The sequence below is a fragment of the Cricetulus griseus genome, chromosome 3 (assembly GCF_003668045.3).
Source record: "Cricetulus griseus strain 17A/GY chromosome 3, alternate assembly CriGri-PICRH-1.0, whole genome shotgun sequence".
Classification (NCBI taxonomy): Eukaryota; Metazoa; Chordata; class Mammalia; order Rodentia; family Cricetidae; genus Cricetulus; species Cricetulus griseus.
The window spans coordinates 82,298,339-82,586,696 of record NC_048596.1 but is presented as its reverse complement, the minus strand read 5'-3'; the positions used below and the strand labels follow the sequence as shown (position 1 = coordinate 82,586,696).

Genomic DNA, 288,358 nt, shown 5'->3' with positions numbered 1-288,358 from the left:
TCCCAGCCCTATGATCAGCCATTTCTTCAACATTCCAGTGGTGGCTGACACATAGAAATAAGATCTTCTGCTCAGGAGTGCCCAAGCCTACTGAGATGTCAGGCTTTGGAACACAAAGACACTGTTAACAAGTATAGAGAAGAGGTGTATGATGCCTATGAGGCCCCTCCCTACTGCAAGGTCACAGGAAGTACACGAAAGGTGGTGGTGGGACTTCCTGGTGGTGAATATGTAAGTCACCCCAATATACCCATTGTTTCACTAGACTACACTTGGGTTGAGTCCTTCTTTCTGTCTGTCAGGTACCTTGTCTATCTGGGTGAACAGACATTTATTTTAGTTTAGCTTTTAGATTTTATTTTATTACTCTATGTGTAAGAATGTTTTGCCTGCATGTATGGATGTGTACTACATGTATGCCTTGTACCTGCAGAAGTCAGAAGATGGGGGTCAGAGCCCTTGGAACTGAATTGTGGATGGTTGAGAACCATCATATGGGTACTGGGAACTGATCCTGGTCCTCTGAAAGAGCAACAGGTGCTCTTACCAACTGAGCCATCTCTCCAGCCTCGACAGACATTTCTGCATGTCTCCTAGGAAAAGTCATATGTAGTCAGGCATGTAAAACTGGAGTCAAGGCCACCAGGCAGCTGTAATAGCCATGGGAACTGAGTTTGGAGCTGGAACCAAGGGCAAAAGTTCTCTGCTGGTTTCCATTGGTTTCTGCAGCTCATTCTGGGAACACTCATTTCCTTTTGAGGCATAGCCTCTGCTCTATAAGAAATAACAGTGTAATTTTCCTGCTTCCCCATAGCCATGGGGTAGGTACTAAACCCCTGTACGAGATAGTTACCAGCACCCAGGAAGACTGCTGAGGAAGGATAGACAGGGATAACAAGCAGGTCAGCCACACATCTGGAGCTGGCAAAACCTCATGCCCTTCAAGGAAAAGCTAGAACTCCATCTCCAAAGTCCACTGGCTTCTCATTTATCAAGAGGCTTTCTCTCAGGTGCCTGAAACCTTCTCTGTCTCAGCAGAGAAAATCTTGACACAATCAAGCCCATTTTGATCTCACTCCCTAAATGGGTTCGTTCATCCTTCTGCTTCATAGAATTCTGTTGTTCTGACAAATGTCTAGGCAGCTGGTGATATGCTGTCACCTCCTACATTCTCACAACACATACCCTTCATGGAAATCAGAGTGGGCTTCTCCACCCCACTGCCCCAGGGAGGAAAACCCTCTAAAATATTGTTCACCTGGTACTAGTCCCTTCATGGTTCTGTATGTGCCTACTTACCTGTGTTTTGAGGAGGAAAAGAGAAGCCTGGAACCCCAATGTTCACACCTTCAAAAATTAGAAAATCCAATTTCCCTCCCTTTGCTCTTTTGTGACTCCTTTTTTACCCTCATGCATACCCCTGTTTTTCTGAAGTTGTTGGCATCCAGGAAGAAAGATGGAAATGGGAAAGAAGAAGACTAAGGAAACATGAGATTAGGGGAGGGAGGACAAAGATGGGAGATAGAGGGGAGAAGAGGGAAAGAAGGGAGAAGATGGGAGGGAATATTCTTTCCCTCCTGAATGACTGTTAGTGTAAAAATGCAATGTTGTTTTGTTTTGTTTTCTAAGGTTCTCAAAGTTCTGGCACTGGACTTGTTCCTGTCAGAGAATCTGGTTAGCCTGTGGGGCCACCATTCTGGAGGACAAAGTGAGCAGAGATGAGAGGATACTGAGCTGACAGGTCACACTCGTCCCATCTGCATATGGGAGATTTGTACTCATTGTCAGCCTTGGATAGCTGCAGTTATTTCTGTTTTACTGTGATACCAACTAACCAAGTGTAATGCCTGGCTCTGCCCTGCCCTTTTGAGTCTGAGATTACAGAACAAGACAGAATGAGGGTCCAACTTTGGATGGTGAGTGTGGCTGTATTGGAAAGAAAGCAAACCACACTGGGATGACAGCCGAGGCTCCCCTCTGTTTTTCTGAAGTTGGACAAATCCTGGGAACCCAGTCAGGAGCTTCAAGGGGCTTAGTTCCCTACTCCTCCAAGTCATCTTTCACCCTTTGAACACATACTGAGCATCGGTGCTATTTGATGAGGTAAGGATGAACAGGATCTCTCAAGTTTTTTTTCACAAACAAGAAAAGATGGCCCTTGACACCCTGGTTGTCACCCAGCTTACACATGCACCATGAGATGTTTACAGCCAAGGTGGGCACACACCTTGGGATTCGAATGTACCACCCCCCTTTGGTCTAGGATGATCTATTTGCCATGTGAGCACTCACTGTGTGGTTTCTGGAGAGCTAAGTGGATCCCTTGATACTGCAGAAGATGGAGGGCAGATTGAGAAAGTAGAGGTGGAGTTGGCCTCATGAGAGCATCCAACAAAAGTATCAGAGTTCAAGACTCTGCTACTCAAAATAGGACTGTGACTCCAGCATTGGGTCAGTAGGCTTTTCTCATTGCTGTGACCAAATACCTGGCACAATCAACTTGAAGAAGGGCTTGCTTTGACTTGTGGGCTAAAGAGCATGGACTATCACAGCAAGGCATTGCAGCTATAGTGCTTTGGCCTGGGGTAGCAGGAACCTGTAGGAGGACTTCTGACCTGGCACTGGTCAGGAAGAGGCAGGAAGAAGGGACTATGGTCTAATCTTCAAGGCTCCACCATCTCTCCAAACAGGGCCACCAGCTGGGGACCAAGTGTTCTAATACATGAGTCTGCAAGGGACATTTTACATTCAAACATAGTAAGTAGTGTGGTTATGATCTGGAGCTTCCTGGAAATACGGGTTCTCACGGTGTCGGGATCCAGCCCTGATGATTGACACATACACAGAGATCTGAGAAGGAGGAGTATGGTTGACCTTTCTCACATGAACAAATGTATGAGAGACCTCAGTCAGGACATGGGGCTGGCCGAGAGCCAGCCAAGGGTTACAAAATGATTTGTAGGTAAAATTTCACACTCAGAGATAAAATAGAGCCCCATCTACTGTGCCTCCAGTTTCCAATAGGCAAACAGCAGCTGATTCTTGCAGTTTGCCCAACATTCATGTCCCCTGTGTTACCCACCCCAACCTTTTGAGGTGACATAAACCTTAATGCCATTCCCCATTTCACAGGTGGAAAAGTCAAGGTTCTCAGAAGTAAAGTGACTCCCCCAGAGTCACAGAACTATGGTGAGATGATCTTCCTGGGACTTGAACACGATTTCCTGGCTCAAGGAAAAGGTGTTGTTTTGTGTGGCTATAACCAAATACCTAAGTCTGGGAAATTTGTAAGTAAAAAGGTTTACCTGGCTCATGGTGCTGATGGCTGGAGGATCTAACAGCATAGTGCCAACATCCTGGTGAGGGGACCCCTACCTATGCCACCACAAAAGCAAATACACACACACACACACACACACACACACACACACACACACACACACACACACACACACATATATATATATATGGGACAAGTTACATGTAACAGAATCCAAGGAATGAGTGGACTTTCCTTATAATACCCAATTCATGAAAGAACCAATTCAGCCAGGAGACCTGACCCACTTGAAGCACAGTTAACTCATTCATGACAGTTGGAGTCTCAATGACCCAACTACCTCTCACATCCAAACCATAGCAGGGGTCTTCTACGGCTGATGCTGAACCTGTGTCTGTGTGCTTGACAGAAAAGAAATGGAAATGACAAACACTAGTAGAGAAGCAGATGTTCTCTGCTAGAGAACACTGGGAGGTTTGGGTACCAAAACCTGGGTGTCCAACTCCATGAAGAACCAGTCCTCACATCCATCATCTTCCCCAGGACCTCTGGGTGGGATGATACCAGTCAGCCATTTCTCTGAGACCCAGAAACCAACCTGGACAATGCACATCCCTCAAATCTAGGACAGGTGCCTCCCCTTGAAGATAATGGCCTATTTTTCCCCTCAGCAGGGGACTCAACTCTCTCCTTCATCTGCAAACCTAAGCTGGAAAAAACAGATGTAGGGCTTCTTGCTGATATGAACTAACTTGAGCGGAAAGCCCATTGTTCAGCTTTGTCTCCTGAGCTGTAGGCTACCTTGATTGTATCACTTAGAGAGAAGTCCCCCACAGAGACAGTGAAGGGCTTTGCTTAAAGTAATCAGCAGAGACCTGGGGGTTGTTGCAGACTCAGGAGACATTTTAGCCCCTGTGCCCAGATATCTTTTCCTCTAGCCCTAATCATTCTCCTGGCATCACTTATAAAACTCTGGCACCTGATGGGTCCACATGAGTTCTGAAATCTGGGGTAAGGCTGGGAAATGAAAGGCACCATGCAGGAAGTCTGTTATTTTATGGGTAGCATCCACCATCCACCTTCCTTTGCCTGACTCCCGGGGCAACCAGCTTCATGTAGAAGAAGCCAGAGGATAGAAAGAGGAGTTAAAACTCCCACTAAATCCCAGTGACACTAGTTCATCACTGTTTCATTTCAGCCACCATCAAGATAAATTAGCAAGAAAGAAATCCTAAAGGAAATCTTAGCATCAGCTACCAGGCATCCAATCATCGACTAGCTACGTAAAACACATCATGACATAAGTAACAACTCACAGACATAATCTGATGGCCCTCCTGGGTCTATAGAATCCAGGTTGACCAATGTCTCTCCCACATAAGAGTGTAGTTTCTGTTGTATCATCAGTTAGCCTATCACTGCTATGACAAAAGAGCTAACAGAATAAACTAAAGGAGGCTCGATTCATTTTGGCTCATGGTTTCAGACGGCTCATCTTGGAAGGAATGGTGAGGTGGTTCATTTGTATCACAGCAGGTTGGGAAGCAGAGAATGACACAAGAAGCAGCCAGGGATAGCAAACCCCCAAGGACGTTCCCTGAGAAACCCACTTCCTGCAACTAAGCATCCAGTCCTGCTTCTAAACCCTCCCAAGGTAAAGCCACCATCTGGGGACCAAGTATTCAAAACATGAACCTGGGGATACATTTCAGATTCAATCTACAATCATTCCCCTCCCCCATTCCAGGCAAGCAAATGGTATCCTAAGCTGGTCTGTTAGAGTTAGTGTCATCGGTAGTGTGCAGACACACTCAAGGAACATCAAATACAGGTATTAGTCATGAGGATCTGGAGGTGGGGACACACCAGTGATTAGAACAGAAGTCTAGGGAACACAGAGAAGAAAATTAGCAGAAGCAGCCAGTGCCCCTGGACGCTCCATTCAACACTATACCTAATGCTGCAGTCAATCTCTGCTTTATCAGAGGAGTCTCATACCAGCTCAGCTCCCCTCCTTTCCCACCTTCTGAATGCCAGATAGAGCACCCTAAGCCAGCTAGCAAGGAAACAGAGAAAATAAAGTTTGCAAACTTCCAGCCCCAGTACTCTACAGTGGACAATGAAGAGCAGGGGTTTCCAACTAGCATGGCAACCAGCTGTCCTGGGTTGACAGTGCCACCTGGCGGTCTCCACTGGAAACAACATACCAATCACCCCACCGGACCCCAACCCCCCACTTTTTGTCTGATTCCTACACCACTTTTCAATTTGGTACTGTGACTTACCAACTTTGTGCGCTTGGGTGACTTATTCTGAACCTGAGTGTCCTGCCCAGAGGAATAAAGGAAATGTGGAGTCCTACCATCTAAGGATTATGATCACAGCTGTATACGATGTTTTAGATAAAGTGCTTGCCACCAGGGCTGGAGAGGAAGCTTGGTGGTTAAGGGCACTTGCTGCTATTTGAGAGGACTGGAACTCAATTCCCAGCACACACTCAAGCAGCTCACAACCGCCTGTAACTCCAGCTCCAGGGAATATGACATCCCCTTCTGAACTCTCCAGACACTACACACACACACATACACACACACACACACACACACACACACACACACTAAATCCTTTCTAAAGTGCTTATCACAGTGCCTGTGACACAGAAAATATGAAGCACATACTCAGCTTTAGTGGCTTTTTCTGCTGTTATTAGCTACAGACTCACACGTTCAACTCATGTCCTTCTTGTCCACCTTTTTGACACTCTCTACACACACACACACACACACACACACACACACACACACACACACACAAATAAACACCAAATACAGCACAGGAAGGAGCTCAGAGGATCTGAGTGCTGTGCAGTGCTAGTCCATGGCCACCAAATGATTCGGGAGCTATGTGGCATACTTAGTCCTCAGTTTTTAGGGCTTACTCCTCAGTTTTTATGTTAAAAATAAAACACAGGCACAAGTAACTCACAGTGATGTCTATCTGAAAGTCGGATGTCTAGAAAGAGAGCAGCTGGAAATCCTTTGGAACCCAGAACTCACAAATCCTGGTCACAGTGATGTGGCAAACTAGAGGCCTTGGTGTGTGCACAACTTTGGCCTCAAATAACCAAAGATTCCATCCCCAACACTCACATTTTTTAAAAAACCTAGATACAGCAGCATGTGCCTGTAATCCCAGAGCTGGGGAGGAAGGGACAGGAGGACACCTGGGGTTTGGTTGATTGTAAACTTGACAGAACCTACAATCACCTGGAAAGGAGTCCAATAAGGAAATGCACACACAGGACTGGCTGTGAGGGATTTTTCATGAATAAGTTAACTGAGGTGGAAGACTCACCCTGAATGTAAACAGCACCACTTCTTAGGCTGGGATCTGGACTGAATGAAAATGGAAGAGGCAGCTGAGTTCAAACATGTTGTAGAATAGCCGTTTAACTATGTAAAGATGTGTTGCATTTGTTTAGCTATGTAAAGATATGTCTCTGTTCTACCTTCCTTGCCTAAGGCACCTGAGTATCTAATAAAAAGCTAAATGACCAATAGTGAGGGAGGAGGTATAAGTGAACCTTCTGGGCAGGGAAAGTAAGTAGGAGGAGGAATCTAGGCTGGAGAGACAAAGAAAAGGACCTACAGGGAGCCGGACAGACAGACACAAGGTAACAGGAAAGTAGGACATACAGAATGAAAGAAAGGTAAAAAGCCCTGAGACAGAACATAGATGAATAGAAACAGGTTAAGTTAAAAGAGCTAGTGAGACAAGCATAAACTAAGGCTAAGCATTCATAATTAGTAAGTCTTCGTGTCTTTATCTGGGAGCTGGTTGGTGGCTCAAAGAAAATTCCAACTATGCAAATGTTACCTTGCTCTCTGCTTCCTGACTATATGGATGCCATGTGACCAGCTGCCTGGAACTCCTGCCCCACCTGAAACTGTGAGCAAAAAAAAAAAAAAAAAAAAAAAAAATCAGTTTTCCCTTAAGTCGTTTTCATCAGAGGATGTTTTATCACAGCAACAGAAAAGAAACCAAGACACCAAGACATTAGTTACTTTTTTCCTAATAACATTCTGAACCTAAAGTTTCAGGTCATTTTGATCCATGAAGAAATAGCAGAGGCATAAATATTGGTGGGGGAGGCATGCTGGCTTCCTGTCCTCTCAGTGAATGAAGGTCCTGAGTGACCCTGAAAAGAAAAATAACAATTAAGAATGTGGCTGATCAACGAGATGATGGGACAGACTTAGTAGACTTCCTAGGGGAAGCCTTACCCTCTCCAAGGAGCAGATGGGAGGTCGAGGGGGGAGTGGAGGGAGCAGGAGAGAAGGGATGGAGAACTGGGATTGGAATGTAAAAAATAAATTAATTAAAAAATAAATTTTAAAAAGAATGTGGCTAAAACTTGAATTACCAAAGACTCTAACTAGTATGCATTCCTTCCAAGCCACTGGAGAAAAGAATTCAAAAAAGAAAGCTATTTCCTGCTCTTGGGACCCTTTTCCTCCTAATGGGCTACCTCATTCAGCTTTGATATGAGAGTTTGTGTCTAGTCTTACTGTATCTTGCTATGCTGTGTCCAATTGATATCCCTGGGAGGCCTGCTCTTTTCTGATGTGAAATGGAGGAGCAGTGAATCTGAGGGAGAGGAAAGAGTGGAGGGAGGGGAGGGTGCAATCGGGATGTATTGTATGAGAGAAGAATAAATAAAAAGAAAATAAAGAAAGCTCAACAAATCTAGCAGGAAAAAAAACAAGGAAAGAACAAATAAGAAAGCAGAATGGTGCTGAGTGTGGGGGCTCACCCTGGTAAAGCCAGCATTGGTCAATTATAGCTGTGTTACCAGCAATCTCAGTATTTCACTTGCTTACAACTCTCATAGATGCTCACACGTCAGTACAATGACTACAGTTCAACTGGTGGAGGCTGGGACCAGATGGGCATCTCTGCTTCAGAGAACTTGTGGTAGGCCAAGGGCTGTGATCTAGGTTGGGGACTACCCCACTTACCGTATATGTGACATAATCTTTCTGAGCCTCAGTTCTATCCATCTGCAAAAGCTCAGGGGCAAATGAGATGATGAATGCTGTGCCCAGGCAGGGCCTCACAGGTATCTGAGGGGGCTGTCATGAGCCATCTAGTGCCCCCAGCTTTCAGAAAAATACATCATCTCACCCAAGTTCAAGCTTCAACCTAATTTTTATTGAAAATACATAATTTTCAATTTTATGAACTCATTGCTAGATCCATATGCACTGGAGAAGATGTCTATCTTGGCCTTGTCCCTAAAATCTCTGGTGCAGCAACCATTCAAAATATTCCTGACACAGACAGGATCTGGAAATGGGCATTTTGGCCTGCTGTACTGAGAAGCAAGAGCCCCAGCTGAGCATAAGCATCCCTTCTCCACTTTCTGTTTTATGCTTGTTTGGGGAAGGTTGTTTGTTTTCCCTTTTTTAATTAAAACAAAACCAGTTGGCTCAGCAGACCTGGGCTGTCTAGAGGTGATGAAGACTAAGGAAGTAGCAAATGTCCCAGCTACACAAAGAACCTCAGGGACCAGGTGGCCAGCAAGAAGGTGACTCACTTCCTGATGAGGGCTCTAGCCAGCTGCAGGGTTGGCCAATTTAGGACTTCATAGAAGACTCAATAAAAGTTACAAAGAAAAGGACTTGTGGGTGCAAGCACCTTATACTGCATCAGGTCCCAAGTGATAAGATACACAGTAGAGAACTCATTTGGCCCAAGCTTCATCAGCACACAATGGAAGACAGAGTCCACTTGCGTGTTCCCCTGTGGAAAATATGGGGCCTAAGGGCCCAGGAGTCACTTCTCAGGCTCCTCAGGTGTGAGACTTGTGGGCACATAGAATGAGGAAACACCACCTAGCATAATAAAATTTGGTGCCTCCAAAGCTAGCCCTGGTTGGCATCTCTTCCAGGACAAAACATCTGGGTGCCTCACCTCCCCCACTCAGTGTATCCTGGGGCCCAATGCCTTGTGCTCCAGTTCAGAAACATTCATTAAGGACTATTAATGTTACCAGTATTCATAAAGTTTATTCTGAGATTGACCCTTCTCCTGGGACAATACAAACCTGAAGGTATTCCTTGTTGAAGATTAAATGACAAAGAATTATAAAAACAAAACCCGGCACATTGAGTGCCTTAGTTACTTTTCTATTGCTGTTACAAAACACCATGACCATGGAAACTTAAAAAAGAACGTTTTCATTACACTTGCAGTTTCAGAGGGTTAGAGTCCCTGATGGCAGAGCAAAGGCATAGTAACCGGTGACTGCAGCAGCAGCTGAGAGCTCAAGTCTCGATCCACAAGTACAAAGTAGAGACAGAGCTAACTGGAGATGGTGTGGACTTTTGAAGCCTCAAAACCCACCCCCCAATGACACACCTTCTCCAAAGAGGCCACACCTCCTAATCCTTCCCAAGCAGTTTCCCTAGCTGGGGACCAAGTATCTAATATATGAGCCTAGGGGGGCCGTTCTCATTCAAACCACCACAATGGTGCATACCTGTAACCCAATATTGTAGAATATTAGTTGAAGATGTGTTACATTTGTTTATGCTGTGGAATATTTGTTAATGATGTACTCTTTTATGTTGCACCTGTTTAACTCTGTGAAGCTGTGTTACTATGCCTGCCTAAAACACCTGATTAGTCTAATAAAGAGCTGAATCAACAATAGAAAGGTAGGAGAAAGGATAGGAGGGGCTGGCAGGTGGAGAGAATAAATAGGAGGAGAAATCTAGGCTTGAGGTAGAGGGAGAAATAAGAAAAGATGAAGGAGCAGAGGACTCCAGGGGCCAGCCACCCAGCCACAGAATAAGAAGTAACGAAAGGTATAGGAGAATAAAAAAAGATAAAATCCCAGAGGCAAAAGGTAGACAGGATAATTTAAGAAAAGCTGGCTTGCTGTCTATGAGAGTCCTGTCTCAGACAAGCATGAAGCAAGCACCTTTTGTGTTTGCTGGACCTTACAGTCTTGTAGCCATGTGTGTGGTGACCTGTGTATGCTGTTATAAACACTTGATAATGGAGACGTGTTCTGAAAAAAAAAAAGAAAGAAAGAAAGAAAGAAAGAAAGAAAGAAAAGAAAAGAAAAGCTGGCTTGAAACAAGCCAAGCTAAGACTAGGCATTCATAAGTAAGAATAAGTCTCTGTATTTATTTGGGAGCTGGGTAGCAGGCCCCTCAAAAATAAAAATAAAACAACTACACCCCAACACTTGAGGGGTTTAGGCAGGAGGATAATGAGTCCAAGTGCATACTGGGCTATAGAGTGAAACCCTGTCAGAAACACAGAAAAGCCTCAACATATGTCTGGCACAGACATTCTCCATGAACTTGGGCTCTGGGAGCTCTCGTCTGATCCTTGTTTCATGGGAGGATTTAAAATTCACATAGCAGTAATCATAGTAACAAAATCATTCATAATTATTACTATTTTCTTTTCAAGATGGAGTCTCATTCCATAGCACAGGCTACTCCTGAACTTATAATCCTCCTGCCTCAGTCTCTTGAACGCTGGGATAATAGGCACGAACCACCATGTCTGTTCTCATCACTAACTATAGATATAGCTATAACTATATGCCCTGGGACAGCTTTTTTCACTTAAAAAAATGTAAATGCTAAAAGTGTGTCTTTTTTAAACAGAGAGCAGGATGGCATGTGGTAAGGAGACAGAAGTGATGGCAAGAGTGAATGCCTTGATAGCTGGTCAGGAAGGTCCAATCTGACAAAGTGATGCTTGAGCAGTCAGGAATGGTGTGAGGAAGTGGTCCATGTGTCTTGGGGGGGGGACATTCAGGTGAAGGGTGTGTGGCAAGTGCAAAAGGCCCTGTAGTGGGTTGAGTGGAGCGCAGCTGAAAGTGGAACGTTCTGTAGTGTTCAGGAGCAGAGGGAGTAGATATGGTCCGGGAGTAGATATAGTGAGGGGCCAGCATGAGGAGCCTGGATTTTATCTTAACATGCCAGAAAGGTTAATGAGAGTTTTACAGCTAAATTGCATGACCTCATTCACTTCTTTTAAAGATCACTGTGGTTCTGTGTGAAGAATGGTGCTTAAAAAACAGGGAGGAAGTAGAAGAGACAGTCACCAGCCATGGAAGCAAGTGGTCATGGAGTAGGTGTCCGTGGAAGTCACAGACCTGGGCCCCCTTTGCAGGTGGGAGCCTCAGCTTGAAGACTGGGTGTGGTTAGAGAGACAGAAGGACCAAGAATTAGTGATGGCCCTGGCTTCAAGTGGGCACCCTGAGATGAGGGCACTCTGAGGACACCTTGCTAGCTCAGCAGCAAAGACAAACATTTGGGGCTCCAGGGAAGAGTATGACAAGTATAAAGTAGTAAGAGGCAGGGTCATTTTCCATGGAACTGTAAAATGCCAGTTTCTGGGTTCACTCCTGGAATCCAATGTTGCTTTGCAGACTATGGACAGAGATGCACAGTGTTCCAGTAGTGGTTCCTATTGTCTTCCTGTAGGGCAAGAGATTTCCAGTCTGCGTCTCAGGACATTGAAAGTTGAACCCTCTTCCTGAGAGGAATAATTGAAGTCATTAACACTGAGCATGAGAAAGAAGACAGTGAAGACAGAGCTGAGGCCTTCAGATATGGAGGTTATGTAAACAGCCACCCAGCTGCCTAACATGCAGGTCTCTTCTAACCAGACTCTCCTAAAGCTCCAGACCCTTGAAGGGAAATCCCCCCAAGTAGCCATTGGCTCTTTCTTCTTCCCACATTGCCATGCAAGCCCAGCCTCATAGCACTTTTCTCTTGGCATCTATTCTTCATTACACAAGTTGCCCAGAAACTGTTTCCATATTCCCCATCCCTCAAAAGTGCTCAAAGAGTTTCTTAGTGCATTGTTTATGTGCATTTTGAGATACATAGAGTAGTGACTTGAGTAGCCTTAATTGGCAACTTGATACAGCCTAGAGTCGTCTGAGAATAGAAGCCTCAGTTGAGGAATTGCCTGCCAAGTCAAGTTGGTCTTGTGGATGTGTCTGAGAGGGAATGTCTTGGTTGTTATTTGACGTGGGAGAGCCCAGCCCACTGCCAGTGCTGCTATTCCTAGGCAAGGTGTTCCTGCACTGTATAAAGAAGCTAGCTATGCATACGCTGGTGAGTGATCCAGTTAGAGAGCATGTAAGCAGTGCCCTCCCCCTGTGGTTCCTATCTCTGCTCCTGTTTGAGTTCTTGCCCTGAATTCCCTGGATCTGGAATTATAAGCCAGATGAACCCTTTCTTCCCCTGTTTGCTTTTGATCAAAATAGTTTTTATCACCGCACAGAATGAAAATAGAACAGCTAGAACGGGGAGTAGAAGGGTGTCAAAGAAAAGAAAGGAAGAACCCAATTCTTGCCCCAAGGCCATGAAAAGGAACACCTACCCAGGTGGGGACTAAAGTGTGGGCTGTATGTGTCATAAGAACATACGCAGCCTCTTTTCATTGCTCCAACCATTCCTTGCTACCTTTAAGGATAGGAAGGATCACCAATTCTTAAGGAGAAAGACCAGCAGCCAATGGTTATTGATCTCCTACTAAGTGTTAGGCACACGAGTTCCTGGCATTGACCTGGATGTACAAATCATCTCCTCTTGTAAATCAATATAATAAGGGATTGTAAACTTCACAGAAGAGGACTGTATCCTATTTGCCCACATCAGTAGCAGAGTGCCTAGCACATAGTAGGGCCCCCTTAAATATTTGATGAACGAACAAATAAATGAGTAAAAAAGCCCAAGAGTCAGTTCGGAGAGATGGCTCAGCAGCTAAGAGCACACCCTCTTACAGAGGACCAAAGTTCAATTCCCAGTCCCCAACCTGTAATTCCAGCTCCAGGGGAATCTGATTTCCCTCTTATGGCCTCTGTGGGCACTGCATACATGTGTCAACCCCACACTTAGACCCATACATGCATATACATAATTTAGAAATAAAAACAAAATTTTAAATAATAAACTAAGAATTACACAAGTATAGGACAGAGTGCAAAGAGGACATTGGTATTGAAGACACTTCGGTTTGACCCAGTCTTTGCTCCTTAACCACATAAAATTTGTGATCTTTTAACACCCCAGTGGGACTTGTATCCTACAGCTTGTAGGGTATTGAGAGGAAACTCTTCAAAGCAGTTGGTAACCATACCTTCAATAAATGGCAGCTGGCTTTATAATAATGCCTGACATGGTCTGGTCTACATTTGAATTAAATTAACATTTGACAGCAATGGAAGATGAAGAGGAGGAAGTGACCAGGCCAATTTCTAGAGTGAATGTCCGTGCTGGGCATGGTGGCACACCTATAATCCTTCATTCAGAAGAATGTCCACAAATCTGAAGCCACCCTGGTCTATAAAAAAGTTCCAGGCCAACAAGAGCTTCATAGTTAAATACAACAGGGCTACACAGCTCTGTCTTTTAGAAAAAAATAGGGGTGGGGGCATTTCTAAGTGAGATGACAGACTAGAATTTGCTCCTTGTGAGCTAAAGAGGGGAAAAAGTTAGAGTAAGAAAAACTATACAGCATTCCAAGGAAAGAAAGGGTATCACGGACTCACAAAAGTAGGGACAGAATACCTAGAAATACAGAGAAAAAGATAGGTGACAAGAAAAGAAGAAAGGTGGGGTTAGAAAGATGGCTCAAAAGTTGGGAACACTGGCTGCTCTTCCAGAGGACCCAGGTTCAATTCCTAGCACTCACACATGGCAGCTCACAATTGTCTGTAATACAGCTCAAAGTGCTCTAACACCCTCATACAGACATAAATGCAGGCAACACACTGATGCACATAAAAGTTTTAAAAAAATTTTAAAAAAAAGAAAGAAAAGAAGAAAGGCAAACAGAACACAGCTACAGCCACATGGCTGCCAGGCACAGGTAGGTGGACAAAGCCTTCCACGTGGCCCTACTGCAGTGAGACTGGCAACTCCACCCTCAGGGACTGGTCGCACCTGGAAATCCTTGAAACCTATTCAGGTATGGTAAGACTGATTCTGCCAGTGGCTTGTTTGTGTTTCTTTTTCTTTTTCTTTCTCTCTTTCTTTCGTTCCTTCTTTCTTCCTTCCTTTTTCTTCCTTTTTATGTATACAGTGTTCTGTCTGCATGTATGCCTGCAGGCCAGAAGAGGGCACCAGATCTCATTACAGATGGTTGTGAGCCCCCATGTGGTTGCTGGGAATTGAACTCAGGTCCTCTGGAAGAGTAGCCAGTGCTCTTAACTGCTGAGCCATCTCTCCAGACCCTGTTTGTGTTGGATAATGTCTCCTGCTTTGTGGAGAATCTTACTAAGTAGTCTCCTCCAGACTTCATCCCAAATAGTGAGAAGAAAAAAACATAACAGCAACAACATGCAACTGCACATAAAACTGATTAAAGCCACCAATGACCAGCAAAGACCATGGACTAGAAATTGGAGCCAACTAGCACAGAACGCTTTAGAAAGCTCAGGATAAAAGCAGAAACCGCAAACAAAAAATGATAAGGAAAGGAGGAATCAGAGACAAGCCCTGAAGAGTCAGCAGCATAAAGGAAACAGTTGTGAACAAAAATGGCAGGAACATGGAAGAAAAATTCAGCAAGGAAATTGAGATTTGGGAAAAAATTACAAAAGTCGGAAATGAGAGCTCAATGAACCATACCCACACACAAGCAAATTAAAATTAAAAATGAAAAAGAAAGGGAGCCAACCTAGACAGCCTTTTTTGCTCCCCTCCCACGACCTACTTGTGGCATGTTTTTACATGTAACACACATTAACCTTGTAGAGCACCAGATGAACAAAATGGGAGCAGGAAGGTCAGAGGTCATTTAGCTGAGTGTTAGAAACCAGTGGTAGGTAAGTTAAAGTGACTTACAGGAATGAATGGCTGTGTGTGTGTGTGTGTGTGTGTGTGTGTGTGTGTGTGTGTGTGTGTGTGTGTGTGTGTTCTACATTCACATATGAAGGCCAGAAGAGGATGATGTCAGATTCCCTGGAGCACATTAGGTGCTTGGGCACAAGTACCTATGAGCATGTGGAGGCCAGGGGCTGACATCGGGTGTCTTCCACCATCACCATCTTCTCTTCTGAGACAGGGTCCCTTACTGACCCAAGTTCACTGGATCCACGTGTCCCTGAGCCCTCCCCTTCTGAGGTAATAGATGTATTTGACCATGCCTGCCTTTTACTTGGGTGGTGGGGATCCAAACTCAAGATTTGCAAACATGGGTTGCAGGATCCTTACTGACTGGACCATTTCCCTGGACCCTTTTCTAGCCATTAATAGGGTGTGCCAGCAACAGGTCAGATATGGCTGCATCTGGGGCTCAAAGACTACTGTTGAGCTCTTTGTTGCTCTCAGTCCGTTTCTCTGGTAGGAGTATAGATCTCCATTTACCTGTGACACAGTATTCATTGACAGCTTCTCTCCAAGGGACAGGCTCAGCCTGTCCATCTGAGAGAGCACATGGCTTACCTGGGGTTCTCTAGCATCATGGAAGTTCCTGACATGACTTAGACTCTATACTAAAGGCTTTACTCTTGCCAATCAAGCTCACTGCCAAGATGACTTTTTCCAGCATCCTCAGGCCCTTTCCCCCACCCGCTATCCAGGATCTCTGCTTTAAAGTGATAATTAATATAAAGTTGGGTGTCTTTCCCTCTGGGAGAAAAAAAATCTTTACAGCATGAAGTGGAGCAGAGCGTAGGTGGATTTAACAAGGAGGTGGGAGCTGATGCAAGTAGCATTATTATATGTGATTGTATCACCAGGGTAAGGCGAACTCACTCCTGTTTGGGTGTTATACCGATCATCAAGCTTAAGTATATGTAAAATTAAATAGTGGAGAAAACCACAGTGGGCCCTTTCCAGCCCACAATTGTTCTCTTCCTTGCCTAGAATAGCATCAAACATTCTCAACTGTACTCTGGATGCATGCATTCAATGGTTGGAAAAACCCTGTGTAAGATATGCTGTTTTTATCTCCATTTGCAGAAAGGGAAACTGATCTTGCCCATAACTGACAAACAAAAAGCCAAGAATGCAAGCCATGCTATACAATACTCCACTCCTACCCTCTAAACCTCTATGCTAAATCAGCAACATGATGTACAACCCTGAAATCCTCTGCTTGATCAAATACACCACAAATAGGTTGATGAGGGGCAAAGTCAACTCAACTGAGTATTTCTGGTTTTGTTTTGTTTTGTTTTAATTAAAGTCACTTCCCAACTTACTGAAATCCTAAATATCAAAATTACTATACACTCCCAACAGTGTGTACGTAGTAGCTGATGTCCTAGTTTGATTTCTGTTGCCATAACAAACACCATGACCAAAAGCAATTTGGGGAAAAAAGGGCTTATTTGGCTCATTAAATTCCAGTCACAAACCATCACTGATGGTCAAGGCAGGAACTCAAGCAGAATCAGGAACCATGGAGGAACTCTGCCTATTGGCTTGCTTCCCATGGCCTGGGCAGCCTGCCATGTACCACCTGACAACGGTGGCACTGCCTGTTATGGGATTTCCTGCCCAGTTCTGCAGCCATCTCAGAGCCCCAAATAAACAATTGGACGCTATATTAGTTATGAATACTGTTGGCCAATGGCTTCTTATTGGCTAGCTCTGACTTAATATCTAACCCATTTCTATCAATGTAAGTATTTCCACGTGGTCTTATCTTACCGAAGAAAAGGTCCAAGCCTCTTACTCCATTTCGGTCTACATCGAGTCTCCCTCTGCCCATGTTTCCCAGAATCCTCCTCATCTCCTAGACCCACCTATCATGCTGCCTTATTGGCCACAGTGTTTTATTCATCAACCAATAAGATAAACATATACAGAAGACCATTCCCCATCAACTGCCCACTGTTTTAATCAATAAAACACCCCCATAGAAATTGCCCACAGGCCAATATGAGACTTCTTCTTGGGTGACTCCCTATTTCTGCCAAACTGACAAAAGCTAACCAGCACAACTGATTTTCCTGCCACCGGGGAAAATGCCTGGCAGAATATTTTAAGGAATAGACTTATTTTGGCTCATGGTCTCAGAGGGTAGCTGACCATCATGTCAGGGAAGGCATGCTGGCAGGAGCTGTTTAGTCCATGGCAGCTGGAAATTGTGACAACAGACAAAAGTAGACAGAACAGGCAGCAACCAGAGGCAGATGTGACTTCCAAGGCCCACCTCTGTTGACCTCCTTCTGCTAAGTAGGCCTCATTCCCTAAAGCCTCTCCAGGCTTCCAACAGTAGCTCCAGCTGGGTGGTCATGCACTTGAAACGAAAGTATGGTAATATATTGTTTATGATTTATTAAAGCCACTGGAGATCAAAATAGCAAAGCAGCCACACTAGTTAGCTATAGAAGTTAGGCGGTGGTGGTACACTCCTTTAATCCCACAACTCAAGGTCTTTTATTTTTCGTGTTTCATATGAGCTTGTGAGGAACTCTTGAGACTCAGTCCCTAAGGGGGCATTGGGGCAAAGGGCTCAAATCCAAATACAGATGTGTTTTCTTTGACTGGATCTGGTTTTTATTTTGCAAAACATTGTAGATGGGGCACACACTCTTTCTCTCACCATAGTCTCCATCACTGCCTAAGGCCTTGAAAAAGACTGGAGATGTTCTTGCAGAGGAAATCTGAGTGAACAGTCTGGACATAAAGCATGCTTGCTAACAGACAAAGAGGGGAACATCTTGTTGCTGGCAAGACTATGACAAAAGCTTGCTGAGGGTTTGCTGTCTGCCAACTGTCCATCAAAGTGCTTCACATGCCTGTGTCATCTCTTCACAGTACAGTCCCATGAGGAGTGGGTAGAATGACTTGACAAGTCTCCTTCATGGCAGCAAAATTAAGAACTAAGTGGCGCCTGGTTCCTGGAACTCAGAACTGCTGACCTTGTATACCCTGACCTTCTTTATCTATGTAGCAAAGATCTTTCCACTCAATCTTCTCTCCTCTCATTGGCCCCTGGGCTACAGTTGTACCCGAGTCTGGAAACAGCCAGGTAGTTCATTATAGTAACAAAAAAATGGACCACTAGAGAAACACACACCACAGTACTCCTTTCCCACAGCTACTGGGAGACTCAGCCCCCCTGCCAGGGCTACCAGGAATCATAAGACCCTGAGCAGTGAGAATCCAGGGAAGACCCAACCTATCCCCAGAGATGCTATGGTGAACAAGAGAAGTGACTCAGCGTCTGGTTCTGTGTCACTTCGTGAGATCCCCAGGTACAATCATTATAGATGTAAGGGCTTTTTATTTTGTAAAGGAGTTTCCATGTTGAATTTCACCTTTGTGCACTGAAGGGAGAATCACCCTAATTAATCACCACTAAAAAAAGCCCTGCAGTGACTCAACTGGCACGGGTTATGTATCGGTGCCCTGTAAGAGACTGGGCAGTGACATATCATGTTGGTGGAAGTGCCCTTACACCTTCTGTTGTGTGTTTGGCACCATGGATTGTCTTCTCCAGCCAGAGTAAATCCTTGCATGTGAATCATGACATCCCTCTCCTTGCTCCACTAAGACACACACACACACACACACACACACACACACACACACACACACACACACACACACACTCCAAGCGTTGAAAACCACTACCCTGTTTGCTACAGTAGGTTTGGGCACACTCTCCATATTTGATAAAGCACTGTCCAACAATAATCCTGCAAGCAAGTGATTTATTGTGAACTATTATATGTTAAAAGAGAAAATAGTATCTGCCCTCTTGAACCAATGGATACATGAGTCCAAATTGTTTACAGCTGTCCCCCAAACACCTCTTAATTGCCTACCCTGATTCTTTCCCTCCTCCCACTGTCACAACTCACAGAGCACTCTGCAACCTCCACACCCAACTTTGCAGCCTCTAACACCATCTAAAGAAGCCTCCACCAGTTCTCAGCTGTCTCCCCCAGCACATGCACATGAGAAACCAAGGGCAGAAGAGGAGTTCTAATTCCCAGCACACCCATCTCTTTCTTCCTCTCCCGCTCCAAGAAGCATATTTATAAATAATGCATGAGAGACATTATCATGGGCGGCCCTATGCATCGATGCTTGATTTTTTGCTAAGTAAACTGTTGGGATGTTTCTTTATGCCTTGCAAAATGCTTCCCAAGGGGATGCCGGGAACTGAGGTTAAAACCTGACCCCAAACCTAGTACATGCTGCACTGTAAATGCAGCTGAATCAATAAAGGCACAGACACCAGAAGAAGGGAGATGGTGTCTATATGCTAGGCTACAAGACTGGCACTCTGAGATGGTTGAAGGCTTCTTGGGATAATTAAAGGCCAATGAGGTCCAGCAGTGCACTCACCAGACCCAAGACAAGCAAGTCGCACAACAGCACCTTTCATGCTTCTCAAGAGCCACCACCTCCAGTTGTGACCGCTCTCAGCTTCTCCTCTCCAAGAACTCAACAAATCTATCTGAAACAACTCACTTTAAAAAATTAAATGCTTTTATTGACAACAGAAGCTGTGTAAGATATCTGTGAATGGAAAGCCAATATCATGTGCCAAAAATAAAATAAAGACTTCCTTTAAAGTTAAGCTTTTGCTAGAGTCCTCCAGGAAACACTCCGGACCTCTGGGCCTGTTCAGTGTTTGCTCAAATAAAGAAGGGAGTGGGGAAGGAAGGTGTTCAGGGATATTATATCGTGTGGTCAAACTCGGATGTTTTTTCTAATGTGATGAGGTCAAAATGGAATTGCTAATTCCCATTCAAATGAAGCTGGGGCCAGTGTGAGGGCCCCCGTGTGTTAAGGCATGCAGCCTGACAATGAGTCTGATCCCCAGGGCTCACTGGAGGAAGGAGAATACAGACCAGGCAAACTGTCCTCTGTCCTACACACACACACACATGCACACACTAAATTAATAAATATAATAACACTTATCATAAAATATATTATATATACATTAATGAATATAATAAGTTAACAAAATATATTATATATGCATGTGTATATGTATATACATGTATATGTGTGTGTATGTATGTGTATAATGTTTTAAAGGTATCCTAGCAGGACTTCTATTTTTTGGCCAATTAGAGGCTGGAATCCAGAGTCTAGTTGAATGTAGGCAAGTGCTATGCTACTGAGCCCCATTCTAACCCAAGGTTCCTGTATCAGTTACTTATCTAATCGCTGTGTACATAGGCCTGACAAGAAACAACTAAGGACAGAAAGGCTTTATTTGGGCTCAGGTTTAAAGATGGAACATAGCCCATCATTGAGAGAAGGTACAGCTGCAAGAGGGCCAGGTACCTGGCTTCATTGTGCCTACATCAGGAAGCAGAGAGGACACAGGAAGTAAGGCGTGTCAAGGCCCACCCTCAATGACATTTCCACCAGCAAGACTCCATCTCCTAAAGGTCCCATGGCCTCCCTACACACACACACACACACACACACACACACACACACACACACACACACACACACACACACACACACACTCAAACCACAGTAACCCATTCCAAGCTTGACAACTGCTCTCACCACAAATCCACGTTCTGGGCTATTCATTGTGATCTGCCACCAGCAGCATCATAATGCGTGGAATCGTGTCAAACACAGATCCAGGGCTCAGCCAGGGACTGTGTTCAACCATCTCTGCAAAGTCTCTAGAAGTAGGAACAGCTTGTTTGGGTTCCAGTTACGGATGGATTTCAGTCTCCCATGGCAAGCAGGCATGGCAGGGGTCGGGGACAGTTTGCCCGTAACAGCAGAATCACAAAGCAGCTATTTTTCTGTACCAGTAGGCGAGAAGCAAAGGGTGTGATGGGAAGGAACCAGGGATGAAATAACCCCAAGGACCCACCCTTATTGACCTACTTCCTGCAGCGAGGCTCCACCTCCTAAATGTTCCAGAACCTCTCAAAAACAGTGCCACCACTGGCGTTTTGCCCTGGTGGGTGGGGGGGACTTCGAGAGCCCATCCCACTTGAAGGGATTCGCTCTGTCTCTGAACACATGGGGAGGGGCCTAGGCCCAGCACAGGAAGATTTGGTGGACTTGGTGGAGCCCCGGTTGGGGGCCCTACCCTGCCTGGGGAGTGGCGGGTGGATGGGGTGGGGGGTAGGTTGGAGGTGGGGGAGAAGGAATGGGGGTGAGGGGAGGGAGAGGGAGAGGGGAATTACATGTGAAACAAGCCTGTTCCCTACTTGAATTAATAATAATAATAATAATAATAATAATAATAATAATAATAATAAGAGAAAAAAAAAGAGTGTATCCCCTATTAAGTCAGCCATACTCCATTGAAAGACCATATATCCAAGAATATATGGACAATACAAATTGGCCTTGATGAGTGTGAAAAAGAAAAGAGAAAGAAAGGACACAAAGTTTGGTAGGTAGGGGAGGAGGATGGACCAGGGAACAGACAAGGGGGATGAAAATGATCGAAACGTGCTATACAAAATTCTCAAAGAACATATGTGTATGTTCTTTATCATATATAATATATGTTGTACATATTTATAAACTCAGGGAAAAGTAAACAAAAGGCCTGGAGACATGCTGTACTTAATGAGTATGTACACATGAGACTCTGGGTTTGACCCCCAGTATCATAAAAAAGAAAATAAAAACAAAAACTCGGCTATAAAAAAAAAAAAAAAAAAAAAAAAAAAAAAAAAAAAAAAGTGCCACCACCTGAGGAACAAGGCTCAAATACATGAGCCTATCAGAGACATTTCACACTCAAAGCACAACAGAAATACACACTGCATTGCCATTAGCCATCATCACCCCACCATGCAAAGGATATTACACTAGATTTTATACTGGGGTCCTCAGGAAAGTGTCATGGCTGTTTACCCCTCAGTCCCTACCACACACCACTCCACACCTCTACTTACTTCTTTATCACATGACACCATCTTCAGGTCTCAGCTTATCCATTTGCTCAGGAGCACATGAGGGCCCTGCCCTGAGGTAGAGCCTTATGGAGGACTGGTTCACAGCTGTGTTCCCGGCACCTAGGACAGTGACTGGTTCCTAATGGGCACTTCATCCATATTATTGACAAAAATATCAAAAGCATGATCCCCATGGCCTGCTTAGCCTCTACTGGCAGCTTAGCTGTTTGTACTATTTGGCTGCAATGCATGCAGTTTCCTCCAGGTTCAGAATTGCCTCTTTGGGCAAGTTTGCCAAAAATGGATTTCTTGAGCCGACAAGAGCGCCAGTAGCTAGGGTTTTGCTTTCCAAGCATCAGACCTCTTACTCCGACAGCCAAAGCTCCTTCCTGTACCTGCTTGGCTCTGCCCTGTCCAGAGCCAAGATTCTCAGTTTTAAAACCCTCAATAGGTGAAAATGTAGCTGTTTGTTGCTTTAATTTTCGGCACTTGCAATTGCTACTTAGACCAAGAGTTTCCCCATGTGCTGAGCTAATGGCATTCCTTCTTTTGAGAGCTGTCTGTTCCTCTCCCATTGCTTATTATTTTTCTTCTACCCAGATTTCCGGACTTGTCTGAATGATTTGCTCAAGTTCTTTGAAAGATACAGATGCTAGCCTCTTCCCTTGGTTTGTGGAAGACTGTTCCGATTCTTGGATTAAAGTACATCTCACTTTCCTTATTCCTTTTTTGATATGTTCATACCCCAATTTGCATTTCTCTTTTTGCTTGTGTCATGGTTTTAGTGTGAACAGTCCCCCATAGTTGCAAGTGTTCAAACCCTTGGTCCCCAGATGGTGGCTCTATCTTGGGAGGTTCTAGGACCTTTGGGACCTGGGACCTGACTAGTGGACATTGGCCAGGGGAGTACTAGAAGGATATATCCACCTCTGTTCCTGACACTAGGTTCCCTGATCCACAAAGGTGTGAAAAAGCCCAGGCTCACTCTCCCCCAAGCACAGACAGCTAATTGTGGTTGTCAACTTGAAGCATCCCAGGAAGAGGGAACCTCAACTGAGAAATTACCTTCATCAGATTAGCCTGTGAGAATTTCTGTGGGGCATTTTCTTGATGTTGACTGATGAAAGATGACCCAGCCCACTGTGTACAATGCCACCCCTGGGCTGTGTAAGAAAGCAGCCCGAGTGAGCCATGGGGAACAAGCCAGCAAGCAGCATCCTCCATGGTCTCTGCTTCAGTTCCTGCCTCCAGATTCCTGCCTGGAGTTCCTGCCTTGGCCTCTCTTGATGACAGACTATAACTTGCAAGCCAAATAAACTCCTTTCCTCCCCATTGTTTTCTGGTCAGTGTTTTATCACAGCAATGACAGCTAACTAGGACACTCACCCTCTCCACCACAATCCATAACAAAGCCTTCCTATCTTAAGTTGTCTCTGACATGTGTTATTTCATGGTGACGAGAGAAATAACTAATACAACTTAATGGTGTGAGGGGATTTTTTTTCTACAACTGTTTATTAACAAATTCTTCAAAAATCCCTCCTTTGGCTTTCTGACCTGGAGAGGAAGGTTGTTCTTCACTGACAGGTTCCTGAGAGGGAGGACCAAGTGATGAGAAACAATAAAGAAGAAAGGAAAGCTGGGTACAGGAGGTTTTGCACAAGCTATGTCTTAGGCCAAAGCAAGCTTAATAAGAAGTATAGCATCTTATAGATGGTTTGCAGGTGGAAATACAGCAGGAAGCTAGCCAAGCAGTATTACACTGGGGGAACACAGGGTATCTCAAGGGCATCAGAGACTGAGTGCCCAGTGGCCTTGGGACTGATAACTCTTCAGGAGGAAAAGCCAGGTTTCTAGGAACCAAAACTGTAACTCCTTCAAGGCTCTGGCCTAAGCACCAAGTAGGACCTTGCCAAATCTGCCCCTGGGCAAGAACACATAATTGGTTGTGGTGATTTGAAAGAAAATGGCCCCCAAAAGGAGTGGTACTATTAGGAGGTGTGGTCTTGTTATAGGAAGTGTGTCACTATGGGAATTGGCTTTAAGGATCTTTTGCTCAAGCTTCCCTCAGTGTGATGGTCAGTTGACTTCCAGATGTCTGCAAGATGTAGCACTCTCAGCTATTCCTCCAGCACCGTGTCTGGCTGCATGCGACCGTACTCCCTGCCATGATGATAAAGCACTGAACCTCTAAAGCTGTAAGCTGCCACCACAATTTAAATGTTTTCATTATAAGAGTTGCTGTGGTCATTTTGCCTCTTCACAACAGTAGAAACCCTAAGACGTTGGTGTTCCCTTTTGCCTTTCATCAGGGCCTCTGAGAAAACCTTGGATCAGCCTGTCTCTCAGCTTCCCCTCTCCATCACACTTTTCTCAAAGTCATCCTGACATCCTCCCAATCCCAGCCATAGCAGCTCCTAGCATTCTCTCCTCCATCTCTCTGCCATACGTCCTGACTTCTCTCACCTTTGTGCACAATGTTCCTCTACCTGGAAGGCTTTCAATGGCATGCACTGTTCCCTCCCTTGCTTCTTTCTAATCTTTACTCCAGTGCCATCCCAATGTCATTCACAGGCCACATCATCTAATATCTCAGTCTTGGGTGGGGGGGTTCCTCAGTGGTAGAGAAATGGCCTAATATATATGAAACCATAGGTTGGAACACAGCATTGCAAAAGAGTAAACAAAATAAACTCCTGGCAGTACCAAAGATGTTTGTACCCTAACCCCCAGAGCCTGGGACTGACTGTGCTCTTTACATAGTGAAGCAAGGCTTCAAAGGACTGGGGGTGCAGCTCAATGGTAGAGCACCCACTGAGCATAAGGCCCTCAATTCTGCATCAATCTCCCAGGTGCAAACCAGTTGGGGATAAAGGCAAGGCATTCTCCTTGGCAACAGAATTTAAGGTAACATTAGAAGCTCAGCTCTGAGACTGTAATGAGCAAGTGCTGAGTGTTCAGCCCTAGATGAGATGTCTTCATCAAGCTCCACCCCCAAGTCTCAGCGACCATGAAAGAAGAGGGAACAAAAAGAACGTAAGAGGCAGAGGATGGAAGAACTACCATGTAATTCTATTTCCTGGACATAGCACAACCATTCCACTAATCCACTCACTGCAGTTGTTGTCACCTGCACACGATCTGCACAAGACAAGCCAACAAGATCAGTCAGCATCATACATTAGTGGTGTTACACACCTTTAATCCCAGCATTTGGGAGGCAGAAGCAGGTGGATATCTGTGAGTTGGAGGCCAACCTGGTCTGCATATAGAATTCCAGGACAGACAGAACTACATGGTGACATAGTGAGACTCTACTTTAAAAAAACTTTTTAAAAGACATGTTGTGGTGGGAGTGTCTGTGTGAAGAGAGAGCCAAGGGTGAATATGATTAAGACACATTGTGTGCAAGTATGAAATTGTCAAAGAAGAAATAGTTATTTTATAAAAATACAAATAATATTGTTGACATAATAATGCTAAAAATCAAATGTAATATAGTATATTATGCATAATTAATACAAAAAGTCCTAGACAAACAAAATTCTGAAGTACAAATACAAAGTAGGGCTGGTGGTGTAATCCACCAGTAGGGTATTTGCCAGCATTCAACCCTGAGTTCTACTCCAGCATGGAAATATGGGGAGTTGAGGGAGGGCTGGAGAGATGGCTCAGCAGTTAAAAGCACTAGCTGCTCTTCCAGAGAACCTGGGTTCAACTCCCAGAACCCCACATGGCAGCTTAGAGCTGTCTGTAATTCCAGTTCCAGGGGAGCCAACAGCTTTCTACAGACATACATTCAGGCAAAACACCAATGCACATAAAATAAAATAAAAGATGGGGAAATGGAGGTAAATAAGGATAAAGACAATATGACTAATTCTTCCTTGCTCCCACATCCCATGGCATTTGCATACAGGGTCAAAGGCTTTACAAATACGAAGATACTATATAAGAAGGTTGTAAGATGACTGATGTCATGACCCTCTTTGAGATGATAAAAGGAGACCAAGCGAAGTGAGATGTCTTTGTCCAAGGCCATCGAGCTCATAAGTGTCAGAACTAGGACTTAACTGAGGTAATCAGGATTTAGACCCAGGTTCCTAACCATACTCTATGTCTATGTATGACCCACACACTCTGAGCAAAACTTTAGGGACTACATAAAACCCTCTCCTCTCACTCAAATTGAAGCTGGGGCCCTGGCTGTGCATCAGGCCCAGGGCTGGGCCCTTCAGGAAGGAAAAACCGCAGTGAAAGTCATGTCTCCCAAAGCATGGGTGCTTCCCATCACAATGCAGAGCCCTGAGCTCAAGGCACTGAGACAGACCTGGCAGTCCAAGTTTCCCCTGAGACTGGAGGTGTGTGTGACTAACCTAAATTTAGCTTGAAGGTCACCTGTAATACAGAGGAATTTCCCTGCCTCCCCAACCTGTGACAGTTGATGCACCTTGGAGAGATGAGTAAGAGGCTGTCAGCTGAAGAAGACAAACCGGTTTTGTCCCCAGTTGAGACACATAGAAACTTGGCTTGAAGTGATTGTACCCTAAGGCTCATGGCTAAGCAATAGTGTCCCATGTTCACTGTCTGTTCCTCCTGAGTGACACGAGCTGTCACTCAGGCTGAGTGGACAGTTATGGCCCTGCTTCTCCACTCTGTGCTTTCCTCACTGGGTCACTGTGTCTTGGTCACACTGTCTACTAACAGGATAGCTGTGTTAGGCACTTTCCTGTCCCTGACAAATACCTGAGGGAGACAATTTGACAAAAGGAAGGATGAATTTGTCTCACAGTTCGGAGCTCTCGGCCTGTATGCTCAGCTGGCTCCATTGCTCAGGGCTGAGATGAGGCAGATGGGAACCCAGGAGAATGATGGGAGAATGTGACAGAGGACATGGCTCACCTCATAGCAGAAGGGCAGCAGAGTACAAATCTGTGCTGAAGGGCTTCCTCCATCTACCCCCTTCCATCCTATCCAGGCTCCCAGCCTACAGGGTGTGGTGCTCTCATTCAGGGTATATTTCCCCCTTCCCTTAGCTAATCCTCTCTACAAACCTCCTCACAAACACACCTAAAGGCATATCTCCTACGAATGTCTCAATCCAACAAGTTGACAACCAAGAGTAACCATCGGGGCCAGCAAGAGAGCTCAGCTGGTAAAGGTGCTTACCACCTAGTGTGACAATGTGAGCTCAATTCCCAGAATCCACAGGGTGGAAGGAAAGAATCGATTTCTGCAAGTTTTCCTCAGACCTCCAATATGCTCTGCTGTACACACACCTACACACACAATACCTACACACGCACGTGCATGCACACACACACACACACACACACACACACACACTACAGCATAGTGTGTTATTTTCTTTAACAAATAATCGTGAGCTGGGTATAGAGGCTCATGCCTATAATCCCAACGTGATGGAGACTATGCCAACCTGGACTACATAATAGTGAGTTCCAGGCAAGCCTGAGCTACACAGTGAGACCCTACCAAAAACTAAAAAGACTAACCATCAATGATCCCACTAAAAATTCTTGTGGATATTAAATGAAATCATGTATACAGCCAGGAATGGAGCACAGCGGTAGAGCACTTGCCTAGCACACATGGTAGGATTCAATCCCTACCATCACAAAATGAGAAAGACTAGACATGGAAAGTGCTCAGTGAGTAGCTACTATCCTTACCTGTCTTGTGAAGGGGTTGCAATATCTCCTTCCAATTTTTAACACAACTACAGAGCAATCTGGCAGCTCTGTGCCTTCAGGAGGACAATGAAGTGAGGCAGAGGAGCACTGGCAACAGCTTAGCCTCCTGGAACTCTGCTTGGTTCAGGTTCTGCACACCTCTCCTAACAATGCACTTGGCAGCGGAGGATCCTCACCTACATGCAGTGTAGACACACACCCCTGTTACAATGCTCCTAGAGCCCACCATCAAGCTGCACACACCTCACTCCAGAGGGATACAGTTCTCCTCCTGAAATAACTGTCAAGAACTCCCTTTCCACAGATAATTTATAGTCAAACATTCCACGGGCATGGAAGGAAGGCAGGATGCCAATCTGGCCTAGACTGGTTTCCAGTGCATGCACAGCAATGACAAGCTTTTTCTGTGAGTGAACTTTTAGGGGGAAAACCCTATTTACCATCTTATCCTGTGTATAATTTGGTATGCACATAATTAAAATCAGATGCTTCTTAGGAAGGAACAAGCTCAGAAGAAAAAAGATTATGTAACCCAAGCCTGTCGATCAAATAGAGAACCATCCAAATGATGCAACCCCAGTCACCAGCCCCTCCTTCACCCTAGACCCCATAAAAGGAAGCCCCAGACAGTAAGTAGCCCTTGGTATTCTCTCCCCTGAAGCCTGCCATCATCTTGCCAGTAGATCTGTTCTGTATGATCACTTTGCTTCTGAAAAATTTCTTCCATGCTTTAAAGTTTCTGTGTGCCTTTGTTTCAGTTCTTCCATTATGACATCAAGAACCCACAAATGCCTGGTCTCCAGAGAGAGTGCCAGGATAGGCTCCAAAGCTACACAGAGAAACTCTGTCTCAAAAAAAAAAAAAAAAAAAAAAAAGCAACTCACAGTAACAAACTAGCCTGATGCTGGCCATGGTGGTGCACACCTTTAGTTCCAGTGCTCAGGAGGAAGAGGCAGGAGGATCTCTGTGAGTTCAAGGCCAGCCTTGTCTACAAAGTGAATTCCAGGAGAGCCAACGCTGTTGAACAGAAAAACCCTGTCTTTAAAAGAAAGAAAAAAGAAAAAAACAGCCTGTTGAGTGGTTAGTTCGGCACTTGAGAAATTCAAGTACAGAGACATAATCTAAAAACAGGGGAATGCTCATCGGTCCCTAGGTAAGCATGTATTTTGGAGCCACCTGTGCCCATACCCAGGGTCTCTGTCTTCACCTGCAGGAAACTCAACAGCTTCATCACTTTATAAAGTTTCCCCAGGCCACCCCATAAAGGCTGGAGTTGAGATCTGACCAGCCATGGCTACTATGGAGAAGGGGCTCTTGCAGAGGTTGGGGGCTGGCAGTGACCAGCTGATAGAGTTAATTAACACTGTGTAGGTATTTGCTTGAAAAACTATTCATCCACAACATTTCATTCTTGTGCATTCTCTATATGAATGTTCTATCCCATAGTTCATACATTTATGGTGAATAATATAAATCATGCATTAAGTTCTAAAAATCAAGGGCTGGGGAAGTGGTTCAGTGAGTAAGGAGTTCCTGCACAAACATGAGGGCCTGAGTTTGGGTCCCCACACCCATGTAAAAAGCTGGGAATGATGACCTGCAGTCCTGGCACTGAGGAAGCAGAGACAGGAGGGCCCACAAAGAACTACAGCCTAGCAGCTCTCTGGCCAACCCATCTAGCCAACTAGTCAACTCTTTCAGAGAGAGATTCTATCTTGAAAAATAAGACAGAGCAATAAAGACATAAAAATGGCAACCTCTGGCCTCCACACACAGCATGGGGGCATACAAACACAAATATACACACATACATACCATGGGCATATACACACACCATGGGCACAGATACACACACATACACTGTGGACACACACACATGAGAACACACATACAAGTACACACACATATATATACCACAGCGCACACACATACATGCATTTACACACATATTTCATGGGCACACACATGTATATGCACACATATAACTGTTGCAGAATATTATTTTGAGATGTGTTACATTTGTTTATGCTGTGGAGAATGATGCAAAGATGTGTTGCATTCTTTTATGTTGCATTTGTTTAACTCTGTGAAGCTGTTTTACTCTACCTGTCTAAAACACCTGATTGGCCTAATAAAGAGCTGAATGGCCAATAGCAAGGCAAGAAAAAGGATAGACAGGGCTGGCAGGCACAAAGAATAAATAGAAGGAGAAAAAGAAAGAGATGTGGTCATCTATTATTTATGATTTATTAAAGCTTGCCTAAGGATTCAGAAAGCAAAGTCAGCCACAAGCTACAGAAGCCAGGAGGTAGTGGTACACACCTTTAATCCCACCACTTGAGAGGTAGAGGTAGACAGATCTCTGTTAGTTCAAGGTCACACTGAGCTACATGAAATTGGTCCAGTCCTAAAGAGAAACAGCTCACAAAAGGTGGTCTCAGCACTTGGGATCACATGCTTTTAATCACAGGACTCATGAGAGGTATTTAAGACAGGAACAGGGTCTCAGAGCAGGCATTCATTCTCCTATCCACATTGAGGATAGGAAGGCATACAGTTTGCCATGTTGAGGAGAGCATAGCAGTCTGAGTGAGTCTGAGAAGCAGTGAAGTCAGGAGTAGTTTGGAGATCCCCCTTTAGCCTGAGGTAGAGCTAAGAGCTAGTGGCTGGCTGGTTTGCTTTTCTGATCTTCAGCTTGAAGCTTGAACCCCAATATCTATCTCTGGGTCTTTTATTTATCATGCTACAAGGAGAGATTAAAGAGCAAGAGAAGGAAGAGGACTCCAGGGGCCAGCTACCCAGCAAGCCAGGGAGTAAGAAGTAAAGAAAAGGGGGCTGGAGAGATGGCTTGGTGGTTAAGAGCACTGGCTGCTCTTCAGAAGTCAATTCCCAGCACCCACATGGTGGCTCACAACCATCTATAATGAGATCTAGTGTCCTCTTCTGGCCTGCAGGTGTACCTGCAGAGCATTTTATACATAATAAATAAATAAACCTTTAAAGAAAAGAAGAAGAAGAAGAAGTAAGGAAAGGTATATAGAAATAGACAAAAATTGGTGAGCTTGGGCCTGCTTCTGGCCTGGGTCCTCTGCACTGCTTGGGGACAGTTGAGGCCAGGGGACTGCTCACGGCGGCAGACCCCAATTTGGTGGTATCCAGCCCACCCAGAGACTGCCAAGGCCTGCTTCCATCCATGGGACTAGGAAGAGGAGAGACATCTGAGTATTGGATCTGTTTGTACCTATCAGAAGGAAACCTTGGTCCTGTACCCACCAGGAGAGGAAGAGATTCCTTCTACACCCAGTAGAAGAAGCAATGGGAAGAAGACAATATAAAAACACATTCCACAACAGAAAAACCAATATGACACCACTAGAGTCTAAGGACCCTACACCAGCAAGACCTTAACATCACAACACAGATGAAGCAGAAGAGAGTGACCTTAAAAACATCTTCATGAAAATGATAGAGGGCCTCAAAGAGGATATGAGAAAATCCCTTAAAGAAATGGAAGAAAAAAAAAAACAAAAAAAAAATACTAGAAATCAACAAATCTCTTAAGGAAAGCCAAGAAAATACAATCAAACAGCTGAAGGAAACAATTCAGACAGTTCAAGATGTGAAACTGAAATAGAGACAATAAAGAAAACACAAACTGAGGGAATGCTGGAAATAGAAAAGCTGAGTAAAACATCAGAAACTACAGATGCAAGCATAACCAACAGAATACAAGAGATGGAAGAGAGAATCTCAGGAGTTGAAGATACACTAGGAGAAATAGACTCATCAACCACAGAAAATCTTAAATCCAACAAATCCCTAACACAAAATATCCAGGAAATATGGGACACTGTGAAAAGACCAAACCTAAGAATAATATGTATAGAAGAAGGTGAAGAAACCCAACTCAAAGGTAAAGAAAACATATTCAATAAAATCATAGAGGAAAACTTTCCCAACCTAAAGAAAGACATGCCAATGAAAGTACAAAAAGCCTACAGAACACCAATTAGAGTGGACCACAAAAAAAAAAAAAAAAAACTCTCCTTGACACATAATAATCAAAACCCCAAACATAAGGAATAAAGAACAAATATTAAGAGTAGAAAAGGAAAAAGGTCAAGTAATATATAAAGGCAAACCTATCAGAATTACACCTGACTTTTCCATGGAAACTCTGAAAGCCAGGAGGCCCTGGATAGATATTCTACCTACACTAAGAGACCACGAATGCCAGCCCAGATTACTATACCCAGCAAAGTTTTCAATCAATATAGATGGAGAAAACAAGATATTTCATGACAAAACCAGATTTAAACAATACATATCCACCAATACCGCCCTACAGAAAGTGTTGGAAGGAAAACTCCAACCCAAGGAAATTAACTACAACCAGAAAAACATAGGCAATAGATAATCCCAACTTACCAACAGCCAAAAGAAAAATGGGGTGGAAATCCACACACAATTACACCATCACCACCAAATCCAAAACAAACAAGAATGAACAATCAATAGTCATTAATATCCCTCAATATTAATGGTTTGACTCACCTATAAAAAGACACAGTCTAGCGGAATGGATAAGAAGACAGAATTCATCCTTCTGCTGCATACAAGAAACACACCTCAACTTCGAAGACAGACGGTACCTCAGAGTAAAGGTTTGGGAAAAGATTTTCCAATCAAATGGACCCAAGAAACAAGCAAGGGTAACAATCTTAATATCTAACAAAATAGACTTTAAACTAAAATCAATCAAAAGAGATGAAGGAGGTCTCTTCCTACTTTTCACAGGAGAAATCCATCAAGATGAAGTCTCAATTCTGAACATCTATTCCCTGAATACAAAGGCTTCCACGTTCGTAAATGAAACACTACTAAAACTCAAATCACACATAAAACCTCACACACTTATAGTGGGAGATTTCAACACCCCACTCTCACCACTAGACAGAAACACCAGACAGAAACGTAATAAAGAACAAAGGAACTAATAGAAGTTATAGCCCAATTGGGTTTAAGACATCTATAGAACATTCCATCCAAACACAAAAGAATATACCTTCTTTTCAGCACCACATGGAACCTTCTCTAAAATTGACCACATACTTGGCAACATAAAAAACCTCAACAGGTACAAAAAAATTAAAATAACCTCCTTATCTTATCAGACCACCATGCTTTAAAGTTAGAATTCAACAACAACACAAATTGCAGAAAACCTACAAACTCATGGAAATTGAAGAATTCCCAATTGCACCATTCCTGGGTTGAGGTGGAAATAAAAAAGAAATTAAAGATTTCCTAGAATTCAATGAGAATGAGGACACAACATACTCAAACTTTGAAAGTAGTGCTAAGAAGAAAGTTCATAGCACTAAGTGCCCACATGAAGAAACTGGAGAATAGTCACACTAGAGAATTGACAGAACAACTGAAAGCTCTAGAATACAAAGAGGCCAATGCACCCTGGAGGAGCAGATGCCAGGAAAGAATCAAACTGAGGGATGAAATAAATAACATAGAAACTAGGAAAACAATACAAAGAATTAATATAACAGAGAGTTGGTTCTTTGAGAAAATCAACAAGGTAGACAAACCTTTATCCAAACTTCCCAAACAGCAGAGAGTGAACATGCAAATTAATAAAATCAGAAATGAAAAGGGGGACATAACAACAGACACTGAGGAAATCCAGAAAATCAGCAGGTCATACTTAGAAAACCTGTATTCCTCAAAATTTGAAAATCTAAAGGAAATGGACAATTTTCTGGCTAGATATCACTTACCAAAATTAAATCAAGAACAGATAAGAAATTTAAATAGACCTATAACCTCTAATGAAATAGAAGTAGTCATCAAAATCTCCCGAACAAAAAAAGCCCAGGGCCAGATGGCTTCAGTGCAGAATTCTACCAGAAATTCAAGGAACAGCTAATACCAATTCTCCTCAAAGTATTCCACACAATAGAAGCAGAAGGGTCATTGCCCAACTCTTTTTATGAGGCTTCAATAACCTTGGTGCCCAAGCCACACAAAGACACAACTAAGAAAGAGAACTACAGACCAATATCTCTCACGAACATTGATGCAAAAATACTCAATAAAATACTGGCAAATCAAATCAAAAAACACATCAGAGAAATCATCCACCATGATCAAGTAGGCTTTATCCCAGGGATGCAAGGATGGTTCAACATATGAAAATCCACTAGTGTAATCCACCATATAAACAGTCTGAGAAAGAAAAACCACATGATCATCTCACTAGAGACTGAAAAGGCCTTTGTCAAAATCCAACACCCATTCGTGATAAGGGTCTTGGAGAGATCAGGGATAACAGGATCATAGAGGCAATATTCAGTAATCCAACAGCCAACATCAAACTAAATGAAGAGAAACACAATGTGATTCCCCTAAAATCAGGAACAAGACAAGGCTGTCCACTCCATACCTCTTCAATATTGTCACTGAAGTTCTAGCTAGAGCAATAAGACGACAAAAGGAGATCAAAGGGATACAAATTGGAAAGGAAGAAGTCAAACTTTCACTATTTGCAGATGATATGATAGTCTACATAAGGGACCCAAAAAACTCTACCAGGGAACTCCTACAGCTGATAAACACCTTCAGCAAAGTGGCAGGATACAAGATTAACTCAAAAGAATCAGTAGCCCTACTGTGTATGGGTGATAAATGCGATGAGAAAAAAATCAGAGAAACATCACCCTTTACAATTGCCACAAACAACAGAAGATACTTTGGGATAACACTAACCAAAAAAGTGAAAGACTTGTACGGTAAGAATTTTGAGTCTTTAAAGAAAAAAAATTAAAGAAGATGTCAGAAAATAGAAGGAGCTCCCATGTTCTTGGATAGGTAGGATCAACATAGTAAAAATGGCAATCTTGCCAAAAGCAATCTACAGATTCAATGAAATCCCCATCAAAATCCCAACACAATACTTCAAAGACCTTGAAAGAACAATTCTCAACTTTATATAAAAAAAAAACAAAAGACCCAGAATAATCAAAACAACCCTGTACAATAACAGAACTTCGGGGGCATCACCATCCCGGACTTCAAGCTCTATTATAGAGCTATAGTCCTGAAAACAGCTTGGTATTGGCACAAAAATAGGCAGGAAGACCAATTGAATCGAATTGAAAACCATGATATTAACCCACACACCTATGAACACCTGATTTTTGACAAAGAAGCTATATATATAATAGAATAGAGAAAGTATCTTCAACAAATGGTGCTGACATAACTGGATGCTGGCAGGTAGAAGTCTGCAGATAGATCCATGTGTATCACCATGCACAAAACTTAAGTCCAAATGGATCAAAGACTTCAACATAAATCCAGCCACAATGAACCTACTAAAAGAGAAAGTGAGAAATACCCTTGAACGAATTGGTACAAGAGACTGCTTCCTGAACATAACACCAGTAGCACAGACACTGAGATCAACAAGTAATAAATGGGACCTCCTGAAACTGAGAAGCTTCTGTAAGGCAAAGGACACAGTCAGCAAGACAAAACAGCAGCCCACAGAATAGGAAAAGATATTCACAAACCCACATCTGACAGAGGGTTGATCTCCAAAATTTACAAAGAACTCAAGAAACTAGTCTCCAAAACACCAAATAATCCAATTAAAAAGTGGGGTACAGAACTAAATAGACAATTCTCAATAGAGGAATCTAAAATGGCTGAAAGACACATAAGAAAGTGTTCAACATCCTTAACCATCAGGGAAATGCAAATCAAAACAACTCTAAGATATCATCTTATTCCTGTCAGAATGGCTAAAATCAAAAACACCAATGGCAGTTTGTGCTGGAATGTGGAGAAAGAGGAACACTCCTCCACTGCTGGTGGGAGTGCCAACTTTGAAAATCAGCATGATGATTCCTCAGGAAAATGGGAATCAGTCTTCCACAAGATCCAGCAATTCCACTCTTAGGCATATACCCAAAAGAAGCACATTCCTACAACAAGGACATCTGTTCAACTATGTTCATAGCAGCATTATTTGTAATAGCCAGAACCTGGAAGCAACCTAGATGCCCCTCAACTGAAGAATGGATAGAGAAAATGTGGTACATTTACACAATGGAGTACTACTCAGGGGGGGGGGGGAAATGGAATCTTGAAATTCACATGTAAATGGATGGAACTAGAAGAAACCATTCTGAGAGAGGTACCCAGTCACAAAAAGACAAACAGAGTATGTACTCACTCATATATGGATTTTAGACATAGAGCAAAAGGATTATCAACCCACAATCTACACTGACAGACAAGGAGGACTCAAAGAGAGACATACATGGTACCCCGGAGAAGGGAAAGGGACAAGATCTCCTGAGCAAATTGGGAGCATGGAGGGAGGGGAAGGGAGAGGGAGAATGAGAAGGGAAGAAGAGGAGAGGTGAGGAGGACATGAGGGAGCAGGAAGTTTGAGTTGGGGGAAAAGTAGGAGACAGCAAGATAACAGATACCTTAATACAGGGAGCTATTATAGGTTTAAAGAGAAATCAGGAGCTAGGGAAATGTCTGTAGATCTACAACAATGACACCAACTAACAATCTAATCAACAGAGGAGAGGCTACCTGAAATGCCCTCCCCTGATAATGAGATTGATGATTGACTTATATGCCATCCTACAGCCTTCACCCAGCAGCTGGTAGAAGTGGAAGAAGACACCCACAGCTAAACACGGAACTGAACTGGAATCCAGTTACAGAGAAGGAGGAGTGATGAGCAAAGGGGTCAAGACCAGGCTGGTGAAACCCACAGAAACAGCTGACCTGAACAAGGGGGAGCTCTTAGTTACCAGACTGATAGCTGGGAAAGCAGCATGGGACTGATCTACAACCCATGAATGTGGGTGTCAGTAAGAGACCTAGGAAATCTATGCAGCCTCTTGTAGTAGATCAATACTTATCCCTAGCATAGGAATGGAATTTGGGAGCCCATTCCACATAGAGGGATACCCCCTGAGCCTAGACACAAGGGGGTGGGCCTAGGCCCTATCCCAAAGGACATGACAGACTCTGAAGACCCCCTATGGAAGACCTCACCCTCCCTGGGGAGCAGAAAGGGTATGGAATAGGTAGGGTGTTAGTTAAGTGAGGGCAGGGGAGGAGGGGAGGCAGAGGGAACTGGGATTGACACATAAAATAATCTTGTTTCTAATTTAAATAAAAAATGGAGAAAGAAAAAGAAGAAATAGACAAAAATAAAAGCCAAGAAGCAAAAGGTATATGTGATAATTTAAGTTAAGAAAAGCTGGCAAGAAACAAGCTAAACATAAGTCCGGGCATTCATAAGTAATAGACCTCCATGTATCCATGTATTAATTAGAAGCTGGGTGGTGGGCCCCCAAAAGTAAAATAAAAACAACATATAACCCTGGCTGTGCATACACACATAAACAAAATGCTATGGGACACATGCGTATACATATGCCATAGGTACACTCACACACACACACAATCAGTATCACACATTTTCATAGTCTGTAGTATCCAAACCATCAACCCACGGCCAGTCCTGCCCTGCAGTCCTGCCCTGTCTGCACCCCAGGCTCTACCCCCAACCAGTACTTTGAGACAAATGCCAGATGTAACGTCATCTTATCTGTATCAGAAGGTGTAACTCTAAAAGATGGGGTTCATTTTAAACCAAAAACTATCCCACCTCCTGAAACTCGACCCACTCCTTCATGCCAGCACATACCCTATCAGCAATCAGCCTCCTAAATAGACTTCCCTTTTCAGAATTTAAATAAGGTCTGTACACTGGCAACCACCTGGTTTGTCTCCTCAGAATCATATGTACGCTGTCTGCCTGAGCACTTCCCATGCGCTCCTGTGAACTTGAATTTCCCAGAGATCTTGTTAAAATGTGGGTCTAGGGAGGTACCTGAGGTTCTTCATGTCATTGTCAGGGCTGCTGCTGCTGCTGAGCACCCATGGACTTACATACTAAGTAGCAAAGCCACCGACCAGGACTTGTTGGAAATGTGAATCAGAGCCAAGCACTGCTGAGAAGGACTCATATGTTAAGAGCAGATACTACTCTTGCAGAGAACCTGAGTTCAGTTCCCAGCACCCATGTTGAGTAGCTCAGAACAACCCGTAAGTCCCGCTCCAGTGGACCTGAAACCATGTTCCGGCCTCCTTGGGCACCTGTACTCACACATACACACTAGATTATTTCTTAGTGTTAATGACATGGTGCATTTTCTTCTGGCATGAAGATGACAACAAACTGCCGTAGCTTCCCCAGAACATGTAACTTTGTCACCAACAGCAATCATAGACACTATCATATAGAGACTTTACAATATAATTTAAACTCATCAATGTCTTGAAACTACACTCATAATAACACTCCCAACCCATACCTCAAGATTTTATTATACTGCCTGTTAATAAAGAGGAAAGGGTATGCTTTATCATGACAGACTTCTGTAATGTTGATTTGTTTGAAGCAGGGTCTCACACACCCCAGGCTGACTCTGCAATGGTTGTTTGTTTGTTCATTTGAAACAGGATCTCACACACCCCAGGCTGACTCTGCAATGTTTGTTAGTTTATTCGTTTGAAGCAGGGTCTCACACAGCCCAAGCTGACTTTGAATTCACTGTGCCCTTCTTGTGAGCCTGCCTCCCCTTCTGAAGGGCTGAGATTACAGGCATGGGCTACCACACCTGCTTCTGCAGTGGTAGGGATCAAAAGCAAGGTCTCATCCATGCTAGGGAAGCACTCTAAGAACTAAGCTACAATATCAGCCCCTAAGCAATTGGTTCTTTTTTTTTTTTTTTTCATTTCATTTTGGCCTTTTTGAGACAGGTCTCGGGCATTGCAATATTTAATGGATAAGTCTATTTCCATATCATTGACCGACTTTGTGATTCTATGAAGTTCATATTGGAAGCCACTCCACATGTGGCAAAGGTGGCTACTGTGCAGAACGGCACCTGAACTCTAGAACCTCCTGGTTAGGCACAGTTGGCTGCCAGCAGATGACAATCCACACTGAAGGTGGGCACTCAAGACAAACCTGGGCGGACTCTAGCTTTTCTCCACCCCAGTTGTAAGGAGTCACAAGGGAATGTGACTTGCTAGGACACATGGCAAAATAGAGTCTGGCCTGAACTGGAATCTAGACTGTCATGCTGGCAGCTAGGCACTTTTTCAGCTGTGTGGTGCTGCCACATAAGGACACAAGGCATTTCGCACAGCAGTTTGTGGGTTGTGGCTCAGTGACAGGGCGCTGGAGATAATCTGTGCTTTGGACAAAGGTTCTGGCTCAGCAATCTCATTCACACAGAACAGTTATTCACTTGCACACTGCCAGAGAGGGTTCAGGTCAGGTCAGAACATGTTAAAACAAGGTTGTGTACCTCTTTAGTCCAGTCACTCTGCCACTAACATACCCAGCATACAGGGCTCAACCTCAGAAGCACACTCAAGTCACCAGGGAGCTTTTGAATCTACTGAGAGCCTTGGGGAACAGATACAGATGATTGTAAAAGCTTCCAGAAGATTCTATCTGCAGTCAAGTTGAGAACGGCTAGCCCACAAAACACTCCCCATAGTAAGAGGCTATCTAAAGTCACATGTTCCCAGAAGTTCTGTGAACAACAGACCACAGTCACAGTGTGAACACCCATCAACACAGAGATGGACATAAGGCAAAAGGCAATATCTAGTTAGCATGATGAGGTGTAACACAAGAGTTCCGAGAGGTTAACTCTACGTGGATCTTCATGGACCAGACTCAGAAGCATAATGATGAGTAAAGAAATTAGGTTTTAAATTCCACGTCTAGAATGTCAGATTTCGGGATTTAGAATAAAACCAATGGTATGTACTGATGTAGGAGAATGCATTTTAATGTTCCCAAGGATACCCTAGGCAGATGTGGTGGTGCAGGCCTGTAAATCCAGTATTTAGGAGGTAGAATAGAGAAGAACACAAGTTCAAAGACATCTTACATAATGAGGTCCAGACCAGACTGAGCTTCATAGTGAAACATTACCTAAAACTAACAGAGGCAAACAAATACGAGGAGGTATGCCCCATTCATCAGTCAGGTTTACAGGTAAAGTGCTTCCATTTTTTAATTGTTTCTGTTTGTTTGTTTTTTGATTGTTGATTGGGTTTGTGGCTTTGGTCTTATTGTTGTTACTGTTTTGGTTTCAAGATGTGGTCTCATGTAGTCCAGGATGTCTTCTTAGAACTTTCCATACAGCCAAGGATGATCTTGAACTACAGGTGTGTGACACAGCCCAGTTTTAGGCAGTACCCTGGCTTTGTGCATGCTAGGAAAGCACACTAGAAACTAGGATACCTCCCAGCCCTGTTCTGCATTTGAAAAAAAAAGAAAAGAAAAGAGTCATATTTTAGGCAAGCAATTGTAAATTAGCCTAAAAAATGATGTATTATAAACTATTCCAGTGTTAACCCAGGCACCATGGTGAGCACCTGTGGACTGAGGTACTCCAAAGCCTGAGCCAGGAGGATTGCTTGAACTCAGCAATTACACACCAGCCTGAGCAACACAGGGAAGCTCTGTCTCCAAAAAGTAAAAGAAAGAAAATAATGAACCTATGTTCATGGTGGCCTTAGGAGAAACAAGCCAAAATGAGAGAATTTGCACAAGTTATAACCTAGAAAGGGAGAAAAACCAAGGCCACCAGAACACAGTGTCCTCAGCTTTGTGTCAGGGGAAGAGCTAGGGAAGACCCAAGAAGCAGCTCCTGACTGTACTGCTCAGAGACTGCTGAGTAACAAGTCTCCCCAACCTTTGATGGCAGAAAGCAGCCTTTTGGTTTTGTTTTGAGCTCTCTGGGTCAGGAATTCAGTCAGGCTGTAGAAGGCATGACAGGGTTCTTTCCAAGAGCTTGAGCTTTAGCTGTGAAGTCAAATAGTTGGGGGTGACTGAGCCTCCTCACTCCATAGTATCTCTTCCAGAGTACTCTGGATAGAACCTGCAACAAAGCTATACTCACATTCAAGTGGACAGAACATAGGCCCTGTCTTTCAGTGGGGAAATGTGTCAACCAACTTTCAAGAAGAATATATGGGATGGGAATCGTTACTTGTTGTCACTTTAGAAATACTGTCTATGGCACCTGTCCCATAGGGGCAAAAAGTGGGGCTCTTTGGGAAAAGTGGTGTTTAAGCTGACACTTTGAGTTAACAAGAGTTAACTTGGAAATGGGCAGGAAAGGTCATTCTATGCTCTCTAGAACAAAGTCCTAGAGTGAGAGCTGAGGGCATGTGGCATAGCTGGGTATGTAGCATAGTTGGAACAGATAGAGGCAACAGGAGAAATGGGGGTGATGGAGGAGGAGCAGATGGAGGAGGTGGAGGAGATGGAGGAGGTGAGGAGATCAAGGAGATGGAGCTGAGAAGCAGGCAAGGACCAGACCAGAGGATAGTGGCCTCTCTTAAGCATGTTAGGCTTTGGTCTTGGTCCTCAAAGCAATGGGGAGTCACTGAAGTATACTGAGTGAGAAACTTGTGCACCTTCCTTGATGAAGGACTGTGGGAAAGGTTCAGGCTTTGACGCTGATTGGCTCTACCTCTTTAAGAGACAGACCCTGCCCCCGACAACAGTCAGGGCACACACAAGAAAACGTGCTACATCATCACCACATCACCTGCCACGAATGAGGACTCTGGGCATGCGTGAAACCTCAGTGCTCATGCGCAGTCTTCCCTTTAAAATCTCCAACTTTCCTGCTTCACTCTCTCTCTGCTTCCTCTTTTACGCCACTTCTCTGCTCTCTGTTTCTTTTAGGCTCTCTCTCACCTAAGTGCTCTCTCTGCCTCTCTATGGCAACCGGCCATGGCGGTCAGCCATTACCCCTGTTCCTCTTCTCTCTTAGTCTCCTTACTCTGCCGGGCCATATAATAAACTAGTCAATATGTCTCATCTTGCAGCTTTCTCTTTTCCTCTTTTAAATAAAAACATAACACTGTGGAAGGAAGCAGAGAAGGCAGTCAGATAGTTTTAGTGGTCACCAAATGACAACTGAAAATGGAAGTGTAGGTGTAGAAAGAAGAGGACAGAAATGAGAAGCCTTGGGGTCAAAACAGATCCAATTTAGTACAAGCTCAAGGTGAGGGGTGAGAAATCTGAGGAACATCCCTTCATCTCTCCTTTTAGATTTACATTTGTTTTTATTCATATGCATCTGTGTGTGTCTATACACATATGTGTTCCTGTGTGTGGGTGCCCAAAGAGACTAGAAGAGGATGTTGGAATCCCCTAGAGCTGGAGTTTCAGGCAATTACAAGCTACCCAGTGTAGTGTGGGTGCTGGGAATTAACCCCCATCCTCAAAAAGAGTAATCAGTGCCCTTAACCAATAAGTCATCTCTCCATCCCCCACTCTTTAGATAGTCTCACTCCATTGATCAAGCTGGGTCTCACTACATAGACCAAGATGACCTCAAACTCATAGCTCTACTTGTCTCCACCTCCCAAGTGCTGAGATTAAAGGCACATGCCAACATGTCCTCCCCTGTGTAAGCATTTCTAATACTCAGATCCATGTATCACCAACACCCTGCTGACATCAGCCCAGGCCTGTGTCCTTTCAGAAGCTTCATGACTCATGGGATTCTTGATACAGAAGGCAGCTTTCAGTAAGGCATGGTGTCACACTCCTATAATCCTAGACTAGAACTTTTTAAGTGGAGGCAGGAGGAGGAGGATCAAGGGTTCAAGGTCATCCTTAGGTACATAGTGAGTTCAAAGTCACCCTAAGCTATATGAGACCCAGAAAGAAGAGGAGGTGGTTAGGAAGAGGGGGAGGGAGGAGAGGAAGAGTTGGGGGGTAAGTAGTGGTGGTGGCAGCTTCCTGCTCACTCTGAGATTCATTATATCTCAAACCAAGGTCTAAACAATGCCCCCAGCCCTCACCATCCAGACTGCTTACACCTTAAAATTTCAGTCTCCAGTTGCAGCCCCAGCGACAGTGAAGATGAAAGTATATGGATGCAGACCCAAGCATGAAACATCCTGATTGAATCTTCTGCATAACACAGCTTTAACACCTTAACATCCCCTCCCTGAAGGCACCTCTTCCTCACATATACTTCTTTCTTCCCACTGAATAAATTGCAAGCTGTTTATTTACAGGGACCAAGCTATTTTCATTAATGAGTGAGGAAGAAGGGCCAATCGCCTACTGGTGATGATTCACACTCGATTGCTACAGGATGGAATTAGCTTGGGAGTTAGGGCCCTGGCCTGCTAGATATGGCTCCCCTATTCTACTCAGAGCCAAGTGTCCCACGTAGGGCCTGGGGGACCCACAAAGCCAGTTTTCAAGTATTGGTCCTATTGAGACTTATTGCTTCAACTCATAGCTCCCAAACTGAACCTTTACCCTTCATTCAAGAAGACATTTCTTTCTGTACAATAGATGTGTGCCTATAATCCACCCCAGCCAGTGTGTGTGACCATAATCCCAGACAGTGTGTGTCTATAATCCCAGCCAGTGTGTGTCTATAATCCCAGATACTGTGTCTATAATCCTAGCCATGCCAGTCATTGGTGGGGCACGCCTTTAATCCCAGCACTCGGGAGGCAGAGGCAGGCAGATCTCTGTGAGTTCAAGACCAGCCTGGTCTCCAGAGCAATTGCCAGGATAGGCTCCAAAGCTATACAGAGAAACCCTGACTCAAAAAACAAAAAACAAACAAAAAAATCCTAGCCAGTGTATCTATAATCCATCCCAGCCAGTGTGTGTGCCTATAATACCGGCCAGTGTGTGTGTCTATAATACCAGCCAGTATGTGCCTATAATCCCAGCACTCAGGAGGCTGGGACTGAAAGGATTGTGAGTTTAAACGAGCCTGAACTACAAAGATTGTCATGAGTTATGTTTTGGGGACTGCGGTCGGGACCAGCCAAGCAGCCCCAGGTCCTGAGTAGGGGAGTGTGGATGAGGTAAAGGCTAGCTGAAAGAGTTAAGAATCAGAGACACAGAATATTTCAGGAGGGCAGATTCAGTCCATACTGAATGTGCCTCTAGTTTATTCATATACCATCTTATGTATTCAACCAAACAGTGAGGACAAAAGGCAGAAGACTTCTATTATCATGTATAAGGGGCAAAGAGTCATTACTTCCCTTAATCCTTCAGGTACTGAGTAGTCACAGGTACCACCAGCCTTCAGGGTGAGAATAAACTGGCCTGTGCCCAAGTCTATTGTTATTTAGATAGGAGACATTCACCACCAAGGCCTAAGGACAATAGGAGTGATTTGACCTCTCTGAACTCTGGCAAGATGGAATGGACTCTGGCAAGATGGATGAGTCCCATCAAAAGACAAAGTCTATCAAAGGGGAGCAGGGGCAGGAGTAATGACATAAAAAAGGGGGGCAGGGGCAGGAGTAATGACAGAAGCCTTTAACCCTGGCCACTTCCTGTGGTCCTCAGAGTCACATCCCTTCTCCCACGTTCCACTCACTTCCTCCCCACCCCACCTGTTCCTTTAAAAAATTAGATGAGTGCCCTTGACCAGGGACACCTCTGCTGCTGACAGACTTGGGCAGTGTCTCTGAGTACGGGTGAACCCTGTGACTTCCTCACTCCAAAAGACCATGGGGTCCAGCACCAGCCTGGTGTACCACCAGCACCACTATGTACTTCATCTGTAACCTCCCTTCTTTTTGAATGGAGTGTGGGCTGCATGAATCCTGTTCAGAGAAGAGCCCAGGCAGTGGATTGGACTTTGTTCAAGTCTTAGCTATGACCCAGTTTGCTGTGTGGTCTCAGGAAAACCTCTCCCCCTCTCTGAGCATCCTCCTCTGTCATGAAAGCTCAGTCACTGCCAAGTCAAATAACAAAATTCCCAAACTATCTAGATTTTACATGGCCAATGAAGGGGGCTACATCATCATCCCAGTCCCCTCTGCCTAGCTGAAGAGGATTGCTAAGGTTTCAGGCAGGCCCTTCCAAAGGGTTCTAGACTGATTCCTAGGAAGGAGAGAAATGAGACCATTGTTATTCAAATGTACTGGTCTCCACTAGCCTACCTCAGAGTCATCTAAGAGCTGACAAAGTGGCCCAGTCTATAACCTCAGCACTCAGAAGTCAAGGCAAGAGGCCAGCCTGGGCTACACAGGCAAATCCTGACAGAAAGAAGGAAGGAAGTGTTGATGGGGAGATGGGGGCAGGAATAGCAAAGTATGCCCATTTCCCTAAGATCAAAGCCCTGCAGGGTCTAGGAGTTCACCAAGCAATGGGAGGAAGTAGCTACAATAGGGGATGACCAGGCCCTAGAGCGCTGAGAGCCAGGCTTTCTCAGAGGCCCTGAAGAAAGGACAAAGAGAATGCTAGTTCCATGTCTATTGCCCAGGGCAGACTTTGCAAGGCTTGTCTGGGTCTGTGGCCAGGGCCTCAAAGGACTTACAGCTTTGGTTCTGGGAACTAGGTTTTTCCCCCCTGAAGAGACTGGAGTTATCAGCCCCAAGGCCACTGTGAGCTTGCTCAGTCTCTGATGTCTTTGAGACATCCAAGTTACCTCTGCAACACTGCATGGTTAGCCTCCTGCTGTCTTCCTTCCATTGTGTGATAGAATTCAGCTAACTCTGTCCCACTGTTTCCCCCTGCAAATAGTAAATAAGATGCTGTAGCACTTCTTTTTTTTTTTTTTTTTTTTTTTTTTTTTTTTTTGGTTTTTCGAGACAGGATTTCTCTGTGTAGCTTTGGAGCCTATCCTGGCACTCGCTCTGGAGACCAGGCTGGCCTCTGCCTCCCAAGTGCTGGGATTAAAGGCATGTGCCAACAATGCCCGGCTGATGCTGTAGCTCTTAATAAACTTGCTTGGCATAAGACAGTTTGTGGGAGCCTCCAGACCTCAGCTTCCTATTTCCTTATCTCCTGGTCATCCTTCTTAGGAACCTGTCACTGGCGGTCAGAGGATCCTGGTTTCCATACAGATGGAGCACCTGCTCATTGTGCTGGTGAGTCCCTAAACCTGTACCCTGGTCTTGTCCAGTGTCAGGCCTCCCTCTACCTGACATGTCTAACTGGACATCACAAACTCAGTGTGACCCAAATCATGCTTTCTATCCCTTTTTGTCACCTCAGACACCTGATCTGATCTTCACTTCCAAGTGCTGACTGACCCTGTGTGAGTATTCAGCTGGCAGCTGGACTATCAACTTCCAAAACAATGTCCAGCCATCCCCTCACATAGCTAAGTAAAACAAACCCTTCGGGAAGGAGGGATTAGGTAGATGAGACATGAGAACCTAAAATGTGATGATGTCCCTATGTACCTCTTCAGAGCCTGCTGAGCACACACATGCCCAGACTGTGCTCTGGTTGTTATTGCTATTAAAATATTAATTTATTTACCCTAACACCACAATTTTCAAAATTTAAATTTAAAAAGAAAAAAAAAAACCTAAATCTTGTGATATGCTACACCTCCCAGTGTCCCTCTAAGGAAACAAGAGCCCTGAAGCTAAGAAAAGCTAGGAGTTAGCAGAAATCAGAGAGAGTAGCCTTGGTTCTCCCTTAGGAATGGGAGTAAGAGTGGGCAGGGAGAAGCATTTGGGGAAACTTTATTGAGATCACAAGGGGCAAAAATGCCTCCAGACAATTATCTGGTTTATATTAAAAAGTGCAGCAGCAGAGAAAGTAATATTAAAACTGGGAGGCAAAAAATGAACAGCATAGACAGGTTCCACAGTCTAGCCATCAACTGGGGAAAAACAGCCACGACCACCAAGCACAGTGAAGCACAGTGAAGCACACCTGTAATCTAGCACTCACAGACTGACACAGCAGGATGGCAAGTTCCAGGCCAGCCCTGGAACAGAGTGAATGAGGCCTTGTCTCAAAAACATAAGTGAACCAAAAAAATCAGTACGTTCAATAAGTGTGGTGTCAGAGCTGGGCATGGTGGCATATGTCAGTAATGCCAGCTCTCAGTTGTCTGAAGAAGGAGAATCACAAATTCAAGGCAGCCTGTACTGTATAGCAAGACACTCAGGGAGGAAAAGAGGAAAGGAGATGAGTTATGCTTTGTGTGTCTGGCATGGAGTATATTAGCATGTGCTTTATGCATTTGCATATATACATATATGTATATAAATAAACGTGAGCATATATGTATGTGTGCATACCCAGAAACATTTGCTGGATGAGTAGATGGGTGGGTGGGTGGGTGAATGGGTAAATGAATACATGGATGAGAGGGAGTGGGTAGGTGGATGAACGGGTGAGTCAGTGGATAGGATGGGGGTGGGTACATATGTAGGTGAAAGGATTCATGGGTGAGTAGGTAGATAGGTGAGAATAGGTAGACAGGTAACTAGATGGATGAGTGAATGAGTGGTTGAACACAACCTATCCTCCAACCTTCAGAATAACCCTGTGGTGGTTTGAGTGAGAATGGACCCCAGAGAGTCATATATTTGAATGTTTGGGCCCCAGTTGGTAGAACTGTTTGGGAAGAATTAAGAGGTTGTGGCCTTATGAGGGAGACATGGCACAGGAACAAGCTGGGGTATTAGTTCTCTCTCTCTCTCTCTCTCTCTTTCTCTCTCTCTCTCTCTCCCCTTTTTCTTCACATGTAAGCTGCTCAAGCATCATACCTGCCTGTTGCCATGTACCTAGCCATGATAGTCATGGACCCACCCTCTGAAAATGTAAGCAAGCCACAATTAAATGCTTTGTTTTATAAGTTGTCTTGGAGCTTTGTCACAGCTGTAGTAAAGTAACAAAGACAAACTCTCTTTAGCCTCAAGGTCAAAGACACACCTACTCATCCTCCCTCCTTCTACACCTTCTCCCTGTGATCATAAATAATCTACCTCTTCTCACAAGGTCTCCAGCCAGACCTGGGTTAACGCGAGCAAACTCTTCCAGGACACTTGCGGTCCTGTGCTGTCACCTAGTGGAAATTTTGTGACACTGCAGAGACAATGCTCACAGCACTCACAGGAGCCTGGAGAGAATTTAGCAAGTGATAGATTAATAAACTGGCTTGAAATCTTTACTACTCATATTTACATATCCATCCCCCCATTCCCTTGCCCTCCCATCTTCCATGTTCCCCACCAGCCCCCCCAACGCACCCCCCAACTCCTCCCCAGGGATAGTGAGGCCCTCCACAGGGGACTTTCATAGTCCATCATATCATTTGGGGGAGGGCTTAGGCCCTCCTTGCAGTATCTGGGCTGCAATAGTATCCCTCCATAGGAATGGGCTCCTAAAGTCCATTTATGCTCTAGGGATAAAGACTGGCTCCACTGTTAGAGGTCCCATAGACTGTCTTGGGCTCCTCGCTAGCACCCACATTCAGAGGGCTTGGTTCAGTCCAATGCTGTTTCCGAAGCTTTATGACTAGGGTCTCCATGCTATCAGTAGGTCAGGTCCACTGTTTCTTCGGGTTTCTCCAGCCCCGTCTTGGCTCCTTTGCTCATCCCTCCTCCCTCTCCACAACTGGATTCCAAGAGTATGGTTCAGTTCTTAGCTGTGGGTGCCTGTTTCTGCTTTGAACAGCTACTGGATGAAGGCTCTAGGAATGGTAACCAAGGTAGGCATCAATCTCATTAATAGGGGAATAGCATCCTCTCCACCACTTCCTGGCTTCTTGAAATCTTTTTTGAAAGGATGAAAGTAGTAGGCTAATTCAGATATGCAGACCTTGGAGTAAGTGAGTAATGTATGCATATTCAGTTAAGCCAAGGAGGAAAAAGGAGCCACCAGAAACCTCCATTTGGGAGTTTGAGTCCCCACTCACCACCCACCCATGGCTTCCTCTTTCCTCTCTAGACGTCACACTGTGTAACTATGGCTCATGCCAGAAGGTTCAACCATACACAAGGCCTTCTCACATACCTTATTTCATCACACAGGACTATTACTTAAGGAAGAAAAAGACATTTGTAGGAAGTTATTAGGAAACTTTTAGAATGAAGAAACTGGCCTTGAAGAATACTAGAACAGGACAGCCTAGGAAAGCCCAGGCAGAGAAACTCAGAGGCTCTCTCAAGGTTTCTATCAACCTGTCCCAAAAGCAAATTGCTGCATAAGAGGGTCTGATGGTGGGCCTCCCTTGGACTGCATGACCCAGTGGAGATTGGGATGTGTGTATATGTGCATGCGTGTGTGTGTGTGCGCGCGCGCGCGCGCGCGCGCATGCGTGCATGCGTGCGTGCGTGCATGTGTGTGTGTGTGTGTGTGTGTGTGTGTGTGTGTGTGTGTGTGCTAACTTTAAGCAGCAGTCAGGCAAGGTGACAAACCCAGAAGAGTGTGACATGGCCAGGGCAAAGCACATTCTCAAAGCAGCAAGAAAGACACTGTCAGCTTCCATCTTAGGACTGGGGAAGCCAACTTCTGTTACAAGTGTAACTGCTCACCACACTGCTGTTCTAAGTTTAGAAACCAGGCAAAGAGTTTATTCAAAAGGAAGATGGCTTTATTTGAAAAACCACTTTTTTTTTTCCGGGGAGTGGGGTGGTCTCACACTGTAGCTAGGGAGTTAATGGGAGGGTTATGTCGGGGCCCATAAAAATGATTTTGCTTCATCTTGGCTTAATGTCACAGAGTTCAAAACTATCTTTACTCTTCCAAGGTTACAGTCACAAGACCTGAAGGTCTAAGGCGTGGCTACTATAGGATGTTTGGTCTTAGGCATGGATGTTTTATCTTAATAACAAGAGACTTGGTCTGAGGTGTGGTTACTCTTAAACTTCAAGGCCAGATAAGGAGAAATTTAGTAAGGCATGGTTATCAAATGTTTGGAGAATTAAGGAAGAAGGTCTGTTTCTTCCTTGTATCTTGATAAAGATCTTTTTGCCATTTTCCCCTATTTGGTTGGGGTATTTAAGAATGTTGAATAACTTGGCATGTTCAGTATTCACTGCGTTGCCCTCCTGACTCTATTCTGTGTCTCTGTCTTTTCCTTAGCATCTTTACCTGCCATTTCTCAATCCACACTCCCCCTCTCAGGCACTAACACGGGCTAACACAGACCGGTGCCACAAAGACGTGTTACTACAGGGTTACACAGGGTTCTGGTAGGTGTTCCCAAACTGTTGGATGCCTTCTCACAGCAGGTGGTTTGCAGGACACAGGTTATCTGTCATTGTCCTGGCACTGGTGTCTGGAAGAAATAAGGATGTTCTAAAGAGCAACTCTCACTCGAGCTATCTGAGTTCTTGAAAGGAGGTACCCCAGGAACTGGAATCTCCCCTAGTATCTCAGGGTGAGAAAAGGCTTAAGCTAGGTGCCAACCAACCCAACAGGGGAGCTTGTCTTCAGAGAGATCCCATGCTGTGCCAATAACTTGTCAGGCTTCCTGTAGGAGACTCAAGACTGGACAGTGATTGGTCAGTGACCAGAGACCACATCTTGGCCAGGACTGCTTAGCTAGGACACTATAGGTGGACTTTAAGTGGTTGTCCCTCTTCCAATGGTCATGTTGAATAAATCTCCCTTGCTGTTTTTCGTCAGTAATTTGATTCTTTTAATTGGTTTATGGAAGGGTGGTAGACACCGCTTGTTGGGACTTTCAGGGTCACAGACTCTTAATTCTTAACATCATCAGACGATTTTTCAGTCCTGAAACCCATGATCATTTCCTCAGGCTATTCCTGTCACTTTTAGGGACACATCACATAGCTGAGCATGCTTGAGGGTAGGTATCTGTCAGGTCCTCTTGCTAATGGCCTAACTCTAAGTAATGGATGAAAAAAAAAAAAATCCTTAATGCATCATCCAGTGGGTGCTCCCCACATGAGCAGCTTTGTAACCCAGTGGGGACACCCTCAGATGACCCTGCCATGCAAGGTGCCACCCCAGGGCTATTGAAACTTGGATCTTACTTCCCATTCATCTGGGAATACAAGCAATGTTAACACTAGCTGTATCGTTGCTTGGAATCTAAATGACCTAACATTCCAAGCTACCCAGAATAGATGAGCTAATGCCTCTGGGCCTGTCAACCACCTTTCAGGAAGGTTGATTCACCCAAGAGGTTGAAGGAATAATTATCCCCTTAATGAGCTAACTTGCTTTTCCTTCCCCAAAAGCCTCTCCTTGGGGTAATTGAGGCTGCACTGAGCTTTTGTCGTTTAGCTCGTTTTCTTCTTTATCCCCCCCCCCTTTTTTTCCCCCAAATACTGGCCAAAGGCTAAGCATGCCTTTCCAAACTCTGCCAGTCTGTGATGGCTCCTCTCCCCTCCCCATATGGCTGTTTGTCTAACATGCTGGCCTCACTCAAAGGGCTTGGCTTTCTCTCTTTTCCCTTGCCTGGTAACTGCTGAGATTTGCAGCGGTGTTTTTCTCTTCAACTCTAATAAAAATGTCCTCAAGCTTCCTTTGAAGTCTATTTCTAAAGGCTTTTTAAAAAGATGTTTTATTTTACACACTTAAACATGTGAAGTCCCTAAAATCATTAACATACAAGCAACATTATGCAGATTGAGCAGGTTGTATTTATGTATTTAGGAATATACACATGCCAATTAAAGGAAAAACGTGGGGGCTGGAGAGATGGCTCAAAGGTTAAGAGTACTGGCTGTTCTTCCAGGGGCCTGAGTTCAATTCCCAGCACCCACATGCAGCTCACAATAACAGGATCTGATGCCCTCTTCTGGTGTGCAGGCAGAGCACCCATATACATTAAATAAATAAATCTTTTAACCAACAAAGAGAGGCCATGAATTTAAGAGAGAAAGCACAAGGGGAAGGCCCATAGGAGAGGACAGATGAAAGACTGGGAAGGGGATGATGTAATTATATTTAACTTTCAAAGACTTAAAATTTTGTTTCAGTATTCTGTGTGCATGTACATGCACATGAGAAGACCAAAAGGTGTCAGGTTCCCTGGAATGGAGCAGCAGGGGGTTGTGAGCCACCTGATGTGGGTGCTGGGAATAGAACATGGATCCTCTGAAAGAGCTCTTAACTGTCTAGCCATTGCTCCAGCCCCTAAATTACTCTAATGATGAGACTATAAAATCCTAGCCCTCCTCCATTCACCATGATGGTGACTCATCACCTTTACTATCTCCACTCTCATTTCTGCTGACTCATGATTCTTGTCAACTACTCATCAGAGCTGCTGCTGACTCAGAGCATACATAAAACTTCCTTCATCTCTCCCCTTCAGGCCCCAAATACTGACTGTTATCTTGTCCTTGTATCCTATTCCACAGGAGTGGATACCCAACCTAAGAGCAGGAACAGATACACTGCTGGGGGTGGGGGATGATGAGGATGCCATGTGCAAAATTCAACAACCAGGGCTGAGGGACCCATGGAAAAATTGTTTTGTTTTTGTAGATGTCTTGACCCCCAGGATCCACACAGTGAAGGGAGAGAACCAATTCCCACAAGCTGTTCTCTCATCACTACCCAAATGCTTGCGAATACACACATTAGTATAATGTAAAATAAAGTTGGCCAGGGCTCACCCTGGCCTACCTTAATTGTTCTGAGAACACTAGATTAGCATACTGTAGGCAAAAATCAATCTAAAGCATTTTAAAGTGGTGAGAATCCCCTTCAATTTAAGACATGCTGCACCAGTACCCCAGAAGGTCAGAACCATGGGACTATATTTTAAAACTGGACTAGGCCACATACCAAGACTCAGCATTAAAAAGAAAACAAAGGCTGGATGGGGCTGGAGAGACAAAGGCACTGACTGGCTGCTCTTTGAGGATGGGGATTTGATTCCCAGCACCCACATGGGGCTAAAAAACTGAAGCTCTAGTTCACAGGGGATTCAACACCCTCTTCTGGCCTCCTTGAGTGCTGCACATGGTATAAACATATAAAATAGATCTCAAAAAAAAAAAAAAAAAAAAACTACGTGGGACTGGGGAGGTGACTCAGAGTACTTGCTATGCAATCCTGAGGACCTGAGGAAGTAAAGGATGGAGAGGAAATAAAAAACCAAAAAAACTATTGAGGCTGTGGGTTTGACACCAGAGATCTCTCAAGTTGTCAGTCTCTGGGACATCCTGCACCAACAGTGGATGCATAAACTGCATAACTCAAGGTAACTTGAGCTCTCCCCTCTTGTTCAGAGATTTCTAATATAAATCAAGAATGCTGGATGTTGCCATCCTTAGGGGGAGGTAACAAGGATGCTGAGACAGTAGTTTTAAATTTCCACTAACTACTGACACTTTGGCTAGGAACCCAGAATAGTTCATCCAGTAGTGTACATAGTAGCCTCCTTTTCTAGGTCTTCCTAGGGATATGGACAGGCACTATGCTGGGACCCTTGGGAACCAGAGAATAATATTCAAGGCCAGGTGAGCATGTAACACTTGTTTGGAGGGATGAGTGGACAGATGGGTGAGTGAATAGACAGGCAATGCCAAACATGAGGAAATAAAAGCTAGCTGAAGCCAGGCAGTGGTGGCACACACCTTTAATCCCAGCACTCTAGAGGCAGACAGAGGGGGATCTGAGTTCGAGACCAGCTTGGTCCACAGAGCAAGTTCCAGGACAACCAAGGCTACACAGAGAAACTGTCTCCAAAAACCGTAACCAGCCTCAGCTTGATCTAGCCCTGGGAAGACCCTAACATTGTCTCAGAAGAAGAAAAAGGAGGAAGATCAGGAGGGGAATAAGATCACTGTTGTCTGTAGCTCGCAAGGTCAAGCGCCCCATCCCGCCTCAGCAACAGTGTAGGACTGGTAATGTACAATGAGCAAACTTAACTTCCATACAAGGACAGTAGGTACAGAAAACTAGATGAATCAACTCTAACATCGACACCAAGGAAAATCCCATTTGTAAAGAATTATTTGGGTATGAATTATTTGCTAACAATTGAATAGGAAGCTAATTTGATCCCCATAAGAATGACAGCATCGGGCTGGTGAGATGGCTCAAAGGTTAAGAGCACTGACTGTTCTTCCAGAGGTCCTGAGTTCAATTCCCAGCAACCACATGGTGGCTCACAACCATCTGTAATGAGATCTGGTGCCCTCTTCTGGTGTGCAGATGTGCATGGAAGAATGTTGTACACATAATAAATAAAATCTTAAAAAAAAAAAGAATGACAGCATCAAGTTATGAGAACTGCCATTAACCCAGAGACAGTAAGCTAAAACCTGAAATCAGATTCCTCAGCAAACCACTGACCCTGGATCCACTTTCCCAAGCTCCTCCTCCCCTTGGAATCACCTCCAGCGAACTCTTTAAGAAGGCAATGAAATAAGTGGCTGGGACAGCTGACTCAGCCAAGCAAGGAAGGAGTGCACAAGAGGGAAGGCACAGCTCCCCAGAGATTCTGCATCTCTTAAACTGTAGAGCATAGTACACTTTTTGGTCAGGCAATTTTGTCAGTTAATAAGTTGTAACCAATACAAACACATAATCTTACTCTTTCTTTGTAGAGACAAAATTATCAGTTGATGTGAAGAAAAGTTCAGGGTAGATCTGATCCAGGCAAGGCCAACAGTGTCCTCAGGCAGGAACCAGAACAGAGAGACAACATGGCACCACTTCCTCACCTTAAGCAGGCCAAATGCTTGTCAAGGCAAGAGGCACTCTAGTTCAGAACTAGAGTGCTCTACCAGGCAGGTGAGTGCTCATCAAAGGGCCAGAATTTCACTTTTTTTTTTTTGGTTTTTTGAGACAGGGTTTCTCTGTGTAGCTTTGGAGCCTATCCTGGCACTCGCTCTGGAGACCAGGCTGGCCTCAAACTCACAGAAATCCGTCTGCCTCTGCCTCCCGAGTGCTGGGATTAAAGGCGTGCAGCACCAACGCCCGGCTGGCTACATTGAGTTTTTTAATGTCCCCTAAAAACAACTCACAGCCTCTGGGGTACTGAGGTGATGAAAGCTGCAGGGGGACCACCACCCCACTCTACTTTGCTTCTGAAATGGGTACCTTTGTTCTACCACACAATCCCTACCTAAAGGTACTCACCCACCAGAGACAAACCATGTTCTCAGTGAAAGCAGGAGCCAAACCAACCTTTCATTTGGCATTTTCTACATTAACAGAGCTAACAGATCACTCTTGGCTGGGTGTGGGGGCACATGCCTTTAAATGTGGGAAGCAGATGGATCTCAGGAATTTATCTGGAAGCCTAACTCAAGACCCAAATCTACCACAAGCTTTCTCAGCCTTGTCAAACCTTTGGTTTTCCAAATACAGGGTACAGAACCCAAGGCATGCTGGGTAAGTGAACATCACCTCCAACTTGAGTCTTAATATCCAAGAAATAACATTCTTCAGAGCTCAAGTGTGTGATCCTACCCTAAGACAGAAATAACAGGGCTGCCAAGTTTGGGAGAGGAAGGAAAGAAGTAGGCAAAGACTCAGAATGATGTCCCATGCCTCCCACTGACAAATAAACCAGACTGGGTCCACCCTGAACTCTCAAAGCCCTGCATACTGTCATTACCCATTTTCAGCAGATGTTACTGGCATGCAACCCAAGTCTGCTACTAAGAGTGGTGCAATAAGGGACCTACTTATGGCAACACACAAGAAGACAATGGTCATGTTTTCATAATGTTAAGCCTCACAGCTGAGCACCACTGGACCACAACCTGAGAACTTGAGTAAGGTCATGATCACAGGAAAGTGTCACCAGTCAGGACAGCCGTTTGCTATTCTGCTGTAAAGGTTCAAAAGGACTGATCCTGAACAGTCTATGGAGGCTTTTTATTTACGTTTTACATCTCTAGAAAAAGAAACCAAGGATTTTCCCTCCTGTGTGTTTTCTTCTTGCTTCTTCATGGTCCATGATGCCAGCTGAGGTTGTCAGTACAATGAAGCTATGGAGGAAAGAAATGTTGGTTGAGTGTAAACATTCCATCCATGCATCACTCTCTACACCACCACCTTCAGCAATGCTCAAGCCTGCCTTCCTGAGAGAGACTGATGCTGCCTAGATGGTGTCAGACCAGGGGGCAGTTCATAGAAATGAATCCTGGAACAAAAGACAAAATCTAGAGCCCTAGATACACTGCCCTGACAGAAAACAAATTGAAGCAGGGCATGGTTACATAGGCCCTTAAATCTCAACAGACTTTGAAGGAAGAAACAGGCAATTTGCATTTCAGATCAGCGAGACCTTATCTAAAATAAATAAAAGGCCAATGAAATGTCTTGGAGGGGTAAAAGTGCTTGCTGTCATGCCTGATAAACTGAGGTTCATCCCTGAACCCACAAAACTAGGTAGGAAAAGATAGCTACTGCTATATAAACAAAGAAACCTCAGTTCAAGCCCAGCCATATGCCCACATTTAAAGCATTAACCTTTAATCATAGAAAGCCAACTCACCCAAATTGACGGGACGGGAGCAGATTGTTCTGCCACTTTTCTAGGTCTTTGAGCTGCACATCAAATCTAGGGCTGATCACTCCACACTATAAAAGAAAACCAAAGATTAAATTCTTTACACTTTACCAAAAATCTAAAAGCAAGATGTTTTTCATAACTGCTGGAGAGTCAATGATTCAAAACCAATCACCCACTTCACAGGTTATCTACCTACTCTGTGCATCTTTTTTCTATAAATGCCAAACACTGAGCATTGTGTGGCAGTATACACCCAAGAACCCTGGTACTCCAGAGGTAGAAAGGCGGAGTTGTAGGACAGCCTGGGCTACACAGGGTAATCCTGCCCCAGAAACACCATCCCCACATGTATGGACTATACAGACCTGCTTATTGGAAAGAGCCACGTCAAGTTAAGACCAAATGACAGGGTCACATGGTTGTACCTTGAGAACTGCCCCACAACAAATCATCTCACTATACAGTACAGAGACCAAGTAATATTACAATCGAAATTTCATTTTTTCAGTTCAAGAGGACTGCAAGTTCAGTAGCAGCTTGCCAAGGACATACATGCATGTGTACACATTAAAATCCATCTTTAAGTAGAGCTGGCCAACAATAAACCTATAAACTTAAAACTGCAATCTAAGTAACTGCATCTAAGTAACATGTGCCTCGCCTGGCCTGCCCCTCCACATTCCCACCCAACGCAAACATCACTGTTCTTAAAATGAGCCCATCTCTGCTACTGGGACACAGTGACACTCATCCTCCAGAAAAACAGGTCCTCCACCTTAATCACTGACTGCAAATCCTCAAGCAGGCTACAGAGTACAGCTGCAGAAAGGCTCCCACTGTTTATATTTAACAGCCCTGTGTGGCTCAGATTACCCCTTCCTCTAAGAACCCAAGATGCCCACAGGACATCCATTTAAGGATTGGCAGTCACACACCAAAAAAATTACTATGAAAGATGGAACTTGGTAAAGGCCTTCCAATAGCTCCAGGTTCTATCTCCCTAAAGATAAAGACTGCCATTGACCCTATCCTTCCTTGGCTCCATCTTTTGGTCTGCTGGCTGTCATAGACTACAGCCCTCAAATTTTTATTCCAGCTGTGAATAACCAACCTCTCCAAAGAAGGAACCAGCACAGCCAAGCACAAGCAAGGATGAGATATGAAGGCCAGGTCTATCTATCATCTACATTCTCTAGCACCTTATGCACAGCAAGGGTAAACCTTACGTGAGGGCAGCAGGCATTCTTATGTATAAGGAAAGTAAAGTTCAGAGAAAATGACCTATACAATAGCTAGTAAGCACCACACCACATGCTGTTTTACCTACATCAGCTACCCCCTCCTCCTACAGCTAATTGACTGGCTGGAGACTAGCCTGGCCAATTCTTCACCTTTCAAAGACCTCAGAAGCAGAAAAATTTTTGAGAAACAAAAACATTCAGGACAGGAAATAACTGCACCAACACAAACTACCGCCACTGACCATGTGTTTTACTGCATGGACTAGACCACTGCTTCTCAACCTTCCTAATGTTGTGATTATGTTGTAGTGAGTGACCCCCCCAACCATAAAATCATTTTGGGTTTTTTTTTTCCGGGACAGGGTTTCGTTGTGTAGCTTTGGAGACTGTCCTGGCACTCGCTCTGTAGACCAGGCTGGCCTGGAACTCACAAGAGATCCGCCTGCCTCTGTTGGGATTAAAGGCGTGGGCCACCAACACCTGGCCATAAAATCACTTTTGTTGCAACTTGGTAACTGTAAATAAATAAATGTTTTCCAACGTGGGTAGTAAACCGGTGTGGTAGTCCACATCTTTAATCCCAGCACTGGGCTGGCAGAAGCAGGCAGATTTCTGTGAATCTAGCTTGGCATACAAACAGTTTCAGGACAGCCAGAGCCATTACAGTGAACCTGTCTTGAAACACCCCCCCCCCAAAAGAATCATTTTCCAATGGTCTTAAGCAACCCCTGTGAAAGGGTTGTTCAATCCTCAAAGGAGTTGAGTACCACAGATTGAGAAGTGCTGGACTAGAGGTTCTCAAACTCCTTGCAGATCAGAAAGCTATAAGCCTCGGCCACACATCACTGGCTTACTGTCCCAAACACCTGCATCTATTAAACCATTAAGTCAAAAGACAGGGATCAAATAATGTTTGGCTTTGCTGATGACAAAACTGACAGGCAGTCTAGACCTCAGACCCAACTATAATCCAGACAAACCCAGCACAGCCCTAACCCTGGGGCTTAGCCACTTAACATGACATATGCAGGGCATACCTTTCTTTACTCAGTGATGCAGTAGAGGTAGAGATCTGAGTTAAATCCCAACCTGTCTACATATTGAGACCCTATCTTGAAACAAAACAGATCCAGCACACCACCAGTACTAAGAAATTGAACTGTTTATATACTAAGCCATAACCTGAAGCTACCATATTGCTAAGTCAATTGGATTACCAAGGCCTAGCTCTATCTCACACCTAACTGACCAGAAACTTGAGCAAGCAACCAAAGGTAACAACTGACATGTAGTGTTTAAAGAGTCGTCTTAGCCAATTCCTTAAACCTGGGAGTGAAGCAAGGTTGACAGCATACACATAACTTGCAGACAGATGCAAAGTGAGGATAAAGGTCTTTAAAGAGACAAGGCAGGTCTTACCTTGTTCAACCTGCCTGTGAGGTTCACGACAATTTTCCCAGCTCTGTGGTCATCGATGATTTCAAATTCACCAATGTAACCTGTAAACCAAGTGACTAGCATCAAACCAATGGCACTAGTCCTAAAAGGCAAGCACGCAGCACCACTTTGTGCCCACATTTTTCTCCCTTGCATTCTGTAGCATAGTTCTTAAAACTCTGCCAACACCTAAAATCATTTCTAGTATGACCATTTTCCCCTCCCCCCCCAGTAATCAGTGGTACACTCCCACAGGCCAGCCAGACATCAGGATAACCTCTCCTCCCCAACTCAGTGTGGCTTGCAGTGACCTGTGTCATTCAAGTCCATGTACAAGCTTACTTTCCCCAGTGTCACCCAACTCTCTACAAGTTCCATTTGCACTACCCTCTCTTCCAGACCCACTACTGGGACTGTAACCTATAGTACAATTTCCTTAATCTGTCAAAACTCCAAGACACCAATCTCACCATGCTTCATCATCACAGTTAGGAATCGAACGATGACTTTGGAGCAGGGCCTGATGAGGACCTGGCGTTTGCCTCTCTTCTCAGCATTGTTGATGCTCTTCAGAGCATCGGCCAGGACATTCATGCGCACCATGGTGACTGAGGAAATATGAAGAGGGTTTGCTTACATCAACATCCATTCATGCCTCTGGGACACTTGTCTTCCTATCTCCACCATTAAATTCTCTTAGATCTAAACAGCATTGCCAACACGCAGGAGAAGTACATTACAATTTACTGACTGTTCTCCTGCAGTAGTTATCTATTCAAGGCATTCACGTTCATACCACCCAGCACACAAATAGCTGGAAAAAATGACACAAACCAAGACGCAAAGAAGACCACCTTAGAAATGGTGGGACTTATAGCTAGCCAAACTAAAAGGGGAAGCTGTCACTAGATCAGAAGTTTAAGTTTTAAGAACGCTTGTCAATAAGTTCCAAGTCAGCAGGGTCAGCGGCTAACACGACTTAAGTCAACTCACTTTCAGGTAACCAGTTAACACACTTCCAACAAAAACCCTCCCAGGCGCAGAGGCATTAGACTTCTTGAACGGAAGGGCTGCTCTCACAGCTCGTACAGACGCAGCCAAGGCATGTTTCTCGTGCCAAGAGTAAACCCCGACTCGACTCCCTAACTTAGCTGTGAGTGGTTGCGAAGAAACCCCGGTGCCAATACTGGCCACGGCTACGAGGTATGCTCGGGACTCTGGAGTGCCCGAGACACGAGAGGCTGCAAGGCCCACGCAGGCCACCGTCCCCGCCTGCCCGGACAGAGATGAGCTCTGCCTGTAGCCGTGGGCCAGCTCCCACAAGGCGTGGCCCATGGCGGTCCAGACCCCGACAGGCGGAGGCTGCGACCACGGCAGGGTTCGCTGAACCCGCGGGGACTCCGAAGCCGAGCCCCGGGTGGAGGGATGGCGCGGATGCCGGCGGATGAACCCGGAGCTTCACAGACACTCACTCACCGGCGCGGAAAGATGGCGGAAAGAGGGTGGGACGGCCGAACGCACGGAGTTATGGGAAGCGGAAGTGCTATCGCGAGACTTCATGGTCACACGCCAAAAAAAAAAAAAAAAATAGTGTGCGTGATTTCTTATAGGACCATCAATGCGAGGGCGGGGAGGTTTGGAATGGAAGAACTGACTTCTTAACTCTTTAGGCCTTGCACCGTAGCTCAGGGTAGTCTAGAACTCGCGGCAGTCCTCCTGCCTCTTTTAAGGTCCTGGTATTAACACCACAGTAGTCATTTTCTTATTTTGTTTTTATTTTGTTTGAGATAATTAAACTCACTAGGTAGCTACGACTGTGCTGGAACTATGTAGACCAAGCTGACTTCTACCTGCCTGGTCCGCCTGCCTCTGCCTCCTAGTGCTGGGATTAAAGGCGTGCACCAAATTTTTTTGGTTTAATTGCTTTCATTTATGTTTGCGGTTTGGAGGCTGGAACTCACCAGTAATGGCCCAGGCTGTCCCCAGATTCATGTAGTCCTGACTCAACATTATAAGTGGGATTACTACCATGGTACACTTTTTCTTCTCCCATTCTTCAGTCTTTTATTATGTAGCGAGAGCTGGCCTCAGACTAGTGATCACTCTACCTCACCTGCCTGGGAACTGGGGTTACACCAGAAACGAATCTGTTGTCTCCTAGCCAACAGAGGTTTAATAAGCTTTGTTTATTGCTGTGGGCACAAAGTGTAGAAAAGCATCTGCCACAGAGTAGGCCCTCAATACATAACTGATGGACAAATCAGTTTCCTCATCATTAAAATAGAAGTGATACCACCAGCCACTGGGAGTTGCTTTGAGGGTGAGAGATGACACTGGCAATGGTGTTCAGTGCAGTGAGCATTGCCTCAGGGCTCCAGCATCCCTCCCTCAACTCATGGGAATCTTCATTGCCTATTATATGGCACAAAACACAAGGATCATATGCTTTTTTTCACCAAGGTTTATTAGGATTTTAAACACAGGTCTGGCTATGGAGTTCAGACTGGCCTCAAACTCACCATCCTCCTCCCCAATTCCCTTGACATACTAGCTCCTTGTACACGTGCCTTGCTGTCTCCTAAGAATGTGCAGTTTGCTTTCCTTTATTGTCTTAGCAGAAGGCTAGAGTTAGGAGAACATCTCTTATTTTCAGGGTTTATGTTGTTGTCGTTGTTTTCTTCCAGACGGGGTTTCTTTGTGTAGCCCCAGCTGTCCTGGAACTCACTCTGGAGACCAGGCTGGCCCAGAACTCATATTTACCTCTGCTTCCCGGCAGAGTGCTGGGATAAAAGGCATGCTCTGCTGCCACCACCTGGCAAAGATTTATGTATTTTATGTGTATGATTGCTCTGTCTTCCTGTATGACTGCAGGCCAGAAGAGGGCATCAGATCACATAGATGGCTGTAAGCCACCATGTGGTTGCTGGGAATTGAACTCAGGACCTCTGGAAGAGAGCAGCCAGTGCTCTTAACACCTCTTGTTTCCAAGGGCTTTCTTTCCATAGGAAGGACATAGAATGTACACTTTCTGTATACTGCATCCTCCTTTACTCAGCTGGCACCTAGCATGTGCCAACTGTAGCTCCAATCCTTAGGAAAGTCCCACGGTAGCCAGAGACAGCTAATCAAGATAGGACCACAGCCATACAGGGTGGCACTGTGAAGTGAGTGCTCAGAGGATGTAGGTTACCTGGCCAGTTGCCACAGCTTTCCTAAAAGGACTGCTTCCATAAACTTAGCTCCTAACAAATGCTGACATCTGTGATATTGTCTCCATTTCACAGGTAAGAAAACTGTCACCTTAAGTGAACCTGATATGAAAACATGAGGAATTCAAAGCAAAGTGGAGGCAGGCAGTGGATACCAGTTAGATTCCTTGGTGAGGACTTCCCTACCCGAGCCCACAGGTCTCTTGCTATGTAGGCATGGTGAACCACAGCATCTGGATGGCTCCACACTGATGAGGAACGAGCTCCTAGAGGAGGGAACTTGTGTAGAAATGGTTAAGAAACTCAGGATGCTGGGCAGAAGGAAAGTGGAACAAGGCCCTGTAGAAACTGACATACAGCTATGATTTGTTAGAGGGAAACTATAGAATCTGGTGAAAGATGAGCAGCCAGCATTTAACTACACTGTAAAAACCCTTTAAGTATTAGGATGGATGAAGTGACACGGGACTGGAATCCTAACACTTGAGAGGTAAAGGCAGGAAGATTCAAGGCCAGTCTGGGCCTTATGAGACTGTCTAAAAACCCCAAAGACTATTCTTTCCTTCTTGGCCCAGCTTATTCCAAATGTCTCCACATGAGCCTTGGAATGATAGACCCTCAAGAGAGCACTCACCCCAGTCTTTAAAGGGGGCCTTACGTTATGGCCAGAGGTAACAAAGGATGGCTATGGTTTCAGTCACATATAGCTGACCTGAGCAGTTGCCACAGATGCATGGTTAAAGACCAGTGTTTTTCTTTTGTTTTTGTTTTCGAGCAGGGTTTCTCTGTGTAGCTTTGGAGCCTGTCCTGGCACTCGCTCTGGAGACCGGCTGGCCTTGAACTCAAGAGATCTGCCTGCCTCTGCCTCCTGAGTGCTGGGATTAAAGGCGTGCGCCACCAACGCCCAGCGACCAGTGTTTCTTTTTATGATTTTGAACCAAGTCTTTCTTTGTAGTCAAAGCTGGGCTTGAGATTACAAGATAGCAATTTGAAAGCCTCAGACAACCATAGGAGTTATGATGACCTTGGCCTGAGACCTCTAGTCTGTTCTCAAATGAGACCCCAAGTTATAGCATCCAACTTGAGGTGTAATTTCAAAAGGCAGACAAAAGTCATCTCCCGATTAATATCAACCACCTGTGTTGGAAGCAAAGGTACAAGCTCTTTTGAGCCTCTTCTGTCCCTGCTGATCCCTCCCCTCAGACTTTGGAATCTCAGTGTTTTCCTTTCTGTCTAGCACCGTGCCTAGGTGTTTCTTTCAAGACTGCCTTAGAGGGCATGGGCTTATAATGACAACAGGGAAGTTACTAACCAGATTCATAAACTCGAACAGTTAACAACACAATTGAGATAAAGAGGTTCCAGCTTTTTTTTTATTATTATTTTTTCCCCTTTTACACAAAACAAAGTAGAAGAAATGATTAAAACTGCCAAAGTAGTTAATTGGTAGAACATATATTATTCACACATATACACACACACAAAACTCCAGGTAGGAAGACAGGCTTATTTACAAGAAGACATGTATAATTAAGGTGGATGTCATGAAACATTAAGAAAAAAACCAAACATGCTACAACAGGTGCCACTGTTTACAGTGCTGGGGAGGTGAGAAAACAGAGGCAGACCCAAGGTGCAGGCTTCACAGCATCAGTGCAATGGATCCACAAACTATGTTATAGCTAGTTCATGGGCTAAAGACTTGTTCCCCAATGTGTCCTATTTTGGCCCTCAGAGGTTCAGTCCTGCAGATTTCAACTGCTCTAAAAGTCTACCTACTGAAAGGGCATGTGATCACAGTAAGCTTAAGTAAGGAGTTACAGACGCTACACAGAGCAGTCACCCGTCAGCAGTCTGCTCTCAGCTACAACCCTGCAAAGGGAAAGTCAAACACCAGTGTAGACACTGCTTCCACGTATAAATCTAGAGCCACTGAAATACAGCCAGCATTATCGGGTAGGAGTGGGAATATATGAGAATTTCCGGGCTTCCTTTTAAAAGATTTGTTTTTCTTTTTCTTTGTTTTTTCCCTGGTCTTAAAAATTAATGGATGTTCTAGTTTTCTGAGTGAACAAAGAGGACATTTATATCCTTGGCTGGCCTAGGAGTAAAGTCCCTGAAATTTTAAGTCAGCTGAAAATCTGGAACAAAGAGAGTGCTAAAATTTCCAAATACAATCTTCTGAAGTTTGTTGTTCCAAAGCTGTTAAAGGACTAACTTGAAGCAATGCAAAGGAAATGAGAGGTCAGATTCCTCCTGTGAACAAAGGGGCAATGCTTCCTAAAGCTGCTACATCTCATACAACAGAGAACTCATACACTAGTGTGTGGAATTTTATACTATCCCATGGGCATTCTCCCACAGTGGAAAATCAGGAATGAAACTTAAAATGGTCTCTTCATCGAAAGTGGTAAACCTGGTCTCTGTACTCACAAAGAGACAATTTGTTAAGCAGACTGTGGAAGCAGACAGTAGAACCAGCTTCCTGTAGCCACAGACCACTACCTTGAATATAGCTAAAGCAAACATCAACTATTACCCTAAGTCATAGTTCACTGTACGAAAGAGCAAAGTTCACCACTTCAGTATTTTAAAGGAAGTTGATAAAAATAAAAATTCAATAAAACAAGTTATACGGCTGGGAATACACACAGCTACACCTGACACTAGACATAGCACAAAGCCTGGCCTGTGTGAATCTCTATTAACAGGAACAGAGGGAGGGAAGCAAAGAGCCACTGTAACATTTTAGTATCCAGACAGCACTGTACAACTGTTCCCAGGGGCAGGGCGCACTCCACCGAAGCTGCATTATTCATTTTTCTTTTCTTTTTGCTTGAGAAGCTTGTTTATCTCCCTTTTGGCCATTCCAATGTACTTCAAAATGATTCCGTGTTGGTTTAGTCCAGGAAGCAACAGCATAAAAGTCACTTGAAATAAAGAAATGAAGTTGAGGAAGCAGTATTTAACTCACAGACTCTGGAGGAAGTAACATGAAATGCACTGTCCCATCAGGATTCAGTCCCAGAAACTCCAGCTAAAATGCCTCTCTACTGCCTATGCACTCATGCTCATGCATTATGCTATCTTACTACCCTTGTCTTTACTTCCCACAAGGCTTTAATAAACTCCCTGAAAACAAGGGCCAGACTTCTTTAAGATTTTTATTTTATGGGTATACACAAGTGATTTGCCTAAATGCTGGCTATCAGATTCCCTAAGACTGGAGTTATAGGCTGTTGTGAGCCAGCTTGTGAATGCTAGACATGGAATCAAACAAATGCTTTTAACCGTGAAGCCCTATCTTAAGTCCTGACTTGAAATCTTTTTGCTCTTGAGAAAAGATAGCAGGGCGGCTGTAGTGCACGCCTTTAATCCCAGCACTTGGGACACAGAGACAGGCGGATCTCTGTGAGGTCAGCCTGGTCTACAAATCGAGTTCCAGGACAGGCTACAAAACTACACAGAGAGAAAAAACCCAAAGAGAGAGGGAGAAAGGAGAAAGGAGAAAGAGAGAGAGAGAGAGAGTGAGAGAGAGAGAGAAAGAGAGAGAGAAAGAGAGAGAGGATCTCATGTAGCCCAGGCTGATTGTGAATGTGACATGACCTTGAATTTCTGCTCCTTCTGTATCTAGGTCCTTAGTTTTGGGATTAGTTTTGTCTAATACTGGGTATCAAATCTAGGGCTTGGGACACACAGAGCTATGTCCCCAGCACAGGCTGGAGTCTTCAGTCTTCACCTTGCTACACTTCCACAGGCCTGTGAATACTCACTTATCTATTTATTGACTACACTATACAGACATCCCTGTTAAGACCCATGCAAGATGTTTCCTCAGTGACTTACCAATAAGGTAGGTAAGAAGCAAGTTGTGGACTTGCTGCCCCACCCAAGCAACCGCAGCAAGAGAAACAATCATGGTCATGAAGTACTGTTAAGGAAAAGAACAAGAACTTGTCAGCTCTAAGCAGCAGACTAACACGGGCAGCTCTGAAGGCTTGCTTCACTCCTCTACACTGTGCACAGGTGACCAAAGCACCGAGGCTTATCTACAGAGGACCAAAGCATCATGATGCACTCCATTACACATACAGCTTCACTTGTGGGCTTAACCAGTTTTCTTTTAAAGGCTGGGAAAATAAGATCATTTTTATTACCTTTGTTTTATAGAATGTATATATATTTCCTCTTTAAAATAAAAACTATGTTACCTTTCTTGTTAGCAACTTTCCACCAAAACCAAAGCTAAGATATAATAACACGGTTTTTTGTTGTTCTTGTTTCTTGTAACTTGTTCTGTATACCAGGCTGGCCTCAAACTCAGAGATATCCACCTGCCTCTGCCTCCTGAGTGCCAGGGTTAAAGGCATGTGCTGCCACCGCCCAGTTTGGGAGCATTTCTTATTTATTTATTTATTTATTTATTTATTTATTTATTTATTATGTATACAATGTTCTGCCTGCATGTATGCCCGCAGGCCAGAAGAGGGCACCAGATATCATTATAGATGGTTGTAAGCCACCATGTGGTTGCTGGGAATTGAACTCAGGACCTCTGGAAGAGCAGGCAGTGCTCTTAACCTCTGAGCCATTTCTCCAGCCCCGAGAACATGTTTTTATGTATATGTCTTTTACTTCAGCAAGACGGGGGGGGGGGGGGGGGGGATGGGGGGGGGGGACGACGACTTACATCCACTATAATAAAAAGTTATATACAAAATGTAAATTTTACCTTTCAATGATTTAGCTACCTCATATAACATTTATGAATATATGTAGGCATTACACCAAAGGATAATAAGTACTGAACTTCACTCCTAAAAAGGCTGTCACTAGACTGAAATTACAACAAACTCAGTATTTTGCTTCACATTCCAATAAGTAAAACAAACAAACAAATAAATAACAAAATACCATTTTAGGCTTCTCTTCCTTTAGAGAAAAGAGGCGTTTCCACCAGCCCACAGCTCTGCGTCGAGTTTTTACTAGATTACTGCAGATTTCATGAAATCTTTGCTGTTGTTCAGTGGTCCTAGAAAAGAGAGTTTTGTTTTTGTTTTAAGTAAATGGATACAGTACAATTTATTTAACTTTCCTGAGAAAGAATCTCTCTGGCTGCCCCTGAACTCATGATCCTTCCGCCTCAGCACTGTAATATGCTAGGATTATAGGCATGAGCCACAAGGCCTAGAACAGTTAAATTCCTGATCTACCTGCTTCTGTCTTCCAAGTGCTGAGAACATAGGTGGCTGCCTCCACATGTGGCAAGAGTTATCTTCTAAAAAAAGTAAAAATAAACAATGGCTCACCATTGAGTGCAAATTTTTAAAAATTGTGTTACTTATACTTTATGTGTGTGTTTTGCCTACATGTTTATCTATACACATATATGAAATGCCTGGTGCCTACAGGGACTAGAAGAGTGTTAGATACTGTAGAAGTAGAGTAGTTATACTGGGACTCAAACTCAGGTCTGTCCTCTAAAGGGGGCAAGTGAACTTTCCAGACCCCAGAGTGGCTACATTTTAAGACACCTATCACAGAACAGAAAACACTTTTAAAATATGCCCTTGCACATATTTTTTTTTGTTTTTTTTGTTTTTTTTTTGTTTTTTTCCGAGACAGGGCTTCTCTGTGGCTTGAGGCTGTCCTGGAACTAGCTCTTGTAGACCAGGCTGGCCTCGAACTCACAGAGATCCACTTGCCTCTGCCTCCCGAGTGCTGGGATTAAAGGCATGTGCTACCACCTCCCCTTCAAAGAAAGGGTTATTATTTGATTGATTGATTGATTGATGGTTTTTCGAGGCAGGGCTTCTTTGTATAGCCCTGCTTGTTCTGGAACCAACTCTGGAGACCAGACTGGCTTCAAATTCACAGCGATCTACATGCCTGTGTCTCCTGAGTACTGGGATTAAAGGGTTGTGCCACCACTGCCCAATAAGTAAGGGCATTTTTTAAAGTTGATGTTTTAAATAAAAATTACAGAACTCTTCTAATTCTTTTTTTTTAATTGCATTTTATTTATTTGGGGATGGCGTGCATGTGCCACATAACATGCATGTGGAGATCAGAGGGCAACTTCCCAGAGTTTGTTTTCTCCTACCATATGTGACAGACCTTGGGGAGTGAACTCAAGTTAATAGGGCTCTGCAACATGCACCTTTGCCTACTAAGCCAGCCCCTTAATGAACCTTGAACTTAGGTTTGTTTAACTATGTCCCTTTGATGTGTATGAGTCCTCATTTGTGAGTGTATACACATGAGGACAAACAACCTCATGTCAAGGTCAGTGGCTGATTCTCCTGTTCAATGCCTTACACTGTCCAGTCACAAACTTTCCTCAAACAACTGTATTAGGTCAGTTTGAAGGACACCCAGAGGTCAGTTCTTTCCTTCTATCCCAGCACTTGGGAGGCAGAGGCAACTGGATATCTGAGTTCTAGGACAGCCTGAGCTACACAGAGAACCCTGTCTCAAAAAAAAAAAAAAAAAAAAAAAAAAAAAAAAACTCTAATTGTTAGAGTTGATCTTTTAAGCTGTCTGGGTTGGTTCACATCTCTAATCTCAGTACTCTGGATGACAGACATTGTGATATGAGGCCAGAGTGGGATCCATACACATAACAAGCTGTGGACCTGCCTATCTTGGTTACACACATACTATACCCAATGTTCCCCTACATCCCTCAAAACAAACCAACGGGGACGTTGTGTTTAAGGCAGAGTGAGGTTGTGCCTTGAGGCAGTGCAGGGGTAGTTGACCAAGTGCATTGAGTAGATAAGAGTAGATTGATTCTAAACTGGGTGGTGGTGCACACCTTCAATCCCAGCATTCGGGAGGCAGAGGCAGGCGGATCTCTGTGAGTTCGAGACCAGCATGGTCTACAAGAGCTAGTTTCAGGACAGCCTCCAAAGCCACAGAGAAACCTTGTCTTGAGAAACCCTGTCTCGAAAAACCCAAAAAGGAAAAAAGAAAGTAGATTCTAGTGTTGGATACACATGATCTGTTGATCTCATTTTTATCATCACCTGATTGGTTGCTTATGATTTCTAATAGTTAAATGGTTGGATTTCTCAGAGCTCAGTATTAAGAGTGCTTTCCCAGAACACATCGTGCCCTGAGTTCTGTTCTCTGCTGGAGGAAGGAAAGAAGACATGTAATGAACAGAACCAGATATTGGAATAGATTTTTCTGTCAGCTGACATTTTCAATTGATTAGTGTTCTGCCTCTGCCCTTCATTTTTTTGTTTCCAAATAACAGCAAGTTATATAATCTGTAAAAATGAGAGCCTCTACTGTGTACCTTCTGGATCTGAAAGAACAAATTCACAGACTCTGGGGAGTTAAACTATGGGTTAAGTAAGCATATTTCTTTAAAGAATAACAGGTCAGTGTTAAGACTTGTTACTCAAACTGCTCTTCCTTTTTCATGAGGAATTTAATGCTATTATGTTTGGGGAAGTTTATGGCCTTGACATTAGCCAGACAGCAGTTGACTAACTCATAATGCTGGAGGAAAGTCTTCGGAGAGAAGCAGATGTTTGGTGGTAATAGCATCCAAGGGGCAAGTTTTATGTTTTGATTATCTGGGATGGTGTGGGAAAGAAGGAACACTATAGCCACAATGTAGCCTTGACCGTGGACAGCTTGGATGATCTGAGAAATCCTCCCACACCTTTGCCAGGCTAACACTACAGGAGAGAGGGCAGCATGGTTCTCAGCCTGATCCTTTTTAGTAGTGGACCTGTGCCACAAAATAGCAGAGGAACAGATTAGAAATGAGAAAAACATTGGCTTTCTTTCTTTGTTCCTTTGTTTCTTTCTTTTTTCAATATAGGGTTTCTCTGTGTAGCTTTGGAGGCTGCCCTGGCACTCACTCTTTAGACAAGGCTGGCCTCGAACTCACAGAGATCCAACTGCCTGAGTGCTGGGATTAAAGCCATGCACCACCAACGCCCAACTAAAACACAAGTTTTTAATCAAAGTGAAATACAGAGATGCAAGTACTAAAAATTCTTGACTCATCTGAATTTCAATAAGAGATTTTTCACATAAGAGTAATGAGGTGTCCGATGGTTAAAAAACAGTCTTCACTTAATTACAGTACATTAATCATACATAGCCACCTACCATTTATTAGAGCCAAAAATCCTTGGTGCTAGAATGGGAACAAGGTAGTCAGCCAGGCACAAAAACATAACAAAACAGGAAACACCTGACAGCACAGATGGATCGAGATAATAGATAATCCTGTTAAAAACAAAGAAAATTAACCAAAGTTAGAAAACCACTTGTCATTATTCCTGACCAAAGTTGTTTACTCCCTAGCCCACAGCTTCTCAAAGATGGTGCTGTTTCCTTTCTAATTTCCTCACAAGTGGTTTTCTATAGGTATCCTGGCATGATGTTGTCACAGCTATCGTGGTTAATTTAAACAGCAACAGTCAAAAACTCTAGGGACCTCAATCTTTATTAGAAAAGAATATAAAGAAAAGGTTTTATAACACAAAAGTTTGTGTGTGCAGGATTTACTCATGTGTATCAGGTTACAATTTTACATAAGGACTACAAATTCTAGAAACTGGGCAAGCTGCTTGTAATTGTAAGAAAGGCATTCCTTTTGGATTATGTATTACAAAAGCTTCTCTAAGCATAGGCTATGAACCATCTGAGCACTTAGCAATAGAATCCCTCACTTACAGGAACAGCAGGGATACAACACCCATGATGGCAGGTGGAAACCAGGCTCTTTCCCATCGAAGGACTTTGTCAGCCATCAGCATCACTTCTCCCCATCCTTGCAGCTGCTCTTCCAGACCTGCAGTCTCCACAGCCTACACGTGATCAACAGTTAAGAGTGTTGTTACTTTACCAATTTCAACACTCCAGTGGCTCAGAGAGTAAAAGCCTAAGGCATCAAAACTGTTATCTTAAACAAGCTGAGTCATGAAAAACTGCAATTTTGGCACCAAACATAAAAACGTATGAGTGGGTGGGAGAAAGCCCAACCTTCAGCACTGGGCCATATGTCCATGATGTAACATAATACTCCCAAAGTTTCACAATATGGAGATAAATATTTCATTATTAATGCAAGTAAGCTTAATATGGTTAACTAATATTCCCAAATTCATCCACAGAGTCATGAGGCAGTGCTCAGAACATTACTCAATTGGATACTCTATGTTTGCTCATTTCAGGTGGTTGGCATTGATCTGTTGATTGGTTTTTTTTATTGATTTAAGCCCTTCTAAATGCATCAGGAAAACAATCAGTACATACAATATCTAAAATAGCTCTTTGTATAATAGAATTGCTCAAGTGTTGGCAGTCTCTGTAGAATTAAAGAAAACTACTTGAACTAAATTATGTGAAGCACTTAAAGTCCTCCGTAATGGCTCTTCATCATTGATGATGTAATTTTGGCTAAATTTCAAATTTCTCTGCATATGTAACAACTAGGCAAAAGCACACCTTTAGGATAAGCTATTGTGATCGAAACCCTTCAGGGACTTTGGTAAAGGAAGGAAATTAGAACAAGAAGTTGCTCTGTCTGTAAGGGGCCCTGGATTCAACCCCCAGGAACAAGATAGGCACAATGTCAAGTGACACTAAGCTTTTCACAAAGGAACATGCAAATGATATGACACAGTCCAGACTAACTCTAATAAAGATGAAATCTGTGTCATAGTACTTCTGACTCTATATTACATGCTTAATTCTGATATCACTCCAAACTAGAAATTCTAGACAGTTTACATTCTATACTTCAACTGATGCTCCTCAAAACTGGAAAAGGTATTTTTACAGCCTCTATTTAAGATGAGGAAACTGAGGCAAAAAGAGGTTAATACATTTAAATCCAGTAAATATAAGATTAATGGCCTTGCTCTCCTCAAAATGATACTGCATTGATGGAAACAGTTAAGTTCAGGATCAGGTCCTCTCCCTTTCCTTTTACATCAATTAATCCTCTTCCTGAACTGTTTGCTGGTGTGTGAGTGTTGTGTAGGGCAAGTATCTCTATTGTATTGTTTGCTGGTGTGTGTGGCGGGTGTGTGGGGGTATGTGGGTATGAATAGGGGGAATTTAAGGGGTCAGGGAAAGCATTTCAAAACACCAATGCAAAGTGAAAACCTTGCACAATCCTGTAGTGACTATTGTCCTGTAGAGACTTAACTTGCTGGCATTTAGGCTCTTAAAAGTACAAAAGCAGAAGTTAAAAGCTGGTTGGTCTTTTCATTTCTGATATGGCCTGTCTTTCCCTGGGGAATGAGAACAGAGAAAATAAAAGTATCTCTCTTTCTTGCCTAGATGATACAGTTGAATTTGTAAAGCTAGCAGGGCCTGGTGATGCACAACTGTGACAGGAGAATGACAAATGCAGGGCTAACCTCCATACATAGGTCAGGGCAAGCTTGGCTACATGAAATCCTGGTCTCAAAACAAAACAAAACAAATCAAAACAAAAAAGACCTGTAACGAAGCAAATGTTTCCTCGTCTAATACCACCTCATGCAGTTTCTTCAAATCCGTGCTAATCATTTTAAAGTTGCCTCCAGTCCCGTGAGCCCCCTTGCCAGCTCCCAGACAAGTGCTAGGTCCTCCCACTGTCCTTTCCGCTGAACCCGCTTTTCAGCTTCCTGCGGTGAACTCTCAGCCAGCTACAACAAATTCTGTGTCAGCGATAACTAGTTCTCTGTAGCAGCCCTTTGACCCTCAACCCTAGCCCAAGTTGTTTTTGTTTTGGGGGCGGGGGGAACCACGCATACAATCTACCGAACATGAGATAAAAATCAAAGAGACGGAACAGGTAGGTCTCCGGCCTGAGCCCCGGGTGCTAAACAAGGCCCTAGGCGGCCGAGTGCCTTAACCTGCCACCCAGGTTCCTTCTTGCCAAGGGTCCCTTTCTCACACTTCCTCACGCACTGTCCTTGCCTCGTCGTGCGCGATCCCCGGAGAACATTGGGGATCGGCCGTAGGGACCGACACCGTGGAGATGTGCAGGGAGCAGCAGGATCAGGCCTGACAGCCCCTGGAGTCACCGAGGCCAGGAGGCCGAACCGAAAGTGTCTGGGACAAGTCAACACCGCGACTCACCAGCAGGTTGCTGCTGCGGTTATCCCCCTCCGCCATCGTTACGGACGCGCGTAGTCTCAACGAGCAGAACACACACCCCACCAACACCCGCACGCCGACCGTAGCGCGAGGGAACGCCCCGCAGGCTGCTTATGTAGGCTGGCTGCCCTTCCCGACAGCCCTCGCGAAGCTCGCTCCTCATTGGGTAGATAGCACTCCAGCTTCTGGGAAGCCAGGCCAACCGGCAGCCAGCGCATGACTTGAAATCCAGGTCAAAGGAGAGGGAAGCTGCGCGGAGCGGAAGGGCTCCGGCCAATCAGAGTACAGGGTTGTGGCCCTCTGGAGGCGGAGCGAAAGGGAGCGGTTCAACCGCCGTCCCTAGTCTCTGGCTGGGCTGCATCTCAAGACCCCTGGGGTGCCTGTCAGCCTGGCGGAGTGAAGGCTGCTCAGTGCCATGCCAACGGAGGATAGAAGGGCGGAGGATGCTTTAGACTTCTATGGCGCCTGCTAAGATTTATGACTGAGAGGATGGCGGGCCCCTGCGTGAGAGCTGCTGCAGCCATCTGCCCAGCAATAACAGGCCCTACGACAACACGGAAGATGCACTGACTCATACTCATATAGGGCTTCTTTTGCAGCCAGTCTTTTGGGGAATCGTTTGTGGTGCGCTTCACTTAATTGAGAAAACTATGCGCACTTCAGATGGAGGGATGGATAGGTGGATGAGTAATTCAAATGATGAAGTGTTCCAGATTGATACGGATTAACGGGTGTGGGGGGAAGCCATGCTAAATATTGACCTCAAATACATTTAAATTATTTTTAAAACATTTCGCTCGTTTAAAACATTTAAAACGTTCATACCAGGTTCTTTTAAAGTACTGGGAGATTTTTATGAAACTTTTAAGACCACACAGTGCTCCTAAATAAACCTGGCCCTACCTGGAGCATGATATGATGGCTCTATAAAGGTTTGTCACAGACCTGTGGAGAGTACTTGGATAAGGTACTAACACAACATAGTTTTGGCTAGGAAGCTCGGGTAAAGTGCTTCTTCGAGGAACAATGTGTGTGTGTGTGTAGGGGGGTGATATGATTGGGTTGATAGAGAAACCTTACTGGTGGATATTTAAAGACTAGAGAATTCCCTCCTTCACCTCAGTATTGAGGACAAAAGGACCTCAGCTGCTACACAGGCTGAGCAGCGAGGTGGCCCCATCTTGCTAGTAGCCAAGGAGCACCCACTTTCATAAGAGAGGCAGGAATACTAATAGGCTTTAAAATCCATCATTTCTACCTTGGGAACTTGGCTTTTGCTTCAGAAAGCTTTGGTGTAAAGTCCAGCTGCTGTGGCTGAGGTAGATAAAAGAAGTCCAACAGCAGTTTCTCTACAGCACTTCTGTTGTGGACTGTTCCCAGACCCAGGTATAAACTCCGCTCTAATCTTCCATATGATTTCTTGAAATGTACCCGATGAAGAAGCCCTTATCACAAATCTTCCTCAGAAACTTGGCACAGCAAATGAACTCTGCCAGATACTTCCTTCAGAGCTTTCACTCCCAATCATGGTCTGCCAGTTTTGTTTTCTTAATATTGCCAAAATGAAGCATCATACATTGCCTTTTGTTTTTCAAGAGGGTTTCTCTTTGTAGCCCCAGCCATCCTGGAATTTGCTCTGTAGACCAGGCTGGCCTCAAACAACTTACCTTTCCCTACTCTAGATTAAAGGCATTCTTACCTAGGAATGTTCCTATTGAAATAAAATTTTCACTGTTCAAAAATGAGTAAAATAATCTTTTTGAGAATTTTTTTTTAGTTTGGAGAGGTAATAGAAAAGCCACAAAAACTCTGTTCCAAAACTAACTTTCTGGATCTACTTCAATAAATTCAGAACTTAAATGCTGTTATCTTTAAAGACTTGAACTTTTATTTTTTGAAAAACAGGTATTTCATACAATCTTTATCATGTTAATGCAAAGTAGGCATGTTTGTTTTCCAAAAGATGCATTATGGACATTTTCAGGAAGCTGGTGTGATTTATTCAACTTTTAATCTTAAATACAAGCACGAAATTATATCCATCAGGAGGCATTACAACTTAAAGCCACTATTTGTACAATGTTACTAGGACAAGGATTCAGCTCAACTCAACTTGCTCTTAAATAAGGGATTAAAAAAAAAATCAAACATGAAATGTGATGTCATTGCCACCTGACATTCCAGGTGGAAACATAAAGGACATGTAAAACTGGAAAAATAAGCAACACAGTAATCTGAAACAGGAGCTGAATCAAACGTAGGAAAAGGGAAAACAACCACTGTTAATCAGCTTGTTTTGAGGGAAAAATGTTTCAGAACAATATCTTTACCATCTTCAAACATCCAGCTGATTTTGAGTTTTTAACATTAGCACTAGAATTCCCCAGCAAGCCCCAATTCTCAAGGATTCTCTACACAGTTGCTTTTTTGAATCTCAGCTCAGTTTGCTTTTTGTAATTAATGTTATCCAGGCCCAAAAGCAGGCAAAGTACAGTGAACTACCTTCTCTTCGATCTTATCAAAGTGTTGCAATGCTCACTAGTACCTCTTCCAATTAACTGAAGATGAAGACTTTAGTGACTAGTGCGTTAATTTTTGCCTCCTTGATTTGGGGGGGAGGGTTCTAAATTACATTTTATAAATTCAAGAAGATATAAAACAATGTTAGTTTTTGTACTCATCTGAACACATGTGAAACAAAGATACTTCAGTGTGCTAGTTGTAAGGGCTAGGATGTATATAACTCAGGGGTAGAGCACTTGCCTAGCATGTGCAAGGTTCCATCCCTGCACTGCAGGAAATCCAGCTAACAGCAGCACAGCACTGATATCTGCTGTGTATGAATAGGAGTCGCAGGCTAGTTTTAGGTGTGTTCATTACTAAGAAAAGAATTGGGAGAAAAGAAGAACCAGCTCCTTTAATTTTAGTACTGCACAAGTAAGCCCCGAGTAACTACAAAAAGGTGGAGGGAAATAGGCCAGGAAGACTCTGATTTAAAGTACTGCCTATAATACCCCAGATTAAAAAGGACCTAAGACTGCACATCAACTCTAATATTTGGCTGTACTTGCATTGCCCTGCTTGGCATTTATTAAATGGCTCTTTCCTTAAATTTCACACATCAAAACAACCACAATTAAACAAAAAACAATGTAGATAACACCAAACATTGGACAATATTAAGAAAACTACTAAGCTTAGGTAACAGAGGCAAGTGTTAAGGGCAAAGTAAAGGGAGTTTTTCCTTTGTATTATAACTCTCACCCTGAACTTGGGATTTGATCTCTGAATCAGTGATCTTAGAAAGTAGATCAAGACCTATCAGTTTCACACAAAAATCTCACACCTCAAAAAAACTCACCACCAATATCAAAAGAAATCATCTAGCCAACTTCGTGATCAGCTCATGACTAGAAACAGAACTACAAGACACTTTGGTAAAAAGAAACAGTTTCATTAAGTACTAGCTTCCATAGTGTGGTAGAGAAATCAACTGAAAACAGATAATAGCTAATTGAAGACAAAACAATTCTCAAGGGTACTCTGAATTAGAAGAGGTTGTATGTAAGGTTGTTCTGTACCCCCTGAATCAAAGAGTGGAGAGAAAAGATAGGAAGTTCGGAGTAGAGGGGTAGAGAGGAAGGAGAGGAAGGGTTGGAGAAAGAAAATATCCCTGGTTTTCCACAGGTATTTTGTCACCAGAAAATGTACGACTTCAAAACTACAGCACTCTACATGATTACTTAAGACATTCCCCCCAGTGGCCCTATTTTTTCCACTTGAGGCTTCTTATAAAAGCTCAACCTGGCAAGGCTAATGGCATAGGAAGCCAAACCATACAGTTGAGGGTTTTGTCCAGAGTGCAGTGAGCAGCAAGCTTTGAAGTCCTTGGTTGCTCTTATCTGCCCTGTAACTCTTCTCTCAGGGATCAGTTTAAAATAGAAAGGATGGATAATTCAACAGAGGCACATTTTTTTTTTTTGGTTGTTTTTTTAAGCTGTCATATTTTTGCTTGGATTAAGGTGCCAGGTACTTCTGAAGCCTGAAACTCATGGATGCCTGAAGCCATTTCTGACCACTACCACCACCTACAGGGACAAATAAGTATGAGCTGGCTTTATCATTATGATATAAAAGCTCTTGCTGGCATGGGCATGAAGAATGGCTGAAAAAATGACAAATCTTGAGAGAGCAAAAGTTACCAAGTACAGTTGCCCTCAATGCCTCTAGGGAAGAAAGCAGCATGCAAAATACAGTATGGCATCAATATTCCAGCTAGGCTGTTTTGTGAAAATAAGGCTTAAAATCAAAGAATAAAATCAAATGAAATGTAAAGTTCCTTGTCATTGGACACATGGAGATTCCAGTGTCTTCCAATACTCATAATTAAGAAAGTGCTGACACTGACATCCATCCTGTAAAGATTAGAATTAAACTCATAGCAATCAGAGAAGAGCCCAGAGCCACATGGAGTGTTTCCATAGGACCTTTCAGGCTTGTGCGTAGAGGCTGGCAAATGTAAATGGCCACTGCACTAGCTGCTAAAATGTTGGGAAAACAGACAAAATACTGTGTGCTACTGTGTTGATACGTGATTTTTAGCTCTATTCTAGTCTGGACTTCTATCGAGGATCAGCAGTGAGTACTGAAAATGCTAAACTGAAGGATGCCTTGATCGTGACTCACTACACTAGTCACTCAACAGTAAGCTATAAAATGATGCAGAAAATAAACAGAACCCCTCACAGACCACCAGCTGAAATTAAAGGTGCTGGTGAGAATCATTTTGCATGCCCCCAAATGCCAGATAAATTAAAGCACTTTTAATTTACACCTTAAAACGTACAAGAAAATTACACTTTGTAAATTAAAAGTATCAAATGAGAAAACTGAATTAAAAAACATTTCACTCTACCTCCACCAGAACATCACTTTATTGTGAACCTGTCATCAACAATGCAAACTCCAATAGGTTCTCTATCCTGGCTGCTTAAAAGGTAAAAGATTACATCAGATCAGCTACTTTCTATGAAAGAAACTACAGCAATCACAGAAGAGGGAAAATTTGAATGACCTCCAAAAAATGCACACTGTAAGCAGAGGGGAGTGCACATGAAATCAGTGTCTGTTAGACTCATTACGTTTGGATGCACAGTGACAATTCTGGAAACTGTACATGATAAGAGTCACAGATATGACTGAAATAACCAGAGTTACATCTTGTAGGTGATGATCAGACCTTTAAACAATCCTTGAATTTTCCATGTTTTCATTGGATTTGGAGAAGCTCCTGTTTCCATCTCCAACTATGGTAACAGCATGGAGACAGACAGTTTATGAAGTGTAAGGATTGAAATAAAAGTGAGTCTGACAGCTGGCTAATCTACCAGAGCGGGTCAATGGGGAGCCGGGGAACAGGTAGATGGGGAGGAGTGGGATCCATGGGTGCTTTTCTCTTCATTTTCAGAAGTCAGTTCTTCCAATGTAGTGTCTGTTACACTGCTCTCCATTTTTTCAGTCCATTTCTGAAATTCATACAGCATAGCCTTTTGGTACTTACTGGTCAACCCAACCAGTACTGTTGCCAAGCAACAAGTGTTTCTCAAGAATCTGAATGCATCAACTCTTCCGTGGCTGTGAGTTCTTCGCGGCCCCAGTTTTCTCTGTTTCTGAGCGGGGTTTGTTTTCCTGGATTGTACACACAGGGTCAGGTGGAATGGAGTTCCAAGTCACTCTGTGCTCCGCAGCATCCCGATTTCTTTCTCAGCTAACCTCCTGACACGTTTGCAGCTGTTCTGTGGCAGAAAGACAATCTCCGTGTGCAGGCAGTGAGCTTGCTTTCTTCACCTTTGACCCTGGCCATGGTGTTGGGCGTATCCCTGAGTGCAGCTGTCCTGCAGGATTCACTTCCTAGTACACCGAGATTTCCTAGGTTTCCTCAGAGTAAGCCCCCAGTTGCATCACCACCGACTGTGATGTGGCTTTGGATGCCTGAGGCTCAGTTGATTCTGGTGGATGTCTGACCTCGCTTAACCAGACTCATCTACTGTGTTGCCATTCACACCCAGGCTGTCCAACCTTCATACAGCTGAGCCAAGTTATCTAGATTAGTTGCTTCCTTAATGACATAGTCAACCTGTGAACATAGATAGGACAAAATTGAAAACCAACAAGAACTTGCAAGGTCACAGTTTATATACAAATTCCATGAATTGTCTCCTGAATAAGTTGTAGTCAACCCAATCACCCAAAGGAAAATTGGGTTGAAATCTAGTAATAAGAGGTGATACTTTCCATGACCACAGAGGATACACAGCCTGAGTATCTTAGAAAAAGTCAGAACCACTGGGGTTGGTGGTGCACGCCTTTAATCCCAGCACTTGGGAGGCAGAGGCATCTCTGTGAGTTCGAGGCCAGCCTGGTCTCCTGAGCAAGTGCCAGAATAGGATCCAAAGCTACACAGAAAAACCCTGTCTCGAAAAACCAAAAAAAAAAAAAAAAAAAACAAAAAACAAAAAACAAACAAACAAACAAACAAAAAAGTCAGAACCCTTATATTCATAAGGATCATAAGGAGCCTACCCATCCCCCCACCATTATTTGCTTTCAGGGTTATGCCATGAAATGTTATTCTTAGAACAGAACAATGACAAAAGTATGTGCAATAAATGGTTAGTCTAGGTAAAAAGTCTGGCATCCCTACAACTTTTCTGTAACCTTGTACATCTTTAATAATAAATAGCTGGGAGTCGAATAGCTCAGTGGTAAAGTACTTGTCTAGCACCTGTTAAGGACCTATGTTCAATCCCCAGCACCGGGAGGAGTGGGGGGTATGCTATATAGACACACACAACTAGTAACAGGGGAAAACTTTGGATAAAAACATATGGGTATTCTGGGACTAAAGAGTCTACACCTCCCAAAACTGTCAAACTCCCTTCATCTAAAATTTTCAGAATCTTTAAAGTGAGAATTAATTTGAGGGTGGTGGATGATTTGAGCAGTCCTACATCTTAAATTTCTATGGAGGACACAGCCTGAAAGGAAAGTCCTAAGTAGTAAAGAGTCAAGTCATAAGCATTTGACAACTCCGAAGCAATGCTACTAATAACCTTCTGACTCCTGAATGTAGGTTTAGGGGCTGATTCCTCTTTTTGTTGAGAGAGGAAAGAGGAGAGAGACAGAGAATCAGAGGACATATGGAGGGCAGAGAACAACTTGAGTCAGATGGCTTTCTTTGTTCTACCATGTGAAGCCAAGGATTGAACTTAAAGTTGTCAAGCTTTTGTGGTAATTGCCTTTACCCACTGAGCTATTCTGTTAGTCAAAGGGCCTTTTTTTCCTCTTGAAATATCAAAATGGGTAAATGAGATCCTTGAACCTATCAGCAGCATTAAAACAAAGCTTACTTAAGCTTAAAAAATAGTCACCTGCTCAGCAACTGACATCCTCCTGTTTGGATCAACATCTCGGCCCTCTAGCTTGGCTTTCACTCTCTTCCACACACTCACTGCATAGGAGTTTCTCTCTTGCACAGCTATAAAGCAATGACATATGTTAGTCAAACCAACCTTTATGTATTATAGAATTGTAAGGCATTCATATTCTGTTTACCTTTCCCCGTTTTAGGATCTCTGACAGCCTTTTTGGGACTACAAGCAATGCTCTTGCCAGTTCCTGGGATGGTGCTTGGTGGAGTATCTGCTGATGTAGCCAGATTTTTCTGAATCAGCTTTTTAGCATTCTGAGACATGACATCAGGTTGAGTCTTCTGGCCAGTGTTACTCCGGACCGCTACAGACAAAGGAATTAGTGGCTCAATTTGCATGCAAACAGAAATGGGCTTGGGGGTAGGGCATACGCAAGGGATGGCTGGTAGCAAGTACTCCACAGTACTCAACCTTGAAAATGAACTTAATTTTATAATGGTAAAAGTCCTTTGATTAACAATTATGTTCCTAAAAATACAGCCTCAACAGTGGGACTCTCAATATATGAATCTGTACAACATAACCATCTTCACTATGCAGTAATAAACAGTGGCAGGCAATACCTCAAGTAGGGCATAAAAAAAGCCAGTGTGCACTTGTAATTCCAGTAAAAGGGAGGCTGATACAAGTGGGTCTCTAGGACTCACTGGACTAGCCAAGTTGTGAGCCCAGGTAAGGTGCCAGTTCAAGACCTTGTCTCAAAAAGCAAAGTAGGGGGATGGAGAGATGGCTCACCAGTTAAAAAAACACTGATCCTCCTAGAGGACCCTGGCTCAATTCCCAGCACCCACATAGCACCTCACAACTGTCTGTAACTCTAGTTCCAGAGGATCCAATACCTCTCCCCTACTCCTTGGGCACTGTAGGCAGACAAACACTCAAAAAAATAATCTTAAAAAAAAAAAAAAAAAAAGCCAGACAGTGGAAGTGGACGCCTTTAGTCCCAGCACTCTGGAGGCAGAGATAGGTGGCTCTCTGAGTTTGAGGCCAGCCTGATCTACAGAGCAAGTTCCAGGACAGGCTCCAAAGCTACAAAGAAACCATGTACCCCAGCCCAAAGGAACTAAATAAACAAACTGATAAATAGGAAGGAATGAATGAATGAATGAATGAATGAATGAAAGGGGGGGCATCAAGGTGTATGGCACCCAATGCTTATACATACCAACCAACCACAAAAATTGTTCCTTAATGATTGGGGCTGGAAGATACAGCTCAGCAGTTTAGAGTATTTGCTGCTAGTACAGGGGTTCTGGTTCAACTCACAATACACACATGGTGGCTTACAGCTATTGGTAAATGGAGCTCCAGCATATCTGACTGACACTTTCTTCTGACCTGAGGGCACAAGGCACCAATATGGTGCACAATGCAGGCAAAACATTCATGCATTAAATTTAAAAATCTTAAAAAGGTGGGAAAAAGCTTCTTCATCACCCTCCTAAACTACTGATCCCAGACAATCTCGATTCCTCGGCAACTCCCTGCCAACTAGAGAATGGCTCTATATCAGGGTTGCCACAGCCCTTACACATAACCGGGACCCATATTAGTGCATCACTCAATCTCATCAGCAAAACAACTTCTTGCAGTAAATGGTTATTTAACACAGAGACCCACAACTGGACAGTATCAGAGAGTGAGAAACTTTAGAGCACTCAACCCTAAGTGGGGTATCTGTATCACATCCTTCCTTCAAGACTCAAGGATATATGCAGAAGAAGAGGCAGAAAGTTTGTAAAAAGCCAGAGGTGGTGGATGACTCCAAGGAAACAGCATTTTCCAGATATGAGAGTGCTGATTCAATAGTCCGTTCAGATTGTTTCATTTGGTCTTGTGTATATGTGCTTGTTTTGTTTATTGTCTTTTCTTTTTCCTTTTTTTGTTTTTTTGTTTTTGTTTTTTCGATACAGGGTTTCTCTGTGTAGCTTTGGAGCCTACCCTGGCACTCCCTCTGTAGACCAGGCTGGCCTCAAACTCACAGAGATCGGACTGTCTCTGCTTCCCAAGTGCTGGGATTAAAGGCGTGATCCACCAACACCAGGCTGGTTTGTTTGTTTTCAAGATGGGGTTTCTCCATGTAATTAGGCTGTCCTAGAACTCTGTAAACCAGGCTGTCCTTAAACTCAGAGATCTGCCTACCTCTCCCTCCTGACTGTTGGGATTAAAACCATGCGCCAACACCACCTGCCTTGTTTTTTTTTGTTGTTGTTGTTTGTTTTTTAAGGAATATGAGGACATTGGGTGGGAGGGAATCTGGGATATACTGGAGAAGCAGCAGCAGCAGCAAGAGCACAAGGAAGAAAAGAGAAGCTGGCAGCCAAACCTTGAATCCAGCTCACAGAGGCAGGCGAATCTCTATGTGTTCTAGGCCAACCAGGGTTTAGCAGTGAATATTTCTTTTAAAAATAATTAAGTATCGAAGGGCAGTGGTGGGGCATGCCTTTAATTCCAGAACTTGGGAGACAGAGACAGGCAGATCTCTGTGAGTTCGAAGCCAGTCTAGTCTACAAAGTTACACAGAGAAACCCTGTCTTAGGAGGAAAAAAGAAAAAAATTTAAATCATAAAATTAAAAGTCTGAAGCTAGTGCTCATGAGGCAGAAGCAGAGGGATCTCTCTGAGTTCAAGGCCAGCCTTGTCTACATAGCAAGTTCCAGGTCAGGCTCAGCAATGTAGACAGATGCTGTTTTGAAACAAACAAACAAGTGAATAAGTAAGTAAATATGGGTGTGTGTGTGTGTGTGTGTGTGTGTGTGTGTGTGTGTGTGTGTGTGTGTGTGTGTGTGTGTGTGTGTGTGTGTGTGTGTGTGTGTGTGTGTGTGTACATATGCATGCATGGGCATGCCCACCCAAAGAGGGTAGACTGGGTATCATCAGATCCCTTGGAGCTGGAGTTAACGGGAAATTTTGAGTTAGGAGCTGAACTCCTGTCTTCTTCAAGAGCAGCAAGCACTCATAAACATCTCTCTGGTCCCTTTGTTTTTTGAGACAGAGTCTTTACTATTAGGCCAGACTGGCCTTAAACTCACAATCCTCTCTCCTCAACCTCCCCCAGGCCTGGCTTATAAAATAAACTTTATTTTTCTTTTTTCAAGATAGGACTTCTCTGTATAGCCCTGACTGTCCAGGATGGAACTCTCTCTGCAGACCAGGCTGGCTTTAAATTCAGAAATTCCCTGCCTCTACCTCCAGTAATTGGATTAGGTGAGAGGCACCATCATCCAGTTAAGATAAACTTTTAAAAAGTATTTCAATACAGGTATTTCTGCTATATTGTTAGGTTCTTTCAATGATAATTACTGAACTTGCTATGTGACAGCATTAAAAAACAAAAAACCTTTAAAAGATAGTGACTATAAACACAATAGACCTTCAGCCATAACTAAGTACCTAAACCTGTATATATAAACTGTCAACACATCAAGATCCGGCCTCTTTCATACCTGCAGCAAAGGACGGCTGGTAAGTAGCAGATGATGTTGGACTTGAACATTCGTTTGCTGCGTCGGTGACTAAGGGTGATGCAAAACTCACTAAATTATTATAGATACTGAAATACAAAATTTGTGAAATGTTTATTTATGGAATGTTTTTGTCAGATAACTATTTACAAACACATGAGCAAAACTTTTCATGCCTTGCTTCTAAGTCATGAGAGCTGGCCAGAAAGCACCCTTACCTCTGGCTTTGTGTCTTCAGTTCTTTCAAGGTGGGAGTGATTTCCTGCAGCATTTCAACATGTTCTTGACTTCGAACCTGACCCATGGCTTGGACTAATGTGAATAAAACTGTCTGAATGTTGTCTTGCCATGATTTATATTCAGCCAGGAACTGCCTGACACTGCTCTCATAGGGGATATCTTCAGCATCTGCCAGAGCAGCCTCTTCATCCTGTCACCAATGCACAATCCATTAGTAACAGACTTGTGTGTTCCAGCAATTCCTCACCTTGTGATCAAAAGGTAATAAATGATCTAAATGTCACTACATTTGATCTGCTCATTATGTCAGTTTTTTTTTTTTTGGTTAAAAAACAAAACAAAACAAAACAAAACAAAAAAAAAACAAAAACAAAAAACAAAAAACAGGACCTTTGTTTCCAGCATCAAATAAAAAATAGCGGAATGACTGTCCCTATTTTGCAATGATGAAGCCTTTTCAGGGAATGTATTTCCTTATTAACCACACTGAGTAGGGTTACTGGCAGGAAGAGATGGTAGTTCATTCACTTTGGAAGAAAGCTGTATTTGTTTGGAGACACAAGTAGGGAAGAAGAGACACTAAAAACCAAAACAGCTACTCCACCAGAAACTAAGTTAATCAATTTAAGCCTCAGAGTCTCTCTGCACAAAAATCATAATGCCTACTTTAAAAAAACGGTTGATGAAAATACATTCTGACCTAGTTACAAACAAGTTACAAGATGTGAATTGATAAGTTACTTTTATTTACAAAGTGTCACATCTTTCCACAAAGCAACCTATAATGTCTTGAAACTGGAAAACTATGCCAGTGGGCACACTTAGCCATAATGCATTACCTTAGCCATGGCTTTCAGGAGATGTTTGACATCTCCAAGCTGCCGGTTGTGACCCGTGAGCACAGTCTTTACGCTGTCCACTAGGCTCTGGATGGTCTCACAGACAGTCTCTATTTGTTGCTCCTTCTCTGTTTGAACAGCCCTCTGAGTGGACATATCCTGGGTCAACTGTTTGTGTGCTGATAGAAGCCACTCAGAACTGCCAATGGGATGTTCAAGAGTCGTGTCCTAAATAGAATAATGTAATATTATTCAGTCTTCGATAACTAACTTTAATTTGGGTTACTAGCCTTATTATTTTTAACACACCCACACGACTCACCACTCTCTGTAATAAACGAAGCTCTAACTCGGAGACTGAACTGTTGAACTGTGATGCAAATGAGCACATCTGTTGACATCGTTTGATTAGTTCAAATAAGGCAGCATCCAGGCTTAAGGCTTCTGCAGTTCTTGTTCGTAGACTTTCAAAATGAATGATGTTGCTGCAGAGGAAAGTGACCTGTGAAGAGAGAATCCACACAGGGTGGGGAAGGAGAGTGACGACGTGAGAAACAGCACTACCAACTACTCATTTCTAGAATCTGAATGAGGACTGGTCCCACACCTTGTGAAAACACACCAAATATTTACAAAAGCTCTAGTGCACATTTTAACTTTTGTCAGTATTACTACAACTGAAATAGCCAAAAGCACCTACAGACAAAATTCAAATGCTTTCACAATCTTGAAACAGTATCATGGTAGGTGCAGGACACAGTACCTGATTTGCTCTCTGGCTCTCTTTGAGAACAAGATTTCTTCTTTCAGCTATTGTTGCTTCAAAATCTTGCAGTACTGGTGCCAGTGCAGGGTTGGCACCACCTGCCCACTTCAGCCGCTGCTCAATGCTTGCTTCAAGGGCTGCTAGTTTCTCCTGTAAAAGCCAGAAGAATTCCTGAGCCTTGCCACACTCTCCGCTCCCTGTTAAGCATTTTATGATCAGAGAGATTCAGAAGAAGCATGGGTGGGCTTGCTTAATTTAGAAAATATTTAAAAAAAAAAAAATCATCTTGATTTTTTTTTAATTTTTATTTTATGTGCATTGGAGTTTTGTCTACATGTATGTCTGTCTGTGTGAAAGTGTCAGGTCTTGGAGTTATAGACAGTTGTGAGAGCTGCCATGTGGGTGCTGGGAATTGAACCAGGGTCCTCTGAAAGAGCAGTCAGTGCCCCTAACTGCTGAGCCATCTCTCCAGCCCCCGTGATGGTTATTTTTTACAAGCAGTTTTTAAAAAAACTAAATACAGATTCAACATGATGATGGCACACCTGTAATCAATCCCAGCATTGGAATACCAATGGCCAGTTCCAGGATAGCTTGGGTTACACAGGTTAAGAACCTGTTTTCTCTATGCCAAAATGAGAAATGGGGGTGGGAGATGGGGGGATAGGATGGGGAGAGAAGATCCAAACATTGCTGCAGACATATGAAGCTGAGTGGCAGAACACTTGCCTAGGAAGCACGAGACTCTGTTCAATTCTTACCACAAGAAAAACAAACAAGTTTAAAAATTTAGGGGTGGGGGAGAAAACATGGTTAGAGACATAGCTCAACTGGCAGACTGCTGGCCAACTTTAAAGAACCTCAAAGCTACACAGAGAAACCCTGTTTCGAAAAACCAAAAATAAACCAAAAAAAAAAAAAAAAAAAAAAGAAGAAGAACCAAGATCAAAAAAAATTTCACTTCAAAGTTTTAAAATATAGCCAACTGAGCCGGGCAGTGGTGGCACACTCCTTTAGTCCCAGCACTTGGGGAGGCAGAGGCAGGCGGATCTCTGTGAGTTTAAGACCCAGCCTGGTCTACAAGAGCTAGTTCCAGGAGAGCCTCCAAAGTCACATAGAAACCCTGTCTCCAAAAACCAACCAACCAACCAACCAACCAACCAACCAACCAACCAAAGTGCCATGCAGCCAGCTGGTGGTGTCACACACCTCTAATCCCAGTACTTGGGAGGCAAAGGCCAGCAGGTCTCTGAGTTCGAGGCCAGCCTGGTCTACAGAGAGTTCCAGAACAGCCAGGGCTACACAGAGAAACCCTGTCTCAAAGCAAACAAACAAACAAACAAACAAACAAACAAAATTAAAATACAACATTAGTATTGAATTTCATATTATACTATTAAATTATATAACCAGAAAAGAATGTCACTAAGTATCTAAATTATGAAGGTCTCACACTCAAACTCACACACACTCACACGCAAGACCAGTTTTTTTTTTTTTTAAATAACTTTAATTTTCAACATAGAGCTGGAAGCATACAACCAATAACAACAATTAAAAAACAGTACAAAGTAACCAAACTTTATATTTATAGTAAACCAGGTGAAATCATTACTGTAAGAGTCCCTGGCCTTGGAGAGTAAAACTAAAAGAGAGGGGGGAAAAATGTTATTTGCCTGCTTGTTTTCTTAAGAGAGAAAAAAGGTATGGTATTGTAATGGTGGGAGGTTGAGGCTCTCGGAGGAGATTGGGGGAGGGGAAACTGTGATCAGAATACATTCTATGAAAAGCCCTTCATTTTCAATAAAAACAAAATTAAAAAAAAGTGAACGGGGATTAGAAGCTAAAGATAGGCAGAAATATAATCAATGTCACTAGTTAGTTACTTTGCAAATCAGAATGTGCTAGTAGGAATATAATTAAACATACCTGAACAGTTCCAATCGAAGTCTCAATCTGACTGAGAGCATGCAGTTTCTTCTTCATGCTGGTCAGGATTGCAGACCGAGGCGGAGTGACTGACATGGCTTGTGGTCTGTTGATAAGGAGGTCTTCATGTTGCCACTATTCAAAGAAAAAAAGGAATGTAGAACCAGTAGGACAAAACTTCAGATAAATAAGGGGAGGGTAGCATGCAGTTAAAACTGGAAGAAGACAGAAAACTCAGCTGCAGCAAAGGGACAATTAGATGGAAAAGAAGTATCACTTCCAACTGAAAACTTCCCTGACTTGGAGAACTGCTGGTGAACTTCATGGATCACTAAAACACCACATTCAAACAGGAATTCTTCTTCTTTTTTTTTTTTTTTTTGGGGGGGGGGGTGTTTGAGACAGGGTATCTCTGTACTGTTTTGGAGCCTGTCCTGAAATTCGCTCTGTAGACCAGGCTGGCCTCGAACTCACAGAGATATACCTGCCTCTGCCTCCCAAGTGCTGGGACTAAAGGCATGAGCCACCAAAAAAGATTTATTGATTTATTATATATATAGTCTTCTGCTTGTATGTATGCCTACATACCAGAGGAAGGCACCAGATGGTTGTGAGCCACCATGTGGGTGCTGGGAATTGAACTCAGGACCTCTGGAAGAGCAGCCAGTGCTTTTAACCACTGAGCCATCTCTTCAGCCCCCCACCAGGAATTCTTAAAGGCATCTGATAAGTCTTACATTTAGTAGGCATGCCTTAAGGACAACCTTTCCAGATCTAGTGACATAACCCTATAATCCCAGCACTTGCCAACACTGAGACAGGAGGATAACAAGTTCCAGGCCAACTTGAGCTACATTTAAAAACAAAACAAAACAAAAAAACACCTTGTCTTTGTGATGTGTCAATCTCTAGACAAGAAGATACAGTGAAATTAGTTTTGGGTCTGGTGTGATTGTCTAGCAGAAAAAGAACTCTCCACACACTATCAAACCATTTTTTCTTTTCTAATGTTCTGACAGTCATTTGGGCTACAGCTTATACAAGAGATGGGGATATAGTTTAGTGATGCACCTAACACAATGTGTAAAGTCTTAGACTTATTCCTAGCACCAGTAAACAGTAAATGATAATCCAATAGTTACACATTATGCTTACAACTTAAAAGTGTGCCCAGATTTAAAAATGGAAAGGATTTCTAACAGGTTTCCCCTAACATTAACTGTCAATTAAAAAATTTTGGCATTTATTTTTTTTTTATTAATTATTATTACTATTATTTTAGACAGGGTCTCATATAGCTAAGGCTGGCCTCAAACTTGCTATATAGCCAAGGATGGCCTCCCACTCAAACAAGTGTGTACCCAAATTGAGTTTACGCAGTGCTGGACCTTGTGCATGCACTGCCAACTACAAGTTAGCTACATTCCCAACCCCAGCACAGATAATTTTAAGAAAATAAATTCCAAACTGTGTGCTATTTCAAAGCATAATAAAAGATTTTCACAAGTCATAAAGCATAACCCCCAACCTCACACTGGACTATTAATACACAACTAATATAATTAGGGCTGAATACACTACTTTTCCTAACTTATGATGTAAGAAAATAGCTAGTGATGACAAAACCTCTAACAAAAGGAAACATGGTTCCACTGACCAAAGTGAAACAAACAAAATAACCACTAGTTATGTCAAAACAGATTCCAAAAACTAACACTCTCCAATGACTTTAACTTTTTTGATGCTACTGACAATGTCGAAGCATATATTTATCAAAGAATAAGAAAGTCATCTCTGAGTCACATCGTGCATACCATCTTCATAGATAGTTGCCTAATCCTCACAAGCCATCCTTCATGAGGGATACCACCCTCAATCTATAGAGAGGATGTCAGAACTTGGTTTAGTGCTAACGTTATAAAACATTCTTCTATAATCAGTTTCCAAAATAAGGGCTTAGATCCAAAGCTCTATGCATTGTATTTTTAGGAGCATCAGTGAAACCTATCTTAATTTAATCATAAAGTCAATTAACACAGGACACAGACCGCCATACATCATGAATAAATACAACCACTACAAATTATATTCATGACCAATACTCACTGTTAATTAACACATTAATTGCAAAGAAAACACAAAAACCCTAAAAGTGTTCTCTTTGGTTTGGCATAGTTGAGCCAATTTATATTTTTTTCTATATATTGGCATACAGGAACTGTAAGGAACACCACACTGAACAAACTGCTCACCTGGAACATGGCGATGTGCAGTTGCACCCGCTGCAGGCTTGTTTTACAGGAAGAAATGCTGGTTTCCAGCCTGCGCACCAGATCATGCTTCTTCCACGCTGTGTCATAGGAACTAGCTAACACAGTAGCCCTGTTCATTACTAACTGTGAGAACTTCCCTACCTGGATGTTGTGCTCTACAGCTTTCTTACACAGATCATCTACAGAAACTTTGCTTTCAGCACCAAAATCCTTTGCCTCCACCTGGGCAATGATATCTACACCCAGGGCGCTGATAAAGCTACACAGTGTGAGTCCAAGGGCTTGGTTTGGAAGTCCTATCAAGAGCTGCCTCACAAAGTCAGCTGTAAAGGCCTTGATAGGCTTGGCCATTTGGTCTTCACTGAAGCAAGAGTTTCTAAAGAGGGTTTTCACATTGACAATCTGTACAGGTCCATTCACAGTATTCTGATCTTCAAGTGAACTTGACCCTAAAAAAAAAAAAAATCAACTTAAAATAGGATCCGAACATTAAAATTTGATAAAACCTCTTATTTGAAGCACTGAGAAGTCATACGTGCACAATTAAAATAAGTCTATTCCATCATGATCCCTTCCAGAGTACTAAGAACGCAATGTAACCCAGTACACTAACATTACCTGACAACGTTTTAGAAAAAGTACCACAGAGCCTGAAGAACTCCTTTATTGTCTGTAGTCTTTTTAAAAAGAAAATCTCTTCTAGCACCTGACGGTGATTGTCATCATCAAAAAAATTGACCTGGGTACTTCTGGCTTCCCGAATAATGTCGATCTTCCTCCAAGCTACAGGAATTTCCATCTTGTTTAACTATGGCAAAGGGAAAGAAGGAATGCTCACTTCCTCTGTAAATGACTACTGTACTTAACGCCTTTCACAAAACAAAGTTGATGTTTACCTTTTCAACTAACAAGCCAAAAGCAGTTTCAACTTGGGCAAACATGCCATCAAATGCTACCAAAAGCATTTGGCCAGCTGACATTTTTGGTGTTTCATCAACTGAACCATTTCTTGGTTGGATTAATTCACCATACTGAGCATGCAGCATTCTAGAGAAAAAGAAAAGGGTGTGTGTTAAAACCCTTACCCGAAGGACAATTTGTTTGGGGCAACACAAAAGCCTGTAAATCTCAGAGCTGCTGTACAAAATCTACAGAAACATGCGAGCATTATGGGAACTGCTATCAGAAAAGAGTATTTAGCCAATTCCATTATAAAATCAATGATTTCAACTCAGTTCTAATAATGTGTAATAACTTTTTGTGTGATCTAAATTTTATGCAAATATGACTGATACTTTAAAAATTACTACATCAATATATGACACTGTCAAGAATAACCTAATTCTAAAGCGTAGACCTATAAAACTGTTAGGTGCAGTGGTGCTATAGTCATGTAACTGGATCCTACTTTAGACAGTACAGGAAGTACCAACCACTTGGAGTATATACAGTTTTGAATTATGCACATTTCAAAACTTTTTTAAAAATTTGAGTAATTTAGAGCATGTCAGATGACAACTTTTGTAAGCAGCAAGGCTGTTGCATACCCATGAACCCAGCAATGGAATCCTGGAAATATAGCCAATCAAGTGAGTTCCAGACTTTTGACATTTCAAAAAAATAGAGCAAGATACATACACAGCAAATAAAGTGAGGTCTGAAATTCAGTAAAAGGTATACAGATCTAAGCCAACTTTTTAACCATTGCTTGAAATGATGATACTGCCTTTATGTGACTAGTTTAAACCATTTTTAGCTGGTCCCTGTATATGCTATTAGTTATATACTTATGCAACTACAGCTAAAAAGTAACAGAAAAAAAAAGGCTTTCTAAATGCAACAAAAGTTATAGAAAAAAACCAGCAAAGGATTTCTAAATGTAGCACTGATACAAAAGAACTGTTGCTCCCTTTTGTTGAATGAATGTCAAAAGAATGAGTTTATGAAAGATAAGTCCATATTTCATGTTTCCCGAAATATTTAAGGAAAATTACTGAAAAAACGATACTACTTCAAAATAACTAAGGTAAGGCTCAATGAATAAAGGCAGCTACTAGTATCAGATTACACAAGCCTAATGACCTGAGTTCAATCCATAGAACCCTCATAAAGGTGGAGACATACAACTCCACAAAATAATCCTCTGACCTCTGTGAGTGCACAGTGGCATAAGTACCCTCTCCATACATAATGAAAAATTAAACAAAACAAAGAATATAAACCAGAATAAGCAGGTGCAGATTATCTCATATGAGGAAACAAATCCTTCACTCCCTCCTTTCTATTTGCAATTTCCTATATAAGGAAATCAGGTGGGCAGTATTTCTGCCCCTCTCCCCCCATTATGTTTTCTGCAGTGAATTCAATGTCAAAATGCCAAAGAAAGAGGCCCTGAATCTCTAGACTAACAAGGGGTGTAGGGTTCATTCAGTTACAATGTAAATCTGGAAAGCTATACAATCTCAACAGGTTCCAAAGTCCAACTTCTTTTCTTGATTAAAGAAAATACAATGTTTAAAAGTGGGGTACCCATTTTATCAGCTAAGTTCACCTCAAATACTTCAATATCTTAAGAAAATCTCATAGTGAAAGCTGGCAAGAGGATCCAGTGGGTAAAGTTACTTCACATACAAGTCTGGCAACCTAAGTTAAGTTCCCAGAACCCATGTAAAGGTGGAAGCAGAGAATTGACTCTATATATCTGCTCTCTGACTTCCACATGTGCCAGGAGCTCTACGCCCCCACTAATATCACCATACACAGAGAGGGTAAAAAAATTGAACTTTATGCACATATATGCAACCATAACAACAAAAGGGATGTTATGTGCACAACAAAGAGCCCTATGAAGCTTACTAAAGGGCAGAGACACTAAAATGAGTATGTGTGTTACTAGTGAAAGACAAGCATGTTCCATGACTTTCCCACTGCCCATTTCATCTGACATTTTGCTATAAGCATGCAAGTAAGGTCAGACAAGAGATGAGCTTGCACAGGACTGCAGACAATCTAAAAAAATCTATAATTATTATAAAGTAATGAACTTGCATGTATTAGTAATCAGATTTGCCCTAAAAATTAAAAGTACATTTAATTAGGTTAGAGCTCAGAATCTTATTTCCTGACTACCTCCTATACACCTCTCTTTTTATTATGACCGTATGACTCAAACTGGCCATGTTCTTGCTTGAGTCACCAAAACCCTGGTATTACACGAATGTGTCACTACTGATCTGCCAGCTGGCTAGCACACTTACCTGGCAACATCGATATAATGAGCATGAGTTTCTTCTTCAAGTCCCATGGCTGTGTTTCGTAAGTAGGCTTGAAGCGACTCAACTAAAGTCTGTAGAGGAACTCCGTCAGTTGTCTGCTCAATGAGACCGTCTAGCTCATGGAGCATACTTTCTAATGTACACTCCCCTTTCATCAAACATCTAAGTGCTTCTGGGAATATGATTTGCCGGAAATTTGAATTTAACTCCTATAAAGGGGAATATACATTTTAATGCTTCTCCTAACTTTAGGTAAGTTATACATTTAATAATGCAGTCCTATAAATTAAAACCAACTCATACAGGGCATTGTGGCACACACCTATAACCTTAGCACTCATGAAGCAGAGCCAGAGAGATTGCTGCAAGATTGAGGGTTGCCATAAATTTGAGATAAGACTACATGGAAAAAGTAGACTAACCCGGGCTACAAAGAGAGACCCTGCCTCCAAAAAGCCCCAAATTAAAAACAAACAAACAAAAAAACATTAGGCTGATACGGTAGTACACACCTTTAATCCTAGCCCTTGGGATTAGGAAGCAGAGGCAGGAGTTCCAGGCCAGCTTGGGCTACATGGTGAAATCTAGACCTGCCAGAACTGTATGAGACCCTGTCTCAAAAAAACCAAAAAACCAATTTATACAAAATCACACCCTGATTCTTATTTTAAATGGGTGCTTAAGCAACACTGAACTGTTGAATTAACCACAAACCTCCCCCATTCCTTGCTTTATGCGCACACATGTAGCCATGGCAAAATTTTAAATAACTGATTAAGCAAAATTCATTCAAATTGCTCTTCTGGATTAAGAACCTAAGTACACAATGTTTCTTATCTAACTTCAACTTAGAAACTCAGGGTCTTGTCTTTCCCTATGACCTGTTTTGCTGCTGGGTTGTTTGTTGAAGTTGTTATTTTAAGACCTAGTTGAGGATGACCTTAACTTTCTGATCTTCCTGTCTCTACTTCCTGAATACTGGGATTACAGGCATGTGCCACCACTCTTGGTTACATGGTTCTACGAATGAAACCCAGCATTTTACAAATGCTAAGTAAGCACTCTACCAACTGAACTATGTTCCCAACCCAAACTTATAAAACATAAGTGTTCACCTGCAGGGATGTATATACTCCATTGGCTAAATGAACAGCCTCAGATGCTTCCACTGGGTTGGGAATATCCAAGTCCTGTGGTACCAGGTGGCACTGCTTCAATAACTGTACCAAGCAGGTGACATTTCCACTCATACTACACAGCTCCTCCAGGAACCAGGCTCCATCCCGGGATGTCAGATCAACCAGCTGTTCCCCAGCACTTGAGGCTGCACCTTCCATCATAAGATTGCGCCTATGTGGACAATGAAAACAGATCTGATTAAGTGTTATAGAATAGAGTTAAAATCTGAAAGAAAGTAACTCCAACACAGGCCCAAACTAATAGTATTTTAAATTTGGGATTAAAACAAACAAAAAAAAAAATGATCTGGTATGAAGCATGCTAGCTCACCTTGTAAGAGTACAAAGGGCAGAAATAATGACACTTGCTAGACTCAGAGATCCTTCTTCTCCATTCTCATGAAGGAAAACTTTAATGCAACGCTCAATTTCTTTCAACTGATCTTCACAAACTGGCACGGTAACAGCTTCTTGTTTCAAGCGTTCCACTTGTCTAATCAGTCTGCTGTTTATGTCTGCTGCATACCGCTGAAGGGTCATTTCAGTGGCAGTGATAAACTGACACACTGTTGGAGGCGGCTGAGGAGCATACTGTATTTCATATCTATAAAAATAAAGCACATGTGTGCTTATATTATTCTCCTACTTGCAAATAACATTCACACTGCAAAATATATGAGAATATTGCATTCTATCATCTTTATCTCTAGGCAGTACTGTAGGAATGGAATCCAAAGCCTTGCATGTGCCATATTTAAAACACTGAATCACACCCAAGCCCTTAGTATTTGAGTCAGTCTGCCCTTATGGACCAGTCTGGCCTCAGACTTGCAATAAGCATCCTCTTAAACAAAATTATCTGGGGGTGATAGCATGAACCTGTAATCTCAGCTTGGAAGGCTGATAAAGGACAAACTGCCTCAAAGAGAAAGGCTTAAAAGAAAAGAAAAGAAACAAAAACAAAAGGAACTTGACTCAAATTTATTAACTATTTCTTAGAAAAAAAAATGCAACTGTGCTGGTTGGTTTTTGTCAACTTAATATAAACCTAGACATATTTGGGAAGAGCAACCTCCATTGAGAAAAATGCCTCTACTATTTTGCCTGTAAGCAAGTCCGTAAAGCATTTTCTTGCTAAAGGATTAATTTTTGTGGGAGAGCACAGCCTAAGAGAAATGGTGTCACCCATAGGCAGGTGGATGAGTTATATAAGAAAGCAAGAAAAGCAGTAAGCAACCTTCCTTTATAGTCTCTGTATCAGTTCCTGCCTCTAGGTTTACTGCCTTGATCTCCTACCCTCACTTCCCTTTGTGCTGGACTATAAGCTGTAAGATAAAATACTTTTTCCCTGAGTTGCTTTTGGCTATAGTCTTTATCATAGCAAGAGAAAGAAGCCCTAACAAAGACAGTAACTTACAACAATACTCTGCTTCCCTCAGTGTGAAACGAAGAGAATGAGATGTCTTCAACTTACTTCCTATAAAGTTCTTGACAACGCTCTACTGTGGTATTGCAGATGAGCTCTTCCATCCAGGCCTTCCATTGTTCAATTCGATGTTTCTGAAATATGGCTTTTGGATACTGCAGAGCAACGGTTGCATAGTGATGCAGCTGTTCCAGACAGCCCCGGAGCACAGAACGCCTCTGCTGCAGAAGAGCGCCAACTTCCCCCTCCAGTTGCTCACACTGGCTGATAAGGTGGGCCTGGCCAGCATTCTGTAGAAAGGCTGTTGCTGGTACATAACTTGGGGGACCTTATAGTAAGAAAGTCACAAAGAAACCACTTTCAAATTCAGTATTCATTGATTAGACTCCCATCCTCGAAACATACAATGACAGAAACCACATGCTGACATACCAAGGTCCATCTGTGTGCTTATCTCCTGAAGTAAACTTGCAAGCTGGGTTGCTTCTAAATTATTGAATGCAGCTTGATAATGTGTTATCCATTGTTCAAACTCATTCAGCTTCACCTGGATTGCTTCCTGAACAGCTCTTTGCTGAGTCTGTAGTTGAGTATGCTCAGAATATCTAATCAGGAAACCAAAGCCAAAGATCATTTGCTGCTCTTTCTTTTATCTAGTAAAGGCTGGACTTTTTGGAAACTTGGACTAGTGTGTGTGTCTGTGGGGAGGGGGGGCAGGGGGGTTCTCTGTGTAGCCCTGACTGTCCAGAAACTTACTTCTCTGCCTCCTCAGTGCATGCACCACCAGCACCTAGCTAACACCTTTGAAATCTCAAGGGGCCCTATTCAAATGTCCTCTTCCTCTTCTGGTTTGTTCCAACCCTGCCATTATCTCAACTATGCTCACAATACATTTTAAATAAACTCTAACAGACATGCCAAGTTTGAGATTCCTTGAAGGACAATTGCTGGATCTTTGTAGTCTGAGAGCTTCTAGCAATGCTAGGCACTTACACATTCAACTATTGGGGGTACCTGCTGTGTAAGGTTCACTCACTTGGATGCCTCTAGTTTGTATGCTTTTTAAGGATTTATTTACTTACTACTTTCACATGTGTGTCTACATGAAGTTTATGTGCAAGAGCCCATGGACGTAAAGGAGAGGACTGGATCACCTAGAACTGGATTTATGCGAGACACCATACACCATGGAGGTGTTGGGAACTGAGCCCAGGTCCTCGGTAAGATCAGCCAGTGCTCTTAATTGCTGAGCCATCTTTCTAGTTCCTGTATGCTTTTGTTAAGCTCAAAAAAAATCTGATGAAATAATTGCCACTACACAAATATTTACACAAATACAAAAATTCTCCATTAGCAGCATATACTGAGAAGTACAAAGCAATTATTTTAAACCTGTGTTGCAGAGTACGAGATGGATGGTCCACTCCTTCAGCTCCTTCTAGAAATTCTATTTCCTCCAGAAGTTTGCCCTGCAGTTTTTCAACATCTGTCAGCTGCTCCTGGAGGCTCAGGTATTCATCTAAGCTGTTGTCCAGCTTGGGAAGCACAACCAGCATCTCATCCCGATTCTTAAACCAGTTCACCTGGAAAGAGGGTTGTGATTAGCAAAGATGAAGAGCCAGTGTCAGAGGCTCCACTGTGTCACCTATTAGATGAACTTCAAAAGTTGCTACACCTGGGTGTTTGTTTTTACCTATTATGCCAAGTAGAAACTGGGTTTGTGGCAATGCCTCCATTTTACAAAGACACTTGATACATTCACATTTACCTAGCAATAACTGGACAGATTCACAGGCCACAGAAAATAAGCCTGAGATCTGTGACTACTGAAAGTGAAGGAAAGCTATTCAATTATTCAATCAGAAACAAAGTGTTTGCTGGTGAAACATATTACCCTAACTCCAAGGAGTCTAAGTGTGCCTGTGTGGGAGGACAGCCTAACAGAGATGATAGGGAATCCTCATACTCAGAGAAGCCCTAACAGCCCTAACACACTCAACCCTTATGTACATTTGCTCTGTTAAAAAGCTGACAGTGATATGACAGCCCTAGGCTTTACCTTAATCTCAGCGACTCTGGAAGAAAAGAGGCTGCGGGTAATCTCACGTTCCATCTCTCGCTTGCTCTGCTTGCTCTCAGCTTGCTGGCCACCTCCACCATAGACAGCACCTGCAAACCCCGCCTCACCGCCAGCTGTCCAATCCACCAGGGGATCATACACAAAAGCCTCCAAGAGCGTCAGCAGAGTCTCCCTGCCTCTCCGCATGATGTGGAGAACCTATTTTTAGAAGTATTTTTAGTAAACTCAAGTTTCAACATGAAAATGTTTTATGACTTCATCCCATGGATTTTACTCATTAAACAGTTTATGCTACAGGGCAAAATAGAAAAGGCATACCTGCTCACAGGAAAGCCTAAAAACACCTTCTACTCCAGTTACACCCAGTGCTGTTTCAATGTTTTGTGTCATTCGAAAAGGCACTTTCTCAGGAACTCTAAGGCTTTTACCTTGAAAAGATAAGTAATTATATTTTTGCCCTTAAAACCAAAAAAAAAAAAAAAAAAACACCCTCAAATAAATACAAAAGCCCATTTTCTCTTACCTTTTTCAAAGCAAACATTATAATCTATGTGAACTACTTCTCCAGTTGTCATATCTATGAGGACATTATCCAGATGTCTGTCTCCAAGGCCAATTATATAGCCAACCATAGACATGACAGCAGTAGATCTTGCATAGGACTAAAGAGGAGAAGGGAGCAGGTGAACATTATAAGCCAATCTTCCTCCAGAGTCTAGATAATCTAAAATAAATATAATTCCATAATCCTACACCCTTCTTCTACACTAAACCAATTACCACAAAGCATTCCTTAAGACTGCTGCACATGGCTGCCCATGCTCTATACTATGAGAGGCATGCTTGGGAAGGGAGCTATTGTTTTTAAAGATTTAGTTTAATTTATAATTATGTCTATGTGTGGATGCACACATTAGTGCAGACCAAAGAAGGCCATACAAGGGCATCAAATCCCCCAGAGTCAGAAAAGGCAGTTGTGAACACCTTGACATTGGTGATGGGAACAAAACTTGGGTCTCCTAAAAGAGCAGTACATACTCCTAGCCACTAAGCCCCATCACCAGCCCCAGGAATGCTGTGGGTTTTTTTGTTTTTGTTTTTCCCTGAGACAAGGTCTCACTATGTAGCCCTGGTTAGCCTGAAACTCTCTATGCAGACCAGTCTGACCATGAACATATAGATCATGGGCCTGCCTCTGTCTCCCGAGTACTAGGGTCCATGACCATCCCAAGCCCCATTTCTTTTAAAATAAAGAACTTCAGCTCTTTCAATATTCACCTTTTAATTTCATCCATCATCCCTTCCACCCTTCCCTCACAGTCATAGCCATACTTTTATAACTCTCAAGTAACACTCAAGTACAGGACTCGACTATAAACTCTGGAAGAAAGAGAAAAGACCAGAAAGACTGACAAAGAGGATCAGATCAAGGCCAGAGTAACAATGGTGACGCCTAACCCCAAGTACCACGTACCTGTGTGACTCTCCACCACTCATCAGGAGTAGTGCAAGATGACCAGAGCTCTTTAGCCAAGAGGTTTGGGGGCGTGGCCTCCATTAACTCCTCCAACACTGCCTTCATCACATGCAGGGGCCAATCTCTCCTTGACACATCCAGACTAAGGCCAACTATTTTCAAAGCAGGGCCAATTTTACTATAGTAAAGTTCACTAGGACGAGGTACAATGCTGGGATTCTGAGGAGTTTGATAGGAATCTTGGGCCTTAAAAAAAATTTTTTTAAAGATTAGTTTTAATTGAGGAAAGACAAAAATATAAAGCATTTTTAAAGTCTGACATAAAATATATATATATATATATATATATATATATATATATATAAACACAATTCATTTTTAAAGGCATAATCCATCCGTGCATATTTTCAGTCTACACTGTTGATTTACTCAATATGAAATAAACACAGCTATTAAGAAACATGTTCCAAAGTTCAGACAGTCCCTCTAGTTCCTATCTTTAGCTTACTCTTCAATAACTGTATTTACAAGCCTGTGCTTATTTTTAAAACTTGACTTCCCGGGCTAAATGTCCAGGAGGGTTTAGCATTCTCAGGGCCATAGAATTAGATGTCCAAGAACCACAAAAATAAATAAGTAAAAATTTAAAAAAGCAGGCAAAGAAAAGCTCTTTCCTGCGCCAACAGCTCTTAATAGCTGCCTGAACAGTGTTCTTGACTAAACTGGGACCCCACTCAGTTCTGCTGCTTGGCATATAAACTGCCCTGGTACTTGTCTAAGAAATTAAAACTCTTAGTCTGAATCAAACGATAAAATTCACAGGTACAAAATAGGACATTCATGATCAAATAAGCCAATTTTAAAACTTTCCTATTTAAATACTGAAAATAATCTGGGTTTCAAGGTTTATTATTTAAAAATTTAATTTAAATGCTCATAAGAGCATTTAAGATATGAAACATCAAACTTCTGAGCAATTAGCAACTATACATCTTAAAACTTTACTATTCATTAAGGCGCCCCACCACTACAAGCTAACCCATTACAAGCATGCAAACATGCTTGACTTCACATAGTCACCAAGAATGTCCTGATTCACAATTGTTATATATAGCCCAGTAAAAATACAGGTGCACTTGAATTTTACCCAACCTTTTGTGCTTGTAAGGCAGCTTCCCGCTGTTGCCATCGTTTGTAAAGACCAAACAATGGTGTGGCTCCATCCACCCACTGGATCAGCCCTGATCTTGTTCCCAGTGGTGTTACTGAATAGTGCCGTGCATGGAAGCGGGGTGTTTCCTGCCGGTTAATTGTAGCAAACATGGTGTTTACAATAGATAAGAACTGCATGATTCTCTCGTCCAGGTGTAAATCCTCTAGTCCTATGAAAACAATATCAAAATTAGCAGGATGGGTAAGAAACAGGTCTAGGAGTACAACAGCACTTCCTGTATTTTCAGTCAGGAAAAAACACGGAAGGCAGACTAAGAAATCAACAAATTCTATTCCGTGGTATTAGCACTAGTTATTAACATTGAGTTGTACTAAGTTGGTCAGCAAGGTGCAGAGGGTAAAATACTGTGACATGCAGCTAACCACTGTCATTCAAAATCACACAGGACATAAGAAATACAGAATTTCATCTATAAAAGGCTTATCCTAGTGTGCATGCAAACTCACATGGACACATATAAAACACACACACACACACACACACACACACACCACACACACACAATTAACAATCACGGTTGTCTTAAAAACATGAATTAGCTCTAACTGTACCTTTGAAAAGGTAAGGATAGCTCTTCCCATCTGAGCCGAGAAAGAGGAGTTTCTTGGGCTTGGTTTTAGTTGGTAAGATGGTAATGGTTCCACCCACACTGTGAATCGTCACAGTATCTCTAGCTGAGACTTCACCAGGAAGTGCGATTTCAGTGTTAGTCATGGCAGCCAACCAAGGACTGATCTCATCAAGACGCAAGATGTAGCTTGCACGTTTCTGCGCTCTCTGTTGCAAACTCAGCATTATCTATGTTCATAAGGTGGAAAAGCAAGTATGCATTCTGGTAGAACATTTTGCATTTGACATAAAGTTAAATCAAACACCCCATAAATACCCGATGTTCTAGTCCCTATGTTTAATTTGACGCTAGGGATGTGGACCACCCTTGAAACAGATAGTACTGTGCTAATATGTTGTATATAGATTACTACTTTTCTGCCAAGTAAAGCAAGAAAATCAGAGGAGATGGGAAAAAAATTCCACAGAGGATCACTATGGTGCTATTGAGTAACCCTCAGCAATGCCAGAACAAATCAATCAGTCCTTGCCATAGTATAAAAGCAGATAAAGCCTTGGGACACCACCTACAAAATTACTGACATGAAGCTAAAAGAAAAAATACAGCTCAATCACGAAGCCAGTTTCTAAGATGCTGTACAAAACTAAACAAAGCACAATAGACATTTTAACAGAAGTAACGGTTTAGAGCTCTAACCCTTTGAACAATGAATGTATCATGCACAGATCTATTCCCAGGGAACAAAGTATCAAACATAGCTCTACCCTTGTTTGGAGCTAATGTGTATCTGGATCAACAAACAATGATAATAAATAAACTTTCAGAGTAATCTTCAATAAGCTTTGTTTATAAAATTAAAGAAACTGGAAAATCTCACAATAATCAAGTGACAACAACAGATAAACTGGCACATAAACAGACCATTGTTTAGCCAAACATGGAGCATGGATGGAAAGAATGGAGATTCAGGAATGTAGAGTGCTCACCTAGCATACTGAGTTTGATAGCCAATGACACAAAAAAGCAAATTATCATCTTAAAAAAAATTTTGTCAGTGATTTATTTCATACACAACTTTAAAGGTATTGCATCACCTCTAGGTTTTTTAATCTTTAGTAACAAAAAGAAAGAAACTGGTCTTGAACCACAGAAATCTGGTTCTACCTAATAAAAAGGCTGGGCATATCTAAGAAACACCATAGTTTATGTTTATTTTCTTGTCTAGTACTTTAGGAGATTTCCTCAAGAATTAGAAGTTTTCCTTTCTCTTTTTGGTTTTTCAGACAGGTGCTCTCTATGTAGTTCTGGCTGTCCTGGAACTGGAACTCACTGTGTAGAGCAGGCTGGCCTCACTCAAGAGATCCTGCCTGCCTCTGCCTCCCAAGTGCTAGGAATAAGGAGTATACCACCACGCCAGTGAGTTAGCCGTTTTCATTTACTGATGCTGTATATACTATTGTTCCTAGTCTGATTAGATTTGTGTCTTTTGTTTTTCATGGTAGTAAAGCTCAACAAAGAACCCAGTTAAACCGTAAGTGTCAGAAAAAGCAAAAGTATGACACAAAGAGGTCTTGTGACTGATGGTACCACTGCTATGAAAGGGAAAGACCATAGAGAAAATAGAATCAAGGAGAGCAAGAAAAAGATTCTCAGATATCAAATCATTTCAATCAGCAAATTACATTGCTATACTGATTACAAAAGAGATCAAATAAATATTAAATCCATTTTAATCATTCAGGGTGTTGACTTCAAAGTTCTAATGATTTTAGAATTAATACTGATAATTAAAGGCTGATTGCTCAGTGGTTACAAGCACTGACTATTCATCCAGAGGACCATTCCCACTACCCACATGACAGTTCATAATTGTTTGTAACTCAAGTTCCAGAGGATCCGACCCCTTCTTCTGGGAACCAGTATTGTGAGTTATACACCTAAGAGGCTAGGTGGTAGTGGCACATGCCTTTAATACCAGCATACGGAAGCAGAGATAGGTGGATCTCTGTGAGTTGGAGACCAACCTGATTTACAAGAGCTAGTTCCAGGACAGCCTCCAAAGCCACAGAGAAACCCTGTCTCAAAAAGGAAAAAAAAAAAGGGGGGGGGAGGAGGAAGAAGAGGATTTTTAGCATTTATCTTACTGTAACTCACTAACTGAAAAAAAAAATCTGAGCATTACTTCTCCTCCTCCTCTTTTTTGCAGATCAGTGATGCTAAACCTAAAACTATTAGAAATGCCTACTTCTTCCAAATGCCTACTTCTTCCCTTAAAAACTACACAGTCTAAAAATTCAATCTCCTATAAGAATACACAACAGCTAGACTTACAAAAATATCTGGTACATACAGGTATAGATAGTATTTGCCAGCCTTCCTGTCTTCCAGTCTCCAAATTGTCAAAATGATTAAAAAAAAAAAAAAAAAAAAAAATCTTCACTGTCTTTATCAGCAAACAATCACAAGATACCCTCAGGTTTATTACAAAACCTTTCCTCATGTTCCATAGAGAGTACAACTATTTTAAGTTTGTGTCTCAGGGGGAACTTTCCAGGCTCACAGCTCTTTTACAACTACTTTGTACCTCTTTAAATGGAATCCAGCTGCTTCCAGGCTTGGCAGGATTTGATGGGGTCTTTAGTTTTTCTAGGGCATTGTCAATGGCATCACCATAGTTATCCTGAAACCACTTTTCATGAGGTGTCTCTGCTGGGGCAGCAGTGATGCTCCGAACATGCTCCAAAGCAAACACAATAGGTTTCATCAACGCTGTGTGCTTCTCTCGCATGATGGCGATTTTCTCTTCTCTAACCAAAGACATTTTCATTCAGAAACCTTATTATTAAAGTTTTACATAAATAGGAGACAATTTACATGTATCAAGTATTAAGTAAATAATATAAAAAAAAACAGGCAAATAACTTATGTAACAATGTGAAGAAAATTCAATAAATAAGAAGTAGCTTTGCTTTTCAATTGTGTTGGGGAAAGGGATCTCAGGATGTACATAAACAAAAGCAACACAAAATGGACCCAGATGCAGAAGTGAAGACTACCAAACTTCTGATAGAAAGCATAAGGGAATGGGCTCCTTACATTAGATTTAATTGAATAAAGCACCATACAGACTAAACAGACTATTCAAACTGAGACAAATGTTTGCAAATTATGTATCTACCAAGGAATTCCCAGAATGTTTTTCTTTAAAAAAAAAAAAAAAATCCTACATCAACAACAAAACAACTTAATTCAACATTCTGCAAAGATATATACTCATCAATTAAGACACAAAAAGAAGCTAGACATTATTAGTGGTTAAGGAAAACGAAAATTAGAACTACAATGAGATACAACTTAGTATCCATGAGAATTATGAACAAAAATCTCAGAAAACTACCAAGTGTAAGCTAAGTAAATGGCTCAGTAGGTAAAAATTTGTTACACAAGCATTGAGGAGCTGAATTAAAATGCTCAGAAGTCATGTAAAAAGACAGATGAAGTTGTGAGAGGGTTGCATTCACAACACATGATAGGGAGATGCAAGGCAGAGAAAGGAGAATCCCCAGAAGTTCATGGGTCAAGTAGCCTCATACACACAGCAGAAGGAAATTAAAAAAGACAAAACAAAAAGTAGAGATTCTGCCTTAAATAAGATGCAAAAAGAGGCCCAAAACCTACGGTGGTCCTCTGACCTCTACAGAAAGGCCATGGCATGCATACACACACACCATGCATCATATATACATACACACATACAATTAAATGTTGACAAGGATAGGGGAAATCCAGAATACTCATGCAATGAAAGTTGGAACATAAAATGGCACAATCATTGTGGAAAAAACTCCTAGGTTTAACAAGATAATCACATTGGTCAGCAAATCTACCGCATCTCAAACAAAATAATACAAAGCAAGGACTTGGTAAGATATTGCACACCAATGCTCAGAGCAGCATTGTTCACATAACTAAAAACAAGTCTCTACTAACAGAACAGTAAAACCTGGTTCAGGAGGGCTAACACAATGGCTCAACCAGTAAGGGTATTTGCTACTAAACTTAAAAATCCAAAATTTTGTCTCCAAGACCAACTTGGTAAAAGGAAAAATTCAACTCCCATAAATTGTCCTCTGACAATATACATGATAAAATGTTTTAATCTGGAGCATCCAATCAATGCAGTGTAAGGTAAACCTTGAAAACATGGTGCTAAATGAGTTACCAAAGGCAAACACAGGCTGGAGAGATGGCTCAGAGGTTAAGAGCACTGACTGCTCTTCCAGAGGTCCTGAGTTTAATTCCCAGCAACCACATGGTGGCTCACAACCATCCATTATGAAATCTGGTGCCCTCTTCTGGTGTGCAGACACCAGAATGTTGTATACATAATAAATAAATAAATCTTAAAAAAAAAAAAAAAAAAGCAAGCACTCGGATTCCACCCATGAGACATCTAAAGCAAGATAGTTCATAAAGCAAGAAAAAAGAACAAACTAGAGGTAATTTGGGGGGGGGGGGGACTGAAGCAAATGGAATTCATTACTGGTACAGAACCTATCTGGGATTGGGAATGATTCTAGCAGAGAGTAGTGGTGATGACCGCACAGTACTTACTGTGATAGCATACTTTAATGTCAATTATACAATTAAAAATAGTGAAGACTATAAATTTTGTTGTGCTGATTAACACAGTATAAAGAAAAGAGTAGAGAGAGCAATGGAAAGATGACTTAGCAGTTAAGAGCACTGGCTGCTCTTACAGAGACTCCAGATTCAGTTCCCAGCACCCAATGGCAGCTCACAACCATCCTTAACTCTAGTTTCAGGGGATCCAATGCTCTCTCCTGACTTGGGTGAATACCAGGAACACACATAGTACACATATATACGCTCAGGCAAACACTCACACACATACAATGAATGACTCTAAAAGACAAAAGCAGTAGCCCCATCTTTCCAGTGAAGGAGTGAAGACATACTTGCGCAAGGTGTTGTTGTTTTGTACTCTCTTCACCTCATCCTCCAGCTGCTGAATTCGTCTCAGGACGTACATATGCTGCTGTAACAGAACTCCCAGCCAGAGTTCATCCCAGAGCACAGTGACCCTACGTAGCTCTGCCACAAGCATCTGGACCTGCAGACACAACACATCCACATGCTCACATAGCAGCTTCAAATCAGATACCGGTAATGCTCATTTCACAGAAAATTCATCAGCAGCTTATCAGTATACATTAATGAGACCAATTCTGATTACTCTTAAAGCTTTGGTTCTCTGATATGCTTGGCCGGAGATATTAGATTTAGGATTTGAGGAAGACGTTGTAATGAATACTACTTTAAAACAAACAAATTAGTTTTCTTGTACCTGTAAAACCATCGTTGGATTGGCAGAGGACAGTTTATCTACAATTTTGCTGTAGCAATCCTGCATCATGGCCTGGTCTTCATTTAAACCACTTTTAGGTTCATCTTTGTTACTATCCTGAGAAGCAGGAGGACTTCCTTCACATTCAGAAACCAGCAGTTCTTCTCCTTGAATATTTCCAAGTAAAGTAGGGATTGCAGAAGAAAACTTATTTCCTACAGTGGGATGCAACAGGGATATACACACACACACTGGGTATGGAAGACAAAGGCAATGTACTTTACAGTGCTGTGCATAAAGCTAAAGTTGATGGTGTTCTGCATATTTACAAGCTGAGCTTTTCACATATGTTCATAAATACCGTAAACTAATGGAAGAAAGCTGGTGGAAGATGGTAAGCAAATAAGAAGCCCTCCCTTAGGCAGCTCTATGTCAAATTCCTAGTATATTGTAAGGAGTAACAATAACATGCAAAACACGTATTATACATACACAGTAGTTACTTCTTCAGTAAGTCAGAACCATTATGAATAAAATACTATACACCTTTAACTTGAGAACACATCACCCAAAAACAAAACTTGTCATTTACTGGTAAAATAAAACAGCAATATTTTAGTTGGGTAAGGGAGTGCATATCTTTAGTACCAGTACTCTGTGAGCAGCCTGTACGACATAGTGATTACCAGGCCACTAAGGGTGAACCAGTGAGACGCTGTCTTAAATAAATAAATAAATGTATTTTAATGTTGCATACCTGAGGCCTGAGATTCACTGCTAAGTGATATGGTTCCTACTATTGCAGGATACAGTATGAGGTGTGGGGAATCTTGGGCCACACGGCAAAGGAGGTTACAAATACTCTGGCGCACATACACTTCAGGGTGATTTAAGCGTGAGAAAAGCTGTGGAATAATTCCTTCAAGAGAAGACAAAGTGAGTTAAAACCTATGAATTTTGGGAATGCAAAAGGATAAAACCTGATCTATATGTCAGCATCAGCACACATCTTAAGGATTCCAAAGTTCTCTCTGTGGTAAAAAACCCATACAAAATCATTCTTGATTGCAAGTCTGCTTGGGGTAGAATTGTAATCATAGTCCAGAGCAATTAAAACATTGAATGATATGCTCAGCATAAGCCTCAAAGAAGGCAGATAAAGTAACTGTGACAAAGGGTTATTCCTCTACCCTCATTTTCACCACCTTCTCTAAAACTGATTTTGATGATGAAAAGCTTCTGCCTTTTAGCCTCTCAGTTCTCTATGAGGTGGGAGGAGATATTTTCATGAGACATCAAACAGTCCAGGATAGCATAGCTGTTCTCTAACATTTCCAAATAAAGAAGATAGAGAAACTATTTCAATCCCATTCAAACAGATTAACTAAGGAGGGCAATTTATTTAAACCATTACCTCTCCATGGAGCAGTAGGGGTTGTCTCCAAGCCATGCTCCAGATACTGCCGGAGCTCACCAGCATGCTTCACCAGCAATCTGAGCAGTCGCAGGGTAGCCATCACAATCACATCATCAGTGCTCTGTTCTGCTCTGTGACTTAAATGGAGCCTGGGGTCATCCTCATCTAACAGAATCTAAGTGAACAATTAAGGGAATTAAAACAAACAAACAAACAAACAAAAAATTGTTATTATTCTTTTTGTCTAAAGTAAAAAAGCTCCCAAATAATTTTCCTTAGAAGACTGTGCTACCTACTTGCCCAGCGTTGAGTTTAAGGAAAGTAAAATATGCGCTGCAAGATAGTTTGTACAGGCTGAAGATTCTATCTACAACTTTCCGCCACACTTTAATAACACCTTCGGTTGCATTTTCATCAAGTTCAGAAAGCCATGGACAGCTTGATATTAACTGTCGCCAGATAACATCAACCATGTCATCTTCCTCATTATCTTCACTTTCTGTTATCTGAAGTGTTATATCTTCATCCTAAAGAAAATGTGGACATAGAATACTTCAGGTGAAAAGGAACATTCCAATTACTACATGTAAACATTTTTCTCACGTATGGTACATTACATCTATTAAGTGTCTCATTATAATATGCTTACTAATGCAGCCAATAAGGTTATGAGCACTTAGGCAAAGATTAAAGACTTTTGGGTTTTCTGTATTTTAAATCTTTCTAAACTACAATTAATATTCTGCCCGAAGAAAAATAATCTATTCAAAGCATGTGAAAAAGCAGAACAGAACATGAACAAGAAGCACTACTTACACACACACACACACACACACACACACACACACACACACACACACACACACACACAGAGAGAGAGAGAGAGAGAGAGAGAGAGAGAGAGAGAGAGAGAGAGAGAGAGAGAGAGAGAGGGAGAGGGAGAGAGAGAGAGAGAGAGAGAGACTGACTGACTGACTCATGGGTACAATTTTTAGGACAGATCTCAGTCAACAGAATTTAGCCTTACAAATAAAACCCATACCTTTGAATACTATATCTACATATTCAACAGCTATATAACTACAGAACTTATAGGACACTTAGAGGAGGGGAAACACTGTGTCATTCACCTAGTCCACTGCTTCCCACTTTAACTAATTTACCACAATCACCAGGGGTAGAGAATATTGGAACCCTCACCTACTAGCACATGCAAAGCACTACCCAATTCCCAAACCCCCAATGCATTTAATGGATGTTAAACACACAAGCATCCAGTGCATATGAATCTGGGAGCTGAAGGGCTTGACCCCCATGCAATGCCATGCTTTAAAAGTTCCTAGTAGTCTTGTAAAGACTTACATTTTCCAAGCTCTGGGGATTAAACCCACAGCCTCACTCACATACACTAGGAGTGTGCTTTTACCCTGACTACACACCAGCCCAAAATCTAACTTCAGATGGAAAGAGTAATTAAGAGAAAGTTAATTTACACAAAATGAACTTCACTTATTGTCATCAGAACCATAATGAAACCACTTGATTTCTGAAGAAATTATGGTCTTTCCTAAGGGAAAAAGACAACTATATGTTGTACTAAAACTTAAGAGATTTTTATTTTCAACACAAACAGCCTAAACATCATTCACTATTTAATAAAGGAGCCAAATTATAGAGCCCAGCATTGGCGGCCTACACCTTTGATCCCAGCAGAGGCATACAGATCTCTGTGAGTTTGAGGCCAGTCTGGTCTGAGCAAGGTCCAAAACAGCCAGAACTACACAGAGAAACCTGTCTCAAACAAAACAAAACAAAACAAGTTGCCAATTTCCTCAAAAGAAGAAAACAAACAAAACAAAAAAAACCAAAAAAAAAACACATTGAGTGGCAACAGCAGTCTTAGCACTACTCCCCAAAATACCACTGCATCATGTTTTCCTTGCCTGAATTCCTGCTGGCCGACATACTGCTTGTCCAAGAATACCATATATTCTCTCTTTCTCTTCTTCAGTTATAGTATCTGGAAGCAGATTTTGAACTTCAGATTTTTCTCTAGGCAACAGACGAACACCTTCTCCCTGACTATAAAAATAAACAAGTCATCAAGTATTTCAGGAACCAAAACTCTCCCAAATCATTTTATATTTCCATTTTGCGATGTGTTATATCAACTGCACACTGAAACATACATACCTGGCATTGTCAACCACCTTTCTGCCCCACCTATAAGCCCAACTAGCCAATGCTGCCCAGGATTTGGCTACTTCTGGTGCCTGCACTGAAGACAGGTGATACAACTGTCCCAAAATGAAGTCAGGTTCTCCAACTCCAATATGCACTGCCATGACAGGAAAAATAACAAGAGCTCAGTGTTATATTCATAACTTCTATCAGTGTTTCCATTGACCTGTTAATTCTTTATTATTTGAAAGCAAGCAATAAGCCCAATACTATCACAGTACATATTGTGTTATGGCTCAAATTTGTATACTTAACTGCAATGTGACTATATTAAAAGGCATCAGCTTATATTAGTATCTGGGAACACATCCATGCCTTTAATGACACTATCTTTAGCAATAGTTTAGGTGTCAGACGTGCTGTAGAATGTCTTACATCATGCTTTTGAGTGGCTATTACCTCATGACTAGAATAATTTAAAGCATTTGGCAAAAATAATGCACAGGTGATAAGCATACCACAGAGATTAACAGGGCAGACAGAGATCTTTACTTCCATTTTACAGAGAGAAAGCTGCCTGGTTTAGTGATTTCATATACCATGGTTTTAGGACCTATCCCTTCAGAATATAAAGACCCAGGTAATATATTCACTAGAATTATTTTTTTAAAACTAGTGTAAACAAAACAATACAGTTTAATTTAAACCCCAAGCTTCTGCACAACAAAATGTTGTTCTGCACAACAAAACTCCCCTGTCAGTTAAGAGATTAGTTTTCTCCAGAACTGATTAGGATGTAGGTCAGTAAAAGAATGTTTACATAGCATGCATGGGGCATGGAGTCTATACCCAGTAAAACACACCCACTCACTCAAGTGGACAGAGTGCCACCTGCCTATAACTCAGCATTTAAGACACTCAAAAAGGAAAGTTTGGAGTGTGAAGGGAGGTATGTTCAAAAAAGAAACACGTGGGTGTGGTAACATATTCCGTTAATCCCAGCAGTTGGGCATCAGAAATAGGAAAGATCTCTGGGAGCTTGAGGCCAGCCTGGCCCTACATAGCAAGTTCCAGGCCAGCCAGACTCTGTCTCAAAAAAGGAAAAACAAAAAAAGCAGAAAGTGGAGGTATAATGGTATAACACCTGGCTAGCACTAGCATGCCCAAGAAACTGTATTCAATCTCCAGCACCCTCCCCTCCTCAAGAGAACAAGGAAAGAAGAAAAATAATAAATTTTGTTTAGATTAAGCAACCATCCGTTTTTTTGGCTAATTAACTTTGCTAGTGTCAGACATAGTAAGAAACTTAAGTCTTTCTGTGCTCCAACAACCAAAGGTAATACAAGCTATGGCCACTATCTGCTGCTCCTGACATTTACTCTTTCCTGAATCAAGGCAAAAATACCCCTCTAAGTCAGGAAAGGAACTTACATCTGAAAAGCTGGATACATGACATTAAGTACTAGCTACTGCCAATGTACTGTTATTTTTGTAGATGAATTTTTTTGTGTGTGGCAAATTACAGTTAGCATAACACTGACTTTACACTCACAAAGTTAGTATTTTTAAAGCTAACAAAAGAATAAAATGTACCTGTAGATTCACTCTCTATTCGAGGGTGTTCTTCTCCCACCAAATTAGCAGACGGCAGCTCTATTAGAGCAAGTATATTCCTAGACAAAGTAGAAAGACCTGGGAGGTTCTGCTGCTGCTGAGCTCTGTACACCTGTCTCAGCTGTCCTGAAATCTCTTTCCATTCTGCCTGGACCCATTTTGCTAGAGTCAGAATTGACTTAGCCACAGCATACTCAGCTTTTGCAGACTTGCAAAAAGATATGGCACAAGAACTCAACATTTCCATTGCATGTGTTGACTGGCCTACAGAAAAAACAAACAACAACAACAAAAAAAAAAAACCAATAAACATACAAAACCACTAATTTACCTTTAATAGTAAAATGAATTATTTCAAGATGAAGCGCGTGCGTGCGTGCGTGCGTGCGTGCGTGCGTGCGTGCGTGCGTGCGTGCGTGCGTGCGTGTGTGTGTGTTTAAAGAAACATCATTTCATGGACGGACTCAGAGTTAGGAGCACTGGCTGCTGTTGCAGAAACCAAGGTTCAGTTCCCAGCTCCCAGATCAGGCAGCTTACAACCTCCAACTCTAGTTCCAGGGGATCCAACACCCCATTCTGGCCTCTGTGGGTACAGTCACAACTGTGGTGCATACATGTACATGTAGGTAGTCACACATTAAAATAACGAAAATGAAGATAAAATAAATAAAATACCATAAAGTCAGCCAGGAATGATGACACATGCCTTTAATCTGAACACTTAGGAGGCAGAGGCCAGCCTGGTTAACCTAGTGAGTTTCAGGTCATCAAAGAGAGTTATTCCTTGTCATAACAATAATAATAAAATATTCAGGAGCTGGGAAAATGAATCACTGGGTTAAATGCTTGTCATGGAACCAATGAGGACTACAGTTTGAATGGGGTGGTCAATGACAGACTGTCTGTAATCCCAGCACTCAGATAGGAGATAGAGGGAATACACAAAGTCAAGCTGGCTAGTAAGACTACCCTAACCAAGTGAGCTCTGGGTTCAACTAAAAGACCCTGCCTTAGTATATGAAATGGATATCAATCAAGGACACCCACTGTCAACCTCTGGCCTACAAACATATATGCACACAGAAACCTGCACTCACATGTACTACACATACAAATAAGGAGGCACAAAACACTACCCCCCTCAAAAAAAAGGGGGGGTGAATCAAGGAATAACCAGTGATCTTTGAAAACATGTATCTCTGAAGGACACTACAAAATGTCAAAATAATTTTTCTCTAAAATACTTCTTATACCACACACACAGAAACATACATATAATTTTCCTCATATGCTTTTACTAACCTGCTGTGTATAACAACTTGGTTTTTTCAATATCAAGCTCAGGCCCCCATTTTTCATCCACTTGGCCTTGAGAGGACAGTTTTTTAAAATGCTGGACTAAGTCCTGGGCAGTGGTTGTCCTTCCCAGCTGAACCTCACTGCATTGTGCCAGCAGTCTTGTTGCCAGTGACACATTTCCCCGTTTTCTAGCAAATTTTGCTGCCGTCAGACCTAATTCCATAAGATGACTTCTAATTGGTACCGTTTGTTCTGAAAAGAAGAAAATCATTAATTCCCAACTCACCTAAGCACACCCTTCCTCACCACTACCCCAAAGAGAGCTAATCTTCAAACCCCAACAACTAGCACATTGTGTAGCTTGTAACTGTTTAAGTGAAGGAATACAACCAAGGAGAGCAAATTGAAAATCATTCTCTTATAGAAATTAACCTTGTAACATCTGAATTGTTAGAAAAGAGCCTAGGTCAGAGGCTGGAGAAATAACTGTCAGTTTAGAGTACTTGCTACTACTCTTGCAGAGGAGGGTTCCGTTTCCAGCACCCACAGGCTCACAACTGCCTGTAACTCAGTTCCAAGGGATATAGCACCCTCTTCTGTCCTCTAGGCACACATGTGGTCCACATACACAAACGTAGGCAAACTCAAATGCATAAAATAAAAATAAATAAATCTTTTTAAAAAATGTTGAGCCCAGTACATAAAAAAAAAGAGCTTAGGTCAAAAAGTAGGAAAAGAGAATAAAGGTCAAAGACCCTCTTCAGTTCTCTCCCACTGCCCCTGGACAAGGCATTCATTTTGTGGTTTCAAAGCCATATCAATACTGATGATTCCTAAACTTGTAGCCCAAACCAGAGAGCTGAGTCCTACTGCCAATTGAAAACCTATACTCCTGGAATATATGCTAAATGGAATTCCCTATTACTCTTTAAAACTGCTCCCTTCTCCTGTTTACTCTTTCTCAAAGAAAGGCCCACCACCTGAGCAGGTGCTTGGCAATTACATAATTACCTTCCACTTTCAGATACTTTGCTTTTTTCCCCCTCCTTATTGCCATCTCTAAGTACCGTGTTTAGCAGCAAGGAGCTGGTCCCTTTGCCTCATTCCTAGCCTCCTCTAACCCACAATCAAACCTGCAACTGAACTGATCATACACAAGTAAACCTGGAACTTTACTTTCCTTGAAAACCCTCCGATTGATACGTCCCACTGCCCCTCTAAATGAATTTCCACTGATGCCTTACAATGATCTCCCACTGCAATCTTACAAAGCTCTACCTCTCCTTCAGGCAAACTACACCCAACCTGTCTAATGAAGTCACCACCATCCTTCTCATTTCTACCCTCAAATTTAAATTTAAATACAACTTCCTCCTCAAGTCTTCAACTAATTCCTAGAGTCAAATCAGGGATCCCTGTTACATGCTCTTTTTAGCTGCCTGTAACTCAGTTCCAAGGGATATAGCACCCTCTTCTGTCCTCTAGGCACACATGTGGTCCACATACACAAACGTAGGCAAACTCATTCAAAACAGTATTGTGCTACTCATTGTCCAGTATCAGTTTTCCCTTCTGTACTCTAAAATCTCCTCAGTTCTAAGAATGAAAAACCAGGCCCATCTTTGCTTGCCATTATCTGCTAATATTAATCACAGTACATGGCACAAACTACTTGTTCTACAATTCTCTCTAATTATTAATACTAATGAGAAATGGAGTTGTATCTCTGAATATATGTTACATTACTGTTTCACATAGGAAGGAAAAGAGATGGTAGAATCTGCAACCCTGTTTATGCCTCATACTGTGCCAGGGCTTTCATCTATTTCATCTCAAAGTGGGATAATTCCAATATAGAAAAAAAAAACAGCTCTGAAATGTTTCATCCTAACGACCTTCAATTTGCAATGCTGACCTAGTGTTCCAAACTCAGTGAACAAGATATTTTAGGCAGGTGCCAGTGACTGCCTGGTAGTATAAGGCCTATCTTAGAAGCAGGCTTACTTGACAATTAACACATTAAAATTTATTTAATTACCTTAATCACCATATATTTACCTAAAGTACAGAATTCAGGCAAGGTACTCTATGGCAATAAAAATCCCCTTTACAGACATACATTTTTTTTCTTTAAAAATGAGACACATACAAATTTTCATATACCATAATTCTCTAGCCATTCATTTGGGACATTTAAAATCTTTAACATTTGTAGTACACATTATCTGCCAAAGAACTTGTAAACAGAACATACAAACAAGTCTTATCATGCCATTAAAAGTGGGCAGAGATGCCAGACAAGGTGCCATACAAATTTACTTCAAGCACTGGATCTCTGAGCTTTTAGGCCAGTATGGTAATTCTGAGTTCAAGGACAGCCAGCGCTACATAATGAGACCCTGTCAAAAGTCTAAAGTGAACAAAAAGACAAGCATGCTGGTCATATCTATAATCCCAGCATTCAGAAGGCAAAAGCAAGTTTGTGAGTTCAAGGCCAGCCTGGTCTGCATAGGAAGTACTGAGGCTACAGAGACTCTGCTTCCCCCACCTCCCTACCCCTAGGGGGAATAAAAACTAAAACTCTGAGCTAAAATTACACCCACTCCAGTGATTAAAAAAGAACCAGAACTCCCATAATACTAAAGGAATATAAAAGGCACAACCACTTTCAAGAAACATTTAACTATTTACAAAGTTGAACCCAACTCAACAACCTCACTCATAAGCTTTAATTCAAGAGAAACACAGCCCTAAGATTTGAAGTGTTGAACATGAATACAGTGACAGTTCATCCTGTCAACATGACCGGATTGGAATCACCACAGAAAACAGACCTCTAAGTACATCAGTGAGGGTGTTCCCAGAAAGGTTTAACTTTTGAGATGGGAAGATTCAAACTAAAAAAACAGTATGGGCATTGTTCTATGGGTTGTGTTTCTAGACTGCATTAAAAGGAGAAAGCAAGCTGAGCACAACAAACTTTCATCTCTCTCTGCTTCGTGGCTGCAGATGTGACCAACTACCTCACACTCCTGACTCAATGACCTCCTTTTCCATGATAGTCTGTACATCAACTATAAGCCAATATAAACCCTTCTTTCCTCAAGTTGAATGTCAGGTATTTGCTGAAGCAACAAAAAATAAATAATACAAATGATCATAGCAGCTTCATATTCAGCTACCCAATTAGAAAAACCAAGAACAAACCCCCACCAACAAAAGGAGAAATAAACAAATGGTGGCACATGCATACAGTGGAATATTACTAAACATTAAAAAACATCACTTTACTGACAAGTTAATATGGGAGAACCTTAAAAATAGCATGTAAGCTAGCAATGCCAGATGAGAACATGAGCATAATTCCATTTATGTGAAAACATCAGCAAACATAAGTCTAATTTATAGTGATAGGAAGCAAATCATTACCTGCTTACAACAGGGACAACCCTAATAACCTAAACAGAGAGACTTGAGACTTTCTAGGCTGGGAGAAATGTTCTGAATCCTGCCTGTACTGGTGAGTACACAGAGGTAGATGGAAGAAAACAAACCAAACTGTATACTTAAATATATAATTTACATCTCAGTAAAGCTAACTTTAAGAAAATGGGGTCAAGAAGTGGTACATGCTTTTAATCCCAGCACTTGAGAGGAAGAGGTAGGTGGATCTGTTAGTTCAAGGCTAGCCTGGTCTACACAGTAAATCCTAGGACAGCTATGGTTACGTAAAGAATGAAAAAAAGAGAGAAAGAGAGTGAGTTACCTTTAATTTTCTCTAGCAGCTGATTCTGGTACATGGTGTATCTCAGTGCCTGCATCCAGGGCCGCACATCATGCTGTTTACATGAGCGAAGGGCATCACTGAAGAGTGGAATAAGACAGTCCTGGCAACAGAGAGACAAAGGCTTGTGTAAAACAGTCTCTCCTAATAACCACAAGATAGACTAGCCTTTAGATCTATTACAACTTCCCTACAACCTTCCACCATGTCTCTTCCAACCAGCAATAGAGTAAATGAGAATGGCCCCCAAAGGCTCATATATTTGAATACTTGGTCCCCAGTTGGTAGAACTATTTGGGAAGGATTAAAAAGATGTGGCCTTGTTGAAGGAATACAGTCAATAGGGGCAGGCTCTGAGGTTTCAAAAGACATCCAGTGTCTCTCCCTCTCTTTGCCTCCAACTTGGGGATCAAAACATAAGTCTCAATTGCCATGCCTTTGGTCTGCCATCCTGAACTCTAACCCCTTAAAACTATAAGCCCCAAATCCAACTATCTTTTGTAAACTGTCTTGGTCACATTATGTCATCATGGCAATAAAAAAGACACCAAGACATACCCAAAAAGAAAACCTTTGTTTTGTTAAATAAATTCAGAATATTAAGTACAATTTGTCAGTATATTTACTAATAAAGTGCATTTATAAAAACATGTATCACTATAAACCCAAATTGCAGAAGCATTAAACTACTGATTCTGTAATTCTTAAGGATTGAGTCCTTTGCAATGGTGTTTTGTTTTTTGTTTTTTTTTTAAGATTTATTTATTATGCATTCAGTGTTCTGCCTGAATGTATGCCTGCAGGCCAGAAGAGGTACCAGATCTCATTTCAGATGATTGTGAGTCACCATGTGGTTGCTGAGAATTGAACTTAGAACCTCTGGAAGAGCAGCCAGTGTTCTTAACCGCTGAGCCATCTCTCCTGCCCCAAAAGTTCTTTTTTTTGAAGTTTACTCTATTTAGAAAGAGGAAGGGTAGCCAGGTGGTGGTAGTGTACATCTTCTTTAATCCTAGCACTCAGGAGGCAGAGGCAGCCTGGGGTCAGTGAGTTTGGGGTCAGCCTGGTCTACAGACGAGTTCCAGGACAGGCTCCAAAGCAATACAGAGAAAAGAGAGGGAGGGAGAGAAGGAAGAGGGGAGGGAAGGAAGGAAAGGGTATGAGTGAAATCCAAAATTTACATAAAAGAAAAACCAAGATCCAGTAAATTAGGTTCTACCTCAAATGAAAACCTGTCTAGAAATACATTTTAGATTTGAGTTCACCACCTTACCCAAATAAAAAATTCTACTTTAAAAACTGAGAAAAGTGGTTTTTGATCTATACTAACATATTAATATTTATAGAGAATGCTTACAAAAAAAATATACATCAGGGCTGGAGAGATGGCTCAGTGGTTATTAAGAGCACTTGTTGCTCTTTCAAAGGATCCAGTTACCAGCATCCACATGGTGACTCACACCTACCTGTAACTCCAGTCCTAAGGAATCTAATGCCTTCTTCCAGTTTCTAAGGGCACCAGAAATGTAAATGGTACAGATACATCAGGCAAAACACCCATACACATAAACTTAAATAAAAAGAGGTTTTAAAGAAACACAGACATACACATTTACGCACCTCTGTTGACAGTCTATTAGAAACGGTGTTCTCGAGAGCAGATGAGCAGTACAACTGCAGGGTACTCAGTACTGGCAAGGATTGTGACACTGTTAGTGTAGACAGTCTTAGTGGTCCAATAGCTATGCGTGAGGTTTGCTTCAAGTACTTTACCACGTTTCTGAAAGAACATATTTGCTGTCAATTAACAAGATTCTTCAGCTTGTAGCCACTAATATGAAGTGGCTAAGGCACTACCATTTGGCATCAGAAAATCAGGGGTCACTGTAAGGAAAGCAGCCTGCTCCACAGTAAATTATGAGTAAGACAAGATGTTTGTTTTTAGGGGTTTCTACTTATCTACAGTTTCAATCTTAGCACCCCTTGTAGCTGCCTGCCTATGTACACTTGGGACTCACTCAGTTAAGGACTGCCATTTCTGATCTTGTTCCACATGGTTTAAAGCAGTTGCCAAAAATACCGAGCTTCTCAACAGTTGGACTTCAATGGATTTCTGAAGCTCCCGTGGGTCTGGGCTGAGCATGTTAGGAAGCAGCTTTTTCATATCTAAAGTTAGATATATTGTATTAAGTCAATTTGTTCTTAATGTACAAAAGTATTAACATCTTTTGGCAATAGTTAATAATTATCATCAATGAATACCTCCTTTCCTTCATTAAATTTAGGTAGCTAGACATTTCAGACAGCTATGTAAACAGCATTACTTAGCATATAATTATACCTCATGCCTCTAAGAATCACCTGCCCTTAGGGTGCAAATATTGGTAAGAAACCTAATTTCTCCTTTCTTTTTACATTCAAAATTAGATTCTATAAAGGATGTAACTATTTCAGTGAGGTTTTCTTCCACTTTAGTTCATGAAATTTAAGCTCACATTTTTATTTATTTAATGGTGTGCACCGTGTGTGCATATGGAGGCCAGACCAACCCCTGGTATTGTTCTGATAGTACCATCCATCTTTTTTTTTTTTTCAGTCTCTCAATGGCCAGCCTACTCTACCACTCTAGCAGTGGGATTACAAGCATATACCATACATGGCTTTTTGATATAGGTACTATGGACTGAACTCACTTCATGCTTGTGTGACAAGCATTTAGTGACTGAGCTAGCTCCTCAATCCCAAGCTATTAGTACATATTTAACTAGTTCAGAGATAAGTACACATCAACAGATTAAACCACTAATTTAGCACCTTATATAAGGTATGGTGGAATCTGTCTTTAACCCCAGCACTCAGAAGGTAGACACAGACTCAGAAGGATCACATGAATTCAGGCCAAGTCTACATAATTGAGTTCCAAAAGAACACAAAAAAACAAAGGAAAGGAAAATTAGCTTTAAAATAAATGACTCATCTCTCATTTAAAAAAAAATTGCACAATTTTTCTAAAATGTAAATGAAAGGGTTAATTACAAAAAAAAAAAAATACTGCACATCTTGACTTACAAAAGCCAATGTAAAAGCCTTTTTAGTCTTTCACAAATCAAGAATGAACCTGGTTTGTTTTTACCGCTCTCCGAAGAAGTACCTGAGAACTACCTGAGAACTTACATAAATGCTACTCTCCATAGGGCAAACTTTGATGTGTACAGCAGATCTCTGAATACCACAACAGCAATGTACAGTGTGCTCATCAAGATGGAAATTAAGGAAACTGTGCAGTCCAAACACTGCTTTGTGCTTTTACAACTAAATGTCTACATCAATCTAAAAGTCTCAATGTCACCTTTTGCCAGTTAGTTTTTTTGTTGTTGTTTGTTTAAGACAGGATTTCTCTGGGTAACTTCAAAAACTCTGCCTGCCTCTGCCTCTGAAGTGCTGGGATTAAGGGTGTGTGTCACCACCGCCCAGTTTAATTTTAACTGAGCCATTTTTCATTTGCTTCATCAACTATTAATAGCACAACCCTAACTAAATGTGTTGCTTCACAGTGTAGGACTCCAAATAAACATATAAAAACTTACAGGTTTCCTAATAAAATAAAAACTATTCAAAGTTTTAAGAAACTTGTCAGGAAAAAAATTAAAACTGTTTTAAATACCTATTTTTTCTTTTGACCCTCCAGCAAGCAGATTAATATTTTCTCCTGGTAGCAATTCCAATTGCTCAGTGCATTCAACAAACTCTCCAGACTCGAAGCTGCTTAGTGACCTGTAATTAAAATGCCCATTAACTTGTTAGGCCTCACCAGCCCTGTGTAACCTGGGGGCTATCTATGGGAAGAACACGCACTAAAAGTGAGCAGCTATCCAAAGAAATCGTTTTTAGAGACAAAGTACCAGTTCATCTTGATTTGGCTCCCATCTCAGTAACACTACAGTTGGAGTGTATGTAAACCGGGAAAGTCCTAGCCATAACCACCAGTTGAATCTGCTCAACCCTCTATATCTCCTTCTTCTTTCTGTAGGCCTGTTAATACACTGGTAGTAATACCTACAATATGTCACCAACACTTGCTCTCTCCAAGTCACTGAATCCCACCAGCTGGCCTCTTTCCCCACTGATAGCATATATACTTTTCCCCACAAGTTTCCTATTGTCTCCACTTTATCCCTTAGCCTTGACAGAGACATACCCCAATCCTTTATTTTATAAAATTCATTTATCTTCCCTGAAAGATTTTCAACTATTTCCGTATCTGCAGCCATTTCCTATGGCCCTGGCATTCCAATGCCAAGATGAGAGGCCTCACTCATACTAGCTCCACACCTCTCTTCTGCCCCATCTCTACTAAAGACACTCCCCATCAACCTCTCTTTTCTATCTTTATTTCAGACAAGCTGGTTTGGTTATATAACTAAGGATGAACATCCTCTTGTTTCCACCTTTCTAGTGCTGAGATTATTGCCTACACCAACAACCTAGCTCTGACCCTTTCACTGGGTCCCTTCTCTTAGCACTAGGTCTGAAAGGAGCAATGGAAATGTTCATCAGCTGGCTTACCCCATTCTGTTCCAACTACAGCAATATAACCAGTTGCTTCTCAGGTTAGAATTAAGCACTGGTTGCTGATGAACTGTTCGCATCTAACATGTATTATCTTTCCCACTAAAAGACCCTAGGTTTTCTGGTAGCAGGTTCCCCATGTGCTCTACAGTTCTATACGTTCAGCTGCTGACTAGACATCCCATCCAGGGAGAAGGAAGGAAGGAAGGAAGGAAGGAAGGAAGGAAGGAAGGGAAGGAAGGAAGGAAGGAAAACTTATGATTTCAATTTCTTTCGTTCTTTTTGTTTGTTTGTTTGTTTGTTTTGTTTTTCAAGACAGGGTTTTCTCTGTGTAGCTTTGGAGCCTATCCTGGCACTCACTCTGTAGACCAGGCTGGCCTCGAACTCACAAAGATCCGCCTGCCTCTGCCTCCCAAGGGCTGGGATTAAAAGGGGTGCGCCACCAACGCCCGTCAGGATTTCAATTTCTTCTTTCCTTTCCCCATCTACCACAGCTATCCTAAACCGTCTATGTCTAACTTTAACTATTTTCCTTGAGGCACAGAAAAGACAAGTCTACCAAATTGTTTGTCGGGGTTTTTTCTCCTGTTTCTTCACTCTCTATTTTGAAGAGTTAGAAGCAGTTGTCCTGCTATACACTATACCCAATGCCTCCCACAGATTATGTGTTCAGTTACCAGGAAGGACACCGAACCAATTCTGATGAGCTTTGCCCTCCTAGCTGTGTGCCTGGAACGCAGTAATTCCTCAATTTTGAGATGCATAATTAAAGAGGAACGAAGAATATAATTTAGAGATGTTCACAAACTCTCACCATTAAAACAAATAATTTTCTTTAACTGTTTAACAGTACTTCAGAAACACAACTGTAGTGTGTGAGCCTCTCTAAAGCAGAGCCTCTTTATGTATAATGATTCTATCTTCCCACTAAGCAGATTGCTTTCTTGCCCCACTGTTGGTTTCCTGTTATAAATACAACCAACTTTAGTATTTGCCACCAGAGAGGAATACTGCTTATCAACAGGGCAAAGGACGCTGACTAGATGCAGCCATTACTTTATATAGTTGAAATCAGCTTTCAGATTGAGTGATGTGCTGCTGGTGTTCTTCTTCAGGTCGTGGACTGCATTCTGCCACTCTTGCACAGCAGCCCAGTCAGCAATAGAGATGTAGCACTCACACGCCTTATTTCCTAAGTAATTGATAACTTCAGGAGAAGAATCAGTTGATTTAGACAGCACAGTTTTCCTGGATTCACCTAAAAGTTATTTTATTAAGAAAGAAGAAAGAAATTATGGACAATTGTATTTCATAGATCACAGACTCCTGAACACAAAGTAAGTTTACCTGCACAAATGAACTATAACTTTGGCATTTTTAATGTAAAACTGAATGCTCACCATTTAAAGAGTGTTTGGGACTGGCACTGTTACGTCCAGCATTGGCCAATGTGAGAACAGCTTTGTCAAAGCTGGAGATGCAGCAATCAACACCTGTCATGGCACAAAGATGCTCCTGGTACTCCACAGAGGCCTTTTCAAACCTGAAATACACATTAAAACATTCTTATTTTTTTAATTAATCAAATGAATCTCTTAAAAAAATGAATGGTTAGAGAATGAATTACTTGATGAGTTACATCTGGACAGTCGGTTATTTGGAGGGGGGAATTAGATCACTGTCTCATACCAAGACAAAATAAAACAAGTAGTGGAAATTACTGATAACTACTTTGATGTCCATCAATAAAATATGTCAAATTAGCAAACACTCACAAATAAGTAACAGTGTCCATTAAGTAAAATCAGAGTGTAGAATATTTAACACGGCAAAATATTTTTTAAAATACTGGTAAGTAGAAAAGCCATCCAGCTCTGTAGACACACTGTTGTTTCTACAGCAGAGGAAGAAAGTACCCATGTTAAAAATGGAGCTTTAGAAACATCCAAACCTACAGACAGCAGGTTATCTTTCCAAATTTAAGTGGTTATTATCTCTCCAAATTCCAAAGATTACTTAAACTTACATGAGGCAATCCAATGCAATTGACAGTTATGAGCAAACATTCTGGAGTCAAATGTGAAAGGTTTTCAATGAAAACTTGTATTTAAAACCATTTATAAAACTGAAAGACCTTGTTTTCCAGTATGATTTCTCTTAACCTCCTACTTAAGTAAGGCACTCACATATGGCTGCTAATTAAAGAACAAATGAAAGATGCCTCTTACTGAAGTGATTATACAGCAGGCTTCAAAATAGACAAAGTTATTTTCATTATTATATAATACAAAGGATTTGAACATAAAAATCATTCATTTCTTTCCTTCTAACTTACCTCCCTTCAGCTTGCTGGGCCACTGAGTTAATCCAGAGAAGATTTTTACCAACAGCTGAAGATGACCAGACAGCAATTCCCTGTATAGCTTCAGGACAATGAAGCTCACACAGTGCTTCTACTACCATCATGATAGTTACTTCCAATTCATTCCCCTGGAAACAGCAGGCAGAAAGATTAGGCACAGACCTCAATACCACTGAAATTCAAACCTCTACAGAACTCACAACTACTGTCCACAATCTATATATATTTAACAATTATTTTCACAAAAGCTTAGAGAGCTTAAAAATTATTACAAACATTTAAGGAGTAAGAATTCTGTTGGTTTTTAATCCATTTATTTATTCTGAACCTAATTAAGAATTTTCCCGAGCATTCTAAATGTGTTCCACAGACAAATTTATTACAATTATTCCTAAAGCACCAGTCTTTTTTTTTCCCCCTGGTTTTTCCAGACAGGGTTTCTCTGGGCTTTGGAGGCTGTCCTGGAACTAGTTCTTGTAGACCAGGCTGGTCTCGAACTCACAGAGATTCGCCTGCCTCTGCCTCCCAGTGCTGGGACTAAAGGCATGCGCCACCCCGCCCAGCTCCTAAAGCCCCAGTCTTTAAGCATAAAAAGTTCCTATTTCTTTAGCACATTCTATGTATTCCCAATGGACCACCTTACCTGAGATAGACTATTTGTTTTCATTTCAGTCAGTAAGTCAAAGCCATGCCTCACTGTCACAGCAGGCTGACCTGCCAACAATCCCACCCTCATGATGGAGAGGCGAATCCGAGTAAGCCAGTCTTGGCAAGTCTGTCGATTAGTATAGAAAAAAGTCCTAATGACCTTTAGAAAAAAAGGGAAAGAAGAACTCAGGACTGGTTCAAATTATGGTGAAGATGCCCTAAATGCATATATACTAGATATACTGGCTACTGTGATCTCAGCCCTGCACATCCCACCAGGTTTCACAATGAATCTGTTACAAAGCACAACTATATTCCATGGACACCAACCTTGGGAGGTGATGTTAATGCGTTTGCACACCCCTCATAGGCATTATACATTAACTTTTCTAGGTTCTCCAGATACTGAAGCAGAAGAACAAGTCTAAGCTGATTGCTTCCATGGCCTTCATCATTATCTGCAGTGGTCCACTGACTAACATCCTGGTCAGGATTTAGTGTGTGGGCTGCAAGACTTCTAATGATACCTGAAACAAAGGTATCAAGAGTCTGAATCAGAGAAAACTCTCAATAAATCAATTCACCAATTATCCTGTTTATACACTCATCAATCTAAAATGAAACAAAAATAAATGAATAAATATCTTTCATTTTCTTTGGAAATTATTTGTTCCATATAATCCCCTAAGCTTTGGAACAGAAACAGACACCCACATGTCAAATGCAATTATTTAATAAAACCTTATTCTAAAAATCTTATCTAGAAATTACTTAGTAAACAGTACACACACACACACACACACACACACACACACACACACACAAAAAAAAAAAAAAACAAAAAACAAAAAAAAAAACTCTGAAATCTCTATCAAGCCATGGTCTCTGAAGTTAAAAGACCTAGAAACTCACCTACAAAGAATGCCAAATTGCTAGTTACCTTCAATTGTCTGGAAGGTGTCTTGAGCTCTGCCCAGAGGGGTTCGCAACTTTGAAAGAACAGTGAACTGCGCAGCTTCCCAAATAGCCCACTGCCAAAGGACAGCATCTGTCTTTAGAAGATTTCGAGGAATTGTAGATTGGTCACGTTTATCCAGCCTCTGGCAGCTATAGAACAATCTTTCTAACCAATTGTCCTTCCTAGGAAAAGTAGTTTCATATGTAATAGACAATGACAACTTCATTTTAACAATCAAAACAAGTACAAGGGGAATGAGAGTAGGGAACAATTTTTCATACCAAAAGAAACCACTGCACTATAAGAATAGGCTGGAATGTGGTGAAAATGAATTACTGGGTACACAGCTCTTAACAATTTGGCTGCCGGGTTGAATTTCAACCACTACAACTGAGCATCTCAACAATATTGTCATCGCCAACACTCCCCGCATAGAACTCACATTAGTCAGATCAGTCAACTGTCAATCAATCACATTTTACCAGTTAAAGTCACAGCCCATTTTTATTTCTACAAATGCTATCTTCAAAGCTGTTATCTATTACTACAAGCTGATGAAAATCAAAACGAGCCACCAAAGAATGTTACTTTCTAAACTGACACCTTGGATAATTATTTTCTCAAATCTGGGTGTGATTATTAGAAGAGTCTTAAAAGTACAGTTCTCAACAGAAAGAATCAAAAAGTCTTACCCAGTTCGGTGAGAGTTCCCATACAAAATGAAACTGATGACATCAGAAAAGTCCTGAGGGTGGAATGTGTTACTTGGCGCTTTACTCATGTGGCTTCTCAATGCTAGAGAAATCTCCTGAATCTCTGTGTGATTGTTATTGCTGTTAACAGAAAAGTCATTATCAAGCAAGATGTTTTAGGAGGAAGGTTATCGGATTCTATATATGGAGTACTATAACTTTACTGGAAGGAAAAATAAAACCAGGGCTTAAAAATGGGATAGAGAACACCAGGAGTGGAGGTGGCCCATGCCTTTAATCCTAGTATCAAGGAAGCAGAAGCAGGCAGATCCCCGAGTGCAAGCCTTGTCTACATAGCAAATTCTAGATATACCTAAGGTTATGTAATGTGTACCTATCTTACATACATACATACATACATACATACATACATACATACATACATAAATACATAGCAGTACTGTCCAATGCCTTTAATCCCATCTCTCAGTAGGCAAAGGCAGGCAGATGTCTGAGTTCAAGGTCAGCATGGTTTACAGAGTGAGTTCCAAAACAACCAGGACTACAAAGAGAAACTGTCTCAAAAAAAAAGGGCGGGGGGTGGGGGGGTGTATAATTCCACAATTTTAGAATTTTCTCCCCCCCCCTTTTTTTTCTTTGTTTGTTTGTTTTTCGAGACAGGGTTTCTCTGTGGCTTTGGAGGCTGTCCTGGAACTAGCTCTTGTACACCAGGCTGGTCACAGAGATCTGCCAGCCTCTGCCTCCCAAGTGCTGGAATTAGCTCAGCAATTTTAGGATCTTTTTTTTTTTTTTTAAAGAATTTATTTATTTATTGTGTATACAACATTCTGCTTCCATATATATCTGCACACCAGAAGAGGGCACCAGATCTCATTGTAGATGGTTGTGAGCCATGCACACCAGAAGAGGGCACTAGATCTCATTGTAGATGATTGTGAGCCACCATGTGGTTGCTGGGAATTGAACTCAGAACCTTTGGAAGAGCAGCCAGTGCTCTTAATCTCTGAGCCATCTCTCCAGCCCCCAATTTTAGGATCTTAAAGCTTTTCAAATTGTTGGTGCAGGGCGCTGGAGAGATGTTAAGAATGCTTGATGTTCTTGGTGGTCTTCAAGGACTTGAGTTCAGTTCCCAGTACCCACACAGGGGGCTCAAATGCCCTTAATTCCAGCTCCCAGGAATCCACCTACAGGGCACAGACACACTCAAACACAAAGTAAAAACTAAATAAATAGACTGCTAGTGTACACCTATCCCAGAACTTGGGAGGCAGGAAGACCCTGCGTTCAAGACCATTTTGGGACTATCCTGGATTACAAAGCAAAACCTTGCCACAAAAACAAAGAAAACAAAACAAAAAAGGTAAAATAAAAAAGGAAAAGGAGAGAGGGTATGCACTAGGGATGTAGCTCAGTCAGTTGAATGCTTGCCCAGCACATACAAAGCCCTAGGTTTGCTCACAGACAAAATAAACTGAACACGGTGATGCACAGCTGTAATCCCAGCACTTTGGAGGAAGGCAAAGGCAAGAGGATTGATAGTTTAGGATTTTCCTTGGCTGTATAAACCATTGGAAGCCAGCTTGGGATAACTGAAACCATAACTCATAACCAAAACAAATGCTCCAAAATCACCTTAATCAAAAGTCATAAAAGTTAAAATATCTAAACTACTGGGGTTGAAGAGATGGCTCAATTACTATGAGTACTTCTTGCTCTACAGAGGACCGAGGTTTGGTTTCCAGCACCCACAAGGCAGCTCAAAACCATGTGGAACTCAAGTTCCAGAGGATCCAACACCTTTGTCCTGACCTCAGCAGGCACATGCATGGTGGTACACAGGCAAAACACTTAGACACAAAACAAAGCCCGGTGGTGTCACTGGCCTTTAATCCCAGCACTAGGGAGGCAGAGGCAGACAGATCTTGATGAGTTCGAGGCCAGTCTGGTCTACAAACCCTGTCTCAAAAAAACAAAACCATGCAAAAAGTACTAAACATAGTAATTAATCTTTTCCTATGGTAGACAATTACAAAGTGAGCCAAAACAGTTATACCTTAATACAACATCTAGAGGAATTGACTTCAACAGCTTTCCAAAGGCCTGTCGAATACGAGTTCCACTATGAACAAGCTGAACACGGCAGACATCAACACACCTATGAAAAAAATAATAAATAAAGCAGGTATGGTAGCATTCCCATGGCATTACAGCCAGAGTCAAAAAAGATTCGGTCTCTAGTCCATACCTCTGTAGCAGATCATCTGGCAAGGAAGAGGACAGAGCATGGAGACTGCTGCACGCTTGCAAGCAGATATTCACATCTTCAACAAGAGCTATTATTAAAAAGGAAAAGTTACTTTCAGTTTGCACCACTCAAAGTGATGTCAGTCTATCATAATGTTCTGAACCCATTCACTCACTCACTAAATAGGAAGCACCTACTATGGACTATACCCTACTCTTGCCTGGAATCCTCACTTGCAGAAACCCCTGGGAAATTAATATTCAACAAAATTCAAGTTAACCACCCTTCATATAAATTGTATTCTAAGAAGAATCTTTCAAGTTTATAGAATAAACCAACATTAAGGTTGAAAATTTGACAATTATTTCAATTATTTTTCCAGCAGTAAGAATGAAAAATAATCAAGACTACCATATTAAGGCGTTAACATAGGGACTACCCACTTCATAGCAGCAAGAGTGTTGCTGTAACTACCTTCTCCCATTAAACAATATTCTGTTCTAAAGGGTAAACAAAAGCAAAACATAAGTGTCTTACTGTTGGCTAAAAGGCCTTTGGAAAATTTATGAAAAGACGGAAGGGAGAATAAAGGTGCATATGTTTCAGACTTCTTCATTAATACAGCCACTTCCAAAGCCCATGTCATTAATAATTTCCTGAAACATAAAATAAACATTTACATTTAAAAAAACAAAACACTTCCTTCTATCAGTTTTCTCTAGATTTTTCATACAAGTAATAAAAAATAAAAGATGGAGCTGGAGAGACTGCACAGAGGTTGAGTGCACACCACCCTTGCAGAGGACTGAAGTACATTTTTTAGCACCCAAACCAGCCAGCTCACTACAATCTGCTACTTCTGGCACCAGGGGAATCTAATACCACAAGCCTCCAAGAGCACTGCACTCACACAGATACACAAAAATATACATAATTAAAAGTAAAATAAATCTATAAATAAAAAGTTAAGCCTAGAGAAATTTGTTTCTGTGCCATGGTATTCTGTTTCGAAAAACAGGGTACCACTAGAAAAACTCCCCAAAGTAGAGCCCAGCAAGGTACATATAAATCAAGTAACAGAATCAAACCAGGTGCTTCACAATGAAGCTGTTGTCACCATTTCTTAGCCTCAAATCACAAAGAATTAATAAATTTAGGAACTTAGTATTATTTTTAAAAATTACTTAGGTACCTTGTGTCCTGGTTAAGATTATCTTTCTTTAGCAATATTCCCAAAAGATTTAATATAATTGAGAAATGTTTCTTTGTGGCGGTAGTTACAGTACTAATCACGGCACCATCAAATAAGGAAGGGGATGAAGAGCTAAGACTACTGGATATGAAGTGATCATGCCTGAAAGACAAAGTGGAGACCATCTTTTCAGCTGTCATCAAATGAAGACAACAAACTCAAGAAACAAAACATTTCCTGGTTTTTCTTCTGAGGACCTGTGAGCACAGTACCTGGTACAATGAGAATACAGGGTGTAGAGCACTGCATACTGAATGGCAGGGAAGTGAACAGCCAGGTCACTATGCACAATCATCAGATTCTTACTCAGCAGTGCAAACACAGTTGGAGACAGTGCCCACATCTGCCAAGGTAAAAACAAAGGGTATTTATGGCTCCCCCAAGACACACACAAGCATACACAATCTACCTTCGGGGTCAAGTGGTGCTTAGACACTGAAAACCTAAAATGTAATCTGAAACTTGGAAATTATCTAGTACACAAATCTTGGGTCTTCAGGAAACAATCTCTCAAATTATGCTGAATGGCCTCTGCTTAATCTAGCAATTCCTCAACTATGTACTGTCATGAGGCATCAGCCTTAACAAGGGGTAACTGCTGCTCCCTTTACAAAAGGAGTCCATAGAAAAGTATACCTCAATCAAGATATTTAAAACAAAAGCAAGAAACAGGTGCACAACTAAATTTGCTGAGTCTCTTTGGTTTAAGCAAAGCCCTTGGTACTCTTTGATACAGTAGCCTACATTTCCTTAATTTCTAGCATATTAAAATGGCAAAGTATCTTGTTCAATAACAGAGCCAGCAATCCTGCCTCTCGGAGCCTTTGCCACTCATTCCTTTTCCTCTAAGACACAATGCTCCATCTGACAACCTGACTCACCCATTGCTTTTTCAGACTGCCAAATCACTGAACATAAGCCTTCTCCAATCTATATAGGACATAGTTCCTCAAAAATAAAACTTAGTTGTATTAAGAAGGGAGTTTTCCCCAGGCTCCATATGTAAGGAGAAAGTGGCAGAGGAAGGGGCATGTATGGGACAGTGTGGTGCTTTGAGCATACAAGCTAGAGAAAGCAAGCACAAGCATCAAGTCTTCTCAGAAAACATTCTCTTTTAATACAGAACATTTCTCTCTTCTAAAATTATTGTTTCTGTATGGTCCAATAGAAGGAAAAAATATATAAACTAGGTGCAGTAATGATAAAATCAAAAGGAGGTAGACAGATATGTTAGCATGTGACTAATTCTAGTACTTGGAAGGCAAAGGCAGGCAGATCTCTTTAGGACTTAAATCAGCCAGCTAACTCAAAAAAGGTGGGGGGGAGTAGATAAAAGTGGTGTCACTCCAAATTTACTACTACATCATTTTATTTTTTGTGATTGTGGGGTTGAATCCAGGATAAGCACTCTGCCACTTAGTTACATACACAACCTTCTCCCTCTCCCACACACCCGGTATGTTTCTGTATATGTAGATGTTTTCATTAGAACATTTTCATACATGTACATAATGTATTTTTGATTACATTCACCCCTCTTCCATTACCCTACAATCCCCCCCACTCCCTCTGATCCCATTTTTTTCTCAAACTTTCTCAACTTTGTCTTTATTTCTTAAGATCCAACAAATTTATTAGTATTGTTTATAGGAACATGAGCACCTTACCAGAGGACACACACAAAAAAGTCTCTCTCTCCCCCACTTACTATTAATTTGGTAATAAAAATTCCCAGGAAGAGTAAAGAAATTTTCATTTTTTGACAGTGTCTCACTGTGTGAACTAATAAATAGCTGCATGCTGGTCTAGAATTTGCAATCTTCCTGTCTACACCCTCTAGGTGCTCAGACTGTAAGCGTGTAATTATTTTTATTATTTTTTTAATATGGTGAGTGTGCATGCATGGGATGCTAGATTTTAAATTATAGGCTGCTCACAGACAAGGGTGCTGGGAACCAAACTTGGGTTCTCCACAAGAGTGATACTTGTTCTCATTAGCTGAGCCATCTCTCCAGCCCCCCCCTTTTTTTCAAGTTAGAAAAAAGTGGTCTTTCTTCTTCCAAAAACAGAAAAAGAAAATATGAGCCCAGGCTGAGAAAATGGCTCAGTGGGTAAAATGCATGCCATGAAAGCACAAGGACATGAGTTCAGATCACCATAACTCACATACAGTATACACTCCTATACATATGTAATCTCAGCCCAAGAGACAGACATACAGATACCCGGAGCTATAAAACAAACTCTAAAAGGAATTAATTCCCAGGAAATTTATGGAAAAAAATCATGAAGCTAAGACAAGAGAGAAAGAGACTAAGACTCTAGCTGAATCAGTGATGCCCAGGTTCAATGAGAGACCCTATTTCAAGCAATAAGATGGAGAGCAATTAAAGAAGGTCCTAAATATTGAACTCTGCACCCACCCCATAAATATGTAAGGTTTATGAAGACATGGTGATACATGGCTATAATTCTCATAATCTGTCTCATATAAATCTCTATAATCTGGTCCACATAGACTCTACTCAAAAGCAAGAAGAAAACAAAATAGGAAAAGGGTGGAGAAGGCTTAACCATGGATAAATAGTCTTTATAGCCAGGAACAGGGGGGTGGAGTGGGGGGGTGGGGGGTAATATGCCAGTAAACCCAGTGAGTACTCAGGAGGCCAAAGCAAGTTCAAGGCCCACTTGAGCCACACAGCAGAACCCTGTTTCAAAACCAGAAATAACACAAAATGCAAAGTCTTTACTATTAAAGACTCACCCCAATTAATGAGTTTTTGGCATTTCCAATTGTAGTCAGGGCACTGAGATCAAATATAACTACAAAGTTGGCATTGTCAACATTGAACACATGATTCTGAAAAGCCTCATGTTTAATCTCAGAACAGGCGTCAGGGAGCTGGAGACTGTGTAGCAGATTGTTTAGTGCACAAGTCATTTCTCCCAAAATTAATTTATAGGCAGTTTCCAGAACAGGAATATTCTTCAAGCTTAGCACTGCTTGATAAACAGCATGGGCCACAGCAACAACCTACAAAGGAAAAATTTCAGGGAAGTGGTTAAAAATCACCATATGCAGCATGTTAGGGAGATAACCATGCAAGACTTAGAAACTCAGTCCATAATACCCAAAAGCTTCATTTTATAAGACCAACCTTAAGGAACATATGTATTAGTGGACTTTTCACAAAGCTCTATGGACTTATTATAAATAAAAAATGCTCTAAAACCTGATATGAAAAATTTCTCAAGAACTGCAGGGTATTTTGTTGTTGTTGTTGTTTACACGCAATACTTCTGAATTTATACCTTTAGAAATAAATTTGCCTCTTGCCTTTATAGAAATTTACCAAAATCAATTTAATAAATTATGGGTACTCTGAAAAGGCTAATAGATACCTCATTCATGAAGGTACTAGTATGATAATAAGTATTAACCTAAAGCTGTCACTGTAATCCCTTCATATTCAATATCAAGTATCGTTTCATACTGAAATAATCTGTTAAGCAAAAGAAGTCCCACTTCTTGTTATCCATGTAATACTTACCTCTTTTTCTTTATGGTATCGTAAAAATAGCAGTTTAGATGATGGTATGAAAAGTTTTTCTACAAACGAAGATGGTAATTTTGTATTTATCTGCTCAATAATCTAAAAGAACAAAATTTTAAAATAAGCTTACTGAAGTTACAAAAATGCAAGGAAAAACCTTTAAAAAGTCAATATAAAAGGACTACATAGTTGGCAATTCTTAAAAAAGGCAAAAAAAAAAAAAAAAAAAAAAATGGAGACAGTAAAAGCCCCAGGAGTTCTTTAAAATACTAAAATTGGTTAGTGTCAGGAGGAGGCAATCAACAGCCTGCATGAACCAGATAGGACATGCATTTCTAATTACAGGAGCTAAGTACTAAGTATAAAAACTCATTATTCCATTATACTTTAAAGGGAGCAGTTATATATGACTAATAAATTAAAGGAGAATAAATTAAGTTTTTCTAAGAAACAAAATATAAGTAGGTTTTTGAAAGTAGTCAAATACCTTCTCCCATATAGCAATTAGGTACACTAGTGAGTCTCCAGTAAAGGGGGACAGGTCAGCAACACAAGGTCAGAGAAGTAAGACTAAAGTGAGCTACCAAACACTAAAGGCAGTTTTAATATTAGAAAAAAAATCATACTGGACTAGAAAAATGAGTTATCAATGGAATTTTATAAAGATAAAAGTAAACCATTTTTTAAAACACACAAAGCAAAGCTTTTTAATTTCTTCCACATCAATTCAAAGACCTACATAAACCTACAAATACAGGGGCTGGAGAGATAGTTCAGCAGTTAAGAGCACTGGATGCTTTTCCAGTCCTGAGTTCAATTCCCAGCACCTACATGGTGGCTCACAACCATCTATAGGTATCTGATGCCCTCATCTGGCATAAAGGTGTACATGCAGATAGAGCACTCATATGTAAAATAAATATATAAATCTTTAAAAATTAAAATAAAAAATAAACCTACATATACAACAATTAAAAACAAAAGGAGTAATTCACATACCAATGTGAGCAAATTCAAGACTGAGATGATATAATCGGTACCACAAGTCTGGCAATTCTCCAGTTGGTCTAATCCATATGTAATGACCATGTCACAATGTATAGTCATGCTAGGATCCAAGCTGCCGAGCAAAACACCAACACACTCATTAGCAGCTGTCAACACAGCCTCAGAAAAAAACACTTGGTTTGCAGCCGTCACGCATCTCATTACTCTGTATAGAACCTGCAAATGGGGAAAACAAGCACCTTTTTAAAACACAAGCTTCTCCATACCACTATTTGCTATTTAATGCAGCTTCAAGTCAAAATTAGTCTTGTTAACAGTCTTGTTTTTTGTTTTTTTGTTTTGTTTTGTTTTGTTTTTTTGACTGAAATGGGGCAAAGGCTAACCCACATGGCTTTACTGAAGTGCACCTCCATAGAGTTCACAGTTGATTCTCTAATTCTTGGTAGCTAGTAAGAGCATCAAATATTTTGGCTAAAAGTATTCCAAATTACAATCTTGACAAGAAATGGAATTTGTCCCCTTGAGTTCACTTATATTCTTCCCCTATTCCTAGATATTATCAAATGGCTAAAGCTTAGTATCTTTTATAACTATGAACACACACCACAATTTAGCACACTTAGGAATGTCCTACTCACATTTGCTTAAACAGAGATCTTGGATTTTTTTTTATTTGGTTGGTCATTTTGTTTTTGGTTTTTTTGAGACAGCGTTCCTCTGTGTAACAGTCTTGGCTGTCTTGGAACTCACTTTGTAGACCAGCTGGCCTTAAACTCAGATCTGCCTGCATTCTACCTCCCAAACTGGGATTAAAGAAATGCACCACCACCACCCAGCTAATTCTTGGATTTTTAACAATCTTTTCAAAATAAATACTAGGGTTGTTTTAAGCTAATATTAAAGTTTGTGTACCAATGACCATAATAGCCAAGTATTCTACCACTGAGTCCTGGAAGTTCTTTCTCAAGGTAAGAATTCCTGATGTGCACATCCTATTAAGAACCATAAAAACCAGATAATTTCCAACATACATACATGCACAGAAATCATTAACTACATAACAATATTTACATACTAAATTTCAAATAAATAATAAATTTTTGTTTTGTTTTTTTGTTTTTTTGAGACAGTGTTTTTCTGTAGCTTTTGAGCCTGTCCTGAACTATTTTTCTGGACCAGGCTGGCCTTGAACTCAGTGATCTGCCTGCCTCTGCCTCCTGAATGCTGGGATTAAAGACATGTGCCACCACCACCTGGCATTAAGTAAATGAAAAATTTCATGCTAGAAAGTATCACAGATCTCTAACAGTCAATCAGTAATACCCAGTGGACTGTCTTTAAAATTTGTAAGTTTCATTAATGCTATTCACAAAAGCCAAAATTGAAGGCATTCATAACATATTTAAAATATAACTATTCTGAGAAAGCTTATGTTCCTTTCCTTTTGTTTTGCATGTGACTTAACTGTCTTTACTTCACTCTTCAATCAACAACCTTCTAAGTAATAAAAAGGGAAGAAAGAAATTAAGCCATTTTGAAGATTTCAATTATCAACATGAAGGCTTAGTTTTATGTATAATCTGACACTTCTGCTCTAATACACACCTACCTTTCCAAGACAATAATTTATCCAAAGTTATGCTCCTAAAAGGCCAGCACTGCTCCTAAGCAGTAGCATACTTCAGTCATGTAGCCTGTCTTCCCTGGCTGCCTCATATGCATCTCCTTCCTCACTCCAGAGCAGTGCTCAGGACTCATTTCTCTCTGCTAAACTATATTATACCATGCCTTAACCACTCAAGTGTGGTAATCTGGCCACTTCTCATACCTGGCTTCAGGCTGATATTTTAAAATAGTATTTACATCAAAGAATATACAAATATGATTCTAGGGTTTCACCTTGTCATGTCCAAAGAAAATGACCACTTTATATTCACTGCAGTAATATGGCTAGCATTCAGGGTTTCCATGCAAGGCAAAGGCTCTATTAAAAACTGCACAATCAACCAAAGAAAATTATTTCTGATGCTTTCTCTATGGTGTATTATTCTTACTATGTTGAAAACTAAAAGGAGGCTCAATTTTTAAAGAAAAATTAACATTATTTTTAACGTTTTTATTTATTTTTTTGAGACAAGGATTCTCTGTGTATTTTTAAAGTTTCAAAATTATATATTAAAAATAGTAAGTGCAGGTTGAGGAAAAAATTTGGTGCTTTATGAAGTGCAAGTAAGAATAAAGCCTACGCAAGGCACGAGGTTCAACCCCAGTACCAAAGAAAAATAAATACATGGATCTGTGAAGGAACTTCTTAGAGAAATGTCAAGGCTGTGTAAGAATTCAGAGTGGCCCTTTCTTGGTGGAGTGAGTAATGATGGTGGTTGATAAGCAAACTTCCCTACTTTTCTGAGTAAGGAAGTAACCAGACACAAACATATTTAACATGAAAGGTTAGTTCACTGGGTACAGGAGGCCCTCACAATACAAACTTACATCTGTGACATATGCCTCGGTAATCGGTGGACCCCGAATTGGGCTGAAGCGCTCCCCAATGCTCCTCACAACAGTACTGAACACTCGTAGAAGTGCTGCCAGCTTTGGTAATGACACTGATGGAGGAGGAACATCTTCATCTACTGACTCCCCAGAGGCCACATGGCTGAGGTCCTAGAGGTAAATCACAACATTCTTATTGAAATAGTAGTACACTGAGAGGTGTGCTTTGGCTTTATTGCTATAAGCTAGTAACCAGTAATCCAGCCCAAGCCCTTGCATATACTAGGAAAGAACTCTGCAATGAGCTACATTCCAGCCCCTATTTCTTTATAGATCTCCTTCCTATACCCCAAAAACTTTATTTTGAGATAGAGTCCACTATGTTACCAAGATTTCTGGGCTCCATCAATACTCGGAGCTCAGCCTCTGGAGTAGCAGAGGCTTATCCCAGTAAGTTTCTCAATTCTTTCTTTCTTTCTTTCTTCCTTCTTTTGTTTCTTAGTTTCCCAATTCTTTAAGTCATTTAACTTTAGCAGGTTTTTGTTTGTGGGTTTTGTTTTGGTCTTTTCCTTTTTCTCTTTTAAAACAGTATCTCCTACTGGCCTGGAACTCAATATGTAGACCAAGCTAGCCTCCAACACAGAGAAATCTGTCTAATTGTGCCTGGAATTAAAGGCGTGTTCAACCGAACCTAGCCCTAGAAAAGACTACCAATTACGAGAAATTTTAGTTCAAAATTTAGTTCAAGGGAGGAAATGTAGGACTCCATATGCCTAAAGTTCTCTAAATCACTCCAAACAAAACCAGGTAAATTATGGAAATTATTTACAGTAGATGCTAGAAAAAAAAAAAAAAAACCCACAAATTCTTATGCATATATTATACAGCTGTATTAGTATAAAAGGTACACCAAAGTTGTGGCATTCCTAAATTTGTTTTCTACTAAATCTCATTCCATATAATTTTTGATCAACAAATTAAAATATATTATTAGCATGCACTCCAAAGGAAAGGGGTTAGAAATTTGGAGACCTACTCTACAGAATTAAAGACTAATTTAAAGTTTAAGATATACCAAATTAAGTACCCCCCCCCCAAAAAAAAAGACAGAAAGAAAAGTAGTATTAAAAATGCCTAAAGGACAGGGTTTCTCTGTAGATTTGATGACTGTCCTGGAACTCTCTTTGAAGACCATGCTGGCCTTGAACTCACAGAGATCCACCAACTTCTGCCTCCTGAGTGCCAGAGTTAAAGGCATGCACCACCAACGCCCGGCGAAAATGGGTAGAATTTAGAAAGACTGATCTCTATAGATAAGGGAGATTCTGTATGTCCCGAGGGACAAAAGAAAAATATGGAAACATAATATTCTATTATTTTATCTTGAAGAAAGCAAAACAAACATACCAGTGATGAAAGTGGTAAACCTCTTACTGACTAGAAGTAGCAAAAAACTAAAGCAAATGCGGTATGTGGGACAGCCATGGTACTCCCATGGATGACCAGGAGCAAGGGCAAAGGCTGCAGGAAGCACATGAAAGTCACCACATTCACACACAGCTGCACCAGTGGAGTTAAGCCAAGGCTTGTCCTCCAAAGCATGATATGAGAGCCTCTGAATAACTTAGGGCAGCATCTTTAGGGGTATTTTTTCATTTCTAAACTAACAATCTGCCCTTTGGTAATAAAAAAAAGGGGGGGGACTGATAGCAGAAAAATACCTGCTATCAAGAACATTTAAGCTTTGCATAATATTAAGACATATACACTGGGCATTGGTGGTGCACGCCTTTAATCCCAGCACTAGAGAGGCAGAGGCAGGTGGATCTCTGTGAGTTCGAGACCAGCCTGGTCTACAAGAGCTAGTTCCAGGACATCCTCCAAAGCCACAGAGAAACCCTGTCTCGAAAAAACCAAATGACATATACATGTATATGGGTGTGTGTGTGTGTGTGTGCGTGCGTGTGCCTGTGTCTGTATTGTGTTTGCATATAAAAACTCTGGTTGCTTAAAAATAGCAAAAATAAAATAAAAAACTAATGTCAATGATGTTATAATTTCTGCTTAAACGTCAGTCTTAATTATTTTAAACTAAATCGAATTCTGTTTATAATCTTTAAGAATAACCTGGCTTTCTACAACTTACCTCAGCATATGCCTCCATGTCTTCAAGAAATTGACCAAGAAGAGTGGTAGAAAATGCAAGGTCAGCTACCCAAAATGGCTCCAAACTCTGCAACCACCCTTGACATCATGGAAGAAATTTTCAAGAGAAAGAAATAAAAAAAAAGGGGGGGGGGCATGGAAGAGTTTACCAAAAGTAAAAAATTGATTCCTGCTTTCAAGCTATCTATTCTTAAAACATGCCATGTATCTTAACATTAGAACTGCCACTAAAAAGCATGCTGGTAATTAATCAAGCCTCTTTTAATGTTACAGAAATCAACATCCTTCAGGAATCAGTATGTAAATCTTGTATTATTTTTTATCTGATTTAATATCCACAATGTCACCCCCCCACACACACACACACATGACTTAAAAATGCCACCATGTACTATCAACCTAGCTTTAAATCCCAGGGTCATGACTAGTTGCCAAGGGTATGCAACTGGCTTCACAGCAGAAATGATACTATCCATTCTAACTGGCATACTCTTGTCAAAAGTTATTACACCAGATTTAGAGAAGAGAGGAAACTATACCATGTGAAATAAGCAGGTGTGTGCAAATGAGTTGAATTATCATTTGTTCTCTGTCATAGATGACAATCTTCCACTTACGTCAGGCACGTTTAAAATGACCATAAAAGCAACAATAGAAACAACAAATAGGGACTGGAGGGAGAGCTTAGCAGTGAAGAGCACTCTTCCAGAGGACCCAGGTTTAATTCCCAGCACACACACGGCAATTCACAACTATCTTTAACTTCAGTTCCACAGGACCCAACACCCATGTGCGCGCGCGCGCGCGCACACACACACACACACACACACACACACACACGAGAGAGAGAGAGAGAGAGAGAGAGAGAGAGAGAGAGAGAGAGAGAGAGGGCACAGAATCTTCAATTTTAGGTTTCTGGGTATTCCAACCTCTTGACTTTCTTGCTAAGCATATAACAGATACAGTCTTTAAATTCTCAGAGGGTGCAACACTGTAATCTAGATTTCTCCTACCCTACTATTTACTACATAATTTTGCTTTGAAAAGATCAACAGAGCTACTAAGTGACACTTATAACAGCTAATATATCTTCTTGAAGCAACCCTTTTTGCTAGATCAGACCCACACTTCTTTGCACAGAATTTACAGGACTGACACAAGCTAAGACTTACCAGACACCTGCTGTGTGAGGGAGGGTTTCTGAGTATGATCTATGTGCCATCCAACTAATATATCAACTGTATCCTTGAAGACAAAAAGAGGAGGCCAGTCATTTTAAGGTTTCACTGATATGTCATCAGTGCGATCACATCACATTAAAAGACCCTAGAAAAAGCTGTTCAATCCTCCTGACACTGGAATTGAGGGGCAACACGTATTAATGTCAGGGGAAAAACGGAGTTGTTACTTTTTATTTTAAAAAACTGACATTTTCATGATCACTACTGTTGTGATATTACTGCATCAGACAACCCCTTTCCTCCAAAAGATCACTGGTTATATTCACATGGTCAGAAATTTCTTTACTATTTGATGCCCTACTTCTTCACAAAACTATCACACCATCAGAGAAAGGTGCGATGGCAGTAAGAAACTTACCCTAAAATTGGTGCTGAAAATATGAGGGTAGCATCGAGCCACCAAAAGAATGCACTTAACACATTTGCAAAGTAATTCTGGTGTATCCACATTTTCAAGAATGGATTGTAGGCTGGTCATCACGAGCTGAAAAGCAAGTTACAATCATAAACATTTGACAATAAACAGTTTCACTTCACAACTGATTATGAGACCAAAGAAAAATTTTTTCAATAATGTATAAAATACAAAACTAGAGAACACAAAACACTACTTTATGTAAATATTTCAAGTTCAGTGTTTTCAAAAGAAACAAGTTCTATTGCATTAATTTTTTGAAAAAGCATTCATTATGTTAGGCTAAAAACCAATACTGCTCTCTATTCTATTGTCTATTAACATTATTCCTTTTTTATCAATTAACTTTAGTGGTGAGTAACACCTCTGTATCTTATTCATAGTAATGCTGTGTCTGTAACTGAATTTAAAAGTACAAAAATAAGATGCACGTAACCGGGAGGCAGAGGCAGGCGGATCTCTGTGAGTTCAAGGCCAGCCTGGACTCCAGAGCGAGTTCCAGGACAGCCATGGTAGTTGCACAGAGAAACCCTGACTTGCAAAACTAAAAAGATGCACGTAAACAGACGTGGTGGCACATGCCTTTAATCCCAGCAACCAAAGAAGCAGAGGAAGGTGAACCTCTGATAGTTCAGCCTAGTCTGGTCCACACAGAAAGTTTGAGGCTGGCCAGGGATACACATAACTCTACTTCACCAACACATCCTCAAAAAAGTAAGATATACTTGGGAAACTCATTTCCTTAAATGCCTCAATTAAAGCTAGGAACCGTGGCACAGGCCTGTAACCCCAGCACTTGGGAGGCTAAAGAAGAATAAATAGACCAGAAAAGACTGAGTTACAAAGTAAAGCCTTTTCTTAAAACAAAGAATAAAAAAAAAACAAAATTTGTTTTCAAAGTAAATCTTAGGCAACTAATATGCTTTAAAAGCAAAATTTATGCATCTTGTTTCTAATCAAAATGATCTGGAGAGAGTTAATTAGGATGGGGCCCCTACAGATAACATTCAGGCTTCTTTCGACTGAGTATATATAATGAAAATAGACTTATCACTTACACAGCTGCTAAAAACCACTTTCCCCAGTCAGAAAAGGCTCTTTTTTACATGTACATATATGCATATACATGGATGTAATGAAGGGGAGTAATACAGGGCTGGAGAGATGGGTCAGCAGCTAAGAATACTTGCTGTTCTTGAAGAGTACCTGGGTTCATTTCTCAACACCCACAGAAGAGCTCAAAACTATCTGTAACTCTAGTTCCAGGGGAACTAATGGCCTTTCTATACCCTGTACCACACAAGCACATGGTTACGCATACAATAGTCATAAAACATAATATAAATGAATCTTTTTAAAAGATTTAAAAGCTAGAATTTTAAAGTCACCATTTTGCAGTAGCCAATGGTACCATCTAGATGCTTAAAATAACTAAGTGAAACATTACTAAAACAACAGAACATCCAAAGATCAAGACATTAGACCCAGACTGCTCATTTAAAAGGAAAAAAGCTTCGTAATAAGATCTGATGATCATTCCATCAACCAGTGGTCACTCTTCAAGTCCAATAGAGGGATAACCTGCTGTCAGGTGCCTGTAATGAACTCATTAAGTATTCATACTCAAAAATGTTTAAACTGATTCTAATCAGGAAGGTACAGTCATTAAAAAAAAAAAAAAAGGTGGGGGGAACACATATAATAATATAAGGAATGGATGTGGAAAACTATCATTGTATGAAAATTTAAAAAGCACAATACCAAAGGCAATACTTGAGTCTTGAATGGGATCCTGGCTCAAAGAAACCATAGATATACATAGTAACTTAATGGCAATTACAGACACTTGAACATAGTTTGTAAGGCAATAAAATGCTTTTCTTAAGTATATAATATTGCTGCTATAGAAGAGAAATAGGCTTATTCTTCAGCAATATATACTGATATACTAATAGAGTGAATTGTCAAATGTATTTAATTTATCTTCAAATACTTCCACAAAAAGTGTTCATGTGAAAATAAAGCAAGTGTCAGGCATGGGGAGATGGCTCAGCTGGTAAAGTGCCTGTCATATAAGCATTAAGACCTTGGTTCAATCACTAGCACCCCGTAAAGGCCAAATGTGGCACATGTCTAATTCAAGCACTATGAGAGGAGGAGAAACTGCAGACAGGCAGGTTACTGAGGTTTACTAATAGCCAGTGAGAGACCCTGTCTCAATAAACTAAGGAGGAGAGCAATAGAAGAAACCACTGACCTCTGGCCTCCAGACACATGCATACCATACATACTTCGACTATCAAAAAAAGATAAAAAAAACCTCTAAGCCATATATAGTAGTACACCCTTGTACTTTCAGCATTTGGGAAGCTGACTCAGGGAGGATCATCATGAGTTTCAGGGCCAATTAGGGCTACAGGGTGAGACCCTGCCTTAAAAACCAAAAAGTAGGACTGGACAAATGGCTCAAAGGTTAGAAGCACTGGCTGCTCTTCCATAGATCCTGAGTTCAATTCCTAGCAACCACATGGTGGCTCACAACGATCTATAATGAAATCCAGTGCCCTCTTCTGGTGTGCAGGTATGCATGCAGGCAGAACACTGTATACATAATAAATGGTTTTTTTAAAAAAAGCAGGAAAACTGCACATATTTTAAAAAGTAAATAAGGGTACTTCCAGAGGTCCTGAGTTCAATTCCTAGCAACCACATGGTGGCTCCCAACCATCTGTAATGTGGTCTGGTGCCCTTTTCTGGACTGCAGGGATACATACAGATAGAAAACTGTATACATAATAAATAAATTAATTAATTAATCTTTAAAAAGTAAATAAAACATAAAAATGTTATTAGGCAGGGGCTGGAGGTACCTCAGCAGCAGCAACATTCCTAATATACACAAGGCCTGGGATCTTATCAAACTGATCTATATATCTTCCTGTGGATTTGGAATCTTTCAAACTACAGTTATGAAATGCTTATATAAAAATTATGTGTAAAATAGGAGCAATTTGCTGCTATACTGTTTATTTACAAGTAATTATCAGAAACTTTCCCAAAATTTCTACAGTCAAGGAAGAACATATAGGGATATTTCATACACATATATGTATTTTTTTAATTATTCAAAATGAAGCAGTTTGTGAGTTGTAAATTGGCAAACAAAGCCAGGCACAGTAACACACACCTTTAGTCCCAGCACTCAAAAGGCAGGTAAGTGGATCTCTGAGTTCCATGCCAGCCAGGGCTACATAGTAAGACTCTGCCTCTCAAAAATAAAGACATCAGATATTCCAGGCGCCAACTTATTTTTTTCAAACACTCCCTCAACAAAAACATTAAATGTTACTCAGATTAAACTGGAAAGTCAGATACAGCATATAGTCCTGGCACTCAAGGGGCTAAGGAAGAATAGATGAGACACTGGATAACAGTTTGTGCTAAACAGTAAGACCCTATCTCAAAAAGCTCTAACCAAAAGAAACCCTTTTGGGAATGAGTTTTTCCATGTATATAGACATTCACAAGTAAAGCAGAACTAAATAATAGCTGAAGTACATTCATAAATTGGTGTTTCCATTATTTAGATTAATAATTTTTGGCATCAAACCTAAAACTCAGGGAAGTGAAAGAGAGAGGAGAGGAAAAAATATTCAGAAATTAATTGTGATATTTAGCATTTGTCTCAAAAACTGTAAGGGACCCTCCAGTACAACTCTTTGAGTAAAGAGTTCCTATTTTTTGACTTTATCTGCAAGTCACTCTATGAAACAGCTTCAAAGAGAAGCTTCTAAAAAAAATGAAAAGACAAAATGTTTGAAATTAAATTACTTTAAAACTAGCTTTACTCAAACTCAAAATGCATTTCATTTGCACAGTGCTGTGTCCAACAGTAGGCAGGTAAGCCCTGTCCTCCACTTGGTCCTCTACCTCACTCCACTCCATTATGGGTCCCTGGCTCTCACCTGCATCACCGAGGAAAAGGCTTTCTTCTCCCCAACAGTCTCCAGAGCTCTGTAGGTGGCGCACAGGTAGAGCAACTTCACTTCATCTTTAGCAGATGAGCTAAATTTGCTAAAAATCCACTTGAAGATCTTCTCAGCCTCATAGCTCAGAGAAGCACAAAGAAGTCCAAGACAGCAAGCTCCCTCCTGCCTCAACTCCTGAAGCAACTTGCTACTGTGTTTATTTTAATGCAAACCAAACAAAAAACAAACAAAAGGCATTAGTTTTCAAGGAGCAAAAGTGTAACACTTCTTACAAAAGAATGTCTCCCATGTATTAAAGGATTTCTAAATGACTTTTCAAAGCTCAAACTAAATTAAAAGGTGGAATTTTATCCATTCTGTATCTGTATCCTCTATATTCGATAATGTTCATAAGTCCCTTTATCAGACACTAGATTTCTTTACAAAAGTATTTACTGAAAAACACTAAAAAACTAAGAAGTGCTAAAATCCAGGTTTCAAGTTCTACTTCTAACTGGATCATAGAAAGAGGTGGCAAGAAATTAATAGGAAATGCAATGCATTTCTAATAACATCTAACATGTAACGACTGTGATGTAGGAAATGTTTAGTAGCTAAACCACACAAACTTAAAAGGGATAACAGCCAGAACTAAGAATAACATTCAGAAATTATGTAAAATACAACCATCGGTGACCTGCTAATTCCAATACTGCAATCCTTTGGAATCGCTGAACAAATCTGAGAAGCCTAGAGATGATTTAAAGAATGAGGTTCACCCTTTTGTCTGCTCTCTAAGCATTTCTAAAACTCCCAGAAACATAACTTTCATGCATGCTAGCTAGCCTCAGCTCATGTTTTTCTTCAAGCCAATGCTTAGGAAAGAAGAGGATTCTCTTCCAAGTAGATTCCATTTGTGTTCAACAAAAATTAATAATAAATAACAGGTTAAGAATAGTATGAAGATTTAGACATGTTTATAAACAAGGTCCAGGATACATCATTTATAGTTTAATAGTTTCTATAATTACCTTCAAAGTCACCTAAATGTGACCATTATTAGTTTACTTACCTTTCATTAAGCACATCATGCACTGCAGCCAAGATATTATCCAACTGTTTAACTAGTACCTTAAAAAAAATTATAAAAACTTCAGATTCCTACTTAAAAATAGCATTGTATACTTGATCTTTCCATTCAGATTATGATTATACAGCATCTCAGTTTACTTGTTATTGCCAATGCTAATCACATGAGGATGACATGTTTCCCTTCAAGCTATAAAAGACTTATAGGAAACAAGAGTCGGAATCATCAACAAGATACAATCAAGCTCGTTTTAATTGAAAAGCTCAGAAAAGAGCATTTACATGGAATGATAGGTAATGAGAGGTAATAAAGGAATACAGTGACATACCAATGACAGAATCTAGGGGTGACAGCATGAGTTTCGCTGTACATCTTTCTACTTGCTGTATATTCAAAATTTTTCATAATAAATTGAGGGGAGGACCTTGCTTTCTGCCTTATATCATTCTTACTAAAATTTCTCCTGTATCAAGCTCTTAACATCAGGAAAATTAAGAGTAAAGAACTAAGCCAGGCAGTGGTGGCACATGCCTTGAATCCCAGCCCTCAGGCATACACAGGTGGATCTCTTTGAGTTTGAGGCCAGCCTGGTCTACAAAGCTAGAGAAACCCGATCTTAAAAAACAAAAAACAAAAAAAAATTTTTTTCCCTTGGTGAGACAGGGTTTCTCTGTTTCTCCCTGACTGTCCTGGAACTCACTCTGTAGACCAGGCTGGCCTCAACCTGCCTCCCAAGTGGCAGGATTAACGGATTAACGGCAGGCGCCACCATAGCTGGTGAGAATTATTTTCAAACTGCCTCTAAAGATTGTCTTTTAAGGAGCTTTTCCATTTCTTTCCATTATTTGTGTGTGTGTGTGTGTGTGTGTGTGTGAGAGAGAGAGAGAGAGAGAGAGAGAGAGAGAGAGAGAGAGAGAGAGAGAGAGAGAGAGAGAGAGAGAGAGAGAGAGAACAAGTGCTCTCAGAGGCCAGAAGTGTCCAATCACCTGGAACTGGAGTTACAGGCAATTGTGAGCTGCCACATGAATGCTGGGAGCCAAACTGAAGACCCCTTCGAAAGCAGTAGATACCCTTCACACCTCAGAGGCATCTATTCAGCCCCAGCTTTTCCATTTCTTTAGCTCTGATCACTAGACCAGACTTACATGCATATAACACATACCTCATACTTCCACTATGTGTATACTTCTATACGGAAAATAAAAAATAAAATACAATCTTCATATTTAGTATAGAAATACTGTCCTGTCAAAGAAAATGTCTATGGACAGCAGGGTTATCCATAAGCTAAATGCACTTTATGAAAGAAGACACCAAAGTGATGCCAAAAATAGCCACCATAAATAATACATTAGGGGCATACCATTCCAGGGCACCCTAACATAGGTCAAGTACAGAGTTAAGGAAACTTCTTTTTCCTAGAAGCAAACCATTTCTTGCTGAAACCTCCCAACACAAAACCACTTTGAGTGCACTTTGAGAACACTGAGATCCTCAGCAACTCCAAGCGCATTTACTCACCAGTTTATTTTCTGGCTGCTGAATAAACTCCTTCAGCTGCTTTACAGTAGCCAGTCTTCGGTCTCTGTCATCTTCCCGGGTGATCCTCCGAAGAAGATTCGACAGTCGAGACTCATCCGAGTACGACATCGATCGCTCTGTGAATATAAACATTTCATGGCCACCTAGTACACTAAAAGTATAAAGCATATTGTTCAGGCATTCTGAAGTATATCAAAACCCAGTATACTGATCTCTCTTCTCTCTTTGTATCTATAGAAGAATGCCTGGTCACAGTTCCACAGACCCCAAAACACTTTCAAAGAAAAAATGAATGAAAACCCTCAGCAAACTGAGCACTTCATTAAAGACCAGCTGAGAAAAAAAAAAGGGGGGTAGAAACATTTTTTTTTTCAGTTCCATTCCAAGTTGTTTTCAAGATCTAGATAAAAAGAAAAGGCATGATGGCAGGTACCTGCAGTCCCAGCTACTCCTGAGTCCACAAGTTTTTTAGATTAACCTGAGCAAAACAAGGAAATCACCTCAAGAAAAACAAAATATAAAAACCAAGAAAGCAGGAATAGGCAATAACTACAAGCCAGGGCTGATGTCTCTATAGGCAAAAAAGGTCATGCTTCTATTTCTCATGGAAGAGGGGCCCCTGGCAGAAAACCTCTTGTTCACAGTATTATCATTTCTCTAACACAAAGTTTAATGTGTAAGTACACATTTAATTTGACCAACATCTAACTCCCACTTGCAGTGTGAACACCATGGCATCACTATGAAAAAGTAGCCCCAGAACCTTTCTTTTTTTCTAGTGGCAAGCAGAGCACAAACATACCAACAGTGCTTGACACTTCTGATATTCTAAATATGAAGATTGTATTTTATTTTTTATTTTCCGTATAGAAGTATTTTTCCTATGTGTATGCAAGTGAACTGTGTACATCCCTGGCACCAAAAGGAGCCCAAAGAGGGTGCTGGGAATTGAACCTGGATCCTCTGCAAAAATAGCAAGTGATCTTAACTATTGAGCCCTCTCTCCAACCAGGACTGTGATTCTAAACAACCAGGTCTGTGATTCTAAACAAAATGATTTAGCATGTGTAAACAAACCACATCTAACATCAAGTTTCATTTCTTAATAAATCTCAAAATAAACATTCAAGAAACTACTATGTCTGAAAGAAGGAACAGGATTCTTTAACATACCCCTAGCCCCCAAGGTATATCAATAAGGATGGACAGGGAAAATAGCATTATATCACTTGTGCTCTAATTCTTCAACCACAAGCAAATCTCACAACTCAAGAGTAAATGAGGAACGGAACTAGATGAAATAAATGTTACAAATATTGAGACATCAAACACTTTGAGGCAGCAGCAGAAACTTTAACTTAGCCACTCAACCTCTGAAATTTTAAAAGTCAGTTTTGTGGTTTTTGTTTGTTTTTTGTTTTTGTTGTGTGTGTTTGGGGGGGGGATTCATTTTATGTGTATTTTACCTGCATGTATGCATATGCACTATGTACATTCTTGGTGCCCACAGAAGTCAGAAGAGGGCATCAGATCTCCTGGAGGTGGAGTTATGGTTTCCAACCACCATGTGGGTTGTTAAGAAATCAAACCAAGTATAAAAGCAACAAGTACTCTAACCACTGCACCATCCTCTCCAGCCCAAGAAAGCAGTTTTTTAAAAGTTAAATGCATTTTTTTTTGTTGTTGTTGTTTTGTTTTTCGAGACAGGGCTTCACTGTGTAACCCTGGCTGTCCTGGAAATTGCTCTGTAGACCAAGCTGGCCTCAAACTCACAGAGCTCTGCCTGCCAAATGCTGGGATTAAAGGTGTGCACCACCACTGCCTAGCTAAACGCCCTTTTTAAAAGGTGGTATGTTTGTAATATATACAAAATGTTCACTAAGATATACATAAAACTACACTGTGCAAAAAGCAATTATCTAAAACAAACCACTTAAATCAGAAACCTCAACTTTGTATGCAGCTCTATCAATGAAATTTTACTTCCCTTTAATAAAAGAAATATGTATTTGGGGTTTTGTTTTGTTTTTCTATTTTGGTCAGTCTGTCTGTTTTTTGAGGCAAGAGCTCTCTATATTACATAGCTCTGGCTGTTCTAGAATTCACTATGTAGACCCTGGTGGACCTGAACTCACAGAGATCCACCTGCCTCTACTTTCCAATTGCTGGGATTAAAGGGATGTACCACCCTACCTTGCTGGAATACACATTATCTTTTCTACCCTGAATGCTGAAAGCACTCTATTTACACTGGAAAATCAGCAATAGAAGGCAAAGTATAGTTATACTTAACTTTTAAAAAGGGTCCCCTCTGTATATAGGACTTGCCATATCTACGACCCATTCAGAAACCCTTTAAGATGTTACCCATATGGCTGGGCTTTAGAGAAATCCTGTCTCGAAAAAAAACTAACAATTTTCTAGAAGCTAGAAGTTCACAGAAAATGGTGTAAAGTGTTGTCACCTGCATGCTTTGCAATTCAGAGCTGCACTTACCTGGTCATGGCCATGAGAGCTAAATGTGGTCAACCCCAGTTTCCAAGTCTTACCCTGTGATTTCCTCATGTCTTTGGTGGCTAATGCACGACTGCCATGCTGAACACTGGTAAACTCAGGGCTGGTCACATTGTTAACCCTCAGCTCTTGCCCCAACGACTTCCGACCATAAGTATTTTCCCCAGATCCTCCATTGACACTGTAGCCACCTGAAAAAAAGCAATGTGTACATTATCTTAACAGGGCCCCAGTTTCATTCCCTCAACTCAACAGTTCAGGATCTTATCCATTTACAGCCTTTGCTTCTCCCCCATCTCCCCTGTGCTACTTTGACTCCAAACCATTTTGATTTATTCATTGGAAGGTAAGTAGAGAAACAAAAGTTAAAATTCAGACAGATTTTACACTCTGCCTAAGAACATTTTGGGTGAGTATACAAGAGACAGTAACCAGAGAACCTCAAATGTTACAAGTGTACAATGCATTTAAACTATATGCATTAAAAGAAATTCTTTAAACAGGCAAACTTTTGAAGTTTTTCAAAAATAATATCTGGTACCTATTTTTTCAATACATTAAAAAATGAATAGAGGGAAGGAAGGAGGAAGAGTGACAGAGACAGATGAGAGAGAGACAGATGTGAGAGAGAGAGAGAGAGAGAGAGAGAGAGAGAGAGAGAGCGCCAGTCTAAAACAATAGCATTCGCCAGCAATAGAAAAATCTGTGTGTGTGTGTGTGTGTGTGTACATATATTTATATATATATATACCCTTTTCGTCATTCTGTATGTCAACATGGCCTCTGGTATCATCGTGCCTTTGCCGAGACACCACAGCTGAATTTGAAGGTTGCAGTCCATAAGAGGAAGAAACACCCCTATCTCTGGATGAGGAGTATTTTAAAGTATCTGGGTCGGCTGATGCACTATCAGTTCTGAAGAAAAAAAGAGAGAGAGAAGAAAAGAAAAATAAAAATTAGTATTAGAGCTTTAAGCAAACATTAATAGCCAAAGCTATACAGCATCTCTCCCCCTCTAACCTTTATGTTCAGCCACAACTCTATCAAGCACTCCACTGTCTAGTAAGTTTTTCAACTCAGAAGAAATTGCCAACAGATGAACTGCCTGCTGCTCATGTTCTCCTACTTGAAGAGCCTCCTGGATTACAGTACCAACGAATGTTGATTTGCTCATTTAGTTAATTTACTTTTTTTAGGAGAAGAGAATATTCGTGCAGATGATATGTGCACATGTGTGGAGACTAACAGGTCATGGTCAAGGTCTGGTGTCACTCCTCAGAAGCTGTTCACTTTGCTTTGCTGGGTCCTGAGGCACATCCATCAAACAAGCTGGTTGAATAGGGAGCTCCATGAATCTGCCTATCTCTGCTTTCCCTCAGCTAGGATTAGAAACACAGCTACTGCACCCAGCTTTTTATATGGGGTTCCAACTTAGGGCCTCATGCTTAGGCAACAAGCATTTTATCGATTGAGTCACCTCCCCAGCCACAGGACTATACTGTTTTGCATGGCATATTCTCCTATCCCAGGAAAACTAAATAACTGGTCACTCTTGCTTCCATAATGTGATTCTAAAAAGTAGTTCTTCCTACACTCTCTTTCCACAAAAGCTTATCGATCAGTCTTCCCAGTTATAAATGAAAAATACTGTTAGCATGTCAAAGAAACTGGAATTCTCAAATTCCATGTAAAGTTAGTACTTCATGACAGTGTCTACTGAACTCTCAACTGAATCTTCAAATATCTGGCAAGGAAATATACACTGGTATTTGAAAAGCTAGTAGGCTATAAGAACACATAAACTAAAAGGAAGATTGTGTTTATGCTTGGCTATTTAATGCCATCACTGGAAAGAATGCCAATTAAACTTATTTAAAAAGCAAGAAATAAAGTTAAATATTACATTTAATTATTTATTGTGAGTGTATCTCTCAGTAGAGATATGTGTGTCCATAAGTACCATAGCAAGCACATAAATGTCAAAAATGAGTTTGGGGCAGACAGTTCTCTCCTTCTACCATCTAGTTCCTAAGGACTGAACTGAGATATCAGGTTTGACAACAATAACACTTATACACTGAGTCATCTCACCAGCCCAGCAAACAAAATGTTTAAAAAAAAAAAAAGAAAAAAAAAAAAAAAGCAATTTCTCAGAATTCCAGACATGCTGAATCCGAAGGCTGGGGTCAGTAATGCAAGTACTGTCAGAATAATACCTGACACCTGGATATTAACAAACAAGTGGTGAAGCCCAAGACAAAACCAGCATCTTTATCCAACTATCAGCTCTTTAATTAGCTCTATACCTCAATTTCCTTAGTGAAATAAAAAAAAGACAAGCCACAAGATTTTTATGAGTCTTATTCTAAGTATTAATTATAAACTGTTAAACAAAAGAAAATCAAATATTTGATTTTAGCATATGAAAAATACAAGTAACTTGTTTTCTTGATTTTCCAAGAAAAAGAAATTAATTTAAAAAAAAATAGCAGTAGTAACAGCATTAATTTCTCTATTCATTACAAATGTCATCTGAGTTAGACTTGGTGATGAAGGCCTTCAATCTCAGCTACTCAGAAGCTGATACAGCAAGATCACAAGTTCAACACCAACCCTGGACAATTTAGTGACCCCATACCTCATAAAAATCTGATAGGGGGAGAGGTAGAGGGCAGTTTAGAGCTCCTTGCCTACTACAAACAAGAGGAGGTTCTAGGTTTAGTACTCAATACCACAGAACAAACAAAATGATACCTGAACTCATGATCATTTTGGAAAAACTTAGGGTACTAACAAAAACAGAATGAGCCTGTGTTCCTCTCTTATATGAAAAAAAAGGCAGCAGGATTTTACACACATGCTCCATTTTTACTTTATAATCCCGTTCTTGCCCTCACCAACTGGACACCTTGGTCTGTACTTACTGCAATTCCTGATGATACAGAATGCAGAACAGGTTCAATTAAACTTGAACCCCTAACCAGAAAGTCTGAGTCAATACCATAACCTAGCAACCTAAAACTGCTAAGGGTGGACTGTCTTATTCAAATATGTAGTTTGTGCCCTTATAAACAAAGCTAATTCTTCTAATGCAGAAAAATAAAATCCATGAAATCCCCCCCAGGAGACAGAGATGTATGCAGATACTTTGTAAGTACACTAAGTCAGTAAGAACTAATGCTCAATGAAGCATAAAAAAAAAACAAATGAAAAACTAATCCTTTGTATCTCCAAGAACAGCACTATTAAATGTGCACCTATAATCAACTAATTCAATATTACTTTTTCAAAAAACACTGAAGGAAAAGAGAGCTTATGGGCTTCCTGGCAGAGCCGGGAGAGGAGAAAGGGGATGGGATTGGGGAAGGGGAAGGGGAGTTTTCACTTAACTCAACCTGAAAAAAAAAAATTAACTTAGTAAATGTACAAATCAGATAAGCACATGACTAATACTGATATGTAAAACTCACCTACCAATATTTACACATGCTGGCATTTCCTATTCTCATTATGCTCACATGTACCCTAAACAATCCTAACTGTAGCGCTTTCTGGTTAAAAAAAAAAAAAAATAGTAGTAACATGAGACTGCAGATCATGCAAGTTAAAAACATTTGGGCTATAAGACTCCAGCCCCAGTGCTATAAGGGCACACTTTGGTTTCCAGGCCTTTGTTTTATCTTATATAAAATATAGATTAATACCTATCTAACATACAAGGCTGCTGTGAGGCTCACATAAGATATAGAATTCTTAACAAATACATAACTTGCAAAGCACATTAAGAGTTATTATGGTCATAATTCAAAATAAACGAGTTTTCCAAGCTGAAAGCATATATAAGCAATTCATGAGCATGTAAATGCAATCAAAAGTTTTTACACTAACTGTAAAAGCAGCTTATGTTCTTTAACGAAGAAATTAATCATTTACTGCTACCAACAAGTTACTAAGTTCATCCTATTTCATGTTTACAAAACCAAAAGTGATTTCCTAATTCATTAGAAACACAGGTTTTTAATTCCCAAGGATTATGAACACTGAAAATTTTTTCAGCACAAAATTAGTTTTGAAAAAATGTAATAACAATTCACTAGGCAGAACCACTGCATCAGAACTGTCCCACATGTCCTCCTGGTCAAGCACTTGTAATGCAAATTCACATTTCCAGCCAGCATTGAGTATATGTACTTTGAAGCAAAATGCACAAAATAGCTGAGCATTATATGAAACAGCTTTTACAATTTCTAAACTACTAATGTCTCAGAAACTATCTATGTTAGGCTGTTAGCGCCAACATGACAAGACCACCCCAGTCCAAATAACAGACTTTTAAGAACAGAAATAAGCAATTAAGATGCAGCAAAGCACAAAACAGAAAATACAGATTTCAACTCCAGGAGGCAGGAATCAGTGTTAGGAAAGCTAAGTTAAAAGGGCTGAAAAAGCTATCTACCAGAATTAGTGTTTCAATTTAGTGGAAAAAGAAAATATATCTGTTAAACTAAGAATCTTAGCAAGGATCCAAAAATATTTCCACAGTCCCTTTAACACTCGAAAAATGTGGAGAGGAAAAAAAGAAATGCATAAATTTCCCCAAAATGATCCAACTGAAGTTAAGCCTGATGTACATGCCACATGAGAGGTAAGTTTCTAAAGCTCATACCTCAAAAATCGCATACTGTGTAATATGGAGCCTTTGTGGTGTTTTGCATCAAGTCAAATCTGTAAGACAGCAGTTACAGTATTAGTGAAGACAGCGAGTTAAAACATTTGTTCAAACATGAAGCAAATCTCACTCATTGGGTTAGGTGCTCTTTCTTTAACTTTGGCCACTGTGGGTTCAAACACTGAAGCAAAAATCCCGGATAGAAAGCCACTCTTGCCTTAGAGGACAAAGATTCTTTAAGTGGCAATCCAAAAGAAAAAAAGAAAACAAAAAACTTGAGTACATAGAGAATTTAAATGTTAACTGTAACATACAGATCCCATGTGAATACATTATCACTCGTTTTATTTACCTATATTCAAAATCCAGAAAATGTTATAAATCTAGGTTATTCACTTCAGGTGATTCAAATCTTCAGCCCTCACACATCTGCCACTGGTTAAAACAGTATCTTCTGGATAGTCTTGTGTCGTCCGGCTCCTATAAGCATTAAATAGAACTCCCCTTTCCTCAAAAAGCCACCTCTAGAAAAGTGAAGTTAGGAAAACTTAAGAAGCATTTCCATAAAGGACCCTAAAATGACTTGATGCAAACAACACACCTAGTGGTGCCGCTGAATAAGCATCATCACTTTAAGCTGTTTTTTAACCTGGGCTGAAGAAATTTCACTCCCATGATTAGGCCTAATTTGTAATGGGTATAAACCAGGAAATGAGATTGGCCCTTAAGGCAATAAGGTAGCAATATATGCTCTTTGCAACAATGGTACTCAAGAAGCAGCTGCAGGAGATGCTGGGAGCTCATATTGCTTAAAAATGATGTGCCTTTTAAGTTTAATCCAATACTATTCCCATAAATTTTTCGGTCTTAGTTAGGGTTTCTTTCTATTGGGGTAATCAAAAGCAACTTGGGGGAGAAAGGGGATTATTTCAGTTTACAACTCTCAGGTCACACTCTATCACTGAGAGAAGTCATGATAAGAATCCAAGGCAAGAACCTGGAGACAGAACTGTCTTCCTCAGTCTACCTGCATATACAACTCAGGACCACCTGCCCAGGGGTTGCACTGCCTACAATGAGCTGGGTCCTTAAAGAAAATGCCCCACAGGCTTGCCCTCAGGCCAACTTGATAATGGCATTTCTCAATTGAGGTTTCCTCTTCCCAAATGACTCTAGCTTGGGTCAAGTTGACCAAATACTAACCAGGACAGTCTCTTACTCACCTGGATTCAAGCATGCTTTCATGAAGAAGAAAGGACAAAAAAGCCTGGAGCTTCAGGAACATCATTTTCACATTAGAAAAATGGTCCTAAGAGCAAGTCAGGGGATGAAGGACTCATTTGGAAGTCTCAGACACTTTCCCTCTTATTTTTACTCTATGTGTAGGAACATCTTGCTTGCATGTATGTTTGTACACATCCCACGCATACCTGGTGCCTGCAGAAGCCAGAAGGGGGTGTACGATCCCTTGGAACTGGAGTTACATAGATGGTTGTGAGCCCCCCAAGTAAATGCTGGGAACTGAACCCAAGTCCTCTGCAAGAGTAACCAGTAGTACTCTTCACCGCTTAGCCATTTCTCCCACAGATTTATAAAAAAAAAAAAAAAAAAAAAACTTTTCTCAAAAAAAAGTGTGCAAATAAAACTGTTATCATTTCACTTCAAAATTATAAATGAATTTGCATCAATTATGCAATATTAAAAATGTAGTTAATATGATTCCTTGGTAAATTTTCCTTAGCTATCTAAGGATTAAGTGACTATAACACCAAATTTTAATTATTTAAGTTCTGTTACCTATTTATTATAAAACAAACTCTAATAATTGTAGACTGATGAAAAGCAGAAATATATTTAACAAATGTGAAATTACAAGATACAAAACTACCCAAAAAAAAGCTGTGGCTTTTATCTGTGGAATCTAGACAGTAATCTTTAAAATCCTGGGATGCCATACCTATGAAGGCTCTTTTTGTTCTCCTGGGGGCTCTGGAACAGTGTGAAGTATGGTAGAACCTTTGAATTACAAACTAAGATAGCAATTCAGGCAATTAGCTACAGATCCTCAATAAAAACTCACAAAGGCTGGAGCAAGCACCCCAGTTGGGTACTGTTAAACAAAGATACCAACAGGAAACCATACCATGTGCAATTCTTGGAGAGAAAGACAATTGCAAGCTCCATACCCTGAACTTTTATGGACTCTGTCCTATGTGTCCTTTAAGCCTGATATAAGGACTTCTTTGCAATTAGCATTAGAAGTAAGAGTGGTATTAGGGACTATACTCCCCCTACCTGCACCTACATTAAAAATCACTGAATATACATACTCTCACCTAAAAAGTTACAAAACTCTTCTAAAAAGTTTTTCATATTTAATAAAACAGAATATTGTTTCATTTCAAAATTATAAGTAAATCTGCATTAATTTTGCAATACTAAAAATGCATCAAATACAATTTCTTGGTAAAGTATAATTTTAGTGACATCTTTAACAAATGTACTGTAGCTTTCAAGGAACTTCAAATATTATGTTTGTTGACCTTTAACCCTAGTAAATAGAAGGTGCAAAGGAAATTATTTTAGGCTGCAACCTTTGCTTCATGGGCATAACTGTTTTCAGAGAAAAGCCTGATGAACTCCATCCACTGATTCACACTCCTTTGAGCTACTATAATTATAATCTATAACAAGACCTTCAAATGATACTCGGATTTACAGACTGTACATTCACTCTATGAGCTAACACCATGAGCTCCTACTAAGAGCAGCAAACCTAATCAAAGGCTCAAATCTGAAATACCCCCACACAACCATGCTTTGTCCCCAGCTGGTAGCCCAAATTTGGGAGACTATATAGAGAATTTAGAGCAGTGGTTCTCAACATGTGGGTTACCTAAGACCATTGGGAAACATAGATATTTACACCCCAGGTCATAACAGTAGCAAAATAGCAGTAGCAAAATTAGTTATAAAGTAGCAATGAAATAATTTTATGGTTTCAGACAACATGAAAATTTGCATTAAAGGGTCTCAGCATTAGGAAGGTTGAAAACCACTGCTTCAGAAAGTGGGACTTCACTAGAGAAAGTGAGTCAAGAAGGCAGGTCTTTGGGAATATATCATCTCCACTCCTTCCTGTTACACTCTACTTCGGCTGCCATGCTTACCCTGCTATGATGGACTGAAACATTCTAAAACCATGAGCCAAAATAAATCCTTCCCTTGAGCTGCTTTTGTCAAGTATTTTATCACAGCAGCCAGTAAAGGAACATCTACCATCTCATTTCATCTTTGCTACAGCTTTATTAATTGCCTTAAATGGATGGGGCCACTGAAGTGACCTAAAGTTCTCGACTTTACAAATGACTACAAACTTTCTCCCCATAAATCCAAATTCACCTCCATCTGCACATATAGCCTTTTTTCCATCTTCACAAGTAAAGCTCCTACCTAGAGAAGTCACCTAGAGCCTGAGTTTCACCTGTCTCCCAAGTACCTTTACCTTCTGTAGGCTACACACAGACTCTCCCACTTCACCACTGTTCATCATACCACCTGCAAGGGCACTCTTAACAGCATTCCTGTACAAATAAGTAAACTCCTTTCCTTTTAAAAATCTAGTCAGGGGGCTGGAGAGATGGCTCAGTGGTTAAGAGCACTGCCTGCTCTTCCAAAGGTCCTGAGTTCAATTCCCAGCAACCACATGGTGGCTCACGACCATCTGTAATGAGATTTGGTGCCCTCTTCTGGCCTATAGGCATACATGCAAGCCGAGCACTGTACACATAATAAATAAATATTTTTTAAAAAATCTAGTCAGGCACACATATGGAATGCTTGTTCTTAGGCGGTGGGGTTAGGAAGGTTAAGAATTAAAGGACAGCCTCACCTACACAGCAATTTGGAGACTAGACTGGGCCACATGAGACCCTGTCTTGCACACCTCATCCCAATCTAATTGTTCAGATTCTTCACAGACAAGTCCCTCAAAATTCCACCTTAACTTCCACTTACTTTTCAGCTCACTGAAACCTTCACCCTACCTTCAGCACATCACCCACCATTTCTGCCCAGTAAGAGTTGTCTTTCAGTGTACTTTCCCCTCAGTCCCACCCTTAAAGACGGGGTCTTTCTGCAGTCCATGTTGTCCCAGGACTTAGCATGCAGATGAGGCTGGCTGGATCACAGAGATTGCCTGTCTCTGCCTCCCAAGTGCTGAAATTAAAGACATGCACTACCATGCCCGACTTCATTTCACTCTCATAGCTAAAGACCCAGATGCATTTTTCAATTTCCAAATGCTCCTTTTCTCAATGCTGTTCTGTCTGCTGTCTTGTTTGGTTTGATTCTTCAAAGTAGCTATAGCTGCAATAGCTCTGTACTTCCATCTAGTCCAAATAACCCCTTTATTCACTTCCTCCCATAACCAGCTTACACTGTGACATAACAGTCTTGCGAAGCCTCTTAATCTTGCTTAAGATTTTCTTCACAACAAGCTGGCGAAACCCTAACCCCAAATAAATCCAACGAGCAACTACTCACTTGGAAGCATAACACTGCCAACCAACTGCCTATACTTCCCCATTCTCTTCTGATTCCAAAACATCTTAACCCCCAACCCACATAGAGTCTAACCTTTACTAAGAAAAAAAAAAAAAAAAGATAACATATCTGCAATCAATCCTACAACTCCTCTGAGCTTTTCAGATACTTCCTCTTATAGAATCTCCTTCCAACACAGCTAAATTTTCTTCCTAAATGTAAAGTTTTCTAATTTAATGTCTCTCATTTAAAAAAATATAAGATCACAAATAAACAAACAAAAAATCTCCATCAAGTCCACATGCCCCTCAACCACATAATCTGCTCCCAATGGCCAACCTGCACTATCCTCTCCCATTTCTTCACCTTTGCCAGCTCAACTCCTGATGTGACTTGTGCTCATGCCTCTGCCCTCCAGGTGCTTAAATCCAAGATCTATTTTCAGGTCTCAAATCTATTCACCTCTCAAGGCTCTCATGGGACTACAAATAGAGTTGTGAGTTTTGCCAGAGGGATGAGCTACAGAAGAAATTAAAACTCCCTCTTTTAAATAATCTTATATTATGAGCTGGAAAGACAATTCAGCTATGCTAAGAGTTACTGTGCTGTTTTTCCAAAGAACCACAGTTTGGTTCCCAGAACCTGTATCTGAAAGCTCATTATCACAAAGTTTGTCTCTTTCTCTGCCTGTGGATCAGGAATATGGCCTCTTAACCACTCTTCTAGCACCTGACGGCAGGAGGCACTATCTTACACCACACATTTTCCCAGAAAGGAGAATAAATGCAGTTGTTGCTGCGTGGAAAAGAGGGCAGAAGAAAGAATGAGAGGAGTTTAGAAGATGGTGGGTACTGGAAATCTAACATTTTTATTTTAAAGATCTAACTACACTAGGTATGGAGCATGTGCTCATAAGGGTGTGGCAGGAGAACCAGGAAGATCATAACACAAGGTCCAGGCAGCCTAGGCTCCACAGCAAACCTGACTCAAGAGCAAGAAATAAGAAATAAAAGGAGGGAAAAGAAAGACAGAGACAGAGGTTCAGGGAACACTTGAAAACAACATTCAATATCACTAATAATTAGGAAAAGCAAATCATAACTATAAGGAAATTTTTAATAACTATTAATCAGAATTTACAATCTGAAAATAAAAAAAGAAAAGAACAGGGTTTATGAGGATGTAGAAAACCTAGAGCCCTTTCTGCATTGCTGTGGGAATGAAAACACTACAGTCACTTCAGAAATCAGTTTCACCATCCTTCAAAAGCCAGAAAATTACCATGTAGTCCAGCAAATCTCTTTTAAGGTGTATATCCAAAACTGAAAATACACGTTGCAATAAAAGCATACATAAAGTTGCTTTAGTCAAGAGGTGGAAGAAAGGCTAGAGATGCAGCGCATCTGCACAACAGAATATGATCCATCAGTAAGAAGGAATAAAGCACTGACACATTTAACACCTTGGACAAAAGTGAAAAACTTCAGACGAAGTGATATGAGCTAGACACAAAAGGAAATATACTACACAATTCTACTCATAGGACTAGACAGATTCACATGGCAGGACTGTGGTTGCCAGGGGCTGGATGCAGTGACTACTTGACGGATATAGAGAAAATTCCAAAACTAAATAGAAGCTCAATGACTATGTAACATCCTTGATGCCAACGAATGGTACATTTTATGTGCATTTTACCACCCTTTTAAAACCAACCACATACTTGTTGTGACATTCTAAACCATGAAGAGGCACTGGCTAGGTTCAGAAACTGACTACAAAAGAACACGGGATTCCGGGAGGAATGACTACAGCCTGGATATGGTGGTCAAATCATTTCAATAAAGGCCACTTCAATTTTCTTCCCCAATATCTGCCTGTAAAACCAGGGCAGAAGTTTAATCGTAGAGCACTCTCTTGACATTAATGAGGCCCTGGGTTCAACACCTTTCTTATGGTAAGGACATCAAAGTAGAAGGCAGGATTTGCTTTGAATAATTCATGTACCATGCCTTATACTGCCCACCATGTTTACTCGTTTTACAAGAGGAAAAAAAAAATTTAAAAACAGAGCTATGAGGCTGGGTGGTGGTGGCACACGCCTTTAATTCCAGCACTAGGGAGGCAGAGGCAGGCGGATCTCTGAGTTCGAGACCAGCCTGGTCTACAAGAGCTAGTTGCAGGACAGCCTCCAAAGCCACAGAGAAACCCTGTCTCGAAAAACCAAAAAAAAAAAAAAAAAAAAAAAAAAGCTATGGCAATGGCTTAATGTCACTACAATTCAATGAATCAAATTGCTGGCCTGGGAAATAGTGCATAGGAGGAACTGGAGATAAAAGCTGCATCTGGCCAAGGCACCCAGAGAAACTTGAACAGATAGCTGCCACTGACACCAACAAAACAGTTCTAAACTTTTAGCACAACAGCAACCTTGCCAGTATCAATGCCTAAGAAATTTTTAAGTAGTCAACAGGGCACCTCATTTAAAATAAATAATTATTATTATACTAATTACATAGTTTTTAATAGTCTATTGTCTGTCTTGATAACTGAAATTCTCATTAATGAAACACTGCAAGGTAATGCAAAATTAAAATTTTAAGCATTGCTAAAGAAGCACCACCAGACTGGGTGGATTAAACAGGGAGTTTAAAGACAAACAACCTGAGTTACACAGTGAGTTTCTGTCTTAAACAACAAACCAAAAAAATACTATGTAAAATATGTTACATTTCTTTATTACAAGTGAGACTGAACAAAAAAAATGAAATATCATTTGCACATAAATAAGACAGATAAATGTGTTATTTAGACATGTCACTTTTGGATGAGATAGCGTGTTCAGGATAGCACAGCTGGAAATTTGGTATGTACACTTTAAAACAACAACAACAACAACAACAACAACTTCTTGGGCTGGAGAGATGGAATCTGTTCAGAGCCCTGGCTATTCTTCCAGAGGACCCAAGTTTGATTCCCAGAACCCACAGAGCAACTCAAAAGCACCTGTAACTCAATACCAGAGGACCTGGCACCTTCTTCTGACCTTCTCCAGCACCAGGCATGCACAGTGCACACAAACATACAAACAAAACACTATACATATAAAATGAGTAGTTCTGAAAAAGGAGTAGAAGAGAGAACTTTTGTTAAAGATTTTTTTGTTTGCTATATATACAGTGCTCTACCTGCATGCATGTCTACATGCCAGGAGAGTGCACCAGATCTCATCATAGATGGTTGTGAGCTACCATGTGGTGGCTGGGAACTGAACTCAGGACCTCTGGAAGAGAAGCCAGTGCTCTTAACAGACGAGCCATCTCTCCAGGCCCAAGAGAACTCTTTATTAAGAACTCAAAGTCGGGCTGGAGAGACCGCTCAGTGGTTAAGAGCACTGACTGTTCTTCCAGAGGTCCTGAGTTCAATTCTCAGCAATTACATGGTGGCTCACAACCACTTTGAATGAGATCTGGTGCCCTCTGCTGTATACATAATAAATAAATAAAATCTTAAAAAAAAAAAAAAAAACTCAAAGTCACCCTATGGAAGGCCTCACCATCCAGGGGAAGCAGAAAGGATATTTGTGTGATAGGTAGAGTTTTAGTTGGGGGGGGGTAAGGGGAGGACCGGAGGGACAAGGGGATTGTCATGTAAAGCAATCTTGTTTCTAATTCAAAAAAAAAAAAAAAAAAAAAAGAACTGAAAGTAAAATGATCATAAGAGACCACAGTCAAGGGCATCTACCCTTCTAAGCAACTACCTGATACAGCTTAATTTGTAACATTTAAATATTAAGACAAACAAGAAAAGACATTAAGTTTAGAATCCACACCAGTGGTTCTCTACAGAGACAGACTACCAGAGATAATCTAGGGAAGTTTTCAGTTTATCCATAAAAAATTCTAAGTTTGCCAATAAATATCATACAAAAACAGCAAGTGAATTTTTAAATAGACTGATTCAACATCTCTAGCAATACCCACAGTACACATCTCCTAAAACATTCTGGGGTAGCAAACAGGTTTCTAACCACTATTTAAAAAACAAATGCAGGCTGGTAGGATGGCACAGCTGGTGAGGATGTCTCTGCAGTTAAGAGCACTAGCTGCTCTTCCAGAAGACCTGGCTTCAATTTCCAGCCACCCCAACACCACCACCCCCAGCCCCACCATGACAGCTCATACCATTTGTGCCTCCAGTTCTAGGGAATCCAATGCCTTCCTCTGGCTTCTGAGAGCACTGCATGAATGTAGTACACAGACACACATGCAAGCAAAATACCCACACACATAAAATAATTTCTAAAAAAAAAAAAAATAATAACAATAACAAAACCTGATGAACTAAGAACTAAGTTCAATGCCCCTTCCAGGACACACTTGATAAAGGAAAAGCTGCAACTCCCACTGATCCTCATATACTTGCTGTAGAGCACACACACACAAACTTTATCTATTTTGGTTTTTCAAGACAGGGTTTCTCTGTGGCTTTGAAGGCTATCCTGGAACTAGTTCTTGTAGACCAGGCTGGTCTCAAACTCACAGAGATCCTCCTACCTCTGAGTGCTGGGATTAAAGGCATGTGCCAACAACGCCCAGCTACACACAAACATTTTAAAAACTTTTTTATTAAAAAAAAAAATCTCATGAAACTCAGAAGGCACATCATAAATCAACTATAAAGGAAAGACACAAAATAACCACACTATTCTACCACCGGAATAGTCACTAACTGAAGAGAGTTTGCACAGAACTTACTAAAACTCAGAAAGCAGCAGCATAGCCAGGGATGGGGCCCCAGCTGCACTCAGCAGGCGTCAGAAATACTAACAAGCAACATTTAGCTTAAACAAAGGAAGCTAGAAAACAACTTAAACCCACCTAGTAAGTTATTTCAAACTTACAAAGTCTATAAACTCCATTTTTCTTATATTTAATCACATTTAATTTAAAATAAGTAACTTTTTAAATTCCCCTTATAAGAGAAAAAACCAGTAAAACAGTATTTCTAGACATGACGCTCCTTAGAAGAGGCATCATTTGCTAACTGAAATAGATTTATAAAACTGAAAATCTGCCTAATAGTACACACATATCCATACATTGATATGCTGCCTCAATCAATCATCTCTGTTTAGAAGACTCAAGGGGCCTGTTGGTGGTGGCAGATGGATCTCTGTGAGTCTGAGGCCATCCTGGTCTACAGATTGAGTTCTAGGACAGCTAGACTACAGAGAGTGAGGGAGGGGAGGAGGAAGGGAACAGCTATGACAATAACTATGACAAAGACACACAAAGGATGGAAAGCTGTACCACCACAGAATGCAACTTTCCCAGAGCACAGGAAAGATTCAACCATGGTTTTGTTTTTTTTTTTTGTTTTGGTTTTTCGAGACAGGGTTTCTCTGTGGCTTTTGGAGGCTGTCCTGGAACTCGCTCTTGTAGACCAGGCTGGTCTCGAACTCAGAGATCCACCTGCCTCTGCCTCCCCAGTGCTGGGATTAAAGGTGTGAGCCACCACCACCGGCTAGATTCAACAATATTCTTAGAAGAATTAGTTTCTAACTTTATGATGAAAGTTAAGCAAAGCACACACTATAAACACGTATAAACCTTACCCACTCCATCAATTAATCCATATCCCTGCTCTCCAATGTATCCAAAGTTACAAAAATTAAGATTATTTTCCCTGGCTTATACTTTCAACTAGTAGCCAGTTCTCCCCACCGCCCCCCCCCCAAGTTCTTCTGTTTGTTTGTTTTGTTTATTGTTTCTGGGACAAGGTCTCAATATGAAGCCCTTGGCTGGCCTGAACTTCCTATGTAGAACAGGAGAGCCTTGAAATCAGAGATCTAACCTCCTCTGTATCCTGAGTACTGAGATTACAAGCATGTGCCATCATGCACATGGTACCAAGTTCTTAAAGAGTGAATGGTTGAGACATGAAAGGGAAAGTTAGGAGATCTACTGGCTTCTAGCTTGAAGGACATAGACTAGGGAACACTGCCATCATACTACAATGCAACCAATCCAACACCACCATATTTTATAACTATGCAAGCAACACCATGAATGCCACATGCCATACTTAACAAGAAATTGTCTTGATGTCAATACATCCTTTAAAAAATAATGCAAATTCACCAAAATTTTATAACCACAACATACATTCTCATACAAAGAAAATATTTATGTGCATACGTGTGTGTGTGTGTGTGTGTGTGTGTGTGTGTGTGTGTGTGTGTGTGTGTGTAACACTCTTCTAAAGCATTTAGAGACAACAACATAATGTTCTTTAAAATTCCAAATCTGGGGATTGGGTGAGAGTAGCTCTGTAGTAGAGGATCTGCTTAGCATGAACAAGACCCTCAGTTCCATCCCCAGCACTGCAAAAAAATAATGTGATTAAGACACAGCAACTCACACAGCATTAATGTGGCACTTTTAACAGTTTGGGAGAAATTTCCCAAATATTATCTTTAACCTGTATCTGATCTTCAGATCATACACCAACTGAAAGTTTCTGTCATCCCATTCTTACTCTGCTAATTCATGATACCAGTCTCTCCTTATAAAGAATCAATAGAGAACATGAACAGGTTTTAAAAATAAATAGCACATGAGATAGGTTCTAAAACATCATGATTCTATTTCTACTGCCAATGCTAATACAGGCAAGTGAACCTTCCTTGTTGCCTCAGGATCAAACCTGAGGAATCATGCATCCTAAGCCAATATACCACCACTATCTCCATCCTTTTATTCTGAGTCAGGGTCTTACTAAGTTACCCAAACTGGCCTTGAACCTTCCATCCACCTACCTCAGCCTCCAGTGCACTTGAAATGACAGGCCTCTAATCAACTGCAATGGACTTTTAAGTGGACCAGAAAAATGGGGAAGGGAAGTGGCTTGTCAAAGAGTACAAAATCTCAAATGGAAAAATGTTTTTAGATACCTGACAAAACAGAATAATTATTGTCAGAAGCAATGTGGTTTGTATTTCAAAATAGTCCAAAGAGTGCATTTCAAAAGCAGGTATGTAGTCGCAAACCTGCGATACCATCATGTATGAAGCTGAGGCTGGAAGATTTCAGATTTGAAGTCAGCCAAAGCTGAAAAAGCAAAAAACAAAAGAGGCAGAGGCAGTCAGATCTCTGTGATTTCGGGCCAGCCTGGTCTACACAGTGAGTTCCAGGACAACTTCCAAAGCTACACAAAGAAACCCTCCCTCCCCCCAAAAAAGTATCTCTATAGGTAAAAGCACTTGCCATGTAAACCTGAATGATAACCTGAATTTGATCGAGACCAAAAGTGGAAGAACAAATTCCACAAAATTGGTCTCTGACCTTCAACCATGTTTGCAATATGCACACCTGAGTTCCCATACACAAATGAAAGAAAAATTTTTAAAGAAAACTTGGTTTTACAGTGAGACGACTACTACACATACCCTTAATTATTACTAAGTTCATTTATAACTTTGGTATTTTCAAAATGTAACACAATATTGAGTATTGGAGTGCTGCTAACATTCCAAACAATGACATAATCATTCTTAGTAGAATACAATCTGTGGGTCCATTTAAATCCAGCTTCTGAATAAGCACTCTTGTCTCAATTTCCATGGGCCTGATGGCACTGAGAACCTACTCAGTTTTCATTTTTCCTCAGGGAACCCTAAGAGCAGTAAAGACAGGCAAGAAATACAACTGATCTTTATACAACAAATTCTAGGATGCTTTCTTTACAACTAAATATTGATATTAATTAATTCTGTGATATCTGTGTCCTAGTCAGAAAAAAAAAAGGAATGGTCCTAGCTATATGATGAATAACATGAATAAATACTAGCTTGCAAGAAATCATTTCTAACCAGAATACAATTTCACTTTTTGAAAGGATACAGACATTAATGAATGTAGCAATGCACTGTTTCAGAAACTGCTGGCTCTGGAAAAATCAGGGTTTTATTTCTCCAATCAAGTGAAGATCTAAAATTCCCCCAGGCATTCTAAAGTGACATCAGCAACTTCAACCCAATACTTAATATTTTAGTGAATGGACTGTTTAAACTAGTAATGTATAGATACAGCAGATGTGGGGTAAGAGGCCAATGTGTAAAAGAATTTCAAAATATAAGCAAGGTATTTTTCTAGACTAGTAAGACCTAAGAATCTTAATTACCATATCCTTCCTTCTATTTAAGACCTGGCTACCAAAAACCACTGACTCCTCGAGCTGCCTGATTAGCTGTTTAATTTGCTGCCTTGGGCTAACTGCCTGCTTTAGGAGGGACAAGTCCCCTCCAAATGCTGCCTGAGACAAGAGGTTTATCAACTCAGGAACTATGTAAAAATAGAAACAAACCTGAGGACTCCAAGTCCCACCTCTACCAACTATGATCTATGACCAAAGTATACATGAAACACTGCATATGTACTAGCAGAATACAGTGGGATTTATTTTCCATCATTTTCTGATGGATGCACACTGACATAGCAATAGGTGCATAAGGCATCCAGAGATGCTTTAGAGAGGTCTCAATCCACAGGTTGAAAACACCTGCTCTAAAGTGTCCATTACCAAATATTATGCTATTTTTAAAGAAGGTATATTGGCATCTGAGAATTTGGTTATTTGAGTGGAGTCTTGAAGCCAAGACCCTGTCTACAGATAGCAAGGAACAACTATACTGACATTCAAATAGAATAAAGCCAGGTATGTTGCTAAACATCTTTAATCCCAGCACTAGGGAGGCAGAGGTAGAGGATCTCTTTGAGTTCAAGCCAGCCAGGGCTAGATAGTGAGACCCTATACTATTTTTGATGCACTAGCAGGGAGGAAGGGGATATAGATGTAAAACATGACTTACAGAAGATCCACATACATTATGCTTAACTGAGGAATACAAAACTGAGTATTTAGCCGGGCATTGGTGGCGCACGCCTTTAGTCCCAACACTCAGGAGGCAGAGGCAGGCTCTGTGAGTTCAAGACCAGCCAGGTCTACAAGAGCTAGTTCCAGGACAGCCTCCAAAGCCACAGAGAAACCCTGTCTCGAAACCCCCCCCAAAAAAAAAAGAATATTTGGGGTAATGATTAAAGAACTATAAAGAAAACCCAGGATATAGTGTTAAAAAAGTCTGAATCCCTCTTAACACTCTTAGCCAGGCTGAACACCCTGGGAAGGAAATGCTTCACAGTAGCTGCAGCTACCACTTTACAGTAAGAACAATTGTAAACTGCATATGGCAACAAGGGGCTGGGATGAGGAGGTGCCTCAGGGCAAATAAGACATACAGACATGCATGTACACACACACAAGGGGGGGGGGATAACTGGATCTGTTCTCTTCAACCTAAACACCAATTAGAGTGGTGATGGTATATGCCTTTAATCCCAGCACTCAGGAGGCAGAAGTAGGCAGATCTCTCTGAGGCCAACCTGGTCTACTGACCAAGTTCCAGGACAGCCCCCAAAGCTACACAGAGAAATCCTGTGAAGAAGAAAGAAGAAAGAAGAAGAGGCAGGGAGGCAGGGAGGCAGGGAGGCAGGGAGGCAGGGAGGCAGGGAGGCAGGGAGGCAGGGAGGCAGGGAGGCAGGGAGGCAGGGAGGCAGGGGGCAGGCAGGGAGGCAGGGAGGCAGGGAGGCAGGGAGGCAGGGAGGGGAGGCAGGGAGGCAGGCAGGGAGGGGAGGCAGGGGAGGGGCAGGGAGGCAGGGGAGGCAGGGAGGCAGGGAGGGCAGGGAGGCAGGGGAGGGGAGGCAGGGAGGAGGCAGGCAGGGAGGCAGGCGGCAGGGAGGCAGGGAGGCAGGGAGGCAGGGAGGCAGGGAGGCAGGGAGGCAGGGAGGCAGGGAAGGAGGCAGGCAGGGAGGCAGGGAGGCAGGGAGGCAGGGAGGCAGGGAGGAGGGAGCAGGGAGGCAGGGCAGGCAGGGAGGCAGGGAGGCAGGGAGGCAGGAAGGCAGGAAGGCAGGAAGGCAGGAAGGCAGGAAGGCAGGAAGGCAAGAAAATCTAGTTAGGGTAACAAAATGGGTTACTGATGTGGTAAGCATGTGTTGGCTTTCACTGAACCAGCTATAAACTTTGGAAAGAGGACAGATCACAGAGACAGAAGGATCTGGGTTAGGAGTCAAAGGAAGCTGAGAAAAAGGAAAAAAATCAAGAGTGTGGCTAGAGGACCAGGAATCTGAAGCACCTAGAATAAGCCTAGCCAGACAAGGACCGCCTATGCTTTCCAGCACTCAGACACCAGAAAATGGGTCTACCACCTGAAACATTTCAAAACTTGAGATACACCAAGCAATGTTTATAACAATAGTTAACAAATATACATTGAATACAGTACGGTCCAAAAATCTAAAAAAGACTAGTCTAATAATAAATCCTGACACAACATATAAAGATGTTCTCTCTGCAAAAGATTTCAAACTAGGGCCAGAAAGATGGCACATTTGGTAAAGTTCTTAATGCCACATGTAACAGCCTCAAACAATTGAGATGAGGTGTACACACAGGATGGGGGAGGTCCTTCTGTGTATGTTTGTCTTATTAGTTGATAAATAAAGTACTGTTGGCCAATAAGGAAGCAAGTTAGGCAGGACTAGGAGTTGAGGAGGATTCTGGGAAATGTAGTAAAGAAAAGGCTTGTGATCCAGGCAGGAAGTGACATAGCAGGCAGACTCAGACTATAAGCAGGGACAAGCAGGAAATCGCTCTCTTCCTCCTCCTCTCTTCTCTGTGAAGTCACCATGTGATCACGGGAAGAGGATGCATTCCGCCAGCATCCTCAATAAGATAAGTCTTATAAAATATATAGATTAATAGTTATGGTTGATACTTAAGACAGAGCTAGAAAATAAGAACTCTTAGTCACTGGCCAGCAGCATTGTACCTAATTTAAGTCTCTGTGTGTTATTTTGGGCACCCACATGACAGTGGGGCTAGGGCAGTTTGTCGCAAAGAGTTATCCTTACACACACAATTAAAAATGTTTTTTAAGAAAGTCAATGGGGGGGGTCAGGGGAAGAAGGGCGGGAGAGGGAGCTGGGATTGACATGTGAAGTAGGCTTGTTTCTAATTTAAATAAAAATAAATTTAAAAAAAGAAAGTCAATGAATGCTCTCACCATATACTGTTGCTGGCAGGGTCAGGTGGTGGTAATCCAATGGAAAAACCTGTCCTTTGTTGGGAATGATAGTCATAGAGGTATGCACATCCATCAAAAAAAAAAAAAAAAAAAGTAACTCAAGAATGTGGTTCGCATGCCTATAATCACAGCTCTCAGGAAGCAGTAGCAAGTGAATCTCTGAGTTTAAGCCCAGCCTGGTCTACAAAGCAAGTTCCAGAACAGCTAGGACTGTTAGAGGAAACACCCCCCCCCCCCCCCGCAAAAGAAGAACCATACATATATGATAGATGATGGATGATCACTCAATAAGCAAACAGAAAGGGAGCAGAACTTTCTAAAGCCAAACAATTCTGAGTAAGCAAGTTGGTTTCACTCTAAAGAAAAAACAAAAATATAGTAAGCTGGACTATTGTGTATAGGGATTAAACTATATAAAAAAAACCCTACAAATTCTGCTTTTAGGTCTTTATACAAGAAAGAAGTCTATTTTATTTTGTAGTTCCAAAAATAAAACAAGCACTGAGAAAATGAAGCAATTCTAAGTAATCAAAATAATGACAGTGTGAAAAGAACTGAAACAGTTTTTGTGACTCCATCAAGGACAATTCAATGACAGGAACTCCACAGGTCTGTTTTTGGTAATTAGGACAGGGAAAGCAGAAAACCCTAGTGATGTGAGAATCCAATGTTCCTAAAAAGGTACTGTGGTCACATCTGTTTTACGGGTGTGACATGTCATGTTTCCTAAGGTGACAAGTGTGGAAAAGGGGAAAGACTCAGCTAAGTGATCATACTTAGCCAACAATAGACAACAAATGAAGGGTTTCTGCTAGCCCAAGTTCCCACATATTGGGAACAGTTTTGCCTGAGCTTCAACCATGCACTATAAACAGAATATGGAATACATGGCTTAGGTCCTCAGCAGCCTTATGTCTAGGCCTTCCCGACTGTGCTTACAGATACACACCCTTCAAGAAACAACAGACTGACCGGGCGGTGGTGGTGTGCACCAGCACTTGAGAGGGAGAGGCAGAGGGAGAGGCAGAGGGAGAGGCAGAGGCAGAGGCAGAGGCAGGTAGATATCTGTGAGTTTGAGACCAGCATGGTCTACAAGAGCTAGTTCCAGGATACGACAGTCTCCAAAGCCACAGAGAAACCATGTCTCAGGGGGAAAAAAAAAACACAACAACAGACTGAATCTTCCTAACTCTGCTGTTGGCAAATTTTAACAGCTCAAGTCATTCCAATTACACTTGAACTGTGACCAAAGCCAACAATACAGTTCCAGTCCGGCTCTTTGGCTTCACCATTACTTGTCTTACTCCTCACAGGCATCCTGCTTCTAACTAAACAAGAGAATTTATCAGTGAGAGTTTGCATTTTACAGCAGTCTTTGATTCAGATTTTCTCCAAGCTTACTATGAAAACTGTACAGATCAATTTCATCACACCACTGATGTGCATGCAGTGTCATCAGAGACCAGAATATGTTCCACTCAACTGTATAGCCTTCCATCCTCTCTAAGTCCCCAAGTCTGAAACTCCACATATCAAATATAGAAATAGATACACTAGCACTGTAACATTCAATCTATATGCTTTACCATTTTTTATTAGAACAGTTCGGTAATTTTTATGAACAAACCCATGTAGATAAGGCACCGTATATAGCCTGTGCTGCCACTTTAAAGGCTTTCTGAGCCGGGCGTTGGTGGCACATGCCTTTAATCCCTGCACTCGGGAGGCAGAGGCAGGCAGCTCTCCGTGAGTTCGAGGCCAGCCTGATCTCCAGAGCGAGTGCCAGGATACACTCCAAAGCTACACAGAAAAACCCTGTCTCGATAAACAACAACAACAAAAAAAGCCTTTCTGATGATTTCTCACTTGCAAGTAAAAAATATCCCCAAAAAGTATCAATATATACTGGTGAGAACATTTTCACACAGTTAAAACTATTTTATTATCTCTAAAAATTTAAAATAGGGATTTTTAGTACCAACTAACAAAAAGTAGAAAACAACTCTGGTCTCAAAAATCCTGTCTCAGCCAGTTGAGGTGGGACATGCCTTTAGCCTTTACTCCCAGCACTTAGGAGGCAGAGGCAGGCAGAACTGCAGACTAGTATATTCTACAAAGGGATTTCCAGGCCAGCAAGGGCTATGCAGAGACCCTGCCCACCTGTGTTGTAATCCTAGCACTCCAGAAGTTAATTGAGCAAGTGATTAAAACCATTCTGGCAGCCACCAGGTGATGGTGGCAATGGTGGAGCACATGTTTAATCCCAACACTCCGGAGGCAGAGGATCTGGTCTACAGAGTGAGTTCCAGGACAACCAGGGCTACACACACACACACACACACACACACACACACACACACACACACACACACACACACACACACACACACACAACACACACACACACACACAAAAAAAAAAAAAAAAAAAAAACAAACCACTGTCTTGGGAGGAAATAAAAAAGGCACCTGGGCTATAATAGTGAGACCCCTGTCTCCAAAGTAAAAGTCCAACTTCTGTTTGCTTTGTTTATTGAGTTTCTTTGTGTAGCCCTAGCTGTCCTGAAACTAGTTCTGCAGAACAGGCTACTCAAACTTTCAGATCTATCTGTCTCTGCCTCCCAAGAGCTGGAATTAAAGGCATGTGCCAACACTGTCCATCTTAAAAATTCAATTTTTTTATCAGACATACATACCTAACTCTAATTTCACAACTTCACAACCCTTTTTTTGTTTTTTGTTTTTGTTTTTTTTTTTTTGAGACAGGGTTTATCTGTAGCTTTGGAGCCTATCCTGGAACTAGCTCTGTAGACCATGCTGGTCTCAAACTCAGATCTGCCTGTTTCTGCCTCCTGAGTGCTGGAATTAAAGGTGTGGGCCACCACTGCCCAGCTCACTTCTATCTTTTGATCTTTCACATGGAATTTTGTACTCCTGAGAACTTCGACTTACCTACTAAAAATGGTAACTAGTCCTAATACTGTTTTACCCATTTAGAAGCCTAAAAATATAAGGGTCCTATGACACATACCAGTAACTCTGACGACTCAAGGTTGAGGGAGAAAGACCTGAAGTCACACAATAGTGAGGAGGAGAGAGAGGGGGGAAGGAGGGAGGGGGAGGGAGGGAGAGAGAGAGAGAGAGAGAGAGAGAGAGAGAGAGAGAGAGAGAGTTTTAAATAAAGATTCCCAAGTACTGGAATAAGATCTATTGCACGCATTCTTCTTTTTCCAATATTTATTTTACTTTTTATTTATTGTGTATGTGTTCAGATCCAGTGGAGCCAGAAGCAGGCAAATCTCTGTGAGTTTGAGGCCAGCCTGGTCTACAGAACAAGTTCCAGAACAGGCAGGGCTACACAACAGAAACCCTGTCCTCAAAAACCAGACAGGGAAAAAAAAAAAAAAAAAAAAAAAAAAAAAAACAGAGTGAGTGTTGGGAACTGATCTTACTTAGACCCTGTGAAAGAACGGGAAGTATTCTTAACCACTGAGCCATCTCTCCAGCCTACTCTTAAAAAAAAAAAAAAAATGAGTTAACCTATGTTTAACTTCTATGTCAATTAGTCAATGTCAATTAGTCAATGTCAATTTAGAATATTAAAATATACAACAATTAATTACACATTTAACTTTAAAACAAAGAATCCTGGCTGAACTTGTGGCACAATCGATGAAGACAAAGAGTTTTAAGGTTGGTTCTCAGGATCAGAAAGGCTTTATGAAACCCTATGTCAAAAAAAAATTTTAGCTATTTTTTAATTTATTCTCTCTCTTCTCTCCTGTGTGTGTGTGTGTGTGTGTGTGTGTCCCCCAAAGGAGCGTGGGCATACATGTGCAGGAGCATGTGTGCCTCTGTGCTTATGTGGAAGTCACCTACAGGGGTTGGTTCGTACCTTCCACCACGAAGTTGTTTCTGGATATCAAACTCAGGTCACAGACCTGGTGCTAAGTACTTCTAGATACCCGCTGGCCAATCCCCTTCGAAAAAAAGAAAATTTTGTTTGTTTGTGACAAGGTCACACAATGTAGTCTTGGCTGGCCACGAACTCAAAAAGATCCATCTGCCTCTGCTCTGGAGTGCCGGGATTAAAGGCGTGTACCACTATACCCAGCTCAAAAAACTTTTGAAGCATTCTGATCGTACAGCTAGGTATTTCCCAAATAGGTAAAATCCAGAAAATGACAGACTCTGGCTATTGGCAATGATAGGTCTCTTTTCAGCACAAAATGGAAAACAAAACAAACAAAAACCTACCATCCCAGTTTTTCTGTGTGGAGTAAAAAAAACCAAAAAGATACCCAGGAAAATTCCAAAATCTTTTCACCTTTTTGTCTGAGATATTCACAGGTTGCAAGTAAGTAATAAGACTAATCTAACACCACTCATTTCTTTTTCTTTGCAAAACAGAGTCTAACTATACAGCCTAAAATTTACGATCCTCCCGACTCTGTCTCCCAAGTACTGAGATTACAGACAGGTATATGGCACCACAGCTGTACACAGAGCTCTTGTTCAGTACAGTGAATTAAAAAAAAAAAAAAAAAAAAAAAAGACTACAGCATGCCCTTAATCCCAGCACTCAGGAGGCAGAGGCAAGCAGATCTCTGAGTTCAAGGCCGGTCTGGTCTACAGAGCAAGGGGCAGCCAGAGCTACACAGAGAAACCCTATTGGAGGGAGGGGTTTGGAGGACCGTAAGGACTACAAGGTCAGTAAGTAAACACTCTTAAAAAGTTATTTTTAGTGGTCTCAGTAAACTTGCTCTATTGCCTTGCCTTACCATAGTAGCCTATTCAGCCACCAGAAACACTTCCTATGGATATGTTCATGTAAGGAATTCCTTTTACTATGACTGACAGGACAAACTGGCAAACTAATACTAAAAGAAGCTGACAAGAACTGTTCTTTTCTGTTGTTTTGAGGCAGGGTATGTGTAACTCAGATTGGCCTGGAACTCACTATGTAGCAGAAGATGACCTTGAATTTCTGATCTTGCTAACTCCACATCGTTGCTGGAATCACTGGTATGTGCTACCACACCCTGGTTATGTAGCTGGAGATCAAACCCAGGGCTGCTTCCCGCATTCCCAACCCAAGAATTGGCTTTCTTAACTGCCCGAATCCTCCTCACCTGCCTCTCCATAAAAATCAGAGGAAAAAGGTACAGAAAAGGTAATTATTTGAGTGAAAATAGACCCGTCGATAACACAGTTATAATGCCAGCATCTGGAAGTGGAAACAGGATCAGGAGCTCAAGGTCATCCTCTGCTACAAAAAACCTGGGGGGGGGGGGAACCTGCTATGAGCATTTGCTGATCTTGCAAAGCACCAGAGTTTAGTTCCCAGCACCCACATGACTCATAGCTGCCTGTAACTTCAGTCCAGAGAATCTAACTCCCTCTTCTGACTTCTCCTGGCGATCCTGGTGCACATACATATTATACTACAGGCATATAAATACATATAAAATAAGTGATTTTAAGATTCAAGGGCCAGCAAGATGGCTCCCCAAGTAAAGGCACTTGCTATCAAGCCTGATGACCTCAGTTAAATAGACAGAATCCACACGGTAGAAAAAGAGACATACTGCTGCTCTCTACTCACTGATCTACTCAATGCAGAGAAATGCCCACAAAAATAAACTAACATTAAAAAAAAGATTTGAATGAACTATACAGTCTTTTTGCACTTGAAAATATATGGTTAAGTATCTCACACTGGGCCACATGAGAAGATAACTTCCATAGTGTTATTAGCAGCTGCATCATCTTTCTGTAAAGGAAAGAGGATGAGCTCTAACTTTACTATGAAAATTATGATCTAGAAACATGAGTTTTTTCCACTGGCTATTTAGCACATCAATCGTGGCCACCTTACTAATAAATCAAGTTATGTTATGGAGTATGTCTATATTCCTGTTTTCTCTATAACAAAAAAGCACCCAGGCATGGTAACAAACACCTTTAATCCCAGCATTCAGGAAACAGAGACAGGCAGACCTCTGAGTCCCAGGCCAGTCTGATCTACAGAGCAAGTTCCAGGACAGCCAGGACTACACGTGAAACCCTGTATTGAAAAAAGGAAAAAAAAAAAAAACAAAAACAAGTATTTCCAGCCTTGTAAACTGCTACTCCATAGAGCCAAGTGTGCATCTCATAGTACCTCCTACCCAATCAGAGCTCATAAAGTTTTCACCCTTTCCCCATACACACTCACTCAGCCAAAAAAAAAAAAAAGCACCTGAAACATTGGCAACATTAAGAACCTATGTACATCTTCCTTAACTGTATAAACCATTCTGCTTTGTATCTGTCAAACTAAGAAATCGGGTGACCCCATCATGTAGCTGTAACTTTGTGATTTAGAACTGTAAGCTGCTGTTTTCCAAAAGCTATATTTGAGAAGAGCATCTCATTCTTCTAAAGAATTATTAAGTTCTCTTAAATATACAAGTCATGATGCACAAAAGTAGTAGAATCCATTTTCTGTTTGTTTTCTAGACAGGGTTTCTCTGTGTAACAGCAGTGGCTGTCCTGAAACTCTTGAAGACCAGACTGGCCTCAAAACTCAAGAGATCCACCTGCCTCTGCCTCCCAGTTTCAGAGATTAAAGGTGTGTGCCACCATGCTTGGCTGTACAATCCATTTTTAAATAAGAGCTCTATGAAAAATCAAATTAAAATTCATTTATCATCTAATGTTAGCTGCTTAATATCAATTTTCAAACATTTCAATAAAAGTAAAAATATCAAAGCATGTCAATGTAAATAATTAGTCAACTTATTTTAACACACTGCACAAACCCTCATACAGGGCAAGACAAAGCTACGATTTTGCAAACCCTTTTAACAGCTTCATATCTCAATTCCAGACACAGGCATTCATTTTTAAAATCATTTAGTCACAAACATCAGTTCTCAATAGACTGTTTAGGAATGCACAATAGAGAAAACTAAGTGTACCCCTACTAACCAAAGATCATTTTAATTTCTCTACCAACTCTTAGAATGTTACATTCTAAACTCTCATAAAGTCCTTCAAGTCCAAACCGTTCTAGAAAGCAAGTCCAACCCCCAAAACGTGTGTACTTTCTATTCATGTGTCCAATTTCTGAACAATTACAATGGAGTGTACTCCAAAGAATGCATCAACTACTACCGAAATACAGGTTTAAACGTTTAGGAAGTTCTAGGCACCGTATTCAAACTCAAGTAGTCACTGAATACATGATGCTTTTACTCAGCAAAGAATAGAACCTAAGTTAAGCACAACCGGTTCATAATCAGAAAGACCTGACTGGAAATAACTTTTTCTTTCGAGTTAATGATCCTAAAATTTTGAAGTCCAACCAGATCCCAACTCCTACATGCAGGAGAAAACTTCTCTACTCCTGCGTGTCCCAATTCACTTCCAAGTGTCTAGGTAAATTGCTGTTCAACAGAACTACTGTTTCTGCAGTTAGGGAAAACTTAAAATTCCCCAGTGCCAGACTAGGTCGGTTCCATTCACAGTCTAGAATCTCATCTTTTGGCTGACTAACGTCCTGCCTAAAGTCAGAGGAAGGCCTCGGTTGGAGTTCGGGGCTTTTAAAATACATTAATTAACACGTGGGAGTGCAGAAGGGAGCAGAGTTAAGATGGTCTTTTCGCGTGGGGACTAGACGAGGAGAAACCGAGGAAGTTAATGGCTAACAGGGAGGGAGAGTTCCTGGACCTCAAATCTCAAAACGGAGGGAGATGGCAGCGGAACCTCCTCCTCGACCCAAGCCCGGAACCACTGCTCCAGCCCTCGGGCAGAGGCAGGCAGCCGGGCACAGAGGCCTCGGCTGGCTGCGGCCTTCCTGCTCGGCCAGACCCGGAGGACACCCAGGAAGCCGCGCCCGGCTCCACGGGCGGCGGGCCTAGGCCGCGCCTCTCAGTCCCACGGGCCTAGGCCTCGGCCAGCTCCAGGCGAGGCTCGACGCGGTCACCCACCTGGGTTGCCAGTCATTCCAGCTCCGCGGGTACTTGTGTGCCGCCGCCGCCGCCGCCGCTGCTCAGCCGAGACCCCGGGGCTCTGCGGCTCATTACCTTCCCCGACACGACATGGCCAAGCGCCGCCGCCCGAAGAAGCGCGAGTCGCCGCCTGAACCGGCCGCCGCCGACACTGCGCTCTGGCCCGGGGCTGAAGAGGAAGCCGCCGAGGGGGCGGCGGAGGGCGGGGGAGGCGGACGGCCGTTCCGGGTTCCGCTGGAGCCCGCAACGCAGGAGCAGGAGGCGGGAGCGGCGCGGCGAGAGGGAGGCGGAGGCAGGCGAGGCGACGTCTCTTCCAGGGCAGCGCGCGGCCCGCGACGCAGGGGCCCAGGAGGACGAGGACAGCGAGGAGGCGGTGGCGGCGGCTCCTCACGCTCACACGGCCACAGCTTCCCCGCCTCCCGGCTCCGCCCGCCGCGCCGCCGCTGCCGCACGGCATTCTGGGAGCGAGGGGCGGTGCCGGCGCCCTTGGAGCCCGGAGAGGGGCGGGGCACAGGATGAAGGGCGTGGCCATTGCTGGCAAACTATGGCGGGGCGGAGCTTATGACAGGGGTAGGGTCACCTACGAGGGGCGGTGCCGGCGCTCTCCTAGCCTCAGGAGAAGGGCGGAGCTTCTGGGGGCGGGGACTGTGCTGAACCTGGAGAGGGGAGGGGCTAAAGCCAGAAGGCGGAACTTGATACAGAGGTGTCAGAGCCATGGGAGTTGAGGCATCATCAGGACAAGGCTTCGCTCGCGTAGCCGAAAGGGGTGGGGCTTTGGAGACTGGGTGGGAACTACATGAGGGGCGGGGACGAAAGCGACCTCCCTGGGCGTCTCGGGTTGCGGCTAGGACTGCCGATAGTGGAGAACGCTGTGGCTCCGCCGCGGGGCATCATGGGAGAGGGGAATCTCCATCGCCGGTACTTACTCGCTCTCCCACACACTCCGAGGACCGGCAGTCAGGTGTGAAAAGACGTCCAATGGAGGACAAGAGGTGGGGCGTGCCCTTGCGAGCCGCGCACTCGCACGCCCACACAGACATGGCACTTGGCGCTTACATGCGCCCACCTGCCTGCCATCCTTCTAGAGAAAAAAATGAGAGTAGTAAAATAGAGGAAGCCAAATCAACATCTTTTCAGCCCTCACCTGAAATGTCATGCAGTCCTGTTACCTTCTTCCTTTTTCCAAAAGTGAAAACCAAGGCCACCAACCAACCCTTGCTTCCTGCCACATGAGCTGTAGATGTACTTTGTAATCCTCTGGTTCCTTCCAGCATAAAGAGGCTGGTTACCCACACACTCCGGAAAGAATTCTCTGAAGTATCGAGCACATTGTGTGAACGCAATATACTTCTTTGTGTGCGCGTCTACACACGTGGAGTGCAGAGGACAACCAAGGGTGTTGCTCCTAAGCCTCCAGCCACCTTGTATTTTGAGACAGGGTCGCTCATTGGAACCCTCATTGGCTGGCTAGAAAGCCCTAGGGATCTGTCTGCCTGCTTCCTCAAAGCTGGTATTACAACCGGTGGCACCATATCTGGCTTTTAATGGTGAGTTCTCCTGCTTGCAAGGCAAATACTTTAACGACAGAACTATCTCCCTAGCCGCAGGCCCGTCTTAAAAAGTGATCAAGATGCTCATCAAGCAAGAATTTAAACCTTTTTCCACATAAAGTTTTAGGCCATCATTTTGCATTCCAAGTATGCATTACCTATGTAATTAAAATTTGTTACCAATGGCACAGTGGGTAGAATGTATGAAGTAGCATGCATGAAGCACTGAGTTCCTTCCCCAGCACCCCCAAAACACAGCATGATCTGTTTGTAACCCCAGCACTCAGGAAATAGAAACCGGAAGTTGTTCAGGATCACCTTCCGCTACAAAGGAAGTTCCAGGCTAACCTGAGACCCTAACCGCATCCACGGCCCCCAAAGAAAATTATTACTAAATGTACTTAATTATAAGGAGATTATCTTCCTATGAGCATATCCCTTCCAACTTCCCACCTTCTGATCCTCGAGCATGCCTTCAAACCCCTCACTAAAAGAGGATCCCTTCCAAAAGAAAAATGACTTTTCTTCCTCTCCCTCTTCCTCTCCCAGCCAGCCACTTGGCCCATTGGAGGGTGGGGAGGGTGTCTTCTGAAAAGATGATCTTTGCTCAGCACAGAAATTCCCACGAGGAATTGGACAGCCCCAAGCCTGGTCACCAACCTACTGTAAAAATAAATAAATAAATATAAATAATTTAGTGGAGCTGAGAAAGTAATTCGGTATTAGAGAATTTTAGTCGACTACCATGTATGAGGCTGCTGGGTTCAATCCCCAGCACTACAAAATAATAATGATGATTACTTCAGTAAGATTGTTCCAACAGAACCAGATACATCCCATGTGCACACATTTCATACTGAAATTGCTCTGGGTATCCTCACAAATACCCATTTCCTACTCATTGAAGAGCAGATACAAAGAAGGGTTCTACCAGGTGCTTAAATTACAAAGCACAGTTAGGCTCCAACTCACACCTCTCCTGCATCAACCTCAGGAGATCTGAGATTACAGGCACATGCCATCATGCCTGGTTACAAAAAGGTATTCTTGCCTGGCGTTGGTGGCGCATGCCTTTAATCCCAGCACTAGGGAGGTAGAGGCAGGCGGATCTCTGTGAGTTCAAGACCAGCCTGGTCTACAGAGTGAGTGCCAGGATAGGCTCCAAAGCTACACAGAGAAACCCTGTCTCGAAAAACCAAAAAAAAAAAAAAAAGGATATTCTTGTGTTGTTATTTGTAGCATATGCTTAATTACAAAAGCAATAATAAATACATAGTCTGGTGTTTTTATTATCTATTTTATTTTTAATTATGGGGGTGGTGAGTAACACATATAAGTACAGCTATCCTCTGAGTCCAAAAGAGGATGTCAGGACTCCTGGAGCTGGAGTTATAGGCAGTTTTGAGTCCCCTGGTGTGGATGCTGAGAATCAAACTCAGGTCCTCTGTAAAAGCAGTACATGTTCTTGAGCCCAGTATGGTAAAGCATCCCTTTAAGCCCAGCACTCAGAGACAGATGCAGAGAGATTTCTGTAAGTTCAAGGCCAACCTAGTCTATACAGAGAGTTCCAGACCAGCCAGGACTCCATAATGATACATTCAGTAAAATTGCTGGAGCACCCACTAACCAAGAATTTGACAACAGTACAGCCATCAACACCCAGGTCTCAAGAAACTTAGGGAGAAGGCACTAAGGGGCTGGACCTTTATAAGAGCTGTCTGGAATACTTATATTTGCTCATGTCCCCTCTCCCACCCTGCCAGCCTGGCTCTCAGTGTGGCTGCAGATGCCTTTTGCCCAATGCTATTTCTTATTTCCAAGTTCTGGTATTTGTTGTTTCTCTCAGACTTTTTCCTCTTAAGGGCAAGCAAGACTTATTGAGAAGTAGAGTAACAGCTGCCTGCAGCAGGGAAAATGGGCTGTCTCTTCCAGCTTTTTTTCCCCCAGAGTCCCATGCTGAATAAAGTTTATGTGTTACTAGGGTTCAAACCTAAGATCTCATGCATACTAGGCAAGTACTCTACCAACTGAGCCACGTCCCTAGTCCTTTCCCTCGGATTCTTTGCTTTTTATGCTTTGGGTTAATCTATCCTGCCTCTTTCTCTTTGGGACCCATTAAGCTAATATGCCCAATTAAGCTCTTTGTCTACCTTAAGTAGTTAAAACAAATGATGAAGTAGTGAGCATAGTATGTCAATTATAGAATCCCAAAACAGCAGAATAACCACATAGCATTAGATTTTTGAGAAAAATTTCACAAGTGTCTTTTAAACTTTCCAAGTCACAAAACACCAGCAAAGCAATTCAAAGGAAAGCTCCGAGTTCAAATTTTGACTCAAATAAGAGGAGGGAATACTGGCAAACTCCTGACTCATACTGTAAAATGGAGATATTAATTATATTGGTTTCTTTGGGACTTTAAGAGAATCAGTGGAACTAAAATCAGAAATCCTTGAGTAAAAATCAGATATATGGACAACCGAGGTGGCTCAGCATCGAACAGTCCTTCCTGTCAGGACTAAAAAAACTGAGTTTGATCCCTTGTGGTAAGAAAGAACCAATACCTAAAAGTTGTCCTCTGACCTCCATGTGTGTTACGGTGTGTGTGTGTGTGTACAGATGCACATGCACAATAAATAAATAAATAAATAAATAAATAAATAAAATACACTTAAAATTAGATAAATTAGATCTACAGTTTTTCTGAAGCATATGGCTATTTGACAATTGGAAGGGGTTTTTAAAAAAAAGATGGCTGGCAGAAATTATATCCTGTTGATAAATTCTTTTTTGTTGTTGTTTTTTGCTTTTTGAGACAGAGATTCCTCTGTGTAGCAGTGGCTGTCCTGGAATTAGGCTGGCCTTGAACTCACAAAGGTCCACCAGCCACAGCCTCCTGAGTGCTGGGATATAGGCATGTGCTACCACTGCCCAGCTCAGAAAACACTTTTAACAGTTTGCTTCCAAAATGGTTAATGTTATTTCTCCAATAATGCCACCTGTGGGAATCTACAGTAAAGGAACTTGCTCCTCTGGCACTCATTGTGAAAGCCTGGCAACCTGAGTTCAATCCCCAGGACCACATAAGGGCAGGAGAGAACTGACTCCCATAAGCTGTTCTCTGACTTCCACACACTAAAAAAAAAAAAAAAAAAAAAAAGCCTCATCTCTGCTTCATTGATCAGAAGCCCTGAAGCCCTGAATGTAGGCCCCAGGCATCAGTCATTATACTGTTCCAGGGCATTCTTTGTGTGTATACATGTGTGAGCACATAGTATATGCTTGGAAGTATTCAACTGTGGACTCTCACTCACTCATCCCTATCAGAGCCCAGAATCACTCACTGCTTTGCTAATCAGCAAGCTCTCAGGACCCACCAGTGTACATGACCCCATGCTTGAGGTCACAGGAACTGCAAAGCCATGCCTTGCTTTTAGTGTAAGTGCCAGGGATTTGAACTCAGACCATGCTTTCAAAGCAAGTGCTCTTACCCACTGAGCTGTCTCCTCAGCCCCAACCCCACCCAGGGCATTCTCATGGGTACCCAGTGTTGAGGACCACCACTTGAGAGTCCCAGCAGTGCTCAGTTCTTCTCAACCCCACCTCCCTCCCAACATTGTGAATTATAAAGACAAAGATAAACCACTGGGGGGGGAGGATAGAAAATGAGAGCCTTGTTTGTTTGTTTGTTTTTGAGTTTTTTGAGGTAGGGTTTCTCTGTGGCTTTGGAGGCTGTCCTGGAACTAGCTCCTGTAGACCAAGTCGGTCTTGAACTCACAGAGATACACCTGCCTCTGTCTCCCAAGTGCTAGGATTAAAGGCTTGTGCCACCAACGTCCAGCTGTTTTTTTTTTTTAATTAGGTTTATTTTATTTGTGTGTATGTGCTGGGGGCAGGGTAGGTGTACATGAGTTCAGGTGCTCTCAGAGGCCAGAGACATCAGATTGCCCTGGAGCTGGAATTATGGATCCTTGTATGCCTCCCTACAGTGCTGCAGGAAACCTAACTTTCGTTCACTCAGCAGCAGTATGAACTCTTAACCTCTGTTCTTAGTTTTCTTTCTATTACTGTAATAAAATACCATGATAAAAAGGAACGTGGGGACAGGCAGTGGTGGTGCACACCTTTGATCCCAGCACTCAGGAGGCAGAGGCAGGTGGATCCCTGTGAGTTTGGGGTCAGCCTGGTCTACAAAGTGAGTTCCAGGACAGCTAAGGCTGTTACACAGAGAAACCCTGTCTTGGAACAAAAACAAACAAAAAGCCAAAATAGCAACTTGGGAAGAAAAGGGGTATTTCACTTATACTTAAACATCACATCGAAGGAACCTGGAGATGGGAACAAGGCAGAAGCCATGGAGGCATTGTACTTGCTGACTTGCTTCTCATGTCTTGCTCAGTCAAGCTTCTTAAATCATCCAGGACCTGCCTAGGAATGGCACTACCCATCATAAACTAGGCCCTTCCTAATCAATAATTAATCAAGAAAATGTCCTACAGGCTTGCCTACAGGTCAATATTATGAAGGCATTTTCTCAACTTCAAAGATTCCTTCTTCCCAGAGATGTCTGGGTTTGGGTCAAGTTGGCAAAAAACCAACCAGCACATCTCTGAGCATTCCAGCCCTAGGAACCGTGTTCTTATTACTAGTTATGAATATATATCAGGCTTTCAAAATTTCACCTTCATTTCTTTTGATGGTTCTGCATCCCTGGCTCTACTATCATTTTTCTAGTCCTTTCCTGTTTGTTTTTTTTTTTTTTTTTTTTTTGAGTTTTGGGTTTTTTTTTTTTTCTTTTGATTTTTTGAGACCAGGTTTTTCTGTAGCTTTGGAGCTGGAACTCTGTAGACCAGGCTGGACTCTTTTTTTTTTTTTTTTTCATCTTTTGGTTTTTTTGTGACAAAGTTTCTCTGTGGCTTTGGAGGCTATCCTGGAACTAGCTCTTGTAAACCAGGCTGGTCTCGAACTCACAGAGATCTGCCTGCCTCTGCCTCCCGAGTGCTAGGATTAAAGGCCTGTGCCACCTCTACCACCAGCGTCCATTCCTTTTTTTAAGGATAGAATTTCTGATCCTCAAACCATGTCTGTCCATCCAGCAGCTAGTCTTATTTGCTTGTTTTTTATAGCACTGAAGGTTGAATCCAAAGTCTCTCACATACTAAGTAAGCACTCTACCACTGATCTACATTCCCATGTATTTTCTTTTTCAAGGTTTCTCTATGTAGCCCTTGGCTGTTCTGGTAAACAAGGCTGGCCTCAAACTCAGAGATCCAACTGCCTCTACCTTCCGAGTCCAGGGACTGAAGGTATGCACCAACACTGCCTGGCTTTATTTTTATTTTTTTAATTTTGAGGCAGGGGCTGGAGAAATGGCTCAGTGGTTAAGAGAGCTTCTTGATCTTCTAGTGGACCCAAGTTCAGTTCTCAACATCCATGTCACATGGCTCACAAGAGCCTATAACTTGAGCTCAAGGGGATCCAACACTTCTGGACTCCAAGCGCATATACACTTACTGGCGAACAAACTCCCACATAGATACACACATGTGCACCTCATTAAAAAATACAAGGAATCTTCAAAAGAGAACACTTAAGGCTTTCATCACTAAATTGCCCAAGCTGGCCTCAAAATCACTTTGCAGTTTAGGCAGGCCTTGCTTGAAATTGTGATCCTACTGCCTCTACCTCCTGAGGAGCTGGGATTTTAAAGGGATCTGAGTCACCATACCACACAGCCTCTATGCACACAACCTGATGCTCCCTCTGCCTGGAATACCCTTCCTATACTCAGTGCCGTTCAGGAATGGAACCAGAAGTCAGGAGACTACAATGCTTAGGGTGAAAAATGTAACTGAAGATAGCCTTGCATTTGCCGAAACCCACCAAGGAGTGGAACCATCCTTCAACTTGAGGCTCTAAACAGTTCATTTACCTTTATCTGGCCCCTGCCCTGTCTTAGAGGGCTCATGTTATCTTTTCAGGGAGGGGTTTCATTCTGACCTCTGTGCCCCCCCAAAAAAAAGCTAAGCAGTGCTGTTATGCTGTTATACTCCCTACTTATTTCCTTGGTAGCCCTTGCCATCATCTGCAAGTGTTAGGTTTCTTTGCACACGTATCATCTGCTTGCCTCTTAGGATCCTGCTTTGTGAAAACCAAAGCCACATGTCCCAGTGCTACCCCATCTGTCTCTGGCATCCAGAAGAATATTTGACCCTCAGTAAACACTCAAGAAATGGGGAGAAGAATGGAAATGACCAAAAATGTGGAACAAGATGGTACACAAATACTCTTTTTTGTTTGTTGCTTTTTGGTTTTTGAGACAGGGTTTCTCTGTGGCTTTGGAGGCTGTCCTGGAACTAGCTCTTGTAGACCAGGCTGGTCTCGAACTCACAGAGATCCACCTGCCTCTGTCTCCCAAGTGCTGGGACTAAAGGTGTGTGCCACCACCACACAGCCAAATACTCTTATCTAGAAGGCAGACATCACGGCTCAGCAGGTCAAAGTACTTGCCCTATAATTCAGATGGCATGATTGGAATCCACATAAACCACATACAGGTTGATGGAGAAAACCAGCTTCACAAAGTTTCTCTCTAACAAACATGTGCATGTCTTTTGCTCATTGTGCTTGCCCGAGAGCATGAACACACCACACACACACACACACACACACACACACACACACACACACACACACACACACACATACACACACTATACATACACACTAACAATAATTACAACTGATAAAAAAATACTCATCTGGAGTGGGGTGAAGTGACACATGTCTCTAACCCAAAGACTCAGGAGATTGAGGCCAGAGAACTGCAGATTAGAGGTCAAACTCAGCTACACAGGTTAGAGGCCTGCCTTAGCTACACAGGTTGCTCCAGCCCAGTTTGAACTACCTAAGTAATTTCAAAAGGAAAAAAAAATAGAAACCAAAAAAAAAAAAAAGAAAAAAAGTATAAATCTCAATTTGACTTTTTTTGTTTATTGTTGTTGTTATTTTTGTTATTGTTTTTTTTTTCTTGCTGCCTGCTGAGACAGTGTCTTACTATGCATCCCTAGCCTGGAACTTTCAATGTAGAGCAAGGTGTCTTTGAACATGCAGTGATCCTTCATATCTGCTTCCTAAGTGCTGGAACTACAGGCATTAGCCATTCCTTACACCAGTGTTTATTTTTTTGACCTTATGGAGGTGAGCAAGAAGCCTGAGTCCTGTGCATGCTAAGTATATGCTTCATGCTGACCTGTAGCTCCAGCCCTCAGTTTGACTCTATTTCCCTTTCTCTCTCTTTGAAAAAGTCTCATGTAGCCCAGGCAGGCCTGATCTTAAACTCACCACGTGCCTTGCAAAAATGGCTTTGAATTCCAAATCTTCAGTTATTACCTCCGAAAGCTATGATTACAGACATGTGCTACCATGCCTGGCCTTAGTATGAGTTCTTGTTTTTCTTTTGTTTTGTGACAGGGTTATCTCTATTAGTTCTGGCTGTCCTGGAAATGACTATGTAGATCAGGCTGGCCTCCAACTCACAGAGATCAATATGCCTCTGCCTCTTGAGAGCTAGGATTAATCAGCATCTCCTTTTTTGTTTTTATCTGTTTATTTAGTTAGGTTTTTTTGAGACAGGGTCTTTGTGTAGCCCTGGCTGTCCTGGAACTAGCTCTTGTAGACCAGGCTGGTCTCGAACTCACAGAGATCTACCTGCCTCTACCTCCCGAGTGCTGGGATTAAAGGTGTGCGTCACCAACGCCCGGCCAGTATGATTTCTTAATAGCAAATATAATGATATATTTACCTAATACTAAAGGGCTAAAGTTAGATGGGTTATGTATGCCTTATTTTGCTATTGCATCTTGCTAGTCACAGAAGCAGAAAAAAAGTCTAGTAGAAACAGGTAAATATATTCTGCCACAAAGCCTGATGACCTAAGTCATCATCCTAGAATCTACATGACAGGAGAGAATCAACTAACTCTTCTATACAAATGAGCTGCCAGTCAGTGGCGGTACATGCCTTTGATTCCAGCACTCTGGAGGCAGAAGCAGATGGACCTCTATTAGTTCTAAGCCAGCCTGGTTTACAGAATGAGTTCCAGGATAGCCAGGGCTGTAACACAGAGAAAACCTGTCTCAGAAAGAGAGAGAGAGAAAGAGAGAGAAATAGAGAGAGAGTGCTGTTATTTGATTAAGAATATGTGTTGGAGCCGGACATTGGTGGCACACACCTTTAGTCCCAGCACTCGGGAGGCAGAGGCAGGCGGATCTCTATGAGTTCGAGGCCAGCCTGGTCTCCAAAGCTACACAGAGAAACCCTGTCTCGGAAAAAAAAAAAAAAAAGAATATGTGTTGACTAAACAAAGAATGACCACTCTTAGGGTCTGACAGTAAGCCACACAGACCAACTGAGTGAACTTTGGCCAAGGCATTGAGCCTTGGCTTTAATAATAGTGAACTAATATTTATTGAGCATTTACTATGCCTCCCTCTGTGCCAAATGAGCAATATAATGGGAGTTGTCTAAACCTCACTATGAGTAGGGTGCCAATGAGGCATTACTAACTAGGACTGTGGTACCAGGAGAAGCCTAACTGCTTGCTCAAAATCACCCAGTCAAAGCACACAGGGCCAGGGAGAGACAGGGAAAGTGGGCACATTTGGTCCTACCCTCACATTTGTCAAAGGCCTCAGATTTAGACCTTTGACATTGCCAAATGAGTGTATACACTGAGTCCTAAAGACACAGATCCAGAAGGAAGTCTGGATTTTAAAATTGTAACACATCACTGGTCCACCCACACACCTGTGAGGTACATGTGTTCACATCTCCTAATAAGTTAGATCATGGCCTGGCAAATTACCTAAGCACATGGTGTTATAGTTAAACTTAAGTTAAAACTAGCCAATAAACAAAGAGAAACTTAAAATACAGCACAGGGGCTAGTATTATAAGCCAGCAGTAGAGAACTTGCCTTTCATGTATGAAACCCTGGGTTCCAGCCCTAACGCTCGCGCGCGCACACGTGCGCGCGCGCGCACACACACACAGCCATTTTACAGGTATAATATATATGTTATAAATATATAATTTGTGAGATATAGTACAAATTCTATGCTATTTGCTCTATTTTTTTTAGTTTTCTTTCTTTTTTAATAATTTATGTGTGTTGATGTTTTGCCAGCATATATGTCTGTATGAGGATGCCAGATCTGCTGGAACTGGAGTTAGAGACTGCTGTAAGCTGCCATGTGGATGCTGGGAATTGAACTCCGGTCTTCTGGAAGAGCAGCCAGTGCTCTTAACCACTGAGCCATCTCTCCAGTTTCCTTCTTTTAGTTTTCTAAATTACATTTATTTATTATATTGTATATGTGTCAGAGGTACATATGTATGAAGGTTGGGGAACAACTTTCTGGAGTTGACTCTTATCTTCTGATTGTAGGACCTGGGGATGGAATTCAGGTCATCAGGCTTGGCAGCAATCACCTTTACCTGATGAGCCATCTTGACAGCCCATTTACTCTTTCTTAAATCTATTGAAGTGATCTGGGGATGGAAACCAGGGCCTCACTCATATGAAAATTCTAACACTAAGCTAAAATCTAGCCTCTTATTTTTTTTATCTTTTTTTAAAATCAGCAGTGATTCCTTAAAATTTTAAAGACACTTGAAACCTTAAAAATGAAGTTTCCAGGTCTCCCCTTAACTCTTGAAAATTCCTAAGACTTGAATCCAAAGCAACTCCAACTCCATTAAGCATCCTGGAGGTCTGCCAAATGCCTGCCCAGGAAACCCAAATCCAGGCTGTTGTGTGAACAAACATAAACCTCCCTTCTGCTTTTTTAAACCCTATACCTGGCCCGGGGTTAACCCCTACTACACACCAAGAGCTGAGAAAATTCATTCCCCAAACGGAGACTCCAGTTTAACAGTGATGACTTTAATTTTTATTTTTAAGGGTGATTTTAAAACACAAAATAAAACAAATCCATGCCATAGAAGTGTTTAGATGAGATGGGGAAAGGAGGGAAAGAGAGAAGGAGGGAGGGAGGGACAGACGAAGGGAGGAGTGGTGATAGAAAGCACAGCAGTTTTCCTGCCCCTGTTCCAAGCTAGGCTGTCTTTGTCACGGGTCAGGCTACCTCCGTAAGGACTATTTTTATAGTGAGTTTTCAAGTTGGTACAGGAGGAATTTGGCTGGGAAATCTCATGACACATTTGAAACCTCCACCCAGGCTGCCTCAGCGTGCAGTGGAGGCCAAGTTCCAGTGAATCAGGGCACAAGACGTGCTGTGGCTGGTCACCTTTGTGCTCTCCAAACAATAAATAACACAAGAGGACACTCATGTGACATTGTGTGCAACTTAGTGGAGAACACAAGCTGTGGAGAGGTGGAGATTTCCCCCGGCTGCCCTTAGCAGCCCTTACCCAAAGATCTTCCTCCTCCCCTCTTTCTGTTTTTGAGAGTTCTTCCTACATAGCCCAAGCTGGCCTTGAATTTGTCCATCTCATCTTAGCCTCCCAAGTTCTAGATTTACAGGCATGCACCACTATAGCCAGGTATAGACTCTAATGAAGTTAGCTGTCTTCCCATTATTAAACCAGTATCAAGATAAGTGTAGCAGGGCAATGGTGGCACATGCCTTTAATCCGAGCACTCAGGGAGGCAGAGGGAGCTCTGTGAGTTTGAGGCCAGCCTGGTCTACAAAGCAAGTTCCAGGACAGCCAGAGCTGTTACATAGAAAAACCTGCTGTTATTTTTCTTTTTTCTTTTAATTGTTGCTGCCTTTTAAGCTATGGCTATCCTATTCAGCAACTGTCACTTCACCACCACTATCAGCAGCAGCTAGGCTGTAAGAGGTGAAGCCTGAGGGAATTCTGTTCCCTCAGGCATCCGCTCTTTCAAAACTACTGAGAAGACTTATTTAAATCTCTGTCCCACTTAAGAAATCAAGATTCAAAGGTTGAGGTAGAATACCTCTTGCCCAGAGAGGCTGAATAGCAAGCAGCTCCTCTCTTTGAGTCTCCCAAGAAGTCCTCGTACACAGTCTCACCCCTCCTTATAAACCCTTCTTCACCTGGCTCCTCTCTACAGCTTCCTGTCAGCTAGTTGCTGACCCAGCCTCCTGACTGCAGGTGAATTTTATTTAATCAAACACATCATTGCATTAACACACAAATGTTCCAGAGCATAAACAAAAGTATTGCACCTTAAAATAATTTTCTACAACTACCCTGTCTCAAAACCACTATGTACATATTAACCAGCGGCCCAGCGGTGATGGTGCAAGCCTTTGATCCCAGCACTCAGGAAGCAGAGGCAAGTGGATCTCTGTGAATTTGAAGCCAGCCTGGTCTACAGCATGAGTTCCAGGATAGCCAGGACTGTTACACAGAAAAACACTGTCTTGGAAAAAAAGCAAACAAAAAGACTCTCAAGACTCTCTCTCTCTCTCTCTCTCTCTCTCTCTCTCTCTCTGTGTGTGTGTGTGTGTGTGTATGTGTGTGTGTGTGATGCAAATTATATAACTAAATTCTTTATTTACTGTCCATACAGCCATCACACAATGTTTTTAAAAGGTACCCTGTTATATTCCTCTTTATCTTATAAGTGTGTTTACAAGTATGTTCAGTTTCTTATCCAGCTTTAATCCAGGACTGTACACGCATGTGTGTACCCTCAAGGAATTTTTGCTTCTGTTGAGGGTGTGGGGAGAGGTCAGAGAACAACTTTAAGCAATCACTTTTCTTCTTCCACATGTGGGTCCCAGGGGCTGAACTCAGGTTGTCTGGCCCGTCCTTCAGGTGCCTCGTGCTTACCAACCCCAGCCTTCTTAAGAAGCTTGCCTAAGGTACAAGTATACAGAAAAGAAAGAAACAGTGTAGAATTAGTGAGAAGTTTTAAAAAAGTAAGGAAGTAGTGTGTGGTAGATGAGATAATAACACTGGTTAACTGGGGTTAACTACTTATAGTGAGTTGCCATGGGCTTTACACAATTTATTATCTGCTGAATCCTCAAAGTGACCACAGAAAGACAGTTGCTCTTTGTATTCCTACTTTCTGACTGACTAAGTAGATGCTTAAACAGAGGGTGAGATTCTCCCTGGTGATAGCTAGGCTTAAATCATATAACTTCCCCTGTCATTTATTCTTTTACTTTTTAAGTTGAGCTGGGCATAATGACTCATGCCTTTAATTCCAACATTAGAGAGGCAGAGACAGGTGGATCTCTGGGAATCCAAGGCCAGCCTGGTGTACAGACAAGTTCCAGAACAGCCAAAGCTACAGAGTGAAACCCTGACTCATAAAATAAATCAACAAATAAAATCAATTTAAAAATTGAGGCAGGTTTTCATGTAGTCCAGGCTGTGCTCAACTGCCTAGGTAGCTAAGGATGACTTTAAACTTTGGGTTTTCCTGCTTCCACCTCCTGGGTGCTAGGATGGTATGTGTGTACCCCATGCCTACTTTGTGAACCACCATACCTGCTTGTGAACTCCCACACCTGCTTTGTGAACCCTCATGCCTGCTTCATAAACTCTCATGCCTGTTTGTGAACCCCCATGCCTGCTTTTATTCGGTGCAGGAAATCAAACCCAAATCTTGGTGCACAGTAAGCAAACACTCTTCCAACTGAGTTACATTCACATTATTTATTTTAACCTATTGTCTGAGTAGTCTGTATTCTTAAAAGGAATCAGGAGTCAGAGCAGAACTCTTTATCAATCAAGCGTACTTAAGTCAGGAAAAGAGTAAATACATCTCCTGAAGGCTTCTTGCTGTATTGGGACCATCTCTAATGGATAGCTATGTGTGCCATAGCTAAAATGATTCCTAAGTCCTGGGCCAAGGAGTCAAATGAGAGCTTGTTCTGCAAAGTCTTTTGTGTGAGATGATTTGAAGGTCATACTGCTGAGCAAGGCGTTTGGACTACACCCAGCACACAGCCTCTCAGGGGATGCTTCCTGCAGGGTCCTGGAAGAGGTTTGCAGAAAAGCATGGATTGCAGTGGCTTTTAGATGAGGGAGCAGCAGATGGCTGCCTATTACATCACCTCAGGGAAGAGAAGCAGGAATATGAAAATAATAGAATTGCAGAGAAAGAATAGTCCAGTCTCTGAGTATAGCAAGCACCAGGGAAGCATTTGCTCCTGGCAAACACCAGGACAGGAGGTACACTAGTGACAGGCTGACCCTCTGCTACTGCTTTGAAAGTAGGCACTACCTTTTGTAGCATGTTATTAAAATAACAAGGGTCACCTACCACAAATTGTTATGGTTGATTTCTCACTGGAGTTAAATATTATCAAATTCCCATTTTTATATAGGAAGAAATTGCCCTCAGAAACTTGAGTAACCTGGTCCAGTCACACAACTAGTGAGTGACAGAATCCTGAGTTATCTAGTATCCAAAAACACCTTACCTAAAAGACTCCTACAGGGCAAAAAGAGAAATCATCATTCTTTCTCGATTGGAGGTGAAGCACTTAGGGGCATGTTAAGTACGTGTTCTACCACTGACTATTTCCCAGCCACCTACTATAATTGTTGAACTAAAGAATCAATGGTGAGCTGGGGTGTAATACAGTGGTAAAGCCTTTGTGGCTTGTGTGAAGTTGTGGGCACCACCCTACAAGGAGAAGAGGAAGGAGGAAGAGGAGGTAGAGGGGAAAAAGAAAAAAATAGGAGTGTAACATTGGCACACACTGGGAGGCAGAGGCAGGTGGATCTCTGTAAGTTCAAGACCAGCCTGGTCTACAAGAGCTAGTTCCAGGACAGCCTCCAAAACCACAGAGAAACCCTGTCTTGAAAAACAAACAAACAAAAAACAACAACAACAACAACAAATAGTGGCACGCACCTCTAATCCCAGCACTTGGGAGGCAGAGGCAGGCAAATCTCTGTGAGTTTGATGCTGGTCTAGTTGACATAGTGAGCTCCAGGCCAGCCAGGGCTACAGAGTAAGATCCTGTCTCAAAAGGAGGGTGGGGAAAGGGGGAATTGTAATTACCTCTGAGGGATCAAAGTTTGGGAAAGATCTATGGCTAATAGATTGGAAAGATATTCTTACTTAGACAGGGTATTTAGGAGGCTGGAGAGATGGATGAGTGGCTCAGAATGGTTGTTGCCATTGCAAAGGTTCAGTTCCCAGCACTTACTTGGTGGCTCATAACTGCCCATAATTCCAGTTCTAGGAGATCTGACCTTTCCTCTGACCTTTGTGAGCACCAGACGGACATGTGGTGCACATATACAGATGTAGGCAAAACATTCATACAAATAAAATATATGGAAAATTTTTTAGTTAAAAAATAAAAAAAGCCGGGAGTTGGTGGCGCACACCTTTAATCCCAGCACTCGGGAGGCAGAGGCAGGCCGATCTTCGTGAGTTCAAGGCCAGCCTGGTCTCCAAAGTGAGTGCCAGGATAGGCTACAAAGCTACACAGAGAAACCCTGTCTCAAAAAAACAAAAATAATAATAATAATAAAAATAAATAAATAAATAAATTTTTTAAAAAGGTAATTTGGAGCTGGTGAGATGGCTCCAAGGGTAAAGGAGCTTGCCATCAAGCCTGATGACCTGAGTTCCATCCTGGGGAGGGACCCACACAGTGAAAGTAGAGAGCCAAAATCTGCAAGTTGTCCTCTGGCTTTCACACAAGCCCAATGGTACATGTGCTACCCCACCCAATAAAATGCATAAAAATGGGGCAGGGAAATTATTTTGGGGTGAGGGACACTTAGTGTAGTATACCATATCTGCAAGACAACAGATGCACAGCTGTGTCTCTCTAGTCTTTCTGCATGTGCCGTCAAAGTCAGCACCTGTGTGTGCATCCATACTTTTACAAGTGGCAGAAAGGCTGAATGGGCTGTAGCGGGACTGTCAATTCCATGTGTCAACTTTACTAGGCCATAGGAGACCCATATATTTGATAAAACAGGATTCTAGGTACATCTGTGAGGTGGTTCTGGATGAAATTAACATTTGAATAGTAACCTGAGTAAAACTCACTGCCCTATTCAACCTGAATACAAGGCCTGGAGAGTTGGTTATGCTGTTGAGTGCAAACTGCTCTAGCTGTGGACCCAAGTTTGATTTCCAGTTACCCATACTGGGTGGCTCACAACCATCTGTAACACCATCTCCTGGGGATCTGATGCCATTATGGTGTCCATGGGCATCTGCACTCACATATACACAAACCCACCCACCCATAGATACACACATAATTAAAGATAAAATAATTTTTTTGGGGGGGGTTCAAGACAGGGTTTCCCTGTAGCTTTGGAGGCTGTCCTGGAACTCACAGAGATCCGCCTGCCTCTGCCTCCCAAGTGCTGGGATTAAAGGTGTGTGCCACTGCCGCCCAACTGATAAAATAATTTTTTAAAGATCTGAATACAGTAACAGTCTATAAGAGGCAATTCTACTTCCCCAACTGCTTGAGCTGCTATGGTTTGAGTCTAAAATATCTCCAACACAGTATTTTGCCTGAATGTCTGTGAATCCATGCATGCCAGGTGCCCCTAAAGAGGCCAGAAGAGAGCATTGGATCCCCTAGAACTGGAGTTATAGATAGTTGTAAGTGGCCATGTGATGACTAGAAATTGACCCTAGCTCCTCTGGAAAAGGAAGTCAGTGCTTCTAACCACTGAGCCATCTTTCCAGCCCATAGGTCTCACTGCTTAAAGGTTCCATAGCCTCCTAAAACACTGCCATCTACTGGGAAATAAGTCTCAAAAAGTGTGATAAAGTGGGGTTCTCAGCCCCAAATGTATAAAGTGAGGTTGTCTTTTTTTGTTTGTTTGTTCTGCTTGGTTTTTTTTTTTTTTCCAAGACAGGGTTCTCTGTGTATCCTTGGCTGTCCTGGAACTCGCTCTGTAGACCAGGCTGGCCTCGAACTTACAGAAATCCGCCTGCCTCTGCCTCCTGAGTGCTGGTTTGCCACCACCACCCCTCGTGGAGAAGGTCTTTATTGCAGATAAGAGGGAGAGCACACAGCCAGAGGCATCTCTAAGAGTCTAGAGCAGTAGTAGACGACACATGACCAGCCAACTGAACACAGCCATAAGAGGACAGAGAGCTAGAGAGGAAGAGAATAGTGTGTGGGCAAAGGAGACGGAGAGAGAGAGGGCCAAAGAGCATATGGCTCAAATGGCAGGGTTATATAAGAATGAGAAGCTGGGGAAAGGGAAGCCCAAGAGCTGGACAAGTTTAGGGTAGGGGGTAGGATGAGTAGAGCTCAGAGGAGCTACAGGTACTGAGTGATCCTGGAGACCAGCATGTGCTATGGCAGTGCTTATCAACCTTCCAAATGCTGCGACCCTTTAATACAGTTCCTCATGTTTTGGTGATTCCCCCAACCATAAAAGTATTTTGTTGCTACTTCATAACTACAATTTTGCTACTTTTATAATCATAATGTAAATATTTGACCTAAAGGAGTCGAGACCCACAGGTTGAGAACCACTTGCTATGGCAGGCTGTCAGGCATCACAGTGAGCCATTTGTCCCAAGTTTCTTTTGGATCTAACCATGAGGGTATAGAGTTTCAGATTCAAACCTCAACATCAGCCCTCAGCTCCTAGAAGCTTCCATGAGTTCCTGGCAGGATAAGGTTGCTTCTGTGCTCAAGGCTTCACTTCTGCCATGTCTCAGGCCCTTGAGCCAGCCTTTCCACAAACTATTTGTTTGCATTTTTAACATTCTAATGACAGCTCCTAATCACATGCTACCTGGACTACTGGTCTCAAGAGGTATGAGTCATCATCAATCTCATATTTATATTTATATACTTGTCTGGTGCTGGGGATTAAACACAGGGCCTTTCACATGCTAAGGTGCATTCCCAGCCTTGAGCTGTCATTCTTATTAGCACTCTGGTCACAGAACATTGACTGGTCAGTCCTGGCCTTGTTTATTCTATCAGCTCTGTGATCTTTGGAGCATGTGATTTTGCAGAACCGAGAACATCCTGCAGTGGAAATTCCTATACTTACCCTGGGGAACTGGGCTTTTGGAATGCTGAGGGATTCCCTTTGTACTTCATGGTATTGTCAAGGTAATATCAGGACCTGGCCTTCAGTCAGTGATGTAAAGAAGGAAAGTGTTAACTCCATGTGTCTGCACAGAGGGTGGATATATAAACATATATGTGTATGTGTGTATCCATATACGAGCAGTATAAACGCATGGGGCAAGTTAGACAAATATATTCTCAGCACTTAGGAGACTGAGACAGGAAGGTCAGTATTCAAAGCTGTCTGAACTGCATAGGAAGACACTTTCTCAAACAGACAATGGACAAATGGACTAGAGAGATGGCTCAGAGGTTAAGAACACTTGCTGCTCACACAGAGGGCTTGTATTCAGTTTCCAGAAACCAAGTCAGGTGGCTCACAACCATCTCCAACTCCAGGGAATCCAACACCTTCTGGTCTCCACAGGCATCTGTATTCACAAGCACATAACATTCCTACCACATACACTCACACTTTACACATTGCTAAATAAAAATGTGTGGTGTGGTAGTGCAGGCCTTTAATCCCAGCGCTCGGGAGACAGAGGTAGATGGATCTCTGTGAGTTTGAGACCTGCCTGGTCTACAGAGCTAGTTCCAGGACAGCCAGGGCTACACAGAGAAACCTTGTTTTGAAAAACAAAAAAAAGCAAAAACAGACAAACAAACAAAAAACCAAAATCAAATAATTTTTTAAACAAAGCCAAAAAATTATAACATAATAACAAAACTCTGAAGGAAACTTGTAACATTAGCCAGGGTCATCTTGGAAGAGAGAGCCTCAACTGAGGAATTGTCTTTATTTAAAGGCCTATAGGCAAGCCTGTGGGGCTCTTCCTCCCTCCCTCCCTCCCTCCCTCCCTCCCTCCCTCCCTCCCTTCTTTCCTTTCTTTCTTTCTTTCTTTCTTTCTTTCTTTCTTTCTTTCTTTTTTCCTTTGGTTTTTCAATGTAGGGTCTCACTGTACAGCCTTGGCTGTCCTGGAATTTGAAAACTCACACTGAAGATCAGGCTGGCCTTGAACTCACAGAAATACACCTGCCTTTGCCCCCCCCCCATCCCTGCCCCTTCCCTACCCAGTGTTGGGATTAAAGGCGTGGGGCATTTTCTTAATGGTTGATATGGGTGGGTTCAGTCCACTATGGGCCATTCCACCCCTCAGCAGGTTTTCCTGAGGTGTATAATAAAGCAGGCTGGGAAAGCCAACCAGTAAGCAGCATTCCTTCATGGTCTCTGCTTGAGTTCCTGCCCTGACTTCCCTCCAATGGACTATAACCTATAAGCCAAATAAACCCTTTCCTCCCTAAGTTGTGTGTTTGGTCATGGTGTTTTTAATCACAGCAATAGGAAGCAGAAGCCAAGAATTATATTGCACACCTGCTATGTAACAGATGGCAAAGATAAAGACTGTTACAAAACAGAAGAGGGACTGGGTTGTCTTGGCAGAGCACTTACCTACATGAGGTCCTGTGTTTGCTCTCTAGCACCAAAAGAAAGAAGGGGGTGGGGGAGAGAGAGAGGGAGGGAGGGAGGGAGGGAAGGAGAGAAGATTGTTGTAAGATGTACATAAGGCAAGATACATAAAATAGATTAGCAGTCACTGGTGTGAAAACCCATGAACACATACCACTGAATCAGGAACTGCTACCACAGTGTGCAGAGCACCTGTGTTCACCCTCTGTGCAGTTTATCAGCATACTTCCTGTCACTAGGGGAGCTTCACAAATGTGTGGATTGTGTGGTCCCATTTGATTCTTTAAAAGGGCTGGAACTCTGGTATGATGTCCTGCTGCCTCAATCTTGAAAAGCTTATTGTTACAACTGAACATAAGATCTAGATTTGCGGCCCGGTGGTGGTGGCACACGCCTTTAATCCCAGCACTCGGGAGGCAGAGACAGGCGGATCTCTGTGAGTTCGAGACCAGCCTGGTCTCCAGAGCGAGTTCCAGGACAGCCTCCAAAGCCACAGGGAAACCCTGTCTCGAAAAAAAAAAAAATCTAGATTTGCCTCTTTGCTTTCAGACCTGCTGACTGCAGCCGGGCAGTGGTGCATGCCTTTAGTCCCAGCACTCGGGAGGCAGAGGCAGGAGGATCTCTGTGAGTTGGAGACCAGCCTAGTATACAAGAGCTAGTTCCAGGACAGCCTCCAAAGCCACAGAGATACCCTGTCCCAAAAAAAACAAACAACAAACAAACAAACAAAGACCTACTGACTACACATTGAGTTAAGGAAGAAGGGAGGGGAGGATGGAAGGACATGACTGCTCCTAGCTATGGTGGAGGAGAAAGTTTATTGTAGATAAGAGGAAGAGCATAGCCAGAGGCAGGGACATCAAGGAGAGTCCAGAGTGAATGGGACCCTGAGGCTGGCCATGTGAGGAGAGGGGGAGGGGAAAGGGAGAGCCAGGAGACCAGGAGAGTAAACTGTAGAGGAAATGAAGGGCTGGGTAATGAAAAGGACTAGATTACATAGGAAAAGGCAGCTGGGGGAAGGTCATCCTAGCCCCTGGGCTGAAGAGGTTTAGAGTAGGGAGTTGGGTATGCCAGCGATATCTTGTAATAGGTAGAACCGAGGGATGCTGGGAGATTCTGGCAGCTAGGTACCCAGGGTTTGAGACCTAACACATCTCTGGCATTTCCTGGTACTCTAGGTATAGCACCAGGGTTCTTTTTCTGGAAAGGTCAGTCAACATGATTGTTAGTCTTAACTGTCAATTTGACACCAACTGGAATTACCTGGGGAGTATTAATGAGGGATTGTCTACACTAAGTTGACGTATAGGAAATGGCCTTTGTTTGTTTGTTTGTTTGTTTTAAGATTTGTAGGGTGGGCCTGGCCGGGAGGTGGTGGTGGCACATACCTTTGGTCCCAGCACTCAAGAGGCAGAGGCAGACAGATATTTGTGAATTCGAGGCCAGCCTGGTCTACAGAGTGAGTCCCAAGACTGCCAAGGAGAAGCCCCCCTCAAAAAACAAACAAAGAAGCATAGAGAACACCAAATAGACTGGGCCAGAAAATAAATTCCACATAACAAATAACAATGAAAACACAAAACACAAAGAACACAGAAAGACTATTAAAAGCTGCAAGGGGAAAAGACCAAGTAACATATAAAAGCAGACCTATTATAAGCAGACCTATTCTCCACTGGCTTCTCAGTGGAGAATCTGAAAGCCAGAAGGGCCTAGATGGATGTTCTCCAAACTCTAATGTTAGACCCCCGAAAACTCAAGTATCCAGGGTCCCAGGCCACGTTCTCGGTCACCCCAATCACCAGGCGGATTCGAGAGCTTGCTGCAAACTGCACGAGGCTTTATTGTAATTTAACGAGCTAACCCCATGTTAGCTCGGGTCTTCCACCCGCCATGGCGGACAGCTAGAAAAGACGGCTCCTAGGGGCTCCCAAAAGATCTTATAGGGCAGCGTAAGGGGAGTGTCTAGGGGTACGCACAGGCTTACGCACAGGCTCACGATTGGTGTGCCTCCAGGCTTGGAGGGCTTGCCCTGTGTTGATTGGTCAACTGGTTGTTATGGCCCATAGGCCCTCCCAGGGTGGTTGCTATGCTCTCTACGTCATTGCTGTGCGCTTGTCCGTAAAGCACACCCAGGGTCGTAAAGCATAGCGCCACCAGCTAACTTCTGATTGGCTCCTTGTCACGAGACAGGCATCTGACTTTCTAGTGACTAAGGTTCCTTGTCACGAGACAGGCATCTGACCTCTAAGTGACCAAGGCAGGTTTATGGCAAGCACGTGTTCGGCCGTTATGGCTGCCAAAAGGGAAGCTGGTTCCTTCACTAAGAGACCACAGATGCCATCCCAGACTAGTATACCCAGCAATCTTTCAATCACAATGAAAGACCCCCAGGTCCCTAAGGAGCACAGGGTCCCGAGGAGCCCCTGAGACTCAGAAACCAGATCAAGAGCTGTAAAAGCAATGTTAGACCCCCGGAAAACTCAGGTATCCGGGGTCCCAGGCCACGACCGCGGTCACCCCAATCACCAGGCGGATTCGAGAGCTTGCTGTAAACTGCACATGAGGCTTTATTGTAATTTAACGAGCTAACCCCATGTTAGCTTAAGTCTTTCACCCATCTGCCATGATGGATGGCTCACAAAAGACAGCTTGAACCCGCTGCGTACCGATCTTATAGGGCAGCGTCAGGGGAGTGTGTAGGGGTACGCACAGGCTCACTATTGGTGTACCCTCCAGGCTTGGAGGGCTTGCCCTGTGTTGATTGGCCAACTGGTTGTTATGGCCCATAGGCCCTCCCAGGGTGGTTGCTATGCTTTGCGTCATTGCTGTGTGCTTGTCTGTACAGTACACCCAGGGTCGTAAAGCATAGCATCACCAGCTAACTTCTGATTGGTTCCTTGTCATGAGGCAGGTATCTGACCTCTAAGTGACCAAGGCAAGGTTATGGCAAACATGTGTTCGGCTGTTATGGCTGCCGAAAGGGGAACTGGTCCCTTCAGCAAGAGGGTTTATTGAATGAATGCACATTTGGGTGTCAGCAATATCAGGAAAGCTGCACACCCCAGCATGGGGTGCAAGCTCCTTATATAGGAAAAAACCGCAGATTGGCATACAGGCAAGGGGCACAAAGTGATTGATTACAAAGTATGATCTCATGTTAGAGTGGTCACCCAGGTGTGACCTGCTTTTCTACAAAGGAAAAACCACAGAATGTACCCTGAAAAGTCCTTGATTGTCTGTTGGCCAGCCAGGTGTGACCCTGAAGGGACCAGCCCCCCATTTCGGCAGCCATGACAGTAACACGTGCTCACTATGACCTTGCCTTGGTCACTAAGAGGTTAGGTGCCTGCCTCGTGGCAAGGAACCAATCAGAAGTTAGCTGGTGGCGCTATGCTTTACGACCCTGGGTGTGCTTTACGGACAAGCTCACAGCAATGACGCAGAGAGCATAGCAACCACCCTGGGAGGGCCTATGGGCCATAACAACCAATTGGCCAATCAACACAGGGCAAGCCCTCCAAGCCTGGAGGCCTACCAATCCTAAGCCTGTGCGTACTCCCCTGACGCTGCCCTACAAGATCGCTCGGCAGCCAAATCGAAGTGTCTTTTCTAGCCATCCCCCATGACAGGTGGGTGAAAGACCCAAGCTAACATGGGGTTAGCTCGTTAAAAAACAATAAAGCCTCATGCAGTTTGCATCAAGCTCTTGAAACTGCCTGGTGATTGGGGTGACCGCGGTCATGGCCTGGGACCCCGGAGGCCTGAGTTTTTCTGGGGGTCTAACAACCCAAAGAGGGTTGTCTTGGCGATTGCCCCTGTCTAAACCATAGGATGTGCCCGGGGTTGGGGCCAACTTCCTTGTAATGGGCCAAGGCCTGTGGGAAACTTTTTCTCTTTGTGAACTAAAATCTTTTAAAACTTTTTCTCTTAGCAAACTAAAATCTTTCAACAATAGATAGAGAAAGGCATTCCATGATAAAACCAAATTTATGCAGCATCTGTTTACAAGTCCAGCTCTATATAAGGTGCTAAAAAGAACTTCAGCCTGGACAGGTTAATTACACCCAAGAAAACACAAGGAATGAGCTCATATCAGCAAATCTAAAGAGGTTGAAAAACCCACACCACAACAAAATAACAAAAAATAACAACAAACACTGCTCATTGATAATTCTCATTGTCAGTGGTCTCAATTCCTCAGTAAAAAGATGCAGACTAGGGGCTGGAGAGATGGCTCAGTGGTTAAAAGCACTGGCTGCTCTTCCAGAGGTCCTGAGTTCAATTCCCAGCAACCACATGGTGGCTCACCCCCCATCCATCAAGATCTGGTGCCCCCTTCTGGCCTAATTGCAGGCAGAACACTGTGTCTATAATAAACAAATCTTTTTTTTTTTTAATAAATAAATCTTAAACACACACACACACACACACACACACACACACACACACACACACACTGATAGATTGGATTTGAAAACAGAATCCATTCTTCTGCTGCATCCAAGAGACAAAACATGTCATCAAGGCTAGACATAACAGAGTGAAAGACAAAATGCACATGATTATCTCATTAGATGCAGAAAAGGTCTGTGACAAAATCTAATAGCCTATCATGATAAAAGTCCTCGAGAGATCAGGGATACAAGAGACATACTTCAATATAGCAAAGGCAATTTTCACCAAGCCCACAGCCAAAATTAGCCTAAACAGAGAGAAACTCAAAACATTTCCACTAAAATCAGGACCAAGACAAGGATGCCACTCTCTCCATACCTATAAACCTATTCAATGTAGTACTTGAAGTCTTTTTTTTTTTTTTAAGGTTTGTTTATTTGTTATGTATACAGTGTTCTGCCTGAATGCATCCCTGCAGGCCAGAAGAGGGCAACAGATCTCATTACAGATGGTTGTGAGCCACCATGTGGTTGCTGGGAATTGAACTCAGGACCTCTGGAAGAGGATGCCAGTGCTCTTAACCTCTGAGGCATCTCTCCGGCCCATACTTGATAATGTACATATATGACCCCCAAATTTCCACCAGGAAACACCTCCAGCTAATAAACACTTTCAGCAAAGTAGCAGAATACAAAATTAACTCACAAAAAATCAGTAGCCTTACTAAATACATATAACAAATGGTCTGAGAAAGAAATTAGGGAAACAATTCCTTTCACAATAATTTCAAACAAAATCTTGGGATAACTCTAATCACACAAGTGAAAGACCTGTTTTAACAAAAACAAAAAACAAAACATGTTTAGCCAGGTGGTAGTGGCACACACCTTTAATCCCAGTACTTGGGAGGCAGAGGCAAGAGGATCTCTGTGAGTTCGAGACCAGCCTGGTCTACAAGAGCTAGTTCCAGGATAGGCTACAAAGCTACACAGAGAAACCCTGCCTCGAAAAACAAACACACAAAAACAAAACAAACAAACAAAAACAAAAAGACAAAAAAAGAAGAAAGTAAGGAGTCTGAGCAAGCCATGGTGAGCAAACCAGTAAGCAGCACCCTTCCATGGCACCTCTGCATCAGCTCCTGCCTCTAGGTTTCTGCCCTTATTTGAGTTCCTGTCCTGACTTCCTTCAATGATATGATAGTGTAAACTAAATAAACCTTTCCTCCCCAACTTGCTTTTGGTCATGGTGTTTCATTGTAGCAATAGAAACTCTAAGACAATCCTCAGTTTCAAATTGTACTACAGAGCTATAGTAATTAAAACAACATGGTGTTGGCAAGGAACAGACAAAAACAAAACAAAAAACTAGACATTGATCAAGGGAATGGAATTGAACCCAGAAATAAGTTCACCTACCTATGGACACCTGATTTTTTAAACACAAATCAGAAATACACACTAGAAAAAAAGACAGCATCTTCAACAATGTTGCTGCCCAAACTGAATGTCTGCATGTAGAAGAATGCAAGTAGATTCATACTTATCACCCTGCAGAACACTCAACCCTAAATGGTTCAAAGACCTCAACATAAGGCCGGTTACCCTGAATCTGATAGAAAAGAAAGTGAGAAATAGACTAGAACTCATTGGCACAGGAAAAGCCTTTCTGAACAGAACACCAATAACACAGATCCTAAGAACAACAATTAATAAAACTGAAAAATTTCTGTGTAGCAAAGGACATTGTTATTGGGACAGAGTGGCAGCCTACAGAATGGGAAAAGACTTTTACCATTTACATTTCTGATAGGGAGGCTAAAATTTAAAATATAGAAAGAACTAAAACAAACACAAGCAACCAAAAACTGGACATCAAGAGAACAAATAACCCTATTAAAAATGAGGTATACGTCAGGGCAATGGTGGTGCATGCCATCAATCCTAGCTCCCAGGAGGCAGAGGCAGACAGATCTTTGTGAATTTGAGGCCATTTTGGTCAACAGAGCTAGTTCCAGGACAGCTAAGACTACATAAAGAAACCCTGTCTTAAAGAACAAAAACCAACAAACAAACAATGGAGCACAGATGTAAACAAAGAATTTCAGAGGATGAAATATCTGAGAAGCACTTAAAGAAATGTTCAACAGGGGGCTGGAGAGATGGCTCAGAGATTAAGAGCACTGGCTTTCCTTCCAGAGATCCTGAGTTCAACTCCCGGCAACCACATGGTGGCTCACAACCATCTATAATGAGATCTGGTGCCCACTTCTGGCTTGCCGGCATACATGGAAGTGAAACATTGTATACATAATAAATAAATAAACCTATTAAAAAAAGAAATGTTCAACATCCTTAGTCATCAGGAAAATGCAAATCAAAACTACTCTGAGATTTCATTTTATACATATTAGAATGGCCAAGATCGATAAAATAAATGAAGCTTATGATACTGAGAATGTGGAATAAGAACACTCATCTCTTGCTAGTAGGAGTGCAAACTTGTACAGCCACTATGGAAATCAGTGTGGGAGTTCCTTGGGAAGATGGCAAATGATCTACCTCAAGATCCTGCTAGGCATACACCCAAAGGACACTGTCAACAGACGAATGGATAAAGAAATTTTGGTACATTAATACAATAGAATATTACTCAGCTTAAAAAAAAAAAAGAAAAGAAATTTGCCGGGCATTGGTGGAGCACCCCTTTAATCCTAGCACCCAGGAGACAGAGGCAAGAGGATCTCTATGAGTTCAAGGCCAGCCTGGTCTACAAAGCAAGTGCCAGGATAGGCTCCAAAGCTACACAGAGAAGCGCTGTCTTGAAAAAACAAAAAACAAAAAAAGGAAAAAAAAAAAAAAAGAAAGAAAAGAAATTCATATGCAAGTGGTGGAGCTAGAAAAATTATTTTGAGTGATGTAATCCAGACCCAGAAAGACAAATACGGTATGTATTCATTTATATATTTATATGTGGATACTAGCTTTCAAGCCTTTTTATCAAAGGCAACAATTCATGTAACCACTGAGGTTAGGTATAGAGTAAGGGACTGGTGGAAGGGATTCTCTTCAGGAAGGGCAAATAGAATGCACAGTTACATATGGACTGGGGTGGGGTAGAGGATCAAATAGGGAATGAGAGGAGATGGAGGTAAGAGAGGAAATATGGAAAGGAACAGCTAAAACTAAGGGTCATTTGAGGGGATGTGTAGAAACCTAATATTGTAGAAGCTTATTAAAATACATACATATATGAAAGAAATCTAGATGGAATCACCAAATAACAGGGGAGACAAAGCCCCAATCAGACACTTCTTTTGTTTGTTTGTTTGGTTTTTTTGGAGACGGGATTTCTCTGTGGCTTTGGAGGCTGTCCTAGAACTAGCTCTTGTAGACCAGGCTAGTCTTGAACTCACAGAGGTCTGCCTGCCTCTGCTCCCAATTACTGGGATTAAAGGGGTGTGCCACCACTGCCCCGCCCAGACACTTATCATCAAAAAAACTTCCAGTTCTGGGAATGGGTTATATCGAATTAAGTTGTTGGCCAAAGGGAGCCCATGGTCTCTCCCAAATAACTCAGGCTGTTGCTAATGTCTGTTGGTTGCTCTCCACAAACTGATGTTGAGGCCCTATTGCTGAAGACACCGCTTACATAATTCACTGAATGCAGAGAGGTCAAGTTGGTGCCTACCTAGAGCTTTACCCCCTACTGCCCAATGTTCATGGTACTGGCAGGCATTCTGCATGCTGCGAAAGCAGAAAGGGAAACACCAACTCAGAGACAAACCATTTACAATGGTGACCTGCCTGCAAGATATGCTGACGCAATGAAGAATCCCAATTTTCCTAGAAACTGATTGTTCTTGCTCTGGTAATATGTCTAGTTCTCTGTCTTCTGGTCAAGTTATGCCAGTAGGTGAAAGGTTTTGGGTTTGGAGTTCAAAGGGGACACTGAGGCAGGTTGTTCTTTCCAAGTAAGATCTATTGGATTAGTTATTAACAACATAGATAAGTAGGCAGACAGTAGCATTTTAGAAATTCTAAGGATCATCCAGATACATGGGAGCAGGGCAGGGTCACTTCTTAGACCTTTTAGAACCCAGGAGCGAAAGCAGATTGGAAAGTTACCAGGTTCTGGCCCACAGTTTGTCATTGATGGGTGTAACCAGTGAGTGTTCAAAGAATATTAGGTTAACCATATACATCTTTCCTGGCCAGCTATTACTAGCAGTCTAAAGGGTGGGTAAAGCAAAACTCTGGAGAAACCAAATTACTGTGATTACTGGGATTGTCATAGTTCAAAATGGAGGATATATACAAAATGGTGGGGCCCTGGCTAACAATAGGAGTCACTTTCAGATGGAAGAGGAGGAGAGGGAAATCCATGTGTTTCTTGCTGCAGCTTCTTCTCTGAGGCCTACTCTGTTAAACATTAGGCCCTTTCTCCATGACCTTTGGGCCTAAGAATGATAAAGCACTGGCCCCCCCATCCCCATGCGTTTCAGCATCCTCTCTGCTCTTCCCATATCCCTAACCACACCTCTGAAATAGGGCTTTTAAGATGTTCTCTTCCTGGTTCCTTCCTTGAGCATGCCACCTGCTTCCTAAATGTCCCTGCCAGTGAAGCTACCAGGGACTTCACACGCTCATCCTCCACCCCCCAGGGAGCCACTGCTATCCCCAGAACTGGGAAGACAGTGGGAAAGGTGGTGTTATCAGAGTCCCAGATACTTACTGCGTCTGGTTACAGATACAATAAAGGTCTTCTCCAGAAAGTAGACATATGACAAGACCAGCTGCTGGGGGAACTGGGAAAGAGGAAGACAGGGAAGGAGAACAAGGACGGAGATGTGAACCATGATCTTGTGATACAGTAAGAAACACGTTTGACCTGTTTGTTTTTTAGACAGGGTCTCACTGTATGTCACTTAGAACTCAGAGATTTTTCCGCCTTTGCCTCCCAAGTGCTGGAATTAAAGGTGTGTGCCACCATGCCAGGCACATGTTTAATATTTTATTTATTTATTTATTTATTTTATCTTTTAATAAGTATTTATTTCACTTATTTTTGGTGATGCTAGGGCTGGAACTTGGGTCTTTGTGCATGCTAGCCAAGTAGTCTACTACTGGACTACACCTCATCCCTGATTAGGAATGCCCCCAGGTTTTGGCCCATCTATACTAAAACCCCTGGAATTTCCTTACTGGTGAGGTTTTTTTTTTTTTTTCTTTGAGACAGGGTTTCTCTGTGTAACTTTGGGGCCTATCTTGGCACTCACGCTGGAGATCAGGCTGGCCTCGAACTCGCAGAGATCGGCCTGCCTCTACCTCCGGAGTGCTGGGATTAAAGGCGTGTGCCAACGTCCGGCCTTACTGGTGAGTTGAGAGGAACACTTTTGTTATTGATAGGCCCTCTTTAACTGTACCCCAGTTTATGCTAATCAGTTGGCTCTTGGTGGGCCCCAGATAGTTTCCACATGAAGTTTGGAGAGCTTCCAGTCTGGTGAGCATCTGAAGGTGCTGAAAGGGCGGTGCATGGAGAGCCATGCTGCTCCCAGCCCTCTTCCCCACACCTGACCCTATATTTGTCCTCCACTCAGCCACTCCTGAATTGTGTGTTTTATAATAAACTAGCACTGCTTCAAACAAACAAACAACAGAGAACAAAACAAACAAAAAACCATGACTTCCTAAGTTCCACGCAAAAGAAGTACACTTGTCACTCTGAATCTGTAGGTGTTTAACTCCAGAACACCAAACTTGTGTACACTCAAATCCCTGTACACCACGATGCTAGGTTTGCTTGTAGCCTGTGTGCAGTTGACTGTGGGAACTAAGCACATAAAATCTGACTAGTTTGCCTTGGGATGAGCAAAATGTGGAACCATATGTTCTGCCCAAAATTATGCCTACTGTGAATTTTTTTTTTTTTATCCTCCAGGGTTGTCTCCAACTCATGACCTCTGGAAGACTTCTTAATTGTTGAGCCATCCCTTTATCTACCCACAACCCTCCCACGACCGCCTACCACATATGCAATTTTAAGACCCAGGAGGTAATTCTCAGACTCTCTTCTGGTGTGGAGACATACATACAGATGAAACACTCATATACATAAAGTACATAATTTTTTTGTTTTTGTTTTTTCGAGACAGGGTTTCTCTGTATTGCTTTGGAGCCGTCCCGGAACTTGCTTTGTAGACCAGGCTGGTCTTGAACTCATAAGAAATCTGCCTGCCTCTGTCTCCCCAGTGCTAGAATTAAAGGCATGTGCCACCACTGCCCAGCATAAGTAAATATTTTTTAAAAATTACATATGTGGCTCAAGTTTCTATTGTATAAACCTGAACTAGGTAAAGTATTGGACTGTATCCTTTAGGGAAGTGTGTCAGAGATGAAGCAACTGTGTAGGCTCACTGCCCAGACAGACACAAGGCCTGCTGGGGATTTGCAACCTTTTTGGAGAATTATCTCCTTGGTCTTATCTTCCCTTTCAAGGCTGTCAGGATCCATGAAAAGGAGTCCATTCCATCTTGCCACAAGTTTAGAGAGCTCAAATCTGTCTTATTATCCACAAGACATTAGTTTGGTTGCTATAGGATGTTTCAGCTTTGGTGGTGAGTGTCTCTTATCTAAATAACAATAGACTTAGGCTCAGGTGAGTTTACTCTCCACCCTGAAGGCCAGATGCCAGGTGTGGCCTTAAGGGAAGTAAATCTCTTTGCCCCTTATACACAGTAATAGAAGTCTTCTGCCATTTTGTCCTCACTGTTGGTTGAATACATAAGATCGTGAAAGAATAAACTAAGCGTGGCGTGCATTCAGTATGGATTGAATGGCCCTCCTGACAGCTATCCTGTGTCTTGGATTCTTAACCCCTTTATCTAGCCTTTCCCTCATGCCACACTCCCCCTTTCAGGTATGAACTTTGGGCTGTTTGGCCGTCTGCAGCCCCGCAAAAACAGCTTCAGACTCAAGGCCCACTCAGTTCTTGCCTAGGGATTATCTTGACTTTATGACTTGAAACAACTCTTCATCTTCTGACTCTAAAGAATCATCTTAGAAACTCTATTTGGCACTCAAATGTACTGAGTCTTAGTTGTTGTTTGAGATGGGGTCTTGTTAAGTAGCCCAGGCTAGCTTCAACTTCCTGCCTCAGCTGGGAGTGCAGGTGTGTGCCACAACAGCCAGGTTCATATTGTCTTCTAAAACACTTTTAAAGACAAGGTTTCTCTGTGTAACAGTCCTAGCTGTCCTGGAACTAGCTCTGTAGATCAGGCTGGCCTTGAACTCACAGAGATCCACCTGCCTCTGCCTCCTGGGTACTGCCACTACTGCCTGACTGGAGTTTTTTTTTTTTTTTTTCACATTCATCTCAAAATAAAATAAAACAAAACAAGCAAAAAAGAAAAAAAAGAATAAATAAGATAAAATTCAATAGTTAAGGGGTACAAATTTACATTTTTTCTTTTTGTGTAACAACCATAAAAATGATGATGATAAATGGGTGTTTCATGACTAGGATGTCAAATGTTGTTGTTGCCTGATAGCAAGCCCAAAATTATTCCTGTGTTTCCTAGAAAGCTAGGGTTATTGAAAAATGTGCTATTTCTTCTGAGTTTGTTTTGTTTATCAGTTTTCATAATTTTCCTTTTAGATATGTAGAGAGCAAAAGGTGATTTCATCATATGCTGGGGCACGAGTTTCAAAAATGAGCTTAAAAGAGCACCTGCTCTGTGAGGTGTTGATGATACCCAGTGAAAAATGGGCTTTCCAGTCAAGTAAGTGAAAAGCTTACATAATTGCTTCACTGTTATTCTCCAAGAGGGGCTTATTGTAAGCCTTTTCCTGGAGAGCCTATATTGGTTTATACCAGTAGAGAGGGCACCAGCAGACCAAAGAGATTTCTACCCAAGTCCAGCTTGGTGGTCAATGAGTTTATTGGGGTTATTTGTGGGAGCATAAGGAGCAGAGCATGGATGAATGTTAATGATGGCATCTGTGTCCCCAGAAAGGTCACCCCAGTGTGTCTGACAAAGAACTAAAGTTGCATCATTGGAGTCTCCTGTACAACTTGCAGGCATCTCTTCCAAAGGACCTGCTCTCCCCTGGAATAGTCTGTTACCCATATAACAAGGATAGGGCCTTGTGAGTCTTGTAATTTTGTGAACTTCCAGAGTCTTACAAGTTTCTTCTGAGTTTCAAGAGTCTCTTGAGGCACCCTGCTGCTTCCAGAAGAGAATGTTTAAACACAGTGAAAACAGATACACACAGGGACCTAATAGGTTTCCCAACTTTTTTTTTTTTTTTTTTTTTTTTTTTTTTTTACATAGGAGCCCTATTTTCATATCTTATGAAGCTACATTCCAAGGAATGGAATTCAGAGACCACTGTTACAGATAGATGCTGATGCTTTGAGTAGAGAGGGGAAATGCTTATGCTAAGAACCAGACAGTCTTACCTTTATTTTCTGATTTATTTCTTCAAACCGTGGTGCCTGTTATGTGATGGGAGCAGGTGATGGGTGAATCATCAAGTCATTTATTTGGAACTGGAATATAAGGAACCTAGAGCAAGATGATGAGGAAACTCAGGTTCAGGGAAATAAAGGACCCTGTTCAAGGTCTCTAAGAGCACTAGAGCCTGATAAATTTGAAAGCAAAAAAAAAAAAAAAAAAAAAAAAATGGTTGAAACAGAAACTGACCCAGAAACTTCTACCTCCACTGTGTCTTGTCTCTTTGATGTCCCTCGCCAGTTATTTGAGCACCTGCAAGGGGAAATCATCTTTCCCAGGAGGACTACAAAGATAGACATGGTCCTTTCACAGAGCATGTGGGCAGAGGTGGTGCTTTCTTATGCATTCAGCTGCAAAGACCCCCAGCATTCCAGAGGAACATGGGCAATGCGAACATTTGCACCAGACTTCCTCATGTGTGTGTGTATGTACATGTGTATATGTTTGCATATAGAGGACTGAGGAGGGTGTCACGTGTCTGTCACCAGAGCTTTTCTTATCTTTTGAGATGGGGGTCTCTAACCAACCCCAGGTTACTGACTGACTAGAAAGGCTCCAGGTATCAATCACCCTGTCTAGTTGTCATCCCCCATTACCTTCTGCCTGTATTAGGGTTACAGACATGGACAATCACACTTGGCTTGTATGTGGGTCTTCACATCTGAATTCAGATCCTCATTGTGCTTCAAGCACTTTATAGACAGAACTATCTCCCCAGCGCTAAGTGTGTGTGTGTGTGTGTGTGTGTGTGTGTGCTTGAGCAGCTCAACAAATTGAAAACCTCAGAATCATCCATCTTTAAAGTCTTTAAACATCCCTAGCCAACCTCTCCCACCCCAGCAGGACCATTTGTTCATTCATAGTCTTCTAATTAATCCTGCTGCACAGTCTCCTTCACAAGAGGAAAGCCTTTTTACCATCAGCCATTTAAAAGAGAAACCAAGGTGCTGCTGTGTCTGCTGAGCTCCTCCAACAGGTGCCTCCTCTAACTGGCAGTTATGCAATATTTAGGTCACTCTAGAATCTCAACAGGCATTTTCAGATCTTCCCTGGGGAAAGGAGCCCATGGCTGCTGTCTCCATGGGAAAACCAACTCTGAGGTCAAAGCTTTCAGAATCCAACCTACAACTTACAAGTTAGGAGTTGCCACCAAGGGCTTCTAAATCAGAAGTCCCCCTACTCCCAGGGGTTGGCAATGTCAGTAAGGAGTGTAAGACCCTCTGAAAGCTGAGGCTTCCAGAATCTTAGCCCAGAACCACAGCCACCCCAATCACAGAATGGAGGCGAAAGCTTGATGCAAATTGCATGAGGCTTTATTGTAGTTTAATGAGCTAACCCCATGTTAGCTCGGGTCTTTGACCCACCCACCATGGCGGATGGCTAGAAAAGACAGTTTGAAGCCGCTGCGCACAGATCTTTATAGGGCAGCGTAAGGGGAGTGTCTAGGGGTACGCACAGGCTCAGGATTGGTGTGCCTCCAGGCTTGGAGGGTTTGCCCTGTGTTGATTGGTCAACTGGTTGTTATGGCCCATAGGCCCTCCCAGGGTGGTTGCTATGCTTTGTGCATTATTGCTGTGCGCTTGTCCGTAAAGCACACCCAGGGTCATAAAGCATAGCGCCACCAGCTAACTTCTGATTGGCTCCTTGTCACGAGACAGGCATCTGACTTTCTAGTGACTAACTTTTGATTGTTTCCTTGTCACGAGGCAGGCATCTGACTTTCTAGTGTCTAGGACAAGGTCATAGAAGCACGTGTTCGGCCATTATGGCTGCCAAAAGGGAAGCTGGTACCTTTAGGAGCACTTAAGGTCAAGAACATCCATGGAGCCATACTAGGGTCTGAACATGCCTCTTCCTTTTGCCTCATCTGTTGAAAATGTGTTCCCAGGATGATTTTATAACAGTGGTTCTCAACTTTCCTAATGCTTTGATCCTTATACAGTTTCTCATGTTGAGGTGATCCCTAATCATAAAATTATTGTTTTTTATAAGATTTATATATTTTTATTTTATATGCATTGGTGTTTTGCCTGCTTGTATATCTGTGTGAGGATGCTAGATTCCCTAGAACTGGAATTACAGGCAGTTGTGAGCTGCAGTGGGGTGCTGGGAATCAAACCCAGATCCTCTGGAAGAGCAGCTAGTGCCCTTAACTGCTGTGCCATCTCCAGCACCCATAAGATTATTTTTGCTGTTACTTCATAACTGAAATTTTGCTACTGTTATGAATCATAATGTAAATATCTGGTATACAGGATCTGATATGCAACCCTTGTGAAAGGGTCATTTAGTTCCCCGCCACTCCACCCCAAAGGGGTCATTACCCACAGTTGGAGAACCACTGTTTTAGAAGGCAAGGTCTTGTTGGGACTGGAGATGTAGTTCAGTTTGTAGTGAAGGGACCAGCTTCCCTTTCGGCAGCCATAACAGCCGAACATGTGCTTGCCATAAACCTGCCTTGGTCACTTAGAGGTCAGATGCTTGTCTCGTGACAAGGAACCCATCAGAAGTTAGTCACTAGAAAGTCAGATGCCTGTCTCGTGACAAGGAACCAATCGGAAGTTAGCTGGTGGCGCTATGCTTTACGACCCTGGGTGTGTTCTCAACTTTCCTAATGCTTTGATCCTTTACGGACAAGCACACAGCAATGATGTAGAGAGCATAGCAACCACCCTAAGAGGGCCTATGGGCCATAACAACCAGTTGACCAATCAACACAGGGCAAGTCCTCCAAGCCTGGAAGCACATCAATCCTGAGCCTGTGCGTACTCCTAGACACTCCCCTTACGCTGCCCTATAAAGATCTGTGCGCAGCGGCTTCAAACTGTCTTTTCTAGCCATCCACCATGGCGGGTGGGTGAAAGCCCCAAGCTAACATGGGGTTAGCTCATTAAATTATAATAAAGCCTCGTGCAGTTTGCAGCAAGCTCTCGAATCCGCCTAGTGATTGGGGTGACCGAGAACGTGGCCTGGGACCCCGGATACTTGAGTTTTTGGGGGTCTAACAGTAGAGTGTTTGCCTAACATGCAGGAAGCCCTGGTTCACTCCTAAGTACTGGATAAATCCCAGGGTGATGGTGCACACCTGTAATCCTAGCCCTTGAGAGCTGGAGGCAGGAGTGATCAGGTCATGGGAGCCAAGTCTTCATGAAGAGGATTAGGCCTCACCCCTGTAGCTACTTTTCCCATTGTTGTGACAGAATACATGGCAGAAAAAAAATGGGCAGGGGTATTTGTTTGGGCTTACAGTTTGAACAGGCATAAGCTATCATGGCAGAGAAGGCACAACAGAGTTCACAGTGGTGAGAACATCTTAGCAACTCCTCAGATCTCCACAGAACAGGAAGCAGAGACAGAGATGTAGCACGGATAAGAAAAACCCAGAGACAGATATTAGGGTTCAAGCTGAAGATCAGAAAAGCAAAGCAGCCAACCACTAGAGTTCTTACTTCTATCAAGGCTCAGACCAACAGGGGCGATCCTGTCCTCGGTGTGCGGCAGACTGCAATGCTCGCCACCGAACCTTAACTGCTCTCCGAGACTGCACTGAGCTCTTGCCTTATAGTCTCTCAAATTCTTGGATTAAAGGCGTGAGCTCTGTTTCTCTTTTAGACTGATTCACTCTCATATAGTACAGGGTGGCCTTTTTCTGTCAAGTATTCTGTCATAGCAATGGAAAAAGTAGCTACAGGGGTGAGGCCTACTCCTCTTCATGAAGACTCAGGCAGCCCATCTGCCTCTGTCTCCTGAGTGCTGGGATTGAAGGTGTGACCACCACTGCCTGTCCTCTATGGCTAACTAGTGGCTTAAGTGTGTGGCTAACTAGTGGCTTAGCTCTTAACTAGGTATGTGGTTAAGTAGTGGCTTAGCTCTGAATTCTGATCTTCAGGCAAGCTTTATTTGTTAGGAAGAACTCGGGTTAGAAACAGGCTTTACTATAACCCACAAGGCCAGACTCCAGTGATCCACTTCCTGTAACTATGCCCCACATGCTAAGGTTCCACAATCTTCCTGAACACCATGTAGAGACTAAGGGCTCAAACACACGACCCTTGGCAGGGGTGGGGGGTGGGGTGGGGGAGCATTTCATATTCAACCCATTACATTGTCCACTGTGGGAAGGTATAGTACAAAAGTTGTAGGAGTGGGTCCCCCTCAGGCTCTGACTCTGCTGACATCTTGACGTTGGGCTTTCCAAGCTCTAGAACTCTGGGCAATGAATTCCTGTTGTTTGTAAGCTCCACAGCCTACCCCAGTCTATGACTTCATGTTATAGCAGCCCACACACAAGACAAGCATCTACTGGTATGTATGTTTCTCTGCTCCTTTTGTTTACTTGTTTCTGAGTCAGGGTAGGACTGCTTTTTCATTTTTTTTCTTTCTTTCTTTTTTTTTTTAAGATTTTATTTATTTACTATGTATACAACATTCTGCTTCCGTGTATATCTGAACACCAGAAGAGGGCACCAGATCTCATAAAGGATGGTTGTGAGCCACCATGTGGTTGCTGGGAATTGAACTCAGGACCTCTGGAAGAGCAGGCAGTGCTCTTAACCTCTGAGCCATCTCTCCAGCCCTTTTCATTTGTTTTTAAACAGTCTCATTACACATAGTCTGGCTGATAAAAGCAACATGACTAGGAGTGATTATCCTAGCTGAAACTGCCTTTTCTTAGACTTTTCTGGAAGTCTATTCAGTTAGTTAGCTATTACTTATTGTGGTATGTGTCTCAGATCTCCTATTCTCATTTATATTACTATCAAGTCAGAATGGATACCCAACTCCTTATTGACAGAATAATATATAATATATATATTATATATTATATATATGAGGCACAGTTGCATCTGTACAACCATGCAGTGGAGTCACAGATTGGGCAGAACTGGATTCTGAAGGAACCCTGGGTATCACTATTGGTCATACAGAATTGGCTTCAGGTGAGCTGTGGCCTCAGGAGTGTTTTCTCTGGATTCCACATTCTGCAGGAAAAAAAGGGGGGCCGTTAACTCCCCAAATTTATAAATTGGGAAATCCCAAAAAGAAAGTCCAGAAAGAGCTCTATCACCTATCTATCTATCTATCTATCTATCTATCTATCTATCTTTCTATCTATCTAGCCATCCATCTCCCTTGCTCTCTTGAGATGTGCAGCAAAGGACACACACTCTCAGAGACTAACAAGGGGAGAAGGATGAGTGGAGGGCTTCTCTTAGCCTCATTGACTCCTGGGAGGCTCTTGTAAGCCTTTGACAAATTTTCTAATCTCCAATGGTCAAACTCTTATCTTTTGTGTATTCATGTATTTATTTGACAGGATTTCATTCATCCGGGGCTGGCCTTGAAACAGCTCTGCAGCTGAGAACCTTGACTTTTTTTTGTTTTTGAGACAAGGTTCCTTCTGCTAGCCTTGGCTATCCTGGAACTAGCTCTCTAGACCAAGCTGGCCTTGAACTCACCGAGATCCTCCTGCCTCTACCTCCCAAGTGCTGGGATTAAATATGTATGTCACCACCTCTAGGCTGACCCTGAACTTTAGATACTCCAGTTGCTATCTTCTGAGTAAGGGGAATGCAGGTGTGGGCTACCACACCCAGATTTAGCTTTAGTTTTGAGAGTTTTGTTATGTATCCCAGGCTGGACACAAACTCACATCTGCCTGTTGCATCCAGAGTAGGGCTACAGGTGTGCACCACCACACCCAGTGGCACCCCTTATCTTCTTCTTCTTCTTCTTCTTCTTCTTCTTCCTCCTCCTCCTCCTCCTCTTCATCCTCCTCCTCCTCCACCTCTTCATCCTCCTCCTCCTTCTCCTCTTCCTCCTCTTCCTCCTCCTCCTCCTCCTTGTTTTTCGAGGCAGGGTTTCTGTGTGTAGCTTTGGAGCCTATCCTGGCACTCGCTCTGGAGACCAGGCTGGCCGCACTGCCAACGTCCGGCCCTTCCCTTATTTTCAATACGAGAAAACTGAGACCCAAGACTGTAAGCGACTTCCTCTGGGACACACACACACACACACACACACAAACACAAACACACGAATTGTCGTGGTCATGGTGTTGAAAGGTTCAGGCTTTGACGCTGATGGCTCTACCTCCTTAAGAGACAGACCCACCCCCTGACACAGTCGGGGCAGGCACAGGAAAACTTGCTAAGTCATCGCAGGACACCCGCCATGCATTACACCTGCTGAAGACTCTGGGCATGCGTAGAACCTCAGTGCACAGGTGCAGTCTTCCCTTTAAAAGCTCCAACTTCTCTCTCTGCTTCCTCTCTTTACGCTCTCTCTCTGCTCACTCCTTCTCTGCTCTTCTCTTCTCCCACCTATGCGCTCTCTCTGCCTCTTTATGGTGATCGGCCATGGCTGTCAGCCATTACCCTTGTTCCTCTTCTAAACTAGTCAACATGTCCCATCCCACAGCTTTCTCTTTTTCTCTTTTTAAATAAAAACATAACAGGTGTCTCTTCACAGCAATAGAAACTCTAAGACACCCACACTGTTCCATGCAAAGTAATAGGCAGCTGTGGCTCTGTGTTGGTGCATCTGATCCCTGCTCCCAGAGGGGCAGGCACTGATGATGGTGGATACTGATGACTGCTGCACATCAGCCAGGGGCTACACTGCCACCCTGGGCAGCCTTGCCAAGGCCACCTTTGATGCCATCTTTAAGACATACAGCTACCAGATCCAGGACCCCTGGAAAGAGAGAGTGTTCATCACGTCTCCTTATCAGAATTTACTGGCCAGCTTGTGAAAACACATGTCAGTTGTCTCTGTCCAGGGGACCCGCGCTCCAGCTGTGGCTTTATTTTTCTATAAAGAAAAATAAAGTGAATTAAATCTGCTAAAAAAAAATAGTAAGCCAGGCAGTGGTGGTGCACACCTTTAATCCCAGTCCTGGGGAGGCAGAGGCAGGTGGATATCTGTGAGTTCAAGACCAGCCTGGTCTACAAGAGTTAGTTCCAGGACAGCCTCCAAAGCCACAGAGAAACCCTGCCTTGAACCTCCCCCCAACAAACAAACAAACAAACAAACAAACAAATAAAAAATGTTTCTGCTGTCCTGGATCACAAGCTTCGTCTGTTCCTTTCTGGGACTCTTTCTGTGTGTTTAAGAAAATCCTTCGTCCAGATGCAACTTTGTTTCAATTCTGAGTCAGCCTTGGTTTCACTTTCAAATCACTGCATAGTAATCTGGTAAAAAGTTGAGTAAGGAAACTAAGGAAAAACTAGAGGGTGGGGCAGGGCGGGGTGAGTGAGAAATAGCTTGTGCTGAGGACGCCACTAGGGAGTAACAGGCAGTAATTAATAACATGGCGGCCAGAGTCACACTCCCCATGGGAGTATGACTTAAAGGGCTTCCTCCTCCTAGGCTTACTCTCTAGGGCCCCCTGGAGGAACTCACAGACTTTTATTTTTTTCTGTCTGAAGCTGTTCGAATTCATTGGTGGCCACAGAAAGGCCAGGTTCTCGGGAAATCAGAAAACAACAATAATCCAAACCCAACAATAACCGACCCTGAGTGGCTGGACTGGCTTCAGTAAATCATTAGTCTGTACATAAGAAATTTCTAGACACATCTAAGACTGAATTTTTATAGCCCAGGCCAGGACTTGTGTCAGGAGAGTGGGGTCTGGAGAGAGCTGCTACAAGATTAGCAGAAGCTAATTGGCACAGAACTGCATGCGACATACGGAGCATTCGAGACAAAAATCTGAGCTACACAAATAGATGACCTACAAAGTGTGGGTAGCCTCGTGGCCCAGAGCTTTTGAGTGGGTATGCCTTTCCTGTTCTCTGGTCCAGTCCTACTCCCTTGACTGCCTTTCTATTTCTTTCTTTCTTTCTTTCTTTCTTTCTTTCTTTCTTTCTTTTTTCTTTTCTTTCTTTCTTTTTTTTTTTTTGGTTTTTCGAGACAGGGTTTCTCTGTGTGTAGCTTTGGAGCCTATCCGGCACTCCCTCTGGAGACCAGGCTGGCACCTTTCTATTTCTTAATGAACAATTTCTACTTCTGTGAATATTGCTAACAGTCTGCATGAGTCCTGGGGCCAGGCCTGGGACTCTGAATTTCTCCTGAGCTGCAGCTCAGGGTGGTGGATCTTAAGGTAGGTCACTGGGTAGAATTGCAAGAATTATTGACAGCACTGATGCCTGGGTCTTAGCTTTGGGTTGGTGAGGAAGATTGGACGTTAGGGTTGTTCAGAGCTTCCAAGAAGATTCTGGTCTGAAGTAGGGTCTGGTATGCATTAGCCTGAGGCGGTAGTTCCCCAATGTTGGAGAAAACAGTCTGAGGGACTAGGCATGCAACTCAGTTGGCAGAGTGCCTGCTTCACATGCAGGAAGCCCTGGGTTCTATCCCCAGCACCAAATAAACACCAGGCATGGTGGTACACCTGTAGCCCCAGCACTTGGGACATGGAGGCAAGAGATCGAGGTCATCCTCAACTACATAGTGAATTTGAGACCAGCCTGAATTACAAGGGACCCTGTCTCAAACAAGCAGAATCAAGTAGATTAGTTAAAAAAAAAATGGCAGCTAGCCCTGCTCTCCTGAGCTGATTTAGAAGGTCTGGGCATGGCTTGAGGGTCTTCATTTCTAACCGGGTATTGCTGAATACCTATTGCATAGGTGACAGATCAGTTTCATTAAGACAACCAGTCTGGGAAATTACACAGAGTGAAGGGCATCACCAAGAGGGGACCACCGAGTATCACTGTGTAACCAATGGTAATCAGCTAGTGGTTTCTATAAGACTTACTAGCTGTCTGATTTATTACTCTGTGTGCTTTATCAGGACAGTGGTGTCCCTGTAGAACAGAGAGCAGTGGCCTTTCCCTCTCCCCCCCCACCCCCAACACCCTGGGGAAGAAAATAGGATTGTGGGAGTTAGAAAGCTGTGGTCTCCCCACTGAGTAAGGACCATGGTAGAACACCCACCTTTGCAGAAAGAGGGCACAGCTACCTACTGTGTAAGCAAAGAGTGGAGGAAGTGAGCAGCAGCCAACCCTAGGGACATGAGATGTCCAAAGGGAGAGTTCTCCTTTTGGGGCCAGAATGTTCCATGTCAGGTTGCTGAGAACTTGGAGGCCATTGTTCTGGAATTATTTCTGGAATTATTGCAATGTTTCCTCCAGTTTTCATGTTCCCTACAACAATTACAAGGAGGAGGAAGATGATGAAGAGGAGGAATCAAAAGAAGAGTCAGAAGAGGAAGCAGGGAAAGGACAAAGATGAGGAACAGGAGACAGATGTGGTGGTGTGGTCCTATAACACCATCTATTCTGGATGCTGAGTGAGCCAGAGCCTTGAGCTTAGGAGTCTGAGGCCAGCCTGGGCAACAGTGAATCCTTTGTTAAAAGAGAGGAAATGGGAGGGGAGAGAGGTAAGGAAGGAAGAAAAAAAGAAAGAAAGCACTATGCCACACATACAACTAAGCTTGAAGATGGCTCGGAGACGAGGTCCAGCAGCCTGTAAAAATATCATTTTTATAAAATTCTATGAAAAATGTATGTGCTTCTGGTTTTGACGGCATGCATCTAAAATTGGAACAATTACAGAGATTAGTATGGCTCCTATGTAAGGATGACATATAAATTCTTGAACCATTCCACATTTTAAAATTTAATCCTTGTTTAAGTAGTATTCATTTTGCTGGGCGTTGGTGGCGCTCGCCTTTAATCCCAGCACCTGGGAGGCAGAGGAAGGTGGATCTTTGTGAGTTCGAGACCAGGCTGGTCTACAAGAGCTAGTTCCAGGACAGCCTCCAGAGCCACAGAGAAACCCTGTCTGGAAAAACCAAAAAAAAAAAAAAAAAAAAAAGAAGTATTCATTTTTATCTTTTTCTAAGACGTTTCCTTTGTTTTCTTATTTTTAACTTCTTTCAGGAACATCTTCCTGGCCATTCGCCTGATTCGGGTGGCACTGTTAATCCTCAGCAGAAAACAATCCTAAGGTGTGGGAAGACATGATCTATTGAGCATCCACTATTTACCAGACATCCCACCTACCTCTTCCCACTCTCAGATACCTCATCATTGTACTAGAAAGTTCTTTGGTCACTGGGAATAGGGCTGTATGATGCATCTTCCTAGAAAGTTGGCAAACATTTCTTTTGTGGGGAGCATGAGGATTGAAGCTCAGGGCTTTGCCATGCTAAGCATACACTGTCCCCCTTGAGCTATAACCCTCAGCTCCTGCAAACATATTTCAAAGCTGACCAATCCACTTAGATAAAGCATTGTTGCTGAGCAAATGGCACTCATATTCAGCTGGAGGTCTGAGAAGCGGGTGGGCCATTAAGTTGGACCCTTGGGTCATTAAGCCATAGAAATTCTCCAGGTATCTCATACTGGCCATCAAACTCCTGCAGAGAGTTGGTTATTTAATTACACCACAAACAGAATTTTGACAATTGTTTCTAAATAGCTTTTTCAGGCCTATTGGGGTCTTAGGCTGAATTGATATATGGTGAGTCTAATTTTTGCCTGCTGATGGAGAGCTTTAAATATTGCTTTTTTGTTTTGTTCTGACCTGTCATTTGCAGATTATAAATTGCATGGCAAAACAGAACCATGTATTAGGCAAATGATCATGGATAAGAGTGGATAAGAGTGAGTGCTGCACAAACACAAAACCCTGAGTTCAAATCCCAGTACCCACATTAAAAAAATAAGCTGGACATAGCTGTGTGGGAGCCTCTAGCCTCAGTGCTCTGTCTGGTGGAGACAGCTGAGTCATTGAGGCTTGCTGGCTGCCAGCCTAGCTCAGGTTCAATGAGAATCCCCATTCCACAGCAATCCAGTGAAGAATGATAGAGCAGACATCCAACTTCCTCCTCTGAGTCTTCAGGTGCACACTTGTGCATACACTACACACACGTGCATACACTACACACACATACACCACAGACACATACACATACACCATGCATACACATATACCGCACACACAGACACATACCACACGCACACATACCACACTCACACCACATATACATACACCACACACAAACACACATATACACACATTCCCCCCTACACACCATATACATATACCACAGATATACCACACACACACCATACACCACACACATAGTACACACATACATATCACACATCACACTCACACACACACACACACACACACACACACACACACACTCACACACACACACACACACACACACACACACACACACACACACCATACACTTTCTTTAGTAGCATTTATGTACTTGATAAATAGGTTTCTAGGCTCCTGTACATGTCAAACTCTGGGCTTTTAATATTGATCAAAGTAGACATAGTCCTTCCCTTCACAGAGCTTCAGGGCTGGAGTAGAAGAGAGGCTACACACCAGTGTGGACACCAGGCTGTATATTCACTTGTCTTTTCTGTGTATAAAACCCCAAGATGCAGAATTGACAGAAAACCACAGGCTATCAGTTACAATGGTAGTGCAGGTATGATGGCTTCAGCTGGGCCATGAAGGATAAGGAGAGGGCAGGATTGTGGGAGGACACAAACTCATACTCACTCAAGACAGGGCACTGAAGGACAGATGGAAGAAATTCATCCAAGAGAGGCTGTGGAAGTCCTCTTGTCGGGCAGTTGGCTTGTTTGTGTGGGTGGGGCAAGGCCCAAATGTTCTGAACACCACAGACCTCGCTAACAGACTCTCTTCCATTCTCACAGGAGGTTCTGTGTTCCTGCCTCATTGACAGGTGGCCATGATGTTACTGCTCAATCCTGACAAGAAGGTTCCTGGTATCTAAGACGTAGGACTCGTTTGCAGGGAGAAGACGGCTGTCCTTAGAGGCAACATTTACTTTTAGCAGCTTTAGGCCTGGCACAGGAAGCAGTCAGATGAGTTGGACTCTCACATCTGCCTCCTTCTGCAAATTCATCCAGTGCTCCAGGCATGTGCTCCCATGGCTCCTCACATGAGGCAGGAATAGAAACAGCGTGGGCCTCTTTAACAAGATCATAGAGAGCTCAGGTCAATCTAGAAAACAAAATGTGACTCTGTCTCAAAAAAAAAAAAGGCTTTTAATTAAAAAAACAAAAAGGATCAGTGAGATGGCTCATTCAATAAAGGTACTTGCCACCAAATCTGACAACCTGAGTTTGATCCCTGGAGACCACATAGTGGAAGAGACTAACACCTCCTCCAAGTGGTCCCCTGACCTCCATGCACACATGCACGAATACATAAATATAATTTAAAAATAGATGCTTGGGCTCTGCTGAATTCTTAAATCTGAAAACTCTATATCTTATTATTTATTTTTTCTGGTTCAAGGTGGACATTTTACATTCAAACTACGGCACTCCATCTCCTGGACAGGACCTGTGTTCTAGTTGCATTTCTGTTGCTCTGATAGAATATAACTTAGGGGAGGAAGCTTAGCTCACTTAGCTCACAATGGCAGGTTACAGTCCATCACAGCTGGGAAGTCAAGGTTTCAGGAATTTAAAACAGCTGGTCACATCACACCCACAGCTGAGAGCAGAGAGAGATGAGTGCATGTTTATGTTTCGCTCATTTTTTCCTCTTGTATACAGTTTAGGATGCAAATGCAGGGAATGGTGCCATCCATTTTTCTTCCCACATCAATTAAGGTAATCAAAACATCACCTCCCTGTCATGGCCACAGGCCAACCTGATCTAGACAATTGAGGCTCTCTCCCCAGGTTACTCTAGGTCACATCAGGTTGGTAAGACCATCACAGCACAAGGCAAGTATGTAGACAATTGTGGAATAATCCTTTTGTACATAGTGAAGACATGTTGCTCTTATTGATTTAATAAAGAGCCAACTGGCCAATAGCTAGGCAGGAAGAGGTTGGGCAGGAGAGTGCTGGCATGAAGAAGGGTGGAGTTGCCAGCCAGAATCAGAGGGAGCAGGATGAGTTAACAAGCCATGAACCAATGTAAATTAATAAACATGGGTTAATTTAAGTTGTAAGAGCTAGTTAACAACAAGCCTAAGCTACCAGCTGAGCATTTATAATTAATAATAAGTCTCTTTGTTTTATTGGAGAGCTGGGGATCCCAACGACAAACCCCACCTATAGGCAGTAATTGTTGATGGTTTCTGTTCACGTTGTCCATGGTGCTATCAGGAGACCATAAGAACCTTTTTTTGTTTTTGTTTTTGCTTTTGTTTTTGTTTTTGTTTTTGTTTTTCGAGACAGGTTTTCTCTGTGGCTTTGGAGACTGTCCTAGAACTAGCTAGCTCTTGTAGACCAGGCTGGTCTTGAACTCACAGAGATCCGCCTGCCTCTGCCTCCCGAGTGCTGGGACTAAAGGCGTGTGCCACCACCGCCTGGCCCATCAGAGATGAGATCTACTGGGAAGAAGTTGGGTGGAGTCAGAGTGGTCTACCACCATGTCCCTGGTCTGGATACTCAATCCCACAGCATGCATTGTTTTTGTCCCAGTCAGGTCTCTCCTTAGAATGGCTGATTCCCCATCTCTACCTGGGCATCCACAGGCCCCTGGCACTCTGCATGTCCCTAGCCTGCTGGACAAATTCTCCTTCCTTCCCACAGATCCTCGTTTGGTTTCCAGGCTCAGACCCTCTTGGTGGCCAAGCTAGAACCTGGAGATCGGTCCCCTTACCTTCCCAGTCTCTTCCACCTCTGATCAGCCAGTAAGTCCTGTCTGGCCTACCTGTACAATGTCTATGGAACCTAGCCCCTCCTTCCACACCTTTCCTGGGTCAGGCTTTCATTACCATGCTTGCAGCAAGATCACTGGGGCTATGCCAGAGTTGTTTTCAGTATAGCCTTCCCCCAAGCAACCAGGGAACATCTAATTTCTCCAAACAACATACTTGCTTTGCCCTTCCTAACAGCATTTGTCACTCTTTGAGCTAGAACAGGAACCTGACAGAGATTTTTTCTTTTTCTTTCTTTTTTCCTTTCTTTTTTCCTTTCTTTCTTTCTTTCTTTCTTTCTTTCTTTCTTTCTTTCTTTCTTTCTTTCTTTCTTTCTTTCTTTCTTTCTTTTTCTCCTTCCAAGGCAGGGTTTCTCTGTGTAGCTTTGGAGACTATCCTGGCACTCGCTCTATAGACCAGACTGGCCTTGAACACACAGAAGTCTGCCTGCCTCTGCCTCCCGAGTGCTGAGATTAAAGGTGTGCACCACGACCACCTAGCTCTGACGGAGACTTTCTAGAGCCCTTGGGGCCTTAGGTCCTGCCTACCTTTCCAGTGTCATTTTGGGAAACAGTCTGCTTTTTATCCAGAGCCAGGTGACTTCTAGCTCTCAGGACTTGCCAACACTCCTGCTTGTGTTGGGCATTCTCTCTACAAGGCACAACTGGTTCCTTCCCTTGCCTCCATGACAGGAGCTCTCCTCCTCTAGCCTTTGCATGTCTCTGTTTCACAGGTGAGGTAAACACCATGCTAAGCTATGATCTCCTGCAGCTGATGGTTCCTGATTCATCTTACCATCGTGAAATTTCATTGTGAGTAGGGATTTGATTTATTCGTTGATTGACTGATTGATCTTGTGGTCCTGAGGATCAAACCCATACTAGGCAAGCACACATTCCTAGCCCAGGGAATTCTATTTTTTATATCATTTGAAATATTTATTGATTTTGATTTTGTGTGTATGGATGTTTTGTCTGCATGTATGTCTGTATACCACTGTGTGCTTGGTGTCTGCAAAGGCCAGAAGCAGACATCAGATCCCCTGGAACTGGAGTTACAGACAGCTGTGAGCTACCATGTGGGTACTGGGAACTGAACTTGGGTCCTCAAGAGTAGCAAGCACTCTTAATCACTGAATCATCTTTCAGCCCGTATTATTATTATTATTATTATTATTATTATTATTATTATTATTATTTTTATTTTTAAGACAAGTTCTCTAGCCTAGGATTGTCTTGAATTGAGTATGTAGCCAAGGATGATCATCTTGCCTATATCTCCCAAGTGCTGGGATCACAGGTGTGCACCACCATACCTAGTTTATGTGGTGCTGGGGATTGGACTAGGGCCTCATGCATGCTAGGCAAGCCCTCTGCTGATTGAGTTTCATCCTTATTCTTTTAACCTTTGCTTTTTTACAACAAAGCACAAAATGACAGAAATATATATATATATATATATATATATATATATATATATATATATATTTGGTTTTCCGAGACAGGGTTTCTCTGTGTAGCATATATTATTAATTCAAGTTAGGGAACAGGCTTGTTTCACATGTAAGTTCCCTCTCCCTCTCCCTCCCCTAACCCCCATCCCTTCTCCCCCACCCCATCCACCCACCACTCCCCAGGCAGGGTAGGGCCCCCAACAGGGGCTCCACAAAGTCCACCAAATCTTCCTGTGCTGGGCCTAGGCCCCTTCCCATGTGTCCAAAGACAGAGCGCATCCTTTCACGTGGGATGGGCTCTCAAAGTCCCCCCCACACACCAGGGAAAAATGCCAGTCCACCTCCGGAGGCTCCCCGGAGTGCAGGGGCCTCCCCATTGGCATCCATGATCAGGGGGCTGGATCAGTCCTGCACTGGCCTCCCAAACAGCGTCTGGGGTCGATATGCTTTCCCTTTTTCAGGCCAACTGTTTCTGTGGGTTTCTCCAACCTGGTACAGACCCCTTCGATCTTCATTCCTCCCTCTCTTCAACTAGGTTCCAGATTTCAGCTCAGTGTATTTCTATGGATGTCTGTCTCTGCTTCCATCAGCCATTGGATGAGGGCTCTAGGATAGCATAGAGAGTAGTCATCAATCTCATTCTAGGGGAAGGGCTTCTAGGCTATCCTCTCCTCCACTGCCCGGACTGTCAGATCGTGTCATCCTTGTAGGTCTCTGGAGATCTCCCTAGTTCCAGATCTCTTCTCGGACCTATAGTGGCTCCCTCTGATATGGTATCTCTCATCCTGCTCTCTCTCCTCTATTCTTCCCCCTACTCAATATCTCTGCTCCTCCATTTCCTCTCCTCTACTCTTCTTCTTGTGCTCTTATTGTGGCAGCACCCTCTCCCCTACCCTCATGCTCTCAATTAGCTCGGGAGTTCATGCCACTTGCCATTCCTGGGGTCTATTTATCCCTTAGAGTCCTTCATGATTTCTAGTTTCTTTGGTGAAGAGGATTATAGGCTGGTAAACCTTTGCTCTATGTCTAAAAATCATATATGAGTGAGTACATACCATGTTTGTCTTTTTGTGATTGGGTTACCTCACTCAGGATGGTTTCTTCTAGTTCCATCCATTTGCCTGCGAATTTCAAGATTCCATTGCTTTTTTCTGCTGAGTAGTACTCCATTGTATAAATGTACCACATTTTCTCTTTCCATTCTTCAGTTGAGGGGCATCTAGGTTGCTTCCAGGTTCCGGCTATTACAAATAATGCTGCTATGAACATGGTTGAACATATGACCTTGTTGTATGAACATGCACTATTTGGGTATATACCCAAGAGAGGAATGGCTGGATCTTGAGGTAGATTGATTCCCATTTTTCTGAGCAACTGCCATACTGATTTCCAGAGTGGTCTTACAAGTTCACACTCCCACCAGCAATGGAGGAGTGTTCCTTCTTCTCCACATCCTCTCCAGCATAGGTTGTCATTGGTATTTTTGATTTTAGCCATTCTGACAGGTGTGAGGTGGTATCTCAGAGTTGTTTTGAGTTGCATTTCTCTGATGGCCAAGGATTTTGAGCACTTTCTTAAGTGTCTTTCAGCCATTTCAGATTCCTCTGTTGAAAAATCTCTGTTTAGTTCTGCACCCCACTTTTTAATTTCATTGTTTGGTGTTTTGGTGGCTAGCTTCTTGAGCTCCTTGTATATTTTGGAAATCAGTCCTCTGTCAGATGTGGGGTTGGTGAAGATCTTTTCCCATTCTGTGGATGGTCGTTTTGTCTTACTGACTGTGTCCTTTGCCTTACAGAAGCTTCTCAGTTTCAGGAGGTCCCATTTATTAATTGCAGACCTCAGTGTCTGTGCTTCTGGCGTGATGTTCAGGAATCGATCTCCTGTGCCAATTTGTTCAAGGGTTATTCCCACTTTCTCTTCTAGAAGATTCAGTGTGGCTGGATTTATGGAGAGATCTTTGATCCATTTGCACTTAAGTTTCCTGCATGGTGACAGGTATGGATCAATCTGCAATCTTCTGCATGTCCAAATCCAATTGTACCAGCACCATTTGTTGAAGATGCTATCTTTTTTCCATTGTATAGATTTAGCACCTTTGTCAAAAATAAGGTGTTCGTAGGTGCGTGGGTTAATATCTGGGTCTTCAATTCGATTCCATTGGTCTATCTGTCTATTCTTGTGCCAATACCAAGCTGTTTTCAGAACTATGGCTCTATAGTAGAGCTTGAAGTCAGGGATGGTGATGCCTCCAGAAGATCTTTTATTGTAAAGAGTTGTTTTGGCTATCCTGGGTTTTTTATTTTTCCATATAAAGTTGAGTATTGTTCTTTCAATGTCTGTGAAAAACTGTGTTGGGATTTTGATGGGATTGCGTTGAATCTGTAGATTGCTTTTGGTAGGATTGCCATTTTTACTATGTTAATTCTACCTATCCAAGAGCATGGGAGATCTTTCCATTTTCTGGTATCTTCTTTAATTTCTTTCTTTAAAGTCTCAAAGTTCTTATTGTACAGGTCTTTCACTTTTTTGGTTAGTGTTACCCCCAGATATTTTATGTTGCTTGTGGATATTGTGAAAGGTGATGTTTCCATGATTTCTTTCTCATTGAGTTTATCATCTGTATACAGTAGGGCTACAGATTTTTTTGAGTTAATTTTGTATCCTGCTACCTTGCTGAAGGTGTTTATCAGCTGTAGGAGTTTCCTGGCAGAGTTTTTCGGGTCACTTATGTAGACTATAATGTCATCTGCAAATAGTGAAAGTTTGACTTCGTCCTTTTCAATTTGTATCCCTTTGATGCCCTGTTCTTGTCTTATTGCTCTAGTTAGAATTTCAAGTACAATATTGAAGAGGTATGGAGAGAGTGGACAGCCTTGTCTTGTTCCTGATTTTAGAGGAAACCTTCGAGTTTCTCTCCATTTAGTTTGATGTTGGCTATTAGTTTGGTGTATATTGCGTTTATCATGTTTAGATATGTTCCTGTTATTCCTGTTCTCTTCAACATCTTTATCATGAAGGGATGTTGGATTTTGTCAAAGGCTTTTTCAGCATCTAGTGAGATGATCATGTGGTTTTTCTTTTTCAGTTTGTTTATATGGTGGATTACATTGATAGTTTTTTGTATGTTGAACCATCCTTGCATCCCTGGGATGAAGCCTACTTGATCGTGGTGGATGATTTTTCTGATATGTTCTTGGATTCGATTTGCCAATATTTTATTGAGTATTTTAGCATCGATGTTCATGAGGGATATCGGTCTGTAGTTCTCTTTCTTAGTCTTATCTTTGTGTGGCTTGGGTATCAAAGTGATTGTAGCCTCGTAGAAAGAGTTTGGCAATATCCCATCTGCTTCTATTGTGCGGAACAGTTTGAGGAGTACTGGTATCAGCTCTTGTTTGAATTTCTGGTAGAATTCTGCAGTGAAGCCATCTGGCCCTGGGCTTTTTTTGGTTGGGAGGCTTTTGATGACTGCTTCTATTTCATTAGAGGTTATGGGTCGATTTAAACTGTTTATCTGATCTTGGTTTAATTTTGATAAGTGATATTTATCCAGGAAACTGTCCATTTCCATTAGATTTTTGAATTTTGTGGAGTACAGGTTTTCAAAGTATGACCTGAAGATTCTCTGGATTTCCTCAGTGTCTGTTGTTATATCCCCCTTTTCGTTTCTGATTTTGTTAATTAGCATGCTCTCTCTCTGCCTTTTGGTTAGTTTGGCTAGAGGTTTGTCTATCTTGTTGATCTTCTCAAAGAACCAACTCTTTGTTTCATTGATTCTTTGTAATGTTTTCCTAGTTTCTACTTTATTGATTTCAGCTCTCAGGTTGATTATTTCCTGGCGTCTACTCCTCCTTGGTGAGTTTGCTTCTTTTTGCTCTAAAGCTTTCAGTTGTTCTGTCAATTCTCTAATGTGACTTTTCTCCAGTTTCTTCATGTGGGCACTTAGTGCTATGAACTTCCCTCTTAGCACTGCTTTCAGAGTGTCCCATAAGTTTGGGTATGTTGTGTCTGCATTCTCATTAGATTCTAGGAAGTCTTTAATTTGTTTTTTTTATTTCTTCCTCAACCCAGGAATGGTGCAATTGGGTGTTATTCATTTTCCAAGAGTTTGCAGGTTTTCTGCCATTTGTATTGTTGCTGAATTCTAGCTTTAATGCATGGTGGTCTGATAAGATACAGGGGGTTATTTCAATTCTTTTGTAACTATGGAGGTTTGCTTTGTTGCCTACTATGTGGTCAATTTTAGAGAAGGTGCCATGTGGTGCTGAGAAGAATGTTTATTCTTTTGAGTTTGGATGGAATGCTCTATAGATATCCGTTAACCCCAGTTGGGTCATAACTTCTTTCAGATCCTTTGTTTCTTTGTTAAGTTTCTGTCTGGTGGTCCTGTCTAATGGCGTTTCTTTGTTAAGTTTCTGTCTGGTGGTCCTGTCTAGTGGCGTAAGGGGGGTGTTGAAGTCTCCTACTATAAGTGTGTATAGTTTTATGTGTGGTTTGAGCTTCAGTAATGTTTCTTTCACAAATGTGGGTGCCTTCGTATTTGGAGCATAGATGTTCAGGATTGAGATTTCATCTTGATGGACTTTTCCTGTGATGAGTATGAAATGCCCTTCTTCATCTCTTTTGATTTTAGTTTAAAGTCCAATTTGTTAGATATTAGGATTGCTACACCGGCTTGTTTCTTGAGGCCATTTGATTGGAAAATCTTTCCCCATCCTTTTACTCTGAGGTATCGCCTGTCTTTGAAGTTGAGGTATGTTTCTTGTAAACAGCAGAAGGATGGATTCTGTCTTCGTATCCATTCTGTTAGCCTATATCTTTTTATGGGTAAGTTAAGACCATTGACATTTAGGGATATTAATGTCCATTGTTCGTTGGTTCTTGTTTGTTTTAGATTTATTGTTGGTGGTGTCATTGTGTGTGGATTTCGCCCTCCTGCTTCTTTTTGTGTTTGGCAAAATTAGATTATCTATTGCCTGTGTTTTTGTGCATGTAGTTATGTTCCTTGGGTTGGAGTTTTCCTTCCAGAACCTTCTGTAGTGCTGGATTTGTGGATATGTATTGCTAAAATCTGTTTTTGTCATGGAATATCTTGTTTTCTCCATCTATAATGATTCAAAGTTTTGCTGGGTACAGTAGTCTGGGTTGACATCCATGCACCCTTAGTGCTTGTAGGGTATCTATCCAAGACCTTCTGGCTTTCAGAGTTTCCACTGAGAAGTCGGGTGTGATTCTAATTGGTTTGCCTTTCTATGTTACTTGGCCTTCTTCCTTTGCTGCTCTTAATATTTTCTCTTTATTCTGTAGATTTGGTGTTTTGATTATTATGTGTTGGGGGGACTTCTTTTTGTGGTCCAGTCTGTTTGGTGTCCTATAAGCTTCTTGTACTTTCATAGGCATATCCTTCTGTAGGTTGGGGAAGTTTTCTTCTATGATTTTGTTGAATATGTTTTCTGTACCTTTGAGCAGTGTTTCTTCACCTTCTTCTACACCTATTATTCTTAGGTTTGGTCTTTTCACGGTGTCCCATATTTCCTGGATATTTTGTGTTAGGGATTTGTTGGACTTGAGGTTTTCTTTGGTTGATGAATGTATATCCTCTAGCGAGTCTTCAATAGCTGAGATTCTCTCTTCTGTCTCTTGGATTCTATTAGTTATACTCACGTCTTTAGTTCCTGATCGTTTATCCAGTCTTTCCATTTCCAGCATCACCTCATTCTGTGTTTTCTTTATTGTGTCTAATTCAGCTTTCATGCTTTGAACTGTTTCAAGAGCTTCCTTCACTTGTTTGGTTGTTTTATCTTGGGTTTCTTTAGATTCTTTAAGAGATTTGTTTATTTCTTGAATTTTTTGGTTTGTCTTTTCCTCCATTTCGTGTAATTTTTTGCTTGCTTTTTCTTCTATTTCTTTAAGGGATTTTCTTGTTTCCTCTTTGAAGGTCTCTATCATCTTGCTGAGATAATTTTTGAGGTCCATCTCTTCTTCATGCACTATGTTGGGCTTTTCAGGTCTTGCTGGAGTGGAGTCCCTAGATTCTGGTGGTGTCATATTGGTCTTTCTGTTGTTGAGCGAGTTTTTATTTTGTCTTCTTCCCATATCTTTTTCCAGTGAGTGCAGGTGGGGTCTCTCTATCTCCTCTTGTTACGCAGTAGTGTGTGTGGGCCAGGAATTCAATGTCTGAAGCTCTGGATGGTCTTGCCTCTCCTGGTAGTCTCCTCACTCTGAAGGAGTTAGGCCTCCATAGGGATTGGGTGTGTGGGGGCGGGACAGGAAGTAAGAGTGGGGTGTTTCCAGGCTCTGGAGGTTCCTTACTGCCTGGGCAGGTCTACCCCAAGCAGGAGCAGGCCTGGGGAGATTGGGGTGGATGGGGCTTTGATAGGGAGTTGGGTAAGAGTGGTGGATCACTCACTTCCTGGTGGATCGGTGGGCGGGAAGGGAAGGGAAGAGTGGCCTGTACCCAGATTCAGGGAGCTCCTCCCTGCCTGGGCGTGTCTATTTAAAGCAGGGAGAAGCCTGGGGGGATCTGGGAGCTTTGGACAGGGGTTGGGTAAAAGCAGGGGATCACTCACCTAGTTGCTGATGGGTCGGTGGAAAGGGAAGGAAGCCTCTGTGTAGCTTTGGAGCCTATTCTGGCATTCGCTCTGGAGACCAGGCTGGCCTTGAACTCACAGAGATCTGCCTGCCTCTGCCTCCTGAGTGTGGGGATTAAAGGCGTGTGCCACCAACACCTGGCTCAGAAGTATCATTTTTTTTTCCTGAGACAGGGTTTCCCTGAGGCTTTGGAGGCTGTCCTGGAACTAGCTCTTGTAGACCAGGCTAGTTTTGAACTCACAGTGATGCACCTGCCTCTGCCTCCCGAGTGCTGGGATTAAAGGCATGCACCACCACTGCCCGGCAGAAGTATCATTTTTAAAAAAGAATTTTACTTTATTTTAAATGTGTGTAGGTCTATGTGTGGGTGTGGTGGGTGGTTTGAATGAGAATGACCTTTGTAGGCTCATACATTTGAACACTTGGTCCCCAATTGATGGACTGTTTGGGAAGGATTAGGAGGTGTGGCCTTGTTGGAGGAGGTGTGTCATAGGTGTAGGCTTTGATGATTCAAAGCCTCCCATCCTCCCCCATGTTCCAGATCAAGATAAGAGCTCTCAGATGTTCCTGATGCCACACCTTTGCTCAGCCATCATGGACTCTGACCTTCTGAAACTATAAGCCCAGTTAAATGCTCTTTAAAAATAAGTTGCCTTGGTCACGGCAAAAGAAACCCTAGCTAAGACAGTGGTATGTACACACGAGTGCAGTACCCACAGAAGCTAGAGGTGATGAATTCTCACTCAGACAGTGGTATGTGCATGGAAGAGCAGTGACCACAGAAGCAGAGATGCTGAAATTACAAGTGCTGTGAGCTGCCTAGCATGGGTGCTGGGAACTGAACTTGGGTCCTCTGGAAGAGCTGTATGTATTCAACCACTGAGCCCTCTAGCCCTGAAGTACCATTTTGAGAGCAAATTTTGGAGACCGTTTTTACAGTCCTTCCAATGTTTATTTTGTAGTATATTCTTAACTAATAACTACAGGACCTTTAATTTTTTAATCAGGCCAAAAGGAGAGAGTTATTTAATATTTCTTTCTCTTCCCTACTACTGTCTCTAAATCTTTACTGAGAGTAAATTGGCATTGGTGGACCTGGCCATGGAAGTCAGGCTTTGTGCTTTGGAAGTATGTAGTCTACCAATGAACCATATCTCCAGACAAGGAAGACATGATCTTGCTAGGTAGCTGTGGTGGTTTGAAAGGAAATGATCCCCAAAGGGAGTGGCACTATTAGGAGGTGTGGACTTGTTGGAGGAAGTGCATCACTGTGGGGTTGGGTTTTGAGGTCTCCTTTGCTCAAGCTTCCCTTAGTATGACTTTCAGTCTACTTCCTGTTGCCTGAAAGATGTAGCACTCCCAGCTCCAGCACCATGTCTGCTTGCACGCTACCATTTTCCCTGTCATCTTCATAATGGACCAAACCTCAGAAACTGTAAGCAAGCCACCTCGATTAAATGTTTTCTTTATAAGAGTTGCGTGGTCAGTCAGTTGGTGGTGGCACATGCTTTTAATCCCAGCACTTGGGAGGCAGAGGCAGGCAGATCTCTGAGTTTGAGGCCAGGCTGGTCTACAGAGCTAATTCTAGGACAGCCAGGGCTACACAGAGAAATGTAGTCTTGAAAAAAAAAAAGACTAATATTTAAAAATGTGTGTAATTTTATTTTGAACTGAGTCTCACTGTGTAGACCAGCCTGGCTTCTAAAAGCCACCTACCTCTGCCTCCCAAGTTTGAGGATTAATGGTATTTACACCATACCTGGAAATATATGCAGTTTTCATTTTAAATAAAATAATGTAAGCCAGGTGGTGGTGGTTCACACCTTTAATCCTAGCTCTCAGGAGGTAGAGGCAGAAAGATCTCTGTGAGTTCGAGGCCAGCCTGGTCTACATAATGAGTTCCAGGGCAGCCAGGACTGTTTCACAGAGAAACTCTATCTCGAAAACAAAAACAAAACAAAACAAAAAAAGTGGATCACCACAATCACCAAAGAACAAGGTTCTTTCCCACAAGCTCCTAAGGAATGATGACTTTTTATCTACTTGCTGGAAATCCTTGAGCTCATTTCCCTATCATAAAAACAAAACACCTGCAGACCTAGACTACACTGGCATTGTTTTAGAATTTATTGATTTCATGTTCATTTTAGAACCTACATGTTTTCAATGACAATTTAAAAAATTTAAACTTCTTTTGCCTTTAAAAATAATTTTTATCATAAGTGGATACCAGACATAAAGCAAAAGATACCCAGCCTATAATCCATAACCCCAGAGAAGCTTGAACCCTCCAGAAACAGATGCAGAAATCCACAACTAACCAATGGGCCAAGCTCCCGGAGTACAGTCTAAGTGAAGGAGGAATGAAAATATGAACAAAGGAGTCAAGACCATAAAGGGGAAACCCACAGAATCAGCTGACCTGAGCTAGTGAGAGATCACTGATCTCTGACAAATGGGGAACCTGAATAAGACCAAATTAGACTCCCTTAATATAGGTGACAATGGTGTGAATGGGGCAATATATGAGGCCTCTGGCAGTGGGTCCAAGATCTACCACTAATGCACAAACTGACTTAGTGGAGCCCATTCTATATGGAGAGATACTTTGCCCAGCCTAGACACAGCGGTGTGGGAGTGGAGGGGTGCTTTGGTCCTGCCTCAACCAAATGGATGGAACAGACTTAGCAGACTTCCTAGGGGAGGCCTTACTCTCTCCATGGAGCAGATGGGAGGAAACAGGGAGTGGAGGATTTGGGAGAAAAGGAATGGGGGAACTGGGATAGGAATGTAAAAAATTAATTTAAAAAATGAACAAAAAATAATAATAATTTTTATTTTTACTTATATGTATATGTGCCACTTGAGTGTAGGTGTGTCTGATACCCTGAAGCTAGAGGTCATGTGTGTGCTGGGAACAGAACTCAGGTCTTCTGGAAGAAGAGCAAGCACTCCTCCATTGCTGAGCCCTCTTGCCAGCCCATGTTTTTATTTTGATTTGGGTTCTAGCTGAGTAGCTTCTTGTCTCAGTGTCCAAAGTGTCAACATTACAGACATTTACCAACATGTCTAACCCATAATGGATTAGTTAATTTATCAACTAATCAATCAATTAATTAATGATAAGGTCTTTTGTCTAGTCTGGCCTCAAATTATTTTTTCTTTCTTTCTTTCTTTTTTTTTTGTTTTTTTTTTTTTGTTTTTTTGAGACAGGGTTTCTCTGTGGGTTTGGAGACTGGCCAGGAACTCTCTTTGAATACGAGGCTGGTCTCGAACTCACAGAGATTTGCCTACCTCGGCCTCCTGAGTGCTGGAACTAAAAGTGTGCACCACCACACCTGGCCCAACTATGAATTTTTAAATAGACTTTAGGGATGGATTTCATAAGAACAGCAGCAAGTTTACAGGAAAATGAAACAGAAACCACAGGGACTTCCCACATAGGTTTGCCCCCTTCTTGATTCCCCCACAGTCTAGCAGAGGTACAACCGGCGAAGTGACACTGGCCCATTGTTATTGCTCATTGACGTTTGTGGAGCGCATCTCTTGGTCTGTGCATCCTGTGGGTTTCACAGGTGAACGCTCTGCATGTGTCTAGTATTGTGTTTTAAGAAGTCTCATAACACTTTAAAGGATGCCCGTGCTTTCCAATTCAGCTTCCTTTCCATCTTGCTGTTTGGTTTTGTTTGTTTGAATTCCATAAGGAAAAATGCCAGGGAGGGATCAAACCATCTTACCTTACTGTCCTATTATAAACATTTTCATACTTCTATAAAGCTTAGAAAGGACTGACAGCGGCTGGTGAGACATCTCAGAAGTGAAGAGTACACACATGGCTGCTCACAACCATCTCTATCTGCAGTTCCAAGGGATCCATTGCCCCCTTCTGGCCTTCATGGGTACTGTGTTATGTGATATATGGGCATACATCAGGCAAAACACCTGAAGACATAAAATAATGTGTGTGTGTGTGTGTGTGTGTGTGTGTGTGTGTGTATGTGTGTATGTATGTATATATATGGACCCACATTAAGGATCACCAATAGACCTTCCACTAAAGCCAGTAGTTGGCTGGGGATAAGGCTCAGTGACACAGCACTTGCCAGTGTGAAACCCTGTTCTATCCCAGCATAGGTGAGTTTCCAGGCTGACCTCAGATTCACTGCATAGCCTAGGATGACCTAAACTTCCTCCTGTCCCAACCTCCACAGTGCTGGGATTAGAAGTGTGTGCCACCATGACTAGTGTATGTGGTGCTAAGGATGGGATCTAGGACTCCGTGCCCATAAGCAAGCACTTTACAAACTGGACTGCATCCCCAGCCAAAGCCCTGCACATCTTGGGGCTCAGCAGATAGCTGTGTAGTTGAGCACATGCTCAGCCTGACAAGGCCCAGCAGTTGTTACATTTGCCACTTTTACTCCCTATGATGTGTTTATTTTGCTTTATTTATTTCTTGGAATCATTTAAAAATAAGCTGCAGGCATTGTGGACACATGATTTGTAAATACTTGGTAAGCACACTGGAGTAAAGCCTCCCTCAGGCATCGTCTCCAGGTCATAGCTGCACCCATCTCATGAGAGGAATAACTCCACACTCTAATCAACGTCCCATCCACATTCAAACATCCTTAGTTTGCCTCATGAATTCTTTTTTAAAAATATATTTATTATTTTATGTATATTGGTGTCTTGCCTGCATGTTTGTCTAGTTATGGACAGTTGTGAACTGCCATCTGGGTGCTGGGAATTGAACTCAGATCCTCTGGAGGAGCAGCCAGTTTTCTTAACCACTGAGCCATCTCTCCAGCCCTCAAGAATTTTTTTTTGTGATGACCTTTTTGTTTCTAAACTGTGAAGCCATTAAAATTTATCTGTGGTACTTATTATTCTCTCTCATTTTCTTCTTCTTCTTCTCCTCCTCCTCTCTCTTTCTTCCTCTTCTCTCTCTCTCTCTCTCTCTCTCTCTCTCTCTCTCTCTCTCTCTCTCTGACATTGGCTGTCTTCGTCTATTGCTGTCCAACTTTTTGTTTTGAGACAGAATTGCTCTCTGAACCTGGGGCTCACCAATTAGGCAGACTGGTTGGCTGGAGAACCCTGGGATCTCAGCATTTGTATCCCAGGTATAGTGTAACACACAGTTTTTCACATGTGTTGGGGAACTGGAACTCAGGTTCTCATGGTTGTTATCAAGCATTCTGGCTCCCCAAGTAGTCTCCCTCTCCCCAGACTATCTCTCTCTCTCTTTTCTTTTAAAGACAGTCTTACTGTACTGCCTTAGCTGACCTTGAACATCTGGCTCCCAAGATCTTGCTTCAGCTTCCCAAGTCTATGGTGTAAGTAGAGCACTGACATCTAACAAACCCCTTCTTTGAAGCCCAGTGCCTCTTGCATGCTTGGCAAGTACTTTAAAAACTTTGTGTTAAGTATACAGTAACACAGAAGTGACCATTTTTGGCATTATAGGAGTACAGCTTGGTGACAATGGATACAGTTCTTATGTTGCCCCTTCCCTTTCATCCTGTAGAAATGAAACTCCAGGCTCCTGGAGGGGTGGAAGAACATTGACTTTTTATTTCTTTCATAGCCCTAGCTGGCCTGAAATCCTCAGAAATCTACCTGCCTCAGCCTCCTGAGTGCTGGGATTAAAGGCGTGGGGGTGGACTTTGAGGTCTCCTATGCTCAAGCTACTCTCAGCGAGACAGACCACTTCCTGTTGTCTGACTATCAAGATAAAGGGCTCTCAGCCCCAGCACCATATCAGCCTGCATGTCACCATGTGACACCATGTGATAATGGACTAAACCTCTGAAAATGTAAGCTACCCCAATTAAATGGTATTTCTTCATAAGAGTTTCTGTGGTCATGGTGTGCCTCTTCACAGCAATAGAAACCCTAACTGGGACAGTTGGTCATAGCAATTGAAAAAAATATCTACTACAAGCTGAATATGATGGCACATCCCTGTAATTCCAGTATGCAGAAGGCAAAGACAGGAGAATCAGGAATTTGAGAAAGCATGGACTACATAGCAAGACCCTGCCTCCAAGGACAGAAAATCAAAGACAAAAATAAAAACTCCAATAGCCAGGTACTGTTGCATGGCTATCCAACTCTGTGAGTGGTCTCCAGTTCTCCCTGACTGAAGTGAAACAGACTTCAGCAGAGTCCTGTTGTAGACATACCACATACTTGGATCAAGCCTTTCTCCTTTATGGGTCCAGCAGCCACATCCACAAAACAATGGTGTTGACCCTGTTCCTGACCCGAGATGTTCTTCATTTGTAGGGGAGCTACCCCTGGGACCTAACAGTTCCACAGGGTCAGCCATTCTGAATTGTGGGCTCGAAAATCTTTGTGTCCCTAATAAATGGGAGATTGTTCTCTATTGCATTCTACCCAAGGTGCATTGAGAAGAGAGATAATTAGATCCAGGAACCTCCATCCTCCAGGGACCTCACCTCCCAAGTCCATCTTCAGGCTAAGAGATAGGCACATAAGTGGTCCTGGCCAAGGTGTGGTCCCATCCATCACTGGTCCATCATTGTTTTAGCTTGGGTCTGACCCACACTGTGTAAAATTCCTTTTCCAGAGAGACAAGCTACCTCTATGTCACACTGCTCCCTGCATGAGATTCCTAGGGGGAAATTCCAGTTCCTTGAAGTACCTTGCTTCAACAGTTTAGATGGCCAGAGTGAGGGACACAAGCATGTCCTCATTCTTCCAGGTATCCAGTTACAACACCACACCCAACTTGAGCAACTTCCAGCATTGCTATGGCCTAAGCCTTATTTATGGTCTGGCCATCCAACATCCAAAAAATATCAGCCACTGAAAAGGTGAAAATTTTCAGGGTAATCTAGGGGCTCTGGGCCAGTGGGCTTCCTTTCCATTCTTCTGCATATCGAGATTAAAGAGATTCTGCTGATTCTCAAGTATCCCAGACTGTGTTAGCCTACAGGTGTATCTGACTGTGATAGCTCCAACAAGAGACAAGACTTAAGAGTTTGAAAGTAGAAGCCAAACCAGTGGTGGTGGCACATGCCTGTGATCCCAGCACTTGGGAGGCAGAGGCAGGTGGATCTCTTGAGGCCAGCCTGGTCTACAAAGTGAGTACCAGGATGGCCAGGGCTACATAGAGAAACCCTGTCTCAGAAAAAAAAAAACAAGACAAAACAAAACAAAACAAAAGACAAAACAAAACAAATGAGGGTTTGAAAATAGGGAAGATAGGGAGTGGTCTGACGAGATGGCTCAGCAGGGGAAGGGGCTGTTGAGGAATCTGACCACCTGAGTTTGATGGGACCCACAAGGTGGAAAGAGAGACCCAATTCACACAAGCTGTCCTCTGACCTCCACCCCTCTCCCATGCAACCCTCCCACAAAATAAATAAATGCTAAAAAAATAAAGAAAAAACATTTGCTTAAAAAGAGAGACCATAAATACACCTAGAAAAAAACAGGGTGGCTTCGGTTATGCCCAGCATACCTGCAGGCTGAATATGTCTCCCCTGCATAAATTAACAGGCATGTGACCTGCACAGGCCCGCTTGGCCAGCACTGGAGCTTCTGCAGACAACACTGACTAGAACTTTGTGTTTCCCACAGCACCTCAGACTCATGTGATGTGTTGTCTCTTTATTCACTGGTTATCTCCTATATGCATCCCCCAGGGTGCAGTTGCCATCATAACTGAAGTGGAAAGTGTACAGCACAGTGGCTCTGGGGGCATCCATGGTGTCTTGCTGTCCTATGATATTTCAAAAGACTTGTATCACCAGGGAAAACCCACCTCTATGAAGCAGTCCCTCTCCATTACCTCCCCCCCACCCCACCCCACCACACACACACTTAGGACCAGGAAACCACTAATGTAGCCTTTGTGTCTGTAGGTGCCTCTTGTGGACATTTAACACAAATGTAGCACGTTGTTCAGGTCTATTTATGCTGCAACATGTGTCAGTACTTTGTTCTTTTTTTGCAGCTAATTAATATTCCCTGTTTTAGTTTTGTGTCCTGTAGCTCTGGATAAAGAACACCTACAAAGGCACCTTAAAGGAGTGAGTTTCCAGGTCACAGCTAGTCAGTCACTTGGGAGAATGAAGGTGGCAGGAGCCTGAAGTAGCTGCTTCATTATGTTCACAGCCAAGAGCAGAAAGCAAGGGACTAATGCACACAGACTAGTGCTCACCATTTTATGCAATCCCGGATCCCTCTCAGGGATGGCTCCGCCCACAATTAGGATGGGTCCACCCACATCGATGAACTTAATTGAGACAATTCCCACAGACATTCTCAGAGGTAAAGAGAATGTAAAGAGAGGTAAAGGTGCCTGGAGGCTGCCTCTGAGGTGTCAAGTTGACAGTTCATACTATCACACTTCCTCATGGAGAGACCTCATGCTTTTGTTTGTTCATTTTATCCTTTTTTTCTCTTTCTTTTCTTTTTTCATTCATTCTTTCTTTTCTTCTCATTTTTCTTTTCTTAAAGATTTTAGTTATTTATTATGTGTACAACATTCTGCTTCCTTGTATATCTGCACACCAGAAGAGGGTATCAGATCTGATAACAGATGGTTGTGAGTCATCATGTGGTTGCTGGGAACTGAACTCAGGACCTCTGGAAGAGCAGTCAGTGCTCTTAACCTCTGAGCCATCTCTCCAGCCCCCTTTTCTTTTCTTTTTTTCTGAGACAACGTTTCTCTGTGTAGCTTTGGAGCCTGTCCTGGAACTCACTCTGCAGACCAGGCTGACCTTGAACTCAGAGATCTGCCTGCCTATTCTTTTCATTCTTTGGTGGACATTTGAGTTGATCCTACCCTTTGGTGATTGTGAACAGCATAGGTTTTTGTTTTGTTTTTTTGGCCCTGCTCCCAGTCCCACCCCCCACACAGTGGCTAGAAGGCACAGGCCAAGGATGACCGGCACACTAATCATTTCTGTTCCCTTCCTTACACAATGGTCACTTCCCAAAAAGCTTGTTGCAGATGGTGGGCCACATGGGTGCAGAGAGGCAGCAGCCCAGGAAAACAAAGACAGAACTGTGCTGTTTTCTATCTTTTGTGTTTTCAACAGTGGTAGCTGAAGATGTGTTTCTGCCCAGGTCAGCTATCATCAGATAAAATGACATATTAAGATGTTGAGAGATGTGCCATAAATCAAAGCTAGGTGAGAAAGGCAGGATCCACCTACTAGGATGAGCTCCTGAGAGGTCATTAAAATCCAATTGTTTCCTCACATTAAATTGCTGAAGTTAAGAGGAACCTATTTTAAATAAAAAGAAAGAAAATAGAGCGAGTGGGTAATTTCCTTTTAATTGTTGATACAATTCAGAATAAATTAAATTGTAATTAAGTTCGTTTACTTACGAGGAGATGGAGTGTTGATGCTCCATAGGGGCCTCTTCAGCCTTTTGAAAATGAGACTGCTTTGTTTTCTGGATGCTTCTCTGGGGAGTGCCCAAGCAGTTCGAGACTTCGGCTGCTTCGGCGCGTCCTCTAGTGGCCATGTGTGGAAGGTCTAGCAATTGCTCTCTTCCAAAAGGGGCCAAACCAGGTGACTTCAGAAACAGTCTGCAAACTAAGCCCCCAACGATAACAGGAATAATAAAAACCCAGAGACAGATATTAGGGTTCAAGCTGAAAGATCATAGAAGCAAAGCAGCCAAGCCCTAGAGATTTCTCACCTCTGCAAATGCTCAGAACAAAGGGGTGATTGTGTCCTTTGATTGCATCTCCAAACTGCACTGCTCTCCACCAAGCCTCAGAATCCTAGACTGCTGCTCTCATCAACGTGGCTGGAGACTAAATCTTCTTAGACTGACTTTGCTTCTTCCTTTTACATCTCTCAAATCCTAGGATTAAAGGTGTGTGATCCCAAGTGCTGAGATCACCTTTGTGCAAGCTGTTCCTCTTTAGGACTGGATCAGTTTGGTGTAGCTCAGTGTGGCCTTGAACTAATAGAGGTCCATTTGCCCTGGGATTAAAGATGTGTGCCACCACTGCCAGGCTCTATGGCTTGCTAGTATGACTGCTGGGATTAAAGGTATGTTATCACCATGGCTGTGGCTAGCTTTGCTTTCTGTACCCTCAGGAAAGCTTTAATGAATCATAAAATAATATATCACAACACCCAACTCTCAATGACACACACTTTTTGGAGATAAGATCTCTGAAGCCTATACTTGTCTTGGACTCATGGTTCCCCCCCCCCCCCCCCCCGGACCTAGGGATATAGCTCAGGTTTTAGTGTTTGCCTAGCAAGCACAGAGCCCGTGTTTCCATCCTGGCCATCTCCCCTGTGATGGCGCGTGCCAGTCGTTTGGTCACTCAAGATGTGGAGGCAGGAGGTCAGAAAATAGATCCCTCAGGTACATAGAAACATTGAGGTCGCTTGGATAAAGAAGAAGAAGGGGAGAGGGGGATTCTCTTGTCTCAGTCTCTGAGTACTAGAATTAAGGTGTGAGCCATCACTATGTCATCACTAGTTTGAACTGAAATTTTGCCCCAGCACAAGGCACTTGGGAAGGAAAAATGGGTATCTAGATGAACTGTTTTGTTTTAAAAATGTTTTAAAGAGACTCATGTTTCGACTTGAGTTGCCTCAGGTAGTCCAGGCTAGGCTCAAACTCACTATGTAGCCGAGGAAATCCTTGAGCCTCTGATCTCACTGTCTACTGATTCCTGGAGTTACACATGGCATCTCGATCCTTTCAATTTGTTACTGTTTTATTTAAAAGTTTTCATTACATTTATTTATTTATTTATTTTATGTGTATAGGCTGGGGATACAGCTCCATGGTAAGGCATTTGACCAGTATGCATTAGTGTGCTGGCTTGAATGAGATGTGGACCCCACAGGCTCCTGTATCTGAACATTTGGTCCCCAGTTGGTGGCACTGTTTGGTGGAGTCTTACTGGAGGAAATATGTCATTTGGGTGGGGGGGGGCAGGCTTTGAGGATTTATAGCCTAACACTACTTCCTGCTCTTTCTCCACTCTCTCAAGTTTGATCAACCAGCTTCCTGCTCCTGGAGCATGTCATGTCTTCCTCACTGTCATGGACTCTCCTCTCTCTCTCTCTCTCTGGACTCCTAAGCCAAAATAAACTGTTAAGTTGTCTTTGGTGGTGGTCTTTTGTTGCCAATACACTGAGATCCTAGGTTCTATCTCTAGTATTGTGTCCCCGCCCCCTCCCCCCAAAAAAACTAGCTGAAATGTTTTTGTGAGGGTGAGGGAGGTGTGTGCCATGGTGCACGGATGGAGGTCAGAGGACGCCTTCGCCTCTTGAGGGTGTCTTATGTCCATCTTCTGTTTCTGTTTCTTTTCTTCTTTTCCTCTTCCTTTTTTTGAGAGAGAGAGAGAGAGAGAGAGAGAGAGAGAGAGAGAGAGAGAGAGAGAGGAGAGGAGGGCCTCTCTGTGTAGCTCTGGCTTTCCTAGAACTCACTATGTATATTAAAGGCATGTGTCCTACCACGTGGGGCCCAGGAATCAAACTGAGGTGGTCAGGCTTGGCAGCAAGCCCCTGTACCGTCAAGCCATCTTGCTCCCCACCCCTTAAATCCCATACTTGGAGTCACATTTTGCACACTGTTAGCCTCTTACTTTTTCCCCTTTGGTACTGAGGATGGAGGCCAGGGCCTTGCCCAGGCTGAACACACACTTTGAGTCTGAGCTACACCAGCCCCTCTCTGTAGCATGTCCTGGACAGTGTCACTGGGTCACACCCATGCCACTTCTGCACCAGCCCCTCTCTGTAGCATGTCCTGGACCTCATCCCACTGAGTCACATCCAGACCCACTTCCTGTTTTCCAACGGCTGTGTCCATTTTGCATTTCATTAACCAATCCCTATCAATGTCCACTTACTTTACATCTTCCTTTCTTTAAACCACAGCGGTAAAGCTCTGAAGCCTCTGGCCCCATTGTCTATGCATATGTGGGGGCATGCTTCTGGCAGCAGAAGGGGCACGGTGCCAGGCTTTTTCTTTTTTTGCTCTGCCACCCAGCCAGATCTCAAATATGACATGGAGACCTATTAGTTATGAATGCTCGGCCTAGCTTAGGCTTGTTTCTGGCTAGTTCTTTCAACCTGTTTCTCTTTACCCACCTTTTGCCTCAGGGCTTTTTCCTTCTTTTTCCTTCTGTGTATCTTACTTTCACTGCTTCTCATGTCTCTGTCTGTCTGGCAGCTGCTTGGTTTCTTACCCCTGGGAGTGTTCCCATCTTTCTTCTCGTTCTCTTCTCTCAAACCTAGATTTCTCCTCCGACTTATTCTCTCTTCCCACCAGCCATGCCTATCTTTTCTCTGCCTAGCTATTGGCCATTCAGCTCTTTATTAGATCAACCAGGTGCCTTAGGCAGGCAAGGTGAAACAAATGCAACACATCTTTACATAATTAAACACACATCCTTACATTGTTAAACAAATGCAGCATAAACACATCTTTGCTTAGTTCAAATAATGTTCCACAACAGGACACATTTTGTTGAAGTGATAAAGCTGAAAAAGCAGTTGAAGACAAAGTTAGCTGCCCTTCCTTCTCCCCACCCCTCCCCCATTCACTGAGTATCACCTGGTTCCTGGGCCAGGAGCTGAGACTGGAGAGACCTGTAAGCCATGGGCCCCAAGTGAGAGAGCCCTTTAGGAAATGCACAGTATAGCACACTGTGCTCAAGCAAGAGCAGCAAGTGCCCTGTGGGGAACACAGGCAAACAGGATCAGGCATAGGAGAAATAAGGACGACATTCAGGAGGAGGTAACCACTGCTAGAATGGGAGGGCAGCCAACCGCCTGTGCACAACCAGGGGCGAGAGTTAGGTGGCTCCCAGAGAAGGGGAGGGTCCAGGTAACGAAAATCTTTCAATTATTCTAGGAAGTCTTATCTGTGAGTCTTTCTCTTGAGAGTGAGATCTGAGAATCCTGCCTGCACCCTCAGGAAACGGTGTCTTCATTTAACAATGATCTGAGAACCCACCGGACCAGGTGCCTCTTCTCTGGGGGTCCTATGGTTACTTGTATATGTGTGTGTGTGGTGAATGTGTGGTGTATATGTGTGCATGGTGTATCTGTGTGTGGTGTGAGTGTGCTTATGTGATGTGTGTGTGTGTGTGTGTGTGTGTGTGTGACATGAGTGTATTCTGTGTATGTGTGTGTGACATGTGTATGGTGTGTGTGTGCATGTGTGTGTGGTATATATGTGGTGTGAGTATGTGTGTGGTGTATATATGTGTGTGTGTGTGGTGTGTGTGTGTGTATGGTATGTGTACATGGTGTGAGTGTGTGGTGTATTTGTGTTATGTATGTGGTGTGAGTATGTGTGGGTGGCATGTGTGTGGTGTGTGTATGTGGTGTGAATGTGTGTGTGTGTGGTGTGTGTCATCGGGCATCCTGGGCTGTTTCAGATTCACTGAAGTATGGGGACTCTGCTGTTGGCAGTTGTAATTGCATTATTTCATGTGAGATGATCTTTTTTCTTTTTGGACTAGGGGTGGAACCCAGGACTCTGTGCATGCTAGACAAGCCCTGGACCACTAAGCTTTGTCCCAACCAAAAGGCATTATCCTAAAATGAATTGTTTTGTTACCAGGTGTCCAAGATTATTTTAGTCATACCCAAGGGAATCTTTTTTTTTTTTTTCCCCTGGGGCAGGGGCAGTTTCCAAAAGCAGTTGAGTGACAGAGTTTTTGTATCAATTAGTAAAAGAATGCAAAATAAGATTGTCAAGCAGGTGTTTGTGTGAGCCTGTGGCTATAGTTTCTCAGGAGACAGGAGGATTGCTTGAGCCCGGGAGATTGAGGCTAGCCTGGGCTACAAATTGAGGACACATCTCATTTGTTTTCTTTTTCTGTCTATCTGTCTGCCTTTCTTTTTTCTTTTTTGTTTTTTGGAGTCAGGGTTCTCTGTGTAGCCCTGGCTGTCCTGGAACTCACTCTGGTCTTGAACTCAGAGATCCACCTGCCTCTGCCTTCCAAATTCTGGGATTAAAGATGTAAGCCACCATAACTGACTTGTTTTCTTTCTTATAAAATGTTTATTCTTATTATTTTTAGTTATGTGTATGCATATGTGTCTCTGGGTGGGAATGTACGTGAGTGCAGATACCCCTGGAGGCCAGAGGCATTGGGTTTCCCTGGGGATGGTGTTGCAAGTGGTTGTGAGCCAGCTGCAGTGGGTGCTGGGAACTGGATTCTGTTCTTCTGCAAGAGCAATACATACTGTTAGCCACAGAGCTGTCTCTCCAGCCCCTCTAAATATCTCTTACTTATATCTGGTATGTTAAATTTTGACATGACCGTGGCCTAAACCACAAGTCATGTTTAGGGTTAGCATCATTAATGGGCTAGAAAAATACAATTTAGGCTGGATGTGAGATGCTTGTCCCACGCCTTGGCACTGTAGTTGAGGCAGGAGGATCAAGAATTTGGAGCCAGCTCTTCCGGGGATGGTGCTTAGAGGTGCTCAGAGTGGTCCAGCATTTGACATAACAGCGTGGGCTCTCCTACACTACAGCCTCTAACAAAACTAGGCTGTCTCGAACCCCCGGCAACAGGATTGTTTACCTTTATACCAAGAAGGTTGGGAAAGCACCTAAATCCGAATTCGGTGTGTGCCCAGGCAGACTTCGAAGGGTCCGTGCTGTCAGACCGAAAGTTCTTATGAGACTGTCTAAGACAAAGAAGCATGTCAGCAGGGCCTACGGTGGCTCTATGTGTGCCAAGTGTGTCCATGACAGGATCAAGCGGGCTTTCCTTATTGAGGAGCAGAAAACCCCGCACAGTCAACTTTTTAAATAAAGGTCAAAGCTTGAAAAAAAAAAAGAATTTGAAGCCAGCCTAGACCACACACAAGAAATCATCTCAAAATAATCATAGCATCTCTATCTTCAAGGTCTTGTAGGTAGTCAAGGGGCTTCAGGTGTAAATTGTCAGAATCCTGTGGCAGAAGGCACATTTCAGGCTAGTGAGATGGCTCAGTTCATGAATTCAAGTAATCCTGAATTCAATTCCCTGAACATGCTCACACACACACAGCCCAGGCAGACTTCGAAGGGTCCGTGCTGTCAGACCGAAAGTTCTTATGAGACTGTCTAAGACAAAGAAGCATGTCAGCAGGGCCTACGGTGGCTCTATGTGTGCCAAGTGTGTCCATGACAGGATCAAGCCGGGCTTTCCTTATTGAGGAGCAGAAAACTGTTGTGAAAGTGTTGAAGGCAAAAGCACAGTCAGAAAGCAAAATAAATATGTAGCTTTTTAAATAAAGGTCAAAGCTTGAAAAAAAGAAAGGCTTGAAGCCACCACAGAGATCCAGCTGCCTCTGCCTCCTGATGCTGGGATTAAAGGTGTGCACAAGGTCTTGTAGGTAGTCAAGGGGCTTCATTCAAGCAAAATAAATTGTCCCTTATCCTGTGGCAGAAGGCACATTTCAGGCTAGTTAGCAGAGATGTGAAAAGTGCTGCAAGTAATCCTGAATTCAATTCCCCTGTTTGCTCACACAACACAAATGAAAGGAGAGAGTTTTGAATTGTCCACTCACATGTGTACTTGCACACATGGGCTATCCAGACAGACACACAGACACACACACACACACACACACACACACACACACTCACACACACACACTCATTTCTGTTTGCCTGCACCAGAAGAGGGAAGATCTTATAAATGTCATGAGCACCTGTGGTTGCAGATGATTTTTAGAAGAAGAGCTCTAATTTAAGACAGGCTGCAATGAAGAGGGTAAGCCAGGATGGCTATTGAACTCATCTAAGCCCTCATCTCTTTGCCCTTCAACAACAACACAACAACAACCAATCTTTAAAAGGCAGTTGCCCCAGTGTAGTAAGTGCCTCTTTCTTTTGTGTTCATGCACAGCAGAAGGTGGGAATTAGGGACTTTTTAGTGATCGGTCCCTCAAAATACAGTCTTATCTAGAATGGGTTTTGCGTTTATACATGTTTGGTGAAGAAATGAATAGCCAGGGATGGTGGCTCATATTTTCAATCAGAGCCGGGGAGAGGGAGGGTAGGAAGATGCTGAGTTCAAGAATAACATAAACTATTACCACAAACAAACAAACCAACTAAACAACTCCCTCCCTGCCTAAACCGAGCACGATATGGCATTGATGTTCCCAAGTCTCCCAGAAGGTGGTGCAAGAGGCTAATTCAGAGCCTAGAACTCCCAAAGGTTCACATCAGGGTGGGTTTGCCTTTTGAAACATTGCTTTTACGAACAACCCCACGTTTTTTGCAATGACTTATGTTGACAGCACTCTGAAAATATCTTGGGGGTCCCTTTAAAGCTCATCGAGGCAATTTGGCTTATTCTTGCCTAGCATTCCTGCAGCCTGGGTTTGTATTCACAGCAACCAGGAGGTGAGTGAAGCATGGGTATCAGAAGGTCAAAGTCATCCTTAGCTCCAGAGTGATTTCTAGGCCAGCCTGGAATATAAGACCCAGTCTCAAAATCAAACAGACAAATCATCAAGAAGTGGAAGCATAGCTGGTGGTGGTGGCAGAGGTGGTAGTGGTGGCAGCTGTGCACACCTTTAATCCCAGCCTGGGGAGTAGCTGGGGAGGCAGGGGCAGGTGGGCCTCTGTGAGTTCAAGTCAGCCTGGTCTGCAGAGTGAGTTCCAAGACAGCTAGGGCTACACAGAGAAACCCTGTCTCTGGGAGTATAGCTCAGGGGTAGAGCATATGACTGCAGAGAAACCCTGTTTCCAAAAACAAGACAAAACAAAAAATAAAAAAGGTGGAAACCTGTAATGAATGGTTCTCTTCGTGACTTTTAAAGATTACACCAGAAGTACTGTTGTAGACTTGTCGGCTCAGTTCTTTAGGAGAATGGACCAGTCCACAAAGATGGTTTCCAAAGTGCTCTCTAGGCCCAAGAGTGTCCCTAGAGGAGGGATGGTGAAGTGAGGTTTCTTTGCACTGACTACACAGGGGTTCAGATCATGGAAATTAAGCTGGTTGTGGCCAGTACCTGCAGACCAGCTACTCTGTATCCCTTGAACCTGGGAGTTGAGAACAGCTTGGATGACTCATTGAGATGTCATTAAAAAAAAATTACAGTGGTAACATTTATGTTACCTTTTTTTTTTTAGACAGGGTTTCTCTGTGGCTTTGGAGACTGTCCTGGAACTAGCTCTTGTAGACCAGGCTGGTCTCGAACTCACAGAGATCGGCCTGCCTCTGCCTCCTGAGTGCTGGGATTAAAGGTGTGCACCACCACTGCCTGGCTATGTTATATGTTTTTATCAAAATAAATTAAAAAAATATTATCAAAAATGTATTACCTTACAGGTCTCAGGATCAGAAGTGTAAAGTAGGTTTCACGTGCTAAAATTCCTGTTAGCAGAGATGTGTTTCCTTTGCAGGTTGCAGAGGTATGGTGTTTTCTACCTGTTTATATTGTCAGTAGAACGCCAAGTGTTTACAGCTGAGTGGCTGAAGCACCACATCTTACTGTTGTTCAGTCATGGGCTAGTCCTAGGTTCTAGAGATTGCTGTCCTCCTGTCTCTCTCTCCTTTCTCTCTCTCTCTCTCTCTCAGATTTATTTTATCATGTTCATGTTTGCCTGCAGGCCAGAAGAGGGCACCAGATCTTATCGCAGATGATCATGAGCCACCATGTGGTTGCTGGGATTTGATCTCAGAACATCTGGAAGAGTAGCCAGTGCTCTTAACCTCTAAGACATCTCTCCAGCCCTTTGCTCCATCTTTCAAGGCAGCAATGACAGGCTATCTTTCTTCTGTGCCAGAGGGTAACTGGCAGGAATTGGTTTTCTCCTTCTACGATATGGGTCTTGGGTATTGAACTCAGGTCATCAGGTTCTGCAGCAAGCTCCTTTACCTGCTGAGCCCTCTTGATGGCCCTCATGTAGTATTTCTTTGATCTGTTTCTTTACCTACCTCTTCTTTAATTTTTTTCCTAAGTTTTGGGACAAAGTCTTGCTATGGAGCTTCCACTGGCCTAAAACTTGCCATCCTCCTGTTCTGCTGCAATCCCACTCCTGGGGTTGCATCTCTGGGGCTTGCTGGCCAGACAGTCTAGCCAAATTGGTGAGCTCCAGGTTTAGTGAGAAACACTGTCTCAAAGGCAAGATGTGCAAGCCTCAAGACCTTGATTCAATCCAGGGCACACATGTAAAGGTGGAAGGGGATAGTTGACTCCATAAATTGTCCTCTGATCTCTACAAGTCTACAGTAGCATGTACAGGCATCCCCCTCCACACACACACACACACACACACACACACACACACACACACACACAGTCACTAATAATAATGACGGCAGACCTGGTGCACACACCTTTAATCCCAGAACATGAGAGGCAGAGGCAGGCGGATCTTTTGTGAGTTTGATGCCAGCCTGGTCTACACAATGAGTTCCAGGCAAGCTAGGGCTGTAGAGTGAGACTTTGTCTCAAAACAAAAACAAACAAACAAATAAAACCAAAAACAAAAAGGTAGAGAAGCGATTGATGAATGTACCCAGTGTTGACATCTATCCTCTCTACCCAAGTACATATGTGCACCTGCACCTGACACATATGTGTACACAGGCATGAAAATGTGCAGACACAAGAAGCAAAGTTTTAGAGTTACTGAGAATTGAAATATTCATTACAGCAGACTAACTTTGTCCATTTTGACCAATAGAATCCGTAACAGCAAAAAAATAGGGAAATTACAGTGTGTTTAAAAAACAGCTTATGAGTGTAGCTCACAACATAGCTCAGAACAAGCACATACATGTTCAAGCCCACACCACCGCACTGGAACTAGAGACTCAACCCAGGGTTAAGTGCTGCTAGGCAAGCTCTCTCTGGACAGAGGCACACCTAGGCCCAATTTTCACAAGTCCTGAGCAGAGATTTTGTCTGCTCTAGGCTGGCTTTCATCTGTCAACTAGACTGGATTATGTAAATCGGTTTTGCCCTTGGGTGGATTTGACAATTTACAAGGCTGAGTCTGGAGGATAAGTTAGGTGGGGACAGCGAATGAATAAGGCAATGGGAACTGCTTGCCCAGCTTGCTGTCTAAGCCCTTTGGGAGCACAGAGTGTCATTAGTAGTCATCTTGATCGAGTGCCAACGATGGAGATGGGGAACTGATGAAGGTTTAGGCTGCCCCCCTGCCCATTCTGCCGCCCCTGATGGCTCTTCATTACTTACTTCCACAAAGAATTGTTTTCCCCCTGTAGCACAACAAGTGCCTGATACTGAGCTACAATCTCAGCCCTTGTCATGTTGTCTTTGAGCCCTCACCTGTGGCTCTGGTTTGGTGTGGGGTAGGTATTCAGTAAATGTGCTTCGGAAAATGCCTGTTTTTGATAATAGTTGTTGTAAAATATTTATTTTGAAACGATCACACAGTAAGACTGAACTTGTTGGAATGCATATCCGTGAATTTTGATACATGTAGAGATTTCTTTAGTCACCCTGAGAATATGAACCATTTCATTGCCTGCCCTCAACTTTGTTTTATTTCCTTTGCATTTACCCCCCTTTCTCAGTTCCTTGCAGGCACTCATATAGTCTATGTCAGCATAGTGCTGTCTTTTTAAAGAATGTCATAGAGGGGGCATCAAGATGCCACCAACCCTGATAACCTGAGTTTAATCCTGAACCCCAAATGGTGGAAGGAGAGAACTGACTCTTAAAAGTTGGCCTCTGACCTCCATCGCATGCCAACACTCATACAGTAAACTAATGTAGTAAAACTGGGTGAATGCTGCAGAGGCTGAGGGTGTGGGTTAGTGAAGGAGTGCTTGTCTGTATGCCCTGGGGAAATCAGTAGAAAGGGAAGGAATAAAAGGGATCGAGTGTCAGATAGCTCTACTACAGGCTCATGCTGAAAAGTAGCACAAAACCTACTATTTTGTGCAAATATTACATGTACATTTTTTTAAAATGAAAAAGAGGGCTGTGAAGATGACTCAGGGGGTAAGGGGCTTGCTGCCAAGCCCGACAGCCTGAATTTGATCCCTGGGACCTAAATGGTAGGAGAGAGTGGAGTTGTTCCAATTTGACATGAGTGCCACGGCAGACACATGCTTGCCATGTCCACTAAACAAATAATAATAAGGAAAGGAGAACGAAGTTGGGCGTTGGTAATGCACACCTTTAATCCCAGCACTTGGGAGGCAGAGGCAGGCGGATCTCTGTGAGTTCGAGGCCAGCCTGGTCTACAGAGCGAGTTCCAGGACAGCCTCCAAAGCCACAGAGAAACCCTGTGCTGCTGGCTGGATTTTGCCTTCCACGGCCCTGCCCAGGACCCATTGCATCCTTGTAGGAACTCATTCAGTATCTGGGTTCTCCCTCAGCCTCCCCGGTCAGCCCTTTCCAGCAGTAAGTAGCTCAAATTGTTTGCAGTTTTTCTTAGTCTAAATGAAAATTTGCTTTATTTAAGTCCCACTCTACAGGAGTAGTTCTGACTTTCCGCTTAGTCCAAAATACACCAGCTTCTTCTATCACATAATCTCTCCTTGGTTATTTACAGAGCTGGTGCCCTGTCTCCAGGCTGCACACTCCCCACTGCTACAGTCAGTCTTCATATTCATGTATTTACCCACTTTGTATATTTTCATTTGTGTCCATTATATCTAGAATCCTAACTCAACCAACCTAAAGAAAAAAAATTCAAGTTAAAAAACAGAGATGGTGGGGCTGGAGAGATGGCTCAGTGGCTAGGATCACTGTCTGCTCCTCTAGAGGACCCAGGTTCAATTCCCAGAACCCACATGGCAGCTCATAACCATCTGTAACTCCAGTTCCAGGGACTCCGTGGCACCAGGTATGCATGTTGTGCAGTCAAAATACCCATACACATAAACTAAGATAAATAAATCTGTAAAAGAAATAGAGATTGTGTGGCTAGAGAGATGGCTCAGTGGTTCAGAGCACTTGGTGATCTAGTGTGAGGACCTGCACTTGGGCCCTAGCACCTGTGTTGGGTGGCTTACAAATGTTTATAACTCCAGCTACAAGGGATCAGACATCTTTTTATGACCTTCATGGTACATCCACATACATGTGCGTATACACTCACACAGATACTCATAACACAAAATTTAAAATAATAACAACACAAAATTTAAAACATAGAGGCTAAAATGGGTTCATTGGAATTGTACTTCTGATTATAAGATATAAATGATGGAAAGAAAACCTTGTATATATATGTGTGTATGCATGTGAGCAAGCATGTTCACACATCTGCGTGTGTGTGTGTGTGTGTGTGTGTGTGTGTGTGTGTGTGTGTGTGTGTGTGTGTATGTATAGGCTGAGGGTGGCTCTCTAAGTTGTTTTCTACCTTATTTTTTCTTTTTCTTTGTGAAAAATTTAAAAGATTGGTTATTTAGAGTGGTGTGTGTGTGTGTGTGTGTGTGTGTGTGTGTGTGTGTGTGTGTGTGTATGTGTGAGTGTAGCTGTGAGCATGCCATAGTGCTCATATGAAGGTCTGAGGACAACTTTTTAGGAGTCAGTTCTCCCCATCCATCTTGTTTTTGAGCTCAGTCTCTACTCCCATCTCCCTGTAGGAGTGCTGGGGCTGAGGTTATAGACCTGAGGCACAAAGTCCAGCTCTTTTACACGAGATCAAACTGAGATCATCAGGGTTGAGAGGCAAGAGCTCTTACCCAGTGAGCTGTCCCTTTAGCCAGCAACCTGCGTCCTCACCTTAATTTTAGTTTTTTGTTTATTTTGAGATAGAGTGTCACACTGAACCTAAAGCTGACTGTCTAAAATAGTTTGCAGCAGACCCCAGTGATCCTCTAGTCTTGCCTCCTTAGCACCGGGGTAATAGGCTCTGTGATGCCCCTAGCCTTTTTACGTGGGTGCTGGGGATCCAACTCAAGTCTCATGCTTATATGTGAAATATTTGATAGCTTAGCATCTCCTCAGCCTTGGGAGACACTGGATGTGAGTTTGCAGCATTTGCAGTCCTGAAGGTCTTAGGATTGAGGCTGTGTCTGGTATGCTAGTAAGATGATTTGTGGCCTTGGGCTCCCAGGGAACTTTAGGGTAGGGTTGTACAGTGGGGACATAAGGGAGAATTAGAGTTGAAACTTTTACAGAATTTTATTATTATTTGAGACAGAGTCTTGCTGTATAACTTGCTAATTCTCTGGTCTCTGATTCTGGAATTATAAATTGGAGGTTTGAGTTCTATCCTCCATTCTCTGCAGGGAGGGGAGGGGCTGGAGACTTAGTCCAATCACTAGTGGCCAGTGACTAAAGTCGGCATGCCTGGCAAAGGACCTTCCTAAATGGCAGGGCTTGGTGAAATCTTGGAGGTGCTAAGTGGGTGATATTGCCAGAGGGGTCAGGGTGACTCAGTGATAACTCCTCTCTAGTGTCTTCTATTAGGCTACTTCTAAGTGACATCTTTTATAATCACAGTAACGACCAACCATATAGCATGGGAATTCTGTGCACAGCTTAGCAAGTTACCAAGCCAGAGAGGGGAAGAAGGGAACCCCTGACTACATGTGGCAGAGCCTGAGGGAAGTGTGGACATCCTGAAGATGGCCTTGATCTCAAGATGCTTCTGCCTCTACCTCCTGAGTGCTGAATTACAGATAGGCACCACTATGTCCACCACATATTTTTGCAACAGGCTCCCCTTCCAGAAAGAAAGTTGAAATTTATTGAGCTCACTGATGCCAACGATTTCAAAGCAGGATAAAAATCAATGGGACTCAGCTGGGCTTCGGCCTTTTCCGAGGGAAAGGCATGAAAGAGGAGAGACATCTCTGTAAATACAAACCAGACAAATTCTCTGGCAAGGGCAACCCTGGGTCGTGCTACTTAGGAGGTTTTGAATTTTAAAAAATTTAAACAATTGTTAAATTATTCCGTGCAGACCCCAGTCTCTAGCAGACTCTAGCTTTCATATTGAAACAACAGCCATGTCAAAGACCCTAAAGCCACATGAGCTAGGACTTAGGATGCCTACATGCCCAGTGGGCATGCTCAGTTATCACCTGCTGGTACACTGCCACTGCCCCTTGAGCTGTCATTCAGACATCTTGATGATCACGAGATGGATAGAGGGCACCTGTGTTTTAGCTTGGGTGGCCACCTTCCAGATACCTAGGCTCTGGGGTCCTCAGTTCCAAGAGCCATGTATTGGCTCCTCCCTAGACGAGAAGGTGGTCCACACGAGACAAGTTTGCTCCCCCGAAGCCTTCATGCTGGGCTTTCTGGGTGCTGATTAGGAAAGGTCAAGGGTTGCCATGCATTCCCATCCTGACATTTTTGGAGGCAGGTATCTAACCGTATTATTTAAACTAATGAAAAACAATGGAACGAGAGTCTCTGAAGCATGCCATGCAGACAGCAGTAGATGAGCAGCATCAGAAGGACTTCCTTTGGAAAGCTTTATTTATTATTACTTACCATTTATTTTAAAGTTTTAGATGCAAGATCTTCTATAGCCCAGGCTAGTCTTGAACTCACTATGTTACTGAGGTTGACTTTGAACTTCTGCTCCTTCTGCCTCCAGCTCCTGAGTGCTAGGTTACAGGTGTGGACCTCCTTGCCCAGGTTGTCCTATGCTGGGGGTGGAACCCAGGGCTTTGTACATGCTAGACAAGCATGTGCAGACTGAGTTGCACTTTCAGCCCCTCAAAGATTTGTTTCTAATTGAATTTTATCACGTCGAAAGCAGGAACATGAGATTTGCCCTCTCTACACATAATACATTTGCCTTATCATTTTATTTGATGTTGTTTACAGAAAAATCATTTAGAAAATAGATCCAAGAGTTAGGCATGGCAGTCTAGCTTGGAATCTCAGCATTTGGGAGGCTCAGGCAGAAGGACTGTGAGCTTGGCCTAGACTATATAGTGAGAGCCTGCCCAACACAAGGACAGGAAAAATGGAGCCATGTGCTTTCCATAGGTCCTGCTAAGGTTGCTGACACAGGCTGTCTGTCCTTAAGTACTCTGTGATTGGGTTGGACCTGAACGAGCAAAGTTCTCCCCAGAGCTCCATGGTGGTCCACCATCACAGGATCGTGGTGTGTTCCTAATGGAGGGTGCGGTTCTACTTTCCCAGCTGTCCCTCTGTGGCTGACAATGTCTTTTTGAATAAAATCATGTTGCCAAACCTTGAGCTCTTGCAGAGGACTTGAGGTTGGTTCCCAGCACCCATATGTTGGATCACTCATCTGTTAACTCGAGTTCCAGAGATCTGACACCCTCTTCTGGCTTCCTCAGGCACTGTCTGAATGTGATGTACATATACACATGCAGGTAAATGCAGAAATACATAAAATAAATACATTGTTAAGAAAATCACATTATTAAACCTACAAGTCATCATCAGCACCTGTCTCAAAGAGTCTAGAACTACAGGGTGAAGTAATGGCTGAGTAGAATACTTTTTTCTGGTGGCAGAATACACCCAATGAAAATATTACCATTTCACATGAAATATCACTGAATTGAACAGTATAAAAGGTTAACTTGATGTGAATTTTACCTTGATAATAAGAAAAATAGCCTTAAAAACTTACCATTTTAGGGGCTGAAGAGATGGCTCAACAGTTAAGAGCACGGCTGCTCTTGCAGAGGGCTTGGGTGAGTTCCCAGCACCCACATGGTATTTCATGGCTGTTTGTATCTCTAGTTCCAAGGGATCTAGCTCCTTCTTCTGGCCTCTGTGGGTACCAGGCACACAAGTGGTGCACAGACAAACATGTAGGCAAAACATGAATACACATAAAATTTAAAAAATTAAAACCATTTAAGAATTTTACAATTAAAATTTTTTCAATTTCCCATTTTAACCATTAAAATGTACAATTGAGGGGCAAATAATATTCACAGACAGGCCTAGTAGCACAGGCCTGTAATATTTGAGAGTTGAGGCAGGGAATGAAACCCTCTCAGCATAAAGTAAAAAGAAGGCAGCTAGGTGGCTCAGTGGGTAAAGTAATTACCACCAAGGCTAGTAACCTGAGTTCAGACTCAGGGGTCTGAACTGTGAGAGGAGAGAACTGGTCTCCAGATGTGTGCTGTGCATAAGTGCCCCTCCTAAGTAAAATAAAGAAAATTGGGGGGGGGGCAAAAGGGGCTAGGGATGTAGCTCTGTGGTAGAGCTAGCATGTTTGTGGCCCAGGTCACAAAAGCCATCACCAGCCACAAAGCCAATATATTCATGATGTTATCAACTATCACCTGTACCAGAATGCTCTGTCACCTTCGAGGAAACCTCATGTCTACTCAGAAATGACTCCCCGTTTACCACTGTCCTGAGCTCCTGGCCACCACTGGTCTTCATGTTTCTGTGGCTTTGCTTATTCAGGCCATTTTGCAAGAATCCAGTTACATAATTTACAGTTTTGTGAGTGGCTCATTTCTATTCTCAAGGTTCATCCGATGCATCATGCATTCCATTCCTTTTGTGTGGATGATTAGGGCCTGAACCTGAACTATGCCCTTCAGGCTCATGAACTGTCCCCTTCAGGCTTATGAGTTTTTGAATGCTTGCCCACCAGCTGCTGGTGGTGTTGTGAAGGACCTGGAACACTTACAATGTAGAACCTGGCTGGTGGAAGTAGGTCAGATGGGTTAGACTCATGGAGGTTACACAGGACGCTGGCTCCAGCCATGTGCTCTCTGTATCCTGGTTTACCAGGGAATGAGCAATAACACTTTTTGTCACTATAAATATATCCACCATGCCTCCCCTGCCTGATGGACTGAGGCCCTGTGAAATGCAAGCCAACGCAAACCTTTCCCCCTTTAGTTGTCTGACAGGTAATTTTGTGTATGGGTGCAAACATAGTGCATACATATATGGACAATAAGATCCCATTGATTGGAATTACATGGAACCTTGATAGGCTAGAGACATGGAGCCTATGAGGCCTGCAGGTCAAGGGAGACCCTGGCTTCAACTTTTACCTGGCTGTGACCATGATCAAGTTACTAGAGTTGGGTGCCTTTGTTTCTTCATTTGCAAAATGCAAATTTTTAATGGTACCCATGTGTCAGTCAGGCAATGAAGTAGAGACAAGAATTCCTGAAAGATGTGTCTGCAAATGCTGATTTATTAAAACTTCTGAAGACTGTAGAGTTTGGAATGTTGCAGAGCATAGCCTAAGTACAGTTTACATTGGGCTGTCTTTAGCACACTTAATAACCATTTGTAGACTCCCTATCTGTGTTGGACCTAACATTCCAACTGCAAATAAAATCCTTTTGGATCCAGGAGTGGTGGTGCACACCTTTAGTCCCAGCACTTGGGAGGCAAAAGAAGGAGGATCTCTGAGTTTGAGGCCAGTTTGGTCTACAGAGCAAGTTCCAGGACAGAGAAACCCTTTCTGGAAAGACAAGCAAACGATGACAACAACAACACCCAAAGAAAGAAGGAAGGAAGGAAGAAAGAAAAACCCGAGGCCTAGAGTTGAGATTTTTTTCCCACTTTGGATAACCGCCTACTTAATGTTTCCACCAATGTAGTTAAAACAAAACAAAACAAAAACAAAAACAAAAACAAAAAAACAAAATGCCTTGATGGGGACTGGAAAGATGGCTCAGAGGTTAAGAGAACTGGCTGCTCTTCCAGAGATCCTGAGTTCAATTCCCAGCAACCACATCGTGGCTCACAACCATCTGTAATGAGATCTGGGCCCTTTTCTGACCTGCAGCATGTAGGTAGAGCACAGCATATAAAATAAAATAAATAAATCTTAAAACAAAACAAAACAAAACAAAAACCTTAATTGGGGGCTGGAGATGGCTCAGCGGTTAAGAGACTGGCTGTTCTTCCAAAATTCCAGAGTTTGATCCCAGAAATCATGTGGTAGCTCACAACTATCTATAGTAGGATTTGATACCCTCTTCCACCAGGACGGCACACATGCAGATAGAGCACTCACATCCATAAACAAATAAAATATAAAAAATCTCACCCTGATTCATGACCTTCTTTGTTCTGTTAGTTTAAAGAAATTTTTTTTCATTTTCTACAAAATAGTTTATTTTGGTTTATTTGCTGTTTACTATGGAGAAGCTACAAATACATTCCTTATGAAAACAAAGGAGTGAACTTTGTAGCACTGTAAAACATAAATGGTCATGAGGAATTGAGAAGCCAGGAAAAGGGGCATGGCATCTAACATTGCTCATCTCCCATAATACTCCTTAAATGCCAAAGGCACTTGCCCAAATGGTTAAATCAGGGATTTCAGGATGTAAAATAATGACATACAACTAAGACATAAAAACAATGCTTGAGTTTTCTTATCACTAATATTTTACTAAATCCTCAGACATATACAATTTACAGTTTTAAAATAACATGATTTTATTTCATAATCTTTTCAAGTGAAAAGAAGCTAATGCAACACTGTAAAACCAGAATTTTTCTATACTCAATTATAACAAGAACATGTTTATCTCTAGGTAATCACCTAATCACCTCTCAGTACACATTGGAAATCAGCTCTCACCAGCACGGAGTGACTTCTAGAGCAAAACCTCTCCCCCCACCTTTGTCTAGGGTCTGCCAGGGTACTGCAGTGCCGAGAGACACAACAGGACATAGCCCTTGCTTCACAAGTTTACACTTATCCCAACTGGATTAGCAATGTTTTTCTTTTCATCATCCGTACTCACTTGTTCTAAGTAGCTTTGTAAAATAAAACATGAGCCAGAATAAAAGTGTGCTCCCATCCCTTATTCTACCTGACATATGAAAATAAATACCAGATTAAGACTGACATCAGGCTTAAAGAGAAGGCCCATGTGCACATGGTGGTGCCCACGTGTAGTCTCAGCTACTTTTGAGGCTAAATTGGAAAGATCACTTGAGCCCAAGAATTCTTTCTTTGATCAAAAAGAAAAAGCCTGCAGGGCATGGTGGCACACACCTTTAATCACAGCACTTGGGAGGCAGAGGCTGGTGGCTCTCTGAGTTTGAGGCCAGCCTGGGCCACATAGTCTCAAAACCAAGACACACAAAATAGGCTCAGATTCCATCAGTCTAAGGGAAGGTGGCATTTGTATGGACTAAGATGGCCCTCTTTTGCTCCTTCTGACCCATTGTCTTTATACTGTTCTATGGCAACTGCCTTCCCAAAACATGTTTAGATTGACTCATGTTCTTAGTACTACTCACAGAAAAGTAAAACTGACTCTAATAACATTTCTATGGCAAAACACAAAATTTGATTGATAGTATAGTCCTTAAGTTAGAAACGCTCTGACTCAATACAACTAATGACATTTATGTTCAACACTAAAAAGACCTCTTGCATATTTTCTAACCATAAAGTATATACAAGATGTGAATACAAGTCTGTTTGGGCTACAGTGCTGACAAGGACATAGAACACGTGGAAGTGGCAAGGAGAGATATCAAACTCTTTCCACGTCTGATCCTCAGCCTGTGTGTGTGTGTGTGTGTGTGTGTGTGTGTGTGTGTGTGTGTGTGTGTGTGTGTATTTACAGAGTACCGGCATGCTACCCAGAACACGAAGTGTAGATTCTGCTATTAAAAGGCCAACAGTACTTTCTAACACAGAGCCCAGGAGCCCAGGAGCCCAGGAATGAACTGTAATGACAGTCCCAGGAATCCCTGTACCTGACATGTATTACTCTTTCTCCATTTTAAACAATGTTCCATCACCAATACTGGACCCTCTTTTACTCAGTGTATTTCCCAGTTTATAAAACTTTGGGACAATTTCCAATGGGTTTTGTTAGGATAAAGGAATCCAAGGTCACAGGTGCTACTGAGCTATGACCAGGAGGAAGAACCCACTCATCACAAACTGCTGCAAGGGAAAAAGACTTCTGTTTTGGACAAATCACAAGGGCACACTTCAGGCATGGAATAGTGACCTGATTTCACTGGGCATCAACTAACATTAGCAAAGCTACTTGAATGCTTCTGTTGATCTTCACTGTTGTTAAATGATGATAGTTTTGATGGTGGTAAACTTCATTTTTTCAAGTGCAGGATGATCTGAGTGATAATCAATAGCAAAAGGATAGCTGCAGCCAAAGCCATGATGGCTTTTATTTTGCATCCACGCCACCACATTTGCCTTTGGAGTTGTTTGGATCTGTTGCTGAAAGCGGTTGCATTATCCGATAAGCTTTCTGATTTGTCCTGCAGTTCATCTAGTCTCTCTCCTCTTTCAATTACCTTTGTAATATTTTCTTGCATTACATCAATAACTTCATCCACCTGATTCTGAACATGCTTAATTTTATCATTTCTAGGCCCAAATCTTGGTCCAGACAGTCCCCGTAGAAAAAAGTCCTCCTCTTCATCTGAATCATCTTCCAAAAGATTTCTCCTTTCACTTTTCACAGACCCAGTGACATCATCATCACTTAGGTGTTGCTTGAACTTGGGAGGCATACTTTCTGCTTACAAACACTCTTCTATTTCCCACAGAGTAAGAATTTGCCTGGGGCTGGAGAGATGGCTCAGAGGTTAAGAGCACTGCCTGCTCTTCCAGAGGTCCTGAGTTCAATTCCCAGCAACCACATGGTGCTCACATGGTGGCTCACAGCCATCTGTAATGAGATCTGGTGCCCTCTTCTGGTGTGCAGATATACATGGAAGCAGAATGTTGTATACATAATAAATAAATAAAATCTAAAAAAAAAAAAAAAAGAATTTGCCACCTGAGGCTCCGGAGGAGCTCTGGGCAGCAATCCCTGCTGGCTGCGCAGGGCGGGCCTGGGAGGAAGCGGAAGCTGAGGAAGGAGGGTGGGAGGGGAGAAGACCGAGGGCGCTCCGTGATGCTGCAGCGTCCCCTAAAGAAAATCTTTATAAGACTTCTTCCACTGGACATGGAGAGGTGGTTCAGTGGTTAAGAGCACTGGTTGCCCTTTTAGAGGTCCAGGTTCCACTCAGCATCCACATGATGGCTCACAATGGTCTGTAACTGCAGTCCCAGGGGATCTGATGCCCTTTGCAGTCCTCTTCAGGCATCAGGCAGAGACATGGTACAGAGACATGGAATTTGGTGTAACCTAAACTGCATTCCTAGGTCACAATCTCTCTTTCTTGTCTGTAGAGTAAACTATCTCTTATTCCCTTTGATGGTAGAGATGTGTTTATGTGTTAACGGAAGGTTAGGTTGTTTGCATGTGTGGTGAGAGCCCTGGCTTTGCCCTTTGTTTTTTCATGGAGCCCAGAGCCTCATACATGTGCTATTACTCTACTATCCAGTTACAGTCCTAGCCTGAATCTTTGTAAAAACTAGCAATGGTTTTCTCCATCTGCTTCCATTTCCATGCACGTTCTAGCAGCATCCTTGTGGTTTGGTACCCATTTTCCAAAGCGTGACCCAGCAGCACAGGGCCTTCTTTAAGTCAGGGCCACTTCATCAATCAGGATCTGATCACATGGCAGGCTGAGCTCTCCTGGACCAGGCAGGGAGCCCTGGGTCCTGACAGCCGGCTGCCACTGTCTGCAGGGCTCTTAGCTGGGGAGACAGAAGCCAAATGCTTCCCAACGATCCTGGAAAATTAGTTTAGCACTGTCTGCCAGGTTCAGTGACTCAGAGGCAGCCAGGCAAGCCACAGCTTATTGGCCCTGGAGTGGGAACAAGAACAATGTTGTCATGAATTCAAAGCAGGACAGGAGAGCTGGGAGGCAGGGCAGGTGAGGCTCTTCAGCTTGCTTCTAGGGCCCTTTCCAGATGACTCAGGGTTTAGATTGTAGAGGAACCAGAGACTCCTAGACAGCAGGAGTATAAGGCAAAGCCATTGGTAGAGGGCATTTATACCAAATATCTTATCCTGGCCATTTACTGTGTGACCTTGGGTAGGTAGCTTAACTTCTCTGAGAGCTCATCTTCTCATCGTTCACAGGAATGTGATAATAGTGACTGAGGTTGTCAAGAGGATGAGAAAGATGTTCCACATAAGTGCTAAGCTTAGCATTAAAGACATGCAGGAACACAGGACCAAAGGTAAGACTGGAGCCTGCAAGCTCCCCTCATTGCTGTGATGAAACTCCAGGGCAGGAACCTGGAGGCAGGAGCTGATTACTGCCCCCCAACCTGCTTTCTTTCTCTTTTTTAAAGATTTTTGTTACAGATACAGTGTTCTACTTGCATGTTTGCCTGCATGCCAGAAGAGGGCGCCAGATCTTATTTTTAGAGCTTGTGAGCCACCATGTGATTGCTGGAAAATGAACTCATGACCTCTGGAAGAGCAGTCAGTGCTCTTAACCTCTGAGTCATCTCTCCAACCCCCCTCAGCTTGCTTTCTCATAGAGTCCACCACCACCAACCAGCCCAGGGATTGACCCACCCACTGTAGGCTGGGCCTGCCCCCATCAACCACTAATCAAGAAAATGCCTTACATCTGGATCTTATGGAGGCTTTCTCTAAATTTCCCTCCTTTAAGATAACTCTAGGTTGTGTCAAGTTGACATTAGACTAGCCAGCACCTTTTCCCTCTCATTTCCCCTCTTCTGCTCCCCTTCTATTCTTTTTCCTTCCCCTCCCCTTCTTCCCTTTGTTTTGCTTCTTTTTGCCATATACTTTGGTCACAAGATTTGGAGAAACCAAACTGGCACTGAACTGGAAGCATCTTTCCTTGATGGCCAGCTTTCAGCCCAACATGTGAGGCAGGCTATGAGGAGAGAGAAGGGGATGACAGCGTCACCCAGCTGTCAGCCTTGCCAACTAAAATAATGACTTTCCTGTCAAGATAAGTTCTTTTGTGCAATAAGTTCATGACTGTCACAAGGGGTAGCCAATAGCTTTCTGATGAGATTAAGATCCACTCAATAGGAAGGAACTCACCCTGGAACTATAAACCTGGCCAAAAACCTATGATTAGAGAGATCATAAACCCTTGGGAGAATCTACTACAATCATGCCTATAAAGTATCCAGAAGCAGAACTTCTAAGTACTTATCTAATCTGCATAGCTTAGTTCAGCTTTTACCTTTCATCAGAGATGCTTCTTTCTGCAGTGGGTGGAGGCAAGCCCAGAGAATCAGAGATGATCAAAGTGCAGAAAATAAAGTGGGTCTCTGAATGGGGGGGGACCTCTTTATACCCTGATGGGGGATGTCCTTCTGTATGCTGTGAATATATGTTTCTGTTATTGGTTGATGAATAAAGCTGTTTCAGCCAATGGACAGGCAGGATTTCGCCAGTTGGGAAATCCAAACAGGGATAGAGAAAGGTAGTCGGTGGAGTCAAGGAAATGACATCTAACTACCTGAAGGTAGGACGCCCAGGTATTCTCTGGTAAGCCAAGACCACATGGAGATATTTAGATGAATAGAAATGGGTTAATAGCCGGGTGTTGGTGGCACACACCTTTAATCCTAGCACTCGGGAGGCAGAGGCAGGAGGATCTCTGTGAGTTTGAGGCCAGCCTGGTCTCCAGAGTGAGTGTCAGGATAGGCTCCAAAGCTACATAGAGAAACCCTGTCTCGAAAAACCAAAAAAAAAAAAAAAAAAGTGGGTTAATAATTAAGAGAGAGCTAGCCAATAAGAAGCCTGAGCCATCGGCCAAACAGTTTATAATTAATATAAGCCTCCGTGTGTTTATTTGGGACTAGATAGCTGTGGGACCCGTCAGGACAGAAACTTATGTCCACAACACCCCTCCCCACAAGGCTCATGGAACACCCCAGAAGATGGGAAGGAAAGATGGTAGGAACCAGAAGTTGGGAAGACACTGTAAAACTGTCTTCCAGGCACAATAGTCATTTGCATTCTGGAACTCTTGGCAATCATGGTTGCCTGCCAAGACCTGTGAAAGATCAATCTAGTCAGTGATCCAGTATGGGTCCCCAGGGCCCCACTTCCTATTGGGAAGCTGTAAGGGGAGACAAAATCAGTTTCCTTCAGGGATGGAACCTCTGCTAGATTTCTCACACTACAGTGAACAGCTTTGTGTGTGTGTGTGTGTGTGTGTGTGTGTGTGTGTGTGTGTGTGCCTGTGAGCATACACGCATAACAGTAATTGAATCCCATAGGTTATATACACCTACATATATAGACATGAAGTTGGTAGGAGGAAGTAGAAGGAGGGGCTTTGGAGAATTGGAGATGGAGGGAGTAAAGGGTGAATTTGATCAAAATAAAATGCATTCATGTATGGAGGGGATTTTTTTTTAAATGTACCTGAGGCCACAAAGTGAAGGTGTGATATTAGAACATAGCTATTGGACTCAAGTCAGCTCCTTGACTTGTTCCTACTGATTTACATGTATACTGGGGTGAGAAAAATCAACAAGGCAGATGGGGCCTGAATAAAAACATCTGAGGTTAACCACGTGGTCTTTACATGCACACACACATTTGCACATACATGGATTTAAATTTCTTGTTTGTTTGTTTGTTTTGAGGAAGGGTCTCTCTATACAGTCCTGGGTGGAATTCACTATGTTGACCAGGAGGGCTCTGAACTCAACAGAGATCCACCAGCCTCTGCCTCCTGAGTGCTAGGACTAAAGTCATGGGCCACCACACCCAGGCACACAATTTTTTAAAAACTCCAGGGGCTGAGGATGAAACTCACAGATAGTGTGCTTGCCTAGCATGCATAAGTTCCTGGGTTTCATTCCAAGCACCACAAAACAACTATCCCTGTCGCCCCCCAACCAAAAACAACTCAGCAAGCAAAAAAAAAAAAAAAAAGGTGTTTAGCAGAAAACTGAGGAGGGTACATGAGCAGTAATTTGGGGATACTAAAAAGTGGTCAAGACCCATGCACAGCACTGTGGTTGTGTTTAACATGTTCAACTGCACATTTAAAATGGTCACAATGGTAAATACATTTAGTGTTCTTATGAACATTAAAAATATGATTATCTAGCCAAAATGTCAGATGCCAAAGAATGTGTTCTCTAATAAACAGAAGTGTATTTTAAAAATTCTACTAGTCCTAGATTCTGTATTTTCAAGCTGCCTGGGCATGATCTCAAGTGAAGCTTTATATATGATATCTAGAAAATATTTCATAGTTGGGCCTGGTGGTCCAGGTGTTCCTAGTTACTTAGGGGGCCAAAGCAAGATGATCGCAAGACAATCACAAGCCTTGGCTAGAGAGGGAGTTCAAGGCCAGCCTGGCCTACAGAGGGAATTCAAATCAAAGGTGGGCAATTTGGTGATATGTCATCTTGTATGAAAAAGTGGAGAGAGAGCCGGGGTGTAGTTCAGTGATGGGCAGAAGTCCTTGTGCTCACAGATAAGCCTTAGGGACCCAGGCATGTCGAGCTCACAGGGTTGTCTCTCCAAGGGGAGAGACCTCTAACCTGTTTTCTGCCCTGAAGACTGGGAGTAGAGGTGGCTAACAGCCTGGTGGCCTCTGTGCTACCTGTGAGGCCAAGACCACACCAGATCCTTCCCCAGCCCCTTACTGAGAGCTTGTCAATCTATAGACCCATCTTTATGAAAGATGCCATAGTATTCTACAAAGAGTAGTGATGTAGTTATGTCTTAAGCTTTATTGTGCACATGGGATTGAGTTAATTGTCTCCTTTGAGCTCTGAGGCTGAAACGGATGAACATCTAGTTCCAGTGTGACTGGGCCAGGCACACTGTAGCCTGGAGCTGGAAGGCCATTGTGGAAGGTGGGTACTAAGATTCTATTTGAAAAGCGCTTCCTGGGAGGAGGGGGGAGGACTCTGAGAATGGACTTTCCAGTAAAGTAGAAGCCTGCCCATGGTGACACAGGTCTCAGTCACATTATTGGCTCTTCTGTAATCTGGAGTGCTCAGAGCAAGCATGAAGGAAGGGCAGATGCTGAGGTACCAGGCTCATGGAACCCAGCAACACAGACATTCTTTGATTTTGCAATAAGTGACACAAGTCAGTAAGTTCCACGCACTTTTGCAGAAGCCAGTTTAAATGTTATGGTAAACAAAAAGCATCATAGCTCATTCAAGCCAGGTTTGGGAGTTAGAAAGCCAGGCATGTCCACACTGAGGCCAGAATTTCCTCCACTGCACATATGAAAGGCTTATCCATGACCTAAATATATACTGTGTGTCCCCCAGACTTAAGAACCAGTGCAGGTGACTCAGTGGAGAGCACATGCCATGTGGGTGAGCAGCCACAGCCTCTCATCACTGCTGGAGGATACAGGAGCTGCAGCCTAGGTTCCTGGACCTTCATTCTGGTCTCTCCAGTGTTAGTCCAAAGTGGGCCCCCCAAAATGGTGGACAAAATGCTGCTGGCAATGTCCTAAATAGCAGCCTGGGCTCAGCTCAGGCTGGACTCTGGTAAACAGTAGGGTTGCTACCAGGTAAATAAGAGCCCAAACTAAACATTACTTAGAATTCTAGTGAAGTGGGTTTCTGTTTGTCAAGAAAAGCCATTACTAGCCAGGCGTTGGTGGCACACACCTTTAATCCCAGCACTTGGGAGGCAGAGGCAGGAGGATCTCTGTGAATTCGAGACCAGCCTGGACTACAAGAGCTAGTTCCAGGACAGCCTCCAAAGCCACAGAGAAACCCTGTCTCGAAAAAAACCAAAAAAAAAAAAAAGAAAAAAAGAAAAAAAGAAAAAGCCATTACTTCTTGTATCTACCCCACCAAAGAATGGTCTACTACCTTGGACAAAGGTCGTCTAGTTCCTCATTAACTCAAACAGTCTGCAATAGGTCAAACTCTTATGTTGAGTCCCAGGCTTCTCTGGCCCACACCTCTCCTTCACTGTTAACTGTCCCCATAAAACCGACAAGGCTTTCCCACTGCCCACTGTTCTCTGCCCCCTGAGAAACAGCCCAATAGTTTGACTCCCCAAATAAATTGTCTTCCTACCCACATTGTGGTCTAGTTTGGTGGATTCCCTGAGCTTTTGCTTATACCCAGGATCTCATGAAAATTTCAGAAATGTGAACCTGCTCTCTATTCAGGAGATGCTTTTGTGTGTGTATAGAGATTCAGGTCTGGAAATTTGATGGGCTGATATACTCAGACAGAAATGACTTGTGGGCAAATGCCAGAGTGCCAATGCCACTGGCCTGCAATGACATAGCAGTGAGAGAATGCTTTCCCACCTCTCATAATCTGCTGGCCAGTCAAAGCCTGTCTGGGGGAGCATTTTCTAAAGAACCTAGAAGAAATGGGGTGATATTGCCCTACCTTTTAGTTAGTGTGAAGATTTGACTGTTGGACACGAGACTCAAAATAACAGTGTGTGTGTGTGTGTGTGTGTGTGTGTGTGTGATTGTGATAGGAGTTAGCTTGTTTGATTTAGAGTCTCCTGAGTACTGACCTGAGTAGCTCCCATGTGAAAGTTGGTTGCTGTGGCAGGTGCTTGTAATTCCATTGATGGGAAAATGGAGACAAGATGGCTCCCTGGAGCTCATTGGCTAGGTAGTTTAGCTGACTGGATGAACTCCAGGTTCCTTGAGAGATTCCATCTCAAAAAACTAAGATGGAGAGGACAGCAGGATGGCTTAGGGGTCAAGGCACCTGCCATCAAGCTCGACAACCTGAGTTGAATTCTAGGAGGCCACACAGTGGAGGGAAGGAGAGCATCAACTCTGTCAGTTGTCCTCCACCCTCCACACATGTGCCATGGCACATGCTCCTCCCCTAAAACAAATAAAAAATTTAATTAAAATTTTAAAGAAAAAAACAAAGTAGAGACACCAGATGTCACCAACCTTTGGCATTTACGAATGTATATGCAGCCAAACACACACATGAACACACACGCACCACATACAATACGTAACGATAATAATTATTATAAGGGCTGGTGAGATGACTCAAAGGTTAAGAGAACTGACTGTTCTTCCAGAGGTCTTGAGTTCAATTCCCAGCAACCACATGGTGGCTCACAATCATCTATAATGAGATTTGGTACCCTCTTATGGTGTGCAGGAATACATGGAGGCAGAATGTTGTACACATAATAAATAAATCTTTAAAAAACAATTATAATAATTAATACTAACAAGATGAAAATTTATTTCTCTCTCCCATGAAAGCTGCTGGCCTGACAGCTCCACTCGTGACGTCATCAGAGGTACAGGCTCTTCCCAGCTGGTCTCCTGAGCCCAGGATCCTGACTCTTACCTGCAGGTGTGAAGGTGAGGCACACCTCTTTTAAGGGCATGTTATAGAAGTCCAAAGGACTGGAGAGAAGGCTCATCTGCTAAAAGCACCTGCTGTTCAATCATGATTGGTGAAGTCTGGATTCCAGGTTTCCTATCAGGCAGCTCACAAACACTTGTAACTCTAGCTCCAAGAGATCTGATACCCTCTTCTTGCCTCTGAGGGTACACACACACGTGTACACACACATATATACACACACCATATACACACACAAATAAAATAAATTGTTAAAAAAACTATAGAATTTGAGTTTGGCTAACTTTGGTGTAAAATGTTTTTACTTTCTTGCAAGTTTTTTTTTTTTTTTTTAAAAATGAGGTTTATAAAATTAAAATAAAAAAGGAAGTTGGTCAAGTTTCTTTGGCCAGAACTTAGTCACATGGCCACCCAGAGCCACAGCTGCTCATTATTCTAGGCAGCTGCATGTCTAGCTGAGAAACTGGAAGCCTGTTGCTGAAGATCATAGACTCTCACCTCAGACTCAATGATTTTGCCCAAATGATTCTTCCATAAGAGTGTGTGGACTAAGTATCCCCTTTCTAAACTGAGATAAACAAAACCTGCAGTCATTAGCTAATGTCCCTATGAAGTCCAGGTGGCCTTCAGCTGAGTACTACTACTGTGCAGGAAGATATGAAAACAGGGAGATATGGACAACAGCTGTCTCTGTCAGGTTCTGGGGCGTTCTTTCTTTCCTTCTTGCAGGCAGAAGAGGGTGACACCTAAGAATACTTAGAAGCCAAGTGGACATGACTCCAAATTCTACCCTCAGTTCCATAAGAACCATAATTCTTTCTTGCAGAAGACCTGGCTTGGTTGCTAGGTGCATAGAAACAAGAGTTGATAAGAATGTTCAGCACAGTCACGAGAATCCCTTCCCTGGGACATTAAACAACATCCACTCCTCTTAAGGCCTCAACAATAAACCAAAGTATGATTCTACCAGAGCCCACCAAGGGATTAAATGTGTTCACTGGGCTTTTCTGAGCATGGATGAAGGGTCACTTTCATTTTTTTTTTTTTGGAGATGGGGTTTCTCTGTGTAGCCCTGGCTGTTCTGGAACTCACTCTGTAGATCAAGCTGGCCTCGAACTCAAGAGATCTACCTGCTTCTTCCTCAAAACTTGAGCCATGATTGACCTCAGGAACTTTATGTTTCCAAGGATTATCTTGAACCTTTGATTCTTCTACTTTCATCTCTCAAATGCTGGGAGTACAGACACATGCCACCTCACAGTTTACACAGTTTCTGGATCTTGAACTCAGGGCTTCATGTGTGTTAGACAATCATTCTACCAACTGAGCTGCAGCTCCAAGTCATCACTAGCTCTTTGGATGTTTTTCTTTAATTAAAAGATTCTGGTTCTCCAAGGCATATTACTGCTATCTGCTGGATCTGCCAAAGCAAAGGCACAAATCTATGGCATCTCTGTACAACAATGTGGACAACACTCCTGTAGATGCACAGAGCATAACCCACTCATCTGGGAGCACTAGCCTCAATGTAGGGGACAGAAACTGCAGCCAGATGTTTATTGTATGGTAGTTCAATAAATAACATGGGTTTCCGGGATTGTGACCTTTGTGGCCTCTGGAACATGGAGATGTTGGATGCCTGGAGTGGACCAGTTTGGTTTGACAAGCACCAGGTCAAGAGAAAAGTAATGTTTTTCTTTGTCTTGCTTCTTTTGTTTTTTAGGTTGGGTCTTGGTTCTTGACTTCATGGCCCCTGCAGAGGGTCGTTTTGAGGCTACCAAGGAGGGTGACTTCACAATTGTTGAAGAGGATACCTTCATGGCATCTACAGAGAGTGTCTTCATGGTTGATGCAGAGGATACCTTCATGGTATCTACAGAGAGTGTCTTCATGGTTGATGAAGAGGGTACCCTCATGTTATCTACAGAGAGTGTCTTCATGGTTGATGCAGAGGGTACCCTCATGATATCTACAGAGAGTGTCTTCATGGTTGATGAAGAGGGTATCCTCATGGTATCTACAGAGAGTGTCTTCATGGTTGATGAAGAGGGTACCTTCATGGTATATGCAAGAGGTGTCTTCTTGTGTGATGCAGAGGGTACCTTCATGATATCTGCAGAGGGTGTCTTCTTGAGTGGTACAGAGGGTACCTTCATGGCATCTGCAAAGGGCATCTTCATGAGTGATATAGAGGGTACCTTCATGGTATCTGCAAAGGATGCCTTTGTGACTGATATAGCAGGTACCTTCATGGTATCTGTAGAGAGTGTCTTCATGGTTGATGAAGAGGTTACCCTCATGGTATCTACAGAGAGTGTCTTCATGGTTGATGCAGAGGGTACCTTCATGGCGTCTGCAAAGGGTGTCTTCTTGAGTGGTGCAGAGGGTAACTTCCTGGCATCTGCAAAGGGTGTCTTCTTGAGTGGTGCAGAGGGTACCTTCATGGCATCTGCAAAGGGTGTCTTTTTGAGTGGTACATAGGGTACCTTCATGGCATCTGCAAAGGGTGTCTTCTTGAGTGGTGCAGAGGGTACCTTCATGGCATCTGCAAAGGGTGTCTTTTTGAGTGGTACATAGGGTACCTTCATGGCATCTGCAAAGGGTGTCTTCTTGAGTGGTGCAGAGGGTACCTTCATGGCATCTGCAAAGGGTGTCTTTTTGAGTGGTGCAGAGGGTACCTTCATGGCATCTGCAAAGGGTGTCTTCTTGAGTGGTGCAGAGGGTACCTTCATGGCATCTGCAAAGGGCGCCTTTTTGAGTGGTGCAGAGGGTGCCTTCATGGCATCTGCAAAGGGTGTCTTCTTGAGTGGTACAGAGGGTACCTTCATGGCATCTGCAAAGGGCGTCTTCATGAGTGATGTAGAGGGTACCTTCATGGCATCTGCAAAGGGCATCTTTTTGAGTGGTGCAGAGGGTACCTTCATGGCATCTGCAAAGGGTGTCTTCTTGAGTGGTACAGAGGGTACCTTCATGGCATCTGCAAAGGATGCCTTTGTGACTGATATAGCAGGTACCTTCATGGTATCTGTAGATAGTGTCTTCATGGTTGATGAAGAGGGTACCCTCATGGTATCTACAGAGAGTGTCTTCATGGTTGATGCAGAGGGTACCTTCCTGGCATCTGCAAAGGGTGTCTTTTTGGGTGGTGCAGAGGGTACCTTCCTGGCATCTGCAAAGGGTGTCTTCTTGAGTGGTACAGAGGGTACCTTTAAGGTATATGCAAAGGGTGCCTTTGTGACTGATATAGCAGATACCTTCATGGTATCTGTAGAGAGTGTCTTCATGGTTGATGCAGAGGGTACCTTCATGATATCTGTAGAAAGTGTCTTCATGGTTGATGCAGAGGGTACCCTCATGGTATTTACAGAGGGTGTCTTCATGGTTGATGCAGAGGGTACCCTCATGGTATTTACAGAGGGTGTCTTCATGGTTGATGCAGAGGGTACCCTCATGGTATTTACAGAGGGTGTCTTTATGGTTGATGCAGAGGGTACCCTCATGGTATCTGCAAAGGTTGTCTTCATGAGTGATGCAGAGGATGCCCTCACGACTGATATAGAGGATACCTTCATGGTATCTTCAGAGGGTGTCTTCATGACTGATGTAGAGGGTGCCTTAATGACTGATGCAGTGGGTGCATTCCTGGGAGGGTACAGGGTTGGGATGATATTATTTCTGGACCCACATGCCTGATCAATCATTTGAAGCCTATATGTGGAATCCTCAGGGATGTAGATTTTTGTGGCCTCAGGAATAGGGACATGTGTCTGCAGCTCTGGGGCCAGAAGCTTCCCTGCTGCAAGGGGACATAGGTCCAGGCGGTAGAAAATTTGGGGCTCAGAAAAATAGCACCCACAATTCTCTGGGGACTTCTTGAACAAATTTTCTACTAAGTCCTTTTTGAGGAGAGACACTTTGGACTTGTTGGTCTTGAAAGATTTGGTGGTGTATTTGGGGGCTTCTGAAGATGTCTGGCTTAGGATGTAGGTCAATGGCTTTGAAGCTGGGAAAATGTTCTTGGTTGTCATCATAGGGGGATGTCCTGTGACACGTTGGGTGGCTTCAGTCTGGATCAGGGTTCATAGGAGGCAGTGGCTCATGGATGGTGGATGTGGTACAGAGGTCCCTGGAGATGCTGTCACTGAGGTGACCTCATAGGCTACCCCATTCCTACAGGAAAAGGTATTTGTGATACTGGAGCAGGAATTCTAGGGAAACTCTCCCAGAAAGAAGACTGTCTTTTTTCTACTTCTCAATCATTTATCTAGTTATTCTTGCATTTATTCATGTGTTCATTCATTTATTTCACCTACTCATTCATTCACTTCTCATTTCCTTGTAGGCTGATTCGTATATTCAGCTATTCATTCTACATCATTAACTGACTCATACTTTCATTAATTAATCCAATAAATGCTGGACCTGATGGAACTGGAAACATCTACAAGGGTTATGTGCATGCCAGTTATACTGACAAGTGCTTAAAACGAGTTTAAGGGCTGGGGAGATGCTTGGTGGCTCAGGGATGGGGAGATGTTCTGTGGTTCAGGGATGAGAGGATGTTCAGTGGTTAAGAGCTCTTGATACTCTTGCTGAGAACCCAAGTTCAATTCCTGTCACCCAAATGGCAGCTTAAAACATTTTTAACTCCAGTTCCAGGGAACCTAGCAATTCTTCTGGTCTCCAAGAGCACAAGGCATGCATACAGTTCATATGCATACATGCAAGTAAAATGCTCATACACATAAAATAAAAACAAATAAATCTTAAAAATATTCAGCAGCCGGGCGTTGGTGGCACACGCCTTTAATCCCTGCACTCGGGAGGCAGAGGCAGGTGGATCTCTGTGAGTTCGAGGCCAGCCTGGTCTCCAGAGTGAGTGCCAGGATAGGCTCCAAAGCTACACAGAGAAACCCTATCTTGAAAAACCAAAAAAAAAAAAAAAAAAATTCAGCTTATGCCTCTTAAAGTTTTCATGAGGAAAGTGATTATTATATACTGAATATCTGTAACCCCACACCACGTTGCCGTTGAAGCCTGCATTTGGGAGGTGTCATGTAGCAATTTCTTCAGACTTGGAACATTCCATGTGTCCTGGAGGTAAGCTCCTTAAGACTCAGAGAGTTCTAAAGGGATGGTGTAAAGACTGATACTGAAAAAAACTCTCTGGATTCAGGAAGTCTCTGAAACTTAACAGATTCACAGGGTTTCCACCCCAACCCCCTAAGCTTATATGAATACCAGGAGTTGTTATCTGAGCAGATGCTCTGAGCACTCAATAGCTTTTCCAATCCAAAGTTCAAAAATGCTACCACAATCCTCCCAAAACACAGAGTTAGGTCTGTCACAGCAATACCCCATGATCTGGTATCAATTTCTGTCATAGAATTTCTATTGCTGTGCTAAAACACCATGACCAAAAGTAACTTGTGTAGGAAAGGGTTCATTATACCTTTCAGCTTGTACTCTGTCATCCAGGGAAGTTAAGGCAGAAACAGATGCAGAGGCCATGGAGGAATGCTGCTTATTGGCTTGCTCCCCATGGGTTGCTCAGCCTGTTTGTTTGTGAGCTAGGACCAGTAATCCGGGGTGGCCCCGCCCACAGTAGTCTGGGTCTTTCCCTATCAATCACTAATTCAGAAAGTGCCCAAAGACTTGTACACAGGCCAGTTTTATGGAGGTGTTTTCTTAATTAAGGTTCCTTCTTGTCAGGTGACTAACTCTAGCTTGTGTCATATTGACAGGAAATGAGCCAGGCCAGCTGCTGAGGAGAGAAGGCTCTCCAACCTGAAGAGAAGCCTGCAAGTTGAGTAAAGAGCTCCAGGGCTCAAAGCTTTTATGAACTGTCACTCATATTGGTGTGAGCTCATGGTGATACAAATTGCCTCTGAGTCATCCATGCTCTTGTAAAAAAAAAAAACCCTTACTCATACTCTGTAGGTAATCCCAGTGAACTCATTGGTTCACCAAGTTAGACTTTGATCGTATTGTTACTTTGGTCTATCATTGGTTCTCTACCTGGGATGAGTTGATATTTGCTCATGTTTTCCCCAGAAAAATGTCATACAGCAAGAGGTCATGGGGGTGGGATCTTGTGGTGGGATTAGTGTTTTAAGTAAGAAAAGGAAGGAAGACCAAAGTGATCTCTTCCTTTTTCATCTCCCCACCTCTACCCAGGCCCATTCCCTCGGCTACATAAGAACACAACATGAATACAAACAGCCAACTGAAAGTCAAGCCCTTACCTGAGGCAGAGCCATTTGGCACTTGCTTCTGAGCTTCCAGTCTCCACAACTGTGAGGAATAAATGTATTCTGTCTAAACCACCCAGCAGAAGGTGTTTTGTTACAGCAGCCTCAGCTGACTAAGGCACAGTTATTAAGATTACATTCTCAGTTTTGTATTTTGGAGGAGGGTACTGGTGGTGAAACAGGTATCTGGTATTCACATCAGGCAAGCACTCTAACACTGAGTTGCTTCCCAGCCAGAGCTAATGCCTGCCTCCACTGCCTTCTCCGAGACAGGGTTTCTCTGAATATCCCTGGCTATATTGGAACTCACTATGTAGACCAGGCTTGCCTCAAACTCATAGATCTGTCTGCCCCTGACTCCCAAGTATTGGGATTAAAGGATTATGCCACCACCACCTGACCTAATTCCCCATTTTTATAGGTAACCTGTTTTTACAGTTTGGAAATGTCCCCAAAGACCCATGTATTGAAGGCTGGGTCCCCAGCTTGCCACCACTGGAAGGCGGCAGAACAACTAAGAGATAGGGTCTCATTGAAGGAAGTTAGGTCATTGAGGCATGCCATTGAAGGGGATAGCAGGCCCTACCCCCACCCCCTTTCCTCCCTTCTCTCTGTTTCTCTGCTGACTCGAGGTAAGCAGCTTCCTCTGTCCTACCTTCCTTACTGTGATGTGTTGCCTTGCCACAGAGTTGAAGGTGACAGGGCTAAGCAACACAGTCTGAGACTTCTGCAACCATAGCAAAAATGACACAAGCCCCCCCCCCCATGCTGAGGATGGAGTCCAAGTCCTGATGCTTTGTGTTTGAATTATACTCCCAGCCTCAGTCTTTCTTTCTTTCTTTCTTTCTTTCTTTCTTTCTTTCTTTCTTTCTTTCTTTCTTTCTTTCTTTCTCTCTCTCTCTCTCACTGTCTCCTTCTCTCTGTTTTCCTTCCTTCCTTCCTTCCTTCCTTCCTTCCTTCCTTCCTTTTTTTTTTTTAATAGTGTCTCCCTATGTATCCTTGGCTGGTCTGGCCTGGAACTTGCTATGCAGAGATCCACCAGCCTGTCTTCCAAGTGCTGGGATTAAAGGCATGCATCACTATATCTGGTTCCTTTCCTTTTCAAAAGTTGATTATCTCAAGTATTTTGCCACACCAATGTAAAGCTGACTAACACAGCTGTTCTCCACAGAGCTAGGCATCAGCAAAGCATGGTTTAGAATCCAGGCAGGTAGTTCTCTGTGTGTGGCCTCTTCCCTGCTTTGATGGACCACCTTCTGAAAACAAGGCCACCTTCTGTTCCCAAGTCACCCTTTAATGGGGTAAGTACTACCCACTAAGAGAGCAGAATACTGGGCAGGGGTAAGACTCAGGGACCTCACCAAGTGCTCTGGGGATCCTGAGGCAGGCTCTCTCACCTGAGGGAGATGTGGGTGACATGAAGGTTCCCTTGCTTACTGGTTAATCATACATACCCTCCTTATCTGTGACATCAAATCCATGCCTGGAAGAGGTCTTCATGCATCCATGCAGTGACTTGTTGGTGACTCGGCCACCACTGAGCACTAACTGTGACATCAGGGTTTGAGAAAGGGGAAAAATTACCTCTGTCCATCTGGAGTGCACAATCCAATGAATGAGACGTTGGGGTGGCCATCCACAAAACCATTGCACACGGCTCCCCTCATCCCTCTTAGCTCCTGTCTTGGTCTTTCAGGCCCGTACACCACATAGTTGTGGGCTACAAGGGCCAGAGAGTTGAGAATCCTGGCTCTAACCCACTTGGTCTCAATTCTATCAAGCTGTATATTCAGCTCTCAGCCTTTATTTTCTAGTATCTCACATGGGATAGCGCCAGGTAAACTCTTAATGCTGTTAATCTAGTCATCTTCCACATCCATTTTCCAGTTTCTCCACAGCCATGAAGTCTGACAGCACAGTCACATATTTTAAAAATTTATTGCATTTTAAATTGTGTGTGTGTGTGTGTGTGTGTGTGTAGGTCAGAGGATAACTTTCAGGAGTCTGTTCTCTTCTTCCACCATGTGAGTGCTAGCAATCAAACTTAGGGTTAACAGCAGGTTCCTTTGCTTGCTGGGCCATCTCACCAGCCCCTTGCCTGTGTTTTAACAAATTAATCAGTCAATTAATATAATTGTGTGTGTGAGAGTGTTTAGATGCACACGTATGACAGCTCATATATGCATGTCAGAGGGCAACTTGTGGAAGTTGGTTCTCTCATTTCACGCTGTTTCTGCTTGGCTGAGTACTCTAGGCTAAGCTGGTCCTCGAGCTTTCAAGAGGTTCTTCTGCCTCTGCCCCTCCCCTTGCCCTAAGAGTGCTGGGATTACTCCAGACACTCCTGTATCTGGCTTTTTATGAGTCCAGGGGTTCAAACCCAGGTTGTCTTTACCTGCTAAACCATCTTGCAAACCCCAGCCTCACCCCTCTTGAGTCCATCATTCCAGGCCTCCTTTTTATTGAGAAGTGGTGACTTGACTAAATCCTCATCTTTGGACAGTGAGCCCAAGTATAGTGGGCAAACATAGGCATCTCTCACTTCCCAGCAATCTTCCTGCCCCACCCTCTCTCCTTTCCATGGGTGAGTGCTGTCAGGGAGGGTACCATCGATGACAGAACAAAGTGAAAAGAAACTTGACCCTGCATGACTGTGTAGTTCATAGACATCTCACTTGCCTGGACCACTAACCTCTGAAGCCTCCCAAAAGCTAGAAATAAAACACTTAACAATCTGAGCCATGTTAATTTGGATTTTCTTTGTTACTACCTCTCAGCACTCACAACTACATGGAATACAGGACATGGGATGTCTTGGTTTTATTCTTCTTTCTCGTCTTTTCTGTTAGCATCCCCTTCCCCAATTTAGCTGTAGATGACAAGCACCATCATTTTAGGTTTTTGCCTGCTTTTCTAAGTATGGGTTATCTACCCAGCCCATGGAGCTTGTCAGATGGGGAGCCAATGTGACATCAGAAAGACAGTGGTAGAACCCCAACCCATTGTTAAGAGGCTACTGCATCATCTCCTCCCAAGAGGGGTGACCTCCCAGACTGTCCATCTTCACAGTGAGCAGAACCACACCTCACATAATCACCATGAGAGGATAGTCTCATGACTGTGGGACCCTTGCATCTGTAAAAAAGTAAAACTAGTGATGATAAATAAGAAACTCTATCTCTTCGAGCATATTCAACTCACTCTGGCCAGGTGGGTAATACTCTCTCTCTCTCCTTCTTCCTTCTCTGTCTCCTTCCCACTTCACTCTCTCTCACTTCCTCAGGGTCTTGTCATGCTAGGTAAGCACTCTATCATGGAGCTATACCTCTGGCCCTCATTATTTTCTGTTTTGTTTTGAGACAGGGCTTCACACCGTAGTCTAAGCTGGGCTTAAATTTGTGATCCTCCTGCCTCAGCCTCCTGAGTACTGGGATTACAGGTGTGTACCATTTCACAGGTGTGTACCATTGTATCTGGTCTCCTCCTCCTCCTTCTAGTGTTTGCTTGCATGTGTGTGTGTGTGTGTGTGTGTGTGTGTGTGTGTGTGTGTGTGTACACATGATGCACATGTGGAGGTCAGAGGATAACTTGCTGGAGTCAGCTCTCTCCTTCTACCATGTGGGTCCTTGGGAATAGAACCAAGGCTATCAGACTTGTCATTTTGACTGTACTTACCTACTGAGCTATCTCACCACCACCTCCTCTTTCAGATATAGGGTCTCCTATGTTGACCTATGAACTCTTGAGGTTCAAACCATCCTCCGACTTGACTTCTGGAGTTGCTGGGCCTTCTGGGGCATGCCATCATGCCCAGCTATTACTAACTCATCACCACTTAACAAATGCGGAGTTGAGACACAGACAATACAGCAAATCCAAGATCACACAGCCTACAAGTGGCAGAATGGAGTGGGCCGAAGCTCTATTGTTGAAAGAATTTCACTGATGCAAAACTCAGATGCCTTATGCATCAAATCTCTATGATATTCCCAGCTAGGAAACCAAAAAGAATGACTAGACCTCAAAAAACTGCCAGAAATGACAGATCACACACAAGTGACAGTCAGCATGGGCTACACAGCGAATTCTAAGTCATCCTGTGCTGAAGTAGGACTGTGTCAGAAAACAAGACAACAGAGATACAAAAAACCCAAAGAGGTCTGGCAAGATTGCTCAGTGGGTAAGGCACTTGCCACCAAGCCTGACAACCTTCATTCAATCCCCAGGACCTACAAGGTGGATGGAGACAGCAGACACCTGCAAGTTGCTCTCTGAGTGCTAAGATTACAGGTGTGTAATTACAGGCACTGAACTGTAAATCCCTCATGGATGAAAGTTGGACTTTACCAAGCATTGAATAATAGGAGTCTAAGAGCCAAATGACATTTCTTTTCTTTTCTTTTCTTTTTTTTTTTCTTGAGAAAGGGTCTTACTTTCTGAATCAGACTGACCATGAACTCACAGGGAATCCACCTGCCTTCCCAAGTGCTGGGATTAAAGTCATGTACTGCACGTGTGGCCCAAGTGACATTTCTTTAGATGTGTCTCATGCCCATAGAGAATGAATTCCTTCCTCCTTGGTGTGCCAGGAAGTCCCAATACATGTGGCTTAGAAGTGAGACCTTGCAGGGCTGGAGAGATGGCTTAGTGGTTAAAAGCACCGGCTGTTTTTCCAGAGGACCTGGGTTCAATTCCTAGCACCTACATGGCAGCTCACAACTGTTTGTAACTCTAGTTCCAGGGTACCTGACACCCTCATAGAGATATACATGTAGGCAAACAAGCAAACAAACAACCCCCACAAAACAAAAAACCCCAAACAATGCAGATAAATAAAAATTAAAAAAATAAAATAAAAGAGACTTTGCAAATCTTAGGTCAGGCCTTCCTTGTGTGATGGCTTCTCAGGTCTGAATCAGGTCAAAAGCCATGGCCCAGGGACTGGCGTGAAGCTCCATTGGTAACATGCTTGCTGCACAAACATAGGGATCTGAGTTTGGATCCCCAGAATCCACACAAAAGCTGGGCACTGCAGTGTTTATTTGTAACTGCAATACAGGGGAAGAGACAGATAGGTTTCAGGGGTTCACTGGCCACTCAGTCTAGACAAATCAGTGAACTCTGAGTGAGGGACCTTGTCCTAAAAAATGAGGTGGAGATCGATAGAAGAACACACCCAGCATCTAACTACGGTCTCACATATACCCATACAGATGAGTGCACATGTCTGTGTCCCCAATAAGGGTGTATAAGGTCTTTTTCATATTGTCATCTTCAAAACCATGTATTTTTCTGTCTTTTACCTTCTGTTCATTGTAAGGGCAACATGTGACATTTTGCTGCTGCTTATACTTCTCTTTCTCTTACTGTGGAGCCTGAGTACTGTTTCAGGTGGCTACTGGACACTTGGGTCTCCTCCAGGGACACTTTGGAGCCTCGGGAGCTGCACAGCTCCCATGAACATACTGGGAATCCCATTTTCATGTTTCCTAATATTTGCGTACCTTTCCTCCTAATGTCTTCTCTCAAAAAGCTAGATTTGGCTGGCATCTGCCTGTGCCTGCTGAAGGGCACCAAGTCTCTTTGTAGTCATTCCCTGTAGTTGGAAATCATACAAAACAAATTGCAGAGTGCCTGGAATAAATATGTGAGTATTTCAAAGCTGTGGTGACTGATTGTTAATCTGGGCACCTTGCTGTGGGGCAGGTTCCTGAGAATGACTGCTCACAGGCTGTGGAGGCTGTGTGATCTGGCAAACCTGCCCCCAAAGCCTCATTTGAAAGCTGTTGAGTGTACTGTTGCCTCTCAGGGCATATATTAAATATGATGGTCTGTGTGAGTTAGTGGCTTCTTGTTGGCAAAGAACTTGTAGGGTCCAGCATTACCTTCCCTGTCCTCCATGACAGATAAATTAACCTTCAAATTACCTCAAATGCCCTGGGCCTTTGAGACTGGTCCTGGCCTGACTCCCAACCTCCCTCCCAACCCAGCCATCACTGTCTCTATTTCTGCCCCTTGAGAGCAATTGCTCCTGGTTCCTTGAATATGATCACAAAATTTGAAATCAGAGAATTCTTCTGTATTGGAGTAATGACTTCATTCTCACAGTCTGAGTGCTATGTGCAATGACAGATACACAGAGAAGACTCGACAAATCTATCAATCATCTACATCTATCTATCTACATCTATCTATCTATCTATCTATCTATCTATCTATCTATCTATCTATTTCTAGACTGGGTTTCTCTGTGGAATGCTGTCCTGGAACTCACTCTATAGATCATGCTGTCTTGGAACTCACAGAGATTCACCTGCCTCTGCCTCCTGAGTGCTGGGATTAAAGGCATGTGCCACCACCTGGTAACGAATTGTTTTAAGACAAATGAATGACTCCTGGGGCCTGAGAGGTGGCTTAGTCAGTAAAGTGCTTGCTGCTCAAGCCTGGGGACCTGAGTTCAAATCCCAGCCCCCATGTGAAAAGTCAGACGTGGAAACACACTGTCTGTAACCTCAGCACGAGGGAACAGAGACAGGTGTCCCTGCCACTCACTGACTGTCCAGTCTAGCCAAATCTGTAATCTCCAGGGTTGATGAAGACCCTGCCTCAAAAATAAGGTGGAGAGCAACTGAGGAAGACACCTAATGTGATCTCTGGCCTCTACAAGCACATACACCCCTCCCCGCCAGCCATTCAGATGTGGTCTTTTAGTATTTTGCTGATGCCACGGTTTTTGGTAGTGCTGGGGGTGGGACTCAGGGCCTTGCACATGGTGGACAAGTGTCTTATTAATGAGTTGTACCCCCAGCCCCATCAAATATGGTTCTTAAATTATATAGCAGGAATAGGCTTGTGCGAATGGAGAGTCTCAGGCCCTGTTCCCTCCATACTTCTGCCTTAGCATATGTAAAATCTCTGGATCTAGAGACCCTGCTTCATTTTATTTTGAGATTTCTGGTCATGTCTAGCCTCTGGCTTGTAGTAATTGTTCAACAAATTGTTAAGTGCTAACGACTTAGCATAGTTTAGTGCAAATGTTTTTCAAACTTTTTGGTGTGTTGGGGAAAAAAGTTAGTGGATTGTAAACATTTTTAAAAATATTTTTGATTGTAAACATTTTTTAAAAGCTGGTAAAAGATTCTAGAAGCATGGAGGACCAGGGAGCTTCACTGGACATTACCTCTCTCCCTAACTAGACAGAACTTACACTGAAGGATCTGTCGAATGGAACTGTTTCGGAAACCTGGGATCTATTTTTTTTTTTTTTTTTCTGTTATTTGAAAAGTCTCATTCTGTCCCAGAATGACCCAGAACTCACTAAATATCTCAGACTGGCTTAAAACTCAGTGATTCTCCTGCCTCAGACTCCTGAGTGCTGGAATCACCTGCATGAGCCACCATTTGGAGTATGTGTAAGGATTTTGGCTTCTGAGGCAGGCTGGGGTGGTAGACTGTGGTTAACTCTGATTCACAGCAAGGAGGCAGCTACATAGGCTTTAGCCTCAGAGCAGAACTCCTGCTGTGGCCTCCCCTCTTCTCTTCTCCCATCTCCAGAGGATCACATAGATCTCCTACACCTCCCTCACCACCCCATCCCTTTGTTTCTGTCCCCAACTCCCACAGACATCCCCTGATAATCACTGGCCAGGAGCAGATAGGGCAGAAAAGCAGGTAAGAGAGCTCCAGAGCTCTATTCCCCTCCTCTCCTTCTAATCCCTCCACCCCAGAAGCAGAACACCTGCTGTGACCTCTCCATCCTCCCCATCCCATTCCCAGGGGACTAAGCAGATCCTGGTGGCACATTCTGTTTTCCTCCCTCCTGTGGACTCACTCAGCATCCCCTCTTCCTTTTAGCCCATCTCCACCCTAAATGTCAGTCCCCAATACCAAGAAACACATTATACCTGGAACACGCAGTGGCCATGACTGGCAGGGATTCAGAGCACTCCAGATCAGGCAACCCACAGCCTCCATGCTCTCCTGAGAACTGGAGAGAGCAACACAAACCGAGGAACAGAGCACTCCCCCAACAAAGACAAGACCAGATATCAGCACCTTGAATTACAATAATCCCAAACCCAGATACCCAGATGTCAGCATAAAAACACAGTAACAGCCAGCACACTATGCCTACCAGAATCCATCACCCCTACTACATTAGGCCTGAGAAATGCAATATAGCTGAAGCACAAGACAAGGACTTCAAATAGCAATTATGAATATGCTCAAGGTCTTAAAGAGAAAATGAACAAGTCCATTAATGAAATCTATAAAAACACAGTCAAACAGTGGAATGAATGATGGAAATAGTTAAAGACCTGCAAGTAGAAATAGGATAAATAAAGAAAAACCAAACTTAGGGGAAACTGGAAATGAAAAATTCAGAAATTCCAACAGGAGGCAAGCCTCACAAACAGAATTCAAGAGATAGAAGCAAAAATCTCAGGTATTGAAGACAAGATAGAAGAAATGAATACCTCAGTTGAAGAAAATGTTAAATATAAAAAAATAATAATAAAAAATCCAGGCACAAGCTGGTGTTGGTGGTGCATGCTTTTAATCTCAGCACTTGGGGGGCAGAGGCAGATGGATGGATCTCTGTGAGTTCAAGGCAGGCCTGGTCTATATAGTGAGTTCCAGGACAGGCTCCAAAACAATACAGAGAAACCCTGTCTCAAAAAATGAAAACAAACAAACAAACCAACCAACCCCCCCAATCAGGAACAAAAAAATCCAGGCACAAAACATTTAGGAAATTTGGGACACTATAGAAAGATCAAATCCATAAATAATAGGAAAAGATGAAGGAGAAGAAACCTAGGTCAAAGGCACACAAAATATTTTCAGCAAAATCATAGAAGAAAATTTCCCTCACCTAAGGAAGGAGATGCCTAGTAAGGTATAGAAGCATACAGAATAAACTGAACCAGAAAAGAAATTCCCCGTGGCACATGATAATGAGAACACTAAATGTATAGAACAAAGAAAGACTATTAAAATCTGCAAGGGAAAAAGACCAAGTAACATATAAAGGCAGACCTATTAGAATTACACCTGCCTTGTCAGTGGAGACTCTAAAAGCCAGAAGGTTCTGGACAGATATTCACCAAACAGATGCCAGTCCAGACTACTATACCAAGAGAAACTTTCAATCACAATAGTTGGAGAAAGACATTCCATGATAAAACCACATTTAAGCAGTATCTATATATAATTCAGCTCTACAGAAATGCTAGAAGAAAGAGGCTAACCACACCCAAGAAAACACAAGAAATAAATAACATCAGACCATCAAATCAGAGTCTGAACATTCCTTGTCACCAAATGAAGTTTCCAATACCAGGAATGAGTTACATTTAATCCAGTTGTTGACCAAAAGGGTCCCATGGGGACCTCCAAATAATCCAGGGTATTGCCAAGGCTTTTTGGTGGGTCTCCAAACCCACATAACTTATTGAACATGAAGAGGTCAAGCTGGTGCCTACATAGCAGCTTCACCCTCCATGGACTAGTGTTCATGGTACTGGAAGGTACTCTGCATGCTACCAAAGGAGAAATGTGAATACCAACTCAGTTACAAACCTTTGATTTGCAATAGTGACCTGCTTGCAAGATATGTTGGTGTAATAGTGGCACAAAGCATGTGAGAGTAGCCAACTAATGTCTTATTTGAGTTGAGGCCCAGTTCATAAGTAAGAATAAGTATCTGCATATTTATTTGGGAGCTGGGTGGCAGGCCCTCAACGACCTAGGAGTAAAAACAAAAATCAACTACCTGTGTGTCATCATACCCAGCTACCTGTTTGTTTTCTAAGGAGAGACAGGTGTGGAACCCAGATGGGAGAGACATTGGGGAGGGAACGGGGAAACTAGAGAGAAGGGAAACTGTAATCAGAATATATTGGTTGAATAAAAATCTATTTTCAATAAAAGAAAAAGTAAGGTAAGCTGGTTGTAAGTTCAAATTGGAGCTTTATGGTATCAGGAGATGAAATCTCCTTGGTAAAACAACCCTGTACAATAAAGGAACTTCTGGAAGCATCACCATCCCTGACTTCAAGCTCTATTACAGAGCTATAGTCCTGAAAACAGCTTCATATTGGCACAAAAATAGACAGGTAGACCAATGGAATAGAGTTGAAAACCTTGACATTAACCCACACACCTACGAACACCTGATTTTTGACAAAGAAGCTAAAGTTATATGATGGGATAAAGAGAACACCTTCAACAATAACTGGATGCTGACATGCAGAAGACTGCAGATAGATCCAAGTCTATCACCATGCACAAAACTTAAGTCAAAATGGATCAAAGACCTCAACATAAATCCAGCCACTCTGAACCTATTAGAAGACAAAGTGGGAAATACCCTTGAATTAATTGGTAGAGGAGACCGCTTCCTGAACATTACACCAGTAGCACAGACACTGAGATCAACAATTGATAAATGGGACCTCCTGAAATTGAGAAGCTTCTGCAAGGCAAAGAACACAGTCAACAAGACAAAACGACAGCCCATAGATTGGGAAAAGATATTAACCAACTCCACATCTGACAGAGGGCTGATCTCCAAAATATACAAAGAACTCAAGAAGATAGTCTCCAAAACACCAAACAATCCAATTAAAAAGTGGGGTGCAGAACTAAATAGACAATTCTCAATAGAGGAATCTAAAATAGCTGAAAGACACATGAGAAAGTATTCAACATCCTTAGCCATCAGGGAAATGCAAATCAAAACAACTCTGAGATACCATCTTACTTCTGTCAGAATGGCTAAAATCAAAGACACCAATGACAGTTTATGCTGGAGAGGATGCGGAGAAAGGGGAACACTCCTCCACTGCTGGTGGGAGTGCCAACTCGTACAGCCACTTTGGAAATCAGTATGGTGACTACTCAAGAAAATGGGAATCAGTCTACCACAAGATCCAGCAATTCCACTCTTAGGCATATACCCAAAAGAAGAACACTCATAGAACAAGGACATCTGTTCAACAATGTTCATAGCAGCACTATTTGTAATAGCCAGAAACTGGAAGCAGCCTAGATGCCCCTCAACTGAAGAATGGATAGAGAAAATGTGTTACATTTACATAATGGAGTACTACTCAGCAGAAAAAAGCAATGGAATCTTGAAATTTGCAGGAAAGTGGATGGAACTAGAAGAAACTATTATGAGCGAGGTGACCCAATCACAAAAAGACAAACAAGGTATGTACTCACTCAAATATTTAGACATAGAGCAAAAGGATTACCAGCCTACAATCCACACTGCCAGAGAAACTAATAAACAAGGAGGACCCTAAGAGAGACATATGCGGTCCCCTGGAGCAAGGGAAAGGGTCAAGATCTCCTGAGCAAATTGGGATCTTGGGAAGAGGGGGGAGGGAGCTAGGAGAATGAGAAGGGGAGAAGAGTAGGGGTGCAGAGGACATGAGGGAACAGAAAGGTTGAGTCAGGGGAAGAATAGAAGATAACAAGAATGGACATACCATAATAGAGGGAGACATTTTAGGTTTACAGAGAAATCAGGCACTAGGGAAATGTTTGGAGATCTACAAAGATGACACCAGCTAACAATCTAAGCAACAGAGGAGAGGCTACCTTAAATGCCCTCCCCTGATAATGAGATTGATGACTGTCTTATATGCCACCCACAGCCCTCATCCAGCAGCTGGTGGAAGTAGAAGCAGACACCCACAACTAATCACTGAACTGACTGAACTGGAATCAAATTGCAGAGAAGGACGAGTGAAGAGCAAAGGGGTCCAGACCAGGCTGGTGAAACCCATAGAAACAGCTGACCTGAACATCAAGGAGCTCTTGGTCCCCAGACTGATAGCTGGGAAACCAGCATGGGACTGATCCAGACCCCAAGAACATGGGGTGTCAGTGAGGGACCTCCTGTAGTAGTTCAGTACTTATCGCTAGCATAGGTGTGGACTCTGGGAGCCATTCCACATAGAGGAATACTCCCTGAGCCAAGATACACAGGGGTGGGCCTAGGCCCTATTCCAAAGGATACGATAGACTCTGATGACACCTTATGGAAGGCCTCACCATCCAGGGGGAGCAGAAAGGATATGTGATAGAAAGGGTTTTAGTTGGGGGGATGGGAGGGGAGGTGAGGTGGGAGAGGGAACTG

General features: G+C 42.5%; 4 protein-coding genes, 2 long non-coding RNA genes and 1 other non-coding gene across 7 annotated transcripts; 2 read left to right on the top strand and 5 right to left on the bottom strand.

The window, feature by feature from the left end:
* Positions 1–55,576: 55,576 nt before the first annotated feature.
* Positions 55,577–60,489, bottom strand: Rps15a (ribosomal protein S15a). The gene is made up of 5 exons (XM_027410154.1): positions 60,390–60,489; positions 59,384–59,521; positions 58,896–58,975; positions 56,218–56,303; positions 55,577–55,708 (listed from the first exon to the last, which is right to left on the bottom strand). Exons 2-5 carry the CDS (start codon positions 59,514–59,516, stop codon positions 55,615–55,617), a joined length of 393 nt encoding a protein of 130 aa, XP_027265955.1. The 5' UTR covers positions 59,517–59,521; positions 60,390–60,489; the 3' UTR covers positions 55,577–55,614.
* A 2,978-nt stretch (positions 60,490–63,467) lies between these two features.
* On the bottom strand, positions 63,468–73,379 carry Arl6ip1 (ADP ribosylation factor like GTPase 6 interacting protein 1). Its single transcript, XM_027410156.2, has 6 exons — positions 73,223–73,379; positions 70,823–70,956; positions 70,253–70,372; positions 67,037–67,154; positions 65,969–66,053; positions 63,468–65,052 (listed from the first exon to the last, which is right to left on the bottom strand). The coding sequence occupies exons 1-6, from the start codon at positions 73,256–73,258 to the stop codon at positions 64,934–64,936; spliced, it is 612 nt and encodes a 203-aa protein (XP_027265957.1). The 5' UTR covers positions 73,259–73,379; the 3' UTR covers positions 63,468–64,933.
* Positions 73,380–75,105: 1,726 nt separating this feature from the next.
* Smg1 (SMG1 nonsense mediated mRNA decay associated PI3K related kinase) lies at positions 75,106–178,660 on the bottom strand. The gene is given in 64 exon segments (XM_027410155.2): positions 75,106–79,376; positions 80,671–80,777; positions 80,855–81,034; positions 84,176–84,282; positions 84,412–84,623; positions 85,273–85,500; positions 85,595–85,774; positions 86,036–86,188; positions 87,968–88,102; positions 90,220–90,689; positions 90,859–91,048; positions 91,137–91,287; positions 93,498–93,724; positions 94,631–94,865; positions 95,025–95,297; positions 96,168–96,447; positions 96,552–96,724; positions 97,512–97,702; positions 98,179–98,397; positions 98,518–98,627; positions 98,723–98,861; positions 99,674–99,922; positions 100,829–101,058; positions 101,462–101,708; positions 104,066–104,288; positions 106,461–106,615; positions 106,850–107,064; positions 107,607–107,768; positions 108,264–108,441; positions 108,563–108,793; positions 110,210–110,348; positions 110,460–110,604; positions 112,041–112,325; positions 113,364–113,612; positions 117,127–117,247; positions 118,762–118,921; positions 119,160–119,307; positions 120,806–120,915; positions 122,767–122,968; positions 123,111–123,253; positions 124,046–124,200; positions 124,716–124,880; positions 125,051–125,247; positions 125,661–125,860; positions 126,371–126,511; positions 128,445–128,546; positions 128,637–128,724; positions 129,174–129,292; positions 129,829–129,990; positions 130,101–130,231; positions 132,653–132,922; positions 133,440–133,541; positions 134,442–134,666; positions 136,944–137,117; positions 139,093–139,190; positions 140,285–140,357; positions 140,712–140,837; positions 144,734–144,947; positions 145,809–145,867; positions 147,348–147,484; positions 149,918–150,073; positions 150,634–150,797; positions 178,212–178,261; positions 178,263–178,660. Coding segments are annotated over 64 exon segments (10,980 nt in total). The 5' UTR covers positions 178,305–178,660; the 3' UTR covers positions 75,106–79,298.
* A 38,698-nt stretch (positions 178,661–217,358) lies between these two features.
* Positions 217,359–223,265, top strand: LOC118238553. Its single transcript, XR_004769092.1, has 2 exons — positions 217,359–217,419; positions 222,887–223,265. It is a non-coding gene; the product is annotated as an uncharacterized LOC118238553 (long non-coding RNA).
* LOC113832019 lies at positions 220,705–220,810 on the top strand. The gene has a single exon (XR_003484328.1). It is a non-coding gene; the product is annotated as a U6 spliceosomal RNA (small nuclear RNA).
* LOC118237898 lies at positions 222,453–242,350 on the bottom strand. The gene is made up of 2 exons (XR_004769093.1): positions 242,265–242,350; positions 222,453–223,196 (listed from the first exon to the last, which is right to left on the bottom strand). It is a non-coding gene; the product is annotated as an uncharacterized LOC118237898 (long non-coding RNA).
* Positions 242,351–261,864: 19,514 nt separating this feature from the next.
* LOC100767716 (vesicle-associated membrane protein 4-like) lies at positions 261,865–262,333 on the bottom strand. Its single transcript, XM_035441316.1, has one exon. The coding sequence runs from the start codon at positions 262,288–262,290 to the stop codon at positions 261,865–261,867; it is 426 nt and encodes a 141-aa protein (XP_035297207.1). The 5' UTR covers positions 262,291–262,333.
* Positions 262,334–288,358: the final 26,025 nt, after the last annotated feature.

Bases quoted from the DNA above. Each gene is read 5' to 3' on its own strand.
- Rps15a (XM_027410154.1), bottom strand. From the start codon at position 59,516: ATGGTGCGCATGAATGTCCTGGCCGATGCTCTGAAGAGCATCAACAAT. The intron at 56,304-58,895 runs GTAAGACCTGCC...TTTCTTTTATAG, and splicing joins TCACAGGCAGGTTGAACAAG to TGTGGAGTGATCAGCCCTAG. The intron at 55,709-56,217 runs GTGAGTTGGCTT...TTTCCTCCATAG, and splicing joins CTCCCGTCCCGTCAATTTGG to CTTCATTGTACTGACAACCT.
- Arl6ip1 (XM_027410156.2), bottom strand. From the start codon at position 73,258: ATGGCGGAGGGGGATAACCGCAGCAGCAACCTGCTG. The intron at 70,373-70,822 runs GTAAGTGAGGGA...TGTTTTTAACAG, and splicing joins GTTGTATCCCTGCTGTTCCT to GATTATCTATTATCTCGATC. The intron at 65,053-65,968 runs GTAAGTCACTGA...CTTTATTTCAAG, and splicing joins GCTTCTTACCTACCTTATTG to TGACTTTTATGCTGTTGCTT.
- LOC100767716 (XM_035441316.1), bottom strand. From the start codon at position 262,290: ATGCCTCCCAAGTTCAAGCAACACCTAAGTGATGATGATGTCACTGGG.